We start from the raw sequence: 219,482 nt of genomic DNA on the forward strand, positions 1-219,482 counted from the left end.
GCATGCGCCGTTCTGCAAAAACGTCAATTACGTCGGGTCACAGTAGTTTTACATAAAACACGCCCCCCTGATCCAAATTTGAATTAGGCGGGCTTACGCTGGCCGATTTACGCTACGCCGCCGCAACTTACGGAACAAGTGCTTTGAGAATACAGCACTTGCCCGCGTAAGTTGCGGAGGCGTAACGTAAATCAGATACGTTACGCCCGTACAATTTTACGCGGCTCTACGTGAATCCGGGCCTGAGTGTACAGCTTGTATAACAGTGTAAATTTGCTGCCCCATCCATCACTGCCTTAACCCAATTAGGCATGGAGTTCACCAGAGCTTCACTGGTTGCTACTAGAGTCCTCTTTCACTCCTCCATGACAACATCATGGAGTTGGTGGATGTTAGAGACCTTGTGGTCCTCCACCTTCCTTTTCAGGATTCCCCCACAGATGCTCAATAGGGTTTAGGTCTGGAGACATGCTTGGCCAGTCCATCACCTTTACCCTCAGCTTCTTTAGCAAGGCAGTGGTCATCTTGAAGGTATGTTTGGGGGTCGTTATGTTGGAATACTGCCCTGCGGCCCAGTCTCCGAAGGAAGGGGATCATGCTCTGCTTCAGTATGTCACAGTACATGTTGGCATTCATGGTTCCCTCAATGAACTGTAGCTCCCCAGTTCCGGAAGCACTCGTGCAGCCCCAGACCATGACACTCCCAACATCATGCTTGACTGTAGGCAAGACACACTTGTCTTTGTACTCCTCACCTGGTTGCCGCCACACACGCTTAACACCATCTGAACCAAAGAGGCTTCCTTTTGGGATGACATCCATGCAGACCCATGCAACCTCTGGATATGACGCTGAACACATGCACTCAGCTTTTTTGGTTGACCATGGTGAGGCCAGTTCTGGGTGGAATCTGTCCTGTTAAATGGCTGTATGGTCTTGGCCACCGTGCTGCAGCTCAGTTTCAGAGTCTTGGCAATCTTCTTATAGCCTAGACCATCTTTATGTTGAGCAACAATATTTTTTTTCAGATCCACAGAGAGTTTTTTGACATGAGGTGCCATGTTGAACTTCCAGTGACTAGTATGAGGTGAGAGCAATAACATCAAATTTAACACACCTGCTCCCCATTTACACCTGAGACCTTGTAACACAAACGAGTCACATGACACCAGGGAGGGAAAATGGCTAATTGGGCCCAATTTGGACTTTTTTAATTAGGGGTGTTCTCACTTTTGTTGCAGTTTAGTGGCTGTGTGTTGAGTTATTTTGAGGAGACCGCAAATTTACACTGTTATACAAGCTGTACACTCACTACTTTACATTGTAGCAAAGTGTAATGGTTTCTGTGTTGTCACATGAAAAGGTATAATAAAATATTTTCAAAAATGTGAGGGGTGTACTCACTTTTGTGAGATACTGTATATACCATATCTGTAATGCTGATCTATATACCCTATCTGTGATGCTGAGCTGTATACTTTTAGACCCCTTTCACAGGCGGCTGAATAGCGCAGCGAAATTAGCGGTAAAGCGTTGCTAAAAATAGCGGCGCTTTACCGCACCTCCCGCCCCAGTGTGAAAGGGGCCTTACTCTTGTGCACTGGTCCAAATCATTTGGTGGAGGGGGGATTATGGTGTGGGGTTGTTTTTTAGGGGTTGAGCTTGGTCCCTTAGTCCCAGTGAAGGGAACTCTTAAGGTGTCAGCATACCAAGACATTTTGGACAATTTCATGCTCCCAACTTTGTGGGAACAGTTTGGGGATTACCCCTTCTTGTTCCAAAATAACACCAGTGCACAAAGCAAGGTCCATAAAGACATGGATGAGTGAGTTTGGGGTGGAGGAACTTGCACAGAGTCCTGCACAGAGTCCTGACCTCAACTCGATAGCACACCTTTGGGATGAATTAGAGAGGAGACTCATGCCGCGTACACACGATCATTTTTCGGCATGAAAAAAAAAACCGTTTTTCAGCATGTAGAAAAAACGACGTTTTTCCAACTTCATCATTAAAACGACGTTGCCCACAACCTATCGTTTAAAAAAAATTCTCTAGCAAAGCGCGGTGACGTACAACACGTATGACGGCACTATAAAGAGGAAGTTCCATTCGCCTTTGGGCTGCTTTAGCTGATTCCGTGTTAGTAAAAGACGATTCGCTCTTTTCTGTCTGTTACAGCGTGATGAATGTGCTTACTCCATTATGAACGGTAGTTTTACCAGAACGAGCGCTCCCGTCTCATAACTTGCTTCTGAGCATGGTTTTTAGCGTTGTTTTAGCCCACAGGCCTCGTACACACGACCGAGGAACTCGTCGGAAAAGACACATCATTTTCCTCGACGAGTTCCTTGTTAGGCCTGTCGAGGAACTCGACAAGCTTGCTTTGCATACACACGGTCAAGACAAAATCTCATTGTTCTCAAACGCGGTGACGTACAACACATACAATGGCAGGGGAAGTTCGATTCCACTGGCACAACCCTTGGGGCTGCTTTTGCTAATCTCATGTTACTGCGTGTTAAGTAAAAGTTTGGTAGGAGACGATTTGCACTTTTCAGTCTGTTACAGCGTGACAAATGTGCTATCTCCATTACAAACGCTGCTTTTACCGAAGGTGCGCTCCCGTCTCATACTTTATTCTGAGCATGCGCAGGTTTCTTAGCATACACACGATCGTGTTTCTCCTCGAAAAACCAGCCCAACGAGGAACACGACGAGGAAATTGAGACTCCCGTCGGGGAAAAAGAGAACTTGTTCTCTTTTTTCCTCGTCGAGTTCCTCGACAGTTTCCTCGATGAAAAACGTACAAATGACCGTTTTCCTCGGCAAAAAAGCTCTCCCACCAAGTTTCTTCATGGATTCTATTGAGGAAAACGGTCGTGTGTACAAGGCCACACACGATCATTTTTTACAACCCGAAAAACGACATTGTTTAAAACGTCGTTAAAAAATGCAGCATGTTCGAGAAAAAAAATTGTCTTTTTTCAGAACCCGAAAAATGATGTGAAGCCCACACACAATCATTTTAAATTACATTTTTTAAAAACTACATTTTTTTTAATGCCGAAAAATTATCGTGTGTACGCGGCATAAGAGCCAGGCCTTCTTGTCCAACATCAGTGCCTGACCTCACAAATGCGCTTGTGGAAGAATGGTCAAACATTCCCAAAGACACACTCCTAAACCTTGTGGGCAGCGTTCCCAGAAGAGTTAAAGCTGTTATAGCTGCAAAGGGTGGGCCGACTCAGTATTGAACCCTACAGACTGGGATGCCATTAAAGTTCATGCGCATGTAAAGGCAGGTGTCCCAATTCTGTTGGTAATATAGTGTATGTCGTAACACATGCTTTGACGTGTATTTTTATATGTTCCCATTGATTTCATTAAAGAAAAAATGCATAGTTGTGAATCCAGCCATAATCAGACAGTTATATAAAGTAAAATTTTTAATAGATCTAAATACAGTTAACATGCTGTGCTCTGTTTGAGAAGTTGAAGTAATGGAATATAAATTAGCGTATTTATACAGTCTTAATGCTCCATCTGTGTGTACTCCCCTCCTCCTAGGGGAGGTTTTCACGGCACTGAATGTATGGTCTGTGTTTGCAGAGCTGGCACAGACTTTGTACACTGAATACGAGACTGTGGAGTCACTGAACCATCTAAAAAGAAGCTATATCCTCTAAGGCGGTATTATCACAGTGTCGGGACCTTCCAGTTATTACTGCTGAAGAATGTATCATTCATCTGTGTACCTTACCTTCTGAGATTTTATGCAATGGAGATTTAAGATTTCACACGCCCTCGAAAATTTTCCAGTAAACAAATATGTTAGAACCTAAATAACTCAAATGACTCAACCAACTCTTTCCACAACACAGGATATAATAAAATCAGTAAATAATTTGTTCCCAGAATACTCCCTTGCTAATGTTTGCCTGCATGGGTTTCACAAGTGCTCAATGCATCTGTGCGCAGGCAGTGCCATTCATGTCAATTGGGACAGGGGCAGGAACGTATGTCAAAACTGGAGCAGTGGCTGCATCTTTGCAGTCGCTATATCCCAATTGATATGAATGGGACAGCCTGCACGCCAATGCATGGAACACTTGTGCATCCCGTGCAGGCAAACGCAGCCCTCCCATGGGCAGTGGCATAGCGTGGATTGTCAGCGGCTGGGGCGAAGCCACGAGACCCGTGGACTTACCTATTTTCAGCTAGCTCCAGTCTGGTCACATGATCCACTGTATGAGAGAGCAGTGGCTGTAGGGAAGAGGAGAGCATTCTTGATAATGACTAGTAAAGCCTGGAGTGGTGACATCATGCATATGTTCCTATGTCCCATCTGTTGTTGGCGCTCCCTCCTCTCCACACTCGTGACAGTGCCCCTTTCAATTTTGCGCCCAGGGCGGTGGCCCCCCTCGCTACGCCACTGCCCATGGGTGTACCCCTAAGTATGCATGCATGAACAAGGCCCATGGGTCAGTTGACCCAAACAAACAGTTAACATTTGAAGCATTCATTAGCTGGATTAAGCAACAGCTGGGGCTCAGACACCTGGCATACAACTTGGGAGAAATATAAACAGAAAATCAGGTGGTGGCATAGCACAAGGGTTGAAGGGTGAATGCCTTGAAGTGGAACTGTAATCAGAAAATAAAGTCCTGCTAGATCACTTAAGGTTGGCACCTTTTGCTGGTTCCACATTAAAAAGAAGTGCCTATACTGCCCCACTCTGCTCTGCACATGCTCAGTTGCTCTACCTTTTAGGCACTGACTAATTTGTCGAGGCCGGTCTGCCGACAGCCTTAAATCAGAATTAAACCCTCCTATCCTTTACAGTCAATGAAGCTGCTTCTGTTTAATCTGCAACTGCCATGGTGCTGCACATGTGATCAGTTATAACACCAGACATCTCATGGTTTGGTTGAGGGCACAAGCAAATGTGACAGTTAGAAATCCCGGAATTCCAGGAATGTAACTTTTTTTTTAAACTGGTAAATCGATGGGTTTAGTTACGCTTTATGATTTACTGCTGTTTAGGAGCTCTGGGCTTCAGCAACATGGCAGCTTTCAGCAAGAAGAAACAGGAGCAATGATGGAGGCAAGTTACAGCACACATTTATTTTGGTAGCATAATTATTTATGTGGATTGTAAATAACATTATTTTTTTATCAAGTTCTTCTGGGTAAAGTTCAACTTTAAGGGCCAAATCCTCAAAAGAGATACGACGGAGTAACTGCTGTTACTCCGTCGTATCCCTGGTCCTAACTATGGAACTGATCCACAGAATCAGTTTTCCATAGTTAGGCAGAAGATCCGGCATGTGTAATTGAATTACACTGCCGGATCTTAGGATGCAGTACCGCATCCGCCGCTGTGGGCATTTCGTGTCGAAATGCCGCCTCGGGTATGCAAATTAGCACTTACGGAGATCCACGAAGCTTTTCTGCTTCGTTTTTTCTCCGTAAGTATTAAGTTGCATACGCAAAATTAGGGCTGCTTTTACATGGTGTAAAGTTAGTACACCATGTAAAAGCAGACCCTTCTGTCTAGCGACGCGTTTTTTTTTTCGAATTTGAATTTTTTTTTTCGCGCCGTATCTTTTTTTTTTCCCGACGCAACTTTATTGACCCGTCGCAATCCACAAAGCCTGGCGTAACGTAATTTCGCGCTATGCGCGTCAGGAAAATGACGTCACGAGCATGCGCAGTACGGCTCATTTAAATGGGAATCGCCCCCAAGAAATGAGGAACGCCTTGCGCCGGCGGAATTTAAGTTACACGGCCAGAAATTTCTAGGTAAGTGCTTTGTGGATCGGGCACTTAGGTAGAAATTTTAAGGCAGTGTAACTTAAATTAGAATTTCGCCGTTACGCCGGGTCTTTGTGGATTTGGCCCTAAGAGCCCAACCTCAAGGGCAGAATAGCTTCAGGTAGCAATAGATATAACATGTCAAACTAAGACCCAAAGGGTACTAAGTGCTATGCTGTAAGCCAGTTGTCCAAAGTCCGGTCCACAGCCCAATTGCGCCACATGCTCTGGTTTCACATGGCCCCAATGGTAATTTGTATATATATATATATATATATATATGTATATATATATGTCTTTTGTGGTCCCCAACGAATCGGCGCTGAGGGCCGCTATGGAAAAGTTATACAGCAGCTTATTTTTACAAAACCACATACAGTACACTGGGGCACATAAATTAATGTAACAGGGGGCATTGTAGAAAGAAGACTCAGAAATTATAGCAGCTGTCAGTGCTGACAAGCAGGGAGGGGAAGAAGAGTACAGAGAAGAGCTGCGGATGACAGAGGCACATAAACTGACCACGGTGTAAGGGCTCAGCAGCCATGATAAACCGTGGGCAGTTTATAGGGGGGGAAGGTAGAACCAGGCAGGATCAGCCAGGTATTTTATATGATACAAGGGGCAAAATGACACAGCACAAACAATGTGCTGTTGTGCATGCGTTGGGTCTCCAAACTATGGCCCTCCAGTTGTTCAGGAACTACAATTCCCATCACGCCTAGTCATATCTGAATGTCAGAGATTTACAATACCACATGGGATGTGTAGTCCTGCAACAGCTGGAGGGCCGTAGTTTGGAGATCTCTGCAGAAACAGGATCACAATCACTTTAAAGCCTCATACACACGATCGGACTTTCATCTGACTTTTCCGTGGATTTTGGTCCGAATAGGCGCTGCATACACACGGCAGAACATTTTCAGAAAACGTTCACAAAATCACATGGTTTTATAGCACTTTACCGCCACCATTTGGGCAACTTCTGCTATTGTTGGTTGATCTTAGGCATTGGTTCTGATCATGTGTGTTTATACTTTGGACTTTAGTCCGATGGACTTGTGTACACACGATTAGATTATCCTCCATCGGACATTTGTTGTCAGAAAGTTTGAGAGCATTAACAGCGAATATTTGTCAGATGAAAAACCGAAAACAATTGTCCGATGGAGGATACACATATACACGGTTGGGATGTCCGATCAAACACGTTCGTCAGACGGTTGTTGTCAAAAAATCTGATCGTGTATATGGGCCTTTAGACTAACAGCAAGGGAGAAATGCCTCATAGCAGTAAGGAGTAGCAGGGGCTCCAGGTTATGGAACCAACCTCTGCAAGTAGTAGGGAGTTGGATCCAGTGACCTGAGTACAGGAAAGCTGGGACTGCACAAATTCTAACAAGTTCAGTGTGATCAGGCTTTTGACATTTCTTCCGTGGAACTGGTATGTGCTTTCTGACACTGTGTAATACAGCAAGTTTGTTTAAACAGAGAGAAATCTAGGAAGAGGAGAGCTAAGTTGACACTGCTTCTAGAAAGTAAAAAAATGTTCTTTCTTTTTTTTTGCAAACTCAAAGGGATAGTCAGCACTAGGGAAAAGGAGAACATTTATGCAGCAGCAAGAAAGACAAGGCAGTCGCCTACCCAAATACTCACCAGGCCCAACCCTGCTTAGCTTCCAAAATCAGATAAGTGCAATACTTAGGCAGCAAGCAAGGTAAGTATACAAACCCCAAAATGAAATGTAAATATACTTGTGACAAAAATTACCAACAAAAAAGTGACTTTAAAATTTGCCCAGAAAGTCCCACAAACATGTCACTCTACTTAGTGGTAAATAATGCCGACAGTCAGGGCCACCATCAGGGGGGTACAGGCATTACACATGCAAGGAATCCGAATATAGCAAGGGGCCCGTCTTTCGGCACCCCCCCCCCCCTCCCGGTTTTCTGCTCCAGGGGGGCCCATGGCTAAATCTGTGTAAGGGGCCCCACAATTTCCGATGGCTGCCCTGCCGGTGTGGAGCATTCATCCAACAGTCCAAATACATCACCAAGTGTTTGCACACTCACCAGCTATTAAGCTGCATCAGAAAGGCAGCAGACAGCGTTTGTTGGCAGTGACAGGGAATCTCAGTAAAGGAATCCATCCGCATTGTAATTCTCCACTAGCACAGGGGGCCGCCAGCACCACCGATGTATCAAGCCTAGGAGGAACACTCACCACACCGAAGTTACACAAAAGGGTATATACAGTTGTGCTCAAAAGTTTGCATACCCTGGCAGAAGTTGTGAAATTTTGGCATTAATATTGAAAATATGACTGATCATGCCTTTTATTTAAGGATAGTAATCACATGAAGCCATTTATTATCACATCGTTTTTTGGCTCCTAATAAAATCATAATGATAACAGAAATCACCCAAATGGCCCTGATGAAAAGTTTACATACCCTGGAATGTTTGGCCTTGGTACATGGATGCACTAAGCAGGCTAGATACTAAGCCATGAGGAGCAGAAAGAACAGTCAAAAGACCTGCGTAACAAGGCAATGAAACGTTACAAAGATGGAAAAGGATATAAAAAGATACCCAAAGCATTGAATATGCCAGTCAGTACTGTTCAATAATTTAATAAGTGGAACATTTGGGGATCTCTTGATACCAAGCCAAGGTCAGGTAGATCACGAAAGATTTCATCCACAACTGCCACAGGAATTGTAGGGGATACAAAGAAAAACTCACAGATAACCTCAGGAGAAAGTTTGAAAATCATATAGGATATCTACTCTAAAACATACATTTAAAATGAGCAGCCTCTTAAAGTGTAACGTCACCTTTACATTCTAATTGGTCAGCGCTGTCGCATGTGCAGCGCCAAGCAATCAGCAGCCGCTAAGCGCTGCGCAAACTGTTGGCGCTATATAAATCCTGTATAATAATAATAATAGCCGTCCTGTCAGCTGGAAAGAAGATGCATGCATGCCGAGGGGATTTCTATGCCCTGGACTCCTGACGCAGATATACCGGGGGTTCAGAACGGCGGGATCGGGGGGGGGGTGATAAGGGGGTCCTGTGTAAGATCACCTTACAGTCTTTCTGTAAAGGTGAACTAACCCTTTAAGCAGTCTGTGACATTAGATGCAAGAATTGTTATAAATATATGAAGCAGCGCTAAAGAATTGAACTCAATATTGTGAAAACACAAAAATTAATCAATATAATGACATCAAACTTATTAGGTGAAAAAACACGTATAAAGAAATCACACCAAATATGTAAATAAATGTCAATAAAAGCCCATTCACAAGGGCTAAAAGGAAAAATATATGTGAAACATGGAAGTCTAAAAGAAACAAATCATCCACAATTCATTTACTCCACCAGTGTCCCCGCAATCACAATTCGTAGTGCTCCCACCACCAGGTGACACCAAGTATTAAAGCCTCTTACCGGATCCTGTGGACCATCGTATAGTACGTGTTACTTCTCCTCATGAAGGGAAACTCTAAAGCGCCAATCGTAATCCAGTCAGGGTTGGGTCATTAGCAAGATAATTTTTTTATAAAAAACATATACGCCCATAGTGTAACCCATAAAAAAACTTTTTTCAAAAAATTATAAGAGAAACTTGCAAAGGGAATCACACTAAGCAAATCCTTGGGCAATAGAGTTAAAAAAAAACTTGCTTCTAGCAATAAAAACAGATACAATTGCTCTCCCAAAAAGCAGCAGGCTGTGTGGGTGCACTGAACTCGCCCGCCGGTCAGCAAGCATGCGTCATGACGAAGCGTCGTAGCCACGCCCAACTAGTTTAGTCAAAGATTACGTCATCGGGGGGGACTGGCTTATATTTTAATTGGTAGTCTTGGTAGGTGCCGTTTCCTTTGTGGTGTTTTGGTACATACATGTATTTGGAAGAATCTCCCCTCTGATTTTGGGCATAGGCACCAATTCAAAATACCATTGCTAGGATTTAACTTTTTGTGGGGATTTATGTCTTGGTGCCTAAAGGCCCAGGATGCTGCAACAGATCTGGCAAAGTGTGCATGTAACACAGGGCTCAAAATTTCAAGTCCTGAGCTACTAGCCATGCCTAAAGGGTTATTCGCCACCAATTGCCCCACCCAGCCCGCCCCGCCTCTAATAATGCCCTCATAAATCTCATGAAATGACACTTACATGTTTAATGAAGAATTAAGTTATAAAAATAAATATTAACAACTGTATCCATGTCCACCAAATGCAGCCCGTGTTCACCAAATGCAGCCCGTGTCCACCATAAGCAGCCCGTGTCCACCAAATGCAGCCCGTGTCCACCAAATGCAGCCCGTGTCCACCAAATGCAGCCCGTGTCCACCAAATGCAGCCCATGTCCACCATGCAGCCCGTGTTCACCAAATGCAGCCAGTGTCCACCATGCAGCCTGTGTTTACCAAATGCAGCCTATGTTCACCATACAGCCCGTGTCCACCAAATTCAGCTTGCGTCCACCATTCAGTCTGTGTTTACCAAATACAGCCGGTGTGTACCATGCAGCCTGTGTTTACCAAATGCAGCCCGTGTCCACCATGCAGCCTGTGTCCACCATGCAGCCTGTGTTTACCAAATGCAGCCTGTGTCCACCAAATGCAGCCTGTGTCCACCATGCAGCCTGTGTCCACCATGCAACCTGTGTTTACTAAATGCAGCCTGTGTCCACTATGCAAGGACAAATATATATACAGATGTATATATATTACCGCGCTGCTCAATAACGTGAAAAATAGCAGCCAACACCACAAAATAGATCAATTTTGTAAAAAAGGAAAGAAACAAATAAAGAGTAGCGCTATATGGAAAAGAAAAAACCTAATAAAAAAGTATTTTTATAAAGTGATGCAGAATATCAAATGTCCATATGAACAATAAAGTGAGTAGATTTGAGTCCGTGACAAACTTCAATTTACCGAATGGTAGTGATATTATGTATTACACAGTGATTGATAGAAGATCCGGCACCAATTAGTGAACATTTTGAGGCTTACCAGAATAAACAGACCCAAGTAAGCGTATACTTATCGGGTCGTTTAAGCTTAAACAATGCCAAGGATCAAGACGGACTTCAATGCTGGAAAGTCAGTGGACCTCCTGGAACATCCTCATAGATAATGAAACTATTTCACAGAGACCAGTTGAATAGTACTAGTGAATGCTCCCAAGTAATGATATTAAACCATCATTAAGCTTGCTTGCAATTCCTTCTGTAAAAGCCTTTGTTCATGGAAATAGAAGCCGTTACTGACTATTGTGTCCACTATGCAGCCTACCTGGTTCCTGTGTGCAGGGGAGGAGAGGAACAGGAGAGCCGCCCAGGTGATCAGAGCGCAGCGCGGGGAACACAGGATAACAGTTTTCATTTTACTTGCCGTGTTCTCGCCGCTCAACGTCATATTCAGCCCCGCCCCCTGGCTGGGGAATTTTGATTGACAGATCACCCGTCACCAGGATTGGATGGGTGATCTGTCTATCAAAATTCTGGGACCAGGGGGCGGGGCTGGATCTGATAGCGAGCGGCAGGGAACACAGCAATTAAAATGAAAACTGTATCCCGTGTTCCCCGCTCTGCGCTCTAAACACCCGGGCGGCCTTCTCTCTCTTCCCCCTCCGCAGTCACTGGGAGAAGGACTCCCATTACACACAGGCTGTCGGTGGTGCTTGCCCTCCCGACTCCCAGGCAGCCCTTCCTCGCCAGACCTCAAAATCCACTCGCAAAATGCGAGCAGGCGAGTGTATTTTTTGAGGGCTGATGTAACATATACATAAGCTCGAATGATCAAAATCCTTATCCACCTAGCAATGATGGCCTCTGAAGCAGGATGTCCTTTGTGAGGACCTAAGAAGAGTGCAAACAGGAAATCAGTCTAAAGGAAGCCGCAGCTTTTAGGTACACTCTAATGGCTTTGACAACATCCATGCAATGTAGAAAGACTTCCTTTGGATGCTTAGGAGCAGGACACAAGGATGGCAGAACATTCTTCATCGAGATGGAACACTGAAACCACTTTTGGATGGAAAGATGGTCTAGGGCCCTGGTGCCTAACACACACCCATTGGTCCTTTACATGCAACCCATGGGCTGTTGGGCACCAGTCAGATTGCAGAGTGGCTGTGTTCCAGTACCTAGCACTGAAAGAGAGAGACTCTACTGTGGGTGGAATTATCTCCACCCACAGTACAAGTAAAGTCCCAGCCTAGAGAAAGTGGTACAGAAGTGTGTGATGGATAAGTGATCAACAATGGAGCAGGGGTTAACAATTTAACTGTCATGAAAACCCATGGAGGAGGTGGAATAGGGGGGATGGATTAAAACTTTCACTGCCATGCCCACCAATACGAGCGGTTACCATTTTCACTGCCATGACCACCAATAAGGAGGGGGGGGAATAGGATGTTAAGACATTCACCGTCACGACCACCGGTATATTTGGTTAACTTTCACTGCCAGGGCCACCAATGCAGGGAGGAAGGGGATTAATTTTACTGCCATGACCACCTATAAACAAATGATGGGGGGGTTAACTTGCCATGACCACCAGTGCAGTGATCTCTTAGACATAGCCAAGGAAACCTGGGAGGGGGAGCAGACACCCCACAAAAGTGTAATTGAGCATATCACTCAAATGCAGGACAGGATTGCCTATGGTAAAAGAACACTTACTGCAGGCCCAAGCAGCTCAACAGAGCATATACAACAGGGGGCCCGACTCCATGTTTTCTCACCTGGTAACAGGGTCCTGGTGTTAGTTCTGTTGTAAGCAAGTTACTGGCTAAGTGGCAGGAAAGAGTTGGGGAGGTCAATTACAAAGTGTATCAACCAGGTAAAAGGAAGGGCAATTATCAAAGTGTATCACCCTGTTAAAGCCCTGGAAGGATAGCATGGCATTGACTGCAAGGTCCGTCCCTGTAACGCCGAGTACTGAGTTCCCTCTGGTCCCTGAGGTCACAATTCTGAGTACTGAGTCCCCTCTGGTCCCTGAGGTCGCAATTCTGAATAATGAGTCCCCTCTGGTCCCTGAGGTTGCAATTCCAGGCACTCTGTCTTATACCCAAAAACATGAAGCTATAGAGTTCCTGATAAGGAATAGAGATACATTTTCAGAGTTGCCTGGTATGACTTCAGCAGGTCAGCATGATATTGTTACTGGACCGGGGGTCCATGTCAAGCTCAAACCATACTGAATTCCCAAAGCTAGGAGAAAGGACATCAGTAATAAAGTTAAAAGGATGCTGGAGCTAGATGCCATTGAGGAATCCTTTTGTGACTGGTCTAGCCCCATCGTGTTAGTCTCAAAACCAGATGGTACTTGGAGGTTTTGTAAAGACTTCAGAAAGCTTAATGCGGTGACAAAGTTTGACACGTACCCAATGCCCAAGGTAGGCAAACTTATACACCGACTTGGCAAGACCCGCTATCTGGCCACGTTGGACTTCACCAAAGGAGATTGGCAAATAATCCTGGCTGGTAGCACCAAAGAGAAGACTGTTTGTGACCCCAGAGGTTTTGTTTCAGTACAAAATAATGCCTTTTGGGTTGCAAAATGCCCATGCCAAAATTCAGAGACCTCATTGACAGTAAGCAGCAACCTATCTGGACAATATAGTAGTACATAGCACTGACTGAGAGTTTCACTTGCCCCGTGTACAGGCTTTCCTTGATTCCCTCTTCAAAGAAGGTTTTACGGTGAATACAAAAAAAATATGCCATTGGTTTAGAGGAAAGCCAGGTATTTGGGCTACATTATTGGCCATAGTGTCATAAAACCTCAGTTGAACAAAGTAGATGCCACCCAAGAGTAGCCATGTCCTGCAAACAAGAAAGCAGGTCAGAGCCTTATCCCGAACTTTGCAACTGTAACTGCCCCACTGACGGACCTTACATCAGGAAAAGTCTCAGTAATAGTGAAATGGTCTCCAGTAGCAGAGGATACTGTCCAAGTCCTGAAGAAGGCTCTTTGTGCACAGCCAGTGCTGTACTCCCCGATTTCTCCAAGGATTTTTTTGTTTTGTAGGTATCGGGGCAGTATTGTCACAGGTACACAATGGGGAAGAACACCCTGTGGTATTCCTGAGCAGAAAGCTGAATGAACATGAGAAAAAATATGCAGTCATTGAAAAGGAATGTTTAGCCATAAAGTGGGCCTTGGACATGCTAAGATACTATTTGTTACGGACCATGCTCCCCTGAAATAGAGGGCTCAAAAGGAGGAGACTATTAGATGGGTGAACAGTTGGTTTTTGGCTCTACAAGATTACTCATTCACAGTACCCACACAGGTCAGGTGTTGAGATGGGGAATGTAGATGCCCTGTCCCACTTTCACTCCTGCTGGGCCACAGGTGTTTCAACCTTGGGGTTGAAACAAGGGGAGGGGCATATGTTGCAGAGAGTCCCAGAGAATCATTAAAAGTCCTGTTCGGGGTTTATACATCTTCCAGGCTCCTCTCATACACATTCAGGGATCTCTGATCCACAATGCAGTTCAGATCTTGGTCCTCAGGCCAATTTAAACTTACCCAAGGCAGCCAGCCAGTGCCCTCTGCCTGGGAAAATCAGACAACTCCTGTCTGTGAGAGCAAAAGGTTGGTGAAAGCTATCAAGGTGTTTATGTGTAAGCTGACAAGTTGTAAGCTTGCTCAGCTTGGTAGTGAGGGTATATTTTGAATAGTTAGTGCTGAGACAAGGCTAGGTTTGTTTGTTTTCTGAGACACTGTACAGCACCTGTATATAGACTTGTATATATCACCAATAAAACACAGCACGGTTTTGTCACTACCTCACTGGATTTGGTATCTGTGTCTGAAAGACTGCTTACCCCAGGGAGCATTGGACCTGTTCCCCAGCTTACAGTATACATACACACTGGAAATTACAGAGCTATAGACCCGATAATGGTAATGGCGGTGATTAGTGACATAGTGGGATAGCGTGGTTGGCAATCTAGACTGGAATGTCATGTCACTGACTGACATTAAAGTCACTAGTGACATAAATACAGTGATCAGATATAATACTGTACCAATGACATTGGCTGGGAAGGGGTTGACATCAAGGGGCAATCAAATGGTTAACTGTGTGCCTATCAAGTGTAATGTGTGCCGTTTTTACTCACAGATCTGGCTGTTTTTTCTCCCCGTTTTCAGGGAGAAGAAACAGCCAGATTGCTGTACGGTGTGTTTTGTGTGTTTGTAAATACAGAACTCTGTGCTGTGATTGGGCACAGCCCATCAGCAGATTTCAGCCAAAATCATTGGCTGAAATTTGATGACAAACTTGTGCTGGGTCCAAACATAGCAGGGGGCGCACGCATGCACTCCCCAAGCCCATAAAAAGATGGCAACGTACATGTATGTTGCCATGCCTGCTGCCCACTCGCAGTATATTTACTGTGAGAGGGTCAGCAAGTGGTTAAAAGATGGGACCTCTTCCGTGGGTACAGTGAAATATTTGTTTAGAACAGAAACCGCAAGGTCAACCACAGGAATAGCCCATTTTTTTGTAAATTATTTTTTAAATGAATAGATTTCAGAAAGCATCTATGGGGGAGTGAAAATCCATTTAGGAGTGACCCAGTTGCGACAGGCTGCACATTCTATGTTTGTGAACCGGATAATGTTTTGCATAGCTTAGTATGTCCCTTTGAGCCCAAAAAGGAGAGTCCATCTGTATCATGTCAAGGCTTTTACGTACAGAAGCAATGAGCTTTTCAACATTAGCAACCATATTGCAGGAAGCCTCTTCTTCAATATAGTAACAGTGTAAGGGAGAGCATTTATCTGGAGCTTCCTTGAAATAGTGCTTCTAGATCCTTTTCATTCCCCTGTGAGACAGCATCATCTTGGACCAGTATATAAGGGTCGGACTCCAGTTGAGAAACAATAGGAGAAAGGCATTTGATGTCTGGACAAGGACTGCAAAATTAAGACTGTAATCCAGAAGTCAGCAACCAGTAGATCGTGGCCAGGTGGCTGGTCAATTGCAGCCTAGGCTTGCTAACCTGCCATCCCAGAGCATCAAATGAAGTGCACTGCAGAGAAACTACTTGTAAATTTGGAGCTGTACTAGGGAGCCAGAGCCACATAAGCCGATGCCTCCTCTGTAGTGCTGACTCCTGTCCCATGCAGAGTGATATCGACTGCACTCCGCCTCTTATGCCTACTAGTGGTCTCCAGAGTGGTGCCAACAGCAGGAAAGAAGAGATCTTCAGGGCAATGTGAAGCAATACACTGGGCATAATAGTATAAGGCTGCTTTCACGCTGATGTGTTGCGGTTTGGTTTACTCACACCTTGGGTGCAGTGCACCTGCAGATTTTCTGCACTATAGAATTTTATCCTGTGGTTTTGGTGCACCTTTCCGAATGCAGGAGTTTTGGTGTGCTTTCAGAAAGTGCACCACACCTGCAGGATATAATAGAAGTCTATGGCAAAGCTCAGTATGGGTTATTTACATTTTGTAGTTAAGATTTGTTTCTACCTCACCTGCCCCAATCGCACCCCCTTTAACTGCAGTGGCCAGGGATGTACACATTTCGCAGCTGCAGCAAGAGTTATATGCCCTGTCATGGTTGGTGGGTGTAGCTAGCACCTGCCAAGCATGACCCATTCAAGAGAATAAGGCTGCTCTGCAAGTGCCCTGCAACCTTGTGTGGTAGTCCATCATTTACAGATACTAACAAAACAATCACAGGGTAGTTTGGGGTTAATAGGGAGGGTGCCCCAGAGTGCGTGACCTCAAAAGCCTGCCAGTGTCTAAACACCTGAAGGTAAAGAAAGATAACCCGCGATGTATGAGTAAGTTGCCTGTGTCCTGTACTGTACGATTAACATAATATGTTTGTTATAGTATCTCCATTATAAATAACATCTGACTGATAACACGTTTGACCGATAAATAAAAACGAACATGGTGTAAGTGTTGACATTTTCCAAGAAGTAATAACTTAAATGAACACTAGCACTGCATCTCATATGACTATGAAGTAATTTATAGTAGGAACAGATGACATGAAGGTGACAAATTTAGACAATGAAATGTAATAAAGGAAGAGTTTGAAAGGCCATGCGAGGACTATAATTTATGTTGATATAAAACGAACATTATACAGTATATCTGTATGAGAATGGAATAACTGGAGAAAGACATGTCTACAGTCAGTTAGAATGCTTTATTACTACAATTTAATTTTTCTATACATTTACATTTTTACATGCTGTGCATTAAAAACATGATGTGTATTAAAAAAATAATAATAATAATTACATTTGGATTAGCAGTTTTATCACAGCTTTGCAATATGCAATCCAAAAGTTTTATTTAGAAAGGTCACAGTAGTATTCTACCTCGTCTGCCATGCCAACATTTCAACATTGTCAAAACAGATGCAATTATTTATGAAGGAAGTAAAAGAATTTATTATTTTTAAAAGGCACTAAAAAAAAAAAACATTGAGAACAGGCAGGCTCTTAATTGCAGAAGAGACAATGCATGTCTCTTCTTCAATAAAATACACAAATACACTTACCTGCCTGCTCGCAATCCTCTAGAATGTACACTGAACTGTCCATGCACAGCTGAGTTTACATTCTGGCACAGTGGCTGTGTACCACGATGATTGCACATGTATTGGAGTGACGTCATTCCGTGCCAGCCAATTAAAGCGGAGTTCCCCCCTTTTAAAAAAAAAAAAAAAAAAAGACAGCAGCTACAAATACTACAGCTGCTCACTTTAAAAAAATTGACATATACCTGTCTAGCGCGCCCGCGATGTCAGCAGAACAGGCTGAGCAATCGCTCGGACCCTCGGGCTACTTCCGTCGCCATCCTCGGTGAGGGAATCAGGAAGTGAAGCCTTGCGGCTTCACTGCCCGATTCCCTACTGCGCATGAGCGATGATCGCGGCGCGCCGTCACTGGTCCCCGCTCCCACCTGGGAACAGTGTTTCCCAGAAGACAGAGTGGGGGGGTGACGTGACGAGGCTGGACTCCCGCGGGAGTCAGAACCCGGAAGCAGTGCAAATACCTGTCTCAGACAGGTATCTGCACCCCCCTCCCCCCTGAAAGGTGCCATATGTGACACCGGAGGGATCCAAAAAGCGGAGGTTCACTTTGTGTGTGAACCTCCGCTTTAAGATGGCCAAGGGCCAAGTATTTTGGGCTATATTTTGCTTTAAGGATGTCTCTACTGATAAAAGCCACTAAAAGGCACTACAATTTACCAGGATAAAAAACATTTTGTTATGATAATTACCTGTGTGCCATGAGACCCATAGTGCAAATCACACACCTTTCTATGCAATTCACCCGCACATATATGGTATGCTATGGTAGGTCTGCCTAAATGTTGACAGCTACATAAAGCAGGGGTCCCCAACCACCGGGCCCCGGCCTCTCACTGCCCGCCCTGCATCACCGCTGTTCCTCCCTCACTGTGCTCCTGCGGGCAGAAGAGAGGATTACTTCATCTCTCACTGACCGCCCTTTCTCTAAGACGTAGTCAATGCACATGTGCTGTATCCGGTGGCAGGTGACACAGCAAGTTTCAAGACGCATCCGGTGGCAGGTGACAAGCTGCATCTGGTGGCAGGTAATGTGGCAGGTGACAAGCTGCATCTGGTGGCAGGTAATGTGGCAAGTGACGCTCAGGGCTCCCACTGATTCTGCATTATGGGGAGTTGAACTATTTAGATTATAATGCAATAGAAATAATGCGCTTCAATCATCCATATCAACCATCACGTCAAATGATTGAAGCGCCAACACCAACCATTGTTCCATTGTTCCATCAAATTACACATTTACATTTTCCCAGGTAGATTAGTAGCTTGGGTCATAAACTACATATAAAAGAGGCAGATTAATCCAGGAAAACATTCGATGTAGAGGTAAGTTTTATCAGGTCTGCATTTTCCATCGAGATTTCCAAAAAGATCTTAAACAGAATTTTATACTTTTCCAAATAGAAATCAGAGATTTTTAATCTGGGGGATTTCTTCCTCATTGATAACATTAAAGATTAAGTCTTTCTCCATGCACACAGCGTGCTTTTGCCATCCATGCTTCCTGAAGAATAATAAAAAAATAAAATAAAATAAAAAGTACATTTTATTTTAGAAATCTATGTTACTAACACAACAGAAAAGGAAAAAAGTCTAAAATATAGAATTGTATATTAGACTAATGATACAGGTATCTGTGGATCATTCCTATTTACCAATTTTATGCTTCAGTGCTTTTCAGACGACATGGAACCATTTCTACGACATAATTTTCCTAATCCAAGGATAAACATACATGGTAGGGCTGCTTACAATAGTTTTGGATACTTTGAGAAAACTCCAAACAAATATGGAATGACCATACAAACGCCATTAAGACAGAATCCTTATGCCGTCAGAAAAACATTGGATGTTTTTTCCAACGGAATTCTGCTCAAGCTTGGCTTGCATACACACGGTCACACAAAAGTTCTCTGAACTTTCGTCCATCAAGAACGCGGTGACGTACAACACTACGACGAGCCAAGAAAATGAAGTTCAATGCTTCGGAGCATGCGTTGAATTGTTTCCGAGCATTCGTCGGAAATTTGCGCGTCGGAATTTCTACAGACGACTGGATTTTCCAATAGGAATTTTTTCCGTCTGAAAATTTGAGAACCAGCTCTCAATCTTTTGCTGGCAGAAATTCCAACAGCAAAAGTCTGATGGAGCATACACACGGTCGGAATTTCTGTTCAAAAGCTCACATCAGACTTTTGCTGGCGGAATTTCCGATCGTGTGTACCTGGCATAAGTGCGATTCATAGTTAGGAACCTAGCACTGAAAGAGAAAAGCGCTAAATGATGCCATTTCTAAAAGTTGCAAATGCAGACAAACCACATCCAATATCCATGTCACACCTCTTCAGGTGTCTGAAAAATAGAACAGTCCAAATGACTGCCCAAACGAAAACCACTACAGGCTACTCAATGCCTCAATTTTGCCTGGGGCATAAACATTGCTACTAACATAAGTACAATATACAATACAATTCAGGGCTCATATGACATGTTCTCTAAATTTCTTCTGCCCTTCAGCAGTCTCTTTCAACTGCCTGCTCCTGCACACACACATTTCTCCCGTTGAAAATTATATAGAGCATTAAAAAGCAATGCAATTGTGGTGCGCATGAAGGCACATTCCTACATCTAAACAATCTGTGCAAACAACAGATTGTTTGCACCACCTCCCACATGGCTTCATCTGGGAGGAATGACCTCCAGATGAAGCCACGTGGGAGGTGGTGAAACAAGTAGAGGCAGAGCCTGGCGGTGGACTACTATCGTAACTGAGTGAGACTGTTCTGATATCATTATCAATGTTTTTAAAGTTTTAAATAAATTAATATATTGCTAGCTGGGTTGGAGAGGTTAATTTCCTAATCCCTCGGATACTGCACTATAGGAGGCACCATTTCCATGCTGAAACAAGCAGTGAAGGGACATTTTAAAGACTGTGCAACTGTACCACATACCTGACCTTACAAAGTTAGTCCTCAGAGACAGAGTCACACCAGAGGCTGTGCCACAGCTCTGGACCTGGATAGAATTCTACGGCTAACTTATGCAGTACACAAAGGTCTGGACAATACAGATCCCAGTGCCCAAAAGGACACATTCCAGCCCCTCATTCTTCCAGTCCATCTGGGTACAGCTCCTAGGGCTGTTGCTGAGGATACACTGATCTGCATAGCTGTTGTGTAGAGGAGACTAGCTCAAGCAGGATTGGAAGTCTTGATTATAGTCAAACAAAATAATATCTACAGTGCAAGTACTAAGTATTTAAGTGAACAGAGAAAAAAATAGGAATAAGGGGGCTGATAGTTTATAGTTACTGTTTATCAGCAGAGCTGAAGAAAAAGGTGTCCAACTTCCTAGGACACTAGCAAAAACCCAAGGTATGACAATTAGAGATGGGGTCATACAGGGGCTGGCTTTAGCATTTCCGTTTGCTCATGTGCCAAACTCCTGTAGGCAGCAGTAAAACTAAATTGTTTAAGAATTCCTGAATTTCTTTGTCCCTCAATGGATAATAACGAAAGAATTATCCAGAATGATATAAGATTATTGACAAAATACAGTAAGCTAGCAAGCAGGCTTCAGCAAATTAGTAAACAGCAGGCAAATTCATTCACCTTTAGAGCGATCCCATCATTCAGTCCATAGCGCTTTTGAGCCATTTCAGAAACTTCCTTCTCAATGTTCTCCTGTGAGGTACCCTTCACATCTATATAGAAGCAGTCGGAGCTGGCATAATGGCAGGAAATTGCCTACAATTCCAAAACAAAGTTTCTGAACAAAGTCTCACATTAGACAAATACTTTCTACATAGTATAATAGAGGCCCAAGTTCAGACAAAATGAAAAAAAGCAGAAAAATCATCACAATAAACATAACTTGAGGTCAGTAGGATGTGTCCCTTGTGCTTATTATACAGGATTTATATGGTGCCAACTGTTTGCACAGCGCTTTACAATATAAAAGAAACAATGTGATTACAATACAGTCCCATATAGAAGAAATAGGAGGGCCCTGCTCATGAAGCTTACAATCTAAAAGGAGGGGGAGGTGGTACAAAAGGTAATAGCTGCAGGGGATGATCAGATGCAGGTAGCTGAAGTACAGTTTTTAGATGGAGGTGAGGTAGGCATCCCTAAATAAATGAGTATCCAAGGAAGGAGCTAAATGGATATACTGGGGAAGGGAGTTCAAGAGGATAAGAGAGTTTCTGGAAAAGTCCTGGAGGCAAGTATGGAAGGAGGCAACAAAGGAACGAGAGCAAGATGACTTGTGAGGAGCAGAGAGGATGATTTTGGCGATATCTGCAGATGTGGTTGGTGATGTACCTAGGGGCAGTGTGATGTATGGCTTTGTATGTTGTGGTTAGTATTTTGAATTTTATACACTGGGCTAGTGGAAGCCAGTGAAGGAGATGGCAGAGGGGGCAGCAGCCATGGATCAGTTAGTAAGGTATATAAATCTAGCAGCAGCAGCATGTATGACAGACTGAAGGGGTGACAGCCTGTGTAAAGGTAGGCCAGTGAGGAAGGAGTTGCAGTATTCAGGGCATGAAATAACCAGTGAGTGAATGAGTTGGTCTGTGGTGTTATTAGTTAAGGGGCAAATTCTGGAAATTTATTGGTTGAAGGCGACAAGATTTATGCCAGTGATTGTATGTGGGGCGTGAAGGAGAGATCAGAGTCTAGGAGTTATATGTGACACTGAAGGTGTGCCAAGATAGGCAGGAGGAGAACCAGGAAAGAGCAGTCACGGAGGGAGGGAGTGGAGTTTATTGAGGAGAAGTGGGTGGTCGACTGTCAAAGCAACAGAAAGGTCTAAGAGTATACAGTATGTATGGAGTAATGACAATTGGTTTCAGCAGTTAGTAGGTCATTAGTGAGTTTTAGTATGGCAGCTTCAGAGGAATATCAGACTGTAAGGAGGGGGGGTCGAGAAGATTGGTATTAGCAACCCATACAGTTGTGGACAAGGTGTCCAAGAGGCTTGGAGGCAAACAAGAGAAGAGAGAGCTGGGTATTCATTTGTTCAAACAGATGAGTGCAGGATGGGGGTAACAAGTGTGGGGTAGATCCACAGTCATTATTCCGCCGGGCGTAGCGTATTTAAGATACACTACGCCGCTGTAATTTTATTTTTTTCGAATCCTCAAAGAATCCGCGTGGTAAGTTACGGCGGCGTAGTGTATCTTTGGCGGTGTAAGGGCGCGCAATTCAAATCGTTGTGATGGGGGCATGTTTTATGTAAATACATTGTGACCCAACGTAAATTACGTTTTTTTTTAACCGCATGCGCCATCCGTGGGGGTATCCCAGTGCGCATGCTCGAAATTAAACAGGAACAAGCCAATGCTTACAACTGTGACGTCATTCTACGCAAATCCCTATTCGCGAACGACTTACGCAAACAACGTAAAAAATTCAAATTTCGCCGCGGGAACGACGGCCATACTTAACATTGAGTACGCCACCATATAGCAGCTTTAACTATAAGCCGGAAAAAGCCGAACGCAAACGACGTAAAAAAATGCGCCGGCCGGACATACGTTCGTGGGTCGCTGTAACTAGCTAATTTGCATACTCGACGCGGAATTCGGCGGAAACGCCACCTAGCGGCCGGCAGAAAAATGCACCTAAGATCCGACGGCGTACTAAGACGTACGCCTGTCGGATCGATCCCAGATGCAGTCGTATCTTGTTTTGTAGATAGAAAACAAAGATACGACGCAGGAACTTTAAAATTACGCGGCGTATCAATAGATACGCCGGCGTAATTCTTTGTGGATCTGCCCCTGTATGTTTAAGAGGTATGGGAGATGTGTTGTTGGCAGGGGAGAGATTGAAGATGTTGGTTGGAGAATGTAGGATGAAACTGGAGAGGGCCGCAGCAGTTGTGAGGGGACCAGTGGTGAGCCTCAGAAGGGAGTTTGGCGATTTCCGCTGTGGTAACAGGGTCAAAAGGAGGAAAGCATTGAGTGTGGTGATGGACCTGGTTTATTGGTTGGAGGATAAAGTAGGACGCTGGAGATCTCACCATGAACTGTATCGATCATGATTTTTTGAAATTTTTAATGGCTCATGCCCCCCACCACTTCTATAAATTAATCAGCTGGGCGGAAAGGGCAGGCATAGTCGGGCTTGCTTCATAAAAGCTTGCGACAGCCCGTTAGTTCTGTTAAGCCCTGTAACACTAAAAGATTATGGCAACGGGTGGAGGGCATGGGTGGAGAAGGTTTTCACCTAAAAGAAGAGGCATCTGCACAAGGAACACATACTACTGGCTGTAAGTTCAGAGGACATAACTTATTTTTCTGTTTTTTATTTTGGCTGCATTAGACCCAAATAAAATCTCACTGCAGCAGGGAACAGCAATATAAACCATTCTTTACCAATTATTCCTAAGCACACATTTCGCATCTTCCTGGTCAGCCTATTTTTGGTTGCCCTTTGTGTTAGGTACTAAGGGGCAGATCCACAAACCGAGTACGCCGGCGTATCTACTGATACGCTGGCGTACTTTCAAATTTCCTGCGTTGTATCTTTGTTTTAAATCCTCAAAACAAGATACAACGGCATCTGGGTTAGATCCGACAGGCGTACGTCTTTGTACGCCTTCGGATCTAAGATGCAATTCCTCGGCGTCCGCTGGGTGGCGTTCCTGTCGTTTTCCGCGTCGAGTATGCAAATTAGCCATTTCCGACGATCCACGAACGTACGAGCGGCCGTCGCATTCTTTTACGTCGTCTCTAGTCGGCTTTTTTCGGCGTATAGTTAAAGCTGCTGTTTGGTGGCGTACTCAATGTTAAGTATGGCCGTCGTTCCCGCGTATCATTTTCAATATTTTTTTTTCGTTTGCATAAGTCGTCCGTAAATCGGGCTGGACATAATTTACATCCACGTCAAAACAATGACGTCCTTGCGATGTCATTTAGCGCAATGCACGGCGGGAAATTTAGGGACGGCGCATGCACAGTTCGTTCGGCGCTGGGACGCGCTTCATTTAAATGAAGCACATGATTTAAATGAAACATGCCCCCCTACTCGCTGATTTGAATTAGGCGCCGTTACGCCGCGAGAGATACACTACGCCGCCGTAACTTACGGCGCAAATTCTTCCAGGATTTAAACCAAAAAAAGTAAGTTACGGAGGCGTAGCGTATCTCAGATATGCTGCGCCGCGGTAGATCTTTGTGAATCTGTCCCTAAAGGTATACCCAAATAATCAGGAACTTTATATATATTGTTTTGCATATACAGAGTGATAATATACCACATTTCACTACTCTCCAGGGCCTATTTATTTGATGCTTCCATTTACCTTTCTGAAGCCTGCAGTTTTGTTCATTCCAGATCCATGGATAAGCGTTGGATGGAAAAATACAGTGTCCCCCTTTTCCATTACCAGATGAACTCTGGGACTGTTTGGATCAAAATCACGCACCCCATGGTACATCTTGTTAACTCCTCCCTAGACACAAATATTGTACTTATTAATGCAGGTTCTGGAATTTAAATTCCACATCAAAAAGTACACAAATATTATAAAAAGCAATGCACAACTATCTCTGTAATAAAAAGACAAAATGGCCACACATAAGAAATGCCCAACTAGAATAGAAAAGCTCATACAAATTTACTTTAGAAATCATGGACTCCCATCGATGCTGGGGGATTTTCTACGGCCATTGGCCACAGTCCGCCACTCCTGAACATCTGTAGGGCAGGAAACTGGCTCTTTGTTTAGGAAGTTTGGAGACCTCTGGTTTAAATTACCAACATTTAAATTCATCAAGCCACTGGTAATTAACGGGTAACTCCATTTTCATGGGAAAATACATTACCAAATGCATATTTTTTTTTATAATAAAGCATATAGAATTATGACACCAGTCATATTGTAACTGATTATTAAAAATGTACTTTTCAATCTGTAGCTCTGTAATTTTCTGTAAAATGAGCAATATGGCTACCTGGAGGAATTCTGTACACAGATGGTGTAGAGATAAAATAAAGATTCAAGATTCAAAATAAAGAAGAGAAGAAGAAGAGGATTAAGGGGTAGTACAGAAAAAAGCAAGGGTGTCATGGCCTAGTGCTCATTTTCACAGTAAGGTCCAAAACCAATAGTGATACCAAGATCAACCCCAGGGTGCCATTCTGAGGGAGAGCAGGACACCAAGGCTCTCTCTGCTTTCCCAGCCCATGGCCACACCAGGTAGCACCGTTCAAATCAGGATGCACTGGGCTCCTCTGACTCCTTAACACCAGTCAAGTACTCTCGACCCACACCCATCAGGAAGGTCCCGTATTTTCCATAAAGGACTGGACAAACCGTTGAGCACCCCTACTAGACACTGATGAGAACAGATACTATATTTAATCTTAGCCAAAAGACAGAGAAGCGATAAATCAAGAAATAAAAAAGCATAAAAAAGGTAACCTACCTCCCATTCGGGATAATCATGTTGCTTTAGTTCACCTTTGTGTGTTCCTGGAATAACCACAAGACATCCATTGCTACGGTCAATATGTTCCATTGCTGTCCAGGCACAAACAACACGTTCTGCTGGTCTGAATGGAAAATAGTGCAGATCTTGATGCATTGGATGACGAGAGGTCTTTTTACCTTGCAGGGAACAACAAAATATTGTATGCAGAAAGAATGGGAAGCAAAAGTACTGCTGCTACTTAAAACAACATCTTTTTAAGAATACATTTATTACAATCTTTACTCTAAAGTGTAAATGAAAAAAGGGAATACAGAGCACAGAACAGTCACTAACTCCAAGTTAAAATGAAATACACATTGAAGGCAAATAAAGACCACCCCATGCATTTGTGTGAACAGTGGGAGAAATCAGCCTGACAGTTAGATCTTAGCTATATTTCATCATTAAATGTTGGTCTTGCAAGTAAAATATAAGATAACAGTAAAAGTACGAAAGATGCAAGGAGGGGGAGCATAGAAAGAGAAGGGGTAGGAGAGAAACACTCAGGCCAGGAGGAAGCACCCGCCTATGAAGATGGATCTGTCATGGTCTGAGCCACAAAAAAAGTATACAGTATATGGACCATCAACTCCCAAAACCAAAATTTAGTACCAAAGTATATCCAGAAGCTCCTAATGTAAAATAGCATATAATGGTTATACAGGATTCACCATTAATTCCTCCATGCATCTCAGATATTGCACCTTGTCTATCCATTCCCTTATATGACTTTAAGGCTTTTCCTGTTGGAAGTTAATTTGTCAGAATATAGCGAGAAGAGCAAGTTGTAGAGTACTGTGTCCTTCACTGGGCCTAAGGTGGTCATAAATATCAAATATGGTAGACCAGAAACAAAGTGAGGTGTAAACATGCCAATCAAATACGCAACATTGTTTCACCTTCAATGTGTTGCAAGCATTTGTGAGAAAATTCTCTTCCTGTATACAGGTGGCCAAGAGAGTTTAGGAACCAAGATAAAGGATTTAGAGACATCTTCTCCAGTCCTTTGTAATGGGGGGACAGGGGACACATACAATAACAGAAGGTTATAAAAGTGTAGAAGTCTCTCTTTGTGTAAAAACATATTATTTTGAATAGAGTAAGGCAATTTCAATTTAAAGAATAGCAAAAGTCTCTGAGCTGAAGAGAAGTAAGCCAATGACCAGAACAATCGGTTAAAGTCTCAGTAAAGCCGGTCATACATGGATCGAAATGTGTCTAGTTTAGCAGGGACCTGCCAAATTTCAATCCATGTATGGGCAGGGCTGGTTGTACACAAGTCGATCTATTAATTGACACGTGTACAACCAATCTGTTGGAAAATGTTCTTTAGATCATTGCCGGTCGCTATAGCTGGTGGAGCTGGCGAGTGTATTTTTAATTCTCCCCGCTGTCAACACAAAGGCTCAGAGGGAGGGACTCCCCCATCCACATCAAGTGTGAATGGATAGCGGGAATATATTCATTTTCTTTCATTTAATCCTGCTGAATCTTCTATGGCGAACTTTACTGCATATTAAACCAAACCTAAACCTTGCCATAAAATCAGATCTGAAATAAGTACAAAATAAAACACTCGATATCCCCTTGTTTCTATGGATAGAAAGGGGGTGAATGGCAAATGTATGCTTGTGCCACATCCAGTATATATGAGAATATATGGCTAGTGCAAGATATGGGAGAAATCATAGCAACTATAATGTTCAGTGCTTGAGAGTCTCTGGCAAGCAGGGTTAAAGAGACCAAACTATTTCAACAAAAGTCTTCCCATAGGCTTATACACTGCTCAAAAATATGAAAGGAACACTTTTGAATCAGAACTCCTGGGTAAGGATGAGCTCCAGCGTGTTTGCATAGTACACGTGCAGAGCCCGCCAGGAAGTCTGCACGGCGCTGCGCTAATCACAGCCAGGGAGACATTTCCCGATCTCTGCAGCTGAGCATCGGGACAATGTCTCCCTGGCTGTGATTAGCGCAGCGCCGTGCAGACTTCCTGGCGAGCTCTGCACGTGTACTATGCGAATACGCTGGAGCTCATCCTTACTCCAGGGATATTGATCTGGTCAGTTAAGTAGCAGAGGGGGAGGGGTGTATACAGAGGGGGTTGTTAATCAGTTTCAGCTGCTTTGCTGTTAATAGAAATTAACATCAGGTGCACTAGATGGGCAACAATGAGACGACCTCCAAAACAGGAATGTTTTTTCAGGTGGAGGTGTCTGACATTTTTTTTCCTTACTCATCTTTTTCTGAATGTTTTTCACTAGTTTTGCATTTGGCTAGGGTCAGTGTCACTACTGGTAGCACAAGGCGATACTTGGACCCTTTAAAGGTTGCACAGGCAGTCCAACTCCTCCAGGATGGCACATCAATACGTGTCATTGCCAGAAGGTTTGCCGTGTCTCCCAGCACAGTCTCAAGAGCATGGAGGAGATTCCAGGAGACAGGCAGTTACTCTAGGAGAGCTGGACGGAGCCGTAGAAGGTCCTTAACCCGACAGCAGGACCGGTATCTGCTCCTTTGTGCAAGGAGGAACAGGATGAGCACTGCCAGAGCCTTATAAAATGACCTCCAGCAGGCCACTGGTGTGAATGTCTCTGACCAAACAATCAGAAACAAACTTCATGGGGGTGGCCTGAGGGCTCGACGTCCTCTAGTGTGCTCTGTGCTCACTGCCGGACACTGTGGAGCTCGATTAGAGAAGCCGTGGAGAACTTTATGCCGCCTGTAACATCGTTCAGCATGACCGGTTTGGTGGTGGATCAGTGATGGTCTGGGGAGGCATATCCAGGGAGGGACGCACAGACCTCTACAGGCTACACAATGGCACCCTGACTGCCATTAGGTATCGGGATGAAATCCTTGGACCAATTGTCAGACCCTACGCTGGTGCAGTGGGTCCTGGGTTCCTCCTGGTGCACGACAATTTCCGGCCTAATGTGGCTAGAGCATGCAGCCAGTTCCTGGAGGATAAAGAAATTGATACCATTGAATGGCCCCCACGATCCCCTGAACTAAATCCAAAAGAACACCTCTGGGACATTATGTTTCGGTCCATCCAGTGCCACCAGGTTGCACATGAGTCTGTTCAGGAACTCAGTGATGCTCTGGTCCAGATCTGGGAGGAAATACCCCAGGACACCATCCGTCGTCATATTAGGAGCATGCCCTGATGTTGTCAGGCATGCATACAAGCACTTGGGAGCCATACAAACTACTGAGGACCATTTTGAGTTATTGCAATGAAATTTCAGCAAAATGGACTAGCTTGCTGCATAATTTTTTCACTTTGACTTTTGGGGTGTCTTTGAATTCAGCCCCCTTTAGGTGGATAATTTTCATTTCCATAAAATTATGTGCCATCCAGTGGCGGCCCGTCCATAGGGGGCGCATGGGCGCCGCCCCCCCTCTCCCCAAAGCCAGTAAAAAAAAAAAAAAAAAAAAAATGAAAAAAAAATTTTTTTTTTGGGCCCTTTAAGAAAAAAAAAAGGTCCTTTAAGACGGTGCATGTTCAGGGTGAGCGCCGGTCAAAGACTCAGAGCACTGCTATAGCATCATTGAAGCGTCATGCCAATGCAGCAGGCAAGACGCTTCATTTGCAGTTTTTTTTTAAGCTCTGTGGCTATGTGCTGTGCGCCATGAGCCAATCACTCTCCAGTGTCTCCACTCTCCTCTCTAATTGGGTCCTGCTGCTTCCTCACTGCAGAAGGAAATGGGCGGTGCTTTCCCCAGGGCAGTGTTACTTCGCTTTTGACTCCAGGAGGAATCAAGGTAAGAAACTTTATTAAAAACACTTTATTTGTCTCATTGTCTGTCCTGTCCAGTGTCCCTGTCCACCCCATCCATGTCCAGCACCTTGTGCTGTATGCTTAGCCTGTACTGTGATCGGACTGAGAGAGGACAGGAGGAGGGGGAGGGTGCCGTGCTTCACATCTCCTGTCTGTGTGTGAGGGCTTAGAGTACCTGCGTCCTGCAGCTGTGCTTTACAAATCTCTTATCTCTGTCTGTCTATCTAATCTATCTGACTGTCCTGCCTGTCCCCTATCTCTCTCTCTCTCTCTCTCTCTCTCTCTCTCTCTCTCTCTCTCTCTCTCTCTCTCTCTCTCTCTCTCTGTCTCTCTCTCTGTCTATCTGTTTAATTATCTATCTATCTCTCTATCTATCTATAGCCATATCTATCTATCTATCTATCTATCTATCTATCTATCTATCTATCTATAGCCATATCTATCTATCTATCTATCTATCTATCTATCTATCTATCTATCTATCTATCTATCTATAGCTCTATCTATCTATCTATCTATCTATCTATCTATCTATCTATCTATCTATCTATCTATCTATCTATCTATCTATCTCTCTTTCTATAGATCTATCTATCTATCTATCTATCTATCTATCTATAGCCATATATATCTATCTATCTATCTATCTATCTATCTATCTATCTATCGCCATATCTATCTATCTATCTATCTATCTATCTATCTATCTATAGCTCTATCTATCTATCTCTCGATCTATAGATCTATCTATCTCTCTCTATCTATCTATGTCTCTATCTATCTATCTATAGCTCTATCTATCTCTCTCTCTCTCTATAGATCTATCTCTCTCTCTCTCTCTCTATAGATCTATCTCTCTCTCTCTCTCTATCTATCTATGTCTCTATCTATCTATGTCTCTATCTATCTATGTCTCTATCTATCTATCTATTAGCTACCTCTGTCTAATTATCTATCTATTTATCTATCTAATTATCTGTCTGTCTATCTATATTTATCTGTCTGTTTAATTATCTATCTATCTATCTATCTATCTATCTATCTATCTATCTATCTATCTATAGCTATCTGCCTAATTATCTATTTATCTATCTAATTATCTATCTATCTATCTATCTATCTATAGCTCTATGTCTCTATCTATCTATCTATCTATCTATCTATCTATCTATCTATCTATCTATCTATAGCTCTATCTATCTATCTATCTATCTATCTATCTATTTGTCTGTCTATCTAATTATCTATAGCTAGCTGTCTGTCTGATTATCTATCTATCTATCTATCTATCTATCTATCTATCTATATCCATCTAATTATCTATCTATATCTATATATCTGTCTGTTTAATTATCTATCTACAGCTCTATCTATCTATCTATCTATCTATCTATCTATCTATCTATCTATCTATCTATCTATCTATCTATCGCTCTCCCTCTCTCTCTCTCTTTCTCTGTCTCTCTCTATCTGTTTAATTGTCTGTCTGTCTATCTATCTATCTATCTATCTATCTATCTATCTATCTATCTATCTATCTAATTATCTATCTATATCTGTCTGTCTGATTATCTATCTATCTATCTATCTATCTATCTATCTATCTATCGATCTATCTAATTATCTATATCTATATGTCTGTCTAATTATCTATCTATCTAATTATCTATCTGTATGTCTAATTATCTATCTATCTAATTATCTATAGCTCTATCTCTCTCCCCCTCCCTTCATCTATCTATCTGTTTAATTATCTATTTATCTATAGCTCTATCTAGCTATGTCTCTCTATCTATCTATCTGTCTGTCTGTCTATCTAATTATCTATCTAATTATATATAGCTCTATCTCTCGCTCCCTCCCCCTCCCTCTATCTATCTATCTATCTATCTATCTATCTATCTATCTATCTACCTAATTATCTATTTATCTATCTAATTATCTATCTATCTATCTATCTATCTATCTATCTATCTATCTATCTATCTATCTATCTATCTATCTATTTGTTTTATTATCTGTCTGTCTATCTATCTATCTATCTATCTGTCTCTCTGTCTGTCTGCAGGTCCCATTGTCTGCGAGTGGCGGGGGGGGGGGGTTGACTGGGGTTTTGTTTGCGCCCCCCCAAAAAAATAGAGCACCAGCCGCCACTGGTGCCATCCTTTCATTCCTAACACATTACCCAGTCCAGTCCAGTCAGTATAGATATCCAGCATGAGATTTTTGCCCGTTGAGACCTTATACGTTTTCAAAGTGTTCCTTAAATTTTTTTGAGCAGTGTATGTATATTTAATGTTTTTTCTATGCATATTTACCTGTAAAAGTCTCATCTGTATAGAAACTCAAAAGCCCCAAGACTGCTACAGGGCACCGCCATTTTGGATAAAATGTTAGCAGCTCCAGAGTTGTCACTAAAATACTCTATTTTTCTATGCTTTTGCCCAAAATTATGGGGACAGGGTTTTTAAGTAGTGACTGCAGAGACTCCTGCAATCACTCCCATGTCACTGGAATAAAAGATTAACTGGCCAACTCACAGAATTTTACCCCAGGTATATAGAAATGGTTCAGTCAGGAACATTAGTAAATTATAATGTACTGTGCATTAAGGGAAAGCAGGGACCATTTTGCAATTAGATTGCAAGAACGATCAAAGCCAGTCATGTCAGTTAAAAGATATTAATAGTTTACCCTTAATTATATTTTATGGTAAGCTTAGGTACTGACTTGTCTGGGCGGCTACTTACCTGCATCAGGAGGCTTATTTATTAGCATTGTGTGCATGGACATAATGTTCGGACCAAGGAAGCATTCCACATAATTCAGAATCTAAGTAACAATTACATATATCTAGTTAAACCAAGCAAAATGTAAAAGACCGACTTCATAAGATGTAATTTCTAGGGTTTGGGTGCACTATAAAATTAGTTTGGCATTTATGACCAATATCCATAGTAAGTTAGCAGCATAAACAATACAGCTATTGACAAATAGTGCTGGGCGAACAGTTCGTGCCAAACATTGGCTGTACTGCCCGTTTGTTCAACACCCCAATTTGCAGAGTGTTTGGTGGGTTTTCAAACAGCCAAACGACCTGCAATGCACTGCACAGTGTAAAGCTTTCCCCAATCAGGGTGCAGTATAAGCTGGTTGTTAAGGAACAGGGCCGGGAATCCGGCCGTGGCGTCCTTAACCAATTAGTCATCAGCTGTAATTAGGCTTCCCCCGCTGACAGCTCCAGACCCTTATAAGGGTCCCCAGATCCCGCCCCCCCCATGTGAATGATTATGGGGTACAAAGTAATAAACACACGTTTTTTGACAATTTTTATTTATTTTTTAATAAAGGAAGTGTCCCACAAAGTAAATCCATCGTCAATCACACTGCCCGCCGCACCCGGAAAAAAAAACCGCTCCCGCCGACATGAAGGCTGGCTGCTTACCGCAGGCTCCGTCGTGTGACAGTTCTTATATAGGGCACGAACCCCATTCTCATTCACATGGGGGGGGGGGATCTGGGGGGCCCCCCTGTTAAAAGGGGCTTCCAGATTCCGATAAGCCCCCTGTCCGCAGACCCCTACAACCATCAGCCACAGTTGTGGGGGATGAGGCCCCCCCCCCCCCATCAACATGGTATGGCTCAGGATGGGAGAGCGCTCGGTCCTCCCCCTTCTGTTTGTTTGTTTATCCCCCCCCAATAGCCGGATGCCAGCAATTGCAACTGCAAATCATTTTTAAGCATCATTAAAATCACTGCTCCTGGAAAAACAATTGTTTAAAAAAAAAAAAAAAAAACATTTTGCGGTACAGAACTGAGATGTACATGAACAAATTGAGCATTGCAAAGCTACTTCAAGCATTAGCCATCTAAAAAGAACATAACACAGCCCCACCTAATGGTCAAAAATGTCAATTACAATAGAGTTGCAAAAATGATGTCATAATCAAGAAACAGAAATTAGAAACCAACACTAGAGAATCCAAGACATCTACCCCAATATCCGATCCATAACCAAATCTACTGGAGCCAACCCTGGTACCATACCCTGTCGAATTTAGCAGGGCATCCTTGATGCTGATAAATTACTTGTTCATATCAAAACCTCTTTAAATACAGTAAAACCTTGGATTTGCAAGCATAATTCGTTCCAGAAACATGCTTGTATTCCAAGCATTTATATCAAAGCATTTTTTTTACAGGGTATAAAAGAGAAGAGAGTCACCTCTAAGTGTAGCAATAAGTTGCTAAATGTTTTACCTTCATTAAATGTAACCACATTGCTACACTTAGAGGCTCCTCTCTTCTCTTTTATACTCAGTTGTGACATGACACTACTCTTATATCAAGACATCGCTTGTATATCAAGGCAAAATTTATTAAAACATTTTGCTTGTCTTGCAAAACGCTCTCAAACCAAGGTTTTACTGTATGCTGTATCTTTTGTAGAAGCCAATTACAAAACGATGTTATGATGGAATTTGGTTCCTATCAGGGTTGCAAAATTTGCTCTACTAGCTTCCAAAAGTACAAAGAATTTGGATTAGGGTTTTCCCCCCTGATTAACACCTTGACTTTTAATAAACCTTAAAAGATTACCTATGGGTCTCACGCACACTGGGGGAAAAAAAAGGCGTTTGACATTTTTTTAAAACCTTTAAAAGCATGTTAGCCTATGTGTTCCTGCACATATAAAAGAAAAAATTAAAAAACACATCAAAAGCGTGTTCAAGAGGAGGAGCTAAAGAGCAGAAAAAAAGCTAGGCCTGCCTAAACGAGACACGTCTAGGGGCTTCAGAGTGTTAATGCATTGCAATGGCCGTATTCTTACCAACGGAAATGCGTAAATGCTTGATGCGCCTAAAAATGTGTGCAATATGAGGCCTTAGGCAGATTTTTTAAAGTGGAGCTCCACCCAAAAGGGGAAGCTCCGCTTGTTTGCACCCTCCCCTGACACATTTGGCACTTTTGGGGGGTTGCAGGTAGCTGGTTTTGACAGGTACTCCCTTCCAATCTACAACATTTTCGGCCCCTCCTCCTTCCCTCCGCTGCCTTCTGGGACATACACAGGTTCCAGAAGATGATGGAACCATTCAGAAAGCGCAATGTGACTCGCGCATGCGCAGAAGGAAATCGGCTTTGAAGCCTGAAAGGGTCACTGCTGGTTTCCCTTACATAGAATGCCGGCACCTGCACCCGAAGCCGATTGACGAATCGGCTTGGGGTGCCGACATTGTGGAATCCCTGGACAAATATGTGTCCTTATATTAAAAGTCAGCAGCTACAGTATTTGTAGCTGCTGACTTACATTTTTTTCCCCAGACTGGAGCTTCTCTTTAACCACTTGCCAACCACCCGCCGCAGTTATACTGCGGCAAGGTGGTTCAGTTGCGTGAATCGCTGTAGGTGTACGTTGGTTTGTGCACGGCCCTGTGTGGGCGGGGGAGCTCACTCGATGTAAACAAGCCAGATCTCCGTTCTGACAGAGAATTACACAGATCTGGTCCTTTTGCTATGCAGGAAGACGGATCTCTGTGTTATCCCAGGCAGCCCATCCCCCACATAATAAACACACCCAGGGAACACAGTTGACCCCTTGATCGCCCCTGATGTTAACCCCTTCCCTGCCAGTGTCATTAGTATGCGAAAATCCGTCGGGAATCGCCGTAACTCCTAATTTGCATACCCGACGCTGGTTTACGACGCGAACTCCCCCCAGCGGCGGCCGCGGTACTGCATCCTAAGATCCGACAGTGTAAAACAATTACACCTGTCGGATCTTAGGGATATCTATGCGTAACTGATTCTATGAATCAGTCCCATAGATAGAAACAGAGATACAACGGCGTATCAGGAGATACGCCGTCGTATCTCTTTGGTGAATCTGGCCCCTTAACTTTTGTGCAACCCAATCAATATACACTTATTGTTTTTTTTAACCAAAAATACGTAGTAGAATACATATTGCCCTAAATTGGATGAAGAAATTAGATAAAAAAACAAACAAAAAAATAATAATAATTATTGGGTATGTTTTATAGCAACAACAAAAAAAAATCTACATTGAGGGTCTTTTTTTTTGTTTATAGTGCACAAAATTGAAACCGCAGAGGTGATCAAATACCAAATACCCACAAAAGAAAGCTCCATTTGTAGGGGGAATAATAATAATAATAAAAAAAAAGGGACATAAATTTTATTTGGGTACAGCGTCGCACGACCACACTATTGTCAATTAAAGTAACGAAGTGCCGTATCACAAAAAATGGCCTGTCATTAAGAGGGTGAATCCTTCCAATTTACTGCCAGTAGAAAAAGCATTCAGAGGGACACACACACCCTTTGTTCATGAGGCCATAAAGTTCTATTACATTTTAAATTCTCTTATATGCCCAAAGGTATTGGCAGGCTTATAGCATATATTTTCCTAGCAGCTAGGATTGCCATTACTTGAAGTTGGAGAAAACCTGCAATCTGTCAAACATAAGCTCAACTGGATCATTATCAACGATAAATTATCTAGTACTCTGAATGATGCTCAAATTTAATTCAAACTAATGTGGCAACCTTGGATAAAATACAACTCGGATAAGAGACGTTGGGGGTTATTTACGAAAGGCAAATCTACTTTGCATTACAAGTGCACTTGGAAGAGAAGTCGCTGTAAATCTGAGGCGTACAGTAGATCTGAAATGAGGGGAAGTTCTGCTGATTTGCTGATTTTAATCATCCAATCATGTGCAAGCTAAAATGCTGTTTTTTATTTTCCTTGCATGTCCCCTTCAGATCTACAGCGACTGCAATTCCAAGTGCACTTTGTACTTGTAGTTTGCACTTGTAGTGCAACGTAGATTTGCCTTTCGTAAACCCCCTTTGTGTTTTTTCTTCTTTTCACATCTTTAGGCCCCTTTCACACTGCTCTACTACAGTTTCCACAGTGCATCTGCAGTTCTTGTGTGGGTTACCCACACTTTGCCAAAGACTTCCACTAGATTGGGCATTTTTGGTGCATTTACTGAAAGCACGCTAAATGTCCTGCATGCTGCATCTTTGCTGTACTTTCAGAAAATGCACTAGAAATTCACAAGCTAATGTAAGTCTATGGAGTGAGTAACCTGCATGAAAACCACAGGTACATTGCTCTGCACCTGCGCTGAAGGGAACCCACAGAGGAGCAGCATGAAAGGGACTTTTTTTTGCAAATTTCAACTTATTATTGATCAATAAATATTGAATTGGCCAACAACTTACTCTCTGGTCTACAGCATTAAATGGAGAGTTCTTAGAATTTCAATTTTGGGCAATGACTGGTTAGTAATAAATACCACTTAAATTCTGTTTAATAATAATTATTTACACCATTAGCCAATATTTATTTTTATTTGATGCTCTTTGCTGGCTACCACTGTTCTTAGAACTGCCTATGCCATTCTCATGTTCTATATCTATAATTGTTCACTGAACATGTACACAGTGTTTAGGTACAAGCTACTGGACTGATGATGTTGGTAAAATGTGTATGAATAAACACTTACATGTTATATGTTTTATCATAATGAACTACACGTGAGGATACTTAAAAAGATTGAATACAATACTGAAACTCAAAATGGCTCTGGGGTAACATACTAATGGTGTAAGCATTTTATATTAATTTTAAATATACAGTATTATTATTATACAGGATTTATATAGCGCCAACAGTTTGCGCAGCGCGTTACATCAGATATACCTGCTATTTTTCAGATTTAGTATTAGTAGCCTTTTAAAATCTGTGAATTTACATCCAATAGTTCAGCAGGAGTGAGGGCACCAAATTATAAACATTAAGCATAAGCTTTACATCTGTTAATGTAATAGATTTCTAAAAGTGTTACCTGTGGAAGACAGCAGTATCTGAAGAGTTCAGGAATCTCCTGAAATTCCTGAATCTTAGTAACCGCTTTCTGGTCTGGAACATATTCTGATTTAGCAATGGCTACATCTCGCATGACAACCAATCCAGGTGCAGTTAGCTCTTTCTTGCACACTTTCTCAAACACCGCCCTACATATTGTCATAAATTAAACAAGGAACAGTGAGAATGAAGAATTAGTATCTAATGTTATTTAACTTTACAAGATGTTTATAATCTATTTCCTTAAACTACAACCCCCAATTCTAAGTTGGAACAGTGCGTAACATTTGCATAAACCCATATTTTATTCACAATAGAAAACATATCAAAATGTTTATTAACCGCCTCTCCCCTGCCGTAAAATGACAGCGGAGCGGGCGGCTCTCATTCTGGGTTGACGTCATATGACATCACCCAGTCTCAGCGCGCAGCAATCGTGCATGCGCCGTGTCCCTGGAGCACGGCGTGACCCTGATCTCAGTAGAGAGCTGCGGCTCTTTATCCATGTGATCAGCTGTGTCCAATCACAGCTGATCACATGTAAACAAGGAGATGCCGTTCATCGGCTCTCCTCATCTCACACTGGCAGAGTGTGAGGAGAGGAGAGCCGATCAGCGGCATCTCCTCACAGGGGAGACTGTACAGGTAATCACCCTGATTTTTTTTTCATGGCAAGAACAGTTTTAGCAAATACAGAAAATGCTTTCTCTTGACAGAAAGGCAGTGTCTGGAAGCAAAAATCGTTTTTTTCTTTCTTAGTAAATTACTAATCCCACCATGTAACAAAGGCAGAAATGTTTGAAGTCCAGCCAACGAGGCAACCACAGCTACTTCCACTGATAGTGGAGGAGTGAGTGAAGCCACCCTGAAGAGACAGAAGTGCATTATTTGCAGGGTTACCTGCTAAAAATAGAAATGCAAGCCTGAAAAAATAAATAAAACAAATGCAGGCTCCGTATCTTCCTACAGAAGATAAGAACAAAATGGTGGTTGAGTGCTTATACTGAAAACAACATATTACCACATTCATGTGAATAACCAATGGACTTAATCATGTACATATAAAGATTTATAGAGCTCAGGAATTGTTAACAGAGGATTTTATTAACTTTATCAGGCACTGAACTATTGAACCGACCATAAAGATTGTCGCAAACCTTTGCCACCCTAACAGAACATACACGGCTTGTTGTAACTAAATCTTTAAAGGAGAAGTTCACTTTTTAGAGTCCCGCGGGGCCGTGCCGATTTCAAAAAGTGACAGCTAGTATGGGGTGTGGCTTATTAAATGATCAAAGGCACAGGACACGGAAGGAATTCCGGCCGAAGATGGAAGCGCCAGGGGCCCTCCTGGATCCGTCCCATCGCTGAAGGACACCATATGTGACAGATAAGTCTGCCATAATATACGAATAAGCTCTGCATACAAGCACATTATGGCATAATCCACCTGCGGGGCCTTAAAAACAGTCAGGTAGATGAGAAACCCACATCTACCAGTGCCCACAAACACCATTGGCTGATCACTGTTGTAATAATTGACTTGAAGATAGGTCTAAAAAATGATTTTCATTCTAAGGCCCCATAGACACGAGAGGATCGATCCGCTGGAATTGATCCGCGGACCGGCTCCAGCGGATAGATCCCTTGGTGTGTACAATCCAGCGGATCTGTTTCCGCGGATTTTTGTCCCCGGGGATGGATTTCCAGCGGATCAAAATTTCTTGACATGCTAAGAAATCGATCCGCTGGAATCCATTCCAACGGATTGATCCGCTGGTCTGTACAGACTCACCGGATCAATCCGTCCGAATCCATCCCCCGCATGCGTCGTAATGATTCGACGCATGCGTGGAATTCCTTATATGACAGCGTCGCGCACGTCGCCGCGTCATCATCGCGGCGACGGAGCGACACGTCACCGCGGACGGAATTCCGCAGGGATTTTGATCTCATGGTTAGTACAACCATGAGATCAAAATCCGCCAGTGAATTTATCTGCGGAAACGGTCCCCCGGACCGTTTCCGCGGATAAATCCTCTCGTGTGTACCCGGCCTTAGTGTTAACCTTAGAAAGCCAGGGTTTGCATAGAGCTGCACAACTCTGGCTAAAATGAGAATCACAATTTTTTTGCTTAGAACAAAGATCACGATTCTCGCGCCATATCATCTTTCACATTATACAAAAACTATTTGGACTAACTTTACTGTTTAGATATTTTTTTTTATTAATTTGTGTATTTTTTCCAAAAATATTGAGTTTGGAAGACCGCTGCGCAAATACAGTGCAATATGAAATATTGCAACAACCGCCATTTTATTCCCTGTGGTCTCTGTAAAAAAAAAAAAAAAGTGTCAGAAAAAGGTTTAGTCTTTGGGTGTTATGTGTTAAAATTGCGAGAGGGGGGGTGTTGAATTGAGATCATAATTCTTTAACGATTAATCATGTACCTCTAGGTTTGCAGCACCTTCCCCCTTCATCATCAAGGCCAAGCATACAAACTTATGAAGCATTCTGCAGTGCACTATAGAGCTTCTAACTCAAGTGCAGTTGGATCCTTCATGTGCATGCAACCATGACTTATCCTACTTTATAATATGTATACATCATAATACTTGTTTTTTTAGATATACTCGATTAAAGAATGAAAAATAAATTTGTTTAAGTGCACTGAAACCTCTTTATACCTAAAGTCATCAATGTCCTCATGTGACACTAGATTTTTCACAACAACAAAGCCATTCTCCTCATAGAAATGTCTCTGTTCTGTAGTCAGCAGGTTATTATCCAAAGTATATCTGTTGAGAGAAAGTACAGAAGAAACATGAACCTCATTTTTTCAGAATGCAGACAGTCATGCAATACACAAGTGAACAATAATCCGTTATAATCAACTGTAAACGGCAAAGATGAAAATCTACTCTACAGAAATAGAAAGTACTGTGCTAAACAGAAAAAAGCTCATTAAAATATCTTCTTAATTCAGTTTCTGTGTTGCCAAAACTAAAGTACTATTTATACAGGTGGCTTCATCAGGACCGTGGTTGACATTATAAGAAAAAGAAAAAGAAAAAAAAAAGTCCTCTATTCCAGTATACTTGTATATACCGACAATTCCTACCGGGAAAGTTAAACACAACTGAAAAATGGTCTAAGTATTGTATTACCAACAACTTCATTTGAGGTTATAATGTCCTCTGTATTGGCTCCCTAGCGGCCGGTATGCAGTGCATGTACAACCATAGATGTTCCCAAGACTTCCATGTCTGGAAATTGTGGAGCACATGGACTAGGGTCAAACTGTCCTCCCAAAAAGACTTGCAGACTCCTAATATAAACATGCAGCTTTTCTCAACGGTGAAGGCTTCATAATTTATGCTGCCTAGTAACTAGGCAGAATCTATAAAAACATATCCCAAAATGTTGTGCTCGGTATGCAAAACAATGACCTATGCCATGGGTGCTCAACCTGTGGCCCTCCAGCTGTTGAGGAACTACAAGTCCCATGATGCCTCTGCCTTTGGGAGTCATGCTTGTAACTGCAATGGCTCATGGGACTTGTAGTTCTGCAATTGTTGGAGGGCCACAGGTTGAGCACCCATGACCTATGCTAATGCACAGGTCACATGGTTAGAGAGGGGAAATCCTATCCAATCATTTTTGTATTTTATTTTTCAAGCGCATTCAACAAAAGTAAGCCAAGCACCGCTGTTTGGCGTTTTCCACATTTGCTTTAAAACTGATGGTGATCTTCACCAGTCTTTCTTCCTCCTCTGGAAGGAAGACCATACTTTGGGTGAAATGCATGTATAGGATTGGAGGAAGGAGCATGGTGGGGGATTAGACAGTTCCCCAATCCCCATGTTGGTGTGGCAGCCGCAGAGAATAAGAGCCAGAGAACTTTGAATGGTATAGGATTCTCTATTTTACATTGTGATGCTTCTGGGAGCCTTAAACTATAGTTAAAATATAAAATGAAAAAGTCACTTGATAGCACTGTATTGGGCACACATTAAAGCCCAACAATGTTTGGGTCTGGTTAAAATGGGAGTAGGTTATACCATACAGTGTCACTTTTGCCATCTGTGTCCCTGTTGGGGAGATTTCACATCAACTCCTGCCCTGGTAACCACACAAAATTTAAAGAGAATCTCCCCAACAAAAGAAAAAAGGCAACAATAAAACCTTTTAGGCTTGTGGTTCACGCATGTGAGGAAAGGGGCAAAAAATAAATAAAAAAACATGCATGCTCAGAATCAAGTCGACGCATGCGCGAAAGCAATAAACTTCATTTTTTTCGGCTGGTCGTAGTGTTGTACATCACCGCGTTCTTGACGGTCGGAATTTGGTGTGACAGTGTGTATGCAAGACAGCTTGAACGGAATTCCGTCTGAAAAATCCGTTGGAGTTTATCCCGACGGAAATTCCGATCGTGTGTACAAGGCATAAGTCATCCTCATTGATAAAATACCCAGTTTGAAGAGATATGAGAACCCTGGATCATCTTCTATCCTTCCCGGAAACACCAATCGTTTGAAAGCATTCCTGGAACCTTGGCATTGAGCTTTTCCATTGCACAGAATATTCTACATACTCTCTTCCTGTCAATTCCTATCCTTCTTGGATGTGATCCCCAGACTAGCCATTTGGGAAATGACCCGACGAGTCAAGGAAATTTTACTATCAAGGGGGTGTAGAAGCAACGTCTCTTTATTTACTATTTTGAATCATACTGTTGGCTGAATATGCTTGATACTGGCTTTTTCACCTGTTTATAGTTGTTTTGTGTGTATCATCTAAGTTCGGCCAATAAAACTTATTGGAAACGAAAAAAACCTGTGCACTTTTATGACACATACAGAAACTTGCTGCTCGTTAACAGATGCGCAGAGGTGCCTTTAATAATGGCATGCCCATGCATTAGCGACCGCATGTTTTCGCCTGCACCAAACCGCATCACAATTTTAGAAAAGGTTCATTCACGGTTCTCACTCTTTAGTGAGCAGAGTCAGTGACTGTCATTCACCGGCTCTGTGCACTGCCCCTCCAGCACTCCATGCAGGGCTGGGTTGGAATGGCTGGGTCAGGCTCTCAGTGGTGGGCTAATAGGCCGAGCAAGCACCCTGTCCAGGCATCTACGCGGATCCCTGAGGACCTCTCTAGAATCTGGAAAAGCTGAGTGACGTTGCTTTAGCCCGCTGTTGGCTAAATATGGGTCACAGGAGTGCAGAATGAAGTGCACTCCTGTGACTCACAGGAAAAGTAGGACCAAATGAGCTTTTGCCCTACTTCTTCTGTAATGGGCTATTCATGTATCCCTTACTATTTTTAGCCGAATCATGCCTAAATTGCTCATTACTCTGCATTTTCTAACTTCTGTACACATACAGTTGCGTGCATATGGGTGTCAGGATTGCACTTTTTTTCCAGTTTTATTGTTTCAAATATTTTATTGAGAATTTTCATAGGTAAATACAGAAAATGATACTTGCACAAATTGTATAATATGCATATCATACAAAACATTACTCAGAAGACAAAATCGTTTGTTAAATAGATTTACAAGAAGTCATCCGAGTACAAATGTAAGGAAAGAACAAGGAGAGGGGAGCGGAAGAAGGGAAGGGGAGGAAGAGGGGAGAGAGGAAAAAATAAAATAAAAATAAACAAATAAAATAAATAAAAAAGAAAAAGGGGGGGGAAATTTCAAAAGAGATGGAAAATGTATGCAACCCATCTGGTAAACCTCCCTTATCGAGAAAGTAAAAGAAGGAGAGTTCAGAGATGGTGAAATTAAGCAATCTTGAAAAATATCAATAAAAAAAAAAAAAAAAAAAAAAATATTGAAATAAAAAGAAATTAAACAATCTTATAAAGAAGCAGTCCTTATTGAATGAAATTCAACGGAGCTCTTGAAAGATAACCAGCATGCCCATATGTCGTAAAAGGTCTTTGGCGAGTCTTTGGATTGAGAAATAAGCTCTTCCATTTCGGCTATGTGCCCAATTTTGGTAAACCAATCCGAAATGGTAGGAGGTGAAGATTGCATCCACCTTACAGGTACACAGAGTTTGGCGGCATTGATTAAGTGAAACATCAACGATTTTTTGTATATGTATTGAGGTAGTGAGGAGTGGTGTAGCAAATATTGAGCAGCCGTGAAGTCAGGGGTATATGTTGTAATGTGAGAAATTAATCGATGGACTTCCTTCCAGAAGGGTTTGATCAGACCACACTCCCACCAAATGTGTAAGAGAGTGCCCTGAGCACTGTTACAACGCCAACATAATGGCGAAGTGCTTGCATTATATTTATGAATAATGGCAGGTGTCCTATACCATCTACAGTATAATTTGTAATTATTCTCCTGGGTCAACACATTCATGGATCCCTTATGAATATGTCGAAAAACATGTTCCCATTCCTCATCTGAGAGGGAGATGCCCAGATCGCTTTCCCATTTGAGATTGGTTACGTCATTCTTGATGTCAAATGCTGTGAAAAAAGACGTGTATACTGCAGAAATCAGATGTTTTTTAGGAGAATCTTGGAGACATAAGGTCTCAAAAATAGTTTTACTTCTGCACCATACGGAATTTGACCCAGCACGACTCAAAAATCGTTTGATCTGTTCATATCCAGAAGGAAGTATAACCTTGTCAGGGTGGGAAAGCCTAAAAGAATCGAGAGTAAGAAGAGCACCTTTGTCGAAAAAGGTTTCTGCTCTAATCGAACCGATCTGTGTGGAACCAGAAGCGTTAACCGAATGCTTTGAGGAGATCTCTGGGTTTAAAAGCAGAGGAGTAAGAGGACCATAAATGGAGGAAAAATTGAATTTTTTACAGAGGGTCCTAAAAATTTGCAAGGTAGAGCCCACCAGAGGGTGAGAGCAAGCGACAGGTGGGATTTTTCGTGCACTAATCCAAGGTAAATGGATCAGAGGGATAACAGGAGATGAGGAAGCACCTTCTAAGTCGACCCAGGCCTTGGTGTGGGTATGTAAGTGCCAATCCAAAATGCGAGTCATGTGGCAAGCCCAGTAATACTTTTGTACATCAGGTAGTCCTAAACCCCCCAACAGTTTGGGAATAATAAGCTTGTCCCATTTAACACGAGGTTGTTTCTGATTCCAGATAAATTTTGTACACATGCGTCTAAAGTCATTGAAAAAAGTAGTCGGAATCCTAATGGGTATAGTTTGTAGCAAATAGAGAATTCTGGGGAGAATATTCATTTTGACTACATCAGCTCTCCCGAACCAGGAAAAAAAACCCTTATCCCAAGCTAACAAGTCATTCTTGATAATTTTGAGCAAAGGCAGGAAATTCGCATCATAAAGATCTTTTATATTTGGAGTCAATTTAATTCCTAGATAAGTCAAAGAGTCCTCTCCCCAGTGAAAAGGAAAATTTGATTTACATAAGGATACAGTAGCATCAGACAAAGAAATGTTCAAGGCCGTGGATTTAGCAAAATTAATTTTAAGGTTTGAAAGCGTACTGAAGAGGGAGAAATCTTTCAACAAGTTGGGGATAGTCACTATGGGATTCGAGAGAAAGAGAAGAATGTCATCAGCAAATGCAGCAAGTTTATAATATTTCTTCTCAATCTCAAGACCAACTATGTCTTGATTACTCCTAAGTCTATTGAGCATGGGTTCTAAGAGAAGGACAAAAATAATTGGGGACAAAGGGCACCCCTGACGCGTTCCATTGGACACAGAGAAGGCTTCCGACAGACAACCATTCACTTTAATTTTTGCTGTGGGAGAAGAGTAAAGCACACGAATAAGATTGAGTAAGCGTTCTCCAAGTCCCAGTGCTTTTAGGGCTTCATTCATATAGTCCCACGCTATTCTGTCGAAAGCCTTCTCTGCGTCAAGGGAGAGAAAAAAACCCGGAACTCTAGATTTTGAGAGCCAATGTTGTATATTTATTGCCTTAATAGTATTATCCCTCGCCTCCCTGCCTGGGATGAAGCCCACCTGATCTAGAGAGATAATCTTAGGTAGTAAGGGGAGCAGGCGATTAGCAATAATTTTAGCATACAGCTTAACGTCGACATTTAAAAGTGAAATGGGCCTGTAGTTAGAAACCAGGGATGTATCCTTGTTAGGTTTGGGAATCATGGTGATATGTGCCTCCAATATATCTTTAGTGAAAGGGGACGAAGAGGGGATATTGTTAAATGTTTTTAAAAAATGAGGGATAATAGAATCTGAGAAGGTTTTATAATAGGAAACAGATAGGCCATCTGGGCCAGGGCATTTACCCGTCTTAAGTTGTTTGAGAGCAGTGATAGTTTCCTCCCTATCAATGGGTTTGTCCAAAGAGATTGCGTCGTCCAAGCTAATAGGATTCGGGCTATATGAATGTAAGAATTCAGTAATTTTCTCTTTCCTATCGGCCAAGCCATGGTGTATTATCTACTGGTAAATTATATAATTTAGTATAAAATTGTTTAAATCGATCGGCGATTTCGGAAGAGGAAAACAATTTTTTCCCACTAGGATCAGTGATAGAATATATATTATTATTATTGATGCGCTTAGTAGAATGAAGAGTCTTGGCAAGGAGCTTGCCAGTTTTATTGCCAAATTCGTAGAACAGCTTTTGCGATAGAGCGAAATTTCGTTTAATCCTCTCATCTAAAAATCTTAAAAGGGTCTCTCTAGCTTCTAGCAAATCAGAAAGAGTGTCCAAGGCTAACGATTGTTTGTGTTTGTTTTCTAGTAGATGGATTCGTTCTGTAAGGGATTTGATGTGTGCTTGTCTCATCTTATTTCTTTTAGCGGCAATCGAAATCAGCTCACCCCTAATCACACATTTATGTGCAGACCAGAGAGAAGCAGGATCTAAATCTTCAGTATCATTTTCAATAAAATATAAATTAATCTTTGAAGTCAGGGAGCTAACGTTGTCAGGGTCGTTAAGTAAAGAATTATCAAGTCTCCAAATTCTATTATTAACAGGCCTGGAACGAAAAATTATAGAGAAAGTAATAGGATGATGGTCGGAAAAAAACATTGGTTCAATTGAACTGTCAATAAGATCCTCAAGATCGTTCTGGGACAGGAAGAAATAGTCAATTCTTGAATATTTGTTGTGCGGAGAGGAATAAAAGGTGTAATCTTTGGAGGTTGGGTTTAGTGTACGCCACGTATCATGAAGGGACATGTTTTTCAACACATTCTTTATCGAATGTAAGGACCTATAGGAAATATTTGAGGAGCCAGAGGATGTGTCAAGTAAGGGGTTCAAAGCCAAATTGAAATCACCCCCCACAATGAGCATCCCAGATTTAAAGGTATCAAGTAGTTGTAGTGTATCTGTAAGGAACGGCACTTGCATTTTGTTAGGTGCATATATATTCGCCAAAGTAATAGGTTTGTTATATAAAGAACCCTTGAGAAAAACAAACCTACCCTCAGTATCTAACAGAGAATCCTGGATTTGAAGGGGACAATTTTTGGAGATCAATGTGGTGACCCCCTTGGTCTTGGATTCAGGATTAGTAGCATGAAAGGACATCGGGAACCATTTATCTTTAAAAGCAGGCAACTTGTCAGTTTTGAAGTGAGTCTCCTGCAGGAAAACAACATCAGCTTTCGATTTTCTCAATATCAAAAATAATTTAGATCTCTTCTCCCTGACGTTTAGACCCTTAACATTTAGGGAATAAAATTTCAGTTTTGGCGGTCTATCGGAAATATTACTAGGAAGGGCCATAAATATCACTGTAAATTTTTCAAAATATAAAAAAAAAAAAAAAAAAAAAAAAAATTTTAGGGATAGGTTGAGGTGTGGGGAAGGAGGTTCAATTAGGAAAAATGGGGGAAGGGTCAGAAAAAATAACTATATAATGGAAATCTAACTTATAGAACGTCGGGTAAATACCCAGATAACCGATCACCTTACAGAGGAAACTAACACGAAGAATCACTCAGCAAGGTAGATCAGTAAAATTTATAGCAGCAATAGAGTACGCCAACCAAGGGCTGGTTGGCAACTACCAAAGCAACTATCGTGGGGTTGGAGAAAACCCAAGCAAGGATGAATGAGATGAAAATCATACATCCCACCACTACAGGGAGAAAGAGAAAAAAAAAATTAACACATAAAAACCCCCAATTGTGTTATCACATATCATATATATATATATTTATTTATTTATTTTTGTCATATTATAATGAAATACAGATAATGTTTTACGATTACCATCCAACATTTAAACACTAAATAGTCGTTCCGGAGAAAAAAAAAAAGTTTCACGACATTAAGCAGAGCCTGTTCAACTTTTTAAAAGATAACCCTCTCTACAAATTTTTTTGGTATTTTACAATTATAACCATTTTTATTTTCTATATATAATAATTTTCTTTTAAATATTAATATTAATGTTATCAATCATAGCGATCTCCCTCCTCTCTGCCTAGACTCAAATCCATCCCAAAAAGTGGAACAAAATATTCAAAAATATAGAAGTGACTAGGGATCAGGGAGATGACATAGAAAAACATCAATGTTGCCATATGGAATACCTATGTATAGAGAAATACAAAAAATAATCAATATACAAGATATCCCTCTCTCAAGTTAATCCCCTTAATTAGCCATGTTTTTAATAATTTTTTTTTTTTTTATTATTTTTCCCCGTAATTCATAACTAATATATATATTATCATTTTTTTTTTTTTTTTTTTGTCATTTGTTTTTCCTTCCTTTCATTCACATTCCCAACCCTCGACATATCATCCTTCCTCTCTCCCAATTCTGTCCTCTCACACCGACCCTCAACCTCCTACCATGCCTCCATAAAATGTCACTTCATTCAATAGTTTGTCTAACACTTTTCATTAGCATTCCCATGCCGATTCAATCAATCGGCTATTACTACAGTGTTTAATCCCCTATATATACCTCTACTTAACAAATCATATAGAGGACAATAATACGTGTTGGGCAGCAAAAAAAAAAAAGAGAAAAAATAAATAAAACAAACAGAAAGATAAAATGTATCGAGTTCCCTGGCACAACAGGGGATGAAAAGAAACATTAACTCTAAATAAGTAAGATTAGTGGAAGACCAATTAAACAGCAATCCCAAGCAGAAAGCAAAAACGTATCCACCACCTTGCTCAATTCAATTACATTACATTGTAACAAGGCTGAAATCAGCAAGAGGAACACAGGACAATTAAAAACCAAATGCCAAAGACATCAGGTAATCAATTGAAACCATTAATAGTAACACATAAAATATTCCCCTTTGCCGATACCAGACAAGCTATTTAAAGAAAAGCAGATAAAAACATGACATGGAGAGAGGATGAGAGAAGTGGAAGTAAACCTGAGATCTGCTAGTGAAGGAAAGGGAGTGGGAACAGTCAGTCCGATGAGAAAGAAAAACATTAATCAATTAGTATTCACGTCTGGGTCTTCTCACGCGCGGGGATCCTGTTGCTTTCAGTTCAGGTTCACGATCCTTGGAGGCGTCCAGTGATTTGTTTACTGAGGGGGAGCGACGTCTGCGGTGGCGTGTAGGAATGGTTTCCATGGTTTCCATTTGTTGTTGCTCCTTCCTGGCAGCTCTGAAGCGAAACTCAGCATACCAATCTGGCACATCAATATAGGGAATACCTAGTGCGTCACAAAACATCTGCAGTTCTTCTGGCACTCTTAGCAGGGCAGTACGTCCTTGATGAGTGGCTTGCAAGCCAAAGGGAAACTTCCATCTATAAATTATGGCTCTTTCCCTGAGTAAATCCAATAAAGGTTTAAGGTCTCTTCTATTCTGGAGAGTAATATGCGATAAGTCCTGATATATCTGCAATTCAGCGCCTTCATGCAGGAACTTATGGCGCAGTCTGGCATTTCTGAGGATATCCTCCTTCAATTGAAAGTCAGAAATATGACAGATGACATCCCTAGGGGGATCAGATGGCCTTCCTTTCTGTCTTAATGCACGATGAATGCGCTCCATTTTAACAGGGGTTTGCGGTGGACGTCCCAGCAGATTATTAAAGATGTCTGACACCACAGATGTTAGTTGATCGTGATCAACAATTTCTGGAAGACCTCTCAGTCTAAGGTTATGGCGTCTACTTCTGTTTTCTAAATCTTCCACTTGGCGGTGGAGATCTCTTAGATGGAGGGTGTGGGAATCAACCTTGCGATTGACATGACGCAGTATGGCACCCTGTTGCGCAGCGGTATTTTCAACATCCACCACCCGAGCAGTAATAGCACGTACATCAAGGCTCAGTGCCGCAATGGCCGCTGTTAAGGTATTCTTAATGTCATCAGCCACATTGTAAAGATCACTCAGACTAGGCTGGATAAGTACATTTTCCACAGCAATACCACTGGCTGACATAATAGCAGTAGCCGAGGCAGGATTACCTGTCGGAGTTAATAGAGCATCCGTATGGGTAGATCCAATGTTGGCCATAGCGATCATCCGGTGTCAGAAAAAAGCTGTGATAGGGGAATAAACCTTCTTGCCGGTAACACCAAAAGTTCACACCAGGATGCCGGATAGGTCTGGAACGAATGTATCCCGGAAAGGACCGGAATAAAAGTCTATAAACGCAGTGGGTTGTTCAAAGATCCCTGCAGTGGTGGGAGCTCTGCTATTAAGCAGCCATCTTCACCTGCGGCTAGACCACGCCCCCTGCACTTTTTTTTTCCAGTTTTATTAGGACTGCACATTTATTATAAAAATACATATGTTTTGCTCTACGGGACTTTTTTTTTTCATAGATTACCTTTAGTTTATATATTGCCATTTGTATGATTGTTACTCAAATGTATTTTTGTGAGAAGGTTTCCTTTCAAAAAACTGTTAATACCTGATGAATAATAATCTAGAACCAAAAAACCTGTTTACATAAAACAACTGATTTCTTGAAGAATAACACAATCCCTTTTTGGATTCAGATTTAAAGACTGCAAACATACTTACTGAAAGCTTGTTGGATGACTGGCAGTTGAAACCTGCCCTGATACAGGAACAGCGATCTGAAATTTTATGTAAGGCAAACAAAATAGCTCTAAAAGTTTGATTTAAAATAAAACAGATGGGCAACACAATTTGCTTGCAAACAATGCCTGACATAGCTACTGTTAAATGAAAATTAAGACGTGATCCAGGGATACCCCTAGAGCCAATCGTAGCTGTTCCACTGCAGTGCTGCCCTTACGAAAATGTCATTTGTGGGTATCAGGTCTTTCCATCTAACAGGATAAAGCCCATATATATTATGCAAGTAAATGCTTACTGTACCACAGAATACGCGTTATGTTATAAACATCTCTAAAGCCATGTGGCAAATATCTTGAGATATCAGTGGTAATTATAGCATGAAAGCAGCTGTATTACTCAGAGATCACATGTCTGTACCAAGAGCTATGAAGATTCTAGATTTAAGGAAAGAAGGCAAAAATATGTACAGTGGTTTATGAACATAACCTTAGCGCCGACCGTACGCATATATGTGGCCTCGGTTTTAATAGGTTATACCAGGATGACGCATGCAGCTACCGATTTTTTTTTTTTGCCGTGGGCGGTCGGCTCTTCAGGGATAACAACCGAAGGGGCTAAAAGCCGCTCGGCTGTTATCCCGAAGGAGCGAAAGGGGACATCCCCCCTCTGGCCGCCTTCTGCCGCTCTTCCCGGGCCTCCCATCTCACAGGGAGACCCGATCCACGATCCAGAACTTCTGCCGGCTAGAGTAAGATTGGAAGTAAGCCGGAAACAATCGCCATTTTATTCTCTAGGGTCTATGCAATATATATATATATATATATATATATATATATATATATATATATTTTTGGGGGGTGGGGGTTAATTTTCTAGCAAAAAATATGTTTTTTAACTTGTAAGCAACAAATGTCAGAAATAGGCTTAGGCATGAAAGTGTCATCCAATGATTTATTATGCTGGTCATATACTGTATGTATCAATCTGATAATATTTTAATATTCAGATTCAAGCTGGCAGTCGTCTGTTTTCAACCAATCCTGAAATTTACATTTTGTGTTTCATTAACTGATCTTTTAAAAAAAAATTGCTTTCAATTAAGATGCATTGATTGAATCGAATATATATGTAGGTATGGCCTGTATTAGGCCTGACCCATTAAATACCTGTTAACTGAGCAATTTCATAAACTATATCCAAGTTTACCATTTATTTTTAGTACTGGACTTTAATTAAAATACAAGTGCTGTTGTCCAGTGTCAAATTTGTGTTGGTATGATGGGAGGAGTAGGGGGGTGACACTCTTGCTGGCACTCCAGCTATGAAGATATCAGCCTGAATGCAAGTTATGCTTGGATGATATCTCTGGGGTAGTGTTCTAATGCTAATGGTAACAGTTGAAAATATAAAAGCAGTGCAAGCACTTGCATTTTTAGTCACGTTTTAATGCATAAGCAGATAAAAGTAGGGAAGGTTTAAATTGTCAAATGCGATACACGTTACATATTGCCGCACATGCCAGAATGCAAGCAATAATTCTACCACCAGACCTCCTTTATAATGCTAAACTGATGACCTAAAGGGGGGGGGGGCTTTTAAAGTGTTGCCTATGGAAAATATAGTGTACTGACATGCTTAACGTTTGGAATGTTGGGTATCTATTTACTTGGTGCAACCTCAGCTTTTATATTTTATCAAAAAATTGGGTAATGTATTGTGTTTTTGTGCTCCCTAAAATTAACAATGTGTTATTTGGTTTGTTTTTTACTGAAATTTTGTGTTTCCTAGGACTTTGCTGTAATATTGTGTGACATAAAATTTGAAACTACCACTATTTTATTCTCTAGGGTGTCTGGCTCTTAGATTCAAAGCAAATTTGTCAAGCCCTGGCTATACATTTGTATACGTACACATAACAGTATCATGGCAACCATGCAAATTCCACTTTAGTGCTTTCTCAGTCATTGACCTTGATTAACTGTGCAGATAAGGTGCTCTGACATTAGTCTAATTTTCCTGATGTGTATGCTGGTTATTGATACGTGGCTCAAAGTTTAAAAAGAGAAGTCCAGCCTGAGCTTTTTAGGGTCACAGGAGTGCAATTTGTTTTGCACTCCTGTGATCTGTTTTCAGCAGAAAGCGGTCTGAAGTCCGCTCTCTGCTGACATCACTGCAATCAGTCGAGCCAGCACGTTATCCCGAATTCCCCAAGTCTGGATCCACCAGCTGCCTTGACTGATGGGAGTCTCAGCGAGCCTCTGAGACAGCCGCTCCCGGCCCCTCCACAGCTCAGCGCTCTAATGAGCACGGAGGAGCAGAGCAGGAGCGATGCCAACAGTCAGCATCGCTCTGCTTGGGGAGGAGTGAGAACCGAGCTATCGGCGATGTTCGATGGCTCCATTCTCAGAGCAGAGATGCAGTATCGGTCTGATGCTGCATCCACCAAGGTAAGTATGAATTTGCAAAAAAAGCAAAACCCAGACGTCTCTTTTAAATCTGAAGCCAAAGAAAGCGTGCAGCTTTCATTTTTAGGCGATCATCCTTGGTAGGCTCTGCATTTCCTTAAGTACAGCATTTATTAATTGCATCACATCAACTGTGAGATGCAGTCTTATTATAATAGGAAAACTTTAGGCAACTGATCATGAGGAAAAAAAAATAAAAAAACAGTAAGACCAGGGCTGAAGATAGAAGAGATGCGAGTAGGAGGCCATGCACTGTGTAATACAAAGACGTTTTATTTATTTTTTAAAGCCCTGTAATGTTTTTATTGTTAGTTGTACCTAAATAGTCAAAAGCAATTGATTAATAGAATTATATGGTGATTTTATAAAAATCGTAATAATAATAATAATAATAAAAAAACAAACAATAGTTATTTTTGACAATCCAATATAAGCTATGAAAAATATGCTTTCATGTTGTAACTGCTGCTCGTCTCCTGGGCATCAATCCCCACGACTTTCTGGGTTCCCTTTACACTTTGCAGCCTCTCCTCTGCTGTTTACTTTCAACTTCTAAGAACTACATATCCCATGGTATTTTGCTGCCTGCAAGCAGTGTTTCCTGTACTGCCTCATGAAACTCCTCTCAGCGCCTCTATAGTCCAGAAGGCAGGCTCTGAATTCTGTGACACAGCAGTGCTTATCCACAGGGCATAGTAAATACATGTCATAGATCAACTTCAAGATACCTTAATTCAGATTAAGATGAATAGTTTAAAAATAGCTGAAATGTGAAAATTAATTTATGATTTAAAATTTTGACCATAGAGACATTTCAAATACTAGCAGATCCCATCTTCTCTGAATTAGAACTTTTAAACTATGAAGTGTCAAAATATTTTACTGAACATTTAAAAAGTATTACATGTAACAAACAATAAAAAAAGGATATGGGAGAATATAGTAAATAATGCAAAGAAATACCTATAGCCACATCTATAATGTAATGACATAAAGCAGCCTTTGTCAAGCATGGTTCTGTTGAACCCCATTGTTCCTTCTGAGGTCCCCCAGTGGTTATTTGAGCAGTATTCTGCCTGTCAGTGCCTGCACAGTTCCATCATCAATGTCATTTGGCATGGAACTAGTGACGCCTCTACTCTATTCTACACTAATATAGTTGGACACAGTGGCGGCCCGTCCATAGGGACGCACGGGCGCCAGTACCGCCCTCCGGCTCTCGGATGTCTATACTCGGAGCGCAGGCAATCTGCGGTCCTTGCATAAGACAAACGGCCGTTTCAGCCAATCAGGTTCCTGGATTCTGGTTATCAGGAACCTGATTGGCTGAAGCTTCACCACAGCGGCAGAAGACATCAAGGGAGGACATGGAAGCTTCAGGTAAGTGATTTTTACAGGGAAAGGGGCGACAATGGGCACAGTGGCATCATGGGGCACAGTGGTGACAAAGGGCACAGAGGTGACAATTGGCACAGTGGCATCATGGGGCACAGTGGTGACAATGGGCACAGTGGCATCGTGGGGCACAGTGGTGACAATGGGCACAGTGGCATCATGGGGCACAGTGGTGACAATGGGCACAGTGGTGAAAATTAAAGGGCACAGTGGTGACAATTGGCACGGTGGCGACAATTGGGGGGCACAGTGGCTGCGTTTGATGGCATGGCACAGTGGTGACAATTGATGGAACAGTGGCTGCGTTTGATGGCATGGCACAGTGGTGACAATTGATGGCACAGTTGCTGTGTTGCATGGAACAGTGGTGACAATTGATGGCACAGTGACTGCATTTGATGGCATGGCACAGTGGTGACAATTGATGGCACAGTGGCTGCGTTTGATGGCATGGCACAGTGGTGACAATCGATGGCACAGTTGCTGTGTTGCATGGCACAGTGGTGACAATTGATGGCACAGTTGCTGTGTTTGATGGCATGGCACAGTGGTGACAATTGATGGCATAGTGGCTGCATTTGGTGGCATGGCACAGTGGCTGCGTTTGATGGCACAGTGGCTGCATGTGATGGGCACAGTGAGGCTGCAATTTTTTTTCGTTTGCGCCCCCCCCAAAAATTTTGAGCACCAGCCGCCACTGGTTGGACATTTTTCCCACTGACTAACAAATGAATTTAGAAGGGCACCATCCCACTGACCTCCAAGGAGGACATCCATGTAAGGCAGAGGTACTCAACCTTTTGAAGAACACAGGACACTTAAAGCGGATGTGCCATGGGAACAAAATATTAAAAGTCAGCAGCTACAAATACTGCAGCTGCTGACTTTTAATAATAGGACACTTACCTGTCCTGGAGTCCAGCGCCGATCGCAGCAGAGCACGAGCGATCGCTCGTCACTCTGCTGCTCCCCCCGCCATCCACGCTGAGGGAACCAGGAAGTGAAGCGCTGCGGCTTCACTGCCCGGTTCCCTACGGCGCATGCGCGAGTCGCGCTGCGCCCGCCGATTGGCTCACACGCTGTGTGCTGGGAGCCGAGTGTTCCCAGCACACAACGGGCGACAGACGGGATGTGACGGAATGCCCGTCTTTCGCCCGTATCGTGTGGCCGGAAGTGGGTGCAAATACCTGTCTTTAGACAGGTGTCTGCACCCCCCTCCCCCCTGAAAGGTGTCAAAAGTGACACCGGAGGGGGGGAGGGTTCCGATCAGCGGGACTCCACTTTAGGGTGGAGGACCGCTTTAAGTGATTTGGTTGCAGGTCAAAATGGTTCAAATTTTATTTTTTATTATTTTTAATAGTATAATGAAGATTTTAAACAATCGGAATCAATATTTTCCATGGGACCAATCCCTGCTGGATGTTTAACTACTGTTTATTTACAAAAATCTAATTTGTATTAACCAGATCACCATTAATCGCAAACTCGTGCTCAGCTTAACCAACAAAAAAAAACTCAGACCCGGTGTTGCAGCCTTCATTATATCAGGGTGTTTGCAGCCATCCCTTGAATTGCCAAAACAAGGACTGTAAACAATCTAAACAAAAAAAAAACAGACCAGAGAAGCACATGTCCTAGTAGTGCAATAAACTTCTTTATTAGGCAAAGATGAAATTATACACAATGCACTCACAATCTCATGGAATGACACCAAGCTCACCACACAACTGTAAGAATCCACCTTCAGAACCCCTGAATGGATGCCACTAGATGTAATCCACACGGCTAAACTCCTCTCCCTGTGTCTGTGTGTAAGGAAAGAAAAGCGGGGAGCTCTATCTGCAACAGCAGCTTGTGTATGACAGCCTCTAGGGCCCCGTACACACCATAGAATCCATCCGCTGAAAAATCTCAGCGGATCGGTTTCAGCGGATAGATTCTATGGTGTGTACATTCCTGCGGAATTTCACGCGGGAATTTCACGATTCCAGCAGATAAAAATTTGTAGACATGTCTACAAATCTATCCGCTTGAATCGATCCCAACGGATTGATCCGCTGGTCTGTACAGACTCACCGGATCAATCCGTCCGAAGGGATCCCCCGCATGCGTCGTAATGATTCGACGCATGTGTGGAATTCCTTATATGACAGCGTCGCGCTCGTCGCCGCGTCATCATCGCGGCGACGGCGCGACACGTCATCGCGAAGGGGATTTCGGCGCGGATTTCGATCCTATGGTGAGTACACTCCATCGGATCCAAATCCGCTGAAATCCTCGAGAGGATTTATCCGCGGAAACGGTCCGCTGGACCGTATCCGCGGATAAATCCTCTCGTGTGTACTAGGCCTAGGATTATGGAGGACTGGCAATCATTTCATAAAGTGGCACGCACCCAATGGGGGCTGGTTGGGTTGCCATAGGTTTGAGGTCCTGGGCCACAACAGATGGCTCCGTGGACCACATTTGGACTGCGGGCCACAAGTTGAGCATGCCTGATGTAAGGAGACATTTTTGCAAGGGGGCACTACATTGACTACCTATGAAAAGGTGGCACTGATTATCAATATAAAGGAACACTACAATTTTTTTGTTACGATTGTTTTCTTTATTCAAACTTTGTGTATGTCATATACTGTATGTATGAGGCAATCAAATTTTAATAAAATAAAGTATATATATTCCCTGCATATAAAGTTATGTTTATGTGAATATTTATGGGGCAGGGGGTCCATACAGTAGCTTTCATCAGATTCCTAAAGGGGTCCATGACTCAAAAAAGGTTGAGGGCCCTTTCACACAAGAGATCCTGGTACAGGATAAAAGTCTCATTACTAGCCTTAAGGCCTGTACACAAGTAAATTTTTGTCCGGCGGACGATCTGACAATTTTTGGATTTTGTCCAACAAAAGCTGGATGTGCAGACTATAAAATTTGTATCGTACGTGAACTCAACATCCAATTTTTGCATTAATTAGTACGGTTTTCCAAAAAAAAATTATTGTAAAAAGCAAGACTAAGCATGCTCAGAAACTAAAGAATACATACAAAACTATTTAAACACATTACGTCACTTCTAAAGATGTATTCTGTCGTACGAAAATTCTTGTACGCACAGTCGAAAATCTGATACCCCAATTGAAACCCCAATTCCTCAGACAAAATACATTAAAAAGAAAACTTTACTGGCTATGAGAACGATCAACATGCAAACCATTTAGGAGGTAATAATATAGCCTTTGTTTCAAAACAAGCATCTAACATATACTACTATATTACATATAGTAATTCACGTGCCTTCATAGATAGGCATGCAATGCAGTAAAAAGCAGTTTAAAAAAAATGGTTCAACTGTTTTAAACACAGACTTGCAGAAGAATGTAGACACTAGATGAGATTTATAAAAAAAAATATATATATACATTTTTTATTTGGTTTATAGATTTTTGAATGCAGCAACTATTCACTTGAGGTAAATCTTCTCCCATGCAGTGGGGCTGTGCCTTCACTGCATGGGTTAACTTTGTTTTGTCCAGGGGTGCACCAAAAGGCTATACTTACCCGATCCTTCAATCCTCTGGAAAACAGCGCTCCCCCATGTCCAGTGGTAGACTGTTCCTGCCATTCTCACATGCAGAGGTAGCCTATTGGTCCATTCACAAGACTGCTAGCGTGCAGGGGGGGGGGGGCAGGAGTGGCAGGGACCAGTCTTAGGCCCCATACGCACGAGAGGATTTATCCGCAGATACGGTCCAGCGGACCGTATCCGCGGATAAATCCTCTCGAGGATTTCAGAAGATTTCTATGCGATGGCGTGTACACACCATCGCATTGAAATCCGCGCTGAAATCCTCTGCCGATGACGTGTCGCGCCGTCGCCGCTATTATGACGCGGCGACGGGCGCGACGCTGTTATATAAGGAATTCCACGCATGCGTCAAATAATTACGACGCGTGCGGGGAATCCCTTTGGACGGATGGATCCGGTAAGTCTGTACAGACGAGCGGATCCATCCGTTGGAATGGATTCCAGCAGATGGATTTGTTGAGCATGTCAGCAAATATCCATCTGCTGGAAATCCATCCCAGGGGAGATTTATCCGCGGATAAATATCCGACGGAGTGTACACACCATAGAATCTATCCGCAGAAACCCATTTGATGGGATTTATCTGCGGATAGATTCTATGGTGTGTATGGGGCCTCACGCTCTGAGGAGCGACACATTAGGTCATTTCCACTCTCCTCACCCCTGGACAAAAATCCGCAGTTAATGCATGCAGTGTGGGCACAACCCCACTGCATAGGGAAAAAAAGTTTTCCTGGAATAATTCTTCTTTCATGCAAAAAAAAAAACAAAAAAAAAAACAATCCCTTTTTTTTAGTTTTGGATAGAGAAGAGAGGGATTAGAACATCTGTCAGGTTTTATTGCTGTATACCCATTAGGGAAATTCAAACTGACTACTTTTCCTGTTTACCATTAATATCAAGGGTGAAAGTGAAAGGCCCCATACACACGAGAGGATTTATCCGCAGATACGGTCCAGCGGACCGTATCCGCGGATAAATCCTCTCGAGGATTTCAGAGGATTTCTATGCGATGGCGTGTACACACCATCGCATTGAAATCCGCGCTGAAATCCTCTGGCGATGACGTGTCGCGCCGTCGCCGCTATTATGACGCGGCAACGGGCGCGACGCTGTCATAAAAGGAATTCCACGCATGCGTCAAATCATTACGACGCGTGCGGGGAATCCCTTTGGACGGATGGATCCGGTAAGTCTGTACAGACGAGCGGATCCATCCGTTGGAATGGATTTCAGCAGATGGATATGTTGTGCAGCACAGCATATATTCGATCTGCTGAAATCCATCCCAGAGGAGATTTCTCCGCGGAAACAGATCCGCTGGCGTGTACACACCATAGGATCTATCCGCAGAAACCCATTTGCTGGGATTTATCTGCGGATGGATTCTATCGTGTGTATGGGGCCAAAGAAAATTCTAAATTTGGGATTATCACCAGAGTGGGAATCGAGAGGAAATCTTGCAATAGGTGACCCCTGTGACAACCAGAAAATCCCTCAAGTTGGAAGAATTTCCTCTCACTCCCTATTTTGGCTATAGGACAGAAGGGAAATCTTCCCAATAAAAAACACTGCTTGGAAAAAAAAAAAGTTTTGTCTTTAGTTCTACTTTAACCACCCGTGAATGTATAGTGAATGTCACATTCAATACTTCACAAATATGTCTAGCAATATGTTTTTTTCCCCCCTTTTCACCAGTGGAACCACTATATGGCATAGATAAAAAGGCAGGCAAGATTTTTTGGAGACGGTATAATGTTTGGAATTTGTGGCAGGATCAATAAAAAGGACAAAAACAAATGCAGCAGTTTGTAAGCTGCAATATATTCTTGAGTTTAGATACACCAAGGTATGTACATTAAGACCAAGATGTAAAAAAATAAAAAAATTCTGCAGTGAAACAAGTTAATATTTGCCTTAGTCAGTTGGGTTCTACACACCCCCAAAAAAAGTCATCATTGTACACAGGGTGTGCAGAACGTCCAGTCCTTCTGCCCTGCAGCTAGGAGTCTGCATGTCCCAGTACATGGCAATCCAGCTCTGGTTAATCACAGCTGCATTACAGTATACACAATTGGAGATGAAAAAAAAAGCAGTCTGGCAATGTTTAGTTACATAGTAGTTAAGGCTGAAAAAATAAATAAAATAAAAACACAAGAGTCCATCCAGTTCAACCCGTGTAGGTGTACGCGTATCTATATTAATTTCCCATATCCCTGTACGTTGTTATTTAAGATGTACATCCAAGAGTCTTAAAAATATCCATACTCCCTGCTGCCACCACCAATTGTGGGAGAGAGTTCCACATCTTAATTGCCCTGACAGTTTAAGGTTAAACTGCTTCTCCTCCAATCTCATAGTGTGGCCCCCTGTGTCCTCATACGCTCCCTGGCGTAACGTAAATAAGATACGTTACGCCGCCGCAGAGATGCGGCGATCTACGAAAATCTGGCCCAAATTCTAACAGAATGGAGTTTATGGGCTTTGAAAAAAAAAAAACACCCAAACTCCAATAAACTACAGTTTATCAGCTCCAGTGTGCATGGAGCCTTAATGTGCAGTAACACTATTTATATTTAAACTAACGCTGCTCAAAAAAAAAAAAAAACACATTTTGTTACGTTTTAAGGACTGCAAAAAATGCAGTAATCACTCCCAGGGAACACATTTCACCCTTTAATTGCCCCCGATGTTAACTCCTTCCCAGCCAGTGTCATTAGTACAGTAACAGTTGATTTTTTTTAAGCACTGATCAATGTAATAATGTCACAGGTCCCCAAAAAGTGTCAGGTGTCCGATTTGTCCGCTGCAATATCGCAGTCCTGCTATAAGTAGCCGATCACCTCCACAATTTTTTTTTATAAAAAAATAAAATAAAAACTATATATATATATATATAATATATATATATATATATATATATATATATATATATATATATATATATATATATATATATATACACACACACACACACACACACACACACACATATATATCCCATAGTTTGTAGACGCTATAACTTTTGCGCAAACCATTCAATATACGCTTATTGGGATTGTATTTACCAAAAATATGTAGCAGAATACATATTGGCCAAAACTGATGAAGAAATTCGATTTTTTACATTTTTTTAATTGGGAATATTTTATAGCAGAAAGTAAAAAAATTCATTTTTTTCAAAACGGCCAGTTTTTTGGTATATAGTGCAAAACATAAAACTGCAGAGGTCATCAAATACCACCAAAAGAAAGCTCTGGGGGGGGGGGGGGGGGGGGGGATGGTAAGGACATCGATTTTATTTGGGTACAGCGTGGCATGACTGGGCAATTATCAGTGAGGCTGGATGTGGGTGAGGGTGATGTTACAAAACTTCCAGGGAGTTCCTGCGTAACACAAAGTATCCCAAATCTCAAGAGACGATGTTCAGGCACAGTGCAAGAGCACCTTCTCATAAGAATTGAAATATTGCATTCACAAGGATCTCTTAGGAAGGTTCATAACCTCACCGTAGTGGTGAGGTTATGAACCTTCCTGAGAGATCTTTCTGCTGTAGTAGCAGGTGGAAGCCAGGAATAAAATAAATAGATTTACTAACTTTTTGCCCCTGCAATTTTCTTTTCAATTTATAGCAGCAATTAATTAAGGTTTGGGGGCCCTGATGTAAGCAGAACTCACTCAAAGGTTACACATACACACAAGACAATAAGTCATCCAAGGATTGACTTCACCCCTTGTGCTCCACTGGAAATGGTGTCATTTAGATCTTTCAGGGGCAGATCCACAAAAGGATTACGCCGGCGTATCTATTGATACGCCGGCGTAATTTTAAAATTGCTGCGTCGTATCTTTGTTTTGTATCTACAAAACAAGATACGACTGCATCTCGGAGGGATCCGACAGGCGTACGTCTTAGTACGCCGTCGGATCTTAAAGTGCAATATTTCGGCGGCTGCTAGGTGGCGTTCCCGTAGAATTCCGCGTTGAGTATGCAAATTAGCTATTTACGGCGATCCACGAACGTACGTCCGGCGCATTTTTTTAAGTCGTTTCGTTCTGCTTTTTCCGGCGTATAGTTAAAGCTGCTATATGGTGGCGTACTCAATGTTAAGTATGGCTGTCGTTCCCACGTACAATTTTGAATTTTTTATAATTCGTTTGGGTAAGTCGTTCGCGAATAGGGATTTGCGTAGAATGACGTCACCGTCGTGAGCATTGGCTTGTTTCGGGTTAATTTCCAGCATGCGCACTGGGATACCCCCACGGACTGCGCAGTGCAAAAAAAACTTTGTTTACGTCGGGTCACGACGTATTAACATAAAACACGCCCCCATTACATCCATTTGAATTCCGCGCCCTTACGCCGACAAAGATACACTACGCCGCCGTAACTTACGGAGCAAATTCGTTGAGGATTCGAAAAAAAAAAAAAAAGTTGCGGCGGCGTAGTGTATCTTAGATACGCTGCGCCTGGCAGATTCTTACGCGCAGGTACGTGGATCTGCCACCTCAATCTGCAGAAGCAGTCAACAAGCTTAGATCTAGTGCTGAACTTTCTTATTAGATAATCCAATAAACATTGCACACCCTGAGGCTGGGTTCACAGCGGTGCACTGTGCAAGATCGCACAAGTGTGAACTGGGACTGAAACATGAAAACGCCCTCTATTAATTGTTTATTTGTAAAAAAAAAATAAGTTATGTAAAAAGGAGTATATAACAGTGTACAATAATGGTTCTAACGCCATTTTGTATGCAAAAAGTATTTAAATTTTGACCCTTTTTCCATAACCTAATTCTAAATTGTAAGCTCTAACGAGCAGGGCCCTCTGATTCCTCCTGTATTGTAATTGTACTGTCTTCCCCAATGTTGAAAAGCGCTTCGCAAACTGTTGGCACTATATAAATTCTGTATTATAATAATAACAACAAGTTTTTTTTCCTTTTCTTCACAACACCACCATCACACTTAAAGCGGAGCTCCCACTACATTTAACAATTTAATATATGTATGTATCTCATGAGGCAATCACATTGTATAAGTCAGTTCACTTACTGTATTTAAATTAGCCGCCGATCTTCCGAATAAATGTATAAAGACACATTATAAAAACGTTCTCTTTGGTTCTCACTTTGCTTGTGGGCAATGTGAAGCCCACAAGCATTTACTTCCTGGATACTGTGACGATCCTTACCATCATGCACGTTCCATCCCGACCCATTCTCGCGCATGCGCTTTTCGGTCATCAGCGCAGCGCCGATAACCTCTGGTGTTGCTATCACAACGGCGGCGTCGTAGGAAGTACCCCGCCCCGTTGTTATGGCAACGAAAAAAAACATAGTGTAAGCGGCCGGAAGCTATGATGGAATAGGAGATAGAAGAGAGCATCGGCGTTTTTTTTTTTATATATGCATCTGCCAGCCTGCATGCATATTTCCAAACAACAAATAATCATTTCCAAAAACGTTGTTGTTGTACGCGTCACTTCCACTCTACGAAATACCGCAATATCTCGAGGCAAGCCACCGCATTAACTCCTGTGAGCAATGATAAAAGCTCCCAGGAGACACTGCATGTAAAGGGAAATGACGCACTGCCCGCACAGTACCCGCAGATTACAGGGACCGGAAGGAGGCGACAAATGACAATAACACAGGTACTGTCAAAAAAAAAAAGTTCAGTTTCTCATTGCAATCGTGGCTGTTATTGTATTGACGTGAAGTGTCAAAATAGGGTGGAGCTCCGCTTTAATCAGATAATGATGGATACCAGATTTAGGATCTCGGGTGAAACTTTTCTCTAAAGTTCATTACCTTCCTAGTAAGGAGAGATACCAAATATACTCGAGTATAAGCCGACCTGAACATAAGCTGAGGCACCTAATTTTACCACAAAAAAATGGGAAAACTTATTGACTCGAGTATAAGCCTAGGGTGAGAATGCAGCATGCAGTAAGAGAAAAAGAGCGTCAACAATGCCCATCTGCAGCCTCACTGTGCCCATATACATGCCTCACTGCTCCCACACTGTGCCCATATGCCTCACTGCTCCCACATACATGCCTTACTGTGCCCCCGCCCCCCTCAGTGCAGACCCCCATTAGCATAGACACCCCCCAGTGCAGACCCCTCTCCATCAGCATAGATACCCCCCAGTGCAGACCCCTGTCCATCAGCATAAACCTCCCTCCATCAGCATAGACACTCCCCCAGTGCAGACCCCCCCTCTCCACTTGTTCTAGTAGTCCCCCCTCTCCCCTCCCATAGCTCCCCCCAGCACATGTCCATCAAAAAAAAAATACACTATTCAGACCTCAGAACAGCGCGGCATAGGCATAGCGGTGTGTCCCTCCTCCTGTCCCATGTACGTGTTAACAGAGAGAAGGGAGGACTCGAGGAGGCGGCTTCAGTCCGCAACGCTGACATAGATCAGTGCAATGCCGCTGCCCACAGGTGTCACCCCTCTGGCGGGTGTCACGGTTCGCACCCCCCACCCAGCAACGCCACTGACATTACTCACTGTGGCCATCTGCAGCCTCATGTAACGGATCTGGAGCCGTGACATCGTCGGCCGCGTCCAGTGTAGCAAAGACCCGCCTCCTCCTTGTCCTCGTCTGTGATGGAACACTTCATTCAGTTCCCAGCAGTGAGTGTGTATTTTCCGCCTATCACGGATGAGGAAGAGAAGGAGGCGGGGCTTTGCAACACTGCATGAACGCTGACTGCAGTTAAGACTGCGTGTCACAGCTCCTGAGGCTGCAGATGGACACAGTGAGGAAGCGCGACTCAAGTATAAGCCGAGGGGGGCTATTTCAGCACAAAAAATGTGCTGAAAAACTTGGCTTATACTCGAGTATATACGGTATACATAGACGCCATAGCTGACCTCTACTAGTTGCTTGCCCATTATATACGGATCCTCTTGGCTTAAATACTTTGAGTTACTAACCAAAAACACAAGAGGTCTGCAACAGTCTACTCTACACCCCCCCCCTCCCCATCATAGGTTCCCTTTAGAACTATATGGGAGCAGGAAGCTAGTAGATTACTCCAGTACAATAAAACAGAATTAAAGCGGAACTTCCAATCATTTGTTTCCTCCCCCTCCTATTCCACAATTGAAACCTTTTGGGGGGGGGGACAGGATACCCGTCTTTGACAGGTATCCTGTTCCCACTCCCGGGAGCCACAGCTGTAGATATTGACATCACGGCTCCCTCCTCTTCCCCCTGTCGCCGGGCCAGTAGGAGAGAGAGGAGCGGAGCTTTGCGCATGCGCAGTAGGGTTCCCGGCTTGAAGCTGTAAGGCTACACTGCCAGGTTCCCTTACCCGCAATGGCAGCACCCAACAGCTGATGGAAACATCAGCTGCGGTGCCGACATCGCTGGACTCCAGAACAGGCAAGTGTCCATTTATTAAAAGCCAGCAGTATGTGTAGCTGTTGGTTTTTAATTTTTGCAAAGGTGGGCAGACCTTCGATTTACTGTACTGTTATTTACTCAACCCCAAGGGAATCGTATAGTTTTGGGATGTAAAAGCACGCTCTTGCCCTGGGTTTTTCCTTTATAAAGGACAACACTATATAACATAAGCAATAGTAACGTTTTTAAAAGAGTGTCTTGAATATCGTTAGTCCATTAAAATTGTATTTTGTTTTTTTACACAAACAAAAGGCTGAAAGTAAAAAAGGACAACTAAAACGTTGCCAGTGAAAAAACATACCATTATCTTATCTGGCTTATTAACCAAGTACTGTCCAGTGGGGAATGTAAAAGTATTTCTGTGCGAAGTCCAAGCGAGTGACTGAAGTTTATGTGTGTTATGTAAGCACTGTAACACTGATAAACAGTTTCATCTTCTTCATTTTCCTTGCATCCAATTGGGTATTCTTTACAAAGTGAAGCTTCACCACATTGACATTTACTAAGAGAGAAGAAAAAAAAAATCTGCATTTGCAAAGTCTATTTGCCCTGAACAAATCATCATTGTTAGGGTTGCGTCAGCAGGCTCCGTTTCTCTGCTTTTTAACCATTTACGGACCACCCCATGCATATATACACTGAGGTAGGTAGGGTGGACGCTCTGTGCTGGACCACGCATCCGATACGTAATCAGCACTTCTGGGTAAGAGCGATTTGTTACAGCACATGCAATTCAGTAGGCACTGGCCAATGATTGATTGCTGGGACTCACTGATAGGCTTCATTATTCAAAAAATAACAGCAAGATCGGTTAGTAAAAGCTGCACATAACACACGCAATAAACATTGTCAGACACACATTTAACCCCTTGATTACCCCTAGATGTTAACCCCTTCCCAGACAGTGTCATTGGTACAGGGACAATGTATAGTATTAGCACTGATCACTGTGTCACTATTGATGTCAGCTAGTGTTAGATTGTCCGCCACACTATCATAGCTCCACTATAATTTGCTGATCATTGCCATTATAAAATAAATAAAATTCCAGTATCTATACCAAAAACTCTATAGCTTTCACGCAAACCAATCAATATACACCTATTGGGATTTTTAAAGACACGTAGCAGAATAAATTCTGACCTAAGGCCCGATTCCAGCATTGTACCAGGCTGAATTGAGACCGATACATGCAAAACAGTGCTTTTTTAGTTCCACAGACTTCAATGGAGAAGCTGCAGAAAAGAATGTAGTGCGTTTCTACCGTGATTTGCGTTTTTTAACCACTTCCGGACTGCTCGCCATAGTTTTACTTTGCTACTTTGAAGAGGAATACCGTTGTTCAGGTAGCAGCTAGCCCTGGTATCCTCTTCAAAAGCAGGCGGTCCGCTTCAAGATAAAAGTGATCTCTGCGGCGGATTCGCTGTGAGATCAATTATCAGGGGCGGGAGAGGCCCTCCCGCCGCTCTCTGGTGCCCTCTGCCGATTACCGGAGCCGTCGGCAGAGGCGATCAGGACCTTCTTGGTCTGTGGTATGGAGACGAGTGAGGGGGAAGATGGCCCCCACCTGTCTCCATATCATTGCAGGGCGGAAGCGACGTCAAAACGTCATTTCCGCCCATAGCTCTTAAAAAGGAACATTTTTTCCAAATGACATATTGCATTTTAGTGTAAATGTGAGATCTAAGGTCTTTTTGACCACAAACCTCATATTTAAGAGGTCCTGTCATGCTTTTTTTCAATTACAAGGGATGTTTTACAACAGTGTAAAAATGAAAAATAACATTTTAAATGTGTTGCATATGAAAACGGTGTTCAAACCACAAGTGAGGTATTGCCGCAATCGTTAGAGCGAGAGCAATAATACTAGCCCTAGGCCTCCTCTGTAACTCAAAACATGCAACCTGTACAATTTTTTTTAAACAGCACATATGGAGATTTTTAAGGGTAAAAATGTGTCGCCATTCCACGAGCGGACGCAATATTGAAGCATGACATGTTGGTATGAATTTACTCGGCGTAACATTATCTTTCACAATATAAGAAAAAAAAAAAGTGCACTTGTAAGACGGCTGCGCAAATACAGTGTGACAAAAAGTATTGCAACGACAGCCATTTTATTCTCTAGGGCTTTAGAAAAAAAAAATATATAATAATAATAATAAATATATATAATATAATGTTTGGGGGTTCCAAGTCATTTTCTAGCAAAACAAATAAAAAATCCTAACTTGTAAACACCAAATGTCAGAAAGAGGCTTGGTCCTTAAGTAGTTAAAGAAATTGGACATAAAAAAAAAAAAGAAGGAGCATAAAAAACGCGAATCACCGTAAAAACACACCGCATGCTTTTCTGCAGCTTCTCTATTGAAGTCGATGAAACCATAAACAAAAAAAAAACAAAACAAAACAAAAAAAAAACGAGTTTTGCATGTAAAAAAAGTCACAGACCCTTTTCGAAAACCGCCATGGCTAAAAAAAAAGGATAGATGTGAACGTGTCCCATAGGAAACCATGTAAGGCTGGATTCACACCAGTGCATTTTTAGTGCATTTTGCACTACAGTCCAAGTAACATGGTTTCCTATGGAACACGTTCTGTAGTGCAAATCTGCAAAATGAAGTAGAGTAGAAAAAAAAAACTAGAGCGTGCTGCATTTTTTTCTGCACTGGACTGTATTGGAATGCGGTAAAACGCACCAAAAACGCACCAGAACCCACATGTCCTTATTTAAGGTTAAGAAAAAAATAAGGGAGAAAATGCACTGGATTGCATCAAAAACGCACATGCAGAAAAGCATCTGGAACGCATCCGGACTGCGTTTCTATGGTGTGAACTGACCCTTAACCTTAAAGCGGTTGTATAGTAAATTTTTGGACTTTTACCTACAGGTAAGCCTATAATAAGGCCTATAATAAGGCTTACCTGTAGGTAAAAAAAAAATATCTCCTAAACCTTTACGGTTTAGGAGATATTCCCCTCGCAATGAGCCGCTGAATGCAGCAGCACGTGCGCACAGGGGATTCTCGGCTTAAGGCCCGGCAGACACCGGACTTTGCCGCAAAGACGTCTCCCGCGCGCATGCGCAGGAGCGATGACATTGCGGCTCCAGCCACTCACAGAGCTGGAGCCGCGATACCCAGTAGACACGCCGAGGCAAGATGTCATCTACCTCGGTGTGGACCAGGTAAATTACTGACGCCTCGTTCTAAGGCAAGTATTTCATAATGAGCTGGTATGCGGTCCATACTAGCTCATTATGCCTTTCAGGTGATTAAAAAAAAAAACTTTGGGGGACTATAGAACCGCTTTAAAGGCCAGTTCACACCACATGCAGTGCAATGCATTTCCTTCTTTAAAAAAAAGCAGGGAAAGTAGTTTATATGGTTTTCAATGGCATAGTACACCAGTGCTTTCAGTTCCACTGCGTTCCAGAAAAAAATGTAAATAAAAGTAGAACATGCTGCATTTTTCCTACACTGGACTGTACTAGAACGCTGTAAAACGCATCAAAAATGGACTGGAACGCACACGTCCTTGATTAAAGTTTAGAAAAAAGAGGGGGGGGGGGAATGAACTGGATTGCATCAAAAACGCGCCAAAAACATGCATGCATAAAAGCATCCGGATTGCATTTCTATGGTGTGAACAAGTAGGTGATATGGTTTTCAATGGCGTAGTTCACACCACTGCTTGCAGTTTCAGTGCGTTTCCAGGTCCATAAAAAAGAAAAAGGGAGGAGGAAGGAAGTATCTGTAGTGCGTTTTTTATGGCGTGAACCGGCCCTTAATAAGGTCATGCATTTTCCAGTGCGTTTTAGTACAGTCCAGTGCAGAAAAAAATAAAGCAGCATGTTCTATTTTTTTTCTGGAACAGCAAGCACTGGTGTGAACTCTGCCATTTCAAATAAAAAATGCACTGGACTGTATGTGGCGTGAACTGGCCCCGCGGCCACCAGGGGGGTGTATGACAGAACCTGGTGACATTTCCCTGCCTGGAAGACACCTAGAGATCAAAGAGAGGTGACTCCAGTCACAGCAGTGTACAGTTGTGTGGATGAGCCCCACCGTGACCGGAGCTGTACTGTACACAGAGATATGGGGACTTCCGGTGCGGGGAGACGTCTCTCCTTCCAATGTCCCTCTATGGGAGAGAGACGGTCCCCGGCGTATAGAAGAGAACACACCGAGCTCTGTGGAATATTCTCCCCAGTAATAACCCGCACTACCATCACACAAAGGATACGAGGTGCCGCTGGAGGACGGAGAGGCGGCCGCTCCCGGCCGGGAAGTTGAGGCTTCGGGCCTGCATGTCAGTGTCAGTGGTGGAGTCCGATAACGGAGACACGGTCCGGGCTCTACATGTATAGCCCAATAGAAACCCCTCCTCCGTACAAAGTGCTATACAGTCTACGTGACTGAGGGCTGCCTGCAGAGCCGCCCCCCCCTCCCTCCTCCTTCCTCTAGGGGCAGTGCTGTGACTACAACTGCACCTCCCTGTCCCTTCTGTGTACAGACTTGTTTGTGTTGTGTAGTACATGTATAGAGGACCACTTCCCATCAAATGCCAATTCACACTTTTTTTTTCTCCTACATATACAAATTTGTATTTTTTTTTCTTGTTACTAGAAAATGACTCGAAACCCCCAAACAATATATTTATATTTTTTTTTTAACAGAAACCCTAAAGAATAAAAAGGCGGTTGTTGCAATTTTCTTGTCGCGCAGAGATTTATATATTTTTTTTTAAATACACTTTAACAAGGTTTAACCCCTGAAGGATTTATCCACTTACTGACCAGGCCATTTTTTGCGATACGGCACCCCATTGCTTTAACTGACAACTGCACGGTCGTGCGACGCAGTACCCAAACAAATTTGATGTCCTTTTTTTTTTTTTACCCACAAATAGAGCTTTCTTTTGGTGGTATTTTATCACATCCGTTCCTTTTTGCGATATAAACCAATACACAATAAAAAAATTAAAAAAAAACAATATTTGTATTATAATATCCAAAAAAACAAAAAAAAATTCATCAGTTTAGGCCAATATGTATTCTTCTATTTTTTTTTTTGTAGTAAAAAAACAGCAATAAGCAAATGTTGATTGGTTTGCGCAAAAGTAATAGCGTCTACAAAATAGGGGATAGATTTATGGCTTTTTTTTAATTAATTTTTTACTAGTAATAATGGCGATCAGCAATTTGTAGCAGGAATGCGACTTTGCGGCGGACAGCTCGGACACTTTTGACACTATTTTGGGACCATTGACATTTATACAGCGAACAGAGCTAAAAATAGCCACTGATTACTCTATACATGTCACTGGTAGGGAAGGGGTTAACACTAAGGGGCGCTCAAGGGGTTAAAGCGGAGTTCCGCCCAGAAATGGAACTTCCGCTTATCTGGTTCCTCCCACCCCCCTCCGGAGTTGCATTTGGCACCTTTCCAGGGGAAGGGGGAGCAGATATCTGTCTAATACAGGCATTTGCTCCCACTTCTGGCGAAAAATCGCTGCAGTATATGCGGCGATCTACGCCATGTCTGGCCCCTCCTCTGTCTTCTGGGAGACACACAGGTCCCAGAAGACAGCAGGGACCTGTCAGAACTCACGCATGTGCAGTAGGAATACAGGCTGTGAGGCCGCAAGGCTTCACTTCCTGATTCCCTTACTAGCAATGCTGGCGCCTGCACCCAGGAGCTGAGGGACGGGTCGGCTTTGGGTGAGGGCATCGCAGGCTCTATGGACAGGTAAGTGTCCTTATTTTAAAAGTCAGTAGCTGCAGTATTTGTAGGTGCTGACCTTAAAAAAAAAAATTGCAGGTGGAACTCCACTTTAAGACCCCTTTCACACTGGAGTGGTCTGCAGGCGCTATTGCGCTAAAAATAGCGCCTGCAAACCGACCCTATAAAGCCGCTGCTGCTGCCCGAGGGCTTTCACACTAGAGCGGTGTGGTAGCAGGTGTGTATACCGCTATACAGTATACTTATGAGCGGTGTGTATACCGCTCCCGCCCATTGAAATCAATGGGACACCGCAGCTATACCACCGGCAATGCACCTCTGCAGAGGTGCTTTGCGGCGGCTTTTAACCCTTTCTCAGTCGTTAGCAGGGGTAAAACCGCCCGCTAGCGGCCAAACAACGACGCACCTCCCGCCCCAGTGTGAAAGGGGCCTAAGTGTTCCCCAGGAAGGTGTGCACATGCATTGGCTCCAGCGTAGCGCTGCAGCCACGCATGCTCCCCCTATAGCCCTTAAAGCAGTTCCCGTACAGCGATTCGCGAAGGGGAGCCAACCTGCCGCCGTATATAGATGGCAGCTGGTCGGCAAGTAGTTATTGCAAAAAAAAAAACACAATATATAACTCTATTTTGTTTTATAAAATATAAAAAATGATGTCACGCCGAGTAAATAGATACCTAACATGTCACGCTTGAAAAATTGTGCATGCCCCATGAAACTACGACAATGTAATGTTTGCAATTCCCATACGTACTTACATATTGCATGTTTTCCAAGCTCTGTTTATGTTCTGAAGACAAAAAAGCCTTTTGTAAAAAAAAAAATTGCACACACTCTCTGCGCTCCAGTCATCTCCGCCGCTTGCCAGAGCAGCCGGTAGTGGCGGAGACATGTAAGGTATTGCTGCAATCATTAGAGCGAGAGCAATAATTCTCGCAGTAGACCTCTGTAACTCGAAACTGGTAACCTGTAGAAATTTTTAAACATCGCCTATGGAGATTATTAGGGGTCAAAGTTTGTAGCCATTCCACGAGCAGAGGCAATTTTGAGGCGTGACATGTTGGGTATCAATTTTCTTGACGTAACATTATCTTTCACAATAAAAAAAAAAAAATGGGCTAACTTTACTGTTGTCCGATTTTTTTATTTAAAAAAGTGTATTTTTCCCCAAAAAATTGCGCTTGTAAGATCGCTGCGCAAATATGGTGTGACAAAGTATTGCAACAGCCGCCATTTTATTCTCTAGGGTGTCTAAAAATATAAAATGATTTTAACTTGTAAACACCAAGCCTAAAAAATAGGCCTGGTCCTAAAGTAGTTAATTTTCAGATATATACGGTACCATAGTTTGTAGACTCTAAAACTTTCACACAAACAAAATAATATACAAATATAGCAGAATATATTTTGACCTAAATTTATAAAGAATGATTACTTATTTGCACAATTGTATAACTTATAACAGAAGCAGACACAGAAAAACACATTTAAAATGTTTCATTTATATGGCAGACAATTAAAAAAACAAAACAATGGCGATTAACCACTTCAATACCAGGCACTTACCCCCCCTCCTGCCCAGGCCAATTTTCAGCTTTCAGTGCTGTCGCTGTTTAAAGCGTTAGTAAACCCACCCACATCAATACGATATTTATAATATTCTGAAAGGCAAACTAATTATGAATTGAATGACCACTTATATATATATCAATTTGTTATCCTACTGCATACATTCTTAATCATCCAAAAGTTATTTCAGCATATTCACTGGCGCCATCTCCACTGTGGTCTTCCGCGTCTGAATCGCTCTTTTGTTTCCGCCCACAGAACGGCCTTGTCTCGATAATCCTGCGCATGCGCACTAATAAAAAGATATTCAAGCGTCTTCTTCATTTTCCGGTTACTACGGAAACGAATAGAAAATAATCACAGCGTGATTACAAGAAATGTAAACATCCCTTGTAATAGGAATATGACATGACAGGACCTCTTTACAGTGAGATATGGGGTCAATAAGATCACACATTTCACCACTAGGCTGGGAAGTCGTTTTTTTTAAATGCAGAGGCCAGGCATGACGTCATAACATCGTGCCCGGCCCTTGACAATCATAGAGACTCCGGCGACCATCTGGGCGCCAGAAATCTCTATGATCAGCATCCGGAGGATCCCGTCTTCAGCTCACCGATCGCAGCAGTGAGTCGGGAGAAGCACCGGAGGGTGCACATGAACAATAATCATCTTGGTTCATGTTTTTAAACTTTTGTACGTATGTCTGTCGACATTTTCTACTAAAATAAACATTGTTTCTACATATATCACAGTGTCTGGCTTCTAAAGTCCCATTTCAGGGGGAACAACTGTTTGTTCTGAAAATTGAGTTGGTTTACCTGACCGTGGTTTGGTTTCAACTGAACCCCCCATTTTCTACTTTTTGATTAGAGTTTGAACACTGATTGGCATTCTCAATTCCTTGGATATCTTTTTTTTGAGCTGCAAGAAGGAAGCCTTTACTGTGCCAATGCCACAAAATAGCCCAATGAGGCATATCAAGGTGTTGTTGGGCATATTGTAAACAGGCTTTTTTGTGGCACTTGTGCAGTAAAGGCTTCGTTCTGCCAACTTGACCATGCAGCTCTTTTTTGTTCAAGTATCATCGTATTGTGCGCCTTAAAAACAACCACACCATCTTTTTCCAGAGCAGCCTGCATTTCTCCTGAGGTTACCTGTGGGTTTTTCTTTTCATCCCGAACAATTCCTGTGGCAGTTGTGGCTGAAATCTTTCTTGATCTACGTGACCGTGGCTTGGTATCAAGAGATCCCGAAATGTCCCACTTCTTATTAAATGATTTAATAGTATTGACTGGCATATTCAAGGCTTTGGATATCTTTTTATTTCCTTTTCCATCTTTGAAAAGTTTCATTACCTTGTTACGCAGATCTTTTGTCTGTTCTTTTCTGATCCCCATGGCTTAACACCCCTGTAACATTTGCTTTGTGGTCTGTCCCTGGTCAGAAGATTTTACCTCACTTTCTGTCCCTGTGACAATTGGATTTTGAAAATTGTGGGTTGTTGTGGAAACAAAGATTGGTGATAAAGCTTTAGTGGCAAAACCTTTTTTTCCCCCAGGACAGCTCTTATGCCGCGTACACACGATCATTTTTCGCCATGAAAAAAAAAACGTTTAAAAAAATGTAATTTTAAATGATCGTGTGTGGGCTTCACATCATTTTTCAGGTTCTGAAAAACGACAAAAAAAAATTCCAGCATGCTGCATTTTTAAACTTTGTTTTAAACAATGTCGTTTTTCGGGTTGTAAAAAATGATCGTGTGTGGGCTAAAACGATGTTAAAAACCCGCGAATGCTCAGAAGCAAGTTATGAGACGGGAGCGCTCGTTCTGGTAAAACTACCGTTCATAATGGAGTAAGCACATTCATCACACTGTAACAGACAGAAAATCGCAAATCGCCTTTTACTAAACACGGAATCAGCTAAAGCAGCCCAAAGGCGAATGGAACTTCCCCGTTATAGTGCCGTCGTACGTGTTGTACGTCACCGCACTTTGCTAAAACATTTTTTAAAAACTATGGTGTGTGGGCAATGTCGTTTTAATGATAAAATTGGAAAAACTTATTTTTTTAACATGCTGAAAAACTACGTTTTTTTTTCATGCTGAAAAATGATCGTGTGTACGCGGCATGAGAGCAGTGACATTCTCTTCCTAGGTGTAGATTTCCTCTCACTTCCTGTTGTTGAGTCATATGTTAGTCAGATGTTTGTAACTCTATGGAGTGTGCGAGTTTGTTAGAGAGCTAGGTGTGGAGAAACCACAGTACAATGAATAGCTTTAAAGAGGGGGAGAGGGAGCATGCCAGCAGAAGTCTGATCATTGGAGGACAGTCAGGCTGTTCTCCCAGCACAGCCAGAAAACTGATCATGCAGTGATGAATATGCTGTCATCTGTTTGAAACAGTAAAGCAGGGGGACAAAGAACAGGATACTTTTTAACACAAGTACATGATGCAACAGACACAAATCAGGGATATTAAATGTTAGGCCCTGTACACACAGAAGGACAATCCGCTGAAAACGGTCCACCGGGCCTACACACGACACACGACCGGATCTGTCCGCTGAAACTGTTCGTCGGACAAATATCAGCGGATAGATCCGGTCGTGTGTACGGGGCCTTAGAGAAACATAGGGGGTTATTTACGAAGAGGCAAATCCACTTTGCACAAAGTAGTGCAAAAGTGCATGTGGAAGTGCAGTCGTGTAAATCTGAGGGGTAGATCTGAAATGAGGGGAAGCTCTGCTGATTTTATTATCACATCGTGCAAGCTAAAATGCTGTTTTATATTTTCCTTGCATGTCCCCCTCGGATCTACAGCGAGTGCACTTCCAAGTGCACTTTGCACTTGTAATGCAAAGTGGAATTAAAAAAAACAAAAAAAACAGTAAAGTTAGCCCAATTTTTTTGTATAATATGAAAGATGTTACGCTGAGTAAAAATGCTTTACAATTGTGCACACTCGTGGAATGGCACAAAACTTTGGTACCTAAAAATTTCCATAGGAAGACGATTTAAATTTTTATTACAGTTTACCTGTTTAGAGTTACAGAGGTCTTGGGATATAATTGTTGCTCTCACACGCACATGACAATACCTCACATGTGTGATTTGAACGCCGCTAACATATGTGGGTGTGACTTACATATGCATGCGCTTCTGTTCGCGAGCACTTTACATATTTTTTTTTATTCTTTATTTTACTTTTATTTTTACGCTTTCTCTTTACATATTTTATTTTTTATCACTTTTATTCATATTACAAGGAATGTAAACATCCCTTGTAATAAGAATGGTGCGTGACAGGTCTTCTTTATGGAGAGATCTGGGGTCTTTAAGACCCCAGATCTCTCCTTCAGGCTGGAAAGACCAAGATCAAAGAAAATCAAAATAAACTATCTTGGCCTTTCCAGCCGAGTACCTGCCATAGTTTACATCCACCTCCCCGAATGTGACGTCATAACAACGCGCCTGGGCCTCCAAGGATCACAGAGATGACTGGGGATCATCTGGTCATCAGAAATCTCCACGACTAACTTTGGATTCATTCTTCGGCTCGTCGATCATACGGGCAAGATCGGAGGGCGGCGGGACTTCCCCTCTCGCTGCCTGTAACAAAGATCAAGTGGCTGAACTGCAGCTATGATTCTTCTTACGGTGCACAGAATCGCCAGCTGGAAAAATTATATCTAGATGATGCCTGTAGCTGCAGGCATCGTTCACCACTGAAAGTCCATGACGTACTCCTGGCACAAAGTGGTTAAAACTGCAGCCACACCCGAATGCATTTTCAGATGCGTGCCGGCGCTATTGGGAATGAATGGCACTCCACGAATATGCAAAGGAACAGCATGTTTTGGCTGTGGGGATGGGAATGTGCAATTTACACGTTGTCCTGTAACAATGTGAACTTAGGGCCAGATTCACAGAAGAGATACGACGGCGTATCTCCTGATACGCCGTCGTATCTCTGAGAGTATCTATTCGGCTGATTCATAGAATCAGTTACGCATAGATAGCCCTAAGATCCGACAGGTGTAGTTGACTTACACCGTCGGATCTTAGGATGCAATACTTCGGCCGCCGCTGGGTGGAGTTCGCGTCGTTTTCCAGCGTCGGGTATGCAAATGAGCTTTTACGGCGATCCACGAAGGTTTTCGCGTTCGTTACGTCATCGCTAATAGTTTTTTTCCGTCGCAAAGTTAGGCCTGCTTTAACATGGCTTAAATTTAGACGAGCCATGTTAAAGTATGGCCGTCGTTCCCGCATCGAATTTCAATTTTATTTTTTGTCATTATTGGTCTGACAATGTTGGATGCCGAAAATACGAAATACGAAAGTACGTTACGCATGTCGCCATTCAAAAAAATGATGTCACTTCGCGCAAAGCACGGCGGGAATTTCAAAATGGAGCATGCACAGTACGTACGGTGTGGGAGCGCGCCTAATTTAAATGGTACACGCCCCATTTGAATTAGGCGGGCTTGCGCCGGACGCCTTTACGTTACACCGCCGTAAGTTTACACGCAAGTGCTTGGTGAATCAGGCACTTGCGCTGAAAACTTGCGGCGGTGTAACGTATAGACGAAACGTTACGCCGCCGCAGTTATATGTGAATCTGGCCCTTAGTGTTAAAGAGCTAGGAGCAAATGCCAAATCTTCCTTATACTGGAGGATCCTTAAATGTAAATATCTACACGTGAAGGAATGATCCTCCAAGAGCTCATCACTAATAAAAAAAAAATACATAGTTGCAAAAAAATATATTTGACACAGAAATTATAATGCATACATTTTAAGTTGGCACTTTCACTACACTGTGAACAAAATTAATGTATATTTATCTATCTACAGAAATTGAAAACTGCAGGTTGTATTAGTAGCAAGAAAAAGAAAAAACACTCAAGTTGTACAAGAGCAATAAAAAAAATTAAATATTTATTTGAATAACAAGTTTGGAGTTTAAGCTGCAATGTTGGCAATGTCAATTCTTGTTTTATTAGATCACAAACTCATGCACCAAAATTGGAAAGGAAAGAGCTACCAACTACTTAACAGCTGCTGATTTATAAAGGAAAAAATATAAAGGCATGTAATCACTATACAAAATATAAAAATGTATGAAACACTACCAACCACAGAACAGAAAAGTTATTGATTATACTTAAAAACGGTTTTGTATTTACGTGTGCGCACATAATTACTGAACTGAAGTGACGTAGGCAACTTTTAACTTTGTTTGCAGGTGGTCTGCAATTATATTGTATTTCAACACATCTAACCACACTGCAAGAGATTTGCATGTGCTACTAATATGAAAGTAGATTTGTTAATAATATGGTAAATATTAGATTTAGAGAAAACAAATCTTCTTAAACAGAAGTGCTTTAAGCATAACGTGTACACCCTGAACCCATCAATGTAATAGAAACATAATTAGCATTGACGAGGTGGAGGCGTTCACTAAACAATGTATATAGAAGTCAAGGAGGGCACAGGGCTATAAAGGGCTCTAGCCTTAACAAGCCTAAACTGCGAGAAAAAAAAAAAAAAAAAAGCAATCAAACATGCACCCTCCGGCCATGATCCACAACCTATTTATTTATTTATTGCCTCTCCATAATTATTTGAAGGGCATCCAACATTGTCAGACCAATAATGATAAATACACATATATAAATGAAGACACTAACTTCTTGTTTGACACTACTAATGGCAATGTCTGTGCTGGGTGAAAGCACCTTTAAAAAAAGAGCCTATGCGGCAAGAGATAAGTGTCTATAGATTCAAAATGAATCAACTGTATCGGATAACAATTCGTCAACTTAGAAGCTGCCTTAAGATTAGGTGCATCTTCAGTTAATGTAACAGGAAGTAGGGAAAAACCAAACATAAAAAAAAAAAAAGAAAAAAGAAAGGCAATGAATTTTTACTTCTTAAGTCATACCCATTCCTGTTTTGGACCCAAGGCCAAGAAATGGGCAGACGCAATGATATATATTTATATATATACTTTTTTTTACAATTATTTAAATTGTATGATGGTAAAGAATAGGGTCTATTTAAAAACAAAACAAAAAAGCTAGGTAAGCCTTAATTAAGAAGTGGCACCAGGAGTTGGGTTAACATTTTGAGTAGCCACTTGAGGAGCAACTTCAATGATTCGTGGCTTGTCTATGATTCTGGCAGTACGGTTGCCCTTTTCTACAATGCCAATAATCCATGCTTGGTGACCTTCTCCATACTTGGGGGATTTAATTTCAGCACAGAAGCGTGCAGCCTGTTCTCGTGGCAAACAGATCAAAAGACCTCCTGTAAAAGAATGCATAACAAAGATGAAAACAGGGTTACATTTGGAAATGCTTTATTTTGCTGTTCAAAGCAGAGGGGGGAAAACATGAAAAGAATGCTGCATATAAAAGCAATAAAAACACTAAAGCCCCGTACACACGATCGGAATTTTCGTTGGAAAGTCAGACGGACTTTTTCCCATCGGAAATTCCGACCGTGTGTATGCCCCATCGGAAATTCTGATGAATTCCATTGGAGTTTAGATAGAAAACATGTTCTATTTTACTCCGATGGAATTCCGTCTGAATTCCGATGTGATTTTGGTCGGACAAAGGTCCGATCGTGTGTACAGGGCTTAAGGCACTGTATTTTGATAATGTTGCATTATTCCATAACTATTACTTTACGTAATTTGGTAAAGTGGTTGACAGTTGAATACCACTGAAATATTGGGTAGAGAGAGCTTCATGCCTGAACAGTGCTCATAAACTTGAAGTGCTACTCTACGGATCTATTTCAATGGGCTTTTGTTAGCATCAGATTGGTTTCTATATCCCCATACAAGTCAATGTGAATGCATAAAGCAGCTTAAAACACATTTACAGCCTACAAAGAGGTCAAATACACATGGCAAGTAACACTTAATGATCTCAAAAGCAAGCTAGATGTACCCAAGAAGCAAGAAAGATGAACCAAAAAGCACACAACATTGGCTCTCGACATATTTGGTGACCAAGGCTCTACATGAAGCAGATGCTCTAACAAGCATAGCTCTCTGGAAAAAGGACATTCAAGCCTTTCTAAAAAGAAATAAGTGCACTCATACATTCACAGAAACCCTGCTATAAAGCCGTTGATGGTGATAAATTGATATTTCCATGCAGAAACCTTAGTTCACACTGTCAACATGAAGATCGAAAAAAAAAACTCATAAAAGAGCAATAACGTGATGCGAACATTGCAAAAAGAATACATCATCATAGTGTGCTCAACACTGTGAATTCAGGGGGATTGTATTATTTAAAATAGGACATTCATACTCTTTTGGCACCAATTACCTAAACTGCTGTAATTTACATAAGAAATCATTTTGAATATAAATCAGACCTTCTTATTCTTTGCGCGATAAAACAGTGGATATGCTGAAACTAAAAATTAAAATGACACTAAAGCCTTGTACACACGATCGGATTTTCCGCAGACAAAGCGTCAGACTTTTGCTTGAAGGGAGGGGTCTGGATCTTGTCTTGCATACAAAAACAGCACACAATTGTCGGCCAACAAACATGAACGTAGTGACCTACTACGTTGTTTTTCAGATCTTTAACGCCACCCTTTGGGCACCTTCTGCTAATGTGTTTGGTGAGTATTGCTTCCGAGCATGTGTGTTTGTACTTTGGCCTTTTGTCTGACAAACTTGTGTACACACAAAAATCCTACAACAGACTGTTGTCCACGGAAATTTTTTAAAGCCTGCCATTGGTTGTCCGTGGAAAATCCGACAACAATTGTCCAACAGAGCCTACAAATAGTCGGATTTTTGGCCAACAGTCTGTCAACACACAATTCCCGTCTGAAAATCTGATTGTGTGTACACACGTCTATTAGACAAAAAGTCCAAAGTACAAACACACATGCTCAGAATCAATGCTCAAATACGACATTAGCAGAAGGTGCACAAAGGGTGGCGCTCAAGAGCGGAAAACCACACAGTACGTCACTATGTTCGTGTTTGTTGGCCAACAATTGTGTGTCGTTTGTATGGAAGACAAAATCCAGGCACTCGCCCTTCGGACAAAAGTCTGACTCTTTGTCTGCGGAAAATTCGATCGTGTGTACAAGGCTTAAAGTGGATGTGAACCCAATTCATGATATTTGAGCTGGGCACATATCTGCAGTATTTTGTTATCTCTCTTTAAAGAGCCAAGTCCCTTAAGCTCTCTCCTGAACCGTTCCTCTGTTATCAGCCTGATAACTCCTAACAAATTCTCGGTCACATTAGATAAAAGTAGCCTGACATTTCTGTGGGGGGAGGTTGCTTTAAATAGATTAGCAGGGAGCTGGCCCTGTTACAAAACACACCTGAGAGTCTCTGCCTATGATGAGAAGGTGTGTGTGCCTTTCCTCCAATCAGCAATGTTAGCTATCTTGGCTGTGTGCCCAGACATTACACTCTGTGTTGAACAGGAAGAGAACATTTCCTAACACATCTGAACTTTCTAAACAGTATATAAATGTGAAGAAAGCAGATATACATGTAAAACCTATGTAGGGAGATTTAGTTCACCCCTGTGTATGAGCTGAGGCTGTTCACTTCACTGGGTGAATGGAGGGTTTACATCCACTTTAATACAGTGATCAATGCTAAAAATATGCACTGTCACTGTATTAATGACACTAACTGGGAAGGGGTTAAACATCCAGGGCAAGGGTTAACTGTGTGCCTAGCCAGTGTTTGCGTTTGCACTGTGTTAGGTGCTTTTACTAAGGGAAGGGATCAATTTTGTTCCATGCCTTGCAAGAACATGAAATGTATTCCTTCCCCGTCAGAACTGAGATCTACCTTGTTTACATAGGCAGAACTCAGTTCTGTGTGCATTACCAATGATCGGTAGGTGCCAGCAGACATCCAGTGCCCAACAACTGTAGATCATCTGCTGTGAATAATCACAGCAGAAGCAGCGCACCCCCTGCAGGCAGAAGTGCAGAATCACATTATATATATATATATATATATATTATATATATATAATATATATATATATATATATATATACACACATACACATATATATATATATACATATATATACACACACATACACACTTGATTCTGCAAAGAAGAGCCTCGAGCAGTAAAAATTCAGATTTTTTGTACTCACCGTAAAATCCTTTTCTGTGACGTCCATGGGCGGACACAGTTCCTTAAATCTTGACAAGTGGGTTATGTTCCTGTTCACAGGAGAGGACTAGGCAGAAACATGTTAGATAATCAAATACATGTTACTTTAACAGAGTTGAACAGCCCCGCCCAGGGGGCGGTCCCTCCAGACAGAACCCTCCTCCCTGCAGAATGCAGCCTCAGTTCGTAACAAGCAGTACAAACCTAAAAAGGAGGGGTGGGTGCCGTGTCTGTCCATGAACGTCAGAGAAACGGATTTTACAGCGAGTACAAAAAATCCTATTTTCTCTTATCGTCCATGGATGGACACAGCTCCTTAAATCTTGACAAGTGGGACGTCCCCAAGCAGTGTCAAAAAATGAGGGGTGGGAACAGTATCAGTAAAACCAATTTAACTTCACCCCAAAACAAGCAGAGCTCCTCAACGGAGGAGGTGCAACTTTAAACAGCCGCCAGCAAAACCTAGCTGCCGAAAGAAGCATCAGAAGATGCACTCACAGCAACCATGTAAAATTTGGAAAAAATGTGAACGGACGACCAAGTCGCCGCCCCGCACACCTGTGAGACAGACGCTTGATGTCGGAAAACCCAGGAAGCACCAATTGCTCTGGTCGAAAAAGTGTCGTAACCGGAATAGGGGGCGCCCGCCCCCTAAGAGCATAGGACTGTATGACGGTCTGCCTGATCCACCGAGAAATGGTGGTCGACGAGACCACCAGGCCCTTTTTGCGGACCAGACACCGGCACAAAAAGAGAGACAGATCTCCGAAACAGAGCCGTAGCAGGCAGGTACACCCGCAAAGCGCGTACCACGCCTAAAGTATGAAGCGCAACCTCCGTAGGATGCGCCGGCCGAGGACATAAGGATAGGAGGAACAAAGTCCTCATTCAAGACCACCAACTCAGAAACCCTTCTGACAGTAATGGTCACTTAAAATGCCACCTTTCGAGATAGTGTCAAGAGAAGAATCTCTCTGATGTTTCCAAAAGGAAGGTTCCTGAAGAACTGAGAGGGGAGAAGGTGGGCCAAGAGGGGAAGTATATGACAAACCCCCCTACACCAAAGGGTACACACCTGGGAATGGGCAGCAAAAGGCCGCCGCCAAAAAAAAAAAAAAAACACAGCCAAGGCTGAAATCTGCCCCCAAACGGTGCTTTAAGCAATTTTTAGATCCACTCCAAGCTGTAAAAAAACAGCAGGACCCTGGACACCGGGTACGTCACCCCATCTCTTCGCACCAAGAGATGTAGGCCTTCCAGGTGCAATGGTAGATCCTCCAGGAAGAAGACTACCGTGCCCTCAGCATGGTTGAGATGACCGAGTCGGACAGACCTCGGTCTCTAAAAACCTGGCTTCCCATAGCCATGTCGTGCAAGTCAGTGACTGTACAACAGAAGGAAGTATGGAACCTTGAGACAGAAGGTCCTCCCGCCACCAGGCGCACAAGATCGGCGTAGTAAGGACGCCAAGGCCAATCTGGAGCGATTAGAATCATCGGGATCCCCTCAGCCTCCACTCTGTGGAGCCGAGGAAGCAACTACAATGGAGGAAAGGCATAAAGCAGCCGATACAGACCCCACAGGTCCACCAACTTGACTGACGCGTCTGTACGGGATCACTAGACCTGGCCATGAACTTCGACACCTTTGTGGTTGAGACGAGCGGCCAGGAGAGCCATGCCCTGTGAGTCTCACCTCCTGCAAGGGAGCTGAAACACCTCCAAGTACAAAGACCAGTCGCCCTGGTCCAGCATCTGGCGACTCTAGTAGTCCGCCTGCCGGTATACCTGATGGTAAACCGAAGCCACGGCCGTGGCGTTGTCCGGCTGAATCCAGATCGGACAACCTTGCAACCTCTTCGACCAAGAGGAGAGGCATAGCCTGATCGCCCAAAGTACTAGGACAATGATCGGTAGACAGGAGTTACAGCACCTGGTATTCCCAGGCGGTCTCCCATCCAAGTACTAACCAGGCCCGACCCTGGTTAGCTACCGAGATCAGACGAGAGCGAGCTAATTCAGGGTGGTGTGGCCGTAGGCCCACTAGAGTCCAGCGACTCTGGGCCGACTGGACCCCGCAGGCACTCCCCTCAACCCGTGAGGCTGGCATCCGTCGTAATCACCATCCACTCGAAGAGAAGAAACTACTGACTCTTCGGTCCGGGATCTCAGCCACCAATTCACAGAGACTCTGACTAGGTGGCGCACCTAAAGCTGATGATCCATTTGGACAGTATTTCCCTCTGGAAAACACGAGTGAGGAACTGGGCATACGGTACCGCCTTGAAGGAGTCTACCAACAGGCCCAGGACTTGCATGCAAAACGGGGAGATGACCGATTGCGTGATGCCAAGACCTTCACCGAAGACTGAAGAGTCTGCAATTTCTCCAGGGGAAGAAAGACCTTCGCCACTGAGGAGTCCGAATCAACCCTAGGTACTCCAAACGCTGAGTCGGAACCAGGACCGACTCCAAAATGTTTAACCACTTCCAGCCCAAGAACGTCATATGACGTCCTGGACTTTCAGTGGGGATATCTGAAAGATGCCTGCAGCCACAGGCATCATTCAGATATCCATCTCTTCAGCCGACGAATCCCTGCACCATAAGAACGATCATAGCGGCGGGAGGGGACGCCCCTCCTCCCGCCGCCATCCGGTGCTTCTCCAGGCTCTCCTTTGCCATCGGAGACCCAGAGAAACGATCCGCCGGTGTCCGATGGACACCATAGAGTAGACTGGTGACCAGATGGTCACCAGTCATCTCTATGATCGTCGGAGGCCCGGGCGCGATGTTATGACGTCACGCCCGGGTCCTGGAATGTAAACACAGCCGCAATCGCAATCGCAATCAGTGAATTTTTTTTCACGATCTAATGCTTTCCAGCCTGGAGGAGAGATGTGGGGTCTTATTGACCCTGCATCTCTCCATAAAGAGTACCTGTCACAAACCATTCCTATTAGAAGGGATGTTTACATTCCTTGTAATAGGAATAAAAGTGATCAAAAAAAAAAAAATGGCAAAAAAAGTGTAAAAATAAAAGAAATTGAGTAAAATAAAAAATAAAATAATAAAACATTTTTTTTAAACGCCCCTATCCCCGGTAGAAGCGAACACACACGTAAGTCCCGCCCACATATGTAAACGCCGTTCAAACCACACATGTGAGGTATCACCGCGTGCGTTAGAGCGCCAGCAACAATTCTAGCACTAGGCCTCCTCTGTAACTCTAAATTTGTAACTTGTAAAAAAAAAAAAATAAGCGACGCCTATGGAGATTTTTAGTTACTGACGTTTGGTGCCATTCCATGAGTGTGCGCAATTTTAAAGCGTGACATGTTAGGTATCTATTTACTCAGCGTAACTTCATCTTTCATATTATACAAAAAAATTGGGCTAACTTTACTGTTTTGTTATTTAATTCACAAAAACGTTTTTTTTCCCCAAAAAAAGGCGTTTGAAAAATTATTGCGCAAATACTGTGCATGATAAAAAGTTGCAATGGCCGGCATTTTATTCCCTATAGTGTCTGCTAAAAAAACATATATAGTGTTTGGGGGTTCTGAGTAATTTTCTAACAAAAAAATTATGATTTATGCATGTAGGAGAGAAGTGCCAAAATAGGCCGGGTATGGAAGTGGTTAACACCCACCAGAATTCTCGGGGGGTCTGAATAGACACATCCACCTCCAATTCTGAGCCAAAAGCTGCTCTCAGAAGAAAGTTGACTAAGTAGCCCACGATGGCAAAGCCTCGCAGTCCCAGCAAAGCTAGGATAAGTGCAAGCTCCCTGGTGAAAACTCTTTGTGCTGACGCCAGATCAAAAGGAAGGCCACAAACTGACAGTGGTTCTCCCCCATCGCAAAGCACAGAAACCTCTGTGACTTGCGCAAAATGGGACATGCATGTATGCCTCCTTGATGTCCAAGGACGCCAGAAAGTCCACCGGATGGAGCGCAGCTATCACCGAACGAATGGATTCCATGCGGAACTACCCAACGTTCACAAACGCATTTAGGGCTTGAGGCTTAAAATCGGACGGACCCCATCCATCTTCGGGACCGAGAACAGATTCGAATAGAAACCCTCAAACATCTCATCCTGCAGGACAGGTAAAATGACCCCGCAGCTTAGCAAGTCCCACACTGCCCCAGGGCAGACCAAAGAGCCGGAAGGAAAGGGAGATACGAGGGAAAAATATCTGTTCGGTGCATAGGAAAGAACCCTATCTAGTACTCCGAAGAGACCACCTCGCAGACCCACTGGTCGGAGAGCAGGGAGGTTCACCGAGCAGTGAACCTGCAAAGCCGACCCCCCACCCCAGAGATGGGCATAAGATAATGTCGTCCAGCGAGGACTCAAAAGGCCTCCCACCCTTGAAGGGTAAATCGGCCAGGGCATAAGTTAGAGGCCTGGTCAGCAGACCAGCATTCCAAATAGAGGAAAACCATCTCTGAAACAGAAGCCATGGTGAATAAAATATATTTTTTCCTCAGGGCGCTGGGCCCAAAAGGGAGCCATATGTCCTTGAACGAAACTGAGGCTGCATGCTGCAGGGAGGAGGGTTATGTCTGGAGGGACCGCCCCCTGGGCAGGGCTGTTCGACTGTTAAAAGTAACATGTATTTGATTATCCAACATGTTTCTGCCTAGTCCTCTCCTGTGAACAGGAACATAACCCACTTGTCAAGATTTAAGGAGCCGTGTCCGTCCATGGACGATAAGAGAAACTGCTACGATCTTAATATAGTGGTTAAAACTGAATTGCTCTACAATGCCTGTAGCTACAAAAGTCAGTGAGTGCCTTTCTCTCATTTATGGCTTGTTAAGAATACGTTAATATCTGAATGCTCATAGCCTGTTCACATGATCAGTTCAAAATAAAGCTCATGGAGGAACAATATATTAGCATACGATGGTGTGTAAATGAAACATAAGATTGCAGTTAAACCAGTGGTATATTAATACTTATTTAACACTTATAGTAAAACTTACCTGATGTTTCAGGACAAGAGCCATGCATAAGACCAAACATATTCCCACATGCCTTGCTGACAGCAGCCATCTTAGCTAGTACAGGCAGATTATGAATTACAAAGGAAACCTCATTTCGTTGCTGTTTAGCCAAGTTTTGTGCATGTCCTAAAATTCCAAAACCTGTTATGTCTGTAGCGGCATGTGCATTAAATGTGTGCATAAGACCGGCAGCTGGAAAAAGAAAGAGTACAAACATATCCTAGTTACTTAAGTGTCTTGAAATCTATGCATCTCATAGATAGCTAGATACACATACAGTACGTAAAGTGACAGGCAGGCCAGAAAAGCACCACATAGCAAATTATGTATCGGGTAACTTGCTCTTGGGATCTGTCTAGACAAGAACAAACTATAAAAACAAAATTGGAACGCTGCTGGTTATTTTATTAGACCTACATTACTGTGATGTCCTAAAATATAAACTGTAGTGATAATAAAACAAGACTGTGGCTATCAATTATCTCTTGCTGTCCATTTTTTTCTGAATGAGGTTTAAATTGAATAAAAAAATATATACAACTGCTACAGTTGAGTTGATGATTATTAAACAGAGAATGTTTAATTTAGACAGATTGAATAATGTAGGGTTTTCAACACAGCAACGCACAATTCAGTGATGTATAATGTATTCAAATTTCTATCAATTTAATGGGGTTAAACCAACAAAATATAAAACTTTACACATTTTCTCTCCAATTTAGATATGGATAACAGGTTAGTGTTAACTAGCATCACCAAATTATAATTTTGGGTCAAATTTGGGTACAAATCATTGCACCTGTTATTATTACCACTCATTATTACCACTTTAAAGATTATATACAGTCTCTAAAAATAGTTCAAAAGTCTCCAGTACAGATTATTTCACATGAACGGTACACAGAACTTTGGCCCCATTTAGATATGTGCAATTAATTGTATGTATAGATGAGTAGAAGTATATGTTAAATAAAAAGTTTAACTTTCACCTAGAAAAACAACATGCGATAGGCATGTCCCATGCTGCTGAGTGGCAGATGCAGTGCCTATCTTATCCCCACCAATCAGCTGTTTGATAAGAACCACCCAGCTCAGAGCTGCATGGCCTTTTCCCCAGTTCATACTGACAAATTTAAAGAGTATTTCCACTTTTGATGCCAAATTTAGATAATACTTACATTATGTTTGTTACCTGTCCCATTCACATAGCATACTTAAAGGAGTTGTAAAGTCTCCGGGTTTTTCACCTTAATGCATTCTACGCATTAGGGTGAAAAAACTTTTGTGTTGCAGCTGCCTCCCAGAGACCTCCCTTTTCTTACCTCAACCTGATTGTTCCAGCGACGAGCATTTGCCCAGCAGCTTTAGTCTCTGTCTCAGGTCCTCACTGGATAGATTGTTACTCCCGCTACTGTCAATCAAATTCAGTGACACGGGAGCCGGGGGTGGGGCCGAGTCCTGCAATGGCACAGCAGAGGTGCCCCCAGGGAAAGCACGTTTCCATGGGGGCACTCCCCGAAGAGGACACGGGGAGAGGATCAGGGCTGCTCTGTGCAAAACCCTTTCACAGAGAGAGTATTTGTTATTTAACTACTTCAGCCCCGGATGATTTGGCTGCTCGATGTCCAGGCCATTTGTTGCGATAAGGCACTGCGTCGCTCTAACTGACAAAATTTACATCCTTTTTTTCCCCACTAATAGAGCTTTCTTTTGGTGGAATTTGATCACCTTTGTGGTTTTTATTTTTTTTGCGCTATAAACAAAAGAGTGACAATTTAAAAAAAATAAACACAATATCTTTTACTTTTTGCTATAATAAATATCCTAATATTTTCCTCAGTTTAGGTCGATATGTATTCTTCTACATATTCTTGGTAAAAAATCATATTAAGTGTATATTCATTGGTTTGTGCAAAATTTCTAGTGTTTACAAAATAGGGGATAGATTTATTGCATTTTTATTATTATTTTTTACTAGTAATGGCGGTGATCAGCTAATTTTAATTGGGATTTCGATATTGCAGCAGTTAAATCGGACACTTTTGATAAAGTTTTGGGACCAGTGACTATAAAAATGCACCGATTACTGTATGACTGTCAGTGCCACAGATCCTGTTTTTCGCTCTGTCACAAGCAATTGTGGGTGCCCGGCGGTCATCGTGTCCGCCGGGCACTCGCATTGGCTGAGGCAGCGAGCATCGGTCGAGTGCCACCTAGTGGCCAAAAGGTGAACTGATGTAAGGCAATGTCGTTTCCCCCAGGGGAGCAAACCTGCTGCAGTACAACTGCGGCGGCTGGTTGGGAAGGGGCTATAAAAAAAAAAAACACCTTTACAATCACTAATAGACTTGTAGCTTACCCTTTTAAGATGCTCTTTTCTGGAGCTTCCAAAGGAACAATTCTACTTTGTTCTCTTTGTTATGAGGGGGCTTGAAAGTCGTGTTTATCATAATTAACCCCATGTGTACTATGCAGAAATATATCATCTCATCGGTTGTACCAGTTTTCAGCATGGGGTCTGTCTTAACAAAAGAGGTTGAAGGTTCAGGATAGGGATCAACCGATTATCGGAGTGGCCGATTATCGGGGGCCGATACCTATAATTTGAGAAATGTGACTATTGGTCAGAAACGTACCGATATTGTTCAGACCTCTTCCCCCTGTCCCAGTGTGGCACTCGCTGCAGTCTCTGCCAATCTGTTAGTGGTGCGGTGGGCAGCAGAGAAAGGACATCTCTCACTGCCCGCCTCGCATCACCGCTGTAGCCAGTGACAAGCTGCATCTTGGTGGCAGGTGACGGTGGCAGATGACACTCTGCATCTGGTGGCAGGAGATGGTGGCAAGTGACATGCTGCATCTGGGTGGTAGGTGACCGTGGCACGTGACATACTGCATCTGGGTGGCAGGTGACGGTGATGTACAGAATATCGGCACATGATATCAGCTATCGGCCTGAAAGGCAGCCGAAAAATTGGTATCGCCCCTGAAAAAACTATATCGGTTGACCCCTAGTTCAGGAGCTAGAATTCTCTATTGTATGTTAATAAGAACTGGACTCAGCCAGTCCCAAGTTCAAGCTATTGGAAAGATCACACTGAGCTAGCTCAAAAATGCTTACAGTCAGCCATGACACTTTTCCATCAGAAACACTGAAAAGGTGAGAAATATTTTTTAAAAAGTAGTATGCTGTTTGAACAGCGATACATAACAAGCATATAGCCTGTTTTTCTCAAATGTGACCGCAAAAGTGGAAACACACTTTAAAGGGAACTAATTTCTGAAAAAAGAAGTGCTGGAAAATTACTTAAACAGAAGAGTCCATCATTCAAGCAGAACAAGGGCACTAGAGGTTGTTAAACTTTATACCTGTCGGCATTTTTTTTTTTTTTTTGCTTTGGTATATTGGAGTGACAGTCACTTTAAGAGTCCATGCACACCAGGGCATTTGCTTTTACAAGCGTTTTTCCCCCCAAAACATTCCCCTCTGCTCATATTGTACACTCAAAAACAAAAATGCTCCTAAATGGCACGTTTAGAATCATTTATAAGCATTAAGCGTTTTCTTTTTCTGCCTATCAAAAAAGCAATCCAGAAATTTAATTGTTCTGCCTCTAAACATCCTTATGTATGTGGACACATAGAACAACATTGAGCATCTTCTACAGGCATGAGAGGAAAAAAAAAAAAACTTGCAAAACTCCCTGTAGAAGCAGTGTTTTTTTTTTTCTAAGCCCAGTGTGCATGGACCCCAAGGTGCTTAGTTTAAACCAGCTGATGTGGGTAGAAGTAATGTATTTTTTTTCCAGGTAGGTAGGTATGGAAAACCTTTCAACTGCTGTTACACACAGTAACCAATAAAATGTTACAGCCGTATGCATTGTTATGAGATTTTATGACATTTCCCCAACAGCACAAAGCACAGAATAGTCCTAAATATACACAAATGAAGCAGAACAGAAATAACACAATGCTAGGAGATAAAACTGTGTTTTTGCACATTTGCTGGTGTCGAGAAACCAGGTGAAACGTCAACCTTAAAGATCATGCAATATTAACATGGTAATGGCAGACTAACCTCTGCCTTACTTTTACAGACTTCACATACTGAAAACATCTAGTTCGCTATATCACTAGTTTATGTTGAGAGACAACCTTTGTTGCACAATGTATACAGTGATAAACAAATGTTTGTTATTATATTAACAATTAAAACTGCAGTAAAAAAGAAAAAAAAAGATACAGTGAACAGATGTGAAGCAACAGTAACCATTGTGTGTCTATGGGCATTTCAAGAGCTCTAAAGGGGATCGGTTATCTGAAAGATTTTTCCAAGGTAAGGCTGGCGGCAAAATTTTTGCTCAGTATATTTACTGTACTGGGTGTGACAGAAACAAACAGCGCTTCTACATCTTCCTAGTTGATGTAACTTGCAGATAAATACAGTGCTGGTGATAAATAAATAGATAAAACAGTTCCGATGTGTAGTAAGCTCTGACACCCGCTCTCACTCATTAGCAAATCCCTCTCCCTATGAAGTGTACACTTACCAGACCTTGGCAATTAAAGAGCCTGGATGGACGGTCACAACAATCCTCCTCGTAGGCCGTTAGTAACACTGCTGGACGATTATGGGTTAGGTGTGTCAGGACATCAGGGAATGATTGTCTCGTCCCGCTGATCGTTCCCTCTGTGTTATCCACCGCCCGATCGTCGTCGCTCAACTCAGAGATCCCAAAGATGACTTCAACCTCAGATGAAGTCAGTTCAATGAAACATGTCAAGGATAAAAGCACACAGCGTTTATTTAGGGTCAGCTAGGCTGCCGGAGAGATGAGAGGGGGGTTTTAATCAGCTATCATCTGAAAATAAGAGAACGCATAGCGATAACCCCATGATCCGGTGCTTGTGCTGACATTTTTTGTATCGAGCCAAGTCTTTGAACCTATGCACATAGCATTAGCGATTTTAAAAGTTTTTTTAAACAATAAATCACCTTTCGGGATTACGCTACGTTGCCGTTATCTGTTTTTATGAGACCACAGTATCATCTTTGGGATCTCTGAGCGAGGACGATCATGGCGGTGGATAACACAGAGGGACGATCAGCGGATCAGCGGGACGAGACAATCATTCCCTGATGTCCTGACAGACCTAACCCATAATCATCCAGCAGCGTTACTAACAGCCTACGAGGAGGATTGCTGTGACCGTCCATCCAGGCTCTTTAATTGCCAAGTTCTGGTAAGTGTACACTTCATAGGGAGAGGGATTCGCTAATAGAGTGGGAGTCAAAGCTTACTGCACATCGGAGCGTCATTTTTTGGAGCCCTCCTGTGGAACAATTTTATCAATTAATTTATCACCAGCACTGCATTTATCTGCAAGTTACATCAACTAGGAAGATGTAGGAGCGCTGTTCGCTTCTGTCACACACATTGTTTGAGGATCAGCTGTCCACAGACTGGTAATATTTGTATTTTTATTGATTGGTGTTTAAGTGTTTTTTAACTGTATCCTCAAGAGCTTGGTGGTGTGGGCGCACATATACACCATTTTCTATATTTACTGTACTCACAGCCAAAACAATCTTGGATGTATATGTCATAAATTATCAATAGAAAAACTGTGCAGGAAATTCACCATCATTTAAGGGCAATGGCTTGCCACATTGTACAAAGGTTAGACAGAAATAATAAGACTAAGAAAATAGCATGTGTTGTTTTGGGGCAAATATTAAAAACAAGCACATATCTTTAACCACTTGCCTACTGTGCACATACACCCCCTTCCTGCCCAGACGAGATTTTAGCTTCCGGCACTGCGTCGCTATAACTGACAATTGCGCGGTCATGCGACGTGGCTCCCAAACACAATTTACGTCCTTTTTTTTCCCACAAATAGTGCGTTCTTTTGGTGGTATTTGATCGCCTGTGCGAATTTTTTTGGCTATAAACAAAAAGAGCGTCAATTTTGAAAAAAAACTATATTTTTTACTTTTTGCTATAATAAATATCCAATTTTTTTAAAAAATGTATATTTTTTCTCAGTTTAGGCCGATACGTATTCTTCTACATATTTTTGGTAAAAAAAAAAAAAAAATTAAAAAAAAAATCGCAATAACCTGGTTTGGGCAAAAGTTATATTGCCTACAAAATAGGGGACATAATGATTTTTTTAAATTTTTTTTTTACTAGGAATGGCGGCGATCTGCGTTTTTTTTCGGGACTGCGACATTATATCGGACACTTTTGACACATTTTTGGGACCATTCACATTTATACAGCGAACAGTGCTATAAATATGCATTGATTACTGTATAAATGTGAGTGGCAGGGAAGGGGTTTACCACTAGGGGGCGGGGAAGGGGTTAAATGTGTATCCTGGGTGTGTTCTAACTGTGGGGGGTGACCGATCTGTGTCCCTATGTACAAGAGACACAGATCGGTCTCCTCTCTCCCTGACAGGACCTGGAGCTCTGTGTTTACACACAGAGCTCCACGTCCCTGCACAGTTACTGGGCAATCGCAGGTGCCCGGCGGCCATCGGGCATGCGCACTATGTGCCCAGTGATGCGATGGGTGCGCGCCCTAGAGGCTTTAAAAGACAGGCGCCATATGACGTCCTGTCGGAACAATAGAGCATTCCGCCCGCCGTCATTTGACGGTGGGCGGATGTTAAGTGGTTAATATTAGGCCCCATTCACATAACGCGGATCAGTAATGATCCGCCTCAGTATGCTCCGTATGCTCAGCTGGGATCGCTCCGTTGATCCCCGCTGAGCTGGCGGATGACAGGGCGGTCCCCGCACACTCTGCAAAATCGGATCTTTGCGGAGGCGGACGAGATCGGGTGTCAGCGGGTGTTCATCCGCGATCTTATAGGGACCAATGTATGTCCCTTTTCATCCGCAAACGGATGGATGAAAAAGCGGACATACGGTCCGCACGTGTGAAAGGGGCCTTAGGCAAAGTGTCATCCCTCACACCTCGTGTAAGACTGCTGAGGTAAACAAAAAATAACATTCCGAGAAAAAACAAATGCACAGTGCAATGAGCCAGGATCGGCAAACTGGCACTGTTTCTCGGTGTGTACCAGCAGCCATATGTTGAGCACAGCTCACTGGTGTGAATGAGCTGTGAAGTCTCTCTTTGTGGTTCCTTAGAATAAAACTTCACTACTAGGGGGTGTCTGAAAAAAAAAAACAGCCAAAAATTAACACGGCAAGTGCATTTCTGTTTCTGCCTATGTAAGAGTATTTGTGTGTACAAGGAGCCCCAGTCTGTTTGCCAACTGCCCTAGTGTGTATCTGTATGTGCTAGTAGGGCTAGAGTATCTTTGTTAGTAGCTTGGTGACACTATGAAGTAGCAACATATCTGTAGATCTCAGGGCATGTCAACATCAATAGTAACGATCTTCCCAGTAGATGCCCCTGATTTATTTATTTTTTTTAAGTCAGGGGCCGATGTCACAGGGAGTAAACAAATGTTGGGACATGATCTACAGAGAAAGGGTTTTAGGGCAAATTTGGGCCAATGCCAACAAATGAGCAACTTTTCATTTCCAAAATATATCAATGAGCTAAAACAAGGTTGGTTTGATCTGGCACATATCAAATCTGATAAGGAAGCAAGTGATGAGAGATTATTTTGGGCTCACAGTCAGTTGCTAGTTGACACTAAAAGCTCCAAATAATGTTTTAGTCTATGCCTGGAGTTACAATTAGTAGTGAGGGAAAAATATATTTGATCCACTGCTGATTTTGTACGTTTGCCCACTGACAAAGAAATGATCTGCCTAGAATTTTAATAGTTGATTTATTTTAAACAGTGAGACTGAAAGGGACGATGGACGGAGCCATGTACCATGAAGTCTTGAGTCAGAACAAGGACAAAATCCCTCCTGAGATGTGTGCAAACCTGGTGGCCAACTACAAGAAATGTCTGACCTCTATGATTGCCAACAAGGGTTTTGCCACCGAGTACCAAGCCATGTTTTGCGAAGAGGTCAAATACTTCTTTCACTCAATTAAAGTGCAAATCAATTTTATAACTTTTTCGAAATGCATTTTTCTGATTTTTTGTTGTTGTTGTTCTGTCTCTCACTGTTAAAATAAACATACCATTAAGTTCAGTTCTTTGTCAGTGAGCAAACATACAAAATCAGCAGGAGATCAAATACTTTTCCCCCTTACTGTAAGATCTGCAGGTGGGAGGGTAAAGAAAACGTGAGAAATACACGGGCTTTCCTTTCTGACCGCCTTTTTAATTAGCCATGTGCCTGACTTTAATGCTATGTACTCGGAGTTGCTTACCTGGAACAAGCATGGCATAAGAGAAATCAGAGCAAAGTCTGAACTTCAGATACACCTTTTATTGGCTTCAGTACTTTTCTTTTAGTGACTAAAAAAAGAAGATCAGCATGACAGCTAGGAACTAGCATTTTCAGAAAGGAAGGCTGGAACTGGCAGCCTCCATCTTTTATGAAAGAGAGGTTTCCCTGGGTAAAATCCTGACATGGATATCAAACAAGCTGTAAAAGAACACTGTTGACCGTAGTTCTTATTCCAACCTAGTCCACTGATAAGATTAAAAGGTATAGTTGTATTATGCCATGTAACAAGCTTAAAGGTCACATAATATTCAGAGGTTATTGCAAGCAAGAATGTCATAACAGAATTAATATTTAAACCACTACATAAACATAAATATTATACAGACCCCATAACCTTAGCTTGCTTGCAAAAATCGTGTAAAGTACACAAAATATGAAACATAAAATACAAAGATACGCTCCAGTCACAGCCATTTTATATAATCTACTGTGGTCCAGGGTACATCCAACTCTATGCTACTTTCTTTCAGAACTGAAATATTAAATAGAAAGTGCTAACACTTGGCAACTGCAGAATTAAACTGTAGAAACAGTATTCCTACATTTGAATTTGAACCCAGTTTTCTTATAATCATGTATCATATTTGCTTTAGAGGGAAGAGGTCAGGGTAGAAATATGGGAAGCTGCCACTGCCAGTTTGCTTTTGAAGGTACTACTGAAGGGCTGTCATCCTCATCCTTCTATCACTATTTGGCAAGTCATAGACCTGCAAAAACAATGTACATATCAAGCGTCAAATCACCCATTATGCACATTCTTGATTTGGGGTATTCACTATTTAAGTTGGGAAAGGAACAGATAAAAGCTCCAGGGCAAGCAACCTTAAAAAACAAGTCACCAGTGGTGGCTTTCTAGATTTCTATCCTGAGAGGTTTGAGGAAAAAAGAGCAGCAGATAAGATTCTTGCATTCCCCCAAAACCAATACTCAACTGGAAAAGCCCTTGCCGAAACTGTTCAGGTTGTGTATATAAGGAGAAAAGGAAGAGTAATAATGAAGTTTAATAGCAAGAAATACAAAGCTCCACACATAAAACAGAAGCAAAAACTAAATATTGTGTACTACTGAAACAGACTGAAGAGCAATTTTCAGTACCAGTTCGGTTTAGTCGAGCCATGTTCATCATTGCCTCCTGGTACGCCAACTCCACATCTTCCTGGGTCACCACCAATTTTATTTTATTCCATTTTTCTGGCTGGTGGTGTTAAAGAACAAAGTCAAATATTACAAAGTAAATTGCACACAGTTTTTTTTTTTTTTATATATTCGGCTATACTGGTATGAATGAGAAAATGCATGATTATTTCCAAAGAACTTACATATTCTGGTTTCAGAGATTGTTTTCCAGCAAAAAAATAAATAAAAAATAAAATAATAAAAAATTAAACAAAGGAGAACTGTCCCTTTATGTAACTTTAAAGTAGAATTCCAGGATAAACCTAGCTAATCTTAAAAATGCCCCCCTTCCTCCTAACACCTATTCTCACTTACCTGTGTAAGAATGATAGTTACCCATTTTCAGGCCGCTCCAGTCACATGATCTTCTGTGTGTCAGCCAGTGTTGGATGAAGGGAGGAGAGAACGCTGAACGGCTGGCAATGCCCAGTAGTGGCAATATCACCCATAGGCTTACTATAGCCCATTCGTAGTCGGGGCTCCTCCTCTCCCCTGCAGCCTTCGCTGGCTGACACAGGGGAGTCTGATCACGTGACCAGACTGGAACCACCTGAAAATAGGCAAGTATACAGATATTTTCTTACATAGGTTAGTCAGGAGTGTTAGAAGGGGAGAGGGAGCATTTTTAAAGATAACTAATCACCGCTCCAGGGCATTTCCAGCCTTTGTCCAGTGTTCTCTTCTCCTTTCATCCGGCATTGGCTGACGCACAGAAGATCATGTGACTGGAGTTTAGATTAGAGGGGTTTATCCAGGAATTTTACTTTAAATCAAACTTCTGAAGATAAATGCATGGGAGAATATGCTGCTAACTCACCACCCCAAGGCTCAAGGGCTTTATCCAACACATTAAAATTTATAGAGAGACCACAACTTCTGATCTGACTTTAGAGATGTCCTGCTCACTTCAACACTAAACCCCACCCCCTGACATTCAACAGTCCAATACAAGAGTATCAACTGTAGTATTCATGTTAGAATACTGTATGACTGGGGCATGAGTCTTAGCTCTGGACAGCATGGGCTGAGGTGCAAGATGGGGCAGAAGTCAAGCGGTTTCCTTTAAAGCATATACTCTCTCCAGTCCTTAAATAATTACACATCCCAGGTGGTTCCACTGCTGTTAAAGGGGTTGTAAAAGTTACAATTTTTTTCCCTAAATAGCTTCCTTTACCTTAGTGCAGTCCTCCTTCACTTACCTCATCCTTCGATTTTGCTTTCCTGTTCTTCTGTCTAACTCCACACAGTAATGCAAGGCTTTCTCCCTGGTGTGGAGTGTCGTGCTCGTCCCCTCCTTTAAGGGGGGAGGGGGCGAGCAGGAGATCAGGACGCCCACTAACACACAGCTCCTTTCTCTATCTGCAACGTAGAGCATCCTGACTTTCCTGTAGTCCAAGGGAGGGGGTGAGCACGACACTCCACACCAGGGAGAAAGCCTTGCATTACTGTGTGGTGTTACAGACAGAACAGGAAGTGAGGATTTCCTCAGAAGAAATAAGGACATTTAAAAGCAAAGTCGAAGGATGAGGTAAGTGAAGGAGGACTGCACGAAGGTAAAGGAAGCTATTTAGGAAGAAAAAAAATGTACCTTTACAACCCCTTTAACACTATCTCTTTATTACACATCACAGCAAACATTCCTATGCTCCCTGGATCTACAGTGCATTCCTTAAGTATTCAGCCCCCCTTTACTTTTTTCAATCTTATTATGTTGCAAGCCTGATACTACCTTTGTTTAAATTAGAAATGTTTCTCATTAGTTTACACTCAGTACCCCATAATGACCAAGTGAAAACAGAATTTTAGTAAGGTCTGAAGTTATTAAAAATAAAAAACTGAAATATCACAGTGCCATAAGTACTAGGACACTTTGTAACAACACTTTGTCATTATTGGGTACGGAGTGTAGATTATTGAGAAAAAAATTGAATTTAAAAACAATTGTATCTGACTTTAACATAACAAAATTGAAAAAAGTGAAGGGGGTCTGAATACTTTATGAATGCACTGTAGAATCAGCATGAGGATAAACCTAAACCAGCCTTTTACTTCTGTATCCACATTTACCAAGTGTAAAGTTTTGAGCTTATTACCTGTTTAGGTGCTTGTGAAAGACAAAATGTATCTATTAACAGAACATGCACTGTGATTTTGCATTTTCCATGGCAGATGTCTGTTGCCCTTTTAGAGGATGCTTGCGATTTCTTTTTTTCGCCAGATAGTTTAATACTCTTTGGATTTCCCATTGAAACAAGCTTCATTGAGTGATGTACAGAAATGTATGGTCTTTATATCAGGAACAAAATACAATTTTTAATTAAAATGAATGTATTAAAAAAAGGGAGATTCTGAGATTCTGCTTTTAAGAATCAACAGCATTAACCTTTCCAGTTGGTGTTAAATCCAACCAGGTAAAGTAGCTAGGGAAATCTAAGCAGCAACACCCTTTTCTTATTTGTAGAACTACAAATTAAAGTAACCAATTCTTATTTCAACTCAGGATACAATTTATTAATGTGTCAATAACAGGAACTCTTCAGAATGATTACGGTAACAAAGTGCAGCTTGATATATAGCCCACTTTTTAAAAACCACAGTGTCACAACTACCTCTTGAAGCACTAAGATAAAAATGAGAATAATAAAAAACGGAGAAGGCTGGGGCACCATTTGTTGTAAATCTATATACCAGGTTTTACACGGGACAATTCATAATATTAAAAGAATGATAGCTAATCAAACTAAAGGAACAGACATTTTTTGAAAAGAAGTCTACACTATTCTATATATATATATATATATATATATATATATATATATATATATATGTAGCAGTATACTTACAATATCCAGCCACTGGTGAACTGCTACTGCAACTTGGGTTCCCAAAGGTTTTGTCAGCACAAGTACATCTCCTGGCACAGCATTGTCTGGCCTGTGCATACACAAAAGGACTATTTACAACAAACATTTAAGATGTGGGTCATGTTAAAAGGTAAACATTTTCTATCAATCGTACTAGAAATCTATTTCCAAATAAAAGATTGCCAATGCAAAAAGTTATGGAATTTTTTTTCAGGACCGTTTACATTCACCTGGGGACTAAGCGTCTCATACGGCTGCTTTAAAAAAAAAAAGTAAAAAGCAAAAGCAGAGGAAAGTTCTTTACAAAAGTGCTCTGCCAGGTCTGGTACTCTAGAAGGATGGAATTAATATGTTATGCTTAAAGTGGTATTAATATTAAACAAAAACAAAAATCTATTAAATTGCAGCCTGATCATTAGATATGATCACTGAATTTGTTTCCCGTTTTCACGTGGTGATCCAGCCAGTAAGTCTGGTATTTTCAACTTCCTTTAACAGACTTAGCTGTCCAGAGAAAATAGCAGTTAGAGGGTTTAGACAAACCATTTATCACAGACAGGGATGCTTAAAATTGTCAGCTTTCATTTATGGAAAACCTTCATTCCAAAAAAATGTTTATCCCAATTGCTTAAAAAGTTAGCTGGCACTCAGCTTCAATTTGTTAGTCAAGTCCATCTAAATCTGCTAGTCTAACATCCGCCCATCAAGACTGAGAATTCTGCTTCATCCGAAATACAGACATCTTAAGACAGGAAGTATCTTACTGGCCGGATCACCAGATGAAATAAAAGGAAAAAGAAATGAATGTACAAGTAATGCAGACATCAACATCTAAAGGCTTGGTAAGCTGCAATTTATAACATTTTTGTTTTTGAGTTTAATACCGATTTAAAGCTCCACCTGCTACACGCTCCGCACTATTTTTATGAATAGTATGAGCTATGTTTGTAGAAAAGCAGTGTATAACAGAGAGCAGATAGTGTTGTTTTGCTCTTTGTTATAAATGAGCCCCCAAGTCTGTCTTGGTCATATAGGAGTTGTCCCTAGTTTCAATAAGCAGTAATACAAAATGTCACCAGAATGTGCTACTGTTAGTAAAATCTGGCATCGAAACTTGTATTCCCACTAAAACTACCTATGGTGGAAGAATAGAAAACTGGGTCATTTATGGGCTGCTTAAGAGAAAGGCATTACAGAATGCATAGGCACAGAAGGAAAGCACCTACTGGTTATGAGAATTCTTTTTTTTTATATAAGCATACTTGAAAAATCTCCTTTCATGTTGCAAGTTCAACCTGCCTGCTATCTCTTTCTACAACTTCCTGGATTCCCTTCAAGCTTTGCAGCTTCTCATCGGCTGTTTGCATTCAATCTCTAAAGGACTACATATCCCACTGTTCCTTGCTGCCTGCAAGCAGTGGTTCCTGTACTGACACCACCTTCTGATACTCCTCTAAGCACCTCTGTAGTTCAGAATGGAGGATCTTTGAATTCTGTGACACAGCAATGCCCACTCACAGAGCACAGGACATGTGTCACAGAATTCAAGAAAGTATATGTGTGGGGATCTTCATAAGGTAAGCTTACAAATGTCACGACTGTTCAGGTTAATAAGAGTAAGCTAGAAATAATTTTAATGTGGAAATGAATGTATGATTTAAAATTTTGAACTTAGATTAGCATGTATTTCAGAAACCTCTTCAAGATTAGGAAATCAAGATTGAAAATACTGATTCTGAGAACAAAACCTAAACAGTGCAGGATGCAGAGTTACTAGAAGGATGTCTGTTATGATGTGTTGGCACGCCATCTGCTGGCGGGCACTGTGCACTTTTTAGTTTAGTTTACCTACTACATGTTACACAATTTCAGAACATTTTAGTATACAGTTTATGCAACATTACTATAAAGTAAAAATATAAAAAGGTCCAAGTGTTTTAGAAAAGGAAATATGTTATTCAAAGGTTTAACACGGCCAGTTACAAAGTAACAGAGCTACAGAATGTCCAAAATATCCTGCATGCTTTCTAAATTATTTTGTAATCTTGGACTGTTCACAAAATTTAGAGTGCCACCACCTAAATTTTGTTACCATCTTGAGGTGAAGTTCAACATATCTTATTACTTTAGTGGAGTGATGAGCTTGTATATTATTGTGTGTGTGGGACAGGGAGCAAGGGGAACACTACAACGTTCAGTGTCATTATCCCTGGATACATTTCAACTCCCTGGCAATGTAGACAACAGTGTAAAAATGTGGTGTTATTACTAGAGGGCAACAGGAGATAGCAGACCCTTGTGTTCAAACAAACGCAAAACGCCAGGGCACGTTTCAGCCCTGAACAGGCCGCTATATTGCATTACTGCATGTGTGTAAAATGGTTAGAAATAAGGAAGTCCATTTGTTTATATTGGGCTGCCGAAGCAAGGCAAGGACCAAAAAAAAAAAAAACAGGTTTCTGCTTTTTCCCCCCCATTAGCTTTAAGTCTAAGTTCACCTCTACAGAAAATCTGTAAAGTGAACTTACACTGGACCCCCTTCCCATCCCACCCGGGCCAGCTGTACCAGACTGCCGCAATGCCCCGCTGTACCGGTCAGGAGTTTAAAACCCCCATGGCTTAAAGGAGAAGTACAGCCAAAGCTTGTTTGGCTGGACTGCTCCTGTGGATCACAGGAGTGCTGTTCGTTTTGTACTCCTGTGACCTGTTTTCAGCAGAGAGCGGGCTGAAGTCCACTCTGCTGACATCACTGCCGTCAGTCCAGGCTCTGTGTCATCACGACCACAGAGGCGGGATCCGGCCAGTCCCTGGACACCCGGCTCAGAGCCTAAGCCGACCGCCCCCTCCACAGCCCAGCCCTCTAATGAGCGAGGAGGGAGCAGAGAGCCGTGACTGACAGTCTACAGCTCTCTGCTCACGAATCGAGTGATCGGTGGTGTTCGATCGATCGGTTCTCAGTGTAGAGGTGCCGGGGAAAGAAAACAATCCCGGGCTTCTCTTTTAATTTCATGTCCGCATTGCTTAGTCAGTATGGATTACAGGCATTCCTATTGGTCAACACCATCACATGGATGGCACTGACCAATCAGAAGTCGTCTAGCCCGTACTGTCAACACTGCAAGAAGAGGAGAGAAAGCCACCGGGATTTCAAATCCCCAGATCGGTAAAGTGGCTTTTGGGTGTCTGAAAGTGGGGGAACGCGGGAATATGCTACAGCGGAATCGGGTGGGATGGTGAGGGGGTCCAGATTTTCTATAAATGTGAACTTACATTTTAAAAAAGACATTGTATAATAGCTCATTATGGGTTACTGCATTTTGCACAGTAACTACTACTGGATAACACTCTACTAATAATATATAGTCCTATAACCTATATCCACACAAAAGAAGAATCTATTTCGTTTTACAGTGAAGTGACAAATCTTGGTGTAGATCATATTCTATAATAAATTCAGGTATGAACTTACATAATGAATTCATTAGGTTGGCAAACCGTTGTAGCCACTCCTCCCAGAACTACCCAAGGATTCAGCACGGTCTGACCTCCCGTTACAGACGTTCCGGCTTCTTCTGCTGCATCCTTAAAGCCCTGGATAATGAGGGGCATCACCTTGTCTCTTTCCTAGAGTAAAAACATTATCACAGATTAAGAAAACCGTATTTTCAAACCAAAATATGCTATGATATGATAAAGATAAGGGTTTACTGATTTTGATGCAGGTTTCAGTGCAAACTAGAATAAGTGGATGCTTATTGATAGTCTTGTGTTATGTCCATGAATACTGCACAACAAAAGCAATAAAACACAGCAGCGGGTAAACATCTACTGTGCTTTACATCCACTGTACTACAGCTAGTGAATGTGTCTAAAGACATCATGATACTGAAAGAAATCTAACATAAGGAGAATTGGGAGGGGTTGGAAAAGACAGGGATCTACAATGAAGCCAAAGTGTGCCCTTTTCGTACACAAAACGGATTCCATAGAAATGTACAGTTTGGAGTATGCAGTGTAATATAACGTTGTGCCCTGAGGTCCAGAGAACATAATGACACAGCACCGGTGTGTTTTGTTACCTTTTTACAATTTTTAATTTTGGACATTTTCATTTCTCACCACTTTGCAAGCACACAGTGCCCAGTACTGAGAAACATTAAAATGCCCAAATCCGTGCAAAATGTTTTTCCCCCCCGTGCAGTGTGGCCATGCCCACATTGCATGGGTCAACTGCTTGTTTTTTCTAGGGGTGTGCACACAGTTCATACTCACCTGATCCGCCAATCTTCCGGAAAACCATGCTCCCCCCCATGGTCCAGTGGTGGACTGTTTCGGTCTATGGAGTGTGCTCTGAGCGTGCGGACGTCAGGAATAGTCCATTTTCAAGACCACTGGAGCGTGGGGGTGCCGGACTAGTCTTGTGCAGGAAGGATCGACGGGTCAGTATAACTCCGCTGTCCGCTCCCCTAGAACAAAACGAGCAGTTAGGGAAAAAAAATTGCCTCAAGTTCTGCTTTACTTTTATCAGTTGAATCACTGTAATCACTCTACTCTCCAGGAGGGAACTGCAGACTGCTTTGAGGTGGCTGTCGGATTTGATCAGTAACAATACTGACTGAAACCTGGGCTCTTTTAACCCTTTCACGGGTACTGCTAAGGCAGTGCACAGAAAGAATAAAACAATCCTCCAGGCGCATGTTTTTTTTTTCCCCCCCATGTGTTCTGCAGCCTAAAGCCTCGTACACACGATCAGTCCATCCGATGAGAACGGTCTGAAGGACCGTTGTCATCGGTTAACCGATGAAGCTGACTGACGGTCCGTCGCGCCTACACACCATCGGTTAAAAAAACGATCGTGTCAGAAAGCGGTGACGGAAAACACAACGTGCTGAAAAAACTAAGTTCAATGCTTCCAAGCATGTGTCGACTTGATTCTGAGCATGCGTGGATTTTTAACCGATGGTTGTGCCTACTAACGATCGGTTTTGACCCATCGGTTAGGAATCCATTGGTTAAATTTAAAACAAGTTGTCTTTTTTTTAACCTATGGTTAAATAACCTATGGGGCCCACACACGGTCGGTTTTGACCGATGAAAACAGTCCATCAGACAGATGTCCTCTGGTTAACCTATTGTGTGTATGAGGCCTTAGAGTAACGTGGAAATGATCTGGGTGTCTCAACTTCTATAGTGCGCAAGCTTACCCATCTCCTTAGCAAACCTTCAAACACTGGAGGCATAATAAGGATGGCAGATTACTCTTGGCCTCCACCTCCTTGGACTGAACCCATGAGTGCTCAGCTATGAGCACTTGCAAGTCAGAGTTGCCAAACTCCTGCAAAGATGCCACGTGCAGAAGCTGATAAGGTGCTCTGTCCCAATCTGCTTTCTCTAGTGACAGGGTGGAGACTCCTGATGTCTCCGTAATGGTATGTCACTACTCTCACACTGCAATAGTATAAAAAACAAACACAGTAATAGAAAAAGGCAACCAATAGTAAAAAAAAATAACAAAATTAACAAAAAAGGATCCCCTTGAACATGCACATACATTACACATGCAGTCATGACGCATGTACATACATAAATCCCAATTACTTCTCCTGTGGATCATAGGAGTGCAGTTTGTTTTGCACTCCTGTGACCCGTTTTCAGCAGCGAGCAGGCTGAAGTCCACTCTCTGCTAACGTCATAGAAGTCCGTCCAGGCATTGCATCATCACGACCACGGAGTCGGGATCCGACAGTCCCCTGGATGGACACCCGGCTCAAAAAGCCGCTGAGAGCCTGAGCCGGCCACCTCCTCCACAGCCCAATGCTCCAGTCAGCGACGAGAGGGCAGAGAAGAGATCCGTGACTGTCAGCAGCTCTCTGCTCACGGAGCTGTGAGCACCGAGCGATCGGCAGTGTTCGATCGGCCGATTCTCAGAGCAGAGGCGCCAGGGGACCGATGCTGCATCCACCTAGGCAAGTATGATTCTCTAAAAAAAACAAAAAAAAAACACACCTCTTTTAAGCTTAAAAAAGAAGTCCAGCAAAAGCTGGTTTGGCTGTACTTCTCTTATGGATCACAGAAGTGCAGTTAGTTTTGCACTCCTGTGACCTGTTTTCAGCAGAGAGCGGGCTGAAGTTTGCTTTCTGCCGACATCATGGATGTCAGTCCAGGCACTGCGAAAAAAGTCTGGATCTGCCAGGTGCCTGGACTGAAACCAGGTAAGTAAAAATTCCCATTATCATACTCGTACAGTGCAGGACTTGTAGTCAGACCATGAGATGTTCCCAAGCAATGAATGTAGGGGCGGGCAACATCACAGCAAACAGGCCCACAGAAAAAGATCAACAGACCCAGATGAAGGCTTGAAGCACCTTGCATCAGCAGAGGCCTGGTATTACTGAGAAGGTATTAACAGAGGACCAGGTGGCGACCTTATAGAATTGAGAAATTAATGCTCTATGCTGAAAAGCCTAAGAAACACCAACTGGTCTGGCAGAATGGCCCCCCAATGAGGAAGGAGGATCCCTTTAGTTGTGTGTATAAGCCCCTGAAATTGGCTGCCTGAGCCACCTAGCAATGATGGAAGCGAAATCAATATGTTCTTTCTTGTGAATTTCAGGGAGGACAATAAAATATTGGTCAGCTAGGTAGAGTCCTTAACTGTTCTGGCCGCATCAAAGGATGTGAAATCTCATTGGCATGCTTTGGGGCAGGGAGGATAATTTCCTCACTGAGGTGAAAGGAAGAGTCCATCTTGGGAAAGAAGAAAGGTCTGGGCCTCAGGACCATCTTGTTTATATGCACGATAGAAAAATACAAGAGCTGCCAACTTGGAGATATGCCTGATGGAGGTAATGACCACCAATAAGGCCACCATACTGGGGAGATCCCCCAATGGGATATCCTAAATTGGTTCAAATGGAGGTCTTTGAATAACCAAAAACAAATACTAGATTTGGATCTAGTCTCTGTACAAAAAGGGCTCGATAAGAGTTCAAAGTCAAATATTTCTGAACTAGAATAAAATGAATAAAGCAGAAACCTGCCCTCTTAAGATACCAAGAATCAGATGCTGGTCCAGGCCAGACTAGAGGAAGGCTAGGATGGGAGAGATAGAATATTCACGGGGATAAAGATGCCTAGTGAAGAATCCTCACTGAGGGTAGATGCATATACCAGTAAAAATGTGGACCAAGTAATCACAAGGGTATCCACCGTGGGTGCCAGAGGATTCCTTGGACCTGGCCAAAAACTAGTCTAGTTTTTGTGAACTCTAGAGACCCTAATGTTCACATATAGGTGTTTGCATTCATTTGCATCGGTGAAGGACAACCTGACCACCTTGATCGCAAATATAAAGATGACCTGTATTTTACATGGCTCTCACATCAAGTTCCCTAAAGCTAAACTCCAGCTTCCTTGTCATTAGAACTGAATGATCAATCCCAGCATTGATCATACCTCTGTAACATGTTGCTCTGTTGTCTACAGATATGGTATTCTGGGTTTAGTTGTGGCTTTGTATGTATGTGATGTCATATGTATGTGACACTCCTGCTATAGAGTGTTTGCCTGCCACAGCCACTTCCTGCAGCAGCTAGAGCCTAAAACACACCCCTTTGTAGTATTTCAGATTCTGCAAATGATGCAACTATCTTGCATGAAAGCTCTTCATACACACACACAGCCTGCTGGGAAAGCTTGCTGTGCCGATTCTGGTAATAGCCCTGGGCCACGCAACATCACATGAAAGTCACGTAACTTCCAGCGCAAGCATGACGCATATTGCTATGCTTTTTTAAAACACGTGGCAAAGCACATTGCTGTGCATTTGGAAACGCGCAAATGCGAACGAATGGTGATGCAGGCGCATTGTCGTCGCATGTTCTTCTAAATGCATGGAAAAGCATACATTTTCTTGCATTTGGAAAAACGTGAAAAAATAAAAGGTAGAGGGCGCTCAACCACACAATAGTGATTGTGATATGTGGATTACCACACAGCAATGTGCAACAATAAATAAATAATAAAAACGAATACATTAGTTTCCAAAATATGTGTGAACAGTGGTTTCAGGAACATAGAGGATATAAATCAATATACAACAGAAATGTCCCATGGAAACGTGCATGAATAGGCAGATTCATCTGCAGTGTCAATCATAAAAAAACACTAAAGTTCACTGAGTTGAAAAACAAAAAATAGAGTCCCAATAACATGCATAGAAAGCCAGAACGAATCTTGATAATTGTTGTGATCTTCCTAGTGGAAAAAAGTAGAAAATGCCACCACCATACTTTTCAGAGTTCACTTATTTCCACCCAAGGTGCTTTGTATATAAAATGCTCTTACCAGAGCCTGTTGACCACTTTACTTAAAAAGATAGTCATACGGGCCAGTGCAGGATTGTGCCTACACACACATGGATATGGACTATTGAATCTCGTTTCCAGGCGTTCCAGATAGGGGGAATATGCAAAGAAAAAAACGGTAGACGCCAATAGCGTAATAACGTTTTAACGCCCCCCTGAAGACGGTCAATCGAAACGTACGTCGGAGGCGGCCCTGGTCACGTGACGCCCCCCCGCTCTGGTGAGCTGACAGGAAGGAGTTGATGGTGGAACTACGGCGGTGGTATCTGATCCCTGCAACCCAAATTTGAACCGCAGATTGGCGGTAACAGGCCTGCAGTCCCAGTGCCGGGTAGGCACTTTTAAAGTAAGAGGCCATTTGGCTTTCCGTGTTTTATATTGTTTTTACTATTAAAACGTTATTACGCTATTGGCGTCTACCGGTTTTTTCTTTGCATATTCCCCCTATCTGGAACGCCTGGAAACGAGATTCAATAGTCCATATCCATGTGTGTGTAGGCACAATCCTTCACTGGCCCGTATGACTATATTTTTAAGTAAAGTGGTCAACAGGCTCTGGTAAGAGCATTTTATATACAAAGCACCTTGGGTGGAAATAAGTGAACTCTGAAAAGTATGGTGGTGGCATTGTCTACTTTTCTCCAATAGGAAGATCACAACAATTATCAAGATTCATTCTGGCTTTCTATGCATGTTATTGGGACTCTATTTTTTGTTTTTCAACTCAGTGAACTTTAGTGTTTTTTTCTGATTGACACTGCAGAGGAATCTGCCTATTCATGCACGTTTGCATGGGACATTTCTGTTGTATATTGATTTATATCCTCTATGTTCCTGAAACCACTGTTCACACATATTTTGGAAACTAATGTATTAGTTTTTATTATTTATTTATTGTTGCACATTGCTGTGTGGTAATCCACATATCACAATCACTATTGTGTGGTTGAGCGCCCTCTACCTTTTATTTTTTCAATATCACAATTCAGTATTGTTCTATGAGGAGCAGCTTTTTTAGTTTAATTTAGCACCTATTTGTATTTGGCGCAGAATTTCACGTTTTTATCATTTGGAAAAACGTACACAGATACAAACGAATGGTAATGCATGCATGATGTGCGTTATCACGTGTTTTTGAAAAGCATTGCATGGTCTGCATTTTCTTGTGGGTTTCTGTTGCGTTTCAACAATGCACAGATGCAAATGAATGGCAACGCAAGCACGCAGTGCATTTTCTTGCGGATTGCCGTGCATTTGGAAATTTGCAGATGTGAACAAATGGTAACATAAATGCGCATTGCTGTTTGTTTTTGAAAATGCATGACAAAGCATGTGTTTTCTATGCTGGCTGATGTGTTTGGAAACCTATAAATGAGAATACAGCCTAAATGGTGACACACATTGCTGCATGTTTTTGAAATCCATGGCAAAGCGTGCGTTTTTTTTTTTCTATTGCAGGTTGACGTGCACTCAGAAACATACAGATGCAACAGTAATGTAAGCAAGCCGCACGTTGCCACGCATTTTAAAAATGCTCACCTTTTCTTGCAAGTTGCCATTGATTTAGAAATGTTCAGATGGAAACACAAGTGTGGTGCGCATTGTCGTGCGTTTTCAAAATGCATGGCAAAGTGCATGTTTTTGTGCGGGTTGCCACGCGTTTTGAAACGCATGACAAAGTGAGCGTTTCTGGGCTGGTTAAATGGCAACACAAGCGTGACTTACATTGCTGCGCATTTTCGAAACACCCGGCAAAGCGTGCACTTTTTTTATTGCAGGTTGCCGTGCATTCGGAAACAGGCAGATGCAAACGAATGGTAACGCAAACATGATGCAAAGCCACATGTTTGCGAAACATTCTGCAAAGCATGCGTTTTCTTGCGGGTCATGCGTTCGGAAACCCACAGAAGAGAACATAGCCTAAATGGTAACGAAAGTGTGACGTGCATTGCCGTGCATTTTTAAAACGCACAGTAAAATGTGTGTTTTCTTTGTGTGTTGCCATGCATTCAACCTAAATGGCACCATGAGAGTGACGTGTATTTTCTGTGCATTAAGAAGCCCAGACCACACAGCCGTCAATCCAGGGACAGGGAGACAGGAGGAGTAGGCGGGAAGCTATGCAAGGAAGGACAGAAGGAATATCAGTGGCCAGGGGAAAGGAGGGGACCCCACAGGACCGACCACCTCACAATGTGCCTGCACCCCACACCGCGTCCAAGGAGGGAAGGGGGCATCTACTTACCAATCTAGGGGAGTGTGTGGGTTGAGGCTCCTGTGGGTAGACAGCTCCTCCACTTCACTGAAGTGGGGGGGTTGCCAGCCAGGGCAACACCGGCACAAACTGGTGGCGCCTAGTCATGTGTGTCCTCTTAAGATGTTTGACTGTCTGGCTGCCTCAGTCCAGGACGGGGCTGTTGCAGCCAACCCAGCATGTAGCCAAAAGACTGGGTGCCCACTGGATCTAGATTATTCAGCATGTTGCCCAGCTGTAAATCTAAGATTTTTGCAGGAATAAATCCCAGAAAAAAAAAGGGGAGAGGGAAGCTATGTGTTCTTTTCTGCCTAATGTCCTACTCCTGCAGATGGCATTATAAAACCCTTATGGTCAAGAAGAGTGGGAATGTGTGTCTATAAAGAGAAATTTCGATTCTGCCATACTTTCAGTCTCAGTGACAACAGTCATCTGGGCAAATAGAGAAAGAGTGAATCCTGCTAGTGGAAACACAGTTTGAAAATAGAAGAACATTTTTTTTGGCTTTAGATATACTATTACTTTATTTAAGAAAGTGGTACGTTCAAGTTTAATTTGCATAGAACAAATCTTAGGACAAATGCTTAAACCCTAAAAACTTGGGAGTACAAGACTTTTGTATTTTAAAACAAAGCTGGAGTGCCATGGAACAGCCATTTAAAAAAAAAAGTATGCAAATTTCCCTGGCAGGAAGAAATCTGCTGACCTAATCAAAGTATCCGGATCATTTAATGTTACGTGTAAAACCAACTTATTGTTTTACAGCATTAGTTCCAGATACTACAGAAAATCTGTTTGATGACCCATTCACTGCCTACAGTTTCTGAAGGCAGAAACCTCCAGAACATGCATGCCACTGAAGAATGTTCACATCATTGCCCTGCACTGCAGTGCATCTTTAATACCACATGCAGCGTTTTGGGCATTCATTATAACCTAGTTTCAGGCTCACTAGAATGAATGGAATCTTGTAAAACTGCAGGTATCAGGCGTTTTTATGCTTTTCTAATGCATCTGCATCATGAAACACTACTTTTAGGAGAAACTTAACTAAGGAACGATGGAGGCGTCCATTACCAAAATCTCCTAAAAATGCTAGTGGCCCATTTGTTATGGTCAACCCGTTCTTTAGGTTACTCACTCCTTTTTCTTCATTTTCTGGATCTGGTTTGGGGATGTACAAGTCTGTGTGAGTCTATCTCTTGGCTACTACTTTTTACAATTTGTAATTATAAACTAACAATTTGAAGACATGTATAATTATATGTTTTGAATATTTTTGTTTCTTATATATAGTCATTGCTTTATAGAATCTACTACTATTTCTATCAGAACCCCCTAAAGAAGACTCTACGAGTTAACACGCGTAGGCATCACATTGGGCTCTGCAGCCCTTGTGACAGATTTATAGTAAACATGTTATAACCTGCCTTTCTCCATTACCATTTTTTAAAAACAGGTTTCAATAAAATCTTTGGAATTTTTATATTCTTGTTGGTTACTGGTGCCTCAAAGTCCCTCCCATGCTTCCATTTGTAATTCATTTATTGGGATTGGTACCTCTACCAGTGAGATTTCTAGGCATAGGTACATATGTTGAATGCTTGATTGACATTTGCTAATCTGTGCAGTGACACAGGAAGGTTGGAGGTGAGAAACCGATGAGGGGGCAGGAGCAAAACTCTATGGTCTACAAAACTCCAAGGCCTTCAAGGAACAAATGTCCTTATGCTCTTCACAACATTGTGAATGATGCTACTCATTTTAAAAGCACCCATCTTCCTGAACAAAAAAGGCCAAGGAATAGACCGCAAAGCCTTTGTACTCTCTGAATGTTAAGAAATGTCCCTTTACACAAGGGTTCCACAGTCCAGGACTTTACCAAAGTATCCCACACATGTGCTAAGACACATGCAGTGAGATGTGAGGCATCCAGCAAACTTTCACAGATAACATTTAAATAAATGCACATTTCTTTGCCGAAAAAACAAAACATAAACCTGTGCATTATGTATTTTTTGTTGCAGGAGCCTGTAAAGCATTGCACCAGTGATCAGCAGATCGCTGATGCCATGCAGGTCTCTTGCAGACCTGTCAGTGCTTCTGCTTGTTTGCACCTCGTACGAGAAAGCCGATTTTTTCTGACAGGAAGAATCAATGAACTACCACAGAGCTCACATCGCCAGGGTAGTTCATTGAAAACTACAAGCTGACAGTCGCAAAGGATGTCGGGTCTTGTAATTCATTCATACACAGAGCTATGTGTTTGAATGACACCGCTGTGTGGGCGGAGCCCCTCACGGCCACGCTATTTTCAAAAAGTGACAGCTAGTACAGGGAACTTTTACCCATACTGCTGCCACAGGGAGAAAGCGCAACGGGTGGTGGCTTCAGCAGTGGAAACATGTTACACCCTAAAAAAAAGGGTGGAACATGTAACATGTGCCCAAAGGTGAACGTTTCCTTTAAAGCTACAGGAATCTGCTCCATGTGTATTATTAGCAATCAACCGCAGCAGTTGTTAGATCTCTTAAGGTATTTCGACCAGTCGGACATGATTTGACAAAGGTCACAGCCAGAATCGGATGAAGGGCAGGGCTCACCCGCGAAAACAGAGTTCTAGAAAGGGCTTCGAACCACTTATTTGAGTCCTTAAGGATAAACACATTCTTTACCAGAATACCAGGTGCTTTGTTAATTAATGTGTGGGCTCAGGGTAAGAGGCAAGACTTCAAATCGTCACAAAAGCCGACAGCTGGTAGCAGGTGAGCGTGGGATGGGTCGGCCGCCTGACAAGTCGCGGTCCACAGTAGTCAATGGAACCGTTCTAATAGGAGCGACGCAAGTCGCTCCGACTTAGAAAAAGGTTCTTGTACGACTTTGGGGGCGACTTGCATTGACTTCAATACTGAAGTCATTTTGCAAGTTGTCTCTCAAGTCGCCTTGAGATCGCCTTGCCGAGTCGCCCCTAAAGTCGTGCCGCCTGTGTGTGAACCGGCTCTAAGCGTGCAGCAGGAACAGAATGAAATTGAAGTTTCAAATTTCTCTTGCAAGCAAAAGCAGCAGTGGTGAGATACTTCATCAACACTGTATGGCAGATAACACAAGAGACATTTCATCCAGTGGGTGATACCAACACTCAGTTCCTCAGTTTTTACCAGAGTCTGGAAAGCATTCCATGCAAATCACAGTGCCCAAAAGTCACTTCCAGAAAACACTGTCAACATACCCCAAAAGCCAGGCTAAGGATGACCATGCCAGATAGCTGCAATCAGAGAGTTAACCCTAGCAGCGATTTAGAGAAGTCAAGACAGAAGAAAAAAAAAACCCACACTAGAAATAGGACTCTGTAGGATGGGTTATCCTGGGCTGGCCTACAGTTTTATTTTTTGTTTTCCAGTATCCAATTCTCCTGTAAGTGGGAGCATAACCCAAAAAGGTCAAGACCTTCATTTGTCTATCAATGGAGGAGAAAGAAAAAGTTTACCACTTTTTGTAAAAAAGGGGTTACATGTACCGTACATGAAATTTTCAAGGGTGTCTACAACCTTTAAAGAATGGAGAGTGCTTCCTTTTCTTTACCTTTCCTTTATAATCTCTAGTAAAGATTTAGCAAATGCTAACATGTCAAACATTTATTCCAAGAATAAGGTACATTTCAGATTCCAAGTTTCATTTGGCAAAAGCTATTGGAATTGTAAGAAGTGCAGAAAAGAGTGTATTGTTATGTATGCATTACGATATGGCTATTGATGATATATAGGTAGCTTCATTATCAGATTGGTCATAAAACAAAATAGAAGAAGGATAAAATAGCTATGAAAACTACTTATTCTAGTTTTCCTCAATCCTATAACCAGAGACCTCCAACGGCACATAGTCTCCAGCTTTGTCACAGAAATATGTATGAAACAAATAACCGCTACAGTTCTGTGCAGACAGCCAGAAAACCAAACTAGTTTGTGGTTTCTAGTACCTAGAGTTGAGAAACTGGGGGGAAATTTACAAAAGGGACATGCAGTAAAATAATATGCACAATTTTCAAACTCATACGTAATGTTCAAATATTGTGTTTCCTATAATAGATTAAAGTATGTAATACTAAGGCAAATGATTCACTTACCTAACAAGTAATCTAAATGTGACCCAAGCAAAAAAACTTGGATGCTGGTATAAAAAAGAAAAAATGTTAAAAGACTTACAGTGGATATAAAAAGTCTACACATCCCTGTTAAAATGTCAGATTTTCTGTGATGTAAAAAAAATGAGACAAAGATAAATCATTTCAGAACTTTTTCTACCTTTAACCACTTAAGGACCGGACCAATATGCTGCTAAATGACCCAAGGGGTTTTTACAATTCGGCACTGCGTCGCTTTAACAGACAATTGCACGGTCGTGCGACGTGGCTCCCAAACAAAATTTGTGTCCTTTTCTTCCCACAAATAGAGCTTTCTTTTGGTGGTATTTGATCGCCTCTACGATTTTTATTTTTTGCGCTATATACAAAAATAGAGTGACATTTTTGAAAAAAAAAAAACAATATTTTTTACTTTTTGTTATAAGAAAAATCAAATAAACTAAATTTTAGTGAAACATTTAGGCCAAAATTTATTCAGCCACATGTCTTTAGTAAAAAAAAAAAAAAAAAAAAAAAAAAAATCGCAATAAAAAAAATAGCTACATAGTGGGAACAGCGACACTAATACAGCGATCAGAAAACTGATCGCTTAGTGACACTGGCAATAGGGAGTGAAAGGGTTAACTAGGGCGGTGATCAAGGGGTTAAAACTTTATTAGGGGGGGGGGGGGTACGGGGGCTACCCTGGACCTAACACTAACTGCCTGTCACACTGACACTAAATGCAGTGATCAGTACATATATGATCACTGCATTCAGTGACACTGTGACAGGGGGATGGGGGTGGTGATCGGGGGGGGGGGGGGGTTAATGTGCCTATGTGTAGTGTGTGTCAGTGTAGTGTTGGTTCGACTTACTGTGTGATGTGATCTCTCCTCAGCGGCGGTTGAAAATACCGCCGAGAGGAGAGATCACATCACTTCCTCCTCCTGTGTTTACACAGGAGGAGGAAGTGACATGCAGGGGGAGCGCGCGGATTGGCTGAGAGCGATCCGGAGGGGGCGGACAAAAACAAACAGCCGCCCCCTCATCCCGGATCGCTTGGACAGCCACGGGGACCGCCGCAGGTACCGGGGGGGGGGGGGGGCCCGATCGGACCCCCGACCTACGTCTAGGCAGGCATGTACAGGTACGTTGATGTGCCTGTCCGTGCCATTCTGCCGACGTAAATGTACATGCGGCGGTCCGGAAGTGGTTAATGTGACCTATAAACTGTGCAACTCAGTTGAACAACAAACCGAAATCCTTTAGGTGGAGAGAAGTAAAAATATATATTTTTTTAATAAGATAGTTGCATAAAGTGTACACACCCTTAAACTAATACTTTGTTGAAGCACCTTTTGATTTTTATTACAGCACTCAGTCTTTTTGGGTAGGAGTCTATTAGCATAGCACATCTTGACTTGGGAATATTTGCCCACTGTTCTTTGCAAAAACACTCCAAATCTGACAGATTGCAGGGGCATCTCCTGTGCAGAGCCCTCTTCAGATCACCCCACAGATTTTAAAATCGGATTCAGGTCTGGGCTCCGGCTGGGCCATTCCAAAACTTTAATCTTCTTCTGGTGAAGCCATTCCTTTGTTGATTTGGATGTATGCTTTGGGTCGTTGTCATGCTGAAAGATGAAGTTCCTCTTCGTGTTCAGCTTTCTAGCAGAAGCCTGAAGGTTTTCTGCCAATATTGACTGACATTTGTAACCGTTCATAATTCCCTCTACCTTGACTAAGGCCCCTGTACCAGCTTAAGAAAAACAGCCCCAAAGCACCACCATGCTTCACTGTGTGTATGGTGTTCTTTTTGTTATGTGCAGTGTTGTTTTCGCACCAAACATATCTTTTGGAATTATGGGCAAAAAAGTTCAACCTTGGTTTCATCAGACCAGAACACATTTTCCCACATGCTTTTGGGAGACTTCAGAGGTGTTTTTGCAAAATTTAGCTGGCCTTGGATGTTTTTCTTCTTAAGAAAAGGCATATGAAGAATACAGGCGATTGTTGTCACGTGTTCCACACAGGCCAGTACTTGCCAGATATTCCTGCAGCGCCTTTAATGTTGCTGTAAGCCTCTTGGCAGCCTCCCTGATCAGCTTTCTTCTCATCAATTTTGGAGGGACGTCCAGTTCTTAGTAACGTCACTGTTGTGCCATATTTTCTCCACTTGATAATGACTGTCTTTACTGTGTTCCATGGTATATCTAATGCCTTGGAAATTCTTTTGTACCCTTCTCCTGACTGATACCTTTTAACAATGAGATCCTTCTGATGCTTTGGAAGGGCTCTGCGGACCATGGCTTTTGCTGTAGGTTGCGACTAAGCAAATATCAGGATAGACCTACTAGAACAGCTGAAATGTATTTGGAGTTAATCAGAGGCACTTTAAATGATGGCAGGTGTGTACTGACTGAACACAGCTTCATCACCCGTTAAAAAGAGGGTGTGCACACTTATGCAACCCCATTTTTCTATTTTTACCCTCCCCCACCCCTAAAAGATTTCAGTTTGTTTTTCAATTGCGTTGTACAGGTTATATGTCACATTAAAATGTAGAAAACGTTTTGAAACGATTTACCTTTGTCTCATTTTTTTACATCACAGAAACCTGACATTTTAAACAGGGGTGTGTAGAATTTTTATAACCACTGTAGGTTACATGTACTCTTGCCTACCCTGACCATGGGGAAAAAAATGGCAAAAACAGTCAAAAAGTTCCTATCCTGAATGCGATTCTTCTGCGTTCAGGAGAGGGAGGTTTAACCTTACCTATACGGGGAAGCTCCAAATCTCTGCTAAAAGTCTATGTGTACATAGACACATAGGCTTTTATGGAGCTGAGTTTAGGAACTTTGGCAAAAAAACTGCCAAAAGCTTCTAAACTCAAGCTAGTGTACATGAAGCTTTAATGTATTTTTTTTTACTTTGACTTGATATCAACCTACAGTAATCCCCCAAAAAAACAGTGCCAAGATTAGGATAGGTAAGGTCCGTATCGTGAGCCAATTGGCACCTATTACTTTGCAAACTGGTATGGCAACTTATTTACAAAGTAGGCAAGAGAGAGCAAAGCTTCTCCATCCACCAAGCTGGGATGGATCTAGCAAAAATGTATACATATGCAGTATATGTTTTTTTTATAGGTCAGGACTGCATTAAAAAGTGTATAGTTTAAGGCCCCTTTCACACATGCGGACCCGTATGTCCGCTTTTTCATCCATCCGTTTGCGGATGAAAAAGGGACATACATTGGTCCCTATGAGATCGCGGATGTCAGCGCATGAACATCCGGTGACACCTGATCTCGTCCGCCTCCACAAAGATCCGATTTTGCAGACGGAAGAAAACCCTATTTTTTCTTCCGTCTGCGGATCAGATCAACACGGACATATGGTCCGTGTTCATCCGATCCCCCCATAGGGGAGAGCGGAGAAAAGACGAGGCGGTCCCTGCACTATGTGCAGGAACCGCCCTGTCATCCGCCAGCTCAGCCGGGGTTCAACGGAGCGATCTCCGTTGAGCATACGGAGCAGGATCATTACTGATCCGCCCCGTGTGAAAGGGGCCTAACAAAACGGCAAACTTCACAAAATAGGGTGCAGTTGAAACTTTTAAAAATAAGTGCGCAAAAAGGGAATAGTGTTGTGCAAACAACACTAAAACTCTCACCTTCCCGGTTTCCCTATGCATACAAAAGTACTGGTACTGCAGAAATTACAAGCATAATGGGCAGTAACTTGTTTGATTGCTGGGCTCATATGAATAGCCTAGCATTTCTACCATTTGTTGCTAGAAAAAAAAAAAAAAAAGCAGCGCCTATTTTCTATAAAATTCGTTTTTAGGTAGGATTTCCTTCTGTGCCTGCATTATTGGAAAAGGGTTCGTGCTCACTGTTGCTAGGAGTCCATAAAATATTGAATGGCATAGTGGTACATAACATTTTCCATGTTTCTGCAAAGGGTTTCATGCATGAGAGTCAAATATGGTTTTCAACAGTATTTGCTTAGATTGTGTACTTACGCATTATATTACCTACCCGATCAGTCAGTTTATTACTGACACCAAGAAGCATAAGCATGTTGTCACATTCAGTGACTCCCATTGCATATAGGTCACTTAATACATTTGCACATGCTATCCGTCCCTGGAAAAGATAGACAAAAATATGTAGATGATTTTTCATGTCAATGTTTTTATTGGTTTTACATTGTGTTTACCCACTTGCTTACTGGGCACTAAAACCCCCTTCCTGCCCAGATCAATTTTCAGCTTTCAGTGCTGTCACGATTTGAACAGATGCGCGGTCATACAATTTTGAAAAACAAAAAAGCAAAAGTTTTCCATTTTGTTATAAAATTTTGCAAACAGGTAATTTTTCTCCTTCATTGATGTACGCTGATAAGGCGGCACTGAAGGGCATTGATAGGTGGCTCCGAAGGGCACTGATGGGTGGCAGCGATGGGCACTGGTAGGCTGCACTGATATGCACTGGTGGCACCGACGATGTGGCTGTGCCTCTTCCTCTTTGGGACCGTAGTCCCTTTCACAGAAGCCTGTAATCAGCTTTTTGTTTCTCCTCACACTGTCAGCGTGAGAAGAAAAATAAAATAAAATGATTACCGATCTTCTGTTTACATCCCTTGATCAGCTGTCATTGGCTGACAGCTGATCAGATGGTATGGGGCCTCATTGATTCGGATCACAGAGCCCGCCATGCGTAAAGTCATATGACGGCATCCCAGCAAAGTAGGTCCGTGCTGTAGCTGTCATTCGGCTATATCGAGGACGCAAAGAAGTTAAAAAATAACAGATTATACAAGAATATTTATGGAAGATAAATCATTTTGTAAAACAAGAGTTTAATAAAACAGAACAACCTGGGTACTAGGGAACATCCATTTTAGGAGAGTCTTGGTGTCATTGTTTTATATGTGCTGTTTTGTACTGTATATGCTGTTTATTCGTTGAATACATGCACACCTAGTCTTTGGTGCATGTCTTTTTTAAACATTTGTATTCATGTTATTTGTGAACCATTAAAACCATTTTTCTATACACATCAGTGTCTGGCCCTTATAATCCCACTCCAGGGGGAACAACTTTTTTGTCCAATAAAACAGAACAAGAACAATATTCAAGATTGCTGGAAGAAAACATGGAGGGTTAACTGTCATGTTAGCAGAGGCCATTCAGGAATTGAGAATATGTATATAAGCTGTAAATTACAGTAATAATCCACGGATTGTACTGTAAAATTAGAGCAAACAAGAAAAAGGAAGAAAGAAAAAAAGGAAGAACAGAGGAAAAAGAAGAGAAATAGGTAGCAAGGAAGAGAGGGATAGGAGGGAGCGATGCATGACACGGGGAGGCCACACACACACACACACACACACACACACACACACACACACATAGTCAGTGCCTATTATAATATAGCCCACTTTAGACAGTGATATATTTGGATGGCAATATGTGATCCTTCGATACCAGATATTGCCATGGATATTAGTGAAAGAAAAAAATTGGTTCATCGGTTCAGGATTTGACTTCAGAGAAGTGGGTAAATTGTTTATACTAGCCCTGGCTACTGTTAATTTACAAGTCAGTAAGACAACATAGATGGGCTTAAGGTTTAGTAACACCCAGAGGTTTAAAGTGTAAAAGTGCCAGTCAGGAGTCTCTGGAGAACCAAATTCTTAATAACATGTGTAAAAGAGAATACCTTAGACAAGAAGCAGATCCACCATATATGGAGACATCTCCGGTAATCTGAAAAAAACAGACCCAAATGCCCAGAGAACACGTGGGCCGATTTAGAAGACACAAAATACCACCCAGTGAGTAGAATATAGACCAGCTCAAGGGAGGGGACATTAATAGTGCAAGTGGCAATAGTAAGATAGTAGTAGGGTTTTTGGGCCTTCAAGTCCTCTTCCCACCTTGTTACATAATAAGCATTGTCGAAGGAGAAAGTAGTCAGTTAAGTTGAGCATAGACTATAGAAATAAGTTGGGTGCCAGGGGAGTAGAGTGGTAAGTGTGTTCAAAAATAGTTAATGTAGTAAGTGGGTCTTTGGTCCCAGAGGAACGATATTACCCTGTACCTTAGTTGGTGTACCAGAACAGCTCCAAATAGGGAACCTCAAATCAATCTTCAAGGATCGCCCAAGATGGACGCTCTCTAAGAGCGTAGTTAGTTGTAAATTTATGCAAGGTCAAACAAAATAAGGAAGTCGGGGAATCTAAGCCTGGTAGAAAACGGGCTTACCTGTAATGTGGAGTAATGAAAGGTGCGAACAAAGTAATTTGCTACAGTAAAGAAAGTAGAAGACTTTTAAAAGGTATGTTATTCATTAAAGGGCTAAAAAAGGTGGGTGACAATTAGGGGGGTCCAGGGTAGTAATTTAATAAGCAGAGTATAAATCAGAAAAAATGAGGGTTAAGTGAATGCCAAGATAGTCTAGGCTTTTATCAGCACAGGAAAATTTGTGGCAGGGCTGCGAGGGTGGCAGTGGGTAAGAAGACATTGAGAGCCACCGATTTGTCCTCATTTGGGCAGAGGTTGGAAATTCAGGCAAAGGAATACAAGATGGACAGCAGATTCAGTAGAGAAATAGTGAGTTGGGTTAAAGTCAATAGGTCATCAGCAAAATTGGTTGACCTTATAAGAGTGACAACCTATGAACACACCATGAATGTTAGGGCAATTTTAACAAGGTGAGCTAAAGGCCCGAGAGCAAGTTTAAATAAGATTGGTGGAAAAGGAGGCATCCTTGGCAGATTCCCTTTTTTAAAAAGGGAGGAATAATAATTCAGGTATTTGATGCAATCCGAGTGGCCATTATAAAGAGATTTTAACCAAGAAAAGGAAATTGTTCCCAAAGCCCCATTTTCATAGTATGTAATGTAAATACTCCCACGAGATGGCGTCAAAAGCCTTATGTATATTTCAGGGACAAGAGCAGGCCACGCAACTTGTTTCAGTGGAGTAAATGCATTCCTTTCCTCACAGGGGAGATCTGTACAGATCACCAGGGCACTGATGATCAGTGCAGCCCCATCAGTGATGCCAATCAGTGCCTCCTATTAATGCCGCCTCATCAGTGCACATCAATGAAGGAGAAAAACTACTTATTTACAAAATTTTATAACAGAAACAGTCTTTTTTTTGTTTAGCAAAAAATAAAAAAACCCAGTGGTGATTAACCACTTGCTTACTGGGCACATATACCCCCCTTCCTGCCCAGGCAAAATTTCAGCTTTCAGCACTGCGCCGCTTTAAATTAAAATTGCGTGGTCGTGCGACGTGGCTCCCAAACAAAATTGACGTCCTTTTTCCCCCACAAATGGAGCTTACTTGCACTATAAACAAAGAAAGAGCGACAATTTTGAAAAAAAAAAACACAATATTTTTTACTATAATAAATATCATTTTTTTTTTAAAAAAAAAACAATTTTTTTTCTCAGTTTAGGCCGATATGTATTCTACATATTTTTGGTAAAAAAAAAAAAACGCAATAAGAGTATAGTGATTGGTTTGCACAAGAGTTATAGTGGCTACAAAATAGGGGATAGAATTCTGACATTTTTTTTTTTTTTTTTTACTAGTAATACGGCAATCTGCGAATTTTGTCAGGACTGCGATATTATGGCGGACACATCGGACACTTTTGACACATTTTTGGGACCATTCACATTAATACAGCGAACAGTGCTATAAAAATGCACTGATTACTGTAAAAATGGGACTGGCAGGGAAGGGGTTAACTCTAGGGGGAGAGGAAGGGGTTAAATGTGTATCCTGGGAGTGATCCTTACTGTGGGGGGAGGGGACTGACTGGGGGAGGTGACCGATGCTGTGTCCCTATGTACAAGGGACACAGCATCAGTCTCCTCTCCCTGACAGGACGTGGAGCTCTGTGTTTGGAAAAAAGAAAAGAAAACTGCGCTAAGATACCATAAACCAAAAAGAGTGAAAAAAAAGGAAAAAAGAACCTACGGCCCAATAACGGCCTATTCACTCTGAGAGCTGCAATTAACAAGTAAACAATAAATACAAGAAAAAAGTGTGAGAAAAATATAAATCGCGCTAACTCTAAACATAAAAACCTATTGAAAGCACCAAACAGTAATTTCTAAAAGCAAGTGATATATAGTGTTATATATGGCACACTGCTGTATCAAAAAATTATGTGGTGGGGATGGGTAGCCACTAGAGGGTGCTAAGTGGCCATCTCAACACCCATCAGTGTTAATAAACATTGCTATGATGATACCAACAAAAACAATATATGCATTTCAATAAAAAAAAACATATATAAACAAAAGCTGGAAATCAAAATAAGCAAAAACAGGTAAACATAAAATATAAGTTAATATAGATTATATTAAAATTATAAACTGTGACAATAAAGTCCATAAATTATTGACGAAGGTCTTATCAGAACACCTGTGAGTTGTGCCAACTGTCATGTAGTAGAAAACGTGTCCAAAAGGAACAGTGATAAATCCTCCACCAGGCTATTGATTGGATTCTTACCAGATCTCCATGATCCCTTATTACAGGGGATCATGAACAGCATATAAAAGGGCAATCACTCCCAGTCATGTGGTTCAGACGTATATGATCCAATTGGGTCTCATTCACAAGTGATTTCACCGATAGCAATATCCACCATGTAAAAACAATGATAAAGGCTCCACATAGTGTATTAAAAAAGAGTAAAAAAGTTTATTTAAAAAAAAAAGTAATGCACTTATAGAAATGCAGTAAAAAGATCGCCTTGAATCTGATGTGCCGGCCGGAACACAAATTCACAGACACCCGTCCACTGGGGAACGTTTGGAGCTTGTTTGGGCGACGACAGCGCGCCACTCCGCCCTACGTCCGTTTTGTAAAAAACGTACTTCTTCCACGTCACCACACGTCCTCTCTCGCGCGCCCCCCAGTGGCTGGAGGAAGGAGGCCGTATATAGATGGCCTCCCGGCAATTAAGAGCCACATTGTGGCCATAAAAACCTGCCGGGCGGGCGGAAAGTGGTTAAATACCACCAAAAGAAAGCTCTATCTGTCTCAAAAAAAAAAAAAAAAGAGAGAGAGAAAAATGTTGTTTGTTTGGGCTCATTCGTTTTTTTTTTTAAGGGCTTGACTTCAGGATTACATCCAGCCATCTGCTATTCCCGTCTAACGAGAGTGCCCTTACTGGCCAGTAAAGCATTCTCATTTGACAATGTACTGGTAAAAGATGCAGTTTAGCCTGAAATCAAGGTAGTCATACCTCCGTAGCCGAGGAAACTAGGTCTAACATCTGGCTCATAAAACATAATAGTAGGCATTCTTATCTGTCTGCTCTGGCCAGACTTTTACTTATGAAGGAGTACCTTGTCCCAGACCAGGTCACCATACCATTAATTTAAAAAACAATCCTATTAAGATTATATGTGCATTTAACAAATTTTAGGCATGTTAATTACTTTAAAAAAAAAAAAACTAAATTGTGTAGACAACCAAAAACCCTGCTGGGCACCACTGGATGTGATTTCAGCAGACAGTGTTTCCCTTTGCTTTTCTTTAACAGAGCAAAGGGGAGCAAACAAGAGAAGTGCAAAAAAGTACCAATTATGTTAGAAAACTAGAGCAGTCTTGCCTCCAGTCTCCCTTTCTGCGTCAAATCAAGAACAGTAATTAGCCCTACTAGTCCTCATCTTGGGACTGCAGAATGATTAGCCATTATGTTGCAGAGATGGGAGAGTAGGTGGATCTGACTAGTTTGGAAAGGAAAAAACCCATCAGAGCTGATAATTTTGTGTTGTCAGTCCCCAACATGATTTAAGATCTAAGAGCATTTCTGGCAGAGCAATAGGTATTCTTCTGTACTTGCAGGGTCTCCAAATGAATGAAACATGGGGGAACATGCATGTACTACAGATATTTTATATATATTTTTCACCCTGACTTACCCTTTAACCAGTTCTCATCTGTGCAATAGCCAAAATATGTCTACATGGCAGGCTTACAATGCCGGGAGGGCATACATGGCCATCCTCCTTCGGACTCAGCTGTTCACAGATCAGGGTAAAGGGCCAATAACAGCAGCCCTTTCCACATGATCATCTGTCAGCCAATGACAGCTGATCACAGGATGTAAACAGAAGCTGGTTATCGGCTTTTCTCTCCTCCTGCTGACAGCGTGAGGAGAGAGGAAGAAAGCCGATAACCTGCTTCTGTAGAATTGACAACGGTCCCAACATTGCCCACCAGTGCTGCCAATCAATGCCCACCAGAGTCCCCTATCCATGCCCATTAGTGCCACCTCATCAGCGTACATCGGTGAAGGAGAAAAATTACCTGTTTGCAAAAGTGAGACAGTGCTGAAATCTGAAAATTGGCCTGCAGGGAGGGGGTAAAAGTGCCCAGTAGGCAAGTGGCAATACCCCATTCACACATATTGTGGTGACCTGAGTTTTATAGCACTGGGTGAAGGCAGGTTCCCAATAGAACACACAAAACAAAAAACAATTGTTTTCTGTGTCCTGTTCACACTGCAACACAGCCCGGAGGTGCAATGAGCTGCAGACATGCTGTATTATGCCGCAGTGCACAGGAAGGCATCACATGTCACTGTACGGCATCACAACACACCACACTGCTGTGCACTTTAAACTAAGTTGACACAATAAAAAGAAAAAAAGGGATTTTTTTAAAAACAGCTTACCTGTAAAATCCTTTTCTCGTAGTACATCACGGGACACAGAGCGGCATAGTAATCACTATGTGGGTTATAGAGTCTACCTTCAGGTGATGGACACTGGCACTCTCAGACAGGAAGTTCCTCCCTATATAACCCCCTCCCCTAAGGGAGTACCTCAGTTTTGTAGCAAGCAATATTATTCCCAATTTTCCCAGAGGGGTGGGAGCTCTGTGTCCCGTGATGTACTACGAGAAAAGGATTTTACAGGTAAGCTGTTTATAAAAATCCCTTTTTCTCTATCATACATCACGGGACACAGAGCGGCATAGTAATCACTATGTGGGATGTCCAAAAGCAATGCCAAATGAGGGGGGGGAGAAACCAAAAGAAAAGATCCAAGGTGCCATCGAGCGCAGGGAACTCAAAGGGCTGCCTGTAAAACAGCCTGCCCAAAGGCCAGGTCCCCGCGCCTCCCCACGTCCAGCTGATAAAACTTTGCGAACGTGTGGACTGATGACCAGGTAGCTGCCCTGCATACTTGGGCCATAGAAACCTGGTGCTGAACTGCCCATGAAGTCCCCAAAGCTCTTGTAGAATGAGCCTTAATAGAAGCCGGAGGCTCCTTACCCTTCAGGCCATAGGCCTGAGCGATTACATCTGGCCAAGGTGGCTTTTGAAGCCGCCTGCCCTTTCTTGGGCCCATCTGGCAGAATGAATAAGGAATCTGTCTTTCTAATGTCTGCCGTAGCCCTTAAATAGATTTTTACGGCTCTTACCACATCCAAGGTATGCAGTAACCTTTCTTCCCTAGACCTTGGTGAGGGAAAAAAGGATGGAAGAACCAAATCCTGGTTCAAATGAAAACTTGAGACTACTTTGGGCAAAAAGGTAGATAGGGGTCGGAGTACGACCCTGTCCTCATGGATTATCAAGAACGGTTCCTTACAGGATAAAGCTGCCAATTCTGATACCCTCCTGGCCGAAGCCATGGCCACCAAGAAGACTAATTTCCTGGAAAGCAAGACCATTGGGACTTGACCTAAGGGTTCAAAAGGCTGCTTCTGAAGGACTGAAAGGACTAAATTTAAGTCCCATGGACATAAGGGGAGTTTAATCGGAGGACTAATCCGTAGAGCTCCCTGAAAAAAGGTTTTTACTAGAGAATGCGTGGCTAGCGGTCTCTGAAAAAACACCGATAAGGCCGACACCTGGCCCCTAAGGGAACTGACAGCTAGCTTCATGTCTAGCCCCTGTTGCAAGAACTCCAAGATCCTGCCAATTACAAACTTACGAGGGTGCCATTTCCTGGCCTCACACCAGGATATGTAAGATCTCCACACCCTGTAGTATATTTGCCTAGAAACTGGCTTTCTGGCGCTGATTAGGGTAGCCAGGACAGAGCCTGACAAACCCCTCTTTCTTAAAACAAAGGATTCAATCGCCAAGCCGTTAAACTTAGCGACCGTAAGGCAGGGTGGGATATCGGCCCCTGGGACAGCAGGTCCGGTCGTAAGGGAAGAGGCCATGGGTCTCCGACTGACATCCTGACAATCAGAGAATACCAAGCCCTTCGGGGCCACACCGGGGCTATTAAGATCACCGGCTTCTTCTCCCACCTGATCCGGCGCAGAAGCCGAGGCAGCAGCTGCAACGGTGGGAAGGCATAAACAAGGGAAAACTGGTGCCAAGGACATACCAGGGCATCCGTTCCGCAGGCCCATGGATCCCTTGTCCGGGAGACAAACCTGGGCAGTTTCGTGTTTTCCCTGGACGCCAATAGGTCCACGTCCGGCACACCCCATCTTTGACAGATGGCCTGAAAAACTTCGGGGTGGAGAGCCCATTCCCCCAGAAATAATTGTTGGCGGCTGAGGTAATCTGCCTGCCAATTCTGTATGCCGGGTATGAACACTGCCGACAGGCAAGGTATGTAAGCCTCTTCCTAAACGAAGATCTGATCCACCTCCTTCTGGGCTGATCGACTTCTCGTGCCCCCCTGATGATTTATATAGGCCACAGCCGTGGCGTTGTCCGACTGTACCCTTACTGGGGAGCCCTGTAACTTGGACGTCCAGGCCCTTAGGGCCAACCGCACAGCCCTGATCTCTAACAGATTGATAGGCAAGAGACTCTCCCTGCTTGACCAAAGCCCCTGCTGGGAGAACTCCCCTAGGGTGGCACCCCAACCCCTCAGGCTGGCGTCGGTTGATAGCACTACCCAAGCCACCGGATTGAAGGATTTTCCCTTCCTCAGGTTCTGGGGTGTTAACCACCAGCAGAGACTTCCCCTGACTGACGGAACAAGCCTCATAGGGCAATCTAGGGACTGAACCTTTCGGTTCCACCTTGCCAGGATTGCGCTCTGCAATTTTCTGGAGTGGAACTGAGCGTAGGGAACCGCTTCGAAGGTAGCCACCATCTTCCCCAGCAACTGCATGCAGAGACGAACAGTTGGTTTCTGTCTGCCTAACAGTGACAGAATGGTCAGTGTCAGGCCCCGTACACACGACAGAGGAACTCGACGTGCTTGGCACGTCGAGTTTTGGGATGAAGCCGCCGAGGAGCTCGGCGGGCCGCCTTCTCCTATAGAACAACGAGGACAACGAGAAAATAGAGAACATGTTCTCTATTTTCTCGTCGAGTTCCTCGGCGGCTCCATCGAGCCAAAACTGTACAGACGACAGAGATTCTCGGCAGAATCCGGGTTTTGACCGAGTTTCTCGGTGAATTCTGCCGAGAAACTCTGTCGTGTGTACGAGGCCTCAGAGACTCGACTTTTGCCTGGGGCAAAAAAACTCTTTGCTGGGCTGTATCGAGGCGTAAGCCCAGATATTCTAGGCTTGTGGTAGGAAGAAGGGCAGATTTGGCTCTGTTTATGAGCCAACCTAAGGCCTCTAAATACTGAACGGTGGTTCGGACTGCGCGCTCTAAGCTTAGAGCCGAGTGGTCTATTAGCAACAAATCGTCCAGATATGCCAAAATTTGGACACCCCAAGTCCTTAAGTTTGCCAACACTGGTGCCAGGATCTTTGTGAAGACCCTTGGAGCTGTGGCCAGGCCGAACGGCAGAGCCACGAATTGAAAATGGTGCTGACCTACCATGAACCGCAAGAACTTGTGGTGTCCTGGGTATATGGGGATATGCGTCTTTGACGTCTATAGACGCTAGAAACTCTCCCCCCTGCAATGATGCAGTGACTGCACGAATGGATTCCATCCGAAAAGACCGAATCACCAGAAATTTGTTTAACCGTTTTAGATTTAAAATCGGCCTGACATCGCCGTTTGGCTTTGGGACTACGAATAAATTTGAGTAGAACCCCAGACCGTGTTCTCGAGTGGGTACCCGCACAATCACCCTTTGGGCCAACAAATGGTCTAGGGATGCCAACAGTGAGGCCCTTTTCACTGGGTCGCTCGGCAAGTTTGACTTTTGAAAATGAGGCGGGGGGATTTCTCAAAATTCCAACTGGTAACCGGAGGTTACTGCGGAGAGAACCCACTTGTCGGAGACTCCCTTCTTCCAGATTTCTGAATATTGTTGGAGTCTTCCTCCCACCCAAAAGGATGGGGGCGCCCCTTCACAAGGACGACTTGGGGGCAGGTTTACCCTGCTTACGGACCCAGGGTCTTTTGTTTGTAAAAAACTGACCCTGCGGCTTGTTGTCATTGTTGGGTCTAGTCGGCGGCCGTCGATACTGTCTAGTATTAGATGGCCCAGGTGCCGGAGCTGCTGGACGCTTAAAAGTGGAGCCCCTGAACCGCTTCTTGACCGGTAGCAGGGTACTTTTCCCACTTGTAATCTTTTCTATATACTTGTCCAAGTCTTCCCCAAACAATCTTTCCCCATGAAAGGGAAAACCTGTCAACAGCTTCTTGCAGGGAGTCTCGGCTGACCAGTTTTTCAGCCATAAAAGCCTGCGCATATGCACAAGAAACATCGAGAGACGAGATGCTTGTTGGATAGAATCCTTTATTGCATCTACTGCAAAACAAAGAGCTCTAGGTAAATCAGATAGTTCCTGAGCTTGCTGGTCTGGCATATCCCTTAGGACCTGCTTAGTTTGGTCCTTCAGGGCCTGGCACACCCCAATAGCTGCTATAGCCGGTTGAACCACCGCCCCTATTGTGGAAAAAGAGGACTTTAATAACGTTTCCAAACGCTTGTCCACCGGGTCCTTAAACATTTGGACATTGTCCACAGGACAGGTCAACGACTTATTAACGCATGAAATTGCAGCATCCACAGCAGGTACAGACCATTTTTTGGAAAACTTTTCCTCCATGGGATATAACACAGAAAATCTTTTTGGTGGAATAAAGATTCTGTCAGGGTGAGCCCATTCCTTATACATAAGCTCCTCTAGGAGAGGATGGACCGGAAAGAAAGTGCTAGCATGAGGAGCCTTCAAAGATCCTAGAGAGGATACTACCCCTGTAGGGGACACCGGTAACGGTAATTTAAATGCTGTGCGGACCATGTCAGCTAAGGACTGAATCCACAGTTTTTCAGCCTGGGAGGCCGAAAAAGGCTCCTCAATGGTAGATTCCTCTGATACCTTCTCCTCCAGGTCCTCCTCCTGATCCTCTAGGAAGTTTACCTCATCAGAGGAAAGACTTTCAAGACTCTGGGACCGCACTTTTGGAGAAGGAGATCTAGCCCGCTTCTTCTCGGGAAGAGATGCAGCAATTAAGGCTGCCAATCTCTCTTCTAGTCCCACCAGAGTAGTAGCCAGTACCTCTTGTGTTACAAACACTGGGGCTGGCTGAACCAGGCCTGCTACAGCACCAGCTACCTGATCCTGCCCACGGATAGGCTCCGGATCCTCAGGGAGTGGGGCCGCTGCTGAGGCCTGGCCTAGGTCCTCCGAGCTGGATGGGGATCCCTTAGATCTTTTTGCGGACTTTGCCGCTTTTGAACCCGATCCTTTGGGAGCCATAGCCAATCCTAGGTACTCCCCGCAATTTGGAAGGAACCTGGCCACAAAAAAGTATCCCTTATGTAGCAAAACTACCTGGGAACTTTGTGGAGCTGCCTATGGGCAAACGCTTCCACTAGGATAGCCTGGTACCTAATGTAACCTGTCCTTATGGGGGAGGAGGCTCTACAGGCAGGCACCTCTCACCAGATGTCCAGATATGGGCTCTTTAGCCCCTGAACAGATGCACCCTGAGGCGTCCTGGTCCACCAACCTGACCACTCTGTCGACAGTAGGAATCCTCCTGGCACCACGCTCTGTGTCTCCCTCACGCTGCAAGATCGCGACTGCTTGAGGGAGCGTTCCTTTAACGTGCGCCGTTCTGCCACGCCCCCAGCGTCACGCAACGTCGCGCCGCTATTTACATGCACGCGCGTGACAGCAGACGAACACCGCAGCAGTATGGACTGGAGACACGCGCCGCAGGGGGGACCGAGGAACAGCCAAGCTAAACAACTCTGCTTCTCAGGCTGGTAAGCTCTTTCTAGCTTAAACATCCCCATGCATCCTTCCATTACCTGCTGCCCACAGATTACCAGTACCAGACAGGGGAAAAAATATGAGAAGCAACTACAGCCATCCTGTCTTACAGACATAGTGGCAGACTTGCCCATGCATAGCAGCATAATTGGGCTATTCCCATACTCCCCTTACTAGAGAAACCTGCCGACGGACCACGTCCCGCAGATTTCACACTTACCTGTCCACGCTGCAGGGTATTGCCAAAGGCAAGAGGCCCAGCCTTCACCCTTCACCGTGGGCTTCGTTTGAAAAACCTTCAGGGACTGGGGTCCATAGCAGGTCACCGCTCCCCTGGACCTATACAGCATCCTGGCAGCAGATGACATTTGGCCGTTTAACATAGACCAATGTTCTGGAACCCAGAATCCAGCTCTCAATGAGAAGCATTATAGGCAAAACCCCCTCGTCCACCAGGGGCCCGGGTACCGTCCACTTTGGCTATGAAGCACCTTGGACGGATCCGGTTAAAACAGTTCCTAAGCTCAGCCACAAAGGACCTTGCTTATACTGTGACCACCACCTAAGACACTGGCGAAAAAACTGAGGTACTCCCTTAGGGGAGGGGGTTATATAGGGAGGAACTTCCTGTCTGAGAGTGCCAGTGTCCATCACCTGAAGGTAGACTCTATAACCCACATAGTGATTACTATGCCGCTCTGTGTCCCGTGATGTATGATAGAGAAAAAGGGAACTATGATCATACTGCCCCCTACAGCCGTCTCACTGCAGCCAAAACAGACAGCTGCCCACACACTAAACCACTGAGGTTTAGTGTGTGCGCAGTGTGAACGGGCCCCCTTGTAAAAACATTCACTGCACCTCACTGATATTACATGACCGCGATTGACTTTATCGCCTGCTTTACAAGTATGCCCGTTTGTGTTTATTTGTACAACAAAGATTCTACAACTCAATAATCAAATAATCGGTTTACAAAACTTTGTTTATTACTTTCCTTTAAAGGACATACGGAAACTGATTAAAGGAATTACACAGGTAGCATTAAATACACATCTAGGGTACCCCAACCAATGGAACATTATGACATTTTCTCACAGCATCAAAAGCTATGAAATATGAAGACCTGTATTCTGCAAACTTTGGATTTGGCCCTATAAAATGAGCAATTATTTCAACTTACCATCATATAAGGATCATCTACAATGGGATAAATGTAATCTGTAGTTTGAACCAAAGAAAGGCCACCGTGTCTTAAAGGAATGACGCATGTGTCCATGCCAATACCTGCAAGGAAAAATAATTTACCAGAAAAATGTTATTATTATCTATGCAAAATTAGGGAAAAAGTAAGAGAATTCTAAGATTGTAAAATATTCGGAAACCATTTAACGTAGAACTACAGATAAACATAAAAAAATGAATAGCCTATTAAAAGATAAAGAAAGAAAATCAGTGCTCCATACTCTTTAACTTCAAAATGGAATGCTTTTTACTTTTGCCAACATTTTAACTGCTGTCCAAGGCCCCATTTAGAGAGATCTCCATCTAGAACATGAAATAAGAGCCACAGGCAGCAACAGAAACACAATTCATAGAAAAATTAGGAAGGGTTAAAACATCTGTGACAATTGACTTGCCCTCTGTGTGCCTATATTAGTCTGACATCTGTCACTTACCACAGGAAGAGAAATATCATTAGTAACACAAACAGCATTTAAAACCAGACAGAGGTTCCAACCATTTTCTGCTCTGGCCAAAACTTGATTTTCTTGTTCTAGTATGCTCCAGCAAAGAAAAAATAAGTAATCTTTTAAAATTCTAGATTCTTTACATGGTTTTCCGTTATATAGCCATGTAGGACAGCCATATTTTTTAATTGCAAATGTATACAGAGCAGTCTGCACAAAGATTTGTTTACTGTACTGTGTCGTGGTTTGTGAAGCCTATCAGTATGTAGCTCTGCGTTTTAGTGTATAAAAATGCAAAAACTACTTTCAAATAAAATGTTATAACTGCGAATGTGCGTTCACTGCAACTATACTAGTTAGAACTGTACACCAGGCAGATATACAAGTACATAAAATTATTGCAGCTCTGTAATTAATAATACATCATTGAATGTATTTAATGTAAGCAGTGCAAATACAGTGTCTAAATGTGGCTTAGTTATTAGCCACTTGCAGTCCTTTGTACAGTAAAGCACAGAAAGGTGACAGAAGTAGAATAAGGAGCATGCTGGCAAGACAAAAGAGCAGAGTGACTTGGGGGAATGTGTTTGTCAGAAGCATCTCTATTCGCTGTCTAGTTCAGGATGGACGTGAGAGTTAAAGGGGTTGTAAAGGTTCCTTTTGTTTTTTAAATAACAAACATATCACACTCCACCGTGCAGTTTGTTTTGCACAGAGTGGCACCGATCCTCGTCTTCTGGGGTCCCTCGGTGGCGGTCTCGGCTCTTCCCCGCATCCGCTAACCTGTTCTGGGAAGCGCTCTCCCAAGGGGGTTAAAGCCGCCGACTGCATCACTCTGCCCTGCCCCCCGGCGCAACGCGTCATTGATTTGATTGACAGCGGAGCAGCCAATGGCTGCGCTGCTATCAATCATCCAATGAATGAGCCGAGAAGCCATCGCGTTCACGCCGTGGGACTTTCGAGAGCTTAAGTAAACGGGGGGCTGGGGAGCCACTAATCGTCGTATGTTTTTTCACCTTAATGAAGGTGAAAAAACATGTACCTTTACAACCCCTTTGAATTGCAGTAGAGAAGGATCAGATCCTTACACCCACTAGGCTTACCGTGTGGCAGAGCGGTACAAATCTCAGGATTGGACACACAGAAATACAAAGCCTTTGTTAAGAAAATAACTCTCATATGTATTTCTCTGTGTATTCAGTCAGAAGCACATATATTTAAAAGCTGAATTACAGTTATTGGTATTTACATACCCAGCTTGGACCAACATAATTATATACTGTATATGCCATACCTGGCCAATCCCTGCAATAGCCACTGCTACTACAGTGATACTCACCGTCTTCCAGGTCCTGTGCGGAGTAGCTGCCCTGACTAGTAATCCCAGGGGGTTGCTCAGTCACTCTGCATGGGTACCATTTAGAGAACGGCCTGCATTTTTTCAATGAATTCAAAGCATTGGATAGGTATGAAATATGTATACTTAAACTGATCCACATTGAAATCTGCTCAGTTCTGACCACACTTTAGAGAAGGTGATGGGCAATGGCGGGCTAGTAGCTGCTGCCCAACCCGGGAAAAAAGGAAGTGTATGAAGTTTATACTTTTCCCTATGTAACCAAAGTAAACACTCAAAGCAGGTTTTAAAACAGCATGTTTATGGGATGATTTCTCTTCTCGCAACAGCTGGTATGGACCAGTGTTTGGCTCTCAGCACTATTAAAAGTTCAGGTATCTGCCATTTCAATCTTGTGTCAAGGACTGTTGGCTTCTCACTCTTTGAATTAGACATTTGTACTGGGAGTCGCCGATGTAGCTACCCGTTTATTCCCCTGTCACTGTGGGATCTAAACCTGGTTGTCATGGTCTTACCTCTCTCCTGTCTCCTTCGTTTGACATGTGCTGGCGGCCATCTTGGTTTCTGGGACTCTTGTAGCCTCCCACCCTGCGGCTCCTCCTTCCCACTGGGAGGAGCTGGATGCCTGGCTCACATATATAGGAGCTCTGTGGCTTCAGTTCCTTGCTTGGTCCTCCTGTGTTCACATGCTTCTAAGACTGCTGCTGCTTCTGGTTCCGATCCTGGCTTCGTCTGACTTCCCTGCTGGTTCCTGATCCTGGCTTCGTCTGACTTCCCTGCTGGTTCCTGACCTCTGGCTTCGCAAGACTCTGTTTAACCATCCGTTTGGACTTTTGCTTTACAGCTTGATTTTCAATAAAGCCTTCTTATTTTCACTTATCTCTTGTTGTACGTCTGGTTCATGGTTCCGTGACATTAGGACCAAGCCATGAATTTTGACGGTACAGGGCCATCCTCGCTACCCACGCTGGTTGCCAGACTTGATCAGCAGGATTACCTGTTGGGTCAGTTCGCCGTGGCGTTGCAAACCCTGCTTGAACGCACGGCTCATTTCGCTCCCGTTGCCGATGGGTCGGTTGTCGCTCCTGGGCCCGCTCCTACTGCCGCTCCGGTTGTTGCGCCAGAGTCTACCCCGACACCTGTTGTTGCGCCTGCGGTGTTTCGGGGTATGACCGGTTCTGCCCCCCTTCCACAGCGATTTGGGGGAGAGCCAACTCAGTGCCGAGGTTTCCTTAACCAAGTGGGCATTTATTTCGAGTTGCTGCCACATGCCTTTCCCACTGAGAGATCAAAGGTGGGCTTCTTGATCTCGCTGCTCTCGGACAAGGCCTTGGCCTGGGCCAGCCCTTTATGGGAGAACAACAATCCGGTGGTTGCCGAGTTTTCCGGTTTTGTTGCTTCTCTTCGGAAGGTATTCGATGTGCCGGCTCGCGCCGCCTCTGCCGCGAAGCTCCTTATGTCCGTCAGACAGGGTTCACGATCCGTAGCCGAATACGCCATTGAGTTTCGTACCCTGGCAGCAGAGGTGGGCTGGAATAATGAGGCTCTGGTCGCTGCTTTCTCTCATGGTCTCTCGGATGCCTTGAAGGATGAGGTTGCAGCTAAGGACCTACCAGTGGAGCTCGAGGCTCTTATTTCTTTCCTGATTTTGATTGACACCAGACTCAGGGAGAGACCTTCCTTTAAGGAGAGCCTGCGGAGGCCTCCTAACAGTTTGGCGCCTACGTTTGCTGTCCCACCCGTGCCTCCCTCTCCTCCCACGCCTCCTGGGGTTGACTTGTCTGGGGGTGAACCCATGCAGCTGGGGTTTGCTCGCCTGTCCGAGGGGGAGAGGGTACTCCGGAGACGCGAGGGCCGATGCACGTACTGTGGTCTCGGTGGGCATTTTCGGTTGGCATGTCCGAACCGTCCGGGAAACGCTCGCACCTGAGATCCTGTCGGGGGCAGATCTTGGGTGGAGTCTCCTCGTCCCCGGTTTCCCGTGTTGATAAACCACTGATCACTGTTGTCCTCTCCTGGGTCGGGGGCTCGGTGACGACCCAGGCGTTGGTGGACTCTGGTGCTGGTGGTTTTTTCATTGATAGTGAGTTCGCTGCCGCCAATTCCATTCCTCTGCAGGCTCGAGGTTCCCCGCTGGCTCTAGAGGCGATAGACGGCAGACCCCTCCAGCCGTCACACGTGACTCATGAGACCCTTCCAGTGGGGATAGCCATTGGTGCCGTTCACAGAGAGTCAGTCTGCTTCCAGGTTATTTCGTCTCCACACTACTCGGTGGTCTTGGGGTACCCCTGGCTCCAGAAGCATAATCCGACTTTTGACTGGAGATCGGCCGAGATCCTCTCATGGTCACCACAGTGTGGGGCTAGTTGCATCCATGGGCCTGTCAAGTTGCTGTGTACTTCCTCGGACTCTCTGTTGCCTCCTGAATACGAGGAGTACCGGGATGTATTCGATAAGGTGCGCGCAGTTGCCCTACCTCCGCACCGCCCATACGATTGTGCCATAGAGTTACAACCTGGTGCCGTTCCTCCTCGCGGCAGGGTCTATCCACTGTCGGTTGCGGAGAATGAGGCCATGGAGGAGTACGTGATGGAGGCGCTGTCCCGTGGTCACATTCGCAAATCCTCGTCCCCGGCAGGGGCTGGATTTTTCTTTGTGAAAAAGAAGGGCGGTGAGTTGAGGCCTTGCATCGATTACAGGGGCCTTAATCGCATCACGATCAAGAACGCTTACCCGATACCCTTGATTTCCGAGCTGTTCGATCGCCTTAAGGGGGCCACGGTCTTTACCAAACTCGACTTGAGGGCGGCATATAACCTGGTAAGGATCAAGGCGGGCGATGAGTGGAAGACCGCGTTTAACACCAGGACCGGTCATTATGAATCCTTGGTTATGCCCTTTGGGTTGTGCAATGCGCCCGCAGTCTTTCAGGAATTCATCAACGATGTTTTCCGTGACCTGTTGCAGCAGTGTGTGGTGGTCTATTTGGATGACATCTTGGTATACTCTGAATCCATGGAGGCCCACATTCTGGATGTCAAGCGAGTGTTGCAACGGTTACGAGAGAACAAGCTGTTCGGTAAGCTTGAGAAATGCGAATTTCACCGATCCCAGGTAACCTTCTTAGGTTACATCATTTCCGCTGAGGGGTTCTCCATGGACCCTGAGAAGGTTTCGGCTGTCTTACAGTGGCCTCAGCCCAGTGGTCTTCGTTCCTTGCAGCGCTTTTTGGGCTTCGCCAATTATTATCGGAAGTTCATCAGGGACTTCTCCATGCTGGCCAAGCCTCTCACGGATCTGACCAGGAAGGGCAGTAATTCCCAGGTCTGGCCGCTCGAGGCCATCCGGGCTTTTGAGGCCCTAAAATCCGCCTTTGTGTCGGCCCCGATTCTGTCTCATCCCAACCCTGGGTTGCCCTTTGTCCTCGAGGTGGACGCATCTGAGACGGGAGTAGGCGCCCTTCTGTCTCAGCGTAGAACACCAGAGGGTCCGCTGCTTCCTTGTGGGTTTTACTCCCGGAAACTGTCACCCGCGGAGTGCAACTATCAGATTGGTGACAGGGAGTTATTGGCCATAGTGCAGGCTCTCAAAGAGTGGAGGCACTTGCTCGAGGGCTCCGTGGTTCCGGTTCTCATCCTGACGGACCACAAGAATCTGACCTACCTTTCTGAGGCCAAGAGATTGACACCACGTCAGGCCAGATGGGCTCTGTTCTTGTCACGTTTTAATTACGTGGTCTCCTACCTACCCGGTTCCAAGAACATCAGGGCGGATGCCTTATCACGGCAGTACTCCGAGCTGTCCAGGGAGGAATCTATACCGACTTCGGTCATACCTCCGAATCAGATCCTGGCCGCCATTCGCACCAGCCTGACCTCTCCCCTTGGTGAGCAGATTTTGGCGGCTCAATCTGGTTCTCCCTCTGGGAGACCCAACGGCAGATGTTTTGTGCCTGAGGAGTTGCGCACTCGGTTGTTGCGAACCTACCATAACTCCAAGACCGCGGGGCATCCTGGTAAGAATCAGCTGTCCTGGGCTGTTTCACGTCTGTTCTGGTGGCCTTCCCTACGTTCCGACATCGCCGCATATGTAGCGGCATGCTCCGTTTGTGCCCAGAGTAAGTCCCCTCGGCACCTTCCGTTGGGCCTGCTGCAACCCATAGCCACCGGGGAGCGCCCATGGTCACACCTGGGGATGGATTTCATTGTGGATCTCCCTGCATCCCGAGGCCATACGGTCATTCTCATGATTGTGGATCGGTTTTCCAAAATGTGCCACTGTGTTCCTCTCAAGAAGTTACCCTCTGCACAAGAATTGGCCACGATTTTTGCCTGGGAGGTCTTCCGGTTGCACGGTTTGCCCAAGGAGATAGTGTCGGATCGGGGGAGTCAGTTTGTGTCCAGGTTCTGGCGCGCCTTTTGCTCCCAGTTGGGGATTCATCTCTCCTTCTCCTCGGCCTACCACCCTCAGTCCAATGGGGCCGCAGAACGATCCAATCAGGCCTTGGAGCAATTCCTTCGTTGCTATGTCTCCGATCACCAAGACAATTGGGTTGACCTCCTGCCTTGGGCTGAGTTTGCCAGGAACACGGCGGTGAACTCTTCCTCTGGGACGTCTCCCTTCATGGCCAATTATGGCTTCCAACCTGCCGTGTTACCGGAGGCATTCTCTCCCCAGGATATTCCGGCTGTGGAGGATCACCTTTCCGTCCTACGCGCCTCTTGGGTACAGATCCAGAAGTCCCTTGAGGTCTCTGCGCAGCGCCAGAAACTCCAGGCTGATCGCAGACGAGCGCCTGCTCCTTCCTACCAGGTCGGAGACCGTGTATGGTTGTCCACTCGCAACCTCAACCTTCGAGTGCCCACTCCCAAGCTGGCTCCTCGCTTTGTTGGTCCCTTCCGAGTGCTTCGCAGGGTAAACCCGGTAGCCTATGCCCTTGCGCTTCCTCCTGGCATGCGGATCTCCAACGTGTTTCATGTCTCCCTGTTGAAGCCACTGGTGTGCAATCGCTTCACTTCCTCGGTTCCTCGGCCTTGTCCGGTCCAAGTGGGCAATCATGAGGAGTATGAGGTGAGCAATATCCTGGACTCACGCCTGGTCCGCGGTCGGGTGCAGTTTTTGGTCCACTGGCGTGGTTACGGTCCAGAGGAGCGTTCCTGGGTTCCCTCCGCAGATGTCCATGCTCCTGCCTTGCTCCGAGCCTTCCACGCACGTTTCCCTCAGAAACCGTTTTTTGCACCGCGGAGGAGGGGCCCTTGAGGGGGAGGTACTGTCATGGTCTTACCTCTCTCCTGTCTCCTTCGTTTGACATGTGCTGGCGGCCATCTTGGTTTCTGGGACTCTTGTAGCCTCCCACCCTGCGGCTCCTCCTTCCCACTGGGAGGAGCTGGATGCCTGGCTCACATATATAGGAGCTCTGTGGCTTTAGTTCCTTGCTTGGTCCTCCTGTGTTCACATGCTTCTAAGACTGCTGCTGCTTCTGGTTCCGATCCTGGCTTCGTCTGACTTCCCTGCTGGTTCCTGATCCTGGCTTCGTCTGACTTCCCTGCTGGTTCCTGACCTCTGGCTTCGCAAGACTCTGTTTAACCATCCGTTTGGACTTTTGCTTTACAGCTTGATTTTCAATAAAGCCTTCTTATTTTCACTTATCTCTTGTTGTACGTCTGGTTCATGGTTCCGTGACATTGGTTCTCTCTGCACTTCAGAAACCCATTAGAGACATTCCTCTCTACCCTCACCCACAAGGTGGCATTTCTTGTAGCCACCAGCTCTGCAATGCAAGCATTTTGAACTTGAGACCTTATCATGCAAAGAACCTTTTTTGGTTTTGCATAGGGCCAAGGTGGTTTCGAGGCCCAGGATTTCCTTCCTACAAAAGTAATTTCCGTTTTTTTTTTTTACTTTAACCAGGACATTGTTTGTTCATTGTTCTATGATCTCTAGGTGGCTCAGACTAGCCATTAGCCAAGCTTATGGTCTTGAGGACTGGGTTCTAACTCTTCCTGTCAAGGTGCACTCTACTAGGTCTATTAGGCAAGTCTTTTTGGGCTTTTTTCAGCATTAAGCTATTTAAACAGTTTTCTAGATTGTCAAGTATGTGACTTGCTATTCTGTTCACATGTTCTCCAAGTTATACCAGGTGAGTGTTCAGGTTTTATCAGATGCCAGCTTTTGGCAAAGGGTCCTTTAGGTGGTTTTTCAAACTGCAGAAAAGCCCCCGACTTTCAGCTTGTTTAGCTTTGTGTTGCTCAACCTCCATTAGGCATGCTTTTGTAAATCCTGAAAATTTTCAAATTTCCTAATAGGATATTTGCACTTCTCATAAAATCCTTTTCTCTGAGTCTATTAGGGACACATGTCCCACCACTCTTCGTTTAGATCATGCTCTCAATACTGCTCGCTACAAAACTGGGGAATGCTGGTAGCAGAAGGGATTATCCTGGGCTGGCCCAGTTTGCTTGCCAGTACCCATTTCTCCTGTACACAACAGTATAACCGAAAAAAAAGAAAAAGAAAGGACTTCCTGAGTCACTCAATGGCTTCCAAGGAAAGGATTTTACAACAAGTACAGAAATCTTATTCTAGTATGAACAGGTTCTCTAATCCAAATAATATTACTTGAACTTGGCATAAATCCACGTATATCCAATTTGTGTGTCAGATTGCTTTTACAGGTAATCTTTTCTGTGAGTTATTTGCACAGTGATGCAAATAAAGTAAAATGTCTGACCTAATCCAAGCTCCTGTATAGGCTGGTGTCTGCCTCATAAGATATGAAACACAGCAAAAGTGAAAGAAAACAATCGATACATAATAATAGGTAGCAGGATGGGCACAAAGAAAGAATTCTAGTATTTTTCTGTGCAGGTAGGGGGCTTATTCTGTCTCAGTTATTTAACTGACTTTGGAGAGCGGTGCTGCCTGCCGAACATGACAGGCAGTTTAACACTTGCCATGGCTGCGAAGTAAAGCATCGGAACCACGGCATGTGTACACCCCCCTCCACTACCTTTGCAGTTTAAGGGGGACTCAACTTCACGTTTTTAACTGCCCCCCAAAAACGCAAGAATAAACAAGCTCTTAGTCAGGTCTGTACAAAATTCACCAGATAGCAGCTTAAAAAATTATTAGCCAGCAAAATACAGTCGATAGCCTTGGTGACCAATAGTATCCAGAGTGATTTTATTGCCACATAGTAAAGCTTTTAAATGTTTCAGAGCAATGCCAGCAACAGTTGCCTTTGTGTTCAGACATTCTCCTATTTACAAACACTTTAGTGACACAGACATACAGCTATTGTTTTTTCATATTGAATTACATTTTTTATTTCATAATTTTTTTTAATACAAGAATAATTTTATGGCAAAAAATTATATTATCTTATATTTAGCAATCTTTCTTTTTTTCCCCCAATACAAATTTTGGAGTTCATTCTTCTTATATCATAAGCTCAATACTACCTGAAATGTGGCATAGACTAAGTAGTCAGTCATACATGAAAAGAAAGATAGAGATATAGACATGAGAGTGAGAAAAATAACAACTAGAAAATGTCAAAAGAAAGCATTTGATGCCATCAGAAAGAGAGCACTACAGAGCACAAGAGTTGGAGAGAGAGAGAGAGAGAGAGAGAGAGAGAGAGAGAGAGAGAGAGACCATCATCAAGAGAGCCAGAGCAAGCATCAGGTCACCAGAGAGCGTAAGAGTATCAAAAAGCAAGCCAGACAGATTGTGACAGACCGCCAGAGAGCCATAGAGAGCGTGAGAGACTGGAAAAAAAGTCTGCTCACAGTGTATTGGCTCATACACACAAGGGGTGTACGATTTGCAGAAGTATTATATCTTTTCAGAATGAAAAAGACAAAGGTTATTCTGTATAACTGCTACCACTGCATGAATGACTAAATGGGGGCGGGGGGCTTGGTGTAGACAATAATAGTGTGAAATAAGTGGTGCTGCTGCCACCACATCATTGAAGTTTACATGTTGGCCCTGTGGAGCGGCCAATAGGCACCATTTATGCTGTATGCATATAAACGTTAGGGCAAATCTTACATGTGTACAGATAACTTTTTTTCCCCCATGCAGGATTTTGCTGCCAGCACCAAAAACAATGTGGACCGGATTCCTTTTAAATCTATGCTCCAAGCAAACTGGTCACTGCTCCTATGGTCCAGCAAGGCCATATTCATAATGATAGGTCAATAACAGTACAATACATGTGGTCACCAACCTAGAATTACCCAAATTCCACCAGTGATTTGTTTACACAGACACGATTAGGTCATGTATTACATGGCATTGTGAAAGATCCTGCAACTCCGTGTTACAAATGCCATATACTGCATACAATCTCTTGTGAGCATCTTCAACTCATATTTATTGGAGTTACACTTACAACACCCAACAACTTACCCAGCCTTGGCATAACTGCACCAAGAAATTGCTCATCATCCTGAAAGTGATTCTCCTGTAAAGATTCTAGCAGTTTTTGTAAAACATCTTGAGGAACTTTGCACCCGGTGCCTTTAAGCTCTGCAAATCGAGTTAGGCGGAAGCTCTTGTCAAGCTCATAACTTTCAGGATTGAAAGATTCCCGGACAGACATGTTTCTCAGATAGATTATTCAGTTTGTGTCACTTAATCAACAATCCTTCTGGCTCTTTTGTGGACGAACCTAGAGAGTAAAACAAAACAATATAATAAAGAAAAAGAAAAAGAAAAAAAAAAGATCAGGGAACAAAGCCTTTAAATATTAACTGGCAAAGATGTGCCCAACTCAAGGCAAAAACATATCTTGTATCATTGCAAAAAATAGCTGCAAATAAGGGCCTCTGTCCCACACCTGTATGGGCTGAAGGACCATACAGCCCCTTCTTTTAGAAGTCAGTCCCACTATAATAAGTAAAGATCAATTATAATTGAAAAACAAACTTATGACCTCCATTCCCAAACACTCGAGGATATGGATAGAACAAAACATACATATTAGACAGCACATATTCCAGGGGTAGAAGAATAGTTTTAAAGCCATCATTTAGGCCCCTTTCACACTGGGGCGTTATTCGAGCGTTAGCCTCATCTGCAATCCCAATGTGCTGGTAAAGCCCCGCTAAGACCCTAACGTTTTAGGCAGGGGTCAAGTCCTGGGGAAAAAAGTGTGGGAACTCCCACCCAAGATCCACTCCCCCACCAAAAAAAAAAAAAATGATACGCTCATATGCATAATTACTAAACCGCATGTTTTTTACTATGGTTCGCCTGCCCCTGACAGTGACTCGACCTGGGCATCGCCGCTTAGTGAAGGATTGGCTTGGTCGGCTCGGCTGCTCTAGTCCTGCAAAGGGAACTGAGTTCCTGCTGTGAAAAAAGTGCAGCAACTCCATTCCCACGCGTTCCCGCAGGACTTGAGCCCTGGTTTTAGGGCATTTTTGCAGTGCCTCAGTGTGAAAGGGCAAGGCGTTTTTACAGCGCTTTCAATTCATTTCAATGGAGAGGAGCGTTTTTTTTCAGCGCCCAAAAGCTGCTGTTTGCAGGAATCAGTGGGAAAGGGTCCATTGAGATGCATGGAGAGCGTTTTATGAGCGTTTTAACAGTGCTATTTTTAACGCTAAAACGCTTCAGTGTGAAAGGGGTCTGAAGATTAATTCCAAGATGAAAGTAGAAGGAAAAATGTATAATGTATATTATACACACACATACAATCATTATGGCCACCAACAGGGTACATGAATAACATTGATTAGGGCTACCTTCACACCTGCATTTTTAGCACACACGGAGCAGGGGGTCCCGGCAATTAGCTGCGGAAGGTAGCCCCATTGAAAGCAAAGGAAAGCTAACGGCTCACACAGCTTACCACAGTGGCTTGCATGTATTAACTACAGCAACTACCAGAGAGTGATTGGCCCTGGAAGTGGGCCCGAGTTCTGCTGGGAAACCTTGGGTTCTGCCTTTCATGTGAATGTGACACGTCACCTACCTTAACATTGTTGCTGACCAAATACACCCCTTCATGGAAACGGTATTCCCTGATGGCAGTGGCCCATTTATCAGGATAATGTGCCCTGGTTCAAGACTGGTTTGAGGAACGCAAGTTTACCACAGCATACCTTCAGAGGTCTAGTGATGTTCAAGTCTCAAAAGATCAGGGCAGTTTGGTGGCAAAAGGGGACCTACGCCATATTAGGCAGGTGGTCATAAAGTTATGGCAGATCAGTGTATATGTAGATACATACACACACACACACACACAATAGAATATGAAGCAGGCAGTAAGTGCACGCAACAGGACTTCTGAAAGGAGGAACTTTCCAACGTAGTTTAATCAATGTCAACGTTTTGGTAAGGCCTTGAGAATAGCAGATTGTACCCCACCTAAGGTCTTTTGTACACAGAGCAGTTGAAAACCTCTTCTGAATGCTGGAAACTGACAGATGATAAACAGACAACTTTTATATACCGAGTTTATGAGAGTTTAGCAGCAGTTATGAGCATTTGCGATTAATAGGCGTTTTTAAAAATAACTTCAGGAGACCCTCCCAAATACGATTTAACTATGGATTCTCTTGGTAACGCTCAGTCTTTCTCTGTGTCTGCCCCTCCCCCCCTTTCTTGCAGGCAACAGCGCGTGGTGAAAATTGTGTTTTCCCCATATCTTACATATTCCTCTTTAAAAGCGCTTATAAACAAAAAAATGCATAAACTTGGGTTACATGCCAGTGCCCGTAAACCAACGTCCTGAATGCAATTTATTAGCTTTCAGTACATGTACACATAAGATAACATTGAGGAGAGTTCAGGGGCTGCTGAAAAAAAAACACGCCCAACTGCTCCTCAACATCCGTTTATCAACGGAAGTGTACATGAGGCCTAAATGTTGAAAAATCTGTAAGGTGAACTTACACAGGACCCCCTCTTCACGCCCCCCCCCCCCCAGTCCCGCTTACCTAGAGCATGGCTGGTGGATGTTAGAGACCTTGCGCCCCAAAGATGCATTCAGCTTTTAAGTTCCTATTTAAAGCAGAGCTTCACACTAAAGTGGAACTCCCACTGATCGGAACCCTCCCCCCCTCCGGTGTCACATTTGACACCTTTCAGGGGGAGGGGGGTGCAAAATGCAGATACCTGTCTAAAGACAGATATTTGCTCCCACATCCGGCCACACAGTCTTGGGCAGACTGCGGGTATGACGTCACCCCCCCCCCCCCCCCCGTTGTGTTCTGGGAACATTCGGCTCCCAGTACACAGCAGAAGCCAATAGGCAGGCGTACCGCGACTCGCGCATGCGACGAAGGGAACCCGGGTAGTGAAGCCGGAGCGCTTCACTTCCTGGTTCCCTCACCGAGGATGGAGGGGAGACAGCGATCACTCGTCCTCTGCTGTGGACGGCGCTGGACTCCAGGACAGGTAAGTGTCCTAATATTAAAAGTCAGCAGCTGCAGTATTTGTAGCTGCTGGCTTTTAATATTTATTTTTTCAGCGAACATCCGCTTTAAGGTTGACAAAACGACTGATTGTTGTCAGCTCTGCCCATTGTCTTCTGCTAAACTACTCAACCACTCCCGCTCTTTTCATATAGTGGATTGTGAGTAAGTTAGTCCCTAAGCTGCAGATAAGAACAGGAAGGTTTTGTTTTTTTAGAGAGAATGCAGGAAGAGAGCACAGGTTTCCTGTTCAAACTGGTGCAACATGCGCTCCGAGTTTGAGAGCATGTGCCGTATGGCATCTAAGAATCAATGTTTCCCTATGAGAGCCGCCTTAACTGGTCCAACTTGTGTCAGTGCAACTTTGGTCTGACTTCAGCCCATAGAATTGAATGGAAGTCGCATCCTCATCTTAATTGATGTTATTTAGATCCAAAATTACAGACATTCCCTGAAATTGCTTCGAAGTCGAGTCAAAGCGGTGCACCAAAGTCGTCTGGCAAAGTCGCACAACTTTCATGCCAGAGCATTGGAAACCCGACATCAACTTTATTTATAAAAGACTAAAAGGATGCAAATAAGAGAAGTTCATTTAAGCACGTGTGTTTGTGTGTACGTAAGAGGCTGAAAAAAAAAATTATAAAATAATCTGCTTGGCAGCAAAACAGTTAATCTAATTACAAAAGGTGTGAAAGCAAAATATCATAAAAATCTGCAAGTCAGATCAAAATTACTTTTAAACACTGCACTAATTAGCCAACTTGGAAAAAAAAGCTACTTTTCCCTTTAAAGTATATCTAAATTTAAAAAACAACGCTAGAAGGAGTTTTGGCAGGAGAAATCTGCAATTATGCCAAAAAAACAGCTTCCTCTTGCTTTTAGTATTTTTTTTTTTACTTAGTGTACATGGCCTGTGGGCACATGCGTACGGTAGCGTACACCCTGGCCCATTTCCAGCTGTAAGATGGAGAAGGGTATTTCAGGAGGCAAGTATGCCATAATGTGCATTCTAATAGCTCACCCGTCACAAGAATAAAATAGCTTGGTATACATACTGCATTTATCAGTCATGTACAGGCGGTCCCCGGGTTACAAACAAGATATGGTCTTAAGTTGAATCTGTTTGTAAGTCAGAACAGATACATTTTTTAAGTGCAGCTTTTAGGATAGCATAGAGAAGGGTTAACACCCCTGCAACGTTTGTTTTGCTGTCTGTGCTCCTGTTCAGAAAATGTCACCTCACTTTCTGTCCCATTGGCAATTGGATTTTGAAAATTTTGGGTTGTTGTGGAAACCAGCCTTGGCGATAAAGCATCAGTGGAGGTACCGTTTTCCCATAATAACTCTTATGCCCCGTACACACTATCTGACTTTTTCTATAGGAAATTCCATCGGGGTTTAAATAGAGAACATGTTGTCTTTTACTCCGATCGAATTCCGATGTGATTTTGGTCGGACAAAGGTCCGATCGTGTGTATGGGGCTTTACAGGAGTGAATTTCCTTTCCAAGGGGTAGATTTCCTCCCACTTCCTGTTGTCTCCCTCCGGCTATTCCAAGTTCTGTTGAAGTTCCATTTTTGATTATTTCCTGTCACATCTCATACAGTCAGACTTAAAGTGGTTCTAAAAGCAGAATGTTCTTTGTGCAGCAGCCTTCCCAACACTTACCCGAGCCCCTTCTCAATCCAGCGATGTTGCATGAGAGAATCGGCTCTCTGGGACTCTCCGTTCTGATTGGCCGAGATGCACAGCAGGTGCTATTTGCTCCTGCCAAAGTCAGTGAGCCAATGAGGAGAGGGGGGGCTGGACCAAGCTGCAGCTCTGTGTCTGAATGGACATACAGAGCAGAGGCTCAGCTTGGGTGCCCCCACAGCAAGCGGTTTGCCGTGGGGGCACCCAGTATAAGGGAGAGGCCTGGAGAGCCAGTGTGTGATCCGAGAGGAGAAGGATCTGGGCTGCTATTTGCAAAACCAATACACAGGAGCAGAAACATATGATAAGTTTGTTTAAAGTGGTTTAAACCCCAAAATGTATTATATTGCAGCCTAACCAATCATTAGATGTGGTGGCTGCATCAGTTTTCTCTTCTTTGTCTTTTTCCCCTCAGTTTTCATTAGTATTAAAAGAGAAGTATGGGTTTCTTTTATTTTGCAAGAATCATACTTACCTAGGTGGATGCATTTTTCTTATTAAATATATTTCTAAAGCTGCTTTTGACATGAAAATTGTAATCACATGTGGGCAACAACACATGCAATCTATACATACAAAGAAACCAAAACAAATGAGTTCAGAAATTAAGTTAGGTGTAATAAAATGGAAAAAGTATTGAACACATGAAGAAAGGGAGGTGCAAAAAAGGCATGGAAAGCCAAGACACCAGCTGAAATCTATCAGTAATTAGAAAGTAATCCTGCCCCTTGTCAGTGCAAATTAATATCGGCTGGTTCAGTCTCAACTGATGACCTTTAAAAAAGGTGCCTCATTACCAAGGTGTCACACAAGAAACATCTCATGATGGGTAAAAGCAAAGTGCTCTCTCAAGATCTTTGCAACCTTACTGTTGCAAAACATACTGTCGGCATTGGTTATAGAAGTATTTCAAAATGTTCCAGTGAGCACGGTTGGGGTCATAATTCAGAAGTGGAAAGAACATAATTTTACAGTGACGTTTGATGGTGGGAACATCATGGTGTGGGGCTGTTTATCAGCATACAGTACCGGCAAACTTCATATCATTGAAGGATGAATGGTAAAATGTACCAAGACTTTGCTAGAAAATCTGCTGCCATCTACCAGGATGATGAAGATGAAATGAGGGAATCAGCAAGACAATTATCCCAAACAAAAAGCTGAGGAAATTCTCACTTGGTTTCAAAGAAGGAGAATAAAGCTGCTAGAATAGGCCAGCCAATCACTTGACTTGAATCCAATAGAAGATTCTATGGAAAGAACTAAAAACCAGTTTTTAGAAGAAGCCCACTGAACCTTCAAGATTTGAAGACTGTGCAGAAGAATGGGCCAAAAATCACATCTGAGCAATGCATGCGACTAGTTTTCCGTACAGGAGGCATCTTGAAGCTGTCGTTACCAACAAAGGATTTTGTATGAAGTATTAAATACATTTCAGTTAGCGTGTTAAATACTTTTTCCCTGTAGCATTCCATTTTATTACACATAACTTCATTTCTGAACTTGTTTGTTTTGGTTTCTTTGTATGAATGGATTGCATGCCAACTATTTTCATAATCAATTAATCGGCCAGCCGATTAGTTGGCCCGCATACAGAATGCATTATTTGTTTACATATCAGTAAATACAATGCAGCACACATACAGCTCAGTACACCGTCCAGACATGTCAGTAAGTGCTTGAGAACTTGTAAATGAGTGAGGAGCAAAGTCTCATGGGACATGTAGTCCTGGACAGGAAGTAAGTGGTTCTAAAGTCAGATTTTTTTTACCTTGCTAAGGGGGCATTCTATATTATACTTTGCAGCTTGCTATTGGGGCACTCTGAAGGCAGGAGGAGCCAGAAACTTCAGTGGGGGACCACAGAAGAGGAGAATCAGGGCTGCTCTGTGCAAAACCATTACACAAAGCTGGCAAGTATGAGGTTTGGTGCAAAAACAACACTGCACATCACCAAAAGAACACCATACCCACAGTGAAGCATGGTGGTGGCAGCATCATTTGGGTCTGTTTTTCCTCAGCTGGAATGAGGGCCTTAGTCAAGGTAGATGAAATTATGAACAGTTCCAAATACCAGTCAATATTGGCACAAAAACTTCAGGCTTCTGCTAGAAAGCTGAACACGACCTATCAACATCAACAAAGGAATGGCTTCACCATAAAAAGATTAAAGTTTTGGAATGGCCCAGCCGGAGCCCAGACCTGAATCCGATTGAAAATCTGTGGGTTGATCTGAAGAGGGCTGTGCACAGGAGATGCCCCCACAACTTAACAGATTTGGAGTGTTTTTGCAAAGAGTGGGCAAAAATTGTCAAGTCAAGATGTGTAATGCTGATAGACTCATACCTAAAAACACTGAATGATGTAATAAAATCAAAAGGTGCTTCAACAAAGTATTAGTTTAACCACTTCAGCCCTGGAAGATTTTACTCCCTCCCTGACCAGAGCACTTTTTACAGTTTGGCACTGTGTCATTTTAACTGACAATTGCGCGGTCATGCAATGCTGTACCCAAACAAAATTTGCGTCCTTTTTTCCACCACAAATATAGCTTTCTTTTGGTGCCGATTACCTCTGTGGTTTTTATTTTTTGCGCTATGAACAAAAAAAGAGCGACAATTTTGCAGAGAAAAAAAAACTAATTTTTATTTTTACTTTTTGCTATAATAAATATCCCCAGAAATGTTTTTAAAACACACATTTCTTCATCAGTTTAGACCAATATATATTCTTCTACGTATTTTTGGTAAAAAAAATAAAAATCGCAATAAGCGTATATTGATTGGTTTGTCCAAAAGTTATAGCGTCTACAAACTATGTGAAAGATTTATGGCTTTTTTTTTTGCTAGTAATGGCGGTGAGCTGCGATTTTTAGCAGTACTGCGACATTGCGGAACACCGATTGGACACTTGTCACATTTTTGGGACCATTGACATTTATACAGCAATCAGTGCCTAAAAATAAAAAAAAATGCACTGATGTAACTGTAAATGTCACTGGTGGGGGAAGAGGTTAAAACTAGCGGGCGATCAAGCGGTTAAATGTGTGTTCCCTAGAGGTGTTCTAACTGTATGGGGATAAGACTGACTGGGGGAGGAGACATATCATTGTTCCTACTTAGTAGGAACAAACTATGTCTCCTCTCCACTGACAGAACTGGGATTTGTGTGTTTACACACACAAATCCCCATGCTGGCGCTCGTGCCTGCCATCGCGCGTGGGCGGCAGAGATCATGCCCGCCGGTCACACGCATTGGGTCCCCCCCACCGTGCACATGCCTTCTGGCAGCTCTTAAAGGGTACAATGTACCCACACAGGATTTCGCCCAAGACAGTCATACTGCCGACGTATAACGGCATGAGCCCGTTGGCAAGCAGTTAAGGGTGTGCACACTTATGCAACCACATTATTTTAGTTGTTTTTTTTACTCGCCCCCTCAATTGAGTTGTACAGTTTATAGGTCACATTAAGCCCAGGTCCACATTGATGCGATTTGGCATTTGGGGTGCTGCACCGATTCCCAAAAGTAGTTTCTGTACTACTTTTGGCGACTTAGATGTGCGATTTGTATAGACATCTGTTCAGCTGAACTTGCACTATTTCAATCCCGCTGTCAGTGTAAACCTGGGCTTAAGGTAGAAAAAGTTCTGAAAGGCTTTATCGTTGTCTCATTTTTTTACATCCCAGAAACCTGACACACACGTGTGTGTGTGTGTGTGTGTGTGTACACACACATTGTCAAAAGTATTGGGACACCTGCCTTTACACGCACATGGCATTTAATGGCACGCCAGTCTTAGTCCGTAGGGTTCAATACTGAGTTGGCCCACCCTTTGCAGCTATAACTCTTCTGAGAAGGCTGTGCACAAAGTTTAGGAGTTTGTCTTTGTGTGATACACAAGGTACAATGTCTGGTACATAATCAGTCCAGAAACACTGAAAAAGTCTCATGCATGTGGTACTGCCATACTCATAAGGAGTAGCCGAATGTGTTTTGGCTTGTAATTCTAGGTATGCCCAATGCTGCAAGTGAGAAAAATCTTATTAAACTGACTTTGTATATAAAAAAAATAAAATAAAATTATATTATATGTATATATATATATATATACACACACACACACACACACACACACACACACACATACATATATATACACATACATACATACACATTTTATTTTTGAAGACTCGCCGTGTGTCTCTTAGAAAACACCTTGGGGCGTTTGCTTTCCAATATGTGGTAATTTTATGAATGTTCCCACTGTGCTCATGCTTCAGGGCCTTCAAAAATTTGATAGGTAGTCAGGAAATTAGATGTGCAATTCATGCCTGAGGAAGGCAATTTGGGGTATATTTCTAAGTATGTATGTAATGTGGTAAAAATATCTTAACTGATAACTTTGTGGGGGGAAAAAAAAAAAAAAAACTTCCACACCCACCATTACATTTTTAAAAGACTCATTAGGGCTCTTAGAAAACACCTTGGAGTGTTTGCTTTTTAAAAAGTGGTCATTTTGTGTGCATTTCCCATTGTCCTGGTGCTCCAGGGTCTCCAAATAAGTGATCAGTAGTAATCTGTGCTTTAACCCTTTTATGACTAAGCCCATTTCTGACATTTGTTGCTTACAAGATAAAATCCGTATTCTTTGCTAAAAAAAATGACTTAGAACCCCCAAACATATATAGCAGGGAGCCTAGAGAATAAAATAGCGATCGTTGCAACATTTTATGTCACACTGTGCAGCGGTCTTTCAAATGCAATTTTTTTTAGGAAAAAAATACACTTTCATGAAATAGAAAAATGTAAAATACGAAACAGTAAAGTAAGCTCAATTTGTTTGTATGATGTGAAGGATGATGTTACGCCGAGTAAATAAATACCTAACATGAAATTGCACACACTCGTCAAATGGCGACAAACTACGGTACCTAAAAATCTCCATAGGCAGCACTTAAAAAAAAAAGTTACCAGGTTAGAGTTACAGAGGAGGTCTAGCAGTAGAATTACTGCTTTTGCTCCGACGATCGCAGCGATACCTCACATGTGTGACTTGAACACCGTTTACATATGCAGGTGCGACTTGCGTGTGCGTTTTCTTTGCTGCCCGAGCTCGAGGGGACGTGTCTGACCAAGGGGTCCTGCGTGACTCCGAAACTTTGCACTCTCCTTGTGTTGTGATCATGCAATAAATTATCAGTTTTTCACGTCGTTTAATGGTGTGCTGGAAAATATCTTCATCTCGAGGGGACTGGGGTCACTTTATTCAAAAAAATATATAAATAAAATCCCTTTTTTTTTTACATTGTCGCTTTTGAAAAAAAAAATGTAAGCACTTTTATTGTGTCACAAGGAATGTAAACATCTCTTGTGACGGAAATAGGCGGTGACAGGTATTTTTTATGGAGGGACCGGGTTGTCTAAAAGACCCCAAATCCCTCCTTTGCACTTCATAGTATTCGGATATTTTTTTCTTTTATGACAATTTATTGAATTTATGATTTCTTGGCCATTTCTCAGAGAATATGAATGATAAACACAAAACATTCTTTCACTCATGGTTAGTGTTTGGCTGAAGCCATTTATTATCAATCAACTGTGTTTACTCTTTTAAAATCATAATCAAAACATAAACTACCCAAATGACCCTGTTAAAAAATGGATCTTGTTTTTATTTTTTGATGGAGGGACATTGTTACTGTGGTCCATGCAATTCAAACCCTGCTCCGTGACACACAGAGATCACCGCTGATGAATGCACAGGCATGCTGCATATGAGGGGCACTGGTAAGGCTGCTGGGCACTGGTGAGACTGCTTATGATGGACACTGGTGAGACTGCTTGGCACAGGCAGGCTGCTTATGATGGACACTGGTGAGGCCGCTGGGCACAGGCATGCTGCATATGGCGGGCCCTGGTGAGGCTGCATATGGCGGGCCCTGGTGAGGCTGCATATGGCGGGCCCTGGTGAGGCTGCATATGGCGGGCCCTGGTGAGGCTGCATATGGCGGGCCCTGGTGAGGCTGCATATGGCGGGCCCTGGTGAGGCTGCATATGGCGGGCCCTGGTGAGGCTGCTGGGCACAGGCAGGCTGCATTTGATGGTCACTGGTGAGACTGCATTGATCTCTTGTATCATGTCTGCAGTCTGACCATCTCCTGTATCATGTCTGCTAGAGGTGCACCGAAAGGAAACTATTAGCAATGTGATGCAGACATGATACAAGAGAGATAGTTAGACTGCAGACTGCATTTTTCTTGACCTTTTTTGCACTAAAGGTGTCAATAATGTCAAACAATAAATTTATATTAATTTAAATTTATGATATTAATTAAAAGTTAAATACACTTATATATAAAAAAAAATTTTTAAAACTGTCATTTTCGGTATCAGTTTCGGTCTTCGGCCTAGTGCATCCTTCATTTTTGGTATCGGTTTCGGCACCAAAATTTCCATTCGGTGCACTCCTAGCCACAACCATAAACACTACATTTGCAGAAGAGTCAACAAGGCCTATGATGAAAGGTACACCATTCCTACTGTGAAACACAGAGGTAGATTGCGGATGTGTTGGGGATGTTTGAGCTACAAAGGCACAGGAAATTTGGTCAAAATTGATGGCAAGATGAATGCAGTATGTTATCAAAAAATACTGGAGGAACATTTGCATTCATTAGCCAAGAAGCTGTGCATGGGACGTACTTGGACATTCCAACATGACAATGATCCAAAACACAAGGCCAAGTCGAACTGTCATTGGTTACAGCAGAATAAAGTGAAGGTTCTGGAGTAGCCATCTCAGTCTTCTGACCTCAATATCATTGAGCCACTCTGGGGAGATCTCAAACATGCAGTTCATGCAAGACAGCCCAAGAATTTACATGAACTGGAGGCTTTTTGCCAAGAGGAATTGGCAGCAAGATATAGAGTAGAGCTGCACGATTAATCGTCAAGAATTGTTATCGCAATCTTTTTCCCGTTGCGATTCATGACACAGGGTTTCACGATCTTTACATGAAAATAATTTTCTCTCTGCACTTTGGTATGCAAAGAATTTCCTCTCTGCTCTCAGCTAAATTCTGGGCAATCTGCCAAGTCTGGGCAGCCTGCAAGTTTTAAAAACATTCTTTATCAGTGGAAAGTTAAAGCGGAGGTTCACCTGCACATGACACTATTTCCCCCTAGATTCCTGCTCGTTTTGTCTAGGGGAATCGGCTAGTTGTTTTAAAATATGATCCGTACTTACCGTTTACGAGATGCATCTTCTCCGTCGCTTCCGGGTATGGGCTGCGGGACTGGGAGTTCCCATTTTGATTGACAGGCTTCCGAGAGGCTTCCGACGGTCGCATCCATCGCGTCACGATTTTCCGAAAGAAGCCGAACGTCGGTGCGCAGTATAGAGCCGCACCGACGTTCGGCTTCTTTCGGCTACTAGTGACGCGATGGATGCGACCGTCGGAAGCCTCTCGGAAGACTGTCAATCAAGAAGGAACGCCCAGTCCTGCAGCCCATACCCGGAAGCGGCGGAGAAGATGCATCTCGAAAACGGTAAGTACGGATCATATTTTAAAACAACTAGCCGATTCCCCTAGACAAAACGAGCATCCATCTAAGGGGAAAAGATAAAAAAAAATATATAATTGGGTGAACTCCCGCTTTAAGTCTAAACATTGTATCACATCAAAGGAATAAACTTCTGTATGTAAATTAGGGAATGTTTAACCACTTAAACACCAAGGGGCAGATCCACAAAGAAGTTACGCTGGCGTATCTATTGATACGCCTGAAGCTGTGCTAGATCCGACTGGCGTACGTCTTAGTACGCCGTCGGATCTAAGGTGCATATTTACGCTGGCCGCTAGGTGGCGTTTCCGTCGATTTCCGCGTCGAGTATGCAAATTAGCTAGATATGGCGATCCACGAACGTACGTCCGGCGCATTTTTTTACGTAGTTTCCGTAAGGCTTTTCTCGGCGTATAGTTACCCCTGCTTTATGCGGCGTATCCTATGTTAAGTATGGCTGTCGTTCCCGCGTCGAATTTTTTACGTCGTTTGCGTAAGTCGTTTGCGAATAGGGCTTTGCGTAGAATGACGTTCACGTCGTAAGCATTGGCTTGTTGCGGGTTAATTTCGAGCATGCGCACTAGGATACCCCCACGGACGGCACATGCGCCTTTGAAAAAAAAAGTTCATTTACGTCGGGTCAAGATGTATTTACATAAAACACGCCCCCATCACATCCATTTGAATTGCGCGCCCTTGCGCCGCCAAAGTTACACTACGCCGCCGTAACTTACGGCGCAAATTCTTTGAGGATAAGGAAAATACGCTGTAAGTTACGGCGGCGTAGTGTATCAGAGATACGATACGCCGGACACATCAATGCGCCAGGCTACGTGGATCTGGCCCCAAACCTTTTTCTGACAGCTCTTTTCAAGTTAAAATCATTATTTTTTTTTGCTAGAAAATTACTTAGAACCCCCAAACATTATATAATTTTTTTAGTAGAGACCCTAGAGAATAAAATGGCGGTTGTTGCAATATTTTATGTTGCACTGTATTTGCGCAGCAGTCTTTTTAGATGCAATTTTTTGGGGAAAAAATTACTTTAATGAATTAAAAAAAAAAATAGCCAGTAAAGTTAGCCCATTTTTTTTTTTTTTTTAGGAATAAATGTAAAATATTTTACGCCGGGAGAATCGTGATCTTCATTCTAACCCAAAAATTGTGATTCTCATTTTGGCCAGAATCGTGCAGCTCTAATATAGAGGGTCATCCATAAATACCACAAAACACTTCAAGCTGTCATTGATGCTAAAGGGGGCTATACACAGTATTAAGAACTGGGGGTATGTAAACTTTTGATCAGGGTCATTTGGGTATTTTCTGTTGCCATTATAATTTAAAAAGAGTAAACACAGTTGATTCATAATAAATGGCTTCAGCCAAACACTAACCACGAGTGAAAGAAATGTTTTAGTGTTATCACTCATATTCTCAGAAAAATGGCCAAGAAATCATAAATTCGGCCAGGGTATGTAAACTTATGAGCACAACTGTGTGTATAATTATATATTATATATATACATACATACATACACACCATGTGGACTCCATAATTTCCACACAGACTAAATAATATACATTGATTTGGGTTATCTCTACCCAAGAAATGTAGCAGGATACATACATATTGGACTAAATTTCAGAAAGAAAGATGTTTGCAACATTTTTATGACAGTAACAAAAAAAACAAAAAAAAACTTGTCAGTATTTTGTCATTTATATGGCAAATGATAAAAAAACAAATGCTGAATAATTACCACCAAAAGAAAGCTCTCTCTGTCTCCAAAAATGGTAAAAATTGTTCTAGTTGGGTATAGTGTTGCATGACTAAGTAATTGTCATTCAAAGTGTAAGCAATGAAAACTTGAAAGTGGCCTGGGCAGGAAGAGGATGAAAGTGTTTGGGATTGAAGGGGTAAATAAAGTCAGGATTGAAAAACCGCACCTGAACTTGTAAACCACATCTTCAATTGTGGATTTCCTAATTCTGTCTGTACAGAGTTCTCTTTATTTTATATTATCACAAAATTGCAGGGGACAAAATGTACTTACACAATTCACAAGTGTCAGTGCACATTGACATTTTGCTACATCTTTTTATTAAAGCCTGTGCTTCGCAAATGCACTTTGGTGTAAGTTTATTTATCTCAAGTACTCCGGTGTTCTCTGTTTCTGGATAGGTTTTCTAAGCAATCCCGTAAGGTTTTCAAAGCCGAGCACAATTTAATGAATCCATAACTGGATTAAACATTTATCAAGAGCTTCCTAAAAGGAGAATGATGATGTAAACAGCATGCTGCTGCACTTTGTCTAATCCCAAAGTCTGGTACAGGAGCTAGATAACAAGACTAGCTGTTCAGCTTTAATTAAAAGACAAGTATGGGTTTGGGGGTTATTGTAGTTTTATACTTACCTAGGTGGATGCAGCATCGGTTTTATGCTGCACCTGTCCCCCGGCGACTCTGCACTGAGAACCGAGCCATCGAACATCGCCGATGGCTTAGTTATCTCACCTCCCCGATTGGAGAGCTACTGCCTGTCAGACAGCAGCTCTCCTCTCCTCCATGCCTGTCAGTCAGCAGCTCTCCTCTCCTCCATGCCTGTCAGTCAGCAGCTCTCCTCTCCTCCACGCCTGTCAGTCAGCAGCTCTCCTCTCCTCCACGCCTGTCAGTCAGCAGCTCTCCTCTCCTCCATGCCTGTCAGTCAGCAGCTCTCCTCTCCGCTCACTAGAGCGCTGAACTGTGAAGGGGTGAGGAGCAGCCGTCTCTACAACTTGCTGAGAGACTTAGGCGGCCATCAGTCTATGCACCTGGCAGATCCAGACTCCCAGAGTTGGGATGACGCAGTGCCTGGACGGATATTGGTGACGTCAGTCCGCTCTCTGCTGAAAACAGGTAACAGGAGTGCAAACAAATTGCACTCCTGTGACCCATAGAAGAAGCCCAGACAAACAAGCTCAGGCTGGACTTCTCCTTTAACTTTTGTGTATCAAGGCATTCTTTGACTGTATGAGGTGGAGAGGCAGAGAGATGATGTATGTCGCAATCTCCATGTCATCCACTCAGAGAACACTTTGCATTCTTGGAGAAAAATGCAAGGTGTTCTGTAAATGGCACCTATGCCGAGCGAGCGACCTCACGTTCACTATGCAACAGGGCAGCAGCTCAGCAAGACATGGGAAGACCGTGACGATTATTATAGTATCGGTTACTACTACAGCGATTCTCTGCCATCACAGGGGTCCAGCAGGTATGGCATATGCATACTAACATCAGTCCAACCTGGCGTTGGGCTTTAACATATTAAAGGTTTGTTATTTTTATCATCAAACATGTTATACTTACCCGCTCTGTGCAGCGGTTTTGCATGGAGCAGCCCCAAACCTCTTCTCGGTTTCACCACCAGCGCTCCTGGCCCCTCCCTCCTACTTAGTTCCCCATAGTAAGCAGATTGCTATGGGGGCACCCAAACAGGCTCGTTCCTGGGCGGCTGCACCATAGGTCCATTTGACCATGGAGCACGGCTTAGCCCCTCCCTCGCTCTCTCATTGGCTTGCAAGCTTTGATGGCTCCCGCTACTGTCTAAGCCAACGAGGAGGGAAAGACCCGGGAGAGCCAAAGCTCTCATGCACATTGCCAGACCAAGATGGGGCTTGGGCTGCTGCATATAGAAGGCTTTGTTTACCTTTATGTATAGCATTGTTAGGATCCACGTATGCTGGGCTTAAAAAAAAAAAAATGTTGTACTCACCGTAAAATCCTTTTCTCTGTCATCCATGGACAGACACAGCCTTCACAAGTTTTGACATATGGGTTATATTCCTGTTCATAGGAGAGTACTAGAACATAACCCATATGTCAAGACTTGTGAAGGCCGTGTCCGTCCATGGACGATAAGAGAAATGGAAGTACTTTGGCAGGACAAAAAAGCTCATAGAACGATTTTGTATGGGACCCGGACCTTTATGCAGGTAAAGGACCTGGCCAGTTTTTGCGATTCGGCACTGCTTCGCTTTAACTGACAATTGCGCGGTCGTGCGACGTGGCTCCCAAACAAAATTGGCGTCCTTTTTTCCCCACAAATAGAGCTTTTTTGCGCTATAAACAAAAATAAAGCAACAATTTTGAAAAAAATAATTGTTACTGCAACATTATGGCGGACACATCGAAAATGTTGACACATTTTTGGGACCATTGTCATTATCACAGCAAAAAATGCTATAAAAATGCATTGTTTACTGTGAAAATTACAATTGCAGTTAGGAAGTTAACCACTAGGGGAAGCTGTGTTTACACACAGCTCTCCCCGTTCTTCAGCTTCGGGGACCGATCGCGGGACTCCGGCGGCGATCGGGTCCACGGGTCTCGCGGCCGTGGTCACGGAGCACTTAAAGAGGACGTACAGGTATGTGCTTGCCCAGCCGTGCCATTCTGCCGACATATATCTGCAGGAGGCGGTCCTTAAGTGGTTAAGAAGAGAAATGTTTTTTTGCCAGTAAACAGCTGATCACAGATCAGAGTTAAAAAGGCCAATCACAGCTGCCAAAATTTCTTAACAGAAACTAAATTGCATTTTACAATTTTCTTGTACAATTTTTCTTTAGATTTACCAAAAACATATAATAAGCGGAGGTCAGACCTAAACACTTTCAATTTGTATGCATTCATGCATGCCCTTGTACTATATAGTTGAAGGTAAATCTAAAGAAAATTACAATTGTATAATGTATGGCCAGCGGAAAGCTTTTTATTTTTTTCTCCCAAAATTTGTAGTCTTTTTCCATTTCTTTAGCAAAAAATATTAAACCCAGTGGTGAATAAATAGCACAAAGAAATGTCTTAAAACAATGATAACACATTTCAGATGGGTACAGTGTTGCATGACTGCACAATTGTCATTCAAAGACCAACAGCACTGAAAGCTGAAAATTAGTCTGGGCAGGAAGGGGGGGGGGGGTAAGAGAGTTCCTCCAGAGGTTGCCAGGGGTTCCTTGAGCTGTGACTGATGAACCACATATTTGATAATGCCCTACAGAGTTCAAGGTTCAACACCACTTAGCAAAGCTGCTTGCCGACCAGCCGACGCAGTTATACGGCGGCAGGTCGGCTCTGCTGGGTGAGATCACGTAGCTATACGTCATCTCTCCCAGCAGGCAATAGGGGCGCACGCGCGCCCCCTGCTCGTCCCTGATCCTGGGCGCTTGCCTGGCTCCATGCACCCGCGATTGCTCGTTACAGAGCGAGAACCAGGAGCTGTGTGTGTAAACACACAGCTCCCGGTCCTGTCAGGGGAGAAATGCCTGACCGTCTGTTCATATAATGTATGACCAGCGATCAGTCATTTCCCCTAGTCAGTCCACCCCCCCCCCCCCTTCAGTTAGAACACACCCAGGGAACATACTTAACCCCTTCCTTGGCCCCTAGTGTTAACCCCTTCCCTGCCAGTGGCATTTTTATAGTAATCAATGCATTTTTATAGCACTGATCGCTATAAAAATGCCAATGGTCCCAAAAATTGGGCAAAAGTGTCCGCCATAATGTCGCAGTACCGAAAAAAAAAAAAAAAACGCTGATCGCCGCCATTACTAGTAAAACTAAAATAATAAGAAAAATGCCATAAAAACTATCCCTTATTTTGTAAACGCTATAACTTTTGCGAAAACCAATCAATAAACGCTTATTGCTATTTTTTTAATGAAAAATATGTAGAAGAATACGTATGGGCCTAAACTGAGGAAAAACACTTTTTTTATATATATTTTTGGGGGACATAATAGCAAAAAATATTCATTTTTTTCAAAATTGTCGCTCTATTTTTGTTTATAGCGCAAAAACTAAAAACCACAGAGGTGATCAAAATACCACCAAAAGAAATCTCTATTTGTGGGGAAAAAATGATGCCAATTTTGTTTGGGAGCCACGTCGCATGACCGCACAATTGTCAGTTAAAGCGACGCAGTGCCGAATCGCAAAAAGTGGCCTGGTCTTTGACCAGCAATATGGTCCGGGGGTTAAGTGGTTAAAGGGCGGCATTCTGAGCACCATTTTAAAGGACAAGTCTTCCTATTGACTTTGAGCATTGTTACTATTGTTACTATTGAGCCCCGATTAATTGGTTTTAGTAAGGGTTCCTTGGGACATAAAACATTTTTTTTGGGTTCCTCTAGGGTTAAAAGGTTGAGAAAGCCTCGTACACATGATCGGATTTTCTGACGGGAATTGTGTGATGACAGGCCGTTGTTGGAAAATCTGACCGTTTGTATGCTCCATCGGACAATTGTTGTCGAATTTTCCGCAGACAAATGTTGGATAGCATGCTGTAAATTTTGCCGACAACAATTGTGTGTTGTCAGATTTTCTGATCATGTGTATACAAGTCTGTCAGAGAAAAGTCCTAAGTATAAACACGCATGCTCGGAAGCAATGCTCACCAAACAAAATATTAGAAGGTGCCCAAAGGGTGGCACTAAAGAGCTGAAAAAATGGCGTAGTGTCGCATTTGATGACTGACAATTCTTTGCCGTTTGTATGCAAGACAAGTTTTTGGCCAACGCCCTTCGGACAAAAGTCCTACGCTTAGTCCGCTGAAAATCCGATCGTGTGTACCGGGCTTAAATGTCCTAATGTGCATAGACAAATAGGATAACAGATAGCTGCTTTTACAGCAAAACACAAGCAGCATTTTTTTAAGCCCAGTGTGCATGGACCCCAAGCCTAAATTCACATCGATGTGATTTGGCATGCGATTTGACATGTCAAATCAGAGGCAATGGCATCGTCCAAATCGGTGCAACACCACACCGATTCCCAAAAGTAGTTTCTGTACTACATTTGGCGACTCTGGGGTGTGATTTGTATAGACATCTGTGCAGAAACCCTCACAGATGTCTCTGAAATCGCCCCCGAAGTCGAAACTAACTTGTGGGATTGAAATTGTGCGAGTTCAGCGGAACGCACACAATATCAATCCCGCTGTCAGTGTGAACCTAAGTTTAAACTTGCTTCAAGCCAGAACACAAGTAGCGAATCCAAATGATGCCAGGCAACCAGCACTTTCAGAAATATAGGTCAGCAATGACACCTCCATATTTGCTCAGGTCAGATTTATTTTAATCCTATCAACATTTGTAAATGCTATAGAAATAAAACTTTACATAAAAGCAGCAAACTTTGGCCAAAAAAAAATTAATCTATTTTCCTTTGTGTATCATCAGTATAGGTTTTGTTTTCAATGACATGAAGGTATGCAGCAAAAATAATAATAAAAAGGAAACACAATACCAGCTTAGACCCTCCCAATTTTTCCTACAATTAGAAACACATTGGTGGAAAAATCTATTCAAAGAGAAGAAAAAAGAAAGAAGGAGGTGTGTGCAGATACTGCTGAGAGAACGCTGCTCATATGAAGGCTGCCGGAATCAGGAACACCTTAAATTTCAGACGCTGCCTTTAATGCAGCAAAGCACAGACAGGCCTTCATTGTGTGCCAGAGCCGGGATTTGTATTACCTGCAGAAACCGCGCACACACGGCCAGGACTGCTGCAACGAACACAACTATTAAACAGCATACAACAGACACTAACAGCCTTGATCACACGATTCCCACAGCAATAAGTACATGTAAAAGTAGCCCAAAGTTGAATCATTAGCACGGATGTAGAGATTTTCTCCCAGCAAGAAAGCAGTACATGCGTGCAAGATATTAAATATTCTCACCAGGATAAATTCATATTTTAAACAAAAAACGCATTCTTCGCACAATACAATAAAGAGCCTATAACCAACAAATAACCAGGTTATAACCACAAGTACATTTCTAGCTCCAAACTAGAACACAACAATGCACATTTTAAGGAGGTTAAACATAACTAAAACACGTCTAAACCATAAACACTAGCAAGATAAAACGACTTCCTCCTGTCACTGGTGACCTTTTCATAACCCCAAATAATCAGGTTATGTGAGGTCAGACAACCATCCGGGAGAATATTACCCTGACACAAGTCACCTAGGTCATGGTTGAGCTTTTTTCCTCTCCATTTCAATGCGAATTATAAAACAATAAAAAATTCTCATACAAATCAAAAATCTGCAAGTTTGGCACCCCAATTCTGGAACTCAGCACCACCTCTTCTGTTTTCAATGCAAAACAATTCTCCGCCAGCATTACACCACGTAAGGCTCATTCACACATCAGGTATGTATTGTTACATTACAAGGCACTGCTTACTTTTTTATTTACTTTATTGAAGGGTCACAAAATGAGATTCCATTTAATCCTTGCACCACAACGCTGCAGTGCAGCAAATGTTGTAGAGAAATGCAGCGGGGTGTTATGCTTCAGCCGTCAACACAAGAGGAATCCCAACATTGTCTATGAGGTCTATTCCCAACTAGGCAACATACATGACCTGGAAAGAGGTGCAGGGGATTCTTTTGGTGAAACATGGTGCGTTTTTGAGGCCAGACGCTTTGGTTGCATTATTTGCAGTGGGGCAAAGCCGACTGTGAGACAATGGGGGTTATTTACTAAATGCAAATCCACTGTGCACTTGGAAGTGCAGTCGCTGGAGATCTGAGGAGATCTGAAAATTAGGGAAATCTCTGCTGATTTTTATCATTTAATCACGTGCAAGCAAAAATGCTGTTTTTTTTTTTTTTTCTTGCATGTCCCCCTCAGATCTACAGTGACTGCACTTCCAATGGATTTGCCTTTAGTAAATAACCCCCAATATTCCCAGGGGCACAGGGGTTGTAAAGATACAATTTTTTCCCCTAAATAGCTTCCTTTACATTAGTGCAGTCCTCCTTCACTTACCTCATCCTTCCATTTTGCTTTTAAATGTCCTTATTTCTTCTGATAAATCCTCACTTCCTGTTCTTCTGTCTGTAACTCCACACAATAATGCAAGGCTTTCTCCCTGGTGTGGAGTGTCGTGCTCACACCCTCCCTTGGACTACAGAGTCAGGAAGCTCCCTACGTTGCAGATAAAGGAGCCATGTGTTAGTGGACATCCTGACTCTCCTGTAGTCCAAGGGAGGGGGCGAGCACGACACTCCACACCAGGGAGAAAGCCTTGCATTACTGTGTGGAGTTACAGACAGAAGAACAGGAAGTGAGGATTTCTCAGAAGAAATAAGGACATTTAAAAGCAAAATCGAAGGATGAGGTAAGTGAAGGAGGACTGCACTAAGGTAAAGGAAGCTATTTAGGAAAAAAAAAATTGTACCTTTACAACCCCTGTAAAGCGGAGTTCCGACAATTGTTTTTTTCTTTAAAGTCAGCAGCTGCCGACTTTTAAAATAAGGACTTACCTGTCCAGGGCGTGCGCGATGTCGGCACCCAAAGCTGATCTGGCTCTCGGTTGGAGGCGCCACCATCTTCGGTAAGGGAATCAAGAAGTAAAGCCTTGTGGCTTCACAGCCAGGTTCCCTACTGCGCATTTGCGAGTCGCGCTGCGCGTCCATACTGGTCCCTACTGTCTTCTGGGACCTGTGTGTCTCCCAGAAGACAGCGGGGGGGCGGAGGAGGGGCCAGACGTGGATACTGCAGCCATCTATGCCCGGAAGTGTGAGCAAATACCTCCCTCCCACAGAGCTGATTATTCTGTGATTCGCCACAGCCAAAGTCGTCTGTCCTGGAGCCAATTTTAAGTCGCGCTGACGTTGCTTTGGAAAGGTATGGTTTTATTTTTTGCAGGTAAAACATGAAACCAATCTGATAACAGACCTCCACTGTCAGACTACAGATAATGTATTGGATATATAGATCTCCAATTACTATAATTTAGGACTCCCATTTCCCTCCAGTTTCCAGAAATCAGCCTGGATTCTGCTTTCTTTATTACACAAAAAAATATTTCCCAGCCAACTTCATACATACAAGTTAATTATTGTAAATTCCTCTAAACAATAATAAGCGTTATTGTCAATGTATAAAAACAATGACGACGTTATGAGATTTCATTCAATGACAATACAGTATTATTATTATAACTTACTTTAGATAAAGATAAATATTTGATAAAGAAGGCAGAAATAATTGGCCCTGTACTCAGTGACGAAAATCACATTTGTATTTAATATCACATTACTTAAATCTCACACAACCATGAGAACGTTAACGTCATTTTGAAAAATAATTTCCAGTATTTTTACTCTGCAGCTTTCAGTAAAAGAAGATCTAGTGATCCTGCCATGAAAGTCCATTGTTCCTGTCATTGGGTGACAGCACTGTGTTCCAGCATTGTCAGCCTGTCATACACTCTCCAATGCCCCTGTCCTAGGCAGCCACATGCACCAATCATTAAAAAGCATAAAACAAAAACAAAAAAAGTTGGAACGTTTCTACAGAGGACGCTGACGATCAGCGACATTACGATACAAAAGACTAAGACAAAAAAAGCTATTTTATAATTAAAAATGACTCATTCACCCCATAGATTTACATGCACTTTGTAAAGAGTATCTAAGGTAATAAAGCAATGCAGTCATGAAGGGCAATAGAAGTACAAACACTGCAATGGTTACAGGAGCGGAAAATCCCCCTGTGCTGCACATATACATGTCCTGTGCCGAGTGTGTGCTCCTAGAGAGCTAGAAGAATTGGGGAGGAGACATTTTCCTACTTATTTACACACTGTACAGATGCTGGGGGCCCTTCCTGCACTATGGCTCTAGGGGTGAAGGGTCAATCTGACTGGCCCCCTATACAGATGTTTAGGGGCCCCTCCAGCATGATAACTCTATGTATGCAGGGTCCATCTTATGTCTGGTGGCCCCTCCTGCACTGTGGCTCTATGGGAGGTCCCTCTAACATGTGGAACCCCCCATGTGTCTCTATAGGGTCCATCTGATGTCTTGGGGGCCCCTTCTGCACTATGGTTTCAGGCATGGTCCCTTTGAAGTTTGGGGACCTCTGTTGAACTATGACACTATGCAGGGTCTGATGTTTGGGGGGGCCTCCTGCAATGTGTCTCTAACCAGGGTACATCTGGCAATATTTGTCTATGCAGGGTCTATATGATGACTGGGGGGGGCCCTCCTGCACTATGGTTTCATGCAGGTTTCCTCTGAAGTCTGGGGACCGCTGCTGCACTGTGTCTATGCAGAGTCTGATATTTGGGGCCCCTCCTGCACTATGGTTTCATGCAGGGTCCCCTCTTGCACTACGCTACGTCTATATGCAGGGTCTGATATTTGGGGCCCCTCCTGCACTATGGTATTATACAGGGTCCCTCAGATGTCTAGGGGCCCCCTCTTGCACTAGGTCTCTATGCAGGGTCGGATCTATGGGACTACACCTGCACTATGGTTTCATGCAGGGCCCCTTTGATGTCTGGTTTTATACAGGGTCCCCTCTGATGCCTGGGGGCCCCCTCTTGCACTAGGTCTCTATGCAGGGTCCAATATATGGGACCCCACCTGCACTATGGTTTCATGCAGGGCCCCTCTTGCACTAGATCTCTACACACAGTCCGATATATGGGGCCACTCTGATGACTGGGGGCCCCTCTTGCACTAGGTCTCTACTCAGGGTTCGATATATGCGGCCCCTCTTCCACTAGGTCTCTATGCAGGGTCTGTATGGGGGCCCCCTTCTGCACTATGGTTTCATGCAAGGTCCCTCTGATGTCTGGAGGCCCCTCCTGCACTGGGTCACTATGCAGGGTCTCGTATATGGGGCCCCTCTTGCACTAGGTCACTATGCAGGGTCTCATATGGGGCCCCTCTTGCACTAGGTCACTATGCAGGGTCTCGTATATAGGGGGCCCCTCTTGCACTAGGTCACTATGCAGGGTCTCATATATGGGGCCCCTCTTGCACTAGGTTACTATGCAGGGTCTGATGTATGGGGCCCCTCTTGCACTAGGTCACTATGCAGGGTCTCATATATGGGGCCCCTCTTGCACTAGGTCACTATGCAGGGTCTCATATATGGGGCCCCTCTTGAACTAGGTCACTATGCAGGGTCTCATATATGGGGCCCCTCTTGCACTAGGTCACTATGCAGGGTGCCTCTGATGACTGGGGGCCCCTCTTGCACTAGGTCACTATGCAGGGTCTGATGTATGGGGCCCCTCTTGCACTAGGTCACTATGCAGGGTCTCGTATATGGGGCCCCTCTTGCACTAGGTCACTATGCAGGGTCTGATGTATGGGGGCCCTCTTGCACTAGGTCACTATGCAGGGTCTCGTATATGGGGCCCCTCTTGCACTAGGTCACTATGCAGGGTCTGATGTATGGGGGCCCTCTTGCACTAGGTCACTATGCAGGGTCTCGTATATGGGGCCCCTCTTGCACTAGGTCACTATGCAGGGTGCCTCTGATGACTGGGGGTCCCTCTTGCACTAGGTCACTATGCAGGGTCTGATGTATGGGGCCCCTCTTGCACTAGGTCACTATGCAGGGTCTGATGTATGGGGCCCCTCCTGCACAAGCTCCGACATATGGAGCCCCTCCTGCCCCCGGGTGTCAGCACACATGTGTTGGTCCGTGCAGAGGAGTGAGGCCGGTGGGTTGAATGTTCCGGCCCGGGGCCCCTCTCTCCTCGGGCTGCCTCTATTGATTGTACAGAGTGGGGCCCAGGCCCCGGACCGCTCACTCCTCCCCATCCGCCTTAAAGGCGCAGGGTGGCTCCTCCAGTGTCCCCGGCCAGGCCCGGCCCGTCACTCAGGCCCTCGGTACAGGCCAGCCATGAAAAAAGATGTCGGCAGTCCGACTGCTATTAACCCCGCCGCTGCCAATCCCCCCTGCCCTTAAGGCGGCACGGCCTTCATTCCCCCCCTCCTCCACCCAAGTAAGCCCGCCGCCCAGACACACACCGGATCAGGGGAAGGGGTGACGCGGCTCTACTCACCGGATCTATATTCTTAGTTAACGGTTCCCCTTTAAGCGGCGGTGGCGGACGCCCTCCCCTGTGATTCCTCCGCTCCTCCTCCCTCCCTCTCACTTACCGGCTCTCCATCCGCCTCCCTCCGCAGGTCCCCGCACACCCACAATGCACCGCGCTCAGCACACACGCACACCCTCACTTCTACTTTATGATCAGTCAGTCAGTGTGTCCGCTCATACCGACAACACCGGCCTCTCTTTGTGTGTCAGGTCCCCGGACATGGACGCCCCCCCCCCCCCCAAATCTTATTGGGATGGGGAGTTATTGTTCATGGAAGAACCGAGTACTACATACATGTCTTCATATATAATAAACTATAACTATGGACAGTGTGTACACAATTACCACACAAACACAGCAAACTGCCTCTAATAAAGTGCAACTTCACCCATTTCATCCAGCTCCTCTCTCCCCTCATATATATATATATATATATATATATATATATATATATATATATATATATATTTCATATGCTAAGCCTAGTTTCGCACAATTGCGAACCGTGTTCTGCGTGTAGTGGCCCATTCATTTCAATGGGCTGCTCTACCCCTCAAAAACGTGCCTAAAGAAATCCCTGGCTCTTTTTTGAAACGCTCTGCACCAAGCCGCAGGGTGTCGTAGCACTGTGTGGTTTGGCATACATGAAAACGCCGATATTTGAGGGTGCCAATAACAATTAAGGGCCCATTCGCACAATGCGCAAGTTCCATGTGGAAAAACGCAAGTAACGGCAACGACTCACAGAAAACAATAGCTTTCTACGTGTTATGTTCACACCAGAACGCTGTTTCTCTGCGTTCCTTAGCAGTGCAATTATATGCAATACGTTTTCATAATATCGCAACGCAGAGAAATGTGTCAAAATGCACCTCTCACCCACAACAATAGCCTGTGAAAAAAAATATATGCAGAAAAACACATGAAAACGCAACAAATGCAATGCACTGCAGGCACATTTTAATGTGCGTTGTAGTGTGAATGCGCCCCAATGGCACCCCCACGCATCTGCAAAAGTGCAGCATGTTTTCTCTCCGAGTCAGAAACATGTGTGATTTTGCTTGCATTCCCCACCCGCACATACACTATAATACCAAAAGTATTGGGACACCTGCCTTTACATACACATGAACTTTAATGGCATCCCAGTCTAAAGCGATTGTTGGCCAACCGAGCGTCTGATTTTTGTCAAAAGGGCGTGTGCCGGAATCTTGTCTTGCATACACAATTGTCGTGCCACAAACACGAATGTAGTGATACACTACAGTAGGGTGACCAGACATCCCCAGTTTCAGGGGACAGTCCCCTGATTGAGGACACTGTCCCCGGACCAAGTCTGTCCCTGGTTTTGTCCCACGATTGGATATAATAGGGGGCAGGGGCAATTTCAAAGACAGTCAGTGCAGAATTAAAATAAAAAAAATAGAATTACACACCCCGCTCCGCCGTGCCTACTAGCATAGGGGGGTTGTATTTTTCCCATTATCTGTGCCCCTTTCTGATGATCATGTGCTGGTCGGAGCAGAGGGAATATTTCTTCAGTTTCGGGCGCATGCCCATTCAGCTTCGCTCGCATGTTCTTCTGCCTTGGCTCAAATCCTGGCCAGCCACCTGCCTCCTTATCTCCTTGCCTTCCCTGGTGGAGTGATCTTCCTCCGCTCCCCATCCAGTAGTAGCCGGGGTCAGAAGAGTGAGACTTGAGAGGCTGTGAGGCGGGCAGCGACGGGCAGAGAGTCGCTGATTGTTGCCATTACTAGTAAAGAAAAAATATGTCCCCGGATTTTATTTTAAAAATCTGGTCACCTTATGCTACAGGGAATTTTAGCTCTTGAGCACCACCCTTTGGGCCCCTTGATTCCGAGCATGCGGATTTGTGTACTGACTATTACAAAAAATCAGGCGTCAACCCGTTGTCCACCGGTAAGATTTTAGAATAACAGTCTGTCAACAGACAATCCCCTGCCAACAATCGTCCCGTGTGTACGGGGCTTTAGGCCTCATTCACAAGAGGCGGATCCGTCAGTGGCATCCCCAGCTCAGCGGGAGATATCTCCGGCGGATAACAGGTCCCTCTCTGCTCACTGAGCTGGGAGGGGCTTGTCGAGTTCCGCTGCTTGTCTATGAAGAGATTGGACAAAAACGGACAGCATGTCTGTTTTCATCAGATCTCACCCAATCTGATCCACCAGGACAGATGGCGACGTATCGCCATACGCCTGATTTTAGTGGATCGGATGTCAGCGGACATGGTCACCGCTGACATCTGACACTCCATAGACTTGTATGGAGCGCCCATTCAGGTCTGCCGAAAAAACTGTCAGGCAGACCTGTGTGAAAGGGGCCTTAGTCCGTAGGGTTCAATATTGAGTTGGCCCACCTTTTGCAGCTATAACACCTTCAACTCTTCTGGGAAGGCTGTCCACAAGGTTTAGGAGTGTGTCTATGGGAATGTTTGACCATTCTTCTTCTTGTTGGACGAGAAGGCCTGGCTAGCAGTCTCCGCTTTAATTCATCCCAAAGATGTTTCTTTCAGGTTGCAGTCCAGACTCTGTGCAGGCCAGTCAAGTTCCTCCACCCCAAACTGTCTTTATGGATTTTTATTGGGGTAAGTCTGTTCTTTTTAAACTTTCTTTAACAGACCAAGTTGTCTAGCAAAAGTGTTAGTTAAGTGCCGGTTCACACTTGTGCGCTGCGAATTTGCAGCAAAAACTGTGCGAAATTGGTTTGCAAAACGCAGTGCGATTTTCAGAATCGGATCGCATGGATGTGAACATCCATGCGATCCGATTCTGGTGTGGCCAAAAAAAAAAGGTCCTGCGCGATTTTGGTGCGGATTCGGTGCAAATGAAGAATCGCATGTGATTTGAACAGAATTGCGGTGCAATACCTGTTTAAAATTGCATGCGGTTCCCGCACCGCAGAGTTTAAACCGACTCCATGGTTGAGATGATTTAACCCTGACAGGGGTGCTTACAATGGTCAGCTTTTATTCATTCATGTAAAACCTTCATCCCAAAAGGGAAAAAAAAACTATTAATGAAAGGCAAAATGTTTCTGCATAGATGGAAAAAAACATTATAAATACCTTTTATATTTCTTTTTCTATAAGTGATCACATGATCTCTGTTCTTTTATGCATAAGGGACGGGAAGAGGTGGGTGTGGAGAAACAACAATGCTCTGATCTTTCCAGTGAAGAGTTGTGTGGGGATGTGTCAGCAGGAGGCAGAGAAAAAGCAACATACTGATCTTCCAGTGAATGGCTGTGCATGGGGCATGTCAGCACAAATCTTGGGCATTTCAGGACAGGCAGGCCCAGGGCCGATCGAAGACATTTCAAGTTGAGAAGCGGGGGGGAGGGGGGTTGGCGACTTACCTCTATCCTCCGCCTCACACGCACAGGGTGTGATGTTGGCAGATGTTGGTGTCCGCACAGGGGCCCCAGCAGGGAGGGCCCTTGCCGTATCGCTGCGTCCTCCTGCAGTCCGGTCGGCCGTGTACCATAACCGCGTGTAAATGGCCAGCGTAGCCACGCGTATCTCCAAGGGGGCGGCTTCTATTTAAATTAAGCGCGCCCCCGATTCTAACGAACTGCGCATGCGCCGGGCTTAAAATAGCCCAGTGCGCATGCTCCAGTTCTCGGCGTAAAACGTCAATGACGCCGACATGTGCGTCATTGACGTAAAGTCGTATTCAAGAACGACTTAGGGAAACGACGTAGCCGACGGAAAAACACGACGCGGACCCGACACCATACTTAACATGGCCTACGTGGGACTTGCGTAAACGTACCCCTCATATAGCAGGGGTAAGTTTACGCTTACGCAAACGACGTTAGCGACGGTTACGCAACGCAAATTCGTTCGGGAACCGGCGTATCAGGCTCATTTGCATAAACAAATGAGACCTGAACGTAAACGCCATCTAGCGGCGGGCGGAGTAATTACATTTAAGATCCGACAGTGAAAGTGACTTACACATGGCGGATCTTAAGTGTATCTATGCGAAAATAATTCTAAGAATCACTCGCATAGATACGCGGCCCAAAAAAGAGAGATACGATGGAGTATCCTGAGATACTCCATCGTATCCTTACTCAGAATATGGCCCATGATCTTTAATGGGACAAGACATACATATTGGCACTTGATAAAAGCACACAATGCGCACCTAGGTGCATATAAAAGCAACAAATGTACAAAATACAAAAACAATGCCACCAAAAACAATACATGTGCCAAGGATGGCGAAAAAAGAGCAAAACCAAAAAAAGCACTCTCCTAGTGGGTGATGTAAGTATGCCCGACGCGTTTCTGGTTAACAAACAAACCACGGGAGCAGAGTAGTGCAAGTTGTAGTTCAAACCACGTGATGGACTGGGTGTGGATCCCCTTTACCGTATTTATCGGCGTATACCGCGCACTTTTTTGCCCTGAAAATCAGGGCAAAATCGTGGGTGCGCGATATACGCAGATACTCGCTTTCCCGCGCCGAGTTTGAATACTGCGCCGGCATATACCGAACACAGTACACTCGTGTATAGTCGGGCAGGCTCGGCTCCTCTGGCGCTCACGTCCTGGATGTACAGGACGTGAGCGCGAGAGTAGCCGAGCCTGCCCGACTATACACAAGTGTACTGCGCTTGGTATATGCCGGCGCAGTATTCAAACTCGGCGCAGGAAAGTGGGGATCAAGCGGGAAGGACGCCGGACCCGACGAAGAGGACACCCGAACCCGCAGACGGACGCCTGACCCGACGAGGCCACCGATGGACTGCCGCCCAAGACACCAAAACTGTAAGTACAAAAATCTTTTTTCCACAGGAATGCGGGGCCACTTTAGGGGTGCGCGCTATACGCCGGAGCGTGCAATACCCCGATAAAGGTAATAAACTGAGATTAGGAGCACTCTCTTTAAGAGAGTGCTCTTAATTTCAGCTTGTTATCTGTATAGAAGACACCTGGGAGACAGAAATCTTGCTGATTGATAGGGGATCAAATACTTATTTCACGCATTAAAATGCAAATCAATTTGGATATTTTTGTTGTTATTCTGTCTCTCATTGTTAAAATAAACCTACCATTAAAATTACAGACTGATCATTTCTTTGTCAGTGGGCAAACGTACAAAATCAGCAGGGGATCAAATACTTTTTCAAATACACTGGTGATCAGTGCCCTGATTGTCAATGCAGATGTCCCCTGTGTGAATTTGATGGTTTTCGGCTCTTTTCTCCTCATGCGCTGTTAGCGTGAGGGGAGGATTGCTGATAACAGGCAAATCCTGTTTACATCCAGATCAGCTGTGACATGTGACACAGCTGATCATGTGGTAAAGAGCTACCTTGATTGGCTCTTTACCCTAATCACGGATCACTGCTAATGCGTGCCGCAGGGGCGGGCAGGCAGTGCGAGCATGTGAGGATGTCATATAATGGCCTCCCAGCAAAGGACCTTAATGTGACCTTAAAGCGGAGTTCCGGCCACAATTTCACTTTTTATATATAAATACCCCTGTAATACACAAGCTTAATGTATTCTAGTAAAGTTAGTCTGTAAACTAAGGTCCGTTTTGTTAGGTTGTTACAGCATTTAGACACTTTATAAAATAGAAATTGACTGGGGCCATCTTAAGTGTGGGCATCATGAAGCCAGACTGTATGACTTCCTGGATTTCAGCCTTGCAGATCTCGCACATGCTCAGTGCTGCACAAGCAGTGTAATAGGTTTCAGATCAGGTTTCAGCACCTGTACTGTCCAAGTCACATGATTCTTCGAGACTGGGGAGTGCACAGACTCCTGGAAAGTTACACCCACTACATTCCCAGGCGTCTGTGCGGTGTAGGTTAGGAAGCTTAAGCACCTAGGTGCAGGAAGTGGGAAGATTAACTATTCTGCCTAGCAACAACACTTTGAAGGCATCTAAAAAAAAAAAAATTTTTCTTAAAGGACTAATGACATTTTTTTAAAACTACTGATGTAATGTTATATTTATGGGTGGAACTCCACTTTAATGTGTTTTTTCTTGAGCCACTCCTTTGTTGCCTTGGCGGTGTGTTTTGGGCCATTGTCATGCTGGAATACTCATCCACGACCCATTTTCAATGCCCTGGCTGAGGGAAGGAGGTTCCCCCCCAAGATTTGATGGTGCATGGCCCCTCCATCATCCCTTTGATACTGTGGGGGGCCCCTGGAACTAGGGGTGGGGTTGCGATTGTGACCCCTGCAACCCCTTATGCTACGCCCATGACTTTCTGCTAAGGGGACAGGGCAACTTCACAGTATCAAAGAAATGATGCCAGGGCATTGAAAATGGGTCGTGGATGGGTATTCCAGCATGACAATGACCCAAAACACACCGCAAGGCAAAAGGAGTTGCTCAAGAAGAAACACATTAAAACATTAAGGTCCTGGAGTGGCCTAGCCAGTCTCCAGACCCTAATCCCAGAGCCAAACCACCCATGTGCATGAGCCTCTATATCAGCCACCCTTTTGATCTTGGAGAAACCCTTAAAAATGTTTAGATCTCGGGAACCCTGAAATAAGCTCACAGTACATAGATATAACAATAAATAGGCTAATATACTGTTAATAAACTATAAAACAAAATTACACTAGTTTAAATCTGAATGACAAACTCACAAAAAAAAAAAAACACTTGGCGAGATAACCTGTTGTCGGTGAGCCGAATATTTGGTAGATGGAAACCTGCTTTTTATTTCAGTCACCAAATAATAGTTCAGTTTGAAGTCGTGAATAGTGCTGTGAATATGAAAAAAAAAACCAATTGTGACTTTCTGTACAAAGAGTATCTCAATCTACGTCAAATGTATACAGTACAGGTATAGAAAATTAGTTTGCCAGTATCTGGCACAACAAAGGTGTGCAGTAAAGAGCCAGAAAAATTACAGTATATGCACCAAAATAGGATGTCTGGTGTGACAATTCACATTCTTCAACAACCACCATTCTTAGTTTATCTGGTCCAATCAATGCTCGATCTTAATCTCTAAAGGCTAGTTTACAATTATGTTAGCCCTCTGGAGAGTGATCTGCAGATGCACAGAAGACAATTGACAGATGGCGAGGAGGCATTATGTCACCTCCTCACCACCTGTTTTAACTCTAAAGTCCCACCCACTGCATAAGCAACCTGCATACAGCTGCCAGGCAGTTGTAAATAATCCTCATTTACTTGAATGTACTGCCCACCAAATAAGCTTTGTCGTGTGCCTGGCCCTAAGACAAAAGCAGCAGTGGGTTTAATTATTGCCCTTCTTTTGTTAGTGTAGCACCCCCTTGTGTACAGTGTTATAGATAAGGTAAATTTAATTAGGCTTCACTGTTGTCAGTAGAGCCGGTATTATTGGGGGTTGTTTACAGTTCAGCTGGCAGGTTTTAAGGGCTAAGTCTGTTGCCTCCCATTGGTTTCTGGAAGCTTTTAGAAAGTTCCAGAATTTAGTGGGCGGAGGGATGGAGATTAAAGCTTGAATATTTGTGGATCTCTACCAATCCCTTGGTGACCCAGAAGGTGGAGAGTTTGCCAATAAATGCACAGGAGCCTGGCCATGCTGAGCAAAAACCCTGCGCCAGAGGGCTCTGCTTCCAGGCAGAAGATGTGTGGTGGCAGTGGACAGAGAGCAGTAGAGAGGAGAAGGAACCTCACCCACCTTTAGTGTTATTTCGGCTGGTTGAGACACCCTGGCAAGCAAATAGGACCTGAATTGCAGGAGGCCTGGGCAGAAGTCAACATCTATTCTGTAGAATAGATGTTGACTTCTGGGCATCCCATAACCACCCTAACCCCATCTGAAGTATTTACCCCAATAAATAACAAAACCAAAGCCTTTGGACTGGTTCTTTGACTACGCGTGCCTTCTGAAAATGCGTGTTGCCTGGTTTTGCAGGTAAAGAGGGACCCAAAAAATCAATGGCTCCTGAGGGGGTAACGCTACATGTGCAACCTTATCCACTGCCTTTGCAGCTTAAAGGGGTTTTCCACCCATTTTTTAAGTTTATTAACCACTTCCATACCAGGTACTTACGCAGCTTCCCGCCCAAGCCAATTTTCAGCTTTCATTACTGTCGCACTTTGAATGGCAATTGCGCGGTCATGCTACACTGTACCCAAACAAAATTGGCGTCCTTTTTTCCCCACAAATAGAGCTTTCTTTTGGTGGTATTTGATCACCTCTGCGATTTTTTTTTTTTGCGCAACAACTAAAAAAAGGCTGAAAATTTGGAAAAAAAATTACGTTTTTATTTTTTTCTGTTAATTTTTTTGTAAATAAGTTTTCTCTTTCAATTACGGGCACTGATATGGCGGCACTAATGGGCACCGATGAGATGGCACTGATGGACATCGATGAGGTAGTACTGACGGGCACAGATGAGGTGGCACTGATTGGCGGCGCTGGTATGCGACACTGATGGGCACACATAGGCGGCACTGATGGGCACACATAGGCGGCACTGATGGGCACACATAGGCGGCACTGATGGGCACACATAGGCGGCACTGATGGGCACACATAGGCGGCACTGATGGGCACTCATGGGCGGCACTGGGCACTCATAGGCGGCACAGATGGGCACTCATGGGCGGCACTGATGGATACTTATGGGTGGCACAGATGGGCACTGCTAGGTGGGCACTGGGCATGGATGGGCACTGTGGGGTGGCACTGATGGACACTGGGGTGGCGCTGATGGACACTGGGGTGGCGCTGATGGACACTGGGGTGGCAGCACTGATTGTTGCCAGTCAGTGCCCATTTGTGGGCACTGACTGGCATCTTTTTTCTTTATGTTTTTTTTTTTATTTATTTTTTAGACTTTTTTTTTTTTTTCTGTCTTTTTTTTTTTTTTTGCCCACCCTGGTGCTCCAGGGTGGGCATCCCTGGTGGTCCAGTGTGGCGATCCGAGGGGGGGCTGCGCTGATAAACAATCAGCGCGAACCCCCCCTGTCAGGAGAGCCGCCGATCGGCTATCCTCTACTCGCGTCTGTCAGACGCGAGTGAGGAAGAGCCATCGGCGGCTCTTCCTGTTTACATCGTGATCAGCCGTGGTTGGACACGGCTGATCACGTGGTAAAGAGTCTCCGCCGGAGGCTCTTTACCGAGATCGGAGATGCAGGGTGTCAGACTGACACCCCGCATCACCGATCGCCGCGATGCGCGCCCCCCCGCGCGGCATGAAATCCTGCAGGACGTTCTAGAACGTCCTGTCAGGATTTCATAACCACTTCCCGGACGTAAATCGGCCATAGGCCGGGCGGGAAGTGGTTAAAAGTCAGCAGCTACAAAAAGTGTAGCTGCTAGCTTTTAATAAACAGACACTTACCTGCTCCACGGCTCCAGCGACGCGCCGGCCGGGGCTCCGCTCCTCGCCCCCCCTCGCCGGCCGGCATCTTCATTCCTAGTGTGGGCACCCGGCAGTGACAGCTTTCAGCTTCACGGCCGGGCACCCACTGCGCATGCGCTAGCGGCACTGCGCATGCGCGAGCGGCGCGGCGACGTCCGATTGGACAGGCGCTCGCCTACAGGGAGGGGCTGTGAAAAGACGATTAAGCTAATCGCCTTTCCAGCCCCTTGGCGGAAGGAGGAAGTGGGACAGGAAGTCCCCTTCTCCTGAAGCCACCACTCCCCCCCAAAAAAAATTACATGCCAAATGTGGCATGTAAGGGGGGGAGGAGTGGGTTAAGTGGAAGTTCAATTTTTAGGTGGAACTCTGCTTTAAGGCTCCATGCACACTTAAGCTCATAAACGCACATTTTTGGGAGTTTGGGTGTGTTTTTTTTAACAGCCTATAATCTCCCCTCTATGTTATCCTATGTGTCCATGCACAAATTTACGTTTTTGGACATTTATCAGCAGTGGAGTTTATGGGCTGTTTTCTGATCGCCCTAAAATCGCATTCAGGAGTTGTTTTTCTGACCACAAAAAACGCAAAAAAAAATGCCAAACGCTGATAAACTTTGATAAAGGCTCAAAAATGTGGCTCACCAGTGTTTTTTAACGTTTTTGATGCATTGAAAGACTCACTGCAAAGCTACTGATGTTTTTATAATGTTATTTTAACGTCCAGTGTACATGGAGCCTAAGGAGGAGCAGTTGGGGGAGCTATAAATGTAGCTCAACCATATGTTTTACCACCCCTCAATCGCAATGTAAATGAGCACTAATATTGCATCAGTGTACAGTGCAAAACATGTAGCCTTTCATCACAATTCTGAATGCCGTCAAGTTTGAGTCACATACTGTGCATTACATTGCACACAAATAATTTATTTGTTCTTTTTGATGCATTAATAGCCTAGATTTTAACATATATCTTTCACATAAGAAAACAGAAGGCAGACATACAAAAAAACGTTCAGCTCTTTCTGGCTGGTCTGTAGCATTCCATTAAATCTGTAGCTTTAAATCTCTTGAGATCTGTCATATGTTCTTCTCGGAATCCAAGAAATTCCTGCACTCTACACAGTAGTACATAATATTACCAACCAAAGTTCCTAGACCAGCGTCTACTGATACTTACCTAATAGACATTAGAACACCTTGACTCCCATCTGCAGTTTTCCACAAGATCCGTAGCCACCCCACGGACAATCTGGTCATGTGAATAAGGCCTAATGCCACGTATACACGATCGGAAATTCCGACAAGAAAAGTTCAATGTGAGCTTTTGGTCAGAAATTCCGACCGTGTGTACAGTATGCTCCATCTGACTTTTCCTGTTGGAATTTCCGATCATCTTTATGCAATTCCGATGCACAAAAAAAACATGCATACTTGGAATCAAGTCGACGCATTCTCGGAAGCATTGAACTTTTTCTCGGCTCGTCATAGTGTTGTACGTCACTGCGTTCTTGACGGTCGGAATTTTGTGTGACCGTGTGTATGCACCACAAGTTTGAGCCAAAATTCAGTCGGAAAAAAATCCACGGTTTTCTTGTCGGAATTTCCGATCGTGTGTACGTGGCATAAGAGTGCCATCAGGGATGATATCAATCCACCTAACGGTACTCAGTAACAGCAGAAATTGTAAAGGGGGAACAGCAAAGCCACTGTTGTGCGGATATATATTCGCGGGAACAGTGGTCATGGGCAAAACCCTGGAGACTTCTCGCAGAACCCTAGGAATCCGCAGAACCCCAGTTGAGAAACCCTGTTATAAATTCATTCAATCCTGCTGGTGCCTGAGATTTCTTCAACAGGACATTTTCCTTGCAGTGAAATCAATGCAGCATTATCGCTCAAGTATTAGGAAAGGGGAGAAGAAGTTGAATGGTGTCTCCACTGCCCATTCAGAGAGCAAATTGGGATGGGCAAGCAGGCCAACCTTTTTCTTAGGGCGGCCATTCATGGTTGGAATCTCGGCTGGTACAGCAGGAACCGGTCAAGATTCGGAATGTTAATGGGCAGGCTGAATTTGCCAAATTGATCGATCGATCAACTTAGGTACAACCAGCCTGATGGATTCTCTTGCGATTATTTCTCCACAGAGAGAAGACAATTGTTGATTTACACTATCAACACTGTCTGCGTTGATGGGGGAATCACGCACATTTCTTCCTCAAACCTGTGTATGACCAGCCTTAGGCCCCTTTCACACAAGAGGTCCGATCAGGTCATTCCAAAATAAAATCTCCTATATGTAGCGCTACCACCTCAGGAGCCGCTGATTGTTTTGGGATTGGCGTATTAAGTTACCTCTATGTGTTGTCTAGGGGTGAAGGTAGTGAGTAGAGCAGTAATTGAATGTCCAGTCTGTAGATGAAGTTTTCTGAATGCTTTATTTCTTAGTCCAACACAACCAACATCAACTTGAGGTAGACAGAAAAGGTTGATGAAATAAAAGAACTCTGCGGTATCAGGCCTTGGATAAGGAAAAGCAGTCCTGCTTCTCTACAGCTGTAACAATACGTCGCCACTCTAGCCGAGTGGGCGAAGTGCCTCCGGACAGACCTCTGCCACAGGCCTGGCAGCCGGAGCGTCACTTTAGGTTGCTGGGAGGAACAAGTCTCTGCCACCGACTTGGCTCCGATCAGACCAGGATGCCAGATGAAACCTCTGCCACAGGCTCAATGCTGACAATGTGAACAGCAGAGCGAATCCTCCCAATAGATCACTTCAGGGTCACCGGTTGACAGTACAAGTGTACCTGTCAATGTCCGGTCACCAGATCCCCGATGGTTCGTTCAAGCCCTTTTGGATAACCTGCCTCCGGGTTTTCCCCCACCGAACGGCATACAGCCTGGGATCTCCTCAGTAGAATTGAGGACCCAGTAAGTCACTGGGGCCCCTTTGTGGCATCAGTTGCTCCAGGCCAGGAGGGCCCAAAATCAGGAACTCCGCGTTGTGCGCGACCCCAGTCCAGGTAGGCCATAGTGGTGGGGCCCGCGATGTGCGCACACCCTAAAGGTGGGTGCCGCACCTGGAACCAGGAACCCGCGAAGAACGCGAAGAACAACGGCCTCCGCCACAGAAATACCCCTCCCAGCATGCACAGTGAGGCCCAACTCCTCTGATTGGCTGCTGGGAAGAAGCGGATCCGCCTGGATCCCTATGGCGCCATCTGTTGTCCAGAGATGAGACCATATCTCTGGACGCACAGACTGACCCACAGGACAATCCAGGATTTGGCGACAGCCAAATTTAACAAAATTTAGAATGAGAGCAACTTACCTCTCTCATTCTCCCACTAACTTTAGTGTAGTGCTCTTACTGAAAGTAAAGGGGGCACTACATATAACTAGTTAGACTTTTGCTGTTGTACAGAAGAAAGGTAATTTTGTTAAAGTAGTAGAACTATAGGCAAACCTTTTTTCATTTTGGATAGAATAAGGGAGGGTTATAACCACTGTCAGATTGTTTTTTTTCCGCCATTGTGGATATTTCCCTTCACTTCCAGTCCCATAGACAAATCAGCAAGTGGGAGGAAATACTTGCAAATTAAGGGAACTCTTTAGGGATCCCCAGAACTAGTGTCCCCATTGGAAGATTTCCCATCTATTACTTTTTTGGGGACAACCCAAAATTTGGGATTTTCTTTTACTTTCACTTTCAGTAATAATAGTAAACAGGACAAATAGGGTGATTCCCCTTAATGCAGGGGTGCCCAACCGCTGCCCACGGTGCCCTCAGATGTGGCCCGCCACTTTGTGCTTTAGAAGGGCGGGTCGGCAAGCCCAGATCGCGGGTTCCCGACCCTCCGTCCCCGAGCATCAGTGTGAAGAACAGAGCCGTTCTTCACACTCCTATCACAGGCAAAGTGATACCAAATGTACTCCGCCTATGACAGGAGCGATACAGGAAGCATCCGTTCTGCTCTCTACTGCAGCCACATGCTTCCTCCAGCGCCGGCTCCAGTCACACTGATGCTCAGGGATCGTGGGTCGGAAACCAGCCAGCAATTCCCACCAACAGTACTCACCAGCAGTACCCACCAAAAGTACCCGCCAGCAGTACTCACCAGCAGTACTCGCCAGCCCTATTTACCAACAGTACCCGCCAGCAGTGCCCACCAACAATATCCAACAGCAGTACCAGCCAGCAGTACCCACCAACAGTACCCACTATAAGGTTGCCACATCATTCCGTTAATCCAGGACACATATGAATTACACAGGTTCTGAGGCTGATTTAATGCGGATAAGGCACCAAGTGAGTTTATTTAACACCTTAATCAGCCACATAACCTGTGAAATTAACGTGTGTCCTGGATTAAAGGGATGATGTGGCACCCCTAACCCACCAGCAGTACCAACCAGCAGTACCTGCCAGCAGAACCCGCCAATAGTACCCACCAGCAATACCTGCCTGCAGTACCAGCCAGCAGTACCAGCCAGCAGTACCCACCAGCACTACCAGCCAGCAGGACCCTCCAGCAGTACCAGCCAGCAGTACGCAGCAGCAGTACCAGCCCTGGAGGACAGCCAACAGCAGCCACCAGCCATACCCGCCTGGGGGAAAGCAGCAGTCAGCGATACCTGCAGGAATACTGAGGAAGAAGTGAAGATTGAGGTCAGTTGAGGTGCAGGTAGACCGCAGTGCATCAGTGTGAAAGCCGCTTTAGGCCCCTTTCACACGATTGGTCCGATTGGGTCCTCCTGTCTGTTTTTGAGGTGGACCCAATCAGACCCTTCGTTCACCTCTATAGAACGACAGATGTAAACAGTCTTATGTTCTTTTACACCTGCCCACCTCCAATCCGATCCACTTAAAAAAACAGAAGGGGATCCGTCCCCTTCTGTCTGTGTGGATCTGATCGGAGGGCCCATAGAGTAAAGTGGGCTGTGTGTCTGCGTCTGCTCTGCATATGCAGAGTGGATACGGACCTGTCATTTGCCCGCTCCACTCATTGTGGCCCGTCATCGGTTATCAAGTTGCTAAAGTGGCCCTCGCTCCTCAAAAAGTTGGGCACCCCTGCCTTAATGGGGGCACAGACAGCCATAAAAACCTGGCAGATGTTCTAATGCCTCTCCACTCTGTCCAAAACAAAAAAAAAGTTTTGTCTTTAGTTATACTTTAAAATTGAAGCACACCTCAGCACTGGATGTAAATATATTTGTTACTTCCCGTATATACTCGAGTATAAGCCAAGTTTTTCAGCCCTTTTTTTTGGGCTGAAAATTACCCCCACGGCTTATACTTGAGTCAGCGTGTCAGAGTCCATTGCCGCCTGACCTCACCATGCCCATTGCAGAATCCGCTCTGTGTACCCGAGTCCGTGACATATTCAGACGGCGGCCGTGCGGTTTTAAAAACTTGCGCTCCTCCTTGTGCTGTTCCGTGATAGGTGGAACAGTCGGTTTTCCAGCAAACACTGTGTTCAGTGTTCCGCCTATCATGATCGCCCTCTCGTCTATCACGAACGAGAAGGCGATCGTAATAGGCGGAACACTGAACACAGGCGGAACACTTGGTTTTCCAGCAAACACTATGTTCAGTGTTCCGCCTATCATGATCGCCTTCTCATTCACGATAGACGTGAGGACGAGAGGGCGATCGTGATAGGCGGAACACTGAACAGAGTGTTTGCTGGGAAACCGAGTGTTCTGCCTATCACAGAACAGCACAAGGAGGAGCGCAAGTTTTTAAAACTGCACAGCCACCGTCTGAATATGTCACGGACTGGGGTACACAGATCGGATTCTGCAATGGGCACGTTGAGGTCAGGCTGCAAATGTAACGGGACCTGCCGGGGGAACCAACTGGATCCTGCCATGGTCGAGTTGAAGAGCTGCAATGGGCACAGTGAGGTCAGGCTGCAAATGGGCACAGTGAGGTCAGGCTGCAAATGGACACAGGGAGGTCAAGCTGCAAATGGGCACAGTGAGGTCAGGCTGCAATTGGGCATAGTGAGGTCAGGCTGCAAATAGGCACAGTGAGGTCAGGCTGCAAATGGGCACAGTGAAGCTGCAAATGGGCTTTGTTGACCCTCTTTTCCGCTTACAGTAGCTGCTGCATTCTCACCCTCAGCTTATATTCGAGTCAATATGTTTTCCAATTTTTTTGTGGTAAAATTAGGTGCCTCGGCTTATACTCGGGTTGGCTTATACTCAAGTATATACGGTATATTAATGTACTTCCTGGATATACAACTATATATTAGCAGGGCTTGCACAAAAATGTTAGACAAAATTTGTGGGCCTTGGCTGAAGAGCTGGGTATAAGCTTTGTACTCGCTATGCAGGTTGCCTCAGCGTTCCTCTTTTATTTGAAACACTTTTTCAAAAAAGAATTTAGCAAATTTAATTTATTGTATATTGGCAGATAAATCCTTGTAGAACATGTCACACATAAGTCGAAATACACAAAGGTGATTTGTGTATATGAAAATGTTATACAAACTGAGCCTTAAAGGAACACTAAAGGCAAACTTTTCTTTTTTTTTAAATAACAAACATGTTATACTTACCTCCACTGTGCAGCTTGTTTTGCACAGAGTGTCCCCTAACCCTGTCTTCTGGGGTCCCTCGGTGGCTGTCTCGGCTCCTCCTCGCAAAAGCTTTCCACCTTCATGCAAGCGAGCTCGCATGGTGGAAAGCTTTTGCTAAAGCGCTCCGATGATACAGCAGCGGGCATAGCCGCCGACTGTATCACTCGGCCCCGCTCCCCGGCACGCCGCGTCATCCGCTGTGATTGACAGCAGCGCCAGCCAATGGCTGCGCTGCTATCAATCCGTCCTGCCTAGCCAATCAACGGCCAGGCTGGGTACCGAAGACGATCAAGTGGACTCGCGTGGGACTTTCGAGGGGTCAGGTAAGTAAAACGGCGGTTCGGGGGGGGGGGGGCGTTACAGTCGGATGTTTTTTCACCTTAAAGCGTGGGTTCACCCAAAAAAAAAAAATGTTAACATTACATTCAGGCGAGTTATGATAATGACATTAAGCTGTTTTTTTTTTTTAAATCCTTGCAGTACATACCGTATTATATATATATGTTCACCGCGGCTTCCGGGTATAATCTGCGGGACTGGGCGTTCCTAATTGATTGACATCCTTCCGACCGTCGCATACAGCGCTTCACAAGTTCCCGAAAGAAGCCGAACGTCGGTGTGCAGGCGCCGTATAGAGCCGACTCGCAGTCCGACTTCTTTCGGCAACTCGTGACGTGCTGTATGTGCCGGTCGGAAGCATGTCAATCAATTAGGAACGCCCAGTCCCGCAGATTATACCCGGAAGCCGCGGTGAACATATATATATAAAACGGTATGTACGGCAAGGATTAAAAAAAAAACTGCCTAATGTCATTATCATAACTCGCCTGAATGTAATGTTACATTTTTTTTTTTTGGATGAACCCCCGCTTTAATGCATAGGATGCATTGAGGTGAAAAAACATGTACCTTTACAACCCCTTTAACCACATACAGTGCAACTTTGAGGTATACTCACAGAAATAAAAACAAGTATTCCTTCCTTCCAACAATTTAGTGACCATAAATTTAACTTGCGATTTTACTAGATTTATATGTTCCAAAAATTAGGATGTATTATATACCTAACATAATAAACTTTGCAAAAAATGTAAAAAAAAATAATTCTAAAATAATTCTAAGACAACTATCTTTTTACCCCCTTGCTGCTCTGGTCAACTGGATAATCTTAGTAGAACACTGAAAACATAAGACAGCATAGCCATAAAAGGCATCCCTGAGCTGGGATGCAGAAGATGAAAGAGAAAGTTTGCTCCCTATGCTTCGCTGTATATTAAATAAGAACTGAAGGCATTCAACATATTACTATGAGCAGGCAGGCTATTATCACAGAAGAGACATGCAATGCCTCTTCTGCAGTAAAATACACCTACCTGCTCACCTTATATTACCACCATGCGTGTTGTCAACCATCAGTATTTCTACTGGCAACCAGTAAAAAAATGGGCACTTTTATCCTGCCAGTAAATGCCAGAAAGAGGAAAAGATTGCCAGTAAATAATATGTCTGTGACACTCAGCTCGGAACTGCGCATGCGCAGTTTGGGTCTGGAGGTGGCCGAGACCGTCCAATTGCCTGCTACAGTGTGTTCAGTCGGGTGCCGGCAGGGGACGGGACTGGTGGAGGTGGTGTCTGAGAGTGTCGTGTGATGTCATGGTGCATGGGAGCCAAGCAGAATCCTAGTGTGTGGGTCTGAGGGATGCAAGCAAGGCAAGCCAGGAGCAGGACTGTCAGTGCCGTTTGGAGTGGAGGGACCACCTGGTGTGGAGAGAGACTGTCACTGTGACTCAGGAGGCAACAGGGCCAATCCTAGGCAGGGTGCACAGAGTGCATTGCACCCAGGCGCCTGCAGAGGTGCGGGCGCCGAAGTGCCAGAGTTCTCCCCTCCTTTTCTTCTTGTTTGTGTACTATGTCTGCAGTCTCTAACAGTCTTCTGTATCATGTCTGCAGTCTCTAACCGTCTCCTGTATCATGTCTGCAGTCTCTGACCGTCTCCTGTATCATGTCTGCAGTCTCTGACCATCTCCTGTATCATGTCTTCAGTCTCTGACCGTCTCCTGTATCATGTCTGCAGTCTCTGACCATCTCCTGTATCATGTCTGCAGTCTCTGACCGTCTCCTGTATCATGTCTGCAGTCTCTGACCGTCTCCTTTATCATGTCTGCAGTCTCTGACCGTCTCCTGTATCATGTCTGCAGTCTCTGACCGTCTCCTTTATCATGTCTGCAGTCTCTGACCGTCTCCTATATCATGTCTGCAGTCTCTGACCGTCTCCTGTTTAATGTCTGCAGTCTCTGACCGTCTCCTGTATCATGTCTGTAGCTCTTTCTAACAGACTCTCTAACAAAAGCCCTCTCTGTCCATCAGAGAGGCCCCCTCTCCAGGTCCCAAAAAATTACTCTGCTTCTCTTCCTGTATTTTGTTTATTGTTAAGAGATCTTCTAAGGATCCCAGGGTAATTAAGTCTTCGTGGGGGAGCATCTCTGTGGTTGCGTCATTGCCATAGAAACATTTGCAAAGGGGAGGAGTTAGTAAAACAACGCCTAGGTGGGGCTGCCAGGAATATTTCTGCACCCAGGCGCCTGTGACCCTAGGATCGGCCCTGGGAGGCAATGTGTTGTGTCGGTGATCTTTGCTACTGCTATCAGTGTCACTATGAGAGTCAATTTAATGTGTATGTGTGAGTCCTGTCCCGGAGCTACTTACTGTATTGAAAAAAAAAAAAATATATATATATATATATATATATATAGTTGTGCTCATAAGTTTACATACCCTGGCCATTTTTTAGAGAATATGAATGATAACACAAAAACATTTCTTTCACTCGTGGTTAGTGTTTGGCTGAAGCCATTTATTATCAATCAACTCTTTTTACTCTTTTTAAATCATAATTACAACAGGAACTACCCAAATGACCCTGATCAAAAGTTTACATACCCAGTCCTAATACCGTGTATTGCCCCCTTTAACATCAATGAAAGCTGGAAGTCTTTTGTGGTATTTATGGATGAGACTCTTTATCTTCTCAGGTGGTAAAGCTGCTCATTCCTCTTGGCAAAAAGCCTCCAGTTCCTGGAAATTTTTTGGGCTGTCTTGCATGAACTGCACGTTTGAGATCTCCCCAGAGTGGCTCAATGATATTGAGGTCAGGAGACTGAGATGGCCACTCCAGAACCATCACTTTATTCTGCTGTAGCCAATGACAGGCCTTGTCCTTTGGATCATTGTCATGTTGGATCAGTATTTTTGATAACATACTGCATTCTTCTTGCCATCAATTTTGACCAAATTTCCTGTGCCTTTGTAGCTCACAAATAGCCAAAACATCAGCAATCCACCTCCGTGTTTCACAGTAGGAATGGTGTACCCTTCATCATAGGCCTTGTTGAATCCTCCCCAAATGTAGTGTTTATGGTTGTGGCCAAAATGCTAAATATTGGTGTCATCACTCCAAATGACTTTGTGCCAGAAGGTTTGAGGCTTGTCTCTGTGCTGTTTGGCGTATTGTATGGGATACTTTGTAGCATTAATAATGGCTGTCTTCTCGAGACTCGACCATGTAGCCCATCTTTCTTCAAGTGCCTCCTTATTGTGCATCTTGAAACAGCCACACCACATGTTTTCAGACAGTCCTGCATTTCACCTGAAGTTATTTGTGGGTTTTTCTTTGCATCCCGAACCATTTTCCTGGCAGTTGTGGCTTAAATTTTAGTTGGTCTACCTGACCATAGTTTGGTTTAAACAGAACCCCTAATTTTCCACTTCTTGATTAGAGTTTTAACACTGCCGATTGGCATTCTCAATTCCTTGGACATCTGTTTATATCACTTTTCTGTTTTATACAGTTCAACTACCTTTTCCCGCAGATCCTTTGACAACACTTTTGCTTTCCCCATGACTCAGAATCCAGAAACGTCAGTGCAGCACTGGATGAAAGATGCAAGGGTCTGTCTGGAGTCCAGAAACTCATTAACTATTTATACACACACACACACTAACTACAAGCAAACAGATCACAGGTGAGGATGTATACCTTTAATAGCCTTTGTGTCAACTTGTGTGCAGGTTATCAGGCCAAAATCACCAGGGTATGTAAACTTTTGATCATGGTCATTTGGGTAGTTTCTGTTATCATTATGATTTAAAAAGAGTAAACAAAGTTGATTGATAATAAATGGCTTCAGCCAAACACTGACCATGAGTGAAAGAAATGTTTTTGTGTTATCATTCATATTCTTTGGAAAATGGCCAGGAAATCATACATTCTGCCAGGGTATGTAAACTTATGAGCACAACTGTATATGTTACAGCGGCACAAATGTGCTAGTTTTACCAGACTGAGCGCTTCCGTCTCGTACTTGATTCAGAGCATGTGTGGAAGTTAGTTTGTGCGTCGGAATTGTCAACACACAATCGGAATTTACCAGAACGGATTTTGTTGTCGGAAAATTTGAGAACCAGTTCTCAAATTTTTGTTGTCGGAAATTCTGACAGCAATTGTCAGATGGAGCCTACACACGAATTTCCCATCGAACATTTGTTGTCGGAAATTCCAAGAAATAGATTACGAAGGAGAGTGTATACCCTAATCCACAGTCTGCACACCCATGGGCATGACCACCAAATATGTGCCATGGAGCCCTCCTGGGAGCACGCCCTAAAACAAAGCAGAGAATAATTTGGAATAAAGCGAGCCAATCTCGCCAGTGTGAAGTACCACCTGTACAATACTTTATAGGCATTTCCCAACAGTCACTCGTGATTATATATATTTTTGGAAAAATAATAATGCTTTCTAATTCTTTTCATACTTTTGGCTCTGTTTGCCACCAGAATAAAAATAAAACAAAACAATCAAAATGATTTTGAAGTTGTCATGGTCTTACCTCTCTCCTGTCTCCTTCGTTTGACATGTGCTGGCGGCCATCTTGGTTTCTAGGTCTCTTGTAGCCTCCCACCCTGCGGCTCCTCCTTCCCACTGGGAGGAGCTGGATGCCTGGCTCATATATATAGGAGCTCTGTGGCTTCAGTTCCTTGCTTGGTCCTCCTGTGTTCACATGCTTCTAAGACTGCTGCTTCTGGTTCTGATCCTGGCTTCGTCTGACTTCCCTGCTGGTTCCTGATCCTGGCTTCGTCTGACTTCCCTGCTGGTTCCTGATCCTGGCTTCGTCTGACTTCCCTGCTGGTTCCTGATCCTGGCTTCGTCTGACTACCCTTCTGGTTCCTGACCTCTGGTTTCACCATCCGTTTGGACTTTTGCTTTACAGCTTGATTTTCAATAAAGCCTTCTTATTTTCACTTATCTCTTGTTGTACGTCTGGTTCATGGTTCCGTAACATTAGGACCAAGCCATGAATTTTGACGGTACAGGGCCATCCTCGCTACCCACGCTGGTTGCCAGACTTAATCAGCAGGATTACCTGTTGGGTCAGTTCGCCGTGGCGTTGCAAACCCTGCTTGAACGCACGGTTCATTTCGCTCCCGTTGCCGATGGGTCGGTTGTCGCTCCTGGGCCCGCTCCTACTGCCGCTCCGGTTGTTGCGCCAGAGTCTACCCCGACACCTGTTGTTGCGCCTGCAGTGTTTCGGGGTATGACCGGTTCTGCCCCCCTTCCACAGCGATTTGGGGGAGAGCCAACTCAGTGCCGAGGTTTCCTTAACCAAGTGGGCATTAATTTCGAGTTGCTGCCACATGCCTTTCCCACTGAGAGATCAAAGGTGGGCTTCTTGATCTCGCTGCTCTCGGACAAGGCCTTGGCCTGGGCCAGCCCTTTATGGCAGAACAACAATCCGGTGGTTGCCGAGTTTTCCGGTTTTGTTGCTTCTCTTCGGAAGGTATTCGATGTGCCGGCTCGCGCCGCCTCTGCTGCGAAGCTCCTTATGTCCGTCAGACAGGGTTCACGATCCGTAGCCGAATACGCCATTGAGTTTCGTACCCTGGCAGCAGAAGTGGGCTGGAATAATGAGGCTCTGGTCGCTGCTTTCTCTCATGGTCTCTCGGATGCCTTGAAGGATGAGGTTGCAGCTAAGGACCTACCAGTGGAGCTCGAGGCTCTTATTTCTTTCCTGATTTTGATTGACACCAGACTCAGGGAGAGACCTTCCTTTAAGGAGAGCCTGCGGAGGCCTCCTAACAGTTTGGCGCCTACGTTTGCTGTCCCACCCGTGCCTCCCTCTCCTCCCACGCCTCCTGGGGTTGACTTGTCTGGGGGTGAACCCATGCAGCTGGGGTTTGCTCGCCTGTCCGAGGGGGAGAGGGTACTCCGGAGACGCGAGGGCCGATGCATGTACTGTGGTCTCGGTGGGCATTTTCGGTTGGCATGTCCGAACCGTCCGGGAAACGCTCGCACCTGAGATCCTGTCGGGGGCAGATCTTGGGTGGAGTCTCCTCGTCCCCGGTTTCCCGTGTTGATAAACCACTGATCACTGTTGTCCTCTCCTGGGTCGGGGGCTCGGTGACGACCCAGGCGTTGGTGGACTCTGGTGCTGGTGGTTTTTTCATTGATAGTGCGTTCGCTGCCGCCAATTCCATTCCTCTGCAGGCTCGAGGTTCCCCGCTGGCTCTAGAGGCGATAGACGGCAGACCCCTCCAGCCGTCACACGTGACTCATGAGACCCTTCCAGTGGGGATAGCCATTGGTGCCGTTCACAGAGAGTCGGTCTGCTTCCAGGTTATTTCGTCTCCACACTACTCGGTGGTCTTGGGGTACCCCTGGCTCCAGAAGCATAATCCGACTTTCGACTGGAGATCGGCCGAGATCCTCTCATGGTCACCACAGTGTGGGGCTAGTTGCATCCATGGGCCTGTCAAGTTGCTGTGTACTTCCTCGGACTCTCTGTTGCCTCCTGAATATGAGGAGTACCGGGATGTATTCGATGAGGTGCGTGCAGTTGCCCTACCTCCGCACCGCCCTTACGATTGTGCCATAGAGTTACAACCTGGTGCCGTTCCTCCTCGCGGCAGGGTCTATCCACTGTCGGTTGCGGAGAATGAGGCCATGGAGGAGTACGTGATGGAGGCGCTGTCCCGTGGTCACATTCCAGATCCTCGTCCCCGGCAGGGGCTGGATTTTTCTTTGTGAAAAAGAAGGGCGGTGAGTTGAGGCCTTGCATCGATTACAGGGGCCTTAATCGCATCACGATCAAGAACGCTTACCCGATACCCTTGATTTCCGAGCTGTTCGATCGTCTTAAGGGGGCCACGGTCTTTACCAAACTCGACCTGAGGGCGGCATATAACCTGGTAAGGATCAAGGCGGGCGATGAGTGGAAGACCGCGTTTAACACCAGGACTGGGCATTATGAATCCTTGGTTATGCCCTTTGGGTTGTGCAATGCGCCCGCAGTCTTTCAGGAATTCATCAACGATGTTTTCCGTGACCTGTTGCAGCAGTGTGTGGTGGTCTATTTGGATGACATCTTGGTATACTCTGAATCCATGGAGGGCCACATTCTGGATGTCAAGCGAGTGTTGCAACGGTTACGAGAGAACAAGCTGTTCGGTAAGCTTGAGAAATGCGAATTTCACTGATCCCAGGTAACCTTCTTAGGTTACATCATTTCCGCTGAGGGGTTCTCCATGGACCCTGAGAAGGTTTCGGCTGTCTTACAGTGGCCTCAGCCCAGTGGTCTTCGTTCCTTGCAGCGCTTTTTGGGCTTCGCCAATTATTATCGGAAGTTCATCAGGGACTTCTCCATGCTGGCCAAGCCTCTCACGGATCTGACCAGGAAGGGCAGTAATTTCCAGGTCTGGCCGCTCGAGGCCATCCGGGCTTTTGAGGCCCTAAAATCCGCCTTTGTGTCGGCTCCGATTCTGTCTCATCCCAACCCTGGGTTGCCCTTTGTCCTCGAGGTGGACGCGTCTGAGACGGGAGTAGGCGCCCTTCTGTCTCAGCGTAGAACACCAGAGGGTCCGCTGCTTCCTTGTGGGTTTTACTCCCGGAAACTGTCACCCGCGGAGTGCAACTATCAGATTGGCGACAGGGAGTTATTGGCCATAGTGCAGGCTCTCAAAGAGTGGAGGCACTTGCTCGAGGGCTCGGTGGTTCCGGTTCTCATCCTGACGGACCACAAGAATCTGACCTACCTTTCTGAGGCCAAGAGATTGACACCACGTCAGGCCAGATGGGCTCTGTTCTTGTCACGTTTTAATTACGTGGTCTCCTACCTACCTGGTTCCAAGAACATCAGGGCGGATGCCTTATCACGGCAGTACTCCGAGCTGTCCAGGGAGGAATCTATACCGACTTCGGTCATACCTCCGAATCAGATCCTGGCCGCCATTCGCACCAGCCTGACCTCTCCCCTTGGTGAGCAGATTTTGGCGGCTCAGTCTGGTGCTCCCTCTGGGAGACCCAACGGCAGATGTTTTGTGCCTGAGGAGTTGCGCACTCGGTTGTTGCGAACCTACCATAACTCCAAGACCGCGGGGCATCCTGGTAAGAATCAGCTGTCCTGGGCTGTTTCACGTCTGTTCTGGTGGCCTTCCCTACGTTCCGACATCGCCGCATATGTAGCGGCATGCTCCGTTTGTGCCCAAAGTAAGTCCCCCTCGGCACCTTCCGTTGGGCCTGCTGCAACCCATAGCCACCGGGGAGCGCCCATGGTCACACCTGGGGATGGATTTCATTGTGGACCTCCCTGCATCCCGAGGCCATACGGTCATTCTCATGATTGTGGATCGGTTTTCCAAAATGTGCCACTGTGTTCCTCTCAAGAAGTTACCCTCTGCACAAGAGTTGGCCACGATTTTTGCCCGGGAGGTCTTCCGGTTGCACGGTTTGCCCAAGGAGATAGTGTCGGATCGGGGGAGTCAGTTTGTGTCCAGGTTCTGGCGTGCCTTTTGCTCCCAGTTGGGGATTCATCTCTCCTTCTCCTCGGCCTACCACCCTCAGTCCAATGGGGCCGCAGAACGATCCAATCAGGCCTTGGAGCAATTCCTTCGTTGCTATGTCTCCGATCACCAGGACAATTGGGTTGATCTCCTGCCTTGGGCTGAGTTTGCCAGGAACACGGCTGTGAACTCTTCCTCTGGGACGTCTCCCTTCATGGCCAATTATGGGTTCCAACCTGCCGTGTTACCGGAGGCATTCTCTCCCCAGGATATTCCGGCTGTGGAGGATCACCTTTCCGTCCTACGCGCCTCTTGGGTACAGATCCAGAAGTCCCTTGAGGTCTCTGGATCGCAGACGAGCGCCTGCTCCTTCCTACCAGGTCGGAGACCGTGTATGGTTGTCCACTCGCAACCTCAACCTTCGAGTGCCCACTCCCAAGCTGGCCCCTCGCTTTGTTGGTCCCTTCCGAGTGCTTCGCAGGGTAAACCCGGTAGCCTATGCCCTTGCGCTTCCTCCTGGCATGCGGATCTCCAACGTGTTTCATGTCTCCCTGTTGAAGCCACTGGTGTGCAATCGCTTCACTTCCTCGGTTCCTCGGCCTCGTCCGGTCCAAGTGGGCAATCATGAGGAGTATGAGGTGAGCAATATCCTGGACTCACGCCTGGTCCGCGGTCGGGTGCAGTTTTTGGTCCACTGGCGTGGTTATGGTCCAGAGGAGCGTTCCTGGGTTCCCTCCGCAGATGTCCATGCTCCTGCCTTGCTCCGAGCCTTCCACGCACGCTTCCCTCAGAAAACGTTTTTTGCACCGCGGAGGAGGGGCCCTTGAGGGGGAGGTACTGTCATGGTCTTACCTCTCTCCTGTCTCCTTCGTTTGACATGTGCTGGCGGCCATCTTGGTTTCTAGGTCTCTTGTAGCCTCCCACCCTGCGGCTCCTCCTTCCCACTGGGAGGAGCTGGATGCCTGGCTCATATATATAGGAGCTCTGTGGCTTCAGTTCCTTGCTTGGTCCTCCTGTGTTCACATGCTTCTAAGACTGCTGCTTCTGGTTCTGATCCTGGCTTCGTCTGACTTCCCTGCTGGTTCCTGATCCTGGCTTCGTCTGACTTCCCTGCTGGTTCCTGATCCTGGCTTCGTCTGACTTCCCTGCTGGTTCCTGATCCTGGCTTCGTCTGACTACCCTTCTGGTTCCTGACCTCTGGTTTCACCATCCGTTTGGACTTTTGCTTTACAGCTTGATTTTCAATAAAGCCTTCTTATCAGTGGCGGCCCGTCCATAGAGGGCGCCCGGGCGCCGCCCCCCTCCCCCAATCAGTAAAAAAAAAAAAAAAAAAACGAAAAAAAAAAATTGAAAAAAAAAATGTTTATTTAAACATGTCCCTTTAAGGAAAGAAAAATTCCAAAAAAGGTACATAGGTGCACTGTGTCCGAGCGCCGGGCGCTGGACACAGTGCTGTGTGGGTAGCGCCACGTCTGTGCAATCACGGGATTGCAGACGCGGCGCTACATTGGCAGAAAAAAAATGCCCTTGTGGCGTTCTCCATCGCGCCACTTGCTTCCGGCGCGATGGACTGTCTTGTTATGGCTCCGGTGCACACTTTCTGTGTGCACCCGCACGTCTCTGTGCTAGTCCCGACGTCTCAGGAAGAACCGGAAGTGACGTCGGGACTCAGGAGCTGAGTGCGCCTTGAAGCTGAGCTATGCTGTCTGCCAGCATGCCTGCAGTAACAGGTATGAACCCCCTCCCTGCCTAATTGAAGAATGTCAGATAGCGGGCATGTAAGTAAGAGCCGGCAAACGGACCCCTTCCTGCACCCGACTTGTAAAAAAAAAAAATTTGGGCAAAAATACCGGCCGAGCCCCCCCCCCCCCCCGCTTATTCTGATGTTTTTTTGTCAATAGGTGGAAAGAGCAGCAGTAACGGCACCACCCAAACCAGGGTTTTAAAAAAAAAAAAAAAGTATTTAACATTGTTTTTATGTAAATTAACTGGTGGAAATAGCAGCCGGGACGGCATCCAATATCCCCCCCCCCCCCCCGCTTATTCATTTTTTTATTTGGACCCCATCCAATCTCCCCCCCCCCCCCGGGCTTGTTAAAAAAAAAAAAGTATTTAACATTGTTTTTTTGATTTAATTGGTGGAAATAGCCAAACCATCCCCCCGCTTATTCATTCATTTCTTTTTGGACCTTATCCAATCCAGCCCCCCCCCCCCCTCCGGGCTTGTTAAAATGTTATTTTTTTTATTTATTTAATTGGTGGAAATAGCGGCAGGAAGGGAACCCCTACTCCCCCCCCTGCTTATTCAATTGGTTATTATATTTAATTGGTGGAAATAGCGACTTGGGACTGGAAAGTTGCAGGATAAGTCGGACCTGATCAGAACCGTTCATATCTGTGCAACTTCAAGTCACAGCGACTTCGAAGTAGTCCCTGCATTACTTTTGTCCCACTTTGATGTGACTTGAGGTCCATAGACCTCCAGAATACACAGGCATTGCTTCAAGTCGCTGCAAAATCGCAGCAAAAAATTGTGGCAGAATCTTGCGACTTTCAGGCTAACACAGTCTGAAAGTTTGATGCGACTTAAAGCAATGCCTGTGTATTCTGGAGGTCTATGGACCTCAAGTTGCATCAAAGTGCGACCAAAGTAATGCAGGGACTACTTTGAAGTCGCTGTGACTTGAAGTCGCACAGATATGAACGGTTCTCATTGGAAATCATGGGGTACGACTTGTCATGCAACGTTGAATTCCCAAGTCGCAGGACAAGTAATGCAGTATGTCTGCAGTCTCTGGTCATCTTGTGCAGTATGTACCCAGTCTCTGGTCATCTTGTGCAGTATGTACGCAGTCTCTGGTCATCTTGTGCAGTATGTCCGCAGTCTCTGATAATCTCGTGCAGTATGTCCACAGTCTCTGGTAATCTTGTGCAGTATGTGCGCAGTCTCTGGTCATCTTGTGCAGTATGTCCGCAGTCTCTGATAATCTCGTGCCCATTTAGAGTCCTTCATAACTAACAGTGTAATTTTTTAGTTTGTTTGCGCCAATCTGTAAGCCTGCGCTATATACCATGATTTGTGATGCTGGGGCTATATACTCTGTGCTGTGATGCTGAGCTCTATACTCCTGACACTATGAGTGGAATACAGGGGACGGAGTGGGTGTATTCTATAGGGGGTGTGGCTTATGAGAAGTGAGAGGGGCCAAATTTGGAGGGGCGGGGTCTTACGCCCCCCCATCCTAAAATGTCACCAGCCGCCACTGCTTCTTATTTTCACTTATCTCTTGTTGTACGTCTGGTTCATGGTTCCGTAACAGAAGTGCAGACTTTCAGCTTTAATTCAAGGGGTTGAACATAAATATCAAGTACGAATTTTAGGTTTCAGGGGAGAAATCGCAGCTCCAGGTGAGCAATTATTGCAATCCGAATATGTTGGGTGCAAGCCACGGCTCCCTGGCGATATCAATGGAAAAGGAAGAAAGGGTTGCACACCATCAAAACGATCCAACCTAATCTATTTTTCCAACAGAAAGTCAAATCCCATCCATCAACACAAGGACAAAGGACCCAGGAGGTGACGCGTTTCGCACTGCCAACAGTGCTTCTTCAAACCATTGACAACACCAAAGATTTGGGGACTATTCGTCCCCAAATCTTTGGTGTCAGTGGGATCATGGCCCCAGGGAAGAATATCCATCAATAATTGATGTCGGTAGGATAGTGGCCACCAGGGGAGAAAAGTTCCCCATATTACTGTCACTGCATAGTGACTATCAATATTCAAACTGTCTGTTGTCTTGTCTTGGCTCAGTAACAAGAATTCATATCTGCTGTCTATGAGCTTTTTCAAAAACCAATCTACCATAGCATCCAATCAGAATTATACTGGTCTAACTTCTGTAAAGTGAACTATGAGTGTTTGGTGTAGGTAACTGCACTTTACTCATTGCACTGTTCATTAAATAGGGATATAGAAAAAAAGAGAGGTCAACTGCTCACTAAATATTAAAGATTGCACCAAAATGGTTTACCTACACGGTCCCATTTTTTTTTTTTAAACAGTAGATTTTTATTGAAAGTATTTCGTTAACATTACAGGTTAATATTGTCATGTTATTCATTTGCAAGCAATTTAGTTATCTTGGTTCATAAGAACGTTCTTATAAAAATACAGTATTTGGTCATCTGTACCAGCCTACCCCAATTGGGTTCAATCTGTAGGCATGGATAGAACACCAACCGAGTTAACTATTTGAATATAGAAGGTTAGAAAATTATAAAAAAAAAACAGAAAAACGATATCTACATATCTATCTATCTATCTATCTATCTATCTATCTATCTATCTATCTATCTATCTATCTATCTATCTATCTATCTATCTATCTATCTATCTATCTATCTATCTATCTATCAAAGAAAAAAATGAAAAGTAAAGTAAAGAATATATATATATATATATATATATATATATATATATATATATATATATACATTTATTGCAGGCTCAACTGTGTAGGCCAGTCATATGCTACAAAAAATAAAGGGAAAAAAGAACCCCCATAGAAGCTACGGGTGGACCGAGCCGCATAAAAATAGATAGAAAAAAAGTTTTTTGCACATAAATCAGGTGTCTTCTTTGGGGGGTTTCTTTTTCCCTTTATTTTTTGTAGCTTATTAAATAGGGACCCTGGTCTATTGACATTAATGTCACACTGTATTCAATACGAGTATGTATATCCAATACAAGGAATACAGTATACTGCAGTGCTAAAACAAGTAGCAGAGCCAGAAAGTACCATACTGTATGATCTCTAATTTTCACAAAATTCTGGCTATTATCAACTTCAATTTCTGCTATTGTCACAGCGTCTATGTCTAACCTCTATCCATGCAAGAACAATCCTGTTCAAAGTGAGGTGGCATTACTTTAGCAGCCAGCCGATCACATTTAGTATCTGAATCCAGCTCTTGATTCTGTTATATGGCACATTATACACAACACATGTACACATTCACAAATGTGGTTGCATTTTAAGCATTCTCTCTGCTTTCAGTACAGTTCCAGCAGAGAGAAAGCTGTTGTCTGACAGGAGGAACGTTGCCACCTGGCACCAGGCCCCAGTCCGGTGATTGAAAACCATTGCTATATGATATTATGCTTTATGAAAAAAAAACATGTACAGGTGAAACTCAAAAAATTTGAATATCGTGCAAAAGTTCTTTTATTTCACTAATGCAACTTAAGAGGTGAAACTAATATATGGGATAGACTCATTACATGCAAAGCAAGATAGTTCAAGCCATGATTTGTCATAATTGTGATGATTATGGATTACAGCTCATGAATAAACTCCAAATCCACAATCTCAGAAAATTTGAATATTGTGAAAAGGTGCAATATTATAGGCTCAAAGTGTCCCACTCTAATCAGCTAATTAAGCCATAACACCTGCAAAGGGTTCCTGAGTCTTTAAATTGGTCTCTCAGTCTGGTTCAGTAGGAATCACAATCATGGGAAAGACTGCTGACATAGTTACATAGTTAGTCAGGTTGAAAAAAGACACAAGTCTATCCAGTTCAACCATAAAAAAATTAATAAAATAATAATAATAATCTGCACTTTCTCCAGTTCCCCGATATCCTTTTTGAGAACTGGGGCCCAACACTGAACTACATATTCCAGATGAGGTCTTACTAATGATTTGTACAGGGGCAGGATTATATCTCTCTCTCTGGAGTCCATAACTCTCCTAATACAAGAAAGGACTTTGCTTGCTTTGGAAACCGCAGCTTGGCATTGCATGCCATTATTGAGCTTATGATCAACTAAAACCCCCAGATCCTTCTCCACTACAGATCCCCCCAGTTGTACTCCCCCTAGTATGTATGATGCATGCACATTCTTAACCCCCAAGTGCATACCTTTACATTTATCATAATTAAACCTCATCTACCACATAGTCGCCCAATTAGACAGAGCATTGAGGTCGGCTTGTAAATTGGCGACATCCTGTGAGGACGTTATTCCACTGCATAGCTTGGTGTCATCTGCAAAGACAGAAATGTTACTTTTGATCTCAGACCCAATACCATTTATAAAGATATTAAAAAGTAAGGGTCCCAACACTGAACCTTGGGGTACACCACTGATAACCTTAGACCATTCAGAGTATGAATCATTAACCATGACTCTCTGAATTCTGTCTTTTAGACAGTTTTGTATCCATTTACAAACAATATTTCCAATCCTGTAGACTTCACCTTACACATGAGCCGTGTGTGCGGAACTGTATCGGACGCTTTTGCAAAATCTAAGTATACCACGTCCACCGCCGCCCCTCTGTCCAATAGTTGTGCAGAAAACCATCAGTGACACCCTCTATTAGGAGGGAAAGCCTCAAAAGGTAATTGAAACAGAAGTTGGTTTTTCCCAAAGTGCTGTATCAAAGCACATCAATAGAAAGTTATGTGGAAGGGAAAAGTGTGGAAGAAAAAGGTGCACAAGCAGCAGGGATGAACGCAGTCTGATGAGGATTGTCAGGAAAAGGCCATTCAAAAGTGTTGGGGACTTTCACAAGGAGTGGACTGAGGCTGGAGTCAGTGCATCAAGAGCCACCACACACAGACGGATCCTGGACATGGGCTTCAAATGTCGTATTCCTCTTGTCAAGCCTCTCCTGAAAAACAAACGTCAGAAGCGTCTTACCCAGGCTAAAGAAAAACACACCTGGTCTGTTGCTCAGTGGTCCAAAGTCCTCTTTTCTGATGCAAGAAAATGTTGCATCTCATGTGAAAACCAAGGACCCAGACAGAGTATGGAGGAAGAATGGAGAGGCACACACTGCAAGATGCTTGAAGTCCAGTGTGAAGTTTCCACAGTCTGTGTTGATTTGGGGAGCCATGTCATCTGCTGGTGTTGGTCCACTGTGCTTAATTAAGTCCAGGGTCACTGCAGCCAGCTACCAGGAGATTTTGGAGCGCTTCATGCTTCCTTCCGCAGACAAGCTCTATGGAGATGCTGACTTCATTTTCCAGCAAGACTTGGCACCTGCCCACACTGCCAAAAGCACCAAAACCTGGTTCTAAGACTGTGGGATTACTGTGCTTGATTGGCCAGCAAACTCACCTGACCTGAACCCCATAAAGAATCTATGGGGCATTTCCAAGAGAAAGATGAGAGACATGATACTGAACAATGCAGAAGAGCTGAAGGGCGCTATTGAAGCATCCTGGTCTTCCATAACATCTCAGCAGTGCCACAGGCTGATAGCTTTAATGCCAAGCTGCATTGGGGCAGTAATTGCTCCAAAAGAGGCCCAAACCAAGTACTGAGTACATATGCATGCTTCTACTTTTCAGAGGTCCGATATTGTTCTATGTACAATCCTTGTTTTATTGATTGCATGAAATATTCTAATTTTCCGAGATTGTGGATTTGGAGTTTTCATGAGCTGTAAGCCATAATCATCACAATTATGACCAATCGCGGCTTGAACTATCTTGCTTTGCGTGTAATGAATCTCATATATTAGTTTCACCTTTTAAGTTGCATTAGTGAAATAAATAAACTTTTGCATGGTATTCAAATTTTTCGAGTTTCATCTGTATGATTCAATCTTGGATCTATTAAAATCTAAAGTGAGTGTGTGCTTACTTTGCTTGTGTGAGTCTATGTTTTAAAATTCATTGGTTGTGCCCATAACGTGTATCTAGTAGTATGTGCGTAGCCATACAGTATTTGCCTATTACAAAATTAGTCTCTGCATCCTGCTTTGCAGGATAAATTCTACTTTACTTCTCACAATGCAAATATATTAGCTGGTTGACATATTGAAAACAATGCACACTTTTTGTGGTTGATATCGTATGTCAACAGTTATTAAATAGCAAGGTTGAAAAGGTTAACTCAAATACAGAACTCACACTAGTGGTGGTTATCTAAAAATGTAATTATTATTACATTATTATTATTATTATTATTATTAAATTGTCATTATTACATAAAAAAAAAAAACAATAATCCAATATTAGAGTGAATGTGTAGACTTTTTTTCAGTTTTGGATAAAGAAGGCAAGGGCAAACCCGACTTTTTTTTTTTTTTGTTTTGCTGTCTGAGACATTTTGGGGAGATTTCTTCTGAATTAGTCCTGAAGAAGCAACAGAAAGTGAGAGGAAATCTCTACAGAGTGCATAGAATTCCATTCTCATGCCGCGTACACACGATCAGAATTTCCGACAACAAATGTTCGTTGTGAGCTTGTTGTCGGAAAATCCGACTGTGTGTATAATCCATCTGACATTTGCTGTTGGAATTTCCGACAACAAATGATTGAGAACCGGTTTTCAATTTTTCCGACAGCAAAAGTTCTTATGTATGCAATTCCGACACACAAAAATCCTACACATGCTCGGAATCATTGTAGTTAATTTTTCTCGGCTCATTGTAGTGTTGTACGTCACCGCGTTCTTGAAGCTCGGAATTTCCGACAACATTTGTGTGACTGTGTGTATGCAACACAAGTTTGAGCCAGCAATTAGTCGGGAAAAAAATTCACGTATTTGTTCAGATCAGAATGTCCGATCGTGTGTACGCGGCATTAGAGTTGTCACTGAAATAGGCATGTCCTTTGAAAGGTTTATGCATATCTCTTGTTCTGGCAACAATTTTAACGTTTTGGATTTGAATTTCTGATCACTATCTGTCTCCTGTCTCAGTGATAATGGTCACCACTACAAACAGAAAACGTGAATCTATCTGGCAGGGACACAAACAGCAATTAAAAGAAAGTTGTCAGGGGTTCTAATGCTTTCCCATTCTGTCCAAAATATGTGTGTGTGTGTATATATATATATACAGTATATATATATATATATATATATATATATATATATATATACACACAGTATCTCACAAAAGTGAGATACAAAAGTGAGTACACCCCTCACATTTTTGTAAATATTTTATTTTATTTATGTGGCAACACTGAAGAAATTACACTTTGCTACAATGCTAAGTAGCAAGTGCACAGCTTGTATAACAGTGTCTGATGGGCATGTTATAAATCATGCAGTTTCTGAATTTCAGCCAACCAAACACTGGCTGTGTATGAATGCCTGAAATGGCTACAGACTCTTCAGGCCGGTCTTAGAAGATCTTGCAAACCTGGGTACCTGTTTAAGAAACATTGCACCACCAAATTGAGGACATGTGCCAGGCTTGGCATATGTGTCAACTTTCCCTGTAGAAGATCGGACAGAAGGTTAGTGTCATTATCGCTCACCACCATTTCTGGCTCAAGCATCTGTGGCGTAAACCACCTCTGGGCCTGCTGATCCGAAAGAATCTCTGCTCCGGAGTGGGTCCTGTCCCCTAAACAGACCAGCTGAAGCACTGCATTGCACCTTTTAGCCTGACTTGTTGAATGGCCCCTTGAACGCTTAGGGGGTACTGGTGGTATAGCAGAAGAGGGCATGGAGGGGGTAGAGCTGACACATCCCGCATCATCTCCACTAGTTGTATGGAGCTGTGGCAGCAAAATAAGCTCCAGCACTGAGCCCTGTTCTGCATATTTCCTAGTTGCAAGCAGAGTTACCCAGTGTGCTGTGAACTAAATATATTGTCCCCTGACCATGCTTGCTGTACCATGTGTCAGTAGTAATGTGGACCTTGCTGCTGATGGCCTTGCTCAGCAATGCCAGAACATTGCCTTTCACGTGATGGTACAGAGCTGGAATAGCTTTATGTGCAAAGAAATAGCGACGGGGTAACCTGCCATTGTGGTACAGCACATTCTGCCAATTCACGAAAGGGGGCAGAATCCAACAGATGGAAAAGCAGGAGTTCTAAAGCCAGCAATTTGGACAATCTGGAATTTAGACGTTGGGCTTGTGGGTGGCTGGAAGCATTTTTTTTTCTTTTCGATGCAGCAGCTGGGGCAGAGAAATTGCCAGCTATACTCTACAGCTGGTGGTGTGCTGCTGGTAGAAGTGTTAAAAAAACCTGTGACACCCTTTGCTATACCATCATCCCTGTCAGTGGAGGCTGCTGAGAGGTCATGAGATATAGCGGGGGTAGGCATGAAACGTGAGGGGTGAGGAAGAGAATTGTGTCCCTTGTATGTGGCTTTCAGGTACTCTTGCCACTGGGCTGAGTGGTGGGAGGTTAAATGCTATGTCAATGTGGTACCAAAAAGGCTGGTGACATGATGGGGGGGGGGGGGGTTGCTTATTACCCAAATTTAATAGAAACTGGAAAATGTATAGTTGGATGCACTTTATTGAATGAAAATTGGTGTTCGCTTTAAATTGAGGACTGAAGCTGAGAAATGTAAAATCTAAAAAAGGGAACACCAGTGTTGCAGTCAGAAAAACTGTGGCTGAAAAAATAAATAAAAGGGGGCAGGCAGGTGACAAATATTTTTTTTTTATAAAAAAAACAAGACAAAAAATAATAATGCAGCAACCACAAAAAAGGGTATACAGCACTGTATACAGCACTAAATGTTATGTAATGACAGGGATGGACTGGCCATTGGGACTACAGGGAGTTTCCCGGTGGGCCGATGGGTCAGTGGGCCGGCTTCAGTGACAGCGGACCGCCCCCCTCCGCTCCTCTGTCTCTCCCTTCCCGCAGCGCTCACCTCCTCTCCCTGCCCACAGCGCTCACCTGGGGGGAACAACGAAGCAGGGGGAAGACCAGAGGATGAGGGGGGACGACAGAGGAGCATGGGGGAGGGGACAGACAGCTGACTCAACAGCTATGGCCTGGGAGTTTCTCACTTCTGCCTAATCTTTTCCATAAGGTGGGGGCACCAAACTGATTCTTTGCCCTGAGTGAAATAATGTCTAGCTTTCCCACTGGTACTGCCTATAAGAGTACCAGTACCAGCCGTTCTACTCTAATAAAGTAGAACGGCTAGTGGCACTGGCTAGTGAAGGGGGAGAGGGGGCTTGGGTGGCCGGGGGGTGCGGGAGTTGTCTGGCCACCATGGGAGAGACCTATCAAAGTGGGCCAGTCTGGATGAAGTCCAGGGCCACATTTTTGTCCCAGTCCAGCCCTGTGTAATGATGTGTTAAACACTGTACTACACTACCACACTACACAATAGGGTCACAATAAGTGAACATACTAACTCGCTAATAGTAAACTGAGCCCTGCTCTATCTATCTCCACTCTAGCAACACACTGAAAAAGCTTTGGGAAGGAATGTTTTATAGTGTGGGGTGGGACTATGAGCACTGAGCCGTGATTGGACAAAGTCATCATCACTTTGTCCAGTCAGGGCTCTGACAGTGCTCTGTGCCCTAATTGGCAAAGTCTTACACCTGACCAGCGGTCAGGTTCAAGGTTTCATCCAATTACAATTAGGGCCCTAGAATGCACTGTGCAGCGCTGAATGGGCAAACAAGCGATGTTCGGGCCAAACTTTTGCTCGGCCCAAACCGTTCGCCCAACACTATAAGAAAGATAAGTAAGCTGCTTTTTCCAGCTTGCTTCCAAAAATGCCAGAGCCTGCCCATGGGCATCTGCAGGTAGGGGCAAGTGCCCCCCCCTGGAATCAGGGATCGGATAGGCAGGGATCGGATAGGGGGTTCCCCACTTTGAAAACAGGTGCGAGCAGGGCCGGACGCCAGCGATAGGATAAGGACAGTTTAGCAGGGCCGGTGACAGCTGGTGCGAGGAGCTGGACAGTAAAGGCCTCAAGGGGTGGGCAGGTTGACATCACCGGATCTACATAGTGCGAGCGAGCTATGTATGCGGTCTCTTACAGTCCCTTGAGCCATGTATGTGGTTTCTGATCATCTCTTGTGACATGTCCACAGTCTCATACATTCTCTTGTGCCATGCATGTGGTCTCTGACTGTCTCCTGTACCATGTCCAGAGTGTCTGACCATCTCCTGTAGTATGTCCACAGTCTCTGACCATCTCCTGTACTATGTATGCAGTCTCTGACCATCTCCTGTACTGTGCTTGCAGTCTCTGACGATTTCCTGTACTATGTCTGCAGTCTCTGACCATCTCCTGTACTATGTCTGTAGTCTCCGACCACCTCTTGTACTACGTCTGCAGTCTCTTACCGTGATAATGTGATAATGACATTATCGAAAAGGGTCAGAGTCTGGGTGACCTTAAAATTATGCACCCCCCCCCCCCCCCCGATAAAAGTTCTGCAGACGTCCATGCGCCTGCCTGTCATCCATGATTGCAACACTTTGTTAGTGATGCAGAACACATGTTTAGCACAGTGGTTTAGAGGTTAGTACTCCTACCTTGCAGAACTGAAGTCCTTGGGTTGAATCCCAACAAAGACAATTACCTGAATGGAGATTGCATGTTGCCCCTTTGCCTGTATGCGATTCCTCCCACCCTCCAAATACATACTGGTAGATTATTTGGCCCTAGTATGTGTATGTATGTGCGATAAGGACCAAGATTGTAATCTCCTTGAGAGCAGGGACTGAAGTAAATGTGCAGTATTGTAGGTACTGTGTAAACTGTTAAAAATAAGTCAGAAATCCTTGTATAGATACTAGTTTTTGACTTAGAAGATACTACCGTATAACCGTTGAATCAGCATGACGGCGACTCGGCGAGGCATTTTCAAGAGTAATCAGCAATGGCAGTCTTCATAATTTCTTCTGTATAATTTTACCTTTTATAGCTTGGTAATGGGTCAGAAAGTTTGTACCTCTTACACCTGCCATGGTGTGAAACCAAAAAATAGGCAATTTTTATGGTTACTTGTTGTATTAGTGGCACCTGGTGGCCGGTGGGACACCCTCAGGTTACTTTGCACGTCCTTCTCAATAGAATTTTGGAAACTGTTTTTTGAGTACTAAAACCTGAATAAAAGTTCCCTTTTAATAAAATGAATTATTATGTGCAATAACGTTTATCCTATAAACATGGAATGACCTATGCTTCCTGTATAATACATTACATTTGCATGAATTATTATGTGCAATAACGTTTATCCTATAAACATGGAATGACCTATGCTTCCTGTATAATACATTACATTTGCATTCAGGTGGCCTTAAAGTAAAACTATAGGCAAAACTTTTTTTTCAATTTTGGATAGAGTAATGGAGGGTTATAACCCCTTTCAGATTTTTTTTTTTTGCCATCTGTGTCCCATTGTGGAGATTTCCCATCACTTCCTGTCTCGCAGCTAAAACAGGAAGTGAGAGGAAGACCCTGGAAATTAGAATAATTCCTTGGGACCCACAGGTCACCAGAACTAGTGTCCTCATTGGAAGATTTCCCCTCTATTACTTTTCTGGGGACAACCCAACATTTTTGATTTTCTTTTACTTTCACTTTTAATTATAATGGTAAACACGACACATAGAGAGGGTGAATCTCCTTAGTGGGGACACAAACAGCAATAAAAACTGACATGTGCACTAATCCCTCTCTAATCTATCCAAAACTAAAAAAAAAATAGGTTTCCCTTTAACTAAGCTTCAGGTTTACTAACATCCAAAGGTACAGTAAAGCCTTTTTTTCATGGACACATCTGTTCTGTCTCAGTAGGAGATCCTGAACTGATCCCCTGCTGAGTCAGACCAGAACAGAAAAGGAAGTCACTTATGTAATATCCTTGTCCATTCCGTATTTTCGAATATCTTGTGATGAAGAAAAAACAGACCCATGTAATCACTCGAGGTGTAACCTGGTCTGAGTAGACCTGGGTGCACAACTATTACACTATTATACACAGATGCACAACTTATTACATCCAGCCAGCCATAAGGATACTTTAAAGTCCATATTTGATCCGTCTAATCACAGATCGAAAATAGAATGATGGAACACCGCATGAACGTGACCTTAAATCGGAGGTCCACCCAAAGTATTACCGCGGTATTACCGCGCTTTCCCATTGATTTCAATGGGAAGGCGTGGTATAGGAGCGGTGAACACACCGCTCCTATACTGCGTCAAAGATGCGGCTAGCAGGACTTTTGGTGCGCTCCTGCTAGCGCACCGCTTCAATGTGAAAGCCTTCGGGCTTTCACATTGAACACTACAGGGCATGATTTTTCATGCGGTATAGCAGCGCTATTTTTAGCGCTGTACCGCATGAAAAACGCCCCAATGTGAAAGGGGCCTAATTCGGACCGAAAAAATGTGTGTGCATGTGTGTGCATGTGTGTGTGTATATATATATATATATATATATATATATATATATATATACTGACGGTGTCAAAAGAGCAGTGGATGGTGTCAGTCGTTTTTTTAGTATTATTATTATTATTATTATTTTTTACCATTAGTTTATTATTATTTTTTACTATTTTATTAAATCATTTTTTTTTATGAGCCCAGTTAGGGGGCTTTGGTAAAATATCAGGGGTTAAAAGGGGGGATCTGCACCACACAGGGGCACACCTGGCACACCCTGTGCACACGCCTATGACCAAAGTCTACAATAATGGAGGTGAAAAAGTACAACTAACATTCTTTGATACAGATCATCTGGTCATAGGAACTATTCAGTCTGTGATTTAAAAGAAACTATATCTTTCTCAGTTGACAGGCGAGATCCACTAGGGTGTGCTGTAACCTCAAATATAAAACGCAGAACACAGTTACTGCTGTATTTCAGAGGATCCAGACAGGATCATCAACATTCTAGTGCTGGGCAGCTGAAAATCCTATGTGTCTCTAAAATGTACTAAGTAAAGGTATGTGTCCCCACCCTGTTCTATAGAATGCCCTGCAAGGTGTTCTATCCTACTTCTGTCTCTGTATTGTACGTGATCACTTGTCAGATAGCTTAATGAAATCTAACATACTTCAACTGTGAATAATTTTAGAGGGAGCGGCAGAATATCTGCTGCTGAAACATATAAACCACAAACAGAATCAGGTTTAGAAACGTTGAAATAATTTTTAGGTCTCGATGAGATATCTGCGTCTGTATCTACAATGGCTATATTATTATAATTCGTATGACATTTTCTATAGCAAAAATATTTTTTCCATGTTTCCGTGACTGCAACTACCATATCCCATGTGGAGATGTGTGGGTTATGTTCCTGGTTTGCCCATATTTTATTAGGACGTCAAACAGAGTAAAGGCTTATGTAAGTACAGCATGCTTTCAGGTGCATTCAGATTTCACATGAGAACAGTCTGAGGTGCTCTTGATATCCTCATTTCACATGTACTTCAGACCTACTTTCAAGTTTCAACCCCCTTCTGGGTTTCTTCAGACTGCTTTTGCATTACTGGTATGTAGGGTTGCCACCTTTTCTGTCAAAAAATACCAGCATTTTTGTCTCTTTCCTAAGGCCCCGTACACACGTCCGAGAAACTCGACGAGCAAAACACATCGTTTTTCTCGTCGAGTTCCTTGTGAAGCCGCCGAGGATCTCGGCAAGCCAAGTTTCCTCATTGACTAACGAGGAAATAGAGAACATGTTCTCTATTTGACCCGACGAGATCCTCGTCGGCTTCCTCGGCCAAAAGTGTACACACGACCGGTTTTCTCGGCAGAATACGGCTCCGATCGAGTTTCTGGCTGAATTCTGCCGAGAAACTCGGTCGTGGGTACGGGGCCTGAGAATATCACTGAGCATAAGGCCTCGTACACACGACCGAGGAGCTCGGCGGGCAAAACACATCGTTTTCCTCGTCGAGTTCTTGTTAGGCTTGTCGAGGAACTCGACAAGCCAATTTTCTCCATTCCCGTTGAGGAAAAAGAAAACATGCTCTCTTTTTGGCTCGTCGAGTTCCTCGACAGTTTCCTCGCTGAAAAATATACACACGACCGGTTTCCTCGAGAAAAAAATCTCCCACCAAGTTTCTTGATGGATTCTGCCGAGGAAACTGGTCGTGTGTACGAGGCCTCAGGGCTCTTTCACATGCCTCTTTCACTGCCACTTTTTTTGGCGGACCTGAACGGGCGCTCCGTGCTCCTCTATGGAGCCGCGGATGTCAGCGGTGACATGCCCGCTGACATCTGACCCGCTCCGATCCGCCAAAGTGTGACGGAGGAAAAACCTACTTTTGCATCCGTCTGGCGGATCGGATCGGGTGAACAAGGACAGACGGTCCGTGTTCATCCGATCCCCCCATAGGGGAGAGTGGAGAAGACAGGGCTGTCCCTACACAGTGTGCGGGGACCACCCTGTCATCCGCCAGCTCAGCGAGGATCAACGGAGCGATCCCCGCTGAGCAAGCAGAGGTTCACGGGGCGGATCATTACTGATCCGCCCAGTGTGAAAGAGGCCTAAGTCTTATTTTAACCCACCAGGCCAGTAAGGTACGGCCCTACTTGTGAACCAGTTTGATGCCCTAAGTCTCATCCATGCCCTAAATCTCTGATCAGGCATATGAAAAATTCTGTGTGTTAAAGTAAGGTTACCAGATTTTTCAAAAGAAATCCGGGGATATATTTTTTTTAATCTGCAATAAGTTCAGGAGTGCGTTACATAAATAATACAGGCTCAGGCGTGCCCTACATAAAGAATACAGGGTTTAGGCGTGCGCTACATAAAGAATGCCGGGCTAAGGAGCGCGCTACACAAAGAATGCAGGGCTCAGGAGTGCGCTACATAAAGAATGCAGGGCTCAGGCGTGCCCTACATAAATAATACAAGGCAAAGGAGCACGTTACATAAAGAATACAGGGCTCAGCAGTGCACTACATAAGGAATGCAGGGCTCAGCAGTGTGCTACATAAAGAATGCAGGACTCAGCAGTGTGCTACATAAAGAAAGCAGGGCTCAGCTGTGACCATCTATGTAGCCTCATCAGTGCCCATCAATGCAGCCTCACCAGTTCCCAGCAATGCAGCTTCACCAGTGCCCGTCTATGCAGCCTCGACCAGTGCCCATCTATGCAGCCTCGACCAGTGCCCATCTATGCAGCCTCACCAGTGCCCAGCAATGCAGCCTCACCAGTGCCTATGTATGCAGCCTCACCTGTGCCCATCAATGCAGCCTCACCTGTTCCCAGGAATGCAGCCTCACCACTGCCCAGGAATGCAGCCTCACCTGTGCCCACCAATGCAGCCTCGTCTGTGCAGGGGATCAGAGAGGAGAGACGGCCGGATCATCACACAGGCTGGCGTCTCACGCTGTGTCAGCTGTAATTTAAATTGCCGGGTGCCCGCTGTCACACAAGTCCTACCTTCTGGATCGGCTCCCACCTATGATAGACAGCACATGTCCTGGCTTTGGACAAGCGTGCTGTCTGTCATTGGAGCCAAACTAGGAGGTGGGACTATATGAGACGGTGGGCACCCTGCAGAGGCGTATCTAGTGAAAATGGTGCCTATGGCCAGCAATGAAACTGCGCCCCTGTCAAAACATTTAAAACACATCTTTCAGATAACCAGGGGCAGGGAGGGACGCAGTGCGAGGAGGACAGAGAGGGACACTGGGGACAGAGAGGGAAGCCAGGGACAGGGTGGGACACTGGGGACAGAGAGGGACGCAGTGCGAGGAGGACAGAGAGGGACACTGGGGACAGAGAGGGACGCAGTGCGAGGAGGACAGAGAGGGACACTGGGGACAGAGAGGGAAGCCAGGGACAGGGAGAGACACAGTGGGATAAGGACAGAGAGGGACGCTGGGGACAGAGAGGGACGCAGTGCGAGGAGGACAGAGAGGGACACTGGGGACAGAGAGGGAAGTCAGGGACAGGGAGGGACACTGGGGACAGAGAGGGACGCAGTGCGAGGAGGACAGAGAGGGACACTGGGGACAGAGAGGGACACAGTGCGAGGAGGACAGAGAGGGACACTGGGGACAGAGAGGGAAGCCAGGGACAGGGAGAGACACAGTGGGATAAGGACAGAGAGGGACGCTGGGGACAGAGAGGGACACAGTGCGAGGAGGACAGAGAGGGACACTGGGGACAGAGAGGGAAGCCAGGGACAGGGAGGGACACTGGGGACAGAGAGGGAAGCCAGGGACAGGGAGGGACACTGGGGACAGAGAGGAACGCAGTGCGAGGAGGACAGAGAGGGACACTGGGGACAGAGAGGGAAGCCAGGGAGGGACACTGGGGACAGAGAGGAACGCAGTGCGAGGAGGACAGAGAGGGACACTGGGGACAGAGAGGGAAGCCAGGGAGGGACACTGGGGACAGAGAGGAACGCAGTGCGAGGAGGACAGAGTGGGACACTGGGGACAGAGAGGGAAGCCAGGGAGGGACACTGGGGACAGAGAGGGACGCAGTGCGAGGAGGACAGAGAGGGACACTGGGGACAGAAAGGGAAGCCATGGACAGGGAGGGACACTGGGGACAGAGAGGGACGCAGTGCGAGGAGGACAGAGAGGGACACTGGGGACAGACAGAGAGACGCAGTGTTATGAGGACAGAGAGGGACGCAGTGCGAGGAGGACAGAGAGGGACACTGGGGACAGAAAGGGAAGCCAGGGACAGGGAGGGACACTGGGGACAGAGAGGGACGCAGTGCGAGGAGGACAGAGAGGGACACTGGGGACAGACAGAAAGACGCAGTGTTATGAGGACAGAGAGGGACGCAGTGCGAGGAGGACAGAGAGGGACACTGGGGACAGAGAGGGAAGCCAGGGAGAGGGAGAGACACAGTGGGATAAGGACAGAGAGGGACGCTGGGGACAGACAGAGAGACACAGTGTTATGAGGACAGAGAGGGATGCAGTGCAGACAGGGGGATGCAAGGGGGGACACTACTGCTGGGGGTTCCCCTTTGGGCCACCATCCAATCCTTTTCCCGTCCTCTCTTCTCCTCCTCGCCTCATGTCACATTCCCAGCTCTGGGGAGAAGATGATGCCATGCAGAGGAGGGTAGGCGGAGCATTTGGCTCTGCCTCCGTCACTGTTACCCTACCCTACGTGTACTCAGTCTGGCCAGTCATCAGCCATCAAGGGGGCGCCTGTCAATCCTCTCCCCAGGCCAAGTAGCAATATTAGCAATTGCTGTGCCAGCTGCCGCGCCGGGGGCTATATTAGTGCAAGAGGCAGGCACGGGAGGACTGGTGGGAGTTTTTTCTTGCAGGGGGAGGCTTTTTGCCGCCCCTCCCCCATGGCGCCTATGGCACTTGCCATGGCTGCCATACCCTAGATACGCCACTGGCACCCTGCAATTTAAATTAAAGCTGACACAGCGGGAGATGCCGGTTTGGCACTCCCCCCAGTGTGTGTTACCTGGTGCAGACCGCCCCCTCTCTGTCTCAGCTCATGCTTCGTAATCTGGGGAAAAATCCGGGGACAGGCGGGCTCCGGGGACAACTGTAACTCAACATGCTGTCTTCCGTACCAGCAGGAATCGGGTAGGGAATGGAGATGGGGGGTTGGTGGTGTGAGCTGCCAGAGGCTGGGGTAAGTGGGCAAGAAATTAGAAGGCCAAGTCCTATTACAACACAAATTCACTTACTGCAAGGACCACATGCAGATGGTGGTCCTTATACATTTGACTGTCAATGCTACCCAATTGTAGTATTGACACATTTGGAGGGATTTACTAAAATAGTGCAAAATTGAATGCAGCTCTGCACAGAAATCAATCAGCTTCCAGATTGTCAAAAATAAAGTGTTACTAAACCCACAACAGTGAAATCAGTCTGTATATGCAGTAAAGCATACTTGTTATATTCACTGTAGAACCTAAGGGGTTAATCATCTGCATTGCGTAAAAAGGCTGTTTGATCCTGTCTTCTCTTTAGCCCCCCCCTTTTTTTTTTAAAAAGAAAGGGAGGACCGACAATAAAAACTGGGGACATACAACAAAGGGTAGTGCACCATAAATCACCGGTCTGCAATCTTAGTTTTCAGAAAAGTCTTTGGTACATACAGTTGTAGGCATCAGATGATTTAATCTTTTTTATACCATCCAACGTGTGCAATAAAACCAGTGTACACAATCAGGGCTATGTACCCATAAACAACACTATAAGCAGTGGACCAGTTGTGACATGGGAAGAGAAGTGAAGGGTGAAGGGTGGTATAGGAGATGTGAAAAAAGGCAAAGAGAGGCGATAGGAGAAGAAAAAATTAAGAGTAAAGGGCAAGGCCACCATCCATCCCCTCCTCTCACAGCCATGGGCTGTTAGCAGTGCACGGCAGTCGGCACACAGGCACAGCACCCTCCTCTCTGTTTGTGTGTACAGAGGGGGAGGGGCCGAGGGGACCTTCTGTGGTACTGAATGAGGAGGGGGGGTGTTTGCACCTGGGGGGATTTCACTGAAGGGGGGGGTGTTTGCACTGAGGGGGGGGTTGTACTAAGGGGGGGGGTTTGCACTGGGGGTGTGGCACTGTGCCATCAATTGTCGCCACTGTGCCATCAAGTGTCGCCACTGTGCCATGCCATCAAACGCAGCCACTGTGCTATGCCATCGAACGCAGCCAATGTGCCATCAATTGTCGCCACTGTGCCCATCAATTTTCGCCACTGTGCCATGCCATCAAACGCAGCCATTGTGCCATGCCATCAAACGCAGCCACTGTGCCATCAATTGTCGCCACTGTGCCATCAATTTACACCACTGTGCCATGCCATCAAACGTAGCCACTGTGCCATCAATTGTCGCCACTGTGCCCACCAATTGTCACCACTGTGCCATGCCATCAAACGCAGCCACTGTGCCCATTAATTGTCGCCAGCTTGCCCTGTAAAATACTGCCAGATTGCCCCCTCAAATACCACCAGATTGCCCCCCGCCCGGCACTTACCTTTCTTGGGTCAGCCATCCTTCCTCCACTGTCCCTCGATATCTTCTCCCGCTTCAGTCAATCTGATTGGCTCAGACAGGTGTCAGTGTTAACCAGGGAACGCACACCCTGTGCGCTCCCCTGGTTAACTATTTGGAAGCCGATTACAGCCCAAAGGCCGCTGGCTCTGATAGACACTTCCAAAGCCAACCAACTGCTGTTATTCAGATGGCCGGCGCTCACCAGGTGGCCAGCCATCTGAATAGTGGGAGGTAGCGGCAACGGCGACAGTAAATAGATTCATGCAATGCATGAATCTATGTATTGTTTCAGTGGCGGTGCAGGAGAGAGGGGACGGCGCTCCTGCGCCCACTATCGACGCACCGCCACTGATCAGTTATGACAACAGCCATTGGATGGTTTGATAGTTTGGTTGAGAACACAACCAATGGGAGTGTTACATTTCCGGCACGTGCCAGAAATTAAACTGTTTTATGGATGGGTTTGCTTCCACTTTAATTTTGTTAGGCCTCGTACACACGACCGATGAACTCGTCGGAAAAGACACATCGTTTTCCTCGACGAGTTCCTTGTTAGGCTTGTCGAGGAACTCGACAAGCTTGCTTTGCGTACACACAGTCAAGACAAAATCTCCTCGTTCTCAAACGCGGTGATGTACAACACATACAATGGCAGGGGAAGTTCGATTCTCTGGCACAACCCTTGGGGCTGCTTTTGCTAATCTCATGTTACTGCGTGTTAAGTAAAAGTTTGGTCGGAGACGATTTGCACTTTTCAGTCTGTTACAGCGTGACAAATGTGTTATCTCCATTACAAATGCTACTTTTACTCCCGTCTCATACTTTATTCTGAGCATGCGCGGGTTTCTTAGCATACACACGCTCGAGTTTCTCGTCGAAAACCAGCCCGACGAGGAACATGACGAGGAAATTGAGACTCCCGTAGAGGAAAAAGAGAACTTGTTCTCTTTTTTTCTCCTCGAGTTCCTCGACATTTTCCTCGATGAAAAACATACACACGACCGGTTTCCTCGGCAAAAAAGCTCTGCCACCATGTTTCTTGATGGATTCTGTCGAGTTTCTCGGTCGTTTGTATGAGGCTTTAGGAGACTTTCTGTGCTGATAGATGATTGATGGTAAGTTGCAGTAATCGCTGGAAATTGGAGTAGATCAGCAGCACCGTAACTAAATGCTGGGTCCTTGTCCTGCTTCCGACGCATGCTTAGTACAGCCCTATGGACTTCAATGGGCTGGGAGACAGAGCAGTCTCCAGATCCCATATATAAGTCTATGTGGTTCTACTGTACACATGCAGGTAGTGGGAATAAGATGTGCTAGCAACAGGTAAGCAGCATAATGGAAGAACTGTGTAAGTAAGGCGGGGGGGGGGGGGGGGGTTATAGGGTTAAATAGATCGTTACAGTGGGAAGGGAGGAAGTGGGTGAGGAAGTCTTCAGAAAATGTTGTTTGACAGTTTCCTCGTCCTCTAAGTTAAAATCAATCATAATGCAATTATATCTGTGTCTTCAATATATTGCATAATGATTCTTTTAACAATAAAAGTGTCTAACTTAATAAAATCTGAACTGTTTTAAAACATATTTGCTTAGAAGCGATTCAGTTCGCATGCGCCGCGCTTTATAAGTTTTTCATTCATTCATTCATTCATTCATCTCAAACATTTAAAATAGGATCTGAACTTTAATAAGAATAAAACATAGAAAGCACTTACCCCCTGCCATTTTGGGAAGTCCTCATATTCCCCACATTACATGGTCAGTAGCGAAGATTAAAATATTAAGGCCCCCTTCACACTGTGCCACTCCATGGCGGTGCACTACTGCATGCAGTTTAAAGTGCCACATGTTACCACTGTGGTAAAACGCATATTACCAAATTGCATAGGTCTGAAGGAGGCCTAAAAGCAAAGTATACTTTCAAATAACTTATCTTAGATCAGCGGGCGATGCAGTCCAGGAGCCTACACCATATGAGGTGGCGCTCAGTATCTTTGGCACTCTGTACCTGAAATTGCATCTTCCTGCCACCCAGAACCCCTCCTGTTGGGCATACATAGAACAATTTTGTATTGTATGGTCGATCAGTTTACTGTGCAGGAGAAAAATATGATTGGAAAGATCATTTGATGCTTTAGATCATATTGACCTATTCACTTTCCTATGACTGGATTTTTCATTCCAATTGGAATAAAATCAATCAATGACACAGTATGTGTCTTACAAGACTCTGAACCTCCTTTTGATAACAAGCACCCCCCTTTGATAACCCCTACCACTGCACCCTTGACAATGAACTTCCCTGGTTCCCAGCACCCCTGGCACTGAACCCCAACATCCCAGACACCACCTTTTTGCCAGCCAGCACCCTCACCATTGCACCCCTGACTCTGAACCTCACTGCCTTCTAACACTTCTGGCATTGGACCCCAACACTCAACGCTCGCCCCTCCCCCACAACCCAGCAACTAGTCCACTGCATATTCCACTGCATTTCCCTCTTCTCACCTTTGAGAGGAAGAAAGGAAAGGCTGAGCCAAGAATTTCTGTGCTTTCCACCCACCTCTTCCTCCGATTGTAGACGAGGGCCATTTACTTACCATGCTCAGATGCAGGCGCAGACCCCTTTAACTCCTTTTGTTACAGCTCCCTGGGTTCCTGGATAAATCCAGGGAAAATACGTTTCTCTGCTTTCCTCCCTGCAGCTCAGAAAGTCCACACCTTATCAGGCAACGGTAGCTGGGCAAGTGAGTTTTAGCCAGGTGAGAGGCTCTCCATTATCATAACTAGCGTGCAGCCAACCGAGCAGGAGCATGCAGCTTCTATGGGGGAGTACCACAGTTCCAGTGGTTTGGCCTTTTAGTTCTTGGGGCCTTCCATATGTTTGCCAGTGTTACCAGAGCTACCCTGGACTACACTCAGAGGGGCACTGTTTTGAAGAAGCTGTGTTCTGAAATGTTTCGCTGAAGTAGTGATTCTCAGTTAGACTCTCTGTTGTTACATAATCTTATAGAGACTATGCTATGCAGCCACATGTTTCCCTGATAAAGGCACAGAGACATTGTTGCAAAGTATCCATTTTTATGTAGCTTTCATATGTTTGTATAGCTTTCATTATTCTGCACTGTATGCAGGTTTTTGCCATTATGACCCTGTTTTGCATAATTCATTTTAACTTTGTACTTCTTTAGTAAACTGCAAGTTATAGTTATTGTCTGGGTGATTATTTGGCCGATGACCTATTCTATTAAAGAGGAAGTAAACCCTGGTGGGTTTTACCTCCTTTTTAATTCCCTGCCACGTAAAAGCATAATGTGCTAGTATGCATCGCACATTGAGTGTATTACCTGGAAAAGGAGGCATGCTTCCAAGCATAAAGGAAGAAGGAAGCCAAACACTAAAGCCCCATACACACTTTGAGTTTTCCTGCAGGTTTTCTCTTCAGGTTTACCAAAACCATCTAATATGAGGTCAAACCTCAAGAGTTTCAATTTGAATGCAATCAGGCAGGCCCTTGCACTACATGGTTTTGGTAAACCTAAAGAGAAAACTGATAGTGTGTATGGGGCTTAAGGCCTCGTATACACGATCAAGTTTCTTGGCAAAAAACAGCAAGAAACTTGCTGGGATTTTTTTTTTTCCCGAGGAAACTGGTCGTGTGTACATTTTTCGACGAGGAAACTGTCGAGGATCCCGTCGAGCCAAAAAGAGAGCATGTCTTCTTTTTCCTCGACGGGAATGGATAAACTTGCCTTGTCGAGTTCCTCGACAGCCTAACAAGGAACTCGACGAGGAAAACGATGTGTTTCGCCCATCGAGTTCCTCGGTCGTGTGTACGAGGCTTATGACATAACCCTTCCAATGCAGCAGTTATCATGAAGAATTATTCTTTATTTTACTTATAGCTGAACTACACTGCATCTGAGAACCAAAAAACAAAAATACAATTTAATTAATTTTTAATATTCAAAGCAAACTCACCCATCCATCCATGTCTCCATACTTTTGGTTAAAAAATAACCTCTCAGTAACTTTGTGCGGGCGTAGCGTATCCTATTTACGCTACGCCTCCGCAACTTAGACAGGCAAGTGCAGTATTCACAAAGCACTTGCTCAGTAAGTTGCGGCGGCGTAGCACAAATTGGCCGGCGTAAGCCCGCCTAATTCAAAGTAGGCTGGTAGGGGGCATGTTGTATGCAAATGAATCGTGACCCCACGTAAATGACGCGCCTAACGACTGGTGCATGCGTGCGCATGCTCAGTATCACGTCGAATTTACGCCCTAAGATACGCCGGCTCAATGCCTGTGACGTGAACGTAACCTACGCACAGCCCCATTCACGTACGACTTACGTAAACGACGTAAAAAGATACGCTTGTTCCGACGTCCATACCTTGCATTACCTGCGCCTCATATAGCAGGGGTAACTTTACGCCGGACGTAAGCCTTTACGTAAACGGCGTAGCAGGCGCAAGTACGTTCGTGAATCGGCGTATCTAGCTAATTTACATATTCGACGCGTAAATCTATGGAAGCGTCCCTAGCGCCAGGGTAAATATGCACCCCAAGATACGACGGCGTAGGAGACTTACGCCGCTCGTATCTTGGCAACAGAGAGGCGTATCTGATTCTATGAATCAGGGGCACAGATACGATGGCACAGATTCGGACTTACGACGGCGTACGTGGAGATACGCCGTTGTAAGTCCTTTGAGAATCTGGCCCCAGGTATGGATATCATAACATAGTTGAATTGGTCCATAAACCTGGAAATCACTGTAGTAGACACCAATACGCAAGTGATCTTCACTAGCTTCTGGGTCCGTGCCAAGTGGCTGCCCTGCTGCATTGTGAACACAGGAGGTCACCCGATCGGCACAGGAGCCATTCAGAGATCGCTTTATTTAATATTTTGGCTGTAGCAAGGGATACCTGAACGTGATCACTGATCTGCACCAAGCTCATGTGACCCCATATATAGGGTGACCATGTGTCCCGGATTGCCCGGGACAGTCCCGCAATTTGCGGGTCTGTCCCGGGTACCTTTATTCCAGGACAATACAGTGTCCCGGAATTAAACTGGCACAGCCACCCCCCTGGGCCGATCTGATGCCCCCAAAAAAGGCCACCACATCACCTCTTTACTCACTGACAGTACTTCTCCTGGCTGGGAATGTCTGGAGGAGCACAATCCCCGCCCCCTGCTTGTGATTGGAGAAATCATAAATCCCGTCTCTTGTGTCCAATCACTGTGCTGTGATTCGTTGGAGCACAAACTGATTTTTGGGAAGGAGGGTGTCCCTGAATGGTAGTTTGGAAATGTGGTCACCCTACCCATATAGCATAATTATTCAGTTTCTACAGTATATTCTGGCCAAGATGCAAACTACTTGTAATACCTTTTGATTATTGTAGTTTGGATCCTGTTTGTATTTAGTATGTTTGCTATGACAAGGTTACCTTGGTATGGTCAGGGACAGAGTTCAGACAGAGTTCAGGTACCCACCTTAAGCTATTTCCTTTCTTTGAGCCAACCTATGTGCCACATATCTTTCTGATTCTAGAACAGGCATCCTCACTGCAAGCTATTTGCGGTTGCTGCTGGCATTCCAGGCAATCATACTGGCCAAATTCGAAAACTGATTGGATTACTTTTGAAGGAACACATAAGTTAACCAAATGGTGCTTTTCTTGGAGTTGTTCTTTAACAATGCTGTTTTCCTTGGAAAAAAGCATGCTCTTAACAAAAGATATTACGCACCCATAATCCAGTGACAATACAAAAAGTACAGTACAGTCAACATGATACTGGGAATGTGCTCAAGGTATTAAATACACCAGATCTGATTTGATCCGATCACACATGACTAAAAGAGGTTTTTGGCACCAGCTGCCCGTACCACAAACTCATGCTTGTAAGTATAGAGGCGCGGCCGGGTTCAGTTGCTGGTTCACTGCAGTAGGTCACTGCAATTTATTAAGGATTATATTTGCGAACATGTTTTCACAGGCATTATTCTGAAAAGTTAAATAACATAGGACTGGGTGAAAGAACGAAATTAAACAAGCACATTTTGCTGCAGTTACTGTTCATTGTGAATGTCTTCCTGGTGTGATGTTTCCATAGAAGCAAAGCTTAACCTTTTAACTGAAGATTATAAAGGTACCTAATTCAATTAAAAGCAGCCTTTCCTATTAGCACTTAATTCAGATTTGTTATTACTGGATTTTGTAGATATTCACAAGTCACAGACTTTCACAGGAATGCCATTTGTCGCTTTCACAGGAGGCCACTTCTTTTTTTTATAGCTCACATCCCAAATTCAATATACATAATTATAAACTGTGATAATGCAAACATTTCATCTGTCCATCATGCTTAGCTGTCGTTTTACTTGAACTTTTTTTTATTTAAAATGAGAATCTGAAGAAACTTCATTCCTTGTACATTACTGATGTTTGATGTTTAGCATGTGGAAGACCTCCACCTAGAACAACTCATTTGCTTTAGGCTGGGTTCACACTTATGTGAATTGGATGCGGATTTCTCTGCATCCAATTCACATTACAAGAGAGCAGGGGCGGACTGACCATTGAGGGACTCGGGCACTGCCCGAGGGCCCCATGCCACTAGGGGGCCCCATCAGGGTTGCCAGGCTCAGTAAAACCAGGGACAGTATGTAAAAATCTGTGTTTTTTTTTTACATATGTCCCTGATGTGTCCAAAATCGACATGCTTTTGATGTGAAAATCCTGAGATTTTAGCTGTCCCACCTCTGCACTGCCTCCTGGCTTGGTGGCCATCTTTAAGCCCGGGGGCCCCATAATCTTCTATTGCCCGGGGGCCCCATGAGTTGTCAGTCCGCTCCTGAGAGTGTTACAGGCTCGCAATGGAGCCGGTTCACACAGCTTCGGGGTGTCCGTGGAGCGCACAGAAGAAGGGTCCTGTGTGTCTTTGGCTCATTTTCAGGTCCGAATTCAGGCAAAAATGTGGACTTCATTCGCCCCTCAAACGATGAACGGGGATGCACCAGACCCCCTGCTGCAAACCGCTCCCCACATAGTGTGAACCCAGCCTTAAAGGGTTAGT

The 219,482-nt window shown here is 44.0% G+C and overlaps 2 protein-coding genes, 1 long non-coding RNA gene and 1 pseudogene across 4 annotated transcripts; 1 reads left to right on the forward strand and 3 right to left on the reverse strand.

Annotated features, from left to right (window-relative positions):
* Positions 1-18,722: 18,722 nt before the first annotated feature.
* On the reverse strand, positions 18,723-69,851 carry PHYH (phytanoyl-CoA 2-hydroxylase). The gene is made up of 9 exons (XM_040343409.1): positions 69,675-69,851; positions 50,540-50,595; positions 40,264-40,374; positions 37,556-37,724; positions 32,429-32,510; positions 25,849-26,030; positions 24,723-24,872; positions 21,023-21,157; positions 18,723-18,912 (listed from the first exon to the last, which is right to left on the reverse strand). Exons 1-9 carry the CDS (start codon positions 69,738-69,740, stop codon positions 18,859-18,861), a joined length of 1,005 nt encoding a protein of 334 aa, XP_040199343.1. The 5' UTR covers positions 69,741-69,851; the 3' UTR covers positions 18,723-18,858.
* A 7,802-nt stretch (positions 69,852-77,653) lies between these two features.
* On the reverse strand, positions 77,654-167,065 carry SEPHS1 (selenophosphate synthetase 1). Of its 2 annotated transcripts, none has more exons than XM_040343411.1 (9): positions 166,974-167,065; positions 141,747-142,008; positions 131,467-131,570; positions 118,171-118,278; positions 102,852-103,006; positions 99,362-99,452; positions 96,438-96,537; positions 86,930-87,142; positions 77,654-79,055 (listed from the first exon to the last, which is right to left on the reverse strand). In XM_040343411.1, the coding sequence occupies exons 2-9, from the start codon at positions 141,937-141,939 to the stop codon at positions 78,841-78,843; spliced, it is 1,179 nt and encodes a 392-aa protein (XP_040199345.1). In that variant the 5' UTR covers positions 141,940-142,008; positions 166,974-167,065; the 3' UTR covers positions 77,654-78,840. The 2 variants fall into 2 exon arrangements, with proteins under 2 accessions (XP_040199345.1, XP_040199344.1); XM_040343410.1 differs by lacking the exon at positions 166,974-167,065 and adding an exon at positions 166,877-166,967.
* LOC120933861 lies at positions 83,857-83,975 on the reverse strand (annotated as a pseudogene).
* LOC120931711 lies at positions 91,602-95,081 on the forward strand. The gene is made up of 2 exons (XR_005747894.1): positions 91,602-92,414; positions 94,783-95,081. It is a non-coding gene; the product is annotated as an uncharacterized LOC120931711 (long non-coding RNA).
* Positions 167,066-219,482: the final 52,417 nt, after the last annotated feature.

Source organism: Rana temporaria, chromosome 3 (assembly GCF_905171775.1).
Source record: "Rana temporaria chromosome 3, aRanTem1.1, whole genome shotgun sequence".
Classification (NCBI taxonomy): Eukaryota; Metazoa; Chordata; class Amphibia; order Anura; family Ranidae; genus Rana; species Rana temporaria.

Coding starts and splice junctions, on each gene's coding strand:
- PHYH (XM_040343409.1), bottom strand. CDS start 69,740: ATGCAGGCCCGAAGCCTCAACTTCCCGGCCGGGAGCGGCCGCCTCTCC. Junction 50,596..69,674: donor CCGTCCTCCAGCGGCACCTC/GTATCCTTTGTG, acceptor ATAAAATTTCAG/ATCGCTGTTCCTGTATCAGG. Junction 32,511..37,555: donor GATACTGCTGTCTTCCACAG/GTAACACTTTTA, acceptor ATTGTTACTTAG/ATTCTGAATTATGTGGAATG.
- SEPHS1 (XM_040343411.1), bottom strand. CDS start 141,939: ATGTCTGTCCGGGAATCTTTCAATCCTGAAAGTTATGAGCTTGACAAG. Junction 96,538..99,361: donor TTCACCAGTGGCTGGATATT/GTAAGTATACTG, acceptor TAACACCACCAG/CCAGAAAAATGGAATAAAAT. Junction 87,143..96,437: donor GGCTCGACTAAACCGAACTG/GTACTGAAAATT, acceptor TTCTTTTTCCAG/CTGCCGGTCTTATGCACACA.